This window comes from Dermacentor albipictus, chromosome 1 (assembly GCF_038994185.2).
Source record: "Dermacentor albipictus isolate Rhodes 1998 colony chromosome 1, USDA_Dalb.pri_finalv2, whole genome shotgun sequence".
Classification (NCBI taxonomy): Eukaryota; Metazoa; Arthropoda; class Arachnida; order Ixodida; family Ixodidae; genus Dermacentor; species Dermacentor albipictus.
Window position 1 is genome coordinate 32,003,058 of NC_091821.1, and position 272,343 is coordinate 32,275,400.

Genomic DNA, 272,343 nt, shown 5'->3' on the forward strand with positions numbered 1-272,343 from the left:
TTCCATTTTGTCAAGGGCACACACATGTGAGAGCTGTGCTGCCTTTGTCCTACACTTGTGTACACGCGCGACTTGTGAGAGAAGAATCTTGGGACTGTGCCTAGGTACTAAGGAGGAGGACACACACTGCTCCGTTCATCCCCAACCTATGGTAGTGTGCACTACATAAGAACCAGCGCCAAAATAGTCCAAACAAAAACACTGCAGCTGATAGAGAGTTTGTAATGGCAAAGCATAAAACAAATTTGCAGTAACCTTGTGTGATTACTCACTGGTCTGCAGCCACTAAGTGGCATTCTACATAAGCCACCCCCCACACTGCGCACTGGGTCGCTTCGATCCCCTTGGCAGGAACAATGTATGGTTTCTCACCCGGACTCCCCAGTGCACTTGAACTAAGCAAAAAATCCAATTAACAGGAATTGGCTGTATTATTATCATTACTATTATTAGAAAACTGAGTTTTGAATAGTGTTCCTTTGGTGAACATTTTCAACTTCTTTTTTTTTCTCAGATTTAAAAATATTGACCCAGCATATTTGTTCGATCTTATTTAAAAGTAAACTAGTATGTATGTCTTCATAAGTAATGCAGAGGATGGCAATTATTTTCTAGGTTTGATGCACTCGAAGAAGAGGTAGACGAAACACTTCCAGAGCCTGATGTCGACACTGTTGGTGACCAAGATCGCATCTTGGAAGTGTGAGGACCTGACAAGCTGTTGCTTGGGTATCTATGTGCCACAGCAAACAGCAGCTTGTGCCACAGTCAGGCAGCAAAAACTGCTCTAGGAAGTGTTCTGCAGTTGGTAATAGTGAGTCTTTTGGGCACCACCATGTTGTACAGAGGCACCTTGCCATATTCATTGAGCTATTGATCTGATGTTATATGCAGTGTGTCATCTTTTCGTTAGCGCCTTTACGCCTGCGCTATTTTTTAGGCATCTAGATGTTCCAGAGCCATTTGGATATCATTCTGGCAAACTGATATTTCTGGCCATTTTGGTATTTTAGTTGTTGTTTTTTCAGTCATGTGTTGCTCTGGGTTTGTGGTATTGTGGGCTGCTGGAGGCTTGGCTGCTCTTTGTACTTAATATGTTCAATGTCTTTCCACTTGCTCATTTTGTTCAGAAAATGGAAGCAAGGGTTCATTGATCTGGTTGCCGTTTTTCGGCCTACAATTTGCCATCCATTTTATCCTTGGCTCTCATTTATATCAAAATATTGCACAGTTTTCTTTTTACAATCACTTGCATTATTACCTTGTAATGACATTTAGCATTGACAACCTGTAGCATTGTTGTTGTTTTTTAAGATCCATTATAAAGTTCTACACTTGTTGCCTTTACTGACGCTTGGTGTAAAATTTATGCTAAGGCATAGGTACTTCACTCATCAAGTCACTCTTGTGTGGTATTATGGACTTGGCGACCTGTTTTGTCACATCGTCATGTTTTGTTAGCCTTGTGGTGCTATTAATCGTGGGGCTGCAAACGGGATACCCATACAAGGGCTTGAGTTAAATAACAGCTGCAAGTGACACAAGTTAAAATAGCTGCTGTGCCAACGCTGAGCTCGAAGATTGTTGTTTAACTCTTGCAGAGAAAATAGTGTGTTTTAGTTTCAGCATTTTAATGCGAGATTACTTTTCACCTTAAGGATTATTTATTTAGCATGCAGTAACTTTTCCTTGTGCAAGCCAGTCTGAAAAAATGCCATTCTTTACACTGTTCTATCTCTATGTTAATAGCAGATGGCAAGCACTACCAGTAGACTGAAATGTGCCTGTGATGAAAAGTGAACCCAGTTGGTGGTTTAGTGGTATTCAAACTGTATATTCAAAACCAGTTAAGAGGTTCATGAGCATTTTTTGTTTACTCTGTGGTGATAGTTCTCTTTTTCTAGAAAGATTCAGGCCAACTGGGCACCATAATTTTACACTCAGTTGATTCGAATTAGTTTTCAGAGTACTAAACATGAAGGAAGGGGGCTGTTATCCCTGATGCAGTTTGTTTGCATTTCTGTGGGTTCGGTTGCATTTCTGTGGATTCCTCTGTCAAATTTCTGTCAGTTCAGCTCCAAGTGGCTCATGTGTAACAGGTCTTGAATCTCACAAAGTACAAGTCACTTGCACGTTCAGACAAGCATTCCAACATCAAAATTATTTTGTGCTACATGCCTCCGTGCACCTCTTTACGTGCTTGAACAGTAGTACAGAAATAGAATTGATAAGGTAAATGCATTTGTTTAGTGCTTAGTTACTAATTTGAAATGCTCAGTTGTGCACTTGCTCTTTATAATCATGATCAACAGCATTTAACATCTGCACTAATTTTCACAAATGTAAGTTGGCCTAGCTCTGCAACTTTCAGAAACAGTGTTCATTTATACAGTGATCGTCCACTGTCAGAAAACTGCTTCTAAAGCAGTCTTGCCATGGCCTTGCCCTTTGACATGAGACATTGTGCACTTTTCAAGCCTGTGCTCCCTAGTAGTTTTCATTATGGGTTCCTTTGGACAATCACCAGGGCTACGGATGTGTGCTGTGGCATTTAGCAACACTTATCAACATGCTCAGCAAGTATGATATCCAGGTTTTGACAAAATGCTCATGGCACATTTGTGTAACCCCTTCAGGCGCCGTGTGAAGTTTCGCACGCCAAGATAGTGCATCAAAAGGCAACGCACTGATTAAAATAATATTTAAGCAATTCACATACACCTTGAAACACTTCTTATTGGATTGTGCTGCAAGTTTGAATAATATATGTGAAGTGTCTTCTTAAAACGAGTGTGAAGGAGGACAGTTGGGTGTTTGCTCTCGATGTCAGTATGTTGTTGTGTAGCAAGTAATTGTTTTCACTCTGTTTTACATCAGGTATATTTTTCAATCTGCTTGATAGGTGCTTTTCAAGTACACTAAACAAGAAACACTTGATGCTCTTATATTTGACATTTCTGTAGAGAGTTCTCACATGGAGTTGTAGCTACACTCTGTGGATGTGACAGAACTCTCTGAAAAAAAAAAAAAAAATCTTAATCTATTCTGCAGGTGTAGGTGTTTCATGATTCTGATGATGCAACAAATGTGGTAAAACTGAATCTTCTCTGGACAGAATTAACTGGCGCCTGAAGGGGATAAAAACACTATAAGTGTAAAAAAACAACAGAACTGTTAAAATAAGCAAAAGAAAGGACATTATTATGAAGCATGGTACAATTTAATGGCGATCCTGAGTAGCACAATGTAGTACCAGCTCTAAAAATTTATGGTATACAAGATCTACAAAAAAAATGTTACTTTCGGTGCAGTCTAAGCAACCAGCTTTGAAGTGGGCATTGTAATGTGTGGGCCATGCACGAAGTGCTGATCACGGCGCCAAATTTGTGGCTATGTGCCCGGTCTAAACAATACTTCAGTTATTTTTGTTTATTTTTTTTCCTCTCCCTGTTTACATTTTTTAAACTTCTGGCACTAGTAGTGCACTCTTTGCCGTATGCAGGCCAAGCTGTGTGCTAGTAGAGCCAACTCTAGGTGTTGTCATAGGGCTTCTATTGCTTCCATAGTGTTACAGAGCTCTGGAAAATATGTAGAATGCTCGCCCCCACTCTCTAGAGCTCTGTACCTTTGTTATTCCAACAGAAGTCTATGTAGCTGGCAAATCAACAGCTCTAGTTACACACAGTGACATTTATATACACCATTAATTTTGGGTTCACCATGCCACCTATACAAAGCTCTGTGTATAAGAGAAAGGAGATGCCAGGGACACTTTGTACAGGCTGATTCTGTATTTTAATTGTGCGTATATTTCACATGTGAGTGTGTGCATTGAAGCTGTAGGTAATGGCAATACCCTGAACATGCTCCTTTTGTCCCGTTCAGGAATGCGAGCGTTTGTGAACCAGAATATGCAGGTGCACATGAAAGCTGGTGAGAGTTGACCTTTCACCCTTGCTTGACAGAGCCGATGCTCCTTGTTGCGTTTGCATGTATATTTTGATGTGTCATATTACATTCGCATATATGATTCAATTGCGCTATAATAATCACATCACGTGGTCATAGTAATGAAGTTGTATGAATTGAGAAATCATCGCTACCGTGGTCCTGTTTTGCGTACAGGGTTGCTTATATAGTTGACTTCTGCTAATTCAACTCCAGTTAATTCAATCCTAACCGAAGGTTCCGGCAGGTGCGCATGAATTTCTATGGGCCCAAACTTTCATTGTTCCTATATTAAAATAGGCCTTCACCGGATAATTTAAACTTCACCAGTCAGCACGCACCCACTTGGCCCTTATTGGAACCCCAACAGCGACCCCTTTAGTGGCAGCGTCTGTCTCGGCGAAGCTTAGGAGTTGTTTAATTCGTTGAACACATCTCCAAATGAAAACACCTATTTTTGGCCTACCCTAGGAGGATTTTCAAGCAATAACCGTAGCTCACAATATCCTATTATGGTCTTTACCCAATTCTAATGCGCTTTTTTTTTTCTTAGAAGATGGGTTCAAGAATTGCTTTGCACGGTTCGGTCGGACACAAAACCGAAAACACTTTCGTGGTGTACATATGCTTTACCTCATATCATGTATGTATTGCGGCAGATCTGACTTTGGGAAACCTGCCATCAATGTGCAATACGTATTAGCCCATTACCCATTTTTCCTGCTAAAATATTGGGTGCATGTTGGATTTCAGATTTGTTTAGGAGATTTAATGTCATTTATACATCAGTTTTCTACTTCGAACACAGAAAGAGGGCACGCGTTTGATTCGGGGATGTGTTAGAATGGGGCAAATACTGCTAAATGAATCAGTGGTGTGTTTTTGCATATTTTTCTGCATTTTCTTTCATTCGACCCATCGGGTAATTAGATTTATTTCATAGGTCTCATCAGGATTGAATTAACGGAAGTCAACAATAGTAATATTACAGTTGCCTTTTCTATGCGAAATAACTGGCGGTGTTCATTGTTACCTGCCTTTAGAAAGTAGATATGTTGTGAAAAAGAAAATTTTTGGTTTCTACATTTTTTTCCTTTTTCTTGTTTAATATCGTGATCTTTCTTTAAGGGGTCCTGAAACACCCCTCAGGCTTGGTGAAAAACGCAGTCCACGGATAGCATACGCTGCTGTGAAATCTCCGCCAAATTTTGCGGTCATGCGTGGCGTGTGGAGCTCACAGACGAAGTGCAAAGTCATATTTCTCAAGCGCTCTCTTTTCAAACGAGGACTTCTCATCACCCACTCCGAAGCCGCTGGCTGCTTGCATATGTTGTCATCTGCAAGGTTGCCATATGAAGCTGCTAATGCTGACATTAATCAAAACTGGTGTTTGAATGAGTCTGCTTCTTCCTACTGCTAGATTTATTGACACAGTTTAAGAAACATGCTGAAGCAAGTGAAAATCTGCTTTCAAATTCCAAGCCAACTATCATCTGCTCAGGCCCAGCCAAGAATTAAACTTTGGCCACACTGCTTATCAGTGTCGTAGCCCTCAGGTCTAATTTAGATTTGTTTTTAGCCTTCAACTAGCCTTGCACCACACGAAACTTAAGGTCAGTCCACATATACACTAGCCAGCATTTGCTTACTCCTGCCCCTCCTGGCTTGACGTTTTGACAGACATCGTTTCATATTGAGCTATTGACAGCGCTTCAAAAGGCGCAAGTTAGATTTGGCTACTATCCATCGGTGAAGCTGGTACAGGACTAAGTTGGTCTGCACGACGTAGCGCGGCCAGACTGGAGGTCATGAGTGCAAGTGCGCACTCCAGTCCCGTTGTGCCTAAAGAAAACGCTGTGCTTACGCACTACAGTTGCATGTAGCTGCATCTGCTATATGTGTAGATACCGTGGCAAGCACTCTCCCTCAGGACAACCGTGTTTGGCATGTCGTAGGTGCCAAAATTGAAAATAGTGCATCTATACAAAATCAAATTTGAACTGCATGCCATGGTGATGTTCAGTACGCGGAGCGTTGTGAGGACGCCCTGCTCCGCCATAGCCTTCGCATTGCAAGGCGTTGAAGAAGGAGCGAGAGCACCACAAGGGGGATCAAACGTGATCTTTGATTGCCATTAACTCCACTTCTGCTAAATGCATCGATGTACTTTTTGCTGCGAAGCATTTTTGAAAATAGTCCAGCTTAACTTCAAATGCATTTCTTGACTTCGATAAAGAATGTTTCTGGGCCCCTTTAAGATCATAGCAGGGTGGGTACTGAAAACAACAAAAGATGTAGGTATGAACAAACAACAAAAATACAATATTACAATAACAATACAATATACAATACAAATGGCTGCTGAAGTGGCAATTTACAGCAGAAGGTGGTTCTCGCAAGTGAATAAATTAAGGCTGGGAATCTTGCTTACAATAACATACATTGCTCAGCATCAGGAAAACCTAGGATGCTTGCATGGAAATGACCGTGCATATCGCCCTGTTCCAGAAGTCTCCTTTTGTGTTGCCTGTCTTTCTGTGGCCTTTTCTTAGTGGTTATTGTGGCCCAGGACACTATATCCAGTGCTCTCGTTCGTGCCATTTTTTATCCTGGGACTGTATCCTTAACAGGCCATTTCAGTTCACATCCTTGTTTTCTTATCCATTGTGCCAAGCTCCTGACCCCAGTAAAAATGGTGGTGCAGCTTTGTCTGAGCCCATCATAAATTGCTAAAAGACACCTGGACTGCATGAATTCATAAAAGCTAACAAGCTCGCATTACTATGGCTTGAAAGGTGCCACTTTCTTGCTTGCGTGGAGATTTTGTACTCTAGCAGTTATGTCAGAAACAAGGGCACAGCTTCTGTTAGGCACGCTTTTTCAGGTGCTATCCTTTTTGCATGAGTATAACGAGCTCACTGAAGCAACTAAATTATGCGAGAAAGTCGGTGCTGGCCAAATAGCAAACATAAAATGGAGTATTACAGTCAGCTCTACTTCATAGCCGAGCTTTGTCGGTTTGTGTCTGATGGGATACAAGTCTCCTGCTGTGTAGCACCTCTCCATTTTGGACACTGTCACCACAAAAACAATTTTCTATAAACATAAGCGGAAACAAACTGAATATCAAATACTTTTCATACAACTTTCGAATAATGAAAAGACTTTTCACCATTAGGATAGAGCAATGTTCACATCCTATCTGTCATTACACTGCACATTAAGAAACACGTACCCTTTAATGAAAGCACAAATGTAGAATTAATAACAAATAATGAGTTTTTTTGTATACTCGGGACTGATAGCAGCATACATGCTCGTGTAATACCATAATGAGGTTTTAAAAGATAGCCTTGTGAGCCCTTTAGCATTTGTGTATGCCTTCAAAACAATCAGAAGTATGCGTTGACCGCAAAACAAAGGAAGCACAATTTCTTTAGTTACAATGTTCATGAAAGATGCCGTATTTTTGTGCATATAACCAACAACAAAAGTTAACATTAACATTAAATTAACAGTAAGTCAGTGCAAATTATATGCAAATTTCACCTTGAGGTGTGACTTCACAGCAGGTCGAGCTAGGCTGATGTAAAGCCACAGCTTAAGGCAACATTCTCTGCCACATAAAGTTTCGTTACCTCCTGTAGGGAACCCCACATCTATGTGTTATAGCTTTCTCTGCCCTCTTTCATGGTCACCCATTCTCCTCCTAATTTCATACCACCATTTTGCATTTTCGCTTGGTTAGCAGTTGGTCAGTAGTACACGCAGCACTGACAAACCAGAATTCTGATCATGTGTGCTGTGTTTGACAGCAGTCCTTTGCAGCGTAGTCGAAGATTGTCAGTGTAGCCAAATAGGTGGGGAACGAAGACACTGCCCGAAGATGCATTCGCGAGACCATTCTATAAAGATTTAAGCGTTGTTTTGCAGTTAATTCTGTGGGTTACACATGCAGATTATTTTTTTCTTCGGGGTTATTGTAATTAAAGGTGCGGGTTATGCGAGGACATGGCTTATACATAGAAAAATGCAATAACGCCATTGTCACGTAAGATGATATTACAATCCCATGTATTCATATTTACTTCAAAAAGGATAAAAAAGTTGGGCGAGTAGGTACAGTAACATGATCTTGCATTGTAGCGTGAAGTGACACGGACAGAGACTAGAAGCAAATGTCGTCCTGTTTGCTTCTAGTCTCTGTTTGTGTCACTTCGCACTACAATCCAAGATCATGTTATTCATATTTAGTTTGAACACAACGATGCAGCTGCAATAATTAGTACCAAACAGTACCCACAGCTGAATATGTCTGAGTTAAATATGAATGCAAATGATCACAGCTTACCTGGAAAAGTCTAGTTGCCTGAGTGATGCAACATGCCCTACGTAACTCCTCGTTCTTCGTGCAAGATGAACTAGATGGCATTTTCACTTCAGGTTCTTGTTTGATTAGACTCTATTTGTGATGTAAACTTTTCAAAAAATGTTTGCATTTTCAAATGGCGATTGCTATTCAATTAGAGGACTGTGTCAGAAAGGGCACCATTTTATTTATTATTTGAAATTTTTGAATGTTTGCACACCCTTAGAAAGTGATATCCCCCCTATGTCTTCCATCTTTAATACAATCGCCGTGCTGCTTCTCTCGTCCCTGATTCCGAAATACATCACTGTAGTAGTATTTCAGTGGCATTTGCAGGTAGCACATAGGGCTTATACTTTTTATAAAGGCTATACTTGTGGCCTTCTGCATGTCTTCTCTCTTGTAGCATCGTGGTATGCCTTCAGCTATTCAGGTGCACTAGACACAGGAAGAGAAACAAATATTCTTACAAAGCTGAGCCAGAGGTCTTTTTCATAGTGCTTCTTTGACATTTGGTAGTACCTATACTTTACTGCTATGACATGTTAGCTCCAAATCTTCCATTACTAGTGCAGGGTTTTGTGCAAAAAGTGCTAGGCATTTCAACAGGCAACATTCATGCACATGAATTGCGTCATGCCTTATAAATATGCTCTGCTGGCTCAGGAGCAGGTGCTTTTGCTGATAAGCGCCAATCTACTGGTTTGAAATGCAGCTGTGGCACCAGCATTTTGGTAGGAGCAAAGAACACCCATTTACAGAGACTTGTGCATTGTAAAATTTTACCCCAGGTAACCAAACTTAGACTATAAACCATCCAACTGTGACACTTCTTAGCCCAGCTACAGGCTTGGGACATAAATATTACTAGGTCATTTTCCTAATTGCTAGATCACTTACATCTGTATTCGGATATGCATCTTAACTTGAAGCCCATGCTTGACTTGATATAAACGACACCTGGTGCGTTCATGACAGGCGTCATTTAAATCAAGTCAAGCGTGGGCTTCAAGTTAGGATGCATTTATAATACGAGGGTTAGAATCTTTAATGTTTAACATATTGTTATAAACGCACTGTTAATATCACAGAGCCTTGGTAACTTATATTTTTGATAGATTTCAAGGGTCTGCTTTTGAGGGCCAACCCAGACTCTCTATACCAACCTTGTAACATCAGCTAACTGTAGCTACCAGAAACCTTGGCATGCAAGAAGCAAATGTATAATACTTGGCTCTGGGAACATTTCCAACTACCAGTGTCTTGTGAATGATGGTTGAACATTTTTCCTCAGTTTGTATGTGAATATGGCACTTACTGGTTGTGATTGGTTATCAGCCACCGTGCCATGTAGCACAGACTCGTGTTATAGCTATAGTTTCCAGTTGATATTATTTACAAAGTATAGGGTACAGCTATCACAAGGGTAAGAACTTATGTTCACGTGAAGGTATCTGCATTAAAGTTCGCGTTTTTGTCTTCACAGATTGAAACTACTGCATACTCATATGGGCTGAAACAAACTGTTAGCACATGTGTAGCATGCACAGTGCAGCTGTTAGCGGCTCCACAAGGCTAAGCAGAGATTGTGGCTTTCTTCTCGGGAAGTTTGCTCCTTTTGCCTGCTGATGTTATAGGCGTGGCTCATATGGTGATAAAATCTAAAATACTATTGTGTATTGTTAATGGACTCCTGCTCAAAGTTGGGGGTGTGGTTGTTACACAAGCTCAGCTATTTCACATGTCTGTACAGTTCTTTCAGTGCAGTCACTGATATAGTATGGTGTGTGTTAAACCAGTTCCACTTATACATTGTGTAGAGAGATATGGAGAGGAGAACAAGAATTCTTCCAACATGCAGTTGTATGGCATGGAAGGTACCCTTGACATTTCAGAAGCCAAGTGTTAGTTCCTAAAAATAATTTGCTGGTATTTTGCTTTGTAGTTGGTAGGGTGGGGATAAGAGCAGTTAACCTTTATTTACTAGAAAAAGAGATCCCTCAAGAACTTTCTCCTAACCACAGGCATCAGGTGCCCTTAGATTTAGAGCTGCTTCTGCCTATTCCCTTATATATAGTTTACAGTAGTCTGGCATTTGTCACCTGTGTTTAAAAACAAGTTTTTGTCAAGCATAGCAAATTGCTCTCATAATGACATAAAACTGTGACAGTAAATTTTTTAAAATTTCAACCTCTGTGGGGCATGCAGGATTGTAGCTGTTGTACAGCCTATCTCACAAAAATAAAGCGCCTGAATATTCAAGAGGGGTATTCTGTAAGTGTCCACTTAGTGTCCACTTAGTGAACATGTTCTTCTCACGTATGTGTACCCTAGCCTAGCCAATCAGAACTTCATTAGCAGGGAAAATGGACATGCCCACTTCATGGACACTTACAGAATGCCTCCCCAGGTCTCCCCCATAAGAGAGCACTGCACCATGGCTAAGCACTTGTGCCTTTGATGATGGCTGAATGGGACATAATTTACTGTGCTCCGTTTCATACCTTACACATTTTCTAGCTTGAATGATGCATTGCATGTTAAACCGTACACATCCCACAATAAGCTAGTAGAATGTGGGTGTGTCCATGCAGTAAAAAAAATATTAAATTTATGTTGCAGTTGAATTGTACAGCAGTCTGGCAACACTGGCAGCTGACAGAATGAAATATGCACAGTCATAGTGTGTGGTACATGTGTGTTTTCGTTTTTGCATGTGCATGTCAGCCCAAGGCACACGCAGTGGTGGGTGCATTTCGGCAACACGTGTGTGTGGTTTCAGAATGTTTTGGAGCAGGCAACACAGTGGTGGCGCTGCAGTTCTTTACATCACACCAGCCATACCAAGAATGGCAGCTGCTGTCAATGAGGAGGAATAGAGGCAACAATTCTAGATCGAAGTTTCAGGTTAAAATGTGCACTGAAAGCCTCTCCTTGTGTGTGTGTGTGTGTGTGTGCATGCGTGTACGCTCGTGTGTGTGTGTATGTGCAAGCTTGCATGCCTGTATTCTCAGTTACAATGATAAACTGAGAATATTTGAACAACTGTGTCATGTCCCCTTTAAGTGCAATAGAGACAAGGCTGGCCATTATAGAGGTGAAGTAGACCGATTTCACAAGTTTCACTAAGCTGCCGCTGACACAAAGCATGTTGGCAGTAGTAGTAGTAGTTGTAATCCTTGGCAGGCACTTGTGGTAAGAAACATGTTTGTACTATGAACAAACCTGCTTAGCCCTCGAGATAAAAAGGCAGCGAGGCATGAATAAAACATTCTACAATAGGAGTGAGGTTGAGGAGATTCACTCCCTAACTTCCCCCTAAAGTTCCCTGGAAAAATCCACGGTGGCATTTTTCTCATCATTTTCTTACGGTTGCCTTGAGCCCAAGTATAGTGGGAAAATGGTGAGGACTACTGTCATCATGGTGCCAGCAGGGTCACTGCGCATGCACTCTCAGCATGGGGAAATCGGTGTATTGCTTGGTCATCTTTACTTCCAAGAAGTTGCCAAACAATTGGGACATTACTGTCACAGCTTTCATGGCACATATGCTTTTTCCCTTTTTTGCCATCCCATTCACTTCATTAGTGCCTCTAGAGGGACCACAGCTTTTTGCATGTGGTTCGCTTGTTCATGTTTCACTTCTTGCAGTCTTTTGAGCAGACCCAGATCACTTTCTATAAACTTATGAAGTCACTGTCTATTCATTATGATTGTTGGCACTGGCATTGAACATCTGGGTATACTGGGGAACCTGACGAATTATTCAGTCAGGACTCATGGGACAGACAGTAATTAGCAATTTGTGGCTGTCATTGCCAGTGCATTATTTACAAGCGTTAAAATTAGGTGCTCATGTGCGTCCTCTTCCTCCTGTATTAATTGTTCTGATGGCAAACCGACTTGCAGAGATCTCCAGTAGTGAACAGTTGCATGTTGAAGTTCATTGTATTGGTCTCATTTTTCCTTCATTACAATATGCTGTGATTGTCACGTTTATAGGAATGCTTTGTGGTGTCGCTAGAAGTTATGCATGTTACACAGTGGGTGTGGAGGCTATCTGGCATGAAAACAATTGACATTGCAAAGTTCTGGAGCAATGAGGAGTAAACTTTGTTGCTTGTAGGGTGGAGAGAAAGTCTTGGAGTATAATTTTTTTCTATGACTGGCTGACTGATGATAACACAACTGAAAGTATAGATGGCCTTTGTCTTGTTATGCCTCTGTGTCTTCTTTTGAGATGCAGCCTAATACAGCAGCTGGACATATTGCTGTATAATAGGTGCAGAATATTTTACTGCTGAATACATTAAGAATGTTTTCCATTTTGGTAAGCACTACCTTGAGGTCCTTGACTTAGCATTGGCGCTGTTATTTTCTTTGAAGCATACTATCTTGACATGTATATTTTCCAGTGTATATGTACATGTACATGTATACATACATGTACATACATACATGTACATGTGTACATGTGTATTTTCCAGTTTGCTAGGCTCCTAGTGTTCTGTGAGCTAGAAAATGCTGTCAGCTCGTGCTATAAAAGAGCATCAACGCAGCTAAAAATGGAGATAGGTAATCACATGTGAAACTGTTTTGTTTCAGATTTGGTTTGGATAGTGAAGCGTAAAAGACAGTAGAAATAATTAACAGTCATGAAAGCGTGAGCCGCATGACAGATACCTTGATAAAGAAAAGATTAATTTCTTATGACTGGAGCTACACTTTTTTGCTTCACTGCTAGCTCACTTATCACTGTGCGCTGGATAGAACTACAAAAACATGATGACGCATTGAAAAAGTCATATTTTCCGCAGTTTTTCTACTTGACCACTGCAAAACTAAGCACTCCAGACAGTAAGCTTTCGATTGCACTAAAAAGTAGGTACTGTGAAAATCATTTGTCAGCCCCATTAGTTTCTCGGCATGTGCACCATTGCAATTGTAGCTGTAGAATTCAATAAGGGTGGTCTGATATTCGTCTGGAAACTTAATAGTACAGGCTGCGAGATGAATTGGGCGTTGGATGGTGCAGAAGTACTTTGCCACGCGTTTACCGTGTAAGGAGCAAGGAGTGACAGTCACATCTTGGATGGCTCCAAAGATTGAGTACCAAATTGCAGTTGTGGTTCCTAATTTGTACCTACCATGGTAGCTCAGTGGCTGCAGCATTGTGCTGCTGAGCTGAAGGCCACAGGTTTGACTCCTGGCCACTGTGTCCACATAATGATGGGAATGGAATGCAAAAGCATTTGTTACCACGGTTTAATGAATAGAACACAATTCTTGTAAAATATTCACTGGAATTTCATCATTGTTTATTAATTGGCTGCAGCTTGAGCAAAAGCACCACTCTTATCCTGAAAAGTAATGTTGCCAGCGAAAATTCGAGGAAGTAAAATTTTTAACCTTACTATATTTAGGCACTGTAACATTTTACGTTCAACTTGAAAAAAATACTTGAAAAGGTTGTGCTAGAGCTCTGGAAATGGCCAGTGACAAGACTACTGATGTGTTGTGATGATGAGGCTGCAATTATTAACTGGTGCGAATGTAACATATTCTTAATTGATTCTGTTTTTATCTTACTTGCTATGATGACTGGCATATCATGGCAGCAGCGCAATTGCACATGTGGCCAGGACAAAGGGCAAATTACTGGCCAATGTGCCATGTCAGAAGTAACGGCCAGTAGCAAAGATCTTATTTTTGCATTTGTTTTACGGTGATGGTTGTTATTCAGTCAATGGCAGGAATTGATGTTGCCTAGACAGCATAGGTAGTGTGCTCATTTTGTATTCTTTAGGTTACTTGCATGGAAGCACACTTGCAAAAGCACATTTCTGTTAAATATGCCCTGCCAATGCAATGCAACACTGTAGTTCCAAATGTGCCAAGTGCATGCTATTTTCATTTGAAATACTGTGCACTGGATTCATCATTGAGTCTGCGAAACTGAATCATATCTTTGCAGACACGTGTTGTTCGTGTTGTTACATTTTTGCAGCATAAATATTTTTGCTGGAGAAAATGTCGCAGCCTATATTGGTGAGGCCCAGCAACAACAAGAGAACAATTTGAATGAACGTTTTCTATGGACATTTTTCAAATAGCACGGTCATTTCTATTATTTAATTGTGCAATTTATGAATTACTGCAATTACTATGGCACCAAGGCTAGTTTATTTCCACATAGGTTGCATTCACTAAGGTTACCCACCACAGTAGCTTAGTGGCTGTGGTGTTGTGCTGCTGAGCTAGAGGTCGTAGGTTCGATCGTGATGGCTGCATTTCAGTGGAGGCAAAATGCAAAAATGCTCGCGGTACTTCGATTTCAGTGCATGTGAAACAACCTCAGGTGGTCAAAATGAATTTGTAGTCCCACTCACAATCAGATCGTTGTCCTGGTACGTAAAACCTCAGAATTTAATTTTGATTCACTAAGGAAGTAAGTAACCTTTTCTTCCATATCTCTGGCGGTACTCTGGGTAATTATGGAAACTTCAGTAGTTGCATACAAGCGGCATTTATTGGCACCTAAATTCAAGGCGGGGATGGCCTAAGCGTACACTATCATTTTGAATCCATAACTCTGGTGACTCAAGAAACTGCAGGTGACATTGATTTGTTTCAGATGATATCACATAAAATACGTTTAAAATAGCAAGAAACAGTAAATTAAAATTGCACCATGGTGTAACTGTCCAACAGCCATCCCTGAAGTGGCATGGCCACAGGTAGCCCGTTGTCTTTTCATCCACTTTCAGTTCAGTTAATTTATCATTGCATTAATTCAATTCAAAATTTTTCCTATGCTGTCTGTCCTCGGTGTCTTTGTTTGTTGGCTGCTTATGATATGTTCTAGAAAACATTGCACAAAGCAGTTGAAATTGTGCTCCTGTGCCATCTTACAGAATTCACCTTCTGGACTCAAATAGGTTTTTTCTTTAGTTCTTATTTTTGCATATCATATTCACTGCTTTTCTACCAAGCATTCTTGTTCCTCTTCAATTGTGCCATGTCTTTTGATGGCACAGCATTGCATTTCTTAAATGCATGGTGAAGCTACTGCTAGGTTAGTAAAATTATTTCTTTGCTAAATATTACCATCATTGATGGATAATGTTAATATGTATTTCGTGCTTGTTATTTCAGTGATAAACTTTCAGTTTCAAGTAAGACATGAGGAACTGTGTGTAAAAAACTTCATGCTAATAAATGTTTTTTATACAGGCTTCATAGAAGGCAGTGTATTTTAAGATTAAAATGGTAGGGAATTCTTAAGTGTCTGGCTCTAGAATTCATAAAATTCCTGGTTCTGGCATAAAAAATTATAACTTTCATTCATCACTTAAAAGAGCCCTGAAACACCTTACAAAAGGTGTGAAATGTGTGATCTCATGAATTTTTTCTAGCAAGAATGCTTTAAGTACACCTAGTTTGAACAGAGTTATTGGCAATCAAATGCCGTACCCTCAAAGCATTTCCCTTCTTTTTTTGTACGAACTGCATTCAAAGCTGTGCTGCCGTGCTCAGCCCATCGTCACAATGCGTTGTCTATTGCATCACCTCAATTTGAGGCCAGTCACTGCAACAGATGATTGTGCCACACAACCTCAAGTTCAATAAATGCGAAAGCTCAGATAGGCCATGGTTTTAGCACAGTGTTATCATTCACAGCCACCATATGGCATCACCATCCCTTTAGTGATGAGATTTATTTGTGATTGCTTCTGCCAGAGGTACTGTTTAACCATGATGTCTCAAGAAATCTTTTACAGTTTTGCCTCATTCTTATGAACCTCGTTAATGTGGATTACTCGAAATATGGAAATTTTTGTGAGCATGAAACTTTTCCAATGCATATGTGCCCCATTAACACAGAAACTCTCTGCCCAGACAATAGACGTGGCACAGAAGCAAGCACAAAGCCCAGAGTGTATTTTTGTGTTAACATAAAAAGTGTCAGTATAGACAGGACCACCTCTAAATGAAAGAAGCCAGAAGCCCTTTGCACACTGGCAGTGAAATGCATGCAGTGTGCCACAGTCAGCACTGCTCATTGCTGTCAGCACGACTGCACTGGCCAGCATCTTTCCCTCTGCAACACTCGCAGGTAGCTTTGGTACTAATATTTTCTGTCAAGAGTACAGGCTTTTTGAAATGAGAGACTGAGCCTTTTGTCTTTCCGCTGTTCTACAGGCATCTTGTGCGCAGAAGTCAGTGGAGACAGATCGAGCCTTTCCTTTTATGTGCTAGTTTTGTCAACAAGCTGTAGCTCTCCCTAATGCACTCTTCTGCTGGGTTCAATTCTTTTGATGTTTCTGTTGGATTCAATTCCTTGGACATTTCTCTTGGATGCACTTTCTTTGAGTGAAAGCACCGTTGTTGGGAATTCCATCATTGCAAAGCCTGCCATCACAGTCCTTGTGGCCAGTAAGGCATTTCAAAGTGCACTGCAATTCTTTTTAAAATAGTGGTGATTAGAATGCACTCCAACTTGTGAAGGTTCAATTCTAGTGCACAGCACAATGTGAAAAACAAACTTCATTTAAAGCATATTCTTCTTTCCCTCCATATATACTTTATTGTTTTCCATAAGTATTTGTTGTTAACTAGGCATAACTGTATAGTGTTTGTTCCAATTTAAGGGTGACGAATAAATGTTGCAGGGGTTCTGAAAAGTTGAAGGAATGGACTAACAGGCTTTATGGCATAATTCTGGGCTCCCACCTTCATATTCAGGAATAATATCTGGCTCAGACGTTCATGACAGCATTGTCTCTTGACTGTGCAAGTTTATTTACCATGGTTAAAAAAGTGTTGCAAGGCCAGCCCCTTTAGGATTTCACCTTGTAATTATGAGAAACAGTGTGAAAAGTGCACTTTAGTATTGGTGAGTAAATGAAATCACTCTTCAAGCTAGACATGGCTGTTGTACCAATGGAAAGTAAGCCAGTGTCACACAGTGGGGCTCTGCCCAACTTTGCCTGAGAGCATCGGAAGATTCCTTATGTACATACTTTGTCAAAAGTGTACAGGCCACACTGCATGACCATTGTTGGCACAGGGACCATGTGGTGTTGTTTTTATTGCTTCTCCAACAGTCCAGCAATATGGCTAGACCTTCTGTCATTGCTCCATTTAGAGCATTGTAACCCCAGGAGCTCCATCACAAGCCTCACTGGCAGCTATAATCATGCCTATATAATTTTGACAAATGCTGTACATTCCCATGTTGTTCCTTGTTAGTGTGTAATAGCATTGATCATGCCTCCTCTTCCCCAAACCTTGCCATTTTGTTATCTACCAAAAATGTGTCACCACTACCATTCTATGCCCCATTAATATAGTTTGTGCAAATCAGCCCTGAAAACGAATGTAAAAAAATATATATATATGTATGCACACCAGCAGGAGTGACTTTGACTCCTAAGTCTGGGTCTATGCTGTGTTTGTCTTCAGTTTGTGCCAGTATCGCTGAAGATGAGCCCAATTTTCTTGGGCTGGAGTTCTTTTGTCTTGGCTTGTGAGTAGAAACCCATGTTCATCATCTAGTTTCAAGCCATGCAGTTGTTTTTCACAGCTCATGTATGTTATTTGGCTATCTACATTCCTTTCATTATCATGAGTTCAAACAAGAAAACTTAGCAGGCATTCAGGGAAACCCTTTTTCTAGAACAAGTCTTCTTACTTTTGGTGTGTAGGAACTTGCCCAGAAGTGTCATATATTTTTGAAATCTGGGTCTCATGGTGCAACAAATAGGGAATTTGTCCACATTTTCCAAAATCAACTTGGGAGTTAAAGGGTTTAGTGGCCAAAGTCCACTTGTTTCTTAGAGCAGTGTTTCTTAAATGAAGGCTGAGCTCAAGCTCTACAACTCCTATTTCTGAGTCAATGTTGAGCTTCAACTTGTACTTTGCTTTCATTGACAATCGTTTTCTCAAGCTTTACTACTGTTCATAGTGTACTAGTGTACTTAACCCTCAGCTTCAGACCACCCCCCCCCCCCCCCCCCCGCCCGTATAGCTCGGGGAACACTGGCCTACACACTTGCACATCAGAACATCATTCCACTTTGATTGGATGGTGCAGTTGCAGCCGGAACAGTGGAATCATGTTTAGTGTGATCTTTTCATGGGCTTATATAAGTACAACAGAATGTTGTTGGTTTGATCTGGTCATGTCCAACGTACATTTTCTCAGAATAGTGGCCACTCCTGAAAAATTCACTATGTAAGGTATATATATTATTTAAATCAATAGTTATTTTCCTGCTCTATTCAATGGCTGAATTATACCATATTCTCAGTGTTCTAGGACTACTCTAACAAAACATTTTGCATGACATCACATATTTTACCGGGACATAACTTGTTAACTCATTCCGATTTTTAAGCATGTATGTGAACAATCGGCCGAATTACCCTAATTTAAAATCATAATTAAATAACTTAGTTTGGAGGCTTTAACATGCATGACATACTTTGTTGTGACTTTTTTTTTCTGCTGGCATTAATGCCCATTTTGATTTTTTTTTATAGATGCATCTGTACAAAGGCTGTTATATTAGCATACTTTACTTTCCCATCTCTACCACTTTGGATATCATTTGGTCATTATATTTGCACTGTAATGGACAAATGAAATGCAAATAGAAAATCATAAAGGAGAACATCGTGCACGTAATAACTCGAGAGTACTACTTCGCACTGCTGCGCACCTGGTCATGAAAGATGGCGCAGGTCTCAAACTAAGTATACAAGCTCAAATATGTCGACATCACGTGAAGTGGAGAAAGTGGAGATGAAATAACACATGCTAATTAGTTGAAACTTTGTGTTTCGCTTGCCTGTGGTCACACATGGTGAGCTGGCTGGGCAGCTCAGCAACAGGGTTCACAAGTCAGCTGTATACCAGTACAAAATTTAAGAGGCCCTCAAACAACCTTTGGTTGTGCTGATTCTTCCCTCTTCTGCTACTTGAGTACAAGGTTGTACGTTCGATTCTGGCAGCAGCAGCACCCATTACTACGAGTGCAGGACATTGATGTGCTTGTGTAGCAAAATTTTGCTGTACATAAAAAAAAACAAAACAAAATTAGTCCAACGCCCTCCACTATAGCATCTCTTGCAGCTCCGGTATAGCTTTGTGACATATCACAATGGTTGCTGTTAGATTGTGCAGAGCTAGTGTAGCAAGCAATATGCCCACACTCCTGTGCAACATGTTTTTTGCATGGCTGTGTACATGCTATTCTCTCCCATCCAAAAAAGCATGCCAGTGGTAGCTATACCGTTCATTTTCTCACTTGTGTGCATAGCAAGTCATGAATATGAATATCACCAAAACAACTATACAAAAAAGGGTGAACAGGAACATTACACAGATTCTTTAGACATTCAAAATTCTGGCTGTCAAGACTTTGTAAAACTTTGTAATTATAATTTATTCAGCTGCATACAGTTTCTGCATACTGCATTTCCTTGTTTCTGCCTGCCTCTATGTTATGAAAATTCTGGATGATTGTATCAAAGCACTGTTCTCAACTGTCTGGATTTACAGTTGTTTTAAGGATAAGGTGCATGCAGAAGCAGCAGAACAAGCATTTTTCCTTTACATTAACTTTTCGCTCTTATTCTCGATGTATGAACTTCGCTCCATCAAGGATTATCAGTCCAGCTTGCCTGAAATTTCTCAGTGCAAGTTTTCATCATGGTTAGCATCCATATTCTAAAATTGCACCCTGTGAAGCATGGTATTTTAAACTGCGCTTAAAACTGCAAAATCAATTTGTCATCACTGCCTCCTCCTCATGTTTCTTTTTCTGCTGTGGTTTGCATAGGCTCTTTATGCAGCAGCTAATTTATAAACTAAGTTGCAAAGCTTAGTTTATATATAAAAGCTTGGTGTATCATGTTTGCCATATCATTCTGCATAGCGTAGCTAGTGTATCTAAAGGATTTTTTTGTAGAAGCTGATGTAGCTGTGCCTTTAGTTGTGCTAATGGAATTAAATGTAAACGGTCATCATACCTGTGTCCTACATAATCAACACACAATACTATAATCAAAGTAGGGAAGCACAGCTCTTGCTTTTTGGTAAGGTGGCACATCAGTTCATTTTAATTGTAGAATTACATATACAGTATAAAAACAGTCTGTATGCCATTTGCTTGTTTGTTGTTAAGATAATGTCCCAGAAGGCACCAATTGTTTCAAGGATGTTCCACATCTGCCACTATGGTTGTCAGCAGCACTGGCTTACTCTCAAGTCTATGTTCCATGAGCATGCATGTATGTTGTCTTCCACTGTTAGGGAAACGTTTCATTAGTATTCAGTCCTATCTGAGTTTGTTTCTTCTGCCTTATTTGAGGGGAAAAAAACACAGCTATTGTGATGCTATTAATGGAAGACTAATCTGTGGCTCTTCATTTCAAGTTTAAACTGCTATTGGTACTTGGAACACTAATGAGGTGTTTTCTCACAAGAGTAGACAACTGTGCATAAATAACGAAGAAAGTGAAGGAGACGACCACCACTGTAGCTCAATTAATAGAGCGCCACACGCATCTCGCTACTGACATTCATTTTTATCACATATATGAACAAAGGCATAAAATAAAAATATTTCAATGTCCCTAAGCTTTCCTTAGCTTCAGTGACATCTTACTTCTGTAGTAGCCACAATTAAGCTTCTAGTTTCCCTTGATTCTCTTGCAAACTGTTCCATTTACTTTAACTGTATGTTGGGCAGCTTGTGTTGTTTTATTACTTCTGCAGGTTGTTTAGCACCCAGAGCAAATCTTGTTTATTCTTTTACACTTTTCATTCTTGCATTGTGGTATTTCAGCACTGTGAGAGCATTTGTTTTCAAGATATAAACAAACGATACGTGAAAGCATCAATTTACAAACCGCCAACTTTGCTGCATATCCAGATTAATGTGTGTGAAGCTCCATCATCAGAAAGCTGTGCAATACTAAGCGACCCATGATTTAAGTTAGATAAAAGTTAGATAATTTAAGGTGCAGCAATTCATAGCAGATTTTTACTTTAGAAACAAATGTTATGGTGCACTTGTTGTATGCATAGTGAAATCATTGGCCTCTTGTGCACAAAGGCAGCTTTGCTTTCATTGCTTTGGTTTCATGTATACTTTGCAATTTTCATCAGCCAGTGAGTAAATGTGTTGTTTGTATTTTTCATTTATACTACTTGCACTATTGCCACCAGTATTTTATAAACTAGTCGTTCTTAGTGGTATATTAGTGTACGTTGTTCTAAGAAGTGTTTTCCCATCCATCATATATGGGTGCTATGCAGCGGTGGGTTTATGGCGGTGTTGACTGATGTGATGAATTGTAGTTACTAATTCACCTGGTGCATTGTTGTATAATAAAAATGTTTCTAGACCCTTATTTAGTATTTCTTTTTAACCAGTCACTGCTCTTGAGAACTAGTTAAGTGCTTTTTGCTGGGCACGAGGTCACTGGTGTGGTTTCCAGTCATGGCAGCTGCATTCCAATGGGGGCTGAATGCAAAAACGCTTCTGCACCATGCTTTGGGTGCATACTAAATAACTCCAGGCGGTCAAAATTAATCCGGAATCCTTCACTACAGCATCCCGCACAAACCACTGTGCTATTTTGAAATGTTGCGCCCTTTAATTGTAATTTTGCAATTATGTGTTTTCATGAAGTGTGTAGTAACGCTAATTAACCTCACAAACAGGGGGGAAAAAAAAGATTATTTTTGTAAACTGCTGCTGCAGCACAATGCATAACCAAACAGGCTATAAGCACTTAATTTGGGGTGTCTTTGTCCATAAATGTTTAGAAAACATGCTTGAAAATTGGCAACAAATGTATTTCTGCTAGTAAATTTGGAACAAAGAATTGTGTATAGAAATTATGTGGTTAAAATGTACAAGAGGGAAAAGAGTTGCCGAGAGTTGAGTTTTACACCATGCTTGCCACCCAAGCAATGACACAATCTTCATTTGCACCTACACAAGCTCACACAATAAGGTAAGTGGTGGGCTACTACACTGCAGTGGTGCAAATTATACAGCCGTACACCACTTATGGATACTCAGCAAGAAAATGTTATCATCCTGCACAGTGCTTATGCGAGACAGGCATCTTGCACTGTGGATGGCATCTGGACTTTATGTGCATTTAGTATGTTACTCCTTTTTTGTACTTGCTAGTAGCAAAGCAAATGTGTCTTACATTGGTGTCCTGTAAGAAATGGATTTTGTAAGCTAAAGTTTGTGAATTGTTTTTGCTCTGTGTGCAAGACAAGTTAAGGACTGCGCAAAGAGCGATAGAACGAGAAATGTTCGGCATAATGTTAAGAGAGTGGTGTGGATGAGAGAACAAACAGAGATAGCCGATGTTCTAGTTGACATTAAGAGAAAACAATGGGGCTGGGCAGGCCATGTAATGCGTAGGGTAGATAACTGGTGTATCATTAGAGTTGGAATGGGTGCCAAGGGAAGGGAAGTGCAGTCGAAGACTGCATGAAACTAGGTGTGGGTGATGAAATTAGGAAATTTACAGGCACTAGTTGGAATCGGCTAGTGTATGACAAGGGTAATTGGAGATTGCGGGGAGAGGCCTTTTCCTGATAATGTCCTTGTCCTGTAGTGGACATAAAAAAGTCGCAGTTTTGCCTGAAAGGTGAAGCATCGATTGTGATTGCGAATTACAGTGTACAGCTATACGAACTAAGGATAGCAGTTTTATCGGCTGTATAAACTTGTACACATGGGCATACTAACTAAATTAACAAGCATGGTGTCACTTGCACAAGCAAATATCAACACATCTTATTTGATGACCACAGAAACTCTGTCAAAACACGAGAGAGGAAGTGGGGCAGCAGCAGCGAGTGAATTGACCTTCGTACTGCCTCTCACATCAATGCGAACTAAGCCGCGAAAACGGCACACAGTGAACTCCATTCGCATCACAGATGGCTTTCAAGATGCAGCGACCCGGAGTAGAACGTGCCCCCGCACCCTACCCTACCACCAGAGCCTTGCACGCGACAGAAGAAGGTGCACTTCTTCCCCACTTTCTTCCCTTGCATTTGCGAGGTTGAGCCGCGACTACTGGCTCACCCTCGCATGCTTTCACTCGCATATATAGCATAGAGCGTGCGGTGACAATTTTATCGCCCTTAGAATTTATGCGGAACCTCACAGCGACGCCGATGGCAGAAATGTGCTTAGAGTGTCCATATAATTGCTATCGCAATAAAAATAGGCCGATGATTATGATGATGTGCAAGATGCCCTCTGATCACTAATAACATCAAACAGGAACTAACGTCAAATATAACATCAAAGAGGTCACAAATAGAAGCATGCTGGTTCATTAGAAAGCAACAAAAACTTGTGTTAGTTGCAGTCGATTACTTAAAATTGAACAAAATAAATACCAGTAGATTTCACCTCTGCAACTTCAAATAAATGTGCATCAAAAATTACCTGAAAATTAACACTAAGCCTCAAAAGGCTTCACAAAGACTACTTTAAAAATAATTTCAAAGGCGGCATAGTTGTTGAGACATGGACGAACACTAAATCACACAAAGACGAGCGCTGACCTGTGTTGCAGACCAGCGCTCGTGTTGTTTAAATGTTTGTCCATGTTTCACCAAGTGCGATCGCTACCTTTAAAAGGATAATGGCCAACCTGCTAGCCCACCAATACCTCCCGAGTACATTAAAAATATGAGCAGTAATTGATTCTCAACATTAATCACCACAATTATCACTGACCCAGGTTTCCAACCAGGTTTAAAAGGTGTGGCATTTCAGTAACAAAATGAAGCAACAGTACAACAGTACACATGTAAGACATAACTTTGCTACGTTCAGTTGCTATTCCACTTATTCAGTTTTTGTTGTAATCGCAACTTCATCTTTATTTCTATGATCAAAGGAGCCTAAGAAGCAGACACTCCTCACAAATAATGTGACATCTATCTTCTCTTGCAAACCTACTCTGAAAATTGAACATGCTTCTGTTTCGATATTTCTCTGCATACCCTTTTTAGTTGTCAGCAAGCTCCTGGGTTTGGTGCTTTCGCCTTATTTCCTCTAAGCTTTATTTCTTTATGCATGTGGAACAAGGCGGAGCCAAACTACACTGTGTTTATGCCTGTATACAATCACAAGCTTCAAATGGACAAATACAATTGAGCACAGACATTTTTCTGTCCACCCAGTGTGGTGGCGTAGTGGCTTTGGCGTAGCGCTGCTATGTCCAAGGGTGCAGGATCAAATCTCAGCCGCAATGGCCGCATTTGATGGGGGGGTGAAATGCAAGAATGCTTGTGGTACCGTGCATTGGGTGCACATTAAAGAACAAGAACCCCAAGTGGTCAAAATTCATTCGAAGTCCCTCACCACATCATGTCTCATAATTATATCGTGGTTTTGATATGTAAAACCTCTTTCTTTTTTTCAGTCCACAAAGACTTGTGAACTTTGGATGTTAAGCAAATGAGCACAGCAGATTGCATATAAGTATAGAACTATAGGTGAAAAAAAGGACCTTTTCACCACCTATGTCATGTGTAATTATCTTTTGAGGCATTGTGTTGGAACCTTCTTCAACATTAAGAACCAGCAATGCTACTAGAAATTTCTACGATAACCACCATATGCAACTTAAATATTTGTCTCTCCATTTTACGTAAGACATTTACGAAGGTGGTCACTTGACTAGCACCCAAAGTGGTCACTTTACTAGGACTGTTTGAGTTGTAGGAAAAAAGTGTCGGAAAATCTCAGTCCTCACTTTAGCCCTTGCAGGTGCCACTTCTTAGCTTAGATTAAAAAAAAAAAATAATGTAACAATATGCAGACTTATTTTCAAGATAAGCGGAATTATTGAAATAAAAACTTGTTACAGCAAACTTCTTACAATACATGTAGCGTGCCTCATAATGATATCGTGGTTTTGGCACATAAAACCCCAGAATTTAATTTCTTTAATACATGTATGCAAACATATTGTATATAGTGCCACAATGGTTGCAGAGATTAATTGTGGAGGGCAACAGAACAGTTTATCCTTTTTTAACACGAAAGCGTTAAGGAGCCCGTGTCGCAGAAAATCTGGCGTCGGCATCCCGCGTCGGCACCCCCATCGGACGTCGCATCGGCAAAATGATTTTTTAATCATATATACCCAGGCCTTTTATATGATGCAAGGAATTGACTGAAATAATTGAATTTCTCAAGCTAAAATGCGTAGGAAAATCGTAAACTATGACTAGCACACAACCTGCAGACATGATATCTCACGGATTGTAATTTGACTATACGAGAAAACATAATTCTGTTACGTGAAAACTGATCCTTCACACACATAAACCGGCCACAGCACCTGCCATTTTGCACGCACCGGGCCACAGAGCAGCGCGCCTGGTTCCTTACAATAACTCCAGCTGGCACTTGCCTCCACCGCATCGCGGCCCACGCATCGCGGCCCACCACAATGCTCACCTACGTGCATAGCGTTTGCGGCAAGCGTTTCCAGGTAAACATTACGGTTACACACGCTTCAGTTGTCGGGAAGCATGAGAAGCAGTCGGGGATCTTTGAATGCTATCGCGTTCCACTCTCAAAGGTGAAGCTTAAGCGTCCTCCAAATTTTTTAATGTGCCCTTAATGCTAGAAATGCAAAAATGCATGTATTGTGGCTGATTTATGTGGTATAGCAGTTTAATAAATTTGCAACAGTGCATGGCTTGCTTTGACTGTTAGTTTACAGCGATGGCTGTTATGGGCTTACTACACTAGTCATTTTGATGTTTGCCACTGGTGCCAGTGTCTGTCACAGGAATCCTAAAATGCTTAGCGAGTTTATAAAGAGATGAAAAAAAAGAAATTCTGCAGCGCTCCAAGTGGACTGAAACCCCGGTCCCACAGCGTAGCAGTCTGAGGGCTTACCTCTCAGCCACTCAACCTTCTTTTTTTCTTATTGCTTCATGTTTTCTCCAGCGCCTACTTTGCATTGATACAGGAGGTACCGTGAAGGACAATTCACTCGCAGCTGCTGCCGCTCTTCATTGCGCAAGCTTTCTCATAACAAGTATTCACAATTATCGAGTGAGATCTGCTCATATTTTCCTGTGCACATATGACACCATGCTTGGTAACATAATCAGTAAGCAACTGTTCAATGCAAACTATACGAGCCTTGCTTCCTGTTGTTGGCTGATAGTTTGCTGTCGCAATTACTGCTTTGCTTTTTGGGCAAAACTTCAACTTTATTTCTTTCTTTAATACATGGTAAACAAAACTGAGAATATCATACTACAGAGATAAAATTGCAACACACACATGCGTCGAGCAACTGCCTACAGTCTGGCGGAAGTTCCTGCACATTATACACACTTCTTGCAAAAGCTGCAGTTATTTGAAAAAAGGATCATGTAGATAGCGGACTTTCTGTATGTGGATCACACAGTCCAGACCTCCAGAGACTCTATACCCAGCAGTATTAACATATCGTATGGAGATTCGCCAGTATTCCTAAACGGTAGAAACCTAATTGAGTATGGCATGATGTATGTGAACTTCGTAAGAACTTTGTACCAAAAAACTTAACACCTGTACAGTCTATAAATCAGTGATTTATGGACTCGGTGCATAGACCCAGTCGACAGTTCGTTGGCCACAGCACAAAGCAGCCCCTGAAGTTTAATCATGTTATAACAGGAAGTGTCTCTGAGTACAATTTGAAGAAACAGGTTTTCACTGCAGGAGGTAGACGCATTCTACAGAACCACCTATAATGCATCGCAATATGGCCAATCCAGATAAGGTTCAGAAGGATCTGGGAAAAGTGTCTACTAGTGCAGCAGAAATCACTTTACAACTCCGAGTGAAAATTTATTCCGGGCTGAATCTGGCCTTCAAGAAAAGAAATAATTCAATGACCTTCTTGAGAAAGCCTCAAGGAGCCTGTGGAACACATAATTGGAGCGGCAACATTTCAAGCAAAAACTGAAGATCGGCATTTAGAAAGGAAAAACAAGCGAGAAACAGTGTGCCTGGCAGAGAGGTGCACTAAACCTAGGCCACCACATTCAACGGGGAGAAAGAGATTCCGCTGCAAAAAGCCACAAACATTAGCTTTTTTTAAAGAGAAGACTAGCACCAGAAACTGCGCAAAATTCTTGCATAATTGTGAGAGCAGTCTTTACACTCTTTCTATCAATACAGAAAGAGGCCACATCATCAACGTATATGAGAACACGAATCTCATTTGACTGCAATGTAACCCCCAGAAAGTTTGTTCTTTGAGAATGCACATGGAAAGCTGCTCCAAAATTATACATGCAGAAAAGAATTGCAGTGACATCTGTGATCTTTGTCGTACTGTTGATAAAAGCCAACTTGGTTAGGAACAACCGTTGACTATTAGCCTCGTCGTCCTTGACTTCCAATTCTGGTATCTATGAAGTCATTCTCCCTCATCTACCAAATGGCAATACTGTTCTTAATTCAGTTTTCCTACATCCTGACCTGGCTGGACAGCTGTGTGAAGCCCTGGACTTTTGAGATGCACTTCTGTCAATGTAATGTGGCTGATATCCTCGGAGCTGGACAATACTAGGTGAGTCATTTGTGACTATAGTGATGTGCGTTAACGTCCTGGCAAAGCAAAAACTTGCCAATAAATGCAAGTTAGTTAGTCCCAAGTGCCTCAATTGTCATATCCCCACATTGTGATCGGAGACAGACTGCCATAGCACTATAGAAGCATATGGCACAGTGAAATGTGGCATTACACTGGTGTAGAGGGGTGGTAAATGAAATGATGTGGCCTTCACATTGAAATATGAAGTTCTGCCAGTAATCTTCCTCACCTACTGATCATATATGAGCACCAGTGCGTCATCCCGCTTCCTGGGCAACAAACTCTTTGTCTGCAATCCAGTACATCTGGCAATGCAATAACGGTTTCTGCTAAGGTCACCTTGCAGGTGCATGCTTCGCAACTTACACAAAAAATTTTCATGTAAATCGACATGCTGGGGATGAGACCATTGCAAGTCACCTAATGGACATGAGTGAGTTAGGTTGTGAATGCAACTGGTATAACACCTGCTGCGGCTCATCGATAAGAGGAGGCAAGGCCTTCATCATCTGTCTGTAAACCTTGCCTGAAGCCTGCCAGTTAGGATCACACAGTTGGCTTCTGTTAATGCGATCCTGACGAGACCGATGGAACTGGTTGAATTATCTGGTGGGTAGAATTAAACAAAAGGCAGAAAAAAAAATTCACCGACGATTGCAACACTCCCTAATGCGAAATTTGAGCGCAGCTCTATACGTGTTCATTTCGCGATATATTGGCTGGTGAGGACAATCTCGTGCGGCACGTTGCAAACGGAGCGAAGTGTGGCGCCACTATCTGGATATCGCGAGAGTCGGCGTGTGGGTGACGCGTGGGTGCATTTCACAGCAACCGCCGCCGGCAGACCTCCTAAAATACATGCGTGACTCTGGCGCTATCTGGTAGTCATCGTCGCCGCACTACGCTTTTCCTCTGACCCTGTCGTCATACCCTCCTCCTCGCGTCTTTCATCCCCCCTGCACCCTGCGTTCATCTTACGCTGTGCTCGTTCGCTCGGTTGCGAGGGATAACGCCGACGCTTGCCGCGGGAACGGGCGCAAGAGCTGCGCTTTTTCAGCGTTTTAGAACTGCGCTCCAATACGCTGAAACGTGCCGTTGATTCACTTTGAATTTGCCTTTAAAGTTAGCCTCACCGCAATACAGGCGGGCTGTGCAATGAAGCATATCAAGCGAAAAAAAAGGTGCTACTGTTACGGGGCACAGCATGTGTTCTTACGCCGTCTCCGGACACAGTACGAGCACCGAGAAGCCTAATAAGTTTACTGGCAGGCCTTCAGAGTTTTAAATGCATCCCCACTATTTTGTTGGGTTTAAACGTCCCCTCGACTTTCCGAGTTGTTTCATTTTACCGCCTACCGTTTCGCTAGCTTTCTCAAAACATGGCTTATTAGGTGCCTAGGTGCTCTTACTGTGACTGGAGACGGCGCTTGCGCGCCTGTATAGTTAAGAAACACGAACTATGTCCCGGGACAGTGGCCCCTTTCCATTCGTGGTATGTTTCGTCGGAATAAATTGCGCATGCTTCGCCGCATGGCACTTCTGTACTGCGACAAAGCTGATCAGTGAGTTCGTATTATACGGCGAAGGTCAATTTTGAGATCGAAAGAACGGAAGTTTGGGCCTATAGAATGTATGGGTGCCGACCGGGACCTTCGGTCTAGATCGAATTAAACGAAAAATCGAATTTACAGGAGCCTACTGTATGAAGTTGTCTGGTGACGAATCATCTAAAAATATGTCATGGGCTGAATTAACAGATTGAAGCGGCATTAATGTGCTATGCAACCAAGAAGCATCCAGAACCGATTGAAAACACAGCTTCTTTAGGAAACGAGGCCCGGGTACTCAGGGTCTCAAAGTTAAGAAAGCCGCTTCATAGAACACCTGCCTCCTGCAGACGCCGATGTTGAAGTGCATGACCTCATCTAGGAGGGAGTGCTGTAGCTAAGGAGCATCATTTAAACGCTGCACCAATCTAAGTAATCATGGTGGGTGCACTTCCCTTTCACTTTGGTACTTTAAATGTCCATGACTTAAGCAGTGACAGCATGGTAAAGCTCCTTCATTTGCTACACAATAAGAAATTATGTATTGCTACTAACCATGAAACAGATTCAATAGAGACATGAAAACACCTCTTCCTAGCCGACTATAAAATTTATGTAAGCCATACATTGGGTGGATCCGCTGGTTGTATGTTGTGTGTGTTAGATAGCAGTTGCAATGTTATGTGCTGCGTTTGTGTACAGATATAGGGAAAGATATGCATTATATGGGGGGGGGGTGCGATATTGATATCAATGGCATCAGTTTTAAATTTGCATGTGTTTATGCCCCAAGCAAGTTACATGAATGGGAATGTTTCTGATTATCTCTATAACATAATTTGTACACTGACTGTGCACATGGTCCTTTTTGGAGACTAACTTGTATGTGTGTAACCCGCAAGGTCGTTTATCATCGAAGCTTGGTGGGAATACTTGAGTGATATTTCGAGGTCGGTGCTCAAATGTATGGCTGAGGGGATTGTGCAGATGACGATAGTACAGCTTGATTTGGCTAAGGCATTTGACAAGGTGAATCACTCATTCTTGGTGTACTAGAACATGTATATATTGGATTCAGGCTCATTAGCAGTGTCAGAGTCTATTATGCTAATGGATCAGCACTCTATACCAATGCTAAGAAAGAAAAAAAAAATACTCAGCATGGGGAGCATGGTTACACCACTAGCTGCTATGATGGGCTGACACCATGCTCTGCAGCTTACCTGTGCACCAGCACCAAGGTGGAATAACTTAACGAAGCCAGCAGCAAACCCGAAAAGCAGGATAGGAAAGAGGAGGAAGAAAAAACAAAAAGGCAGATCCCATGCATAACTGGAAATTAGTAATAAGTGAAGTTGTCTTTGCTGCACACTGAAATGTCTTCAGTTCTATTAACACTCCTCACTCAATGCACACATCCCATTTTGTGCCCACAATTGGCTGCTTTTGTTGCAGACTTCTTCACTTCTCTATAGACGACTTCATCACTTCTTTCCTCATGTTCTGCTCTATTTGGGCACCTACCCCAGTCGCACATACACATTCTGAAGAATTGGTCAAGAAGTGTTCACATACCCAGCGGCACAAGTTGTGTACTATTCAAAAGGGAGAGAAATCTCTGTATAGAAAAGTAGAATTTTTAGCCAGTGCATATTCGCTTACATGCTACTGTGCAGGGAATGGGACCAAAGGAAATAAATACCCCAAAAAATTAATGCTCTCCACTTAACCACTGGGGAGCACTACCTCCACAATGAATGAACTTTTCTTCTTCTTGACAGAAGATTACTCTCTGTGCATCTCTGTATGTTTGCAAGACTTACTGCACATAATATTGTGCTTCTGCTAATGCTACAACAGAAAAGAATAATGCACTTGAAGAGCAATGATTGGTCAATGCCGCCACCTTCAGCTGATTTGAAAGCTGCAGCACCGAGTTGAAAGAACTTAAACGAAGGCAACGTAAGCCGCAGGCAGGATTGGAAAGAGAAGAAAGAAGTCATGTCTCTCCACTTGTTTGCCACCGGAGAGCACCACCCTCCACAAAGGAAGGCAACGTGGGCTAGAATCAACACTGAAGAAAGTTTTCTTCTTGTTGAAAGCAGATAGCTCAGGCATGTTTTAAAAGTTTACTCAAATCAATGCCAGATGAAACAGTGCAAGGCACCTAACACTGTATGGGCAGCTTAGTCACAATACAAAAAGAACACCACTGAAACAGCATATGTAATCTTGAATATGTGAAGAACTAACTAAATAGATAGGATATATTGTAATGTTGCCATCTGATCTCTTAAGGGTTAGTGTCAGTGGTATGAATGAGCAATTCTATAGGAAGCCACAATGATACATTTCAGTCCATCACTAAGGTTTTTGCACCATCACAGTCTATGGTGCATTTTATCAGACATGTGCTTTTTATCTGTATAAAATTACATACCCTATCTGTACAAAACTGGACATATCTGCAATGTACACAATTGTGTACAAACTACCTGCTGCTGACACTGCAGTACCAATTAAGCCACACTCCCTCTCAGTGGAGGGAAGTGTAGGCAAACGAGTTCTGTAGAAATTCGTAAGATGGAGGATCTCACTCAAGACAGAAAGTTGGCCATGACTAGTATATACAGCATTGCTCTGATCTGAGCCACTAAGAAAGTGCCAGTTCTTTCGAAATAGGTTAAACTTAGCACAAAAAATTTATTACAAGGTCTCCAAGTCAAATGTCTTTAGCCAAATTAAGTTTTGGCTAACATATACTGCAACCTGAAAATTTTAACTCATGTGACAGTCTAACATGCATAATCACCGAGCTATCAACTTTCAAAGCTTAAAGATGCATACATTGCCTATCTCTGTGAAGGGTTCTTGAAGTGCCATTCCTTGTTTGCAATTGTTCATTTATTCTAGTAAGCAAGTATATACAATTCAAAAGGAAGGGTAGCTGGGCGAGTTGGTGTGGTATCATACATATATAAAAACATTTCAGCTTACAGAAAGAATTCGAGCCTTTTAGTGAGGTGCAGCCAACCTTAGAGGAATTCTCTAGGACATACAAACCACAATCACTTTGGCCAATTCAGTCTGCTTTGAAGGAGAGAAAATTTCACAAATTATGTAAGCATTGATTGAAGTATTGCCCAGAACATAGCGCACTTCTGCAAAAGCAATGTAGAGTAGCAAGGCCATATTAATGTCACAATATTAAGTTACATGAATTCCATAAAAACATTTACTATTATTAGTGACAGATATATTTCTGAAGACAAAAAATTGAAAGTTTTCATTTCAAAATGTAAACTTTCACTCCAAGTCTTACACTGTCCATAAATTTAGTGAGCAGAAATATCAGTCCAGAAATATGGATAACTTTAATTACTTATAAATAAGCGAGACAACAAAATTTAAGGCTTTTCCTTTAGCAGCAAGAGAAACCATCTCTGATCTTACATCATTTATTTATTTATTTATTTATTTACTTATTTATTCATACTGTCAACCCTCCGTTGGGTGTTCTTACAGGGAGGGTAAAAAAAACACACTTATACCAGGTAAACAAGTACATCAAGAGGCAGTGTAATCCTTTAAATACATATCTAAGGATTGTTTGAACTGACAAACATTGATTGAATTAACCACAAAGCTTGGCAACGCATTCCACAGTCATATCACGACTGGAAAAATGAATAGCAAAACACACCCCACTGCAAGCAAAGTGTGGCTGCAAAACATAATTGTTTTAGGAACGCTTCGTTTCCCTGGCAGTGCTACATACACATCTCTATCAATTTTAAGTCATTCATGCAGCACCTGAAGAAAAGACTTTGAGCTGATTCTTTTGCTTTCGTGCTTCTAGTGGTTCCAGTTTGCAAGACTGCAGCATTTGTGTGACTAAATATAACTAACAATACTTGGAGCATATGAAGCACCCAGCGCAGCATTGAATTTTTTCTAAATCTGTTTTTAATCCTTCCTCATGCGGGCACTAAATGGCCCAGGCATATTCTAGTAATGGCCTAATAAAAGTCTTGTAAGCGATCAGCCTTATATCTCATGTAGCTTGGTCTAGTTTCTGCCTCAAGAATCCTAGTTTCTGATTCACTTTCGAGCACACATTCTTTATATGCATACGCCATGGCACAGTTTACACTATTGTAATGACTAAATATTTAAATTGACTAGCATGAAGTAATAAATTTGCATTAAATGTAACAATATCCCATGAAAGGTAAAAAAATTCCAGCAGAACCCATCTCGCGATGAATGTCGACATTGATGCAATTAGCATTGAAGCAATGTAGGAACACAGCGTATTTGCCAACGCCAAAACATATGTAAGATGGGTGTACGCAACCAGGCTCCTCGTGCTTCCCACTGGTCGCACTGTGCCATCTAGTGGCACTGCCACGAAGTCTGCAGTGCGTGACATGTGTGCATACATATATATTCAGACAAGATTGTCTGAACATATACGACATGGGTTCGATTCTACCTAGCACCCAAGAAATTTCAAAGGTATTTTTTTTTTGTCATGAGGAGCAGCACATACTTAGGGGCACATACCCTGTGGCCTAAGTTGGCGTCGAAAAGGTTCATTGACGAGGGACACTTATCCAGTGCCACATACCCAATGACCAAAGTTGGTCTAATGGTTGCTTTCAAACTCGGTTTTTTCAGCACAGAAGCCTGATGCTCTACCCATTAGACCATGGATTACCCTGTGACACAAGTTGGCAGGGAAATGGTTAGAGACACTGATAAATAAATATACAGATGGATATAGATAGGTAGAAAGCCACCAGAAAGTGCGTGAAGTATCCTAACCATGCTAACCACATTAAAATGCAGCAGCAGCAGTTGTCTTATAAAAACTGCTCCTCGGATTTAATCCAATGCCACATGCCAAGCTCCTGAGCTACTCGCATATGATACAGACTGAAATAGCTGCATATAACCTAGAATAGTTAGTCTATTTGCCCATAACTTGCATTCATTTAAAGTTTGACAAATGCTATTCCCCTTGTAAATCTTAGAAAACTGCAGGTGGAGTGATCCAATGATATCATGACAGTCAAGCACAGACACACACGTCAGTCTAGCCGCGTCTAACATTGCTGATGCATTACATGCAACAGCTCAATGCCTTGTATCATCATCATCATCATCAGCCTGGTTAGGCCCACTGCAGGGCAAAGGCCTCTCCCATACTTCTTTAACTACCCCGCTCATGTACTAATTGTGGCCATGTTGTCCCTGCAAACTTCTTAATGTCATCCGCCCACCTAACTTTCTGCCGCCCCCTGCTACGCTTCCCTTCCCTTGGAATGTAGTCCGTAACCCTTAATGACCATCGGTTATCTTCCCTCCTCATTACATGTCCTGCCCATGCCCATTTCTTTTTCTTGATTTCAACTAAGATGTCATTAACTCGCGTTTGTTCCCTCAACCAATCTGCTCTTTTCTTATCCCTTAACGTTACAGCCATCATTCTTCTTTCCATAGCTCGTTGCGTCGTCCTCAATTTAAGCAGAACCCTTTTCGTAAGCCTCCAGGTTTCTGCCCCATACGTGAGTACTGGTAAGACACAGCTGTTATAAACTTTTCCCTTGAGGGATATAGGCAACCTGCTGTTCATGATCTGAGAATGCCTGCCAAACACACGCCAGCCCATTCTTATTCTTCTGATTATTTCAGCCTCATGATCCGGATCCGCAGTCACTACCTGTCCTAAGTAAATGTATTTCCTCACCACTTCCAGTGCCTCACTACCTATCATAAACTGCTGTTCTCTTCCGAGACTGTTAAACATTACTTTAGTTTTCTGCAGATTAATTTTCAGACCCACCCTTCGGCTTTGCCTCTCCAAGTCAGTCAGCATGCATTGCAGCTGGTCCCCTGAGTTACTAAGCAAGGCAATATCATCAGCGAATCGCAAGTTACTAAGGTATTCTCCATTAATTCTTATCCCCAATTCTCCCCACTCCAGGCCTCTGAATAGCTCCTGTAAACGGCACTGGAGAGATCGTATCTCCCTGCCCGACGCCTTTCTTTATTGGGATTTTGTTGCTTTCTTTATGGAGGACTACGGTGCCTGTGGAGTCGCTATAGATATTTTTCAGTATTTTTACAAACGGCTCGTCTACACCCTGATTCCGCAATGCCTCCATGACTGCTGAGGTTTCGACTGAATCAAACGCTTTCTCGTAATCAATGAAAACTATATATAAAGGTTGGTTATATTCCGCACATTTTTCTATCACCTGACTGATAGTGTGAATGTGGTCTATTGTTGAGTAGCCTTTACGTAATCCTGCCTGGTTCTTTGCTTGACAGAAGTCTAAGGTATTCCTGATTCTATTTGCGATTACCTTACTGATAGCTTACTGGTTCCCTGTCTAGTGGAGTTACCACCGACTTCTACTGCACACTCCTTAACGATGCCCATAAGATTGTCGTTCATTGCTTCAACACTAAGGTCCTCTTCCTGAGTTAAGGCCGAATACCTGTTCTGTAGCTTGATCCAGAATTCCTCTAGTTTCCCTCTTACCGCTAACTCATTGATTGGCTTCTTATGTACCAGTTTATTTTGTTCCCTCAAGTCTAGGCTAATTCGAGTTCTTACCATCCTATGGTCACTGCAGCGCACCTTGCTGAGCACGTCCACGTCTTGTAAGATGCCAGGGTTAGCGCAGAGTATGAAGTCTATTTCATTTCTAGTCTCGCCATTTGGGCTCCTCCACGTCCACTTTCGGCTATCCCGCTTGCAGAAGAAGGTATTCATTATCCGCATATTATTCTGTTCTGCAAACTCTACTAATAACTCTCCCCTGCTATTCCTAGAGCCTATGCCATATTCCCCCACTGACTTGTACCAGCCTGCTTCTTGCCTACCTTGGCATTGAAGTCGCCCATCAGTATAGTGTATTTTGTTTCCACTCGACCCATCGCCGATTCCACGTCTTCATGGAAGCTTTCGACTTCCTGGTCATCATGAGTGGATGTAGGGGCGTAGACCTGTACGACCTTCAATTTGTACCTCTTATTAAGTTTCACAACAAGACCTGCCACCCTCTCGTTAATGCTATAGAATTCCTGTATGTTACCAGCTATATCCTTATTAATCAGGAATCGCTGTGCTACCGCTAAGCCCTGGTAGCACAGGACGTGCCCGCTTTTTAGCACTGTATATGCTTCTTTTGTCCTCCTAACCTCACTGAGCCCTATTATATACCATTTACTACCCTCTAATTTCTCCAATAACACTGCTAGACTCGCCTCACTAGATGATGTTCTAACGTTAAGCGTTGCCAGGTTCAGATTCCAATGGCGGCCTGTCCGGAGCCAGGGATTCTTAGCACCCTCTGCTGCGTCACAGGTCTGACCGCCGCCGTGGTCAGTTGCTTTGCGGCTGCTGGGGACTGAGGGCCGGGGTTTGATTGTTGTATTCATATAGGATGTTGTGGCCAAGTACTGCACCAGGGTGGCCAATCCTGCTCTGGTGATGTCTGTGGTTTAAAGTTCAATTTTCACTGCAATGCTCCCTTGCTCTTCACCCTGTACTAGGGGCACATTCAAACAAGCTTAAAGTTGACACCGTGCCAAAAATACTAATTTTGGTGTATTTGAGCTGGAGACATTGCTGGCCTGTTATATGAATTCATCAGAAAAATATCGTTCACGTTGAAACTGAAAGACCCAGCCCTCTGGAGGTAGCCATGATAACAACCACACTAGTGTACCTGTATATGCTCTGTATATGCTCAGGGGGCACCTACAGGGACACTAGGCTGCACTACAGTCCATTAGGTAGGCAGGCAGAGAAAACGTGTTAAATCAACCACCTACTGCTGTTGCAATAAGAACACGCAACCCTCCAAAAACAAAACTATCTTCAAATGAAAAAAAATATTTTCATTTAGGATCAGAAGCGTTTAGTTCCTTTCAAAGTAATCTCTAATCAAGTCAACACACTTGTCCAACCTTTTCTCCCACTGCTCGCCCCAACACTGGAGGTCACAGCTTCTGCTGTTGAGTGGCCCCTGCAAAATTGTCTCCACCTTGTATAGTGGTAAATTTTCTTTCTTTATCAAATTTTTCTTCTTTAAAAATGAAATAAAAAATCACAGGGAGCTCGAACTGATGAGAGTTAGTGGGGTATGCCTGCCCGTCTCGAAAGACTAAATACCACGTCATTACTAAAGCAGTCTGAACTGCAGCACTGTCGTGATAAGACAAACCAATCACCCGTATTGCACAAGTTTGAGTGTTTCCGTCCGAATTCTATCTTAATCTCCTTAATGCTTGCTAGTCAAATTGGTGATGGACAGTCTGTCCAGGAGAAACAAAGTCCCCCTGCTGAATTCCAAAAGTGTCAAAGAATAAAAAAAGAAACGATTATCATAGTCCTTACACAAGTGCATTTTTGCATTTTTTTTTGGTCTTGGTGAAGAAGTAGTTTTCAACTTACTTTAAACGTGCTTGGTTTCTGGGTCATACCCCGGGGCCAGACCAACAAACGCCTCTGGAACCTGGACGACAAGGCCATCGAAATCCTAACAGCAGACATAAATGAGGTGTGGAGCTCTGGGCACAGTCAGGCCCACAGCCAAGGTGGTGCTCATCCTCAAACCGGGGAAACCTCCGCACATAAATAACCTGTGTCCCATCTCTCTAACATTATGCATTTGCAAAGTGGCTGAACATGCAGTACACAATCGAATCGTCGAACACATAGAAAACCACGAACTATTTAGGCATAATGTAATAGGTTTTAGAAAGGGACTCCCCACACAGGACGCAATGCTCCTCCTGAAAAGATCCATATACGAGAACGAGACGTGGGATGTCCAAGGAATCATTGCACTCGACCTCGCTAAGGCCTTTGATAAGGTGGCTCATGAACACATATTGAATGAAATTTCCTCTCTCAACCTAGGGCAGAAACTCTTTAATTTCACTCTCTCGTTCCTATCGAAAAGGAAAGCGTTCCTTCGACGGAGCACGATCTCGGGCGGTCCTTATGAACTGGGCAACTGCGGAACCCCTCAGGGCTCAATCCTATCCCTGTTACTATTCAATATCGTCGTGCATAAACTCTCCGAAAGGGTGGCCAAACTCCCAAAAATAGGCCATGCAATTTGTACAGACGATATCACAGTCTGGTCCCCGGGGCATCTCTGGCCGATCTAGAGCAATCTCTCTAGGCAGCCATAGAGGTAACAGAAGAATTTCTTACATGCACGAGTAAAGCTTTTACCGACCATATCTGAACTCCTCCTCTACAGACAGTCGAGGCAGGGCGTTAGGAACCTCGAGCCTGTGGAAATGCTGCCAGTCAAAATTACGACACGAGAAGGGAACGGCATTCTGAGGGAGAACTTCTTCAAAATTTTAGAACTTTTAATCAATGCCAAAGGCTGTAATTTAGAAGCTCTAAACAAGCTAGGCGCGTAGGCGAAAAATATACTAAGACTCATCACTAGAATCACAAGCAAAAGGGGAGGACTCAAGGTGGACAGCCTACTTAGGACAACCTACCTTTAGGCTCTTACAGACAAGAATACTACCCCACCCCCGAAGCGCTTAGTTGGATTGACCCCACTCTCCGCAGTCGTGCTCCAAATATGGTCACACGTGCTGCTCCTTAGACCACATGCTCTGGCTGTGCCCATACAATGCGAGCTCCGACCTTCAATACAAGTCCAAGTGGGACGTCTTGCTGAAGAGCTCGGAATTCACGCACCAGCTACAGGCCATCTAGAGGGCCCGCAACATCCCAGAGAGTCATCACCTCACGGTCTTGTCATTGGCGGAGCCACCAACTTGACTGGGGAGTCTTCGGCTCTCCCTAATCAAGTTCCTTAGGACACTCCAATAAAGTTCTTGTCACTGACACCTTTAACACCAGCTTTTGTAACCTGTGATTACCTTCAGAAAAGGCCTGGGTCACTTTTAATGTGATGTTTTAAATCCTGGCACAAAATAAAAAAAACGATATTTGTTTTGTCGTTTCGTCCTTTGTGAGCATGTGGGGAACAAACATTGCAACAGTGCATCTCATGCCCAATTCTACACTCAATATCCACTCACAAGAGCTCTAACTCATACCAGGAGCTTCTAAAACCATGTCAATTGTGCAGGGACAACTCTTGTTGGGTTTTTGTCTAACCTTTCTATAGACATGACTAGTTCAAGGTTGGCCAAAATTGGGATGCACTTTAACGCTCATTTCTTCTCTAGAATCCACCCAAGCCACTCAAAAACTAATGCATGGCTCAGTGCCTCCTCCACAAATGTCGTTTGAAGTATTGCAAGCGTTTCTTTTGTCGTTTTTCCAAGGAGATTCACTGTCCATTACAAACAGACATTACAATTTCACAAGAGTAATGTGACAACAGTCTGGAAAAGTCACCACAAACATGCAAGGCATTCTATGACAATGTTGGGACGGTACTGACTTGTGAAGTGTCCACCTGCACCTACCTAACAGTAGAACGCAGCAATACTATTACAAAGAACTCTACGAAGTCAGTCAGTTTCTTTTTCTTTTTTTTAGTCCCCACTTGTATACACAACATTTCGAAGGATTAAATATAAGGAATATCAGAGAATATAAAAGCAACTTGTGAATATTAGGTTACATTGTTCTGTCCAACAATGGTAAAGATAGCTTCCAACTAGAGATGTCTGAATATTTGAAATTTCGAACATAAATCAAATACTCTTTGCTGTTCAATTCGTATTTGAATGAAGAATATGCTATTTGAAATTGCCGAATATTTCTTTCTGTTCAAATATAAAAGACAGCGACACTTATTAGAATCTACAGGGAGGAATACAAGTGCAAGTGGTGGGTGTTTTTGACAATTCTGCTGCACAATATTCACGGTTACAGTGCAGAAGCACCAGTTCCCGAGCGATCATATTGAGCAGCCAACTTCTGCACAATAATTTTCAGTTCAACAAAAATGCCTCAAACATAGACAGCCTCGATTTTTTTTTTCTATATTTAAGCAAAGCAAGCTGTAACTTGGCCAATGCCAACCATGTTTGCATTCATATGAACAGATTTACAGTGCTGTAGTACTGAACTTAGCTCCTTCAGTGAACACTACACTCTACAAGCACCTCGCGTTGTGCCATTCCTTTGTTTCATTACTTTAATAGCCATGGTATACCAGATATGATACTGTTTCAGTTATAATAGCCTTTTTTTCCAATTGCAAGCTGCTCACTTGTCATTATGAACAGTATGACATGCATCAAATAATGTAGATGAGGCTTTTTATTTATCCAATTTACTATACACAACCTTTCTTCAGTTTAAATATAGAAAATACTTGTTTGATTTTTGAAGGTCAATTATTTCTAACAAAAATGTGTTTGATTTGATTAGGAAACTTTTGTACTTACAACAAATGATTGAGGACAGGTTTGAAAATTTATAACATTTAGTAGCCAGGCTAAGAAACAAGTTCATAATTTGGGGGGGGGGGGGGGGGTTGGTATTCTGTAAGTGTCCACCTAGTGGGCATGTCCATTTCGTCAGCTGCTGAAGTGTTGACTGTGGGCACCTGTCTCCCTCTGATGTATACCCCAGTCTAGCCAATCAGAAATTCAGCAGCAGATGAAATGGTCATGTCCACTATGTCGACACTTGCAGAATGCCCCCCCCCCCCCCCCTTCCCCTTTCGGTGTCTGACATCTTGAAGCTGTGAAAAGGTATGGTTATCTAGGCCCAGCAGTGACAGGGGACCTGGATCATGAGAAGGAAATCGCCAAATGAACAAAAATGGGCTGAACTGTATACAGCAGGCACTCGGTCATGAATGGCAGCTTACTGGGAGAAATAGAGAAAAGGTTCTTTGGGCACATGATCAGGTAGCTCCTTTCCTAACCCTAAATACCTCGTATTACTGTGCATGTGTTTACTAATTGACCTATAGCAAAAATGTTGCTGTGCATGCACAAGTAACTATGACCACAGACTAGCAAAATGAACTATTGTTTCTGTTCATCTTCCCCTTTATTACCGGTGAACCCTGTCCATGCCTCCACTCAGCCAAAGTCTGTGGGGTCTGCCGGTATAGGGCAACTACGAGGTTCTGGAATTTTCGCAGCAATTTGGAAAAGCTTTTGTGGCCTTTGGAGGAGGGAGGCACTTGACGGGAGAGATGCAGTCTGTGAATGAGAGTATGTGGTTAGAAAACACGAAGTGGCACTCACTATTTTTCAAATTGTCAATTGGTTGACTGATGGTGTCCAACATTCCAAAGCAACATAAGTGCTGTGTTAGGCACCATAATGATGCAGGGCTCTGAATTCAGTTGTAATCCCCTTACCACAGCTATATCATGTGATGAACAGCGTAGCCTGTCTGGAGTTCTTTTTTTCATAGTAATGGATGTTAACAAGACTTAAGATGCTTTTGTGGCACAACAAATTGACCACCTGGGATTCTTCAAAGAGCACCCAGAGCTTAGGTACACAAGCATTTTTGCATTCCACCCCCATCAGAATATAGCCACCAGTGCTGGATATCGTACCTACAACAGTGTGGTCAGCAGCAGAACACAGCCATTTAGCCACTGCAGTGCGCACATTGGGTTTTTGCTGTGAGCAATCTTTTTCCATCCCCAAACACACTCAGTTGATGAGTTTAGTGCACGACTAACATTTCGATGCTGCTGAAGTACTGTAAGGTCTCGATTTCCTTTCAATCTGTAGGGGAAATACTTTCAGGGAGTGTGGAGGCATGGAGAGCAGGCACAGCAGGCTTCCTTTGAAGGAGCTGTTCAAGCATCCTTGATTTCACTGTCTATAGGAGTTACTTGAAAAGAAGAAGCATGACCAGCTGCCATATAATCCTTTTTCTTTTTGCCATATATTTTCTTTTTTATACAGAACTAGAACATTTTTGTTCACTATTGTGGCAGTTCTTGAAATAAAGTACAAAGACGACAAAAGACCACCTCCTGGGGAACAATGTTAAAGGCACTACACTTTGTCTCAAAAGAACCATGCAATGCAATCAAAGCTGTTTGCGTAATCTGAATCCATGCTTGGACAAGCTGACACTTATCAACGAAACACATTTCTGGCATGTAATAGTGGGGCAACTACGTAAGGAAGTGCTACCTTGGTCCCAGCATCTGTGAAGAAATGTGCATGCTGGCCAGGCCAGCAACAATTGCTAGACTCTTCCACACAGCAGGAGCAATAAAATAAACAAGTACCTCCTGCATTTGTGCTCAGCCATGGAAGGCAGAAGAGCACAATTTGTATTTTGACTTGATTACATAGCATATACCTTCAGATGCACTGCAAACACTTCTTGCATTGAAGCATACATCATTTGTTTTTTCATAACAAGAACAACAAAGCCATGATCACAAACTTCTTGTATACTACTGATTGTCACATGTGGTGTGCATGTGCATAATAGTTAGCAAAATAACGCTAAGTAACATTACCATTGCTAGCTTCTATAGCCTGGTTTAGCAGACAACTCACACTGTTTTGATTAGCAGATGCACTGCTGTCTTTCACAACACTGTCACAGAGACTGTGTGTCGTCTCAATCACTGCAACCAGTTCAACCACAGTGTCAGATACATCGTCATCTTGGCATGCTGCCCAGGAATGCAGAGGTCTCCTGTCACAAATTGCGTAAAAGCCTTCGGAAGGCAGTGTCTTGTTAAAGGGCTCTCCTGGGCTTTTCTGACACAAACCACCACTTCTACAGTCAATCACCTGTGACCGATCACCCCTGTTGTAACAAAACGCAGCCTGATTTTCCTTGGTCTGTGTACAAGGCAGTGCATAACACCATGGTATACTATTGCTTGCACCAGTGAGATTTTCATCACACTCACGTTCTCGACATTCCACATTACCGTAGATGCCTAGAGTTTCTTCCTTCTTGTTTCTGCAATCAAGGGGCAGTTCAACAGTGGCAGCCTCCTCGACAATTAAGTCCGTGCTAGACACAACAAAAGTTTCGGGCAACTCAAAGTTACCAGTACACACAGGCACTACATGCGACTCATTGTGCCATTCGTGGCTTGCAGACCCGTTCTTCGTCTCTCGCACACGTCCATAAACAGTAGCACTTTTGTAGCAACCTTGTAGTCCCGTTCGTGATTCGGAGCTCTGTTGCGAGATTCTGTTCTCATACGACGGCGGCATGCGCGCTCTCGCATTTCGCACAGAGCGGAGTGAGTGTTGTAGGTCGTCACAATTGTCAGAAGCTCCAAAGGCGTGGAGTAGGCGACTGCTTGCTAGTTTCCGTGCTTTTTGGCTTCGTTTCCACTTTTTGGTTGCCGTTGGTCCCGCCGTGAAGTCTATGAACCGTTTATATTTCCTTACCGATGTGAATTGCTTTAAACCATCGGTGCGTAGTTTTGGATTTTCATATATAGTTTCCAGGAGCTTGCATTGCGGTGCCATTCGATACGAGTCGTATGAAGTGTAATATTCGTCGTCTTGTCCATCCATAGCTGCAGAACCTGCGCGCATTAAAAAAGAAAAGAAAACTATTCCAGTCAAGATTAACCTTTCCGACACATGAGCACAACATCGAAGTCCATAATTTCGAAGAACATATTTCGATGGAGATTCACAGTAATAAATGGAAAGTGGCAAAAACCATTTTAACTATACAAGCAAAAAACTTGTCCAAACAAAACGATGGCGCCAAGGCAACCAGACACTACGAGGAATCTGTGGCAAGGTTCCACTTTACCTCATTTGCAGCGCAGGTCCACTAGTTCGCCTGCTTGCGTTGTTCTCAGCTGCAGTACTAGCGTGAGTGCACAGTTCTTTGATCATGGAAAAAAATATATACATACGACATCAACACACTAATATCAGGAATAACATCTCCATAGTCCTGCGCGCCGTTATGGCATCACAACCAGTGTTGCCAACTAGAAATTAAAAAAAACCGCCTAGTCGAGGCCCCCAAAAGCCCAAAACTCTAAAACCCACGAGTACCCAGCATTTTCCCTTTTCCATGTCCGCCAACATAGAGTTACTATACTGACTACTAACTCTATGTCCGCCAAGTACCCGCGAATCACAATCACGATCAAAATATGATTTATTGCGTGTACGTTAAACACAGTTGAGAAAAAAAAAAGAAACTACACTGGACCGAGAAATTTTTCTTTTCGACCGTAATGAAATAAAATTTATAAATTAATCTTATTACATTAATAAGCACTTTTATGTGCGAATATAAAGTGCGGTAACGTTGCGAAACGCAAGTACAATCACTGGCCGGAAAGCACGTTAAACTGCACATTTTTAAAAATTCGTGGGGCCGCAATGGACAGATTACCAGCAAAACTCTCTAGCCTGCATACATTATGGAATCATGCACGTTTTTCATACGGCACCACACTACGCCGTCACAAGTGCCGCCGCGGTAGTTCACTTTAGCCGCGGTCACCGCACCTCCCATGCATCTCTGCTGCAATCACGTATTGTACGAAACTCTATGGCTGCAACCGCTGCTGCAGCCGCGCCAGTATCTTCGACGCGCGTGACGTTATAACCACGGAAGCGCAGGCCACGTGCACAGGCGCCGTCGCCACACTTTCTCCCTTTTATTATTCGTCAAACAGGATTTAAAACAAAGTGCATTAAGGCTACCTTGCGACACTATTCTTTATATACATACGTTCGGTGTTGTAAGAAAAACACTATATATATAACTTATGTGGTTCTATTTGGACTCAAGTCCAAGACTTATTTTTGGAAGTTCATGGAGTGCTTGAAGCCTTGTAATGGTTGGGTTCGGGCATGAAATAGATGGTAGCCGGCCCATGCCATCGTCTAACTCATCTACGCTGAGGACGTTGTTGAAGGGAGAGACTTAATTGTTCTCATCGAGAACGAGGAATATGGGATTTATTTACAGTATCTACATGAGAACGTTACAGTTCATCAGTCTAGCATGACTGAAAGAGAATGCACACTGAACAGCCGACAGCGACTGCTTAAATACACTCTGTCCTCCCTAGATCCCTAGGTGAGGAAAAAACGGCCATTCAACCTTCGACCTATTCGGAGCGTCCAAAGTCATCCTAGCCGACCAGCCTTTGAGGGGGAGGGTTTACACACTCACTTCCGCACAGGTTTCACTGACCACACCGAGGTGAGAGGGTTCTTGCAGACACAGGTCTTGACCCGAGCAGGCACCTCTTTATCCCAGAGTTGACCCTGCAGTCAGGGGCTGTCGCCGCGTCTGTCCATTGACTGACGACTTTCAAGACCCGTGAGACGGCGCCGCAGAACACCTTCTTCCAGGAGTTCCCCCGCTTCAAACAAACCGTGATGGTGACAGCAAATCCACTAACATTACTTGGTCCGCAGACTGTGTCTAGACATAACGGCGCTACTTGCTTGGGGACGCGGCGTATTGTTGTCCTTACAAAGCAAGTCGCCGCAGCAGACATGCCGGCGCCAACGAGGCGCATTCTTGTTTTCCCAGAGCAAGTCATCGCAGCGGGCCGGGCAGAGTTTGACAGTCGCTTCCCCGAAGATTGCCAGCCCCCTCAGGTCAAACGTAACAGCTCCTCCATGGCCCGGAAAATCTCGACTGGCCAGTGCCGATAACCGCTGGGCAGGAAGAGAATGGCTGGTGGCAAGGGGGGATGCCTTGGCTTGCAGCGACCAGATGTGAAATGATGACACCACCCCAAAGCATCCAACAAGGACAGGCAACTGCAAAGCAAATCCCACAACATGGCTCTGCGCCGAGATGACGTATCTTGAATATCACTTTAGACCCGCTAGACTCCAAAGAAAATATAAGTGCAAAAACAACAAATACTGCATTTTGCTACACCAATTTTTGAAGTAATTTCGTACTGCAGATTGAGCTATCATGGAGGGAGTCCCGCTAAATGAGAAGGGATCTTGGCTTAACAAAATTAACATTAACAACCCCAAAATTTTGGCGGTATCCCTAAATGCAAAATTCAAATTGGCCTGCTCAAACCATCCGCATTGCTATGCAACTTTCCCTTTTTATATCTAACGGAGAAGTTGTACTCTTGGAGAGTGAGGCTCCATCGGAGCAAGCAGCCATTTTTATGTGACATTTGTTTGAGCCACGTCACAGGACAGTGGTCAGTCTCGAAGATGAACCTCACTCCGTACAAGTAACACGAAAACTTCTGGGCTGCCCAAACCAAACACGCACATTCCTTCTCTGAAGCGCTGTAGCCTTCCTCTCTTACAGTTAGTTTACGGCTGGCACAGAGGATAGGATGTTCCTCATTATCGTCGCCGACCTAAGTACCACGCCCATACCCCTGTCGCTTGCATCGCACTTAACTATGAATTCCTTTGTGTAGTCTGGCACGCGAAGCACAGGACGAGAAACCAATAGCGTTTTCAAACCTTGGAAAGCGTTCTCTTTGTCCTTATCCCAGTGCATGCTATTCGGTGCTCCCTTTCGGAGGGCATCTGCTAAAGGACTTGCTATTTGCGAGTAATTCGGAATGTACCGTTGATAGTACCCCACAAGTCCCAAAAATGAACGAATGTCTGTTTTCGTGCGCGGCTGTGAAAAATCTCCCATCGTAGCTGTTTTCAGCTCAGCTGGCCGTCTCGTGCCTTCGCCGACAATATGGCCCAGATAAGTAACCTGCGAGCAGCCAAACCTACTTTTCCGCCTTCATCGTTAAGCCTGCTTCCCTCAACCGTGAGAACACCTATTTGAGGTGCGATACGTGCTGTTCCCAGCTGTCTGAAAAAATTGCTACATCATCAAGACATGGCAAGGCGAACTCCTGCGAGTCTTCTAGGACAATATCCATTAACTTAGAGAAGCTAAACGGCGCATTCTTCAGTCTGAAGCTGAGGGCGAGGGCGAAAAGTGCCTACAGGTGAGATAAATGCGGCATAGTGGCTGGCACTTTCTGAAAGGGGAACTTGCCAGTATCCCCACATGAGATCTACAGTTGAAGTGTATTTAGCAGCGCTAACTCTTTTGATTCGTTCCTCAACGTTCGGTATCGGGTACAGCTGATTCCTAGTGATGGCATTTAACTTCCTGTAGTAAAGACACGGACGAGGGTCCTTATTAGGGGTTTCTACAAGTATTAGCGGTAACGGGTAGTCACTCTCAGCGGGCTCAATAACTCCCAACTCTAGCATGTGCTGTATCTCTGCCTCCATAATTTCTCTCTGTCGTGGAGACACCCTGTAAGGCTTTGATCTTACAGGTTCGGTCGACGTCAGCTCTATTTCACGAGTTATTAGTTCGGTTCTACCTGGCCAATTGCTGAATCTGTCGAGATATTCCCCTAACATCGCTTTTAGCTCATTTAGCTGCTTGTGTCTGTGAGTGTGCAAGCTTACCGAATATTTTACTACTTCTTCTAGGCCAATTTCAGAGTTGGAAGTCGTCTTATAATCATTAAACTCGGTACTAGTGTCATCCTGCTCCTTGATGGTAGTTAACGACTCCGCTTCGCTCTGTATACGGCTTCATCAAATTGTAGTGGTATATCCTCACCTCCTTCCTGCGGCCGGCCATTTTCAGAGCATAGTTAGTATCTGAAAGTTTATGCAACACTTTAACGGGTCCGTCCCAGCGAACTTCAAGCTTGTTCTTCCTTGAAGATTTGAGGATCATTACCTGGTCTCTGGCGTTAAACGTACGAAGCCTCGCATTCTTGTCGTAACAGAACTTGGCATTCTTTTGAGATACGCCCATGTTCTTTTCGACTAGTTCTTGGGTTGCACTTAGCCGTTCCAGCAGATTTAGCACGTATTCTACCACTGTTGGACTCTCTCCACTTTCCTCCCACATATCTCTTAACATTCTCAGTGGAGAACGGAATGTCCTCCCATACGCTAGTTCTGCTGGTGAGAACCCTGTAGCCTCATGAGGAACCGTTCGCAAAGCAAACAAAGTGGCCAGAAAACAATTCTCCCAGTCCTCCTTGTGCTCATAACAGAGCGCCCGCAAAAATCGCTTAAGCACTAAATGCTACGTCTCTACGCTGTTTGACTGAGGGTGATAGAGGGAACTGTGTATCAACTTTACCTTACACTTTTGTAAGAATGTGGAAGTCAGTGCACTGGTGAATACTGACCCTTGATACGCCTGAATTTCGGCTGGAAACCCAACCCGTGCGAATACTGTCAAAAGCGCGTCTACTACTTCGGCGGAGCTGAGTTCTTTCAGAGGGATTGCATCTGGAAACTTTGTAGCCGGACACAGCATGGTAAACAAGTACCTGTAACCAGACTTTGTCTTTGGTAGAGGCCCTACCGTTATCACAAGTCGTCTGAAAGGTTCTGATATTAAGGGCACTACCTTTAGTGGAGCTTTCTATGTTTCTCCTGGTTTACCCGAGCGCTGGCAGGCGTCGCATGATCTTACAAAGTTTTCTACGTCTTTGAAACAGCCAGGCCAGTAGTATTCCATAAGCAACCTTTCCAAAGTCAAGCTATCAATTTGCCACAAAAGACCAACCTGACCATGGGTATGAAGTGAGCCATCCGCTTGAAGAAATTCGACATGTCCCATCTATGACTGAAATTGTCCATTACATTGTCAGCATTAGTTAATTTGGCACATGCGAGATCAGCATTGTTGCAGTGTACAAATAGAAAGTTGTATCAGGTTTTTTTTTAATGCAGAAAAAGTGTCACGCAAGAGATGACATGTAGCAAAGAATTGAAACTGATGTTCCTGAAAGTGTCCTTGAACCTTGTGTTGACATATCTGCCCATAAATGTAAAAATAATTAACCATTACAGGCTAGTTAATTTTGAGCAACACTAGAACTACTGGACACTTCTTCAAGTTATTGCTAGCAACATACAGTAGGTTTCATTGACATAGAATTAAGAGTTCACTCTTTTTTTATACTTGGCACATGATAGCTGGGACTGCTGGGAGAGTGAGTGTGTGTGTGCGTGCGTGCAATGTGCATACCGAAAGAAGCAACAGCACAGGATCTATGTTGAATGTGCAGAATGATAGAGGAATGAATGGGCAATGTGGCATGCCCAGCTTTAGTGACACAGCCATTGTGGGGCTCGTACCTTGCCCACAAAGCTCAATGGCCCATGTGTCAGTGGTTTGTGGTACCCCATAACGACTACCTGAGATTTTCGTGATGTAGAAAAGGTACTTGTCAACACCCCCTATATCAGGAAGCCAAGGTGCTTTTTGCATTTATTTGGCACTGATTACATTAAAGGAAGACATCACGATTTGTTGCGCATTACTAATTCTGGCATCATGCTGTTGTTATGGATTCGGCAGCTATCTAATAAAGCATAAAGCGAGATACAAAATTTTTGTGTCAGTGCCTTTTTAATTTTGGTCACACACTGGATGTCGCAGGACACCATCTAAGGAGCCTTCTACTGCAAGCATTTTTGAAATCGGTTCATTATTTGATGAGATAGGAGAATTTGAATTATCGTGTTGCCATGCCGCCAGGAGGGAAGCTTTGCTGCAAATGTAAACTCTCCCCCTTTTCCTTGATTAGCATCCACAAGCAAAATTTCTTTCATGCCTTCTCCTCCATTATAGCAGAGGGACCACATCACATTTATATCAAGAGACCCACTTCCGTTTTTCTCCTCTTACTTTCTGTTGCACGGTGCACTTCCAGTGGCGGTATTGCACATTTTGTACTGGATGATTTACCAAAGTCACATGCCATATTCGGTGATGTTGAAGGCAGCGAGTCTGATGCAGTAGCATTTGTGCACGTGACTACACAACCGCTACCTGATTTTTGCAATGTAGAAAAGGTGCTTGTCAACACGTATGTCAGGAAGCCAAGGTGCTTCTTGAATTTATTTGGCACTGGTTACATTAAAAGAATACATCACGATTTGTTTAAAAGTGGGGCTCCCTTGAGAGGAAGGCCACATTGACTTCTGTTTGAAATTACAGCTGTTTTTGCACTGTTCAACCGTTTGATAGTAGGTAAACACAATCTACACATAAAGTTAGTTTACTTGCCATGCCAAAACCTGGCAAGGGCCCTTTAAGGAAGGCTTTTCAGGAAAACAGTATGTGAAATGTCAGTTATTTGGTCACGCATATTGTGGATGGACATATTCGAAACTGGCATCCTCAGAAATTTTGGTGAAGAAATGTAGCCATAGCACTGAATTACTTCAATTGAAAGATGTGCCCCAACATTAAAAATAACATCTTTTGCCAATTGGCTAATTTTGCCCTCTCTTTTTTGCCAACCAATGCACATATCTTCAAGCAGTTCAGCTGAAGGTGATGTTATATGTAGGCTAAGAAATAATATAAAGAAACTGTATAGGCTAAAAAGAAGGAGTGTATATATTTATTGGTTTATTGTGGTTCTGCTATGGTGCTTATTTTCACTCTTCACACAGGATAATTCAGAAGCAGATTCAATGTTTGTGGCTGCAGAATATATTGAAAGAGCTGCACTTCCGTGAACATGTAGCAAACATCACATTTACTTTGTAACTGGTGTGAAGTAGTATGAAATGGCACATAAATATTCCTGTACTGCAGTACAGGAAATTGAAAATTATTTTCTTACATAAGATCTTAATTTTCATATTCGAGTGCGTGACCATTTAGTTAATGCACGAACCATGCCTTGGCAAAACATTTCAATTTAGTACAATCTTTTACAAATACTTGCATTAAGTTTATGCCTACATTTGTTTGTTTTAGCAAATTATCATAACAGTCATTACAGCAGGAAGCCTAATTCATCTGTTGTGCAAAACAGAATTATACCTTTCTTTAATTAAGCCATCTCAAAACACGTCAGGTGCAGGGTAGCTTGGTGCTGAAGGTTGCCATCACAGTAATCGGTGCAGGTGATGATGTATCACAAATCTTTTACATGGAGACGAGTTACCCTGGTGTAGTGGACATGGGCGACACCATCACTGTTACACAGAGCCTTAAGATGTATCTGACATAGGATCAGAGGGGCCACATGAAAGGAAGGGAAGGGAATGCTATAGTATGTCCCCAGAGAAGCAAAAGTGGAGAACGTTTTTGTGCAGAGTGGAATGTGAATAAAAGCCGCGTTGGGTCTCCACACGTGAGATCTGCCTCCACCAAACGTACAGCATGATGTAGTAGCCTCAGATTATACTACAATACTCCAAGTCACACAGCCATCCTTTGCAGCTACTATTTTAGCATGTGGTTTGTGGTAACACATAATCACAGTTTCCGATTATCATGATGCCATTTTTGGTATGAAGCTATGCTGTACTTGGTGCATATGCTTTGAACTGGCAGATTTAAATGAAGATATAATCACCTTCTGCATGTGGGATGAGTTTAATATTCATACTGTGGTTACTGGATTGGTGGCTATCTACCAAAGCACAAGCAAAAAGGGTCATTCGAGCGGTTGTGGAGTGCATTCACCTCGAGTACAACTCCTACTTTCCTATTCAAATACACATAAAATGCAGACACTCTTATTAGATAAGTAATAAATCAATTCGAAAGACTTATTGCATTTAACAAAGAAAGGTCATTTCTACCAATTGTGGGAAGCAGAATTTTTACTCAATGCCTCAAACTTTTAAAGAAAAATTGTTCAAATCAGTACGCGAAAAAAAACCTGAAGCACAAAGTCTACAAGTCCATCAGTTATGCACTACAACTGATAAAACACATTCATAAACTACATCTGTTAGAGCATCTAAAAGGAGACAAATGCGATGTATAACTTTACAGCTTGTGTGAAACTGTTACGATGCTTACAAGGGTACTGCACAAGCCCTACTTGCAAATTAGTGGTACATTAAAGAGTGATATATAACTAATACATCAATTTTGTCCACTTTAGGTGCAGTTTAGAGAAATGCGATATCGTTTTTATTGCCGAGTTGTAAACCTAGTTCTTCAGTTTCTTGTTTAACTTTCACAATTTTCAGGAAATTTTGTAAAAATTGATGGCCTAAATAAGATCTCCCTGCAGTCAATACATTTATGCTTTTTCTTTTAAATGCAACAAATCTCATGAAAATCTGTGTAGTGGATGCTGAACAAAACAATCTCTCTAGACCCACACATTTAGATAGGAGCTTGTGAGGTAATGCTGCCTCTAAACGCAGTTGTTTGCAATAAGGCATTGCTAAGACTGTTTTTCTGGGTTCTGAATAAAGACCATGAATAGAGCTTACTTCATGGCTTTGCTTCACCAATTCAGTTTCTTTGGACCTAATCCCTTTTCCTGAGCAGTATCAGATGTCTGGTTGAGACTTCCATATACTTCCTATGATCCTATGAGTTCCTAGCAGACTTCTTACGATCTCATAAGTTGCATCAACAAGATAATCACAGATGAATGTTCCATCCTTTTATGCCTACACTGATTCATTTAGGTAGGTTTTTCCTTCTGACAAATGAAACTGGAATGCACTTGCATAAAAGATCTGATAACTGCCACTATGGATGCTCTTGCTTTATATCTCGAATTATGCACATAATTAACTTCTGGGATTTTACATGCCAAATCCACAATACAATTATGAGGCATGCGGTACTAGGGCACGTAGGAATATTTTTCGCCACCTGGGGTTTTTTAATGTGCACCCAATGCATGGTACAGGGGTGTTTTAGCATTTTGCCCCAAACAAAATGCCACCATCATGGCCGGTATTTGATCCCGTGCCCTCAGGCTTAGCAGCACAATGCAAAAGCCATTACACCACCCCTGCAGGAACCTGATCTTTTAACAGCTCCTAATCATTGCAGTACATATATATAGTATACATAAAGGGTGTCCCAACTATAATTTACCATGATTTAATTATATGCAAATGCCACATTGCTGGACAGAACCAAGGTATTGTTGAAGAGTACTGAAGTCGATGAGGGTAGCTATAGGGGCTTGTTGGTACGGCACAACGTATTTTGTTGTAGCGCAAGCTGAACAAGGACAACAGAAAGGCACATCTGACAAACGCAGCACTGTGTGTGTCAGATGTGCCTTTCTGTTGTCCTTGTTCAGCTTGTGCTACAACAAAATAAGAAGAGTACGCATTTGGGCTGGTTGGTTCACAATTACGAGCAGAAAACAGCGCTAAACAATGGGACAAAGAGAGGGACACAGACCACAGTGCTGACTAACAACCAGGTGTCTTTATTCTTTCAGTCAGCATATATATACTCTACCGCTAGCTTAAAGCACAAAAGCAACAGAAAAATTCAGAATGTGTTGCAGGGGCAATAAAGTGCAATCAATGACATAGGAAGGCTATCTCCTTTGGAAGGAGAAAAATGTAGGCGAGGCTTACACATGCTTCGCCGCTATTATGAATGTGAAAGGCTTCGGATATAAGACGTGCGCAGTCATCGTGGTATTTTGACAAATAGGTCACATCTTTAAAGGACGGCTTGCAGCCACATTCATTGCAATGCAGTGACAATTGACCATCTCTAGCTTGTTTTTGAACCTCGTTTAAGTGTATGCGCTACGGTCATTGATGCACTGCGCCGTTTGGCCGATATAGAAACGTTTGCATGAAAGAGGAATCTTATAAACCACACATTCACAGCAGTCCACAAAACGCATTTGCCTGTGCTGCTTTTTGCAACTTTTTTTGTTCTCGGTCACCCAATATACTTGGTGGCACAGTAAACCTAAGTTATTTCTGGCCGTGCATAATAATCCAACGCCTGCCCTGCTGACAACCTTTTTGAGATTATGTGCAACCTGGTGCACATATGGGATAACTGTAACCATTTGCCATGGGTGATTCGTAGATTGAGCAGCTGCCAATTGCTTTCTTTTAAGGCTTGTTGCGAGGCTTTCAGCATGCTAGTTAAAAGCAGTAACAGGAAACCTGCAAGCTTCAGCCAGGCTACTTGCAATTTCAAGCTTGCATTTTCCTGGTGGTCACAAGACCTGATGAGAGTCGCCTTCATGCAAGATCTTGCAATACCGTGCTTAATTATGTTTGTGTGTGCAGAGGAAAAGGAATGAAGGCTCTTATGAGCATAACCCCAACCTACATGGTTGCTTGAGAACGAGAGCTCCAAGTCTAAGAAACGCAGCTTATTGTCTGACGGATCCTCCGTGGTCAATTCAGAGGAACCTAAAAATGTGCGGACCACGTCACATTTAGCAGGAGCAGGCTGTGCATCAGGAGTGTTAATATTACAAAAAATTAAAAAGTCATCAATGTACTGCATCACTTTTACAGTGCTTGTCTGGCTGAGCTTAGTTTTAAGATTGCAGTCATAGCTGGCCAATAAAGTGTCACTTAGAACAAGGGCAATACATGAACCGACACACACACCTTTCTTTTGTGTAAAAACTTATACCCCATGCCAGGGGGATAAGGGGGGGGGGGGGGTGTTGCTTATGGGGCTTCATCTCTCCCCACGCCCGGCAAATTTTTTCGTGCTGTCAATGCACCGCCGACCAAAGCAACCCCCGGCGCCGGAAATCATTCTGGATTTTGTCTAGAATGTCTTTTTCATGCTCGAAAAGACATTTCACCACAAAAATTGCAAACTCGGGCTGGATTTCGTGGCAACACCCATGCATCGGGAGTCACATAACGCAAGGAGCCCCATCCAAGCACAAAATTTCCACAGCGTTTTGATGACAAATGGGCTCACCGTGGCATCTCGCGGAGGCCGCGGAATCTACAGAGCGCATGGATATCAATTCCTAAACTTTATGGGTATAAATCTCACAAACTTTTGATGTGAAAGGTGCATTGACATTTCCAAAGTAGTGCTTTAGATTTTCAATTGCGGAACTTTGTGGGTCTAATGCTGTTATAAACATTTGATGCCAAAGGTGCATTGACTTTTCTAAAGTCTTGCATTGGAACATACAACGGGACAAGCCATATCAACACACTATTAGACAAGTTGACAAAGCATGCAGTAAGGTCCGATGAGATGAAGCATTGTGGTGGTTCATTTGTGCCGTAATGCCACATAAAAAAATATCAAATTCTTTTTCACCTACGCCAAAGCATCCATGTTAAGTCACTAAAGCTAGCCAAGGTAACTACGTTCTTATTTATTTTTCCTACTTTGACTTTTATTCGCAAGGACACAATGAGCGTCTTCAATTTTTTTGGTCTTGCTACCCTACCCGTGGGTTGCCAGAGCCAGCCAGAGCGCATACGTTTTTCTCGTGTTGCGCTGACCATGGTGCGGCGCATTTCGGTGCGTGTTTGGTTTGCTCTGGCCGAGTGGATTTTCACCTGGAAGAGTTTTAGACACTTTCTGGCTAGCAGACGAGAAAAAGAAACAATGGTCGCTCGCCACCATCACTGTGGGGAGTCAACAGATTGCACTGCGTTCGCTTGAGGGCAACTTCTTCGGAAAGTCTTGGCTTGCCGGTGTAGGATACCGAGCAGTATGTGTATGATTCTCTGTGGACCAAGCGTCTCACGTTTTTTTTTCGGTATTCCTTTGGTAGCCACATTAGGTGCGCAAAGTAGGCATTCAATTGTGGCCAACATATTTTCCTTGGGGTTTTTTAATTTCGGTGGCCCTGCCTTACAAAAGGAAAAAAATACATTGTTGTGGCGCAGCGAATTGTTGCATGGTGAAAGTTCGATTTGTTACTTCTTTGCGGAAAGTAATGGGCCACGGTACGCTTCAGCTGCCGGATACTCTTATTACATTATTGTGATAGCAATTTAATGGACAGTCCAAGCGCATTTCTGCCGCCACCATCGCCCTCATGTTTCGTATAAAGTGCAAGGGCGATAACATCGTTACCGAGCGCCGCATGCTGTATGTGCAAGTGAAAGCATATGGGAAGGGGGCGCTGGAATGGGTGAGCCGACAATGGTGACTCAGTCTTGTGTGCGCAAAGGCGAAAAGCTGAGAGCAAGCTAGTCATCTTCCGTCGCGCGTGATACATCGGGGGGAGTGGATGGAATGGGGGTGGTATCTAGGATTCTGTGAATCTGTGATTGCGCAACATGTTTATTTGCTTCGTTTGACGCATTATACACCGTGAATTTTTCTTAGATACATACATTTGTTGGAGACTTATATGTATATTTAAATATCTTGTTGGGAGATTTTGAGTGTACGTGCAGTGAACTTTGTTTCCAGTGATACTTTTTTGCACTTTATCAAGGTCTATCTTCGCATTTGTATATCCCATTGTATCTTCGCATTTTTAATCTATGAGGGCAAATCAAATGAAAGTGAGCCTACCCACCCTGTGCAACAATGGTTCGGTTCACTACCTGCGAGGCCTGTGCGTAGAAGAGAGGGATGTCTCATTTACAAAAGTGACACGCAGGCACGGAGGAAGGAAACTAAAGAGACGCCCTGACGTCACTCTTTGTGAAGCTAAAGTGAAGCCGTAAGTTGGCGTTGCTCCGCCTATCGGGCCAGCTCTCCTCTCTTGTTTACACTTCTCGCGAAACCACACTGCGCTGCGCGCAATTGTGCTGCTTGGACCCGCGCGCTCCGCAGCAATACTAAGCAATCGTTAGCACGTTAGCATGAGTCCGTGAAAAAGGGCAAAATTTCCCGCAGATATTCCTTCGTTCGTAGCCATTGCCATGGCGCGGTACATTACGTACAGCGTTGCATGCACATTCATTTCACGAATTTTAGTTCCTCCTGTCCCACCTGGCCACAGCAACATCCGGGAGAGCACGGTCCAGATAACGCAGCGCAACAAAACACGAATACCAATGCAAACCTGCCCGCACGGCGCCTTTGCCACGGTACGAAACCTACGGAGCAATATGTGTGAGCGCACAGAACCAAAACAGAGCCGCCATTGTGGCCCGAAAGGCGTGGCCGCTACGGCAAATAAATAAAAAATCAGCAAAAAAGAGGAGAACGTACTACGTCACTTCCTCCACACTTTTCTCCTAGCGCGTGGAGGGGGTAGGGCCTCTCCTCAGTTTCCTTCCTCCATGCACGCAGGTGTGAGTATCAAGGTTGTTTAATGCTCTCATACATTCAGTTGAGCATGGTTGCGTGACATATTGGAAACTCCAAAAGTTGAACAGTGTGGTGCCGTGAAGTTTTTGACTGCTGAAGGTATTTCGTAAAAAGAAATTAGTCGCCGTATGGCTGCCGTGTACATTGAACATTGCATTTCATTGACCACTGTGAAGCGTTGGAGCAAACGGTTTAAAGGAGGATGTGAAAGTTGCAAAGAGGGTCCAAGACGGGACTAAAGCCATTGTGAAATCACCCTTAACAAAATTGCAAAAGTTGATGAGGTGATGAGACAAGTACGGAGGATAAGCATCGATGAACTGGCAGAGCGTCTGAACATCAGTCACGATTCGGTTCACGCCATAATTCATGAACATCTCTGTCATCGGCTTTTGTGTGCGCAATGGATGACCCAAGATTTTGAACCGCCGCCAGAAGACGGAGAAGTTTGGCGCTGCCTTGAATGATCTTATCCGGTATGACAATGAGGGCGATGACTTCTTGTCTGCAATTGTGATCGGGGATGAACCATGGTGCCACTACTACGAGCCTGAAACACGACGGCAAAGCTTACAGTGGAAACATTCGAATTCACCACGCCCAAACAAAGCAAAGGCCATCATTTCCACCGGAAAGGTGTTGTTGACTTTTTTTTTCGATCGTCAGGGACCATTACGGATAGAATTCGCTAAGTCTTGAGAGACTAACAATTGTTTCCGATACTGTGAAACGCCGGGACGGCTGCATGTTGCAATCAAGAACAAACGACGCAGAAAATTGATGAATGGGGTCATCTTGTTCTATGACAATGCCCGTCCCCACATCGCTGATGTATTTAATACAAAACTGGCAATGTTCAAGCGGGAAACGCTGCAACATCTGCCACACAGCCCAGACCTGTCGCCTTGTGACATCCACATTTTGGGGCAACCGAAAAAAAAAAAAAAGAACAGCTTAAGGAAACCACATTCGTGTCAGACGATGACGTGAAAGAGTCAGTTGCAGACTTTTTGAAGCAGCAACCCAAGGAATTTTATGAGACTGGAATCACGCGACTCCTTAGTCAATGGGACAAATGTCTAAATGCTCATGGAGACTACATTTAAATAAAGTCCCCCGTTTGTCATATACTCGCATTGGCTCACTTTCATTTGACTCGCCCTCGTATATATTGCAGAACTCCTGCTTTTTATACGTGCTCTCTGTTGCGACTACAATTTTGGTGCAATTACTCACAATAAATGACCGGTGACAGCTGCTCCTGCGTAATACATTGGAACAAATGCCAGCGTCATTGATATTTTGCACTGGCCGTTGCATACATACATGAATGTAAACATGATTCTTGAATGACAAGGTTTCATGAACATATTTGTCCTCAACTTGTTCATTTCATGGCCTTTACATTTTTCATATCAGCGGCATGCACTGCTTTGCTGGTTTCGAACTGATAGTTCTAAAGTTCGTGTGATATTTTCTTTACTTAATAAATAGACAAAAAACATGGAAGCATTGATATCAGTTATTTTGGACACAATTTTTGGCACAAACGAGTATATTCTTTTATGAAGAATGATATATTTTACTTGTTTTTACAGTGCGTAGCATTCAAGAATTCGTTTGCAGCATGTTTGGCAATGGCAATGCCATTATTATTCATGTATTTGATCCCTCGACAAATTGTTTAAGAGGAATCTTTAGCTCGGGCCCCACTCCTACGTGGCCTATTCAAATACATGTAAAATGCAGAAACGCTTTTCTTAGATAACATCTGGATCGCTTTTAATGAAATTTGTTGCATTTAAGAGAGAAAGATAAATTGTCGTGTCTGTTGGATGCGGAATTTTGATTTAGGGCCTAAATTTTGTTTAAAATATTTTGAAAAATTTGAAAGTTCGAAAAAAATAGGAGCGCGACGTTTACAAACTAACAGCTTTGCATCAAAAACAGATATCGCGGTTCTGTCAACGGCATCTATTATAACAGTCAAAGCGGACAAATTTGGTATGTAAATTTGTATCTTACGTGAATTAATTACGTTGTGTACAAGGATTCTGCAGAAGCCGTGTTTCCATAATACTAATTTTTTTAGATTCATGTGTAACATATCAATTTTGTCTAGTGTAGGTGTGCTATTAGATGAAATTCACAGAATTGTGATATCATTTGTCATTGTTGAGTTACAATTTTAAAATTGATAGTTTTGTTTTCTGAAAATTTGCAATCTTGGCCAATTTTTAATAAAAAATTGACGACCTAAATGAAAAATTCGAAACAAGCAGTCACTAGAACCCCCCCCCAAGTTTTTCTTTTTGATGCAACAAACTTCGTCAAACTTGGTGCAGTGGTTGCCTAGAAAAACGAATTCCCCTTCTACATGTATTTAGATAGGAGCACCCAAGCTAAAGCTTCCTCTTAATGAGGATACCGAGCTGCAATGTAAGCCCCCCCCCGAACAAAATTTCTGGCTACGCCACTGCCCCATGCTGATAAAAGTGGAAAGCATGTAAAAATTTAAGAGCTTTAAAAACCTGTCGACATTGATACCACATGCACTCTGAAACTTAAGAACATATTTGTCACTGCAATGGCCAACTTCGATGCACACATCATCTTGAGGCAAAGAGTAATACAAGTCTTTGATGTCCACGGCAACCTTTGCAAACATGTAAAGTGCCCCGAGCGGCCAGTCATGTAGAGCTTTTGCATGTATTTGCGGGCTTCTTTCACGCTCTGAAAAAAACTTTTATGTAACATGCAATGAGCAACAGAAAGCTGTATCGGGAGTTTTTTCATGTTGCTCTACAATTTTCTCATTCACACTTTTCATCTCAGTATAAAATTTGAGAATTTGATTAAGTAAGACTAATGTATTAGGCGGAATGCAAAAAATAATCTAAGTATCTCCAAGCGACAGTAAAGAACATTACCTTGGTTCTGCCCAGCTACGTGGCATTTGCATACTTTTAAATCTTGGTACATGATAGTTGGGACACTCTGCATATCAAAAAGAATGAGGAGCACAACTTTGTGGGTATTTGGTTTATTTGCCCAACAGTTTCTGTCGGTAGACTGAAAGGTCGGTCCACCGAACGAAACTGTTGGCAAAATAAACCAATGATACCCGCAAAGTTGTGCTTTTCATCCTTCTAAATATATGTGACCCATTGGAGGAAAAAAATACATACAATATATACGCATATATGTCAAGAACAGTGCCATGTCACTACACAATGACGCAGACAAGCACATAAGAATTATTCTTTATTAAAACTACTGCATCATGGCAGATCTTAAACTGGCCCTATTTAACAGTACATAATGCAGCTTCACTCACATGGAAGTTCTGTATTGCAGCAATGTGTGTAAAACAGTTTCATCAGCACACAAAACAATGATGTGCAAATCTTCATTCATACTGATGAAATTCCACCATTCAATAATCGTGACATTGCAAACTGCACTATTTTAGGCCAACTCTTCACCATGTTCTTGCACAATGCCTCCTCACTAACCTCCCAGTAGAGAACAACACTGCTTCTCATGTTGAAATGGTTAACACTAATGTGAATTAATCCACAACATATATGCTGTATAGGCACAGGTGAACAGATCACAAAAATTGCATGTTAAAAAAAACAAAAAAACTCGCAACTGGGTATGAGAACTATAAATGCATAAACGACTATACTTGCCACTTAAAGAGTGGAAGTTAAACCACACGGGTACCAGCAATGCTGCCATTGTACATGGACAGCCTTCTATAAAACTGCATTAAAACGAACTGCTTGAAACTTAGGAAAATGCATGCTACATTTACAGTTTCACAAGCACAATGCTACCTCGACGGTTTGAGATTTTTCACTCCAGAATGCATGTTCTTTTTCACCAGTCAGTAAAACACCCCCATTCGAGGACTCTGCCAAGCCTCCCTGAGCAACATTGAACAAGTTTGAAATTTAGCTCTTACAGCGACATAGTTACTAGTTTGAACAAAGCTAATGAAAAAAAAGTTGGAACAGGACAGAGTGCTAGTTAATTAGCTATTACATTCAGAAGAACTTCATGTTTACCTATCTGAACTGTTGAAATTCTTTAAAATCAATATTCATCCATTTTAAAAGTAAGAAGTAGCATGTAATTTACAACATCCAATGTTAGTTACAAGACCACATGGAATAAGCTAGTTTCTGGCGTTAATCCACACCATAAATATAAGATCACAGTAGGATGTGCCCCATTCACCATTATACTAAAATATGATTTTATGTACAGTGCACTACACATACACTCTATTATTACCATGGTAATGTGTAGCTGCCTCAGGCTCTTACATAACAGGGAAAGTATGAAGCAACATTTCACTGTGAAAATTGCCGAGATGCTTTCTAGCAAGAAATTTTGCTTTTTAATTGTACAGCTGAGAGGCAAGACACATTTTAAATTTCAAACAGCATAACAAATGTGTCTTGCAGTGTCTGCCATGTCAAATATCACACAACGTAAAACAAATTGGTTTGTTATAGCAGAACCAAATGTTGAGCTCACTTTATGTGAAATAGCTTATTGTAATACTGAACACACAAATGAAGCTGGATTGCTACTGTGTCAAGAAAGCAAGGTGCCACTAACACTTATAACACGAGCACTCTGTGCAGGTATTGCATCATAAACATCTTTGCATTAGTCATTTCTTGCTCATAAATGAAACAATGTAGGTATGTCTATGTGCGTGTTTGCACATGCGTGTGCATGCACACACACAAAGGGCCTGATGTATAATGATGAAAAGCCTTACAATTGACATGCAGATCACAAGGGAACAAATCCTCATCGCTGCATCTCTGAAATGTAACTGTGTGCCACATTGCACTTTATGGCCTGTCCACTAATTAAGCTATGTCAATGCCCCTGGACTCCTTACGCATTCTTCATACATAGCCCTTTATTTGTGATGTTTTCTTGTCTTATTTTTGATCAGTGATGGTGGAAGATTGGTTTGGCTTGCACATAAGTGAGAGATGTCTTGCATTGCATGTGGCACTAGAAATGCTTGGCCAGTTGTCACAAAATGTTATAGAGAACAAGTTAGCACTACATGAAGAAAGAGCGAGAGAGAAAGGCAAGTTTTCCCACAAAATCCTACAAGTTTTTTTTTTTTTTCATGCTTCTCAGCCAATGAGGCGTTTTTCTGGTCCCAAGTCCCTGCAATCTAATTTTGTACTTATTGCCATAAACTCTACGCTGTTTGAAATCGTGTGTGCATGGCAGTTACATGTCACAGTCATTGTTATTCTGACATTGCTTATACTTCAAAATAATGAGCAAAACTAAAAAATATACCTAGACCACCTGTTAAACAATCTGACACCTTTTTACGATCACAATAATTGATCTTTGCTTTTTGCATGACAACTGCAACAAGAACTTTTGGCCAAATGTTACCACATTAAACATGCTTTTGAAGAGATGTTCAATGCTATGAACTAAGCTGCTGCATTCAGTGTCACTTACAAATATTAACGAATTATTATGTAGGTCGCGAAACGAAGTGTATATATATATATATATATATATATATATATATATATCGGAGTCGTAGTAATGAACTCCTTCTACCTTTATCTCAAAGAGCATGTATGGCTAAATCAAAATTTTCTCAATCTCTATATAGAGCAATTGTGAATGCTTTTAGAAACAACTGCTTGACAACATTGAAATGTCTATTTGATGATACACGAAGTTACTAAGTTAATAACATCATGCAGACTCATCACAATTCTGCCTACTCCCACTACCCTTAGCTGCACAACTGTAAAACACCAAAACACCGCATACATGAGAGGAGAACCTGCACTTTGCCTGGAGCATATTTGTTACATGCATTTGCCTCCAACATGTTTAACAGCAGTAAAACTTTAAAAAAGAAGACCATGCAATCGGCAATGGACACAAATATTGGCACATTTTTACTTATTCAATAACTAGGTTATATGCAAGCACTTTGCAAGTATTGCGTTCATTGCACTAGAGATGCATAATGAGGTGTAAGAACTATGGTTTTAGCACTTTCTCTGTAGAATGCAAGTGACAACTCAACAAAAAGCATAAACATTAAATGTGAACTTCTGAATGACTAATTCAGAGAGGGAGATAAGGGCATACTGCATGCTGCAAACAAGTTTCTACATGCATGTCAAAAGTGTATAATGTATGAAAACAACAAAACTCAGCTTACCCATACTAATGTGAAATTTGCACCAAATGTCTCAAGCACAAAAAGCCGCTTTTTGTTTTTTTTCACTCATGAAGTGCCAGCTTCCTCAAACACGAAAGTCCTTGGCATCAATATTAAATGTTCCTCAAAGAAGCCCTGCAACATCTTATAAGAAAGGCAAAGAATGTACTTGGTATTAAAAGGCATTGAAGGGCATCACCACAAGAATCTTTTCTAAAAAGAAACGTTTCCCAATGTGTGCAATACATGGGCAAAGTTGTTGCAATCAAATGTCCCACATACTATGCCTTCACTGCCTTTCTCTTCTTTTCATCATTTCTACTGTGCTCAAAGTTGTGCCACCATTCTGGCATGAAGTTGCCCATGTTTGTTCCACCCATAAATTAGTTTTAGCATGACCTCCAACACCAATCTGCCACTGTTTGATACCATAAACCACTGTACCTGTTCAGCCACCAAACAGCACCACAATCTTACAAGATGAGACTCTTCTTCCTTTTTTTTTTGTTCTGCTGAAAGCAGCCATAATGTCAAAATAAATTTGGCCAATAGCCACTATGTTTATAGATGCATCACAGTAAACATGAAAGGCTAAAGGGATTACAAGCTGAAGGAAATAGCAGGAGGTCTTTTGAACAAAACTGAAAGCTCCCTCCTGCAAGTACAGAAAAATTTTGCTCTGGTGTTCACGAAAGGACCACTTATTAACTAAGAAGATTCATTGATGCATTCAAAAAGTGCTGAAGGGCCACTTTATACCTGAAAACATTGAGCCTCTTTTTATAATTATGACAAAGGATATAAATCAAAGTAACATTATTGTTCATTTTTGTTTGCATGGCAAGTTATGGGGAGTCCTCGTTAGCTCACATTTTCCCATTTTTGAAGCATAAGTATCCAATCGTACCAGACAGCAATGCAAAATAAAAATATCCGAGGTAACCACTTTCAGAAATGGGTAGGTGCTTTGTAGGAAATATACATGTATTATTATGGCAAAAGAGACAATATAGGGCCTTTTTGATCAGTTTATAAGCAAGGGACAATCTAAAATTTTTTACTGAATAGGCATGTCACATTTCAATCTGAGAATCAGTTCTTCCAACCAATATATGCCATATTACTTGCACAATAAAGCAAGAACAATGAAAAACCACAATCATAATTATCATGCTTTTTGCATTCTGAAAGACCATAAGCGACATGATGTTGCTGCTATTTGAAGGCCCTTTATGACCAGTTTATTATCGAATACTAATTTAAGGCATCATTTCACCCATAATTGTCAAATGCAGTGGGTTGTGTGCTTGTGAAATTGATGTGCTCATCATATGGGTGACCTCTTACAGTGGGTACATTTTAGAGCACAGCTCTTAGGTTCCTGTTCCTGATGCGAGCATCGGCACTGTCGCTTGTAACAAAGCAAACAAGCACAGCGAAAGATGAAAGCATATGTGGAGCGCAGCAGCAGATAAAAGAAGAGAGTGTGAGGAGGAAAGTGGAGGAGGAGGCTACAGTGAAAGCATCAGGAGGAAAGCAGAGAAGGAGAGTATGGTGAAGGAGTGTGGAGGAAAGCAGAGTGCCGCACAAGACTACGAGATGCTGCCATACATAGGCGCAGACTATGGAGGGGGGAGTGCCTGAGCCCCTTCTGTCGATGCCGAAGCCTAACCCCCCCCAACCTAACGTGTAATGGCCAGAGTTTTGTCACCCACATCATTTGAGGTTTTTTATGAGCACAAGACTACGAGATGCCGCCATACATAGGCGCTGACTAAGGGGGGGAGGGGGGGCTGAGCCCTTTCTGGCGATGCCGAAGTCTACCCCCCCCCCCCCCAACCTAACATGTCATTGCCAGAGTTTTGTCACCCACATCATTTGACGTTTCTTTTGACTTGCTTTGACCTTTTCACTTATCATTCTATTATGACTAATAGCTTACTGCATCATTGTTGGCGTGGACGTGCATGGATTTTAATTCATACTTTGCTACATTTCTGCAAATCTTGACAATAGGAGAACAAGCACATTAGAAGTTCTAGCGGCGGCTGCCTCATTCGTATTTTCTCACCTCAACATTGTTTTAAATTTCCACTGTAAACAGCATGCACACACACAATACATTTAAATATACACACAGGTCAAAGTTTATTACGTTTTTAAAGAGGAGGAAGCCAATGAACAATTATTTCTAAAAGTGTCGATAGCTTATGCCTAGAGATAGAATATGTTGCTGTATGTTCACATCGCTTCAAAATGTTTTGCGTGCTTTTTTGACCCTGAAGAAAGGCTGTAGACTTTCGTGACCCCTTCGGCAGAGTCTTTTATCAACGGCGTGTGAAATGCACGTGAATGATATATGTCTCAGTACCGCTTCTCTTTCCAGTCAGCAAAACTAACTGCTCATTACAAAAACACTTCTCATAATCTACATTTATTATGGATGGGAACATCGTCACTTGCATGCAGAGGTCATAAGAATATACAGGGTGTCTCAATTAATTATCATGCACGAATATTCTTTTAAAAAAGCAATGCGTTAGTCGAAGAAAACCTAGTGCATATTGTTTCCAGTACAATGGAGTAGCTAGCAGTAATTTATTCGTAACTGAGATTTAATTATGTTATCGTAACTAATTAACTCAAGACATACTATCATAATTATCGAAATGTCAATGAGGCATTTGTAGGCACAGGCAAGGGACATCTAACTGCGGTATTTTCAGCAAGGTACTATTTGCGTAATAATTTTTTCCAACTGATAAATAAACTATGGCGAATACCCCATGACTACCACATGAATGCCACATGAATACCAATCCCACCCACATCCTCGGACAGGCTCCTTGTGAGTTAGAATGAAATGAAGGAAAAAAAAAAATTACCGCCCAAGCACCCTGTACAGATGGTTAACCAGCGAAGTTGAAACATGCAGCCCAATGTTTATTGCTGGGTTAATCCTGACAGTTCATTAAACGACGGCTTGGTAGGCTGCCGCATCCTCGGTATGCAGTTGCTGCTTGCGCTTGGCTGCACGAGCCTGTTCTAGTGCCCGGACAGCAGCATCGGGACGGTGTAGACGAGCTCGTTCCCGGTTGTGTTCGTGGCGTTGCTGATTGAAAGCTGCCTACTCCTCAGGAGTATGTACGACGCGTCACCTACCTGTGTCAGACCCGAAGAGTAACTGCTGCGCGCCTGCTTGGCTGCTACGGAGAGCAACGATGGCACTTCTGGCGCAGCCAATCGCGCGAATCTCTTTCACTTTTTTTTCGTGAATTCGCATGGGGTTGTGCCGGAGGAACTTTCGGCGTACAGGTGACAGACGACAGTCGGACGAATCAGCTAGCTGTATACAGTTTTGCTGTAAAACGTAGTGATCGAGCTAGTGCTTTATTTGTCATGCCTCAGTCAAAAGTGACACGTCGTGTTTGGTGTTAGTTGGAAACAAGCTGTGATAGCTGTAGTCTTGGCGTAGATAACGTGCATGGATGGGTCTTTTTTTTTTTGCCACAAAATGTATCACCACAAAAGCGAATTGACAACATCAGTGCAAACGTTTAAAGGTGCATTTTGTTTCGTCCAAGTCACCATGTTTTTCTCTAATGAGCATCGGGTAAAAGTGATCCTTGCCTTGGGAGCTGCAAATGACAAGAGGAAGGCTGCAAATATATATCAGTTATAGAAGTGTGGCGGTAGACCAGACGCGTCAACTATCATCAGAAATGATGAAAATCTAAGACAAACTGGCAGGATCAAGAAACAGCAGCATAGGACTCCATCTTTGAGTCCATAGGCTACGCATGGATGTTCTAGCATTTATGGCCTGAAACCCCCATGCTAGCGTGCGGGTCATGGCCGCCCTGGTACCGATTTTCAAGTCATCAGTTTGGAGGATTCTAAACGACAGCCTTTCACCCGTACCACCTTAACCAGCACCAATGTTTGGAAGGTAGAGACCTGCAGAATCATCTATATTTCGTGAACCGAGTCCTCACAAAAGCCAATGAGCCACCGAACTTTTGTGCAACATCATGTGCACAGATGAAGCCAATTTTCACAGAAACGCCCGGGTAAATTTACATAATGCACACAATAGAAGCGACTACAATTCACACCGGGCAAAGTGCAATCGGCACCAGTACCAGATCGTTCAATGTGGGGTGCGGAATTTACTCCGATGCTATAATTAGTCCCGTCTTCTTCGATCTCATACTGACTGGACAGCGTTATGGGAACAAAATCCTTGAAGGAGTGGTGGATGAGTTTCTCATTGAAGCCCTGCTGTCACGTCTTCCACTTCTGTGGTATCAGCAAGTTGGGGCACCCACACACAGCAGCATCCGAGCACAAAACAGGCTGGATGCGACTTTTCATGTGCAAAAGATTGGAATGCACGGGCCTGTAAATTGGCCGGCTAGGTCACCTGACCTCTCGCCACTCGATTTCTTTCTTTGAGATTATGTGAAAGATCGTGCTTACATGATCCAAGACGGACATCACATTAGCTCAAGGCAAAGATAACGGACGCCTGCCATAGAATTCAAACGTCGGTCATCAAGAAAGTCACTGAACATGTGATAAAGCGGACTCAGTATTGCGTGGCTGCAGAGGGAGACCTATTCAAACACGTCCTCTAGGCAGCAGCTGGTATAGATAAGGGCAAACTGAAATCTGATGTTTTTTTTACTTTTTTTGCAGGAATCGCGATTGCCAATTCAGCTTATTTAGAAGTGGTATATTTTTTTTCTTGAATGCATCGGTATTACCTTTCCTCTCAATGTGGGTCACTTCTCGGTCTGCTTGTTTCACTTTCTTTGATGGCATGAACCTGTTTTTGCAGCAGGTATACTCTCTAATGAAAACTAAAACCATCACTTGAATCTGGCTTTAGTCTTAAGCAAGTTTCTGGCGCACAATATAGATGTGAATGCACCCTGTCGATACGGTGCGAGCAAAGTCGGGATTTTGAAACAAGCTATGCCTATTACATTTCTTTTCATGTTTCGTGCGTGGTCAGAGCAGCACTTCGGCCACATTATCAAGGGGCTTTTGTTATCACTGTGATCAGTCAACCTAGAGAGACGTATAGTAAGTGTGATGTAGAGAGGAAGGAATAGCTTCAAAGCCACGAAACCTGCCGTTGATACTCCTTCCCTACCATTATCAAGCTGATGCGCTGTCTGTTCGGGTTTGCAACAGGCAATGCAGTTGCTTTCAATCAGCTTCTTGAGGGCGCTGCTTTATGATGCGGGTATGAGTGCAGTCACGTGGTATTTTTCTTATTTCCTGAGGTTTGTTTGCCAGTCAGAAAAAATTGCATGCAATTAGTACATCGCTGAAAACACAACACTTTGATGTCATTTGAGGCTGTCTACAAATGCCTCAATGACCTTTAATGATTAGGACAGTACTTGTCAAATTACATAATTAAATGCAATTACCAAATTAAACCTCAGTAATGAAAGAATTAGTGGTGGCTATTCCACTGTACTGGAAACAATATGCACTAGGTTTTGTTCAAGTAACGCAACTGCTCTTTTTTTAAGTCTTGGTGCATGATCGTTGGGGCAACCTGTATAATTCACTGAACAACCAAAATGAGGCCAAGCCAGATTCACTCGGAATCAGAATCAACAGCAGTTATGTGCAGGAGCGCTTATATTTGGATTCGCAGAAAAAGAAGAAAAACAGCAGTTATGTGCAGGAGCGCTTATATTTGGATTCGCAGAAAAAGAAGAAAAAAAAAACGAAGATGGAGAGAGGCTGTAGTTTTGCCGGAAAGGCAAAAAAGTATTAGTGATAGCGAAGTATATGACAATTACACGAAGGAATATTACACCAAGGAGAGACGCCAGATTCTTGGTGGTGGGAGAGGACTCAGACTGTGAAATTGAACTGTTTCCTACTATGAGTTAAGCACATATATATATATAAATACACACACACACACACACACACACACACCAGTGCAGAAGGTATAACATTTAAAAAAGAAAAGAAGACAAACGTTACGGCATATATATTTTTACTGGCGTTTTGGCTATATGAGCAGCCTTCGTCGGACTCCGACGAAGGCCAGACCTCCACCGAAACGTCAGTAAAAATATATGCCATAATGTGTCTTTTTTTTCTTTTTTTGAATGGTATATCCACGCACGCGCGCACGCACACACACACACACACACACATATGGGGTTCGGAAAGCTGGTCAGGCCCCAGCCCCCTTCCCCGGAAAAGTGATAAGTTTCCGTCTATGCCACCATAGTATTTGTAATCTGATTGTATGCGCAACGCAAATTGTGTAGTACTTTCTGGAAGCCACACGGGTACCAGCGATTACACTAGAACCTTCAACGAGTCATGCATAAAAGCTGACGCACTTGACTCGCAGATAAGATTTTCGCCAATCGCAGACTCTGCTCGCCGCTATTGTTGCGTTTCAGTGTTACTTGTTCTGCAACACTTTGCTCTATTTGCAACGTGCCGCACGAGACAAATTATTCACGTCAGCCAATATACTGTGAAACCAATATATCGTGAAATGAAAATACGTATAGAGCTGCGCTCGAATTTCGCACTAGCGAATATTGCAATTGTCAGTGAATTTTTTTTTTTCTGTTCAGAAATCCTAAATAGTGAATGAAGTTTATATGTTACGACACTGCAATTGGTACCTTGCTGTAACAACTGCTATGACAAGTCTTTCATATGAACTCTTTGTGTTTCACAGATGTTATTAAAGGAGACATTATATAAATTTTATCTACTAATACTGCAGGCAGTAGTGCTGCCCAAGAAGGAGAGGGTTTAAAAGATGTGGCTAAAAGAACTTTCTTAAAATATGTAATTTGTTTTTAATCTTTTTGCTAGAGATGTAGTGCTTGCACAGTCTACTCTTACTTCTAAAAAAAAATTTCACAAACAGGTGCCGCCTACTACTAAGGCTTCATCAAAGAATTAGAGAAATCTGCCAACTACAAGATCTAACGTAACAGAAAAAAATGCATTTTTCTTTGCTGTCACGATGTCCCAACAACACCGGATAGTTTGCACATTGTGTATGCACCATTTTAAAAATATACATGAACTGGCAGTATTCTGATGAACTTTTACATACATAATCTTCAATGCACATAAAATGCAGTAGTCTATGCGTACTTTAATATACCTCCCACATTTGTACATATATATTTGACAGAGGGCTGTGAAATACAAGCTTTCAAAATTATAATTTTTTTGAGAGCAGCTTCCTTTTGGCTCCATTAAAATTTAATTACATTCTAATAAATGACCAAAATAAGCTATTGCACAACAATTATTGCACAAGGCTACTACATGGAAAAGCATGCCAGACAAAAAGGTGTAGATGCTACATAAAACAAATAACGTAGAAAACAGCAAGACAGAATTTACCGTCACCAAAAGTTTGATAATCCTTGCAATATGAAACTAAAAAGAAAAATGGAATGAATGAATTCTGGGGATTTACGTGCCAAGATTATGATGCACACCGTAGTGGGTGAATCCGAATTAATTTTGACCACCAGGGGATTGCCCGTGCCTCGTTCCGCCAATGTACGGGGCACGAGCATTTTTGCATTTTGCCCCCATCGAAATGCGGCCACAGCGGCTGGGATTTGATTCCACATCCTTGTGCTTAGGAGTACAACACCATAGCCGTTAAGCCACTGCATGCAGCAGATAAGAAAAATTGGTTTCCGAGGTTCAATTCCCTTTAAAGCAAGTATCAAATTTTTTTCAAATACACGCTAAATCAAGCATTGCAACATTGCACTCCCCCTTCTTTGCAGAGACATTAAATGATGTTTTGTTTATTATTTGTTTACGAGATCTATTATATGCAATAGTTCCTGCCTATTAGCTTAACTATTGTAGTTTCAGAAAAAAAAGAAAGAAAGAAAACTGCTTTAAACAGACATATGTAAGAAAGAGGATGAAATGTAGGATACATCCCACCCTCTTTCTTGTGTCTGCATTGTGCTAGTTTTTTCTTTCTGGAAGTATGAACCCACTAGCTCAATGACAAGTTGTTCAGTTTTATCACCTTTCAAGTAACTGTGATCACATCAGAGGGACACTAGAGAAACACTAAAATACATTCAGAGTGGTAGATTACTCTTTCAAGACACCATGAGCATCTCTGTTATAAAAAAAAATTATATATTTGTAGTTGCGAAAATTAGGGCAAAGCTTCCCCTCTGTAAATTTTGTGGTCAGACAGTGGCAGCGGCACAGCATCAATGACATTTAGCCTCACATTAGGGACTTTACAAGGCACAGCATCAATGACATTGGCCTGACATTGCAGACTTTACAATATTTTCAAATATCCGATACATTTTTGTGCAGGAAAAGTCTACAAATGTAGTCAAATTTAGTCTACGTTCACTTTCGAAAAGAATGCAGTTACTCTTTATTCATAATATACTGCTGAATGGCCACTGCTAAATATAATGACGCTTTGTAGAGAAAACATGGAAACTTTAAGCAGTGCTGGCACCAAACTTCCGCATTCTTTCTAGCTTACTAAGCAAGCTCAAAACAGAAGGAACACTTTTGCAATGCCAAAGTTTAATATATCACCTTTATTATAGTCCCTCTTTAATATACAGGATGTCCCAGCTATCATGCACCTGTGCCTTCCACCTGTGCCATCATCCACCTGTGCCATTATGCATGTATTCGTGGGCTTCTTTCCTGCTCGGAAAAACTTTCATGCAACATGTAGTGAGCAACAGAAAGCTGTTTCGGGAGTTTTTCATGTTTTGAGAAGTTCATTAATTTAGACTATGTAATTAGGCAGAATGCAAAAAAATAAACGAAGTATCTCCAAGCGACGACAAAGAACATTACCTTGGTTCTGCCCAGCTACGAAGCATTTCCATATTTTTAAATCCTGGTGCATGATAGTTGGGACACCTGGTATTACCCAATTGCCTCTGTCTTGCATCAATTGACCACATCCTATGCCTGGAAGTTTCGTAATCCCAACACACCACCTAATACTCTGCATTCCTCAGTTGCGTTCCTTCCACTGGCACCCATTCTGTAACTCTGGTACACCACCAATCAGCTGCATTACATGACCACCATTACAGACTAGCATTACATGACCTGCCGAATTCCACTTTTTACTCTTAATCAAAAAAAAAAATATGGAAAAATAAAATAATTGTGGAGTTTAACATCGCGAAACAACAGTGTGGGTTATAAGGGACACTGAGTAGAGGGCCTCTGAAAAAAACGATGGGACAAGAAAGAGCATCTTTGCTGACGCTTTTTCCTGTTCAGTCACATTTTTACATGTTTTCTCACCTTTGCCTCCGCAAAATGCTGGACACAGTTACACTAAGCGTATATTTTACAAGTACATATATATTTCAGTGAAGCCAAACTAGATAACTGAGTAGTAACTGTACACCAGCACTTATTTATTGTTACCTGTGTGTCATGAAAGAGACAAAGTACTGCAAATTCCTTCTATGATCATCATTATAACTTGTTAATCTTCTCTCAGAGAATCCTTTTTCGCATCGACAGAATATCATACTTCTTATCCTCCTTCACTTTTAATAAATTGCTATAAGATCTTATTCTGCAGTAAAACTTGGCCTAAAAAAATTACATGCACTATTATAAGGTTTTGAGCTGTTAGACTGTCTCGTACACCCTGGGAAATTAACATTACTGGCACTAACTTTTCAACATCCCATATTTGCCTATACTGATAAAGGGATACTAAAGGCAATTATTAAGTGAAGCTAAAGTGATAGGTCAATGCTCCAAGGTGTCTTAAGTATTACTTTTACCATGAACAGAGATCATGTGAGCAAGAAAAATCTGTAAACTTAGTGCAGGGTTAACAATGTCACTGTGTGAACATGGTACCAGCCCCCAGAATCTAACATGTCCTGTTTTAGGTGGTAAACTGCAGTCAGTGTAAGTTAATTACATTGCATTCTAACATGAAGGGAAATGCAGTTAGGTTAATTTTAGTGGGTTTGACTATCCCCCCCCCCCAAAAAACAACAACTACTTTACGATGATACTTTGTCTCAGTGTCCTGTCACTGCTATCTGTGTGAGAGTGGCACTGTCTCAGTGAAGTCCTTGACTTAAGCGGTCAATAGCACATGGCAGAGCATGTGCTATTGCATGTGCTACCTCTGAGCTCACTGATGTAGCTTAAGATACCTATACATATGAGACCCGATTTATCAAAGGCAAATTGAATGCTTCAAAGTTTACAAGAGGGTAATCTAACACTGCATATTGATTCAAAGCTTGCCATTAAAACCGTCAGTTTAAACTTCTACCATCATCACACAACAGCTAAAAATCAGAACTAATGTTTAACTATGTTCAACACAAATGACCTGAACCTCACAAACATTGCAAAATATTTTTTTATGAAATCGCCAATATAAATCTGATGTATCAACTCAGTGCTGCTACAACTTTTGAACCAAGAATTTGATTGCTATCTTGCTAGTACCGTGTTCTACTGAGCAGTAAATTACATTTTTTGGTGAGTAATAGCAAATGTGACAAATTCTGTTGTGAAGTTACAATAATTAATACCGTTACATTATTTTTTACTTATAGCACACACCTACCATTGTGCTTAATAAAAAGAATGGCATTCAGATACCAAGAAATATTGACCTGCGAAAAATAATTTTAAGCAGTTATTTTTTTTTTGCAGCTTGTGCATCACCAAAATTAAACAGAAGAAAAGAGGAGAAAGGTTTGAGGATTTTGATTGCATGTACATGTGTGAACTTTATGCCTCAGCTCCATACAGAAATAAGATTGACCATTTAATGTGTAGAATACTATCAGGCCAGAATTAATTCGAACAGTGGAGCATGTGGCTCTCGCTGCATGCAGTGTTGTCCAACCACAGCCATGCAAACAGCTGCCCATGCACAGTGAAGTTAAGGTTCACCAAGTTCATGTCTCACACTCATATTATTTGCTGCTGCCAAAATTCGTGAGTGTGAGCACACTGCTAGAGCACTGCACACATCTGTTTACATATAACACTTGCCACTACACTAAACAAACGCACACATACCTAAAAAAAAAAATTGTAGTTTCTTTCCACTTGCACGCAACAGTCAACACTGCACAAAAGTTAGAGCTTTCTACACTCCTCTAGAAGACACACAAACCATTGGTAAGCTGAGCATTGTCGACAAAACATGACGCACACATTCTGCACATATGCAGCAGTGCATTGCAGCTGCAGTTAGATGACACATGTACTGAAGGTCGTATGCTCCATGCTGGCATTATAGTAGCTACAATACCGCCAACAATTCCAGAAACGTACCTGGCAAATGCATCGCTAGGAAAAACAACACAGAAGAAAATGGTCTACATGAGCCCCTAATGGCACGACCATAAACCATTCACATGTCCATCTTTTTGTTTCTCGCTTGTTACATAGAGATTGATTTTGCAGCATACATTGAGAAATGTCTTAAAACGCCCACACATCTTAAATATGATCGCTCCATTTTTGTGCTTATGATCCTCAGGGCTGAATTATGCACCTATAATCATGGATATGGCACCTGAAGGAGCTCATATTGAGAGCTGCATCCTTCGTAGTGCAGTGGCCTTGACACACCACCATGCTAGAAGTGCTGTCTTCTTCATCTTCAAATGGCCACTGTTTTACAGATACATTGGTGCAATACTTGCTGTGCTCCCATAAACACAAAAAAACTGAATTATGCTTTTCCAATTTTCAACATACCACTTCCAAGCCATCAAGTCTCAGTAATATCTTCACCCTGCAGCGGCTGCTTGGTGGACTAATCACCAGGTGTGAGGAGAGTGATTTAGGTTATGAACAGTATGGTACACTATTTGCTATGCTCTAGTGACATAGCCCTACCATCCATTGAGAAGTGCTGTGGAATACATTTTTTATAAAGTGTCTACACAAGATTTTGTCATATTACTGAAACATCTGGCGACATTCCATTCACAAACAAATAAAGGCTGCACTGAAATGTTTGCATCTGATTATTAAACAAAAAATTTAGCATGTCACGCATACGAAGACACGAACCTGAACTATCGCCTTCAATCTTAAAAAAACACTGAGTTGCCTTTAAGAGGTGGCAATACTCACATAATCCTTATCATTAGGTATGCTCCGATTTTGTAGTTCTTTTCTACCAAATTCGAGCTGTGGTACCTTCCTTTATATATAATTTCTCACCAAAGGCCATGCATTCCTTTTTCCAGAATAAAGGCTTAGTAAAAACAAATTATGGCAAACATGGTAAACAGTTCTCTGCCATTGCTTTCGTGTATCCCTCACACTCAGATATCTTTAAAAAGCCACAATTAATACTCTAATATACTATGACATTAAAGTGTCAGTATCAGCTTTCTTTCTCAGTCTGCCATTTGTTCTAATCCTAATTGTGTATAGTGTATAGTTTTAAATTTATAACTTTTGTCCCAATGTTTCGTCACCACTGCATCCTTGCATTTTAGTTTTTGCTCCTCTAGAAAACAAAAGGTAGTACAGTCGATCCACTTATAACAATCCCAGTTATAACGAATGCTCAATAATTACGCACAAAGATAGCATGATGGCCATAATTTTTATGCATGTAGATGGCAGCTCGTATCAGAACAAACATATTGTGGCTCCGAGCTCGCCTAGAGTGAAGACGGAAGGCACTGCTCTGTTTGCATCCCTGCTGTTAAATATGCTTCCAAGTGGTGCATGACCTCCTAGATAACATTCAAGCCTGTGTCACGTAAATGGCATGACACAGGAAGGTTGATGCTCTCACTGAAAACTGCGCTATGCAGATGTACATAATGACAAGCGTCATCCACACCCCCTTTTAATCTGCTGGCTATCAGCTTTCCAGCACGTCACATCCCGTGACACGCAGGCCGAAACCTGGATATGAACAGTTGGGAAGTGACAGTTCGAAAGGCAGTTTGGAAGTGAATTGCGTCACATTCTTGCATTTCGAAGTCGATGTCGCTGAGCCATGCATGGATGAGGGCATTGTCTGTGAGGTGAAAGGCTTTGTCAGCAGCGAATTGAATGAAGAAAGTGAGGAGACTGCGGAACTGATGCCACCACCATCTCTCAGGTCATTAACAGCGGTCGATTACATCACCTCACTGAAACAGCTGGTCTGCAGCAAAGCTCTCGGTGATGAGTACTTTGCTGCTTTGAACAATCTCGAAACCACAATAATTGGTTCAGCATTGGTTCAGCACGAAGGAAAGCAAGCTTACCAACTTCTTTGGGAAACAATAACTGTTTCTGCCATTTTGTTCTATATTCTTCACTGCCCACTTGTTATGAACACTTGGCTATAAAAAAAACACATTCAGAGTGACCATGAAGGCCGTTATAAGTGGGCTCGACTGTACTAACAGCTTTGCAAGTAGTAGGGACACAAAAGGCAAACATTCAGTCCATCTAAAGTGACAGGTTAGTGCTTCAAAATCTCCATCATCCAGCAAGAAAATGACAAAACATAGGACAGGGTTCGTGCCACCATTATGCAAACACAGTGCCAGCTTCCAATCCCTCATTTATAACTGGCAAATAGTAGTGAAGCACTTAATGTAGGATAATTTTGCTGCACTTCAACATTTGAATCACCAGCTCTGTACAGGACTCCTGTGTTCTAGGGGCATCAATGAACTCTGTCATAAGTTTTCAAAGATCACCATTTCACAATCTGTGTCTGTAGTCAGTGGTTTGCCTACTCTGTTTCAATTTATCATTGCGCTATTGGCTCTAATTCCTAGAAGGCAAAAACATGCCTCGAGCACACATATAAAAGGTGGATCCGATAAGGGGTCTAGCTCTCACTGCTCCAGGATTCCCGATGTTCGGTGCAATTTGGAAGGAACACATATGCTTCTGCAACACAAATATGACCGGGTGCACAACGATCGCATGCTTGAATTCTCCCGTGAATGGAAAGAAAATGTTTTGCATTCTATAGAACAAAGTGTGCAAGTGTAAATGGGTAGATGCTGCCAATAAGCAACAGGGAGCGGTGAGGTGTGGGTCCTAAGCGTAGCAACCATTATTTTTGTATTTTCAAGCGCCAACAGTGGCTGGCTGACGATCGCTTATATATATGAACACATGACGCCTGTTATCAACAAACAAATGTTCACAAATAACGATAAGGGCTTCTGACAACAGTACCAATTCTCTGCTCGCTCAACGACACCGAGTAGGGCCAGCATCAAGTTTGAGTGCCCCTAACTATGGAATGAGCACTCAGGTAAAGCAGTAATTAAGAGAGGCATAATTTATAGTCATAGCATATCCTAAGACAGAAAAATTATACTGATGCCAAATCATTAAACAAATTCTAAACAAAAAAACTAATCTGAAACTAGTCTTTACACAGCACAAAACGCATGCAAAGAAACAAGCTGTAAAACAACATGCAGCAATTGGAGGTGTATATACCACTTGAATGAAAGAATGACAGTTCATACCTTCTGGAACTATGCAACGGCGATTACATTGGTTATTCAGCTAAGCTACACATCACGCAAGACGTAATGCAATAAATTTGTGAGAAATGCAATTGCGAGTGTCGACGGAGCATGCAGAAAGCATTGGCACAAACCACAGTGCATATATGGCAGCATGGTGTCTCAAACCAAAAATGCTTGCAGAAGACACCATACTCCACATTAGTTCGGAGAATTTGGTTTTTGCTATTCCCTTTTTACTTCCCACACTCCCTCAATGACACTGTGACCAATTGCAAGTGAGGTGCTGGTGGCATTTGCAAGTAGGTGCTACCAGAGCTATGTGATGACTTGGACTTGGCTAGCTAGCATTGCACTGAACACAAAATGGTACCGTGAACTCAGAATTTGGATTTCACCAGAATTAACTCTCCCTTCAATGCACAAAGGAGGCCAGTACTAGATATTCCAGTGTTCATGAATGCAGATTCCAGTGTGCGGCTCTTTGCACTGTTGCTCTCGGCTTCTTGCTATGCGGAGAACATGTTTTTGAACTTGCCGCCCAGCAGGGGAACTGGTGGCCTGTTTCAAGGTTCAGATTATACACCACAAGATCCAGTACTGAAAGAAACCCAGGCTAAGTTTTGCATGATGCTGCTAATCGGTAATACAGTAGAACCTCGTTGAGAGGTTATGGAAAAAATGTGAGAAAAAACACACTAACCGGGAAAACGTACAATTTGAAGCAACTAAAAAATTTGACAGACTCAACTGTTGTTGACATCTACGTAATGCGAAGTGTCACGCGGATCGTTGCGGCACGTGACGCCGACGCGCATGGAGCTGGTGGTGCTCCTGCGGCACAAGACGCGTTTTGTTATTTTCCTATTGTGTATTGCTTTAAGAGGGCAACGGGAAACCGAAACGAAATCAAGCTGGTGGGTGACGCCGGATGCCGCCGAAGCGAAATGTGATGCCCACATCGTGCGGCCTGCAGCAGGGAGCGGTGGCGCGTTTGGATAATCGCTTACTAAAAGCGTGCAGTACGCTACCAATGGCACTACGCACCCCATGCTGTAGAACAGGTAGACGTAGATGTCTGTCACAGTTTTGGCGGCGATAGCTGTGAATGCGGTGCGCGACAACCCGAGCGGAGATTTGCTGGTACTGGAATAAGAAACTGTGAGCACCAAAATTTTCACGTGAGACGGGCGGCTATATACTATTCTCGATCGTGCGCACCTCGCACCTTTTCTTGTTCACATGGGATCTAGCAGCCGGAAAACATTACGAACGCAGTCTGCAGCAGGGAACGGCGGTGCATTTCAGTTATCACCTGTTGAAAGCATGCACTATGCTTCTGACGGCACCACGCGCTGTGAAACAGACAGGCGAAGATGCTTATCGCAACAGGATTGATGGTGATAGCTCTGAATGCCACGTGCGAGGATTCCGGAGAAGATTTGCTGCTACCGAAGTGAGAAACTGAGTGCGCGCCGGTGTTTTCACGTAAGACAGGCAAGCGAGTAATGTGGTGAAGCTGCCGCGGCGGGCAGCTACATACTGTTCTCGACCGCAGACGCCTGGTGCATTTTCTTGTTTACATGGGATCTAGTGGTCGGAAAACGTATCACATGATCGTAGTTTGGCGACGTACTGAACGTTGGTGCCGAAAAATCGTGTTTTCCGGGAACGTAGGAACCGATAAAAAATGAGCGCAAGTGCATTGGGTCATTTTTTTTTGTGTTCTTGATTGTGAACGTTGGTGCCGAGAAAACGTACGTAACGGGAATGTATCACCGAGGTTCTACTGTACTTGAGCCGATAGACGCACGACTTCTTGTATTTCTCAGGTATTATGCATACATATAATGACGTAGGTATGCTTTCTACAAAAAACACATTAAAGCACCATCTCGTCATCTTTAGCAGTCAATAAAAGCATGAGGGTATCAGCCAATAACACGCGTTTGTTAACTCGTGGCACACTGATGTTCAAGCAAGTGCCGATGAAGTCGTCATGTGCCTTCTCTGTTTACGAAATTTATAAATAAATTAGCAGCCCGAGAGACATGGTAGCGTGATTTATACTAAATGGTCTACAACATACATTCAAAACTGAAATTTACTTTTGTGCCCGTTTAATGTTTGCCTTTAGTATTCGTTCAATTACTACTAGAGAGTAGTATAATGCTTGACCAAACATTCACATGTGGATTATTACGACTGCTCAAATAACATTTTTTTTCAATTCATTTAAAAAATTTTTCTCATATTCCCCCTTTTTACTGGTAGCTGCTTGACTTTAATATTTGAATGAATGGTGGCTACAGGAGAAGCCTGGTCAAAGTGGCTAGCAGTGCCTCAACTGTAAATTATAACATATGCAATGCCAATTGAATAACCACTCCTCCTACTATAAGGAAGCTCATTTTTAACTGAAGCTATTATACCATGCCTTTAAGCACACATTTGCCAATTTTAACTGCACTCATCATTGAATGTTTGACTGATCAAGTAATGTACAGCAACCAATGCCACCTTTTTAAAGGCCATCATAAAGTACATCTGACTTGAGATTACCATAGTTTGTTAATAAGGAATATTTAAAAATGCATACTTTTTGTTAAATACAAAGGAACACAAAAAATTGTTTAACAATGCACATACTATTTGCATACCTAAAAATGTTACTATAACAGCACTTCATGTAATTGAAAAAGAAGAGCAGGAGTACAAGCATTTGTGCTGACCTTCACTTGTAGTAGCCTGCCAAAGCTATTAGTAGCGTATGATGATGACAACTGAAATAGCGAGATTTAACAATGCATTTGAACTGCTATTTAAGAGGAAGCTTTAGCTTGGGCCCAACTCTGACGCGGCCTATTCAAATACATGTAGAACACAAAAACGGTTTTCTGAGATAACCCCTGGACCGATTTTAATGAAATTTGTTGCATTTCAGAGAGAAAGTTAAACTCTAGTGACTGTTGGAAGCGGAATTTCGATGTAGGGCCTGAATTTTGTTAAAAAGATTTTCAAAAATTCGAAAGCTTGAAAAAAATAGAAGCATGAAGTTCACAAATTCATAGCTGTGCATTGAGAACAGATATTGCGGTTCTGTAAATGGCATCTATTAGATCATTGAAAGCGGACAAATTCGATGTCATCTTATATCTTATGTGAATTTGTTACGTTGTTTACAGGGGTTCTGCAAAAGCTGTATTTCCATATTACTAAATTTTTTTAGATTCATGTGTGACACATCAATTTTGTCCACTTTAGATGTACTATTCATGCAATTCACAGTACAGTATTATCATTTTTTGTTGCTGAGTTACAGAGTTGTAAACTTGATAGTTTTGTTTTTTGAAAATTTTAAATTTTTGCTAACTGTTAATAAAAAGTTGACAAACAAAATGAAAAATTTGAAACCGACAGTCACTAGATTTGCATATTTTCTTTTAAATGCAACAAACCTCGTCAAGTTTGGTGCAGTGGTTGCCGAGAAAAACGAAATCTGCGTTTACGTGTATTTAGATCGGAGAACCCGAGCTAAAGCTTCCTCTTAACATATGAATATATAGTACCGTTTTCCCAAACCATCATGTGAAGAATGCAATTTACGGCCAGTCACAGACAGGGAGTTGCATTACTTTTCAATATGAAGCCTTGGAAAATATCAGACCACTAAATAACAGAACTACCCATGTACCATTTCTCACAACATTAAACTCAGATTTTCCATATTCATTTGTGAAAATTTTCAGCTTGATCTATACAGCCAGTAGTCACTGCTGTCACAAGACAGGCTAGCAGAAATCTGCCCCGTCTGGTCTTTACTTATACATACACAATATGTAGTGCCAGCAAAGGATGCTGGCATCTTTTTCAAAGTAAAAGTACAGACTGTCTCAGAAAACAACTTATCTTTAAGGGCACTACATGCACGGCATAACTCAACAGCAGACTTTCCCTTCCCAAAATGTGGAGACATCGGCACTCTAAAAAAACACACAATAAAAAAAGTTAATTTTGTAACAATTTTGCACAGCTCACATGCATCAACCAGAACTGTTACAACTGGGACATAGTTACGTAGACTGCACACAATTAGTCCACTCTAAGTGGATTGATCATGCTAGCATCACCGTTAGCCTTTTAACAGTTTCATTTCATGCTAAAAATGGCAGTAAAATAGGAAAATTTTAATATAATTTAAAACTCAACCAAGTGAGAAGCGATGTTTGACATGCTGACCTCACCATTTTAAACCATGCAGACGGTACCAAAGGATACACGAAGAAGAGCACTTGTCACAGACCATAAAATGGCCAATGATCAATGACAATTTGGCTTGTCATAAACTGGTAAGTGTAGTGACAAACTGTGAAGTCATACCACAGCCCAAAATGCAAGTAACCTCATCATGGCACTTCATCAGAAATATTGCAGAAGTTGCTGTAAACATTAGGCCAATTTTTCAATAGCCATACTAACAGCAATTAGCAAAAACCACATAACTGTGCAGAGCAATATACAATGCCAATACAAAATGACTCATATAATCACATGTTGGACTTTCCAACACAGCTGCCAGCTGGAATTAACAAACTGGAAATGTCACACGTGACAAGAATTGTACCACTACGTCCTGGCATTTCGATAAAATGGGGATGTAAAGAAATGCAGCAAGATACCCTCAGCGGGCCATCTTTGATGCTTTTAAAATGCGATGAAGTGCTGACAACCCACTCAGGTCAGGCAGATCACATGTACTACTTTCTCTGAATGATGACATTCTTCAAGTTTGTACTTAATTCTAAGTCGTTCTTGATTTCTAGTTTACTTTAGGCAACAAAGCTACCTGTTATTCTGCCCTAGATTGACTGGTCACATTAAGTCCAACCATAAGGATTAAGTACAATGCAACACTTCTAGTGTGTGCCAAGTTTAAACTGCTGCCTGGCATTTTTCAGAAACCTGCCTTTTTTCAGTAAACTTACTGTTACTTTCCAAAAGCACATGCCAAGGTAGTCACAACCATAGCAAGTTGAGTGCAGCTGCCAACAAACCGCTCATCTTTCTGATACGCTTTGCGCACTTTTGTGTGCAATTTGACCCTCACAACCTGCCTGAACATGCTGTTCGGCAACACATTACAGATCCCTTTGTTCAATGAGGCTACCATGCTTGAGTGATGGGGCTTAAAGAAAACCTTGATGATGCTGCTGGCATACAAGAAAGGTGGAGAAAAGAAGGTTAAAAACAGAGCTCTGAGAGGCTGCACTTAGTGAGAGGCTTAAAACGTAGGTGCTCTTCAATGAACTGGCAGGGACAGCGTGCCAGGGCACAATGGCGAGGTGGAGCCGGAGGGCAGGGGCCATCCTCAAAACCATCGGGATGCACTGGCATGTTGAGGTCTAATCGTTTTCTGACAAATTCTTTCACCCAACGTTGGCTGTAGCGGAGGAGAAGCTTTTCAGCATACTTCTGCATAAAGCAAAATTTGAGGGGCATGTATTCAGAAACTGTTTTAATGACACTGCAACAGTCCAACTGAAGCAGTCACTGCTCTAAATAGGCAGACAATCAAGGATGAGCTCAAAATTTCGGCTACCTGGTTGCCTTATGGTCAACAATTCAAACAGTGCAGATGAAGGCACAAGAAAGAAATAAGGGGTTCATAAGAACTGAAAGCTGGGCAAGTTCATTTGGAAACACTTGTGCTGCATCTCTCCCTGTGTCCTGTCCCGACTTTTGTGTCGTTTCTGTAACTACAGTATTACCAAATCAACATGCCCACATTTCAGTTCTTGTGAACTTCACTTACCCCCGTATTCAGAAATGCAACTTAAGTCGAAGCCCATGCTTGACTTGGTTTAAATGACGCTTGGCGTTGATGCGCCCAAAGACGCTCACTGCGTTTCCTTCGGCACGCTCATGATAGGCATCACTTAGATCAAGTCAAGCATGGACTTCGACCTAAGTTGCAGTTCTGAATATAGGGGTTAGAGTACACTGGACTATAATCTGTCATTAAGCTTCAGGATCAACAAAAGCACTTATGCCATGTCCCTTCTTCCACATCCTATCCAAATTTTGCCTGGCTTGTTTCAACCAAACGATAGATCAGTCAGGGATACTGCTGAGTGTGTCCTGCTTAGCTTTCTGGCCTTGCCATTTGTATTGTTTGACATGTAGGTAATTAGAGGCATTTATAAAAATGCATTTTTAGTTTCCGTGACTTGAATTTTTGCATTATACACCACAACAGACCATGCCCAGATTATATCCTGTCCACCTTATGAGAACAGTATATTGTAGAATACTTTACCAGTCAGCTGTCTGCCTCTTTTACTTTTGCTGTTTTATCTAAAAGTGACTAGGAAAACGAAAGCAAAGTTTTGAGCAATGAATCATGAACCAACTACCAAGGCTACTAAAAATGATAAAACCAGTGCAATGGGGCCTTATTTCATACTGAAAGGTACTGTAAAAAAAGCAACTCACCAGCTGAAACATAGTCTGAAGAAGCAGGGTAGAGAAGTAGAGCATTACAGAAATTTAATTTTGGGGTTTTACGGGCCAAAAGTACAATATGCTTATGAGACATGCCGTTGTGGCAGACTCCTGATTAATTTTTAACACCTGAGGTTTCTTTAATGTGCACGGGCATTCTTGCATTTCACTCCCATAAAAATGCGGCTGCCACAGCTGGAATCTCATTGCGCACCCTCGGACTTAGCAGTGCAACGCCAAAGCCACTTGGCAACCATGGCGGGTGAGAAATAAAGCATGTCCACAAGCTAAATACACAGATTTCACAGGCAAGCACACTAACATGTGAAACATTTGTAATGTTAAAAAATGGATACCACAGCATTCATAAGTTGTAAGCCCATGATATAATAACATACATTCAATTTTATTCCAATCGATTCTACCCCAGTGTAAGACATTCTTGCATTTCACTCCCATAAAAATGCGGCTGCCACAGCTGGAATCTCATTGCGCACCCTCGGACTTAGCAGTGCAACGCCAAAGCCACTTGGCAACCATGGCGGGTGAGAAATAAAGCATGTCCACAAGCTAAATACACAGATTTCACAGGCAAGCACACTAACATGTGAAACATTTGTAATGTTAAAAAATGGATACCACAGCATTCATAAGTTGTAAGCCCATGATATAATAACATACATTCAATTTTATTCCAATCGATTCTACCCCAGTGTAAGACTTACCATAGGTGTTACTCACCCCCCCCCACACACACACATCTATACATGCACCATGTCTCACACAAAATTGAAGTTCGTTTTTACTTAGATATTTCATTGTCAACGAAGGAAAAAATTCTATAAATGACAAACAGAAGCCACGGAAATACTAAATGAGCCTAGAATGCCAGAGTTATTGTTCCTTTGTGTTGGAGCATTTTAATATGGATAACAATTTTGCAGTTGTGCAACACAACAGCTTACAGGTGTCTGAAATAGATGCTTCAATTTTTCTATCACACCTAAGACAGCACCCCTGAAAGATGACAGCAATTACTGACATTAAGAGAAGCATAAACAGCGGTTGCAAGTGACTTCAAGTCTTGGAACTACAAAAAGGGGATAGAAAAATGATTTAAATAGGGTAGTGCAGTTTGGAGATCCACATTCAGTGCTAGGCTCTGACAAATATGCCAACTATGACAGCCACACATTTCCCATCTTTTTTAACTACTTGTGCAAGTTTATTATATCCTACCTTAAAGTGTGGTGCACACTTTTGTACACAACTATTAAAAGCATATGATGCAGCCAAAATTCAATTCTGGGGCTTTACATACAAAAACCACAATATGATTATGACGCGCGCAGTTGTGAGGGGCTCTGGATTAATTTTGAGCATCTGGGATTTTTTTAATGTCCACCGAATGCATGATACATGGTCATTTTTAGCATTTCCCCCCAATTTAAGTGTGGCCATCGTGGCCAGAATTTGACCCCGACCTCGTGCTTCGCAGCGAAATACCATAGCCACTATGTCACTACAGCAGGTGCAACCAAAATGAATTGCCTACCTCCGATAAACAAGTGCTCATGTTGTGCCCTGGTGCTGGCAGAACTCATTCCAAAGACGCTTCCAAAAGTCAACAGCCAGATACTTACCTCTCTCTGCGAGATACGAGTTGTAGAGCTGCTTCCTGTAATGATGATGTCTGACACGTCAATGTCCATTCGCGTCCTATCAACTGGATATAGTGCTGCACCATTTCTGGCCTAAAAAGAGATGAAAAAAAAAAAAAAACATATCAACTTGACTCTGTCTCGTGACCATTAGAATCAAACATGACAGTAAAAAAAGCACCACTTCACTGAGTTGGTGGTGTCCCCCGTGGCCCTTGCATCAAGGGCATCTTGACGGTCTTGGTTTTCCAGCATCTCGTATAGATACCTCTGCAGATGACACCCCGAATGAAAATTATTCTAGTTTTTGCAAATGCCAGGAAGGAACTACCTACACAAAAATATTCAAAAGAGTACTTACAATGCATTGGCTAACATCAAAATAGACAAATATGAGCTAGTATTGTGTCAAGGAAGATAGAAAAGCACTGAACAATGGTGTTTTGAGAAATGTGTCACACAATTTCCTAGGCCAGAGCACTTACAGTTAGAGTCGACATAAATCTCTGATAAGCATATTGGCACAGATCTATTTTTTGGATACAAAGGCCGTTTGAACACAGACTTCACACTTTGCTGCAAAATTGGATTAATGTTGGTGACCAAAGTACCATAACAGTTTTACATAAAGTCAGGCCACAAGCCTGCAAACATTGTTGAAGTTGTACTTTAGTGTCAAAATGAATTGGTCTTAAAAATCACAACTGTCTCACTAATGAAAGTAATATCTTAACAAAAAAAAATGTAAATGTGCTAGTGAAGATCACAATATAAGAGTTTCTTGTAATACCATACTCCTGCTTGCAGACTACATGCCGTGGTTAGTATCTTGCATTTATAATTTCATTACAAAGAAAATCAGAGGATGTATTGAGCTTTATTCCTTACAGAAAATGTGCTATTCTTTCAGTGCTTCCTTTATGATCTGTAAGGGTTCAGTTTTGTAGCTCATTACTTCCATTTCCTTCTGAGCTGTCGAAAGCTCTAGTTTGAATACAAAAACAAAGAGAGAAACCAGGTATATGAACATCTGTGTAAAGTGAACATATCTGATTGCAGTTGGATTGAGTGCTAGCTGCAGCATATTGAAACACATATGCCCGTCACTGCCAGGATGGCAGCACGCTGTTTTTAAAATTATGCAAAAAACAACAAGAATGCCATTTCAGCATTTGCAGAGGTGAAACAGCCAGCAGATGAGCAAAAAAAAGTCAGCCAGAGTCAAATATGCATCCTGCAGAACTTTCCTTCATACCATTTGTTCAAAAATGCTAAGTGCCTTGTTGCTAGCTAGGTGATGCCTTTACTCTGTCTCACAAAAGGTAAAAAAGAGAGCAAAAGAGACTGGAGCATCTTAGCGTGAGCACGCACTCAAGCCCTGTTGTGAACAAAGCAAATGCTGTGCATACACACTACAGTTGCATTTGCTTTGCTATGTAGCATAGATACCACGGCCGCCACGGGGTACCGCGACTAGTCCACTGGCTGATTGCACTGCGGCTCGCTAAGGACAACCGTGTTCAGCTTACGTTTGGTGTGCCATAGGTGCCAAAATCAGTAGTGGTGTCTATGTGAACATCCAAAATCAAATTAGAAATATGCGCCACGGTGACGTTCAGTAGGCTAGGCGGTGTGTTGTGGGCATACCTTGCTCTGCTGTAGCCTCCGCAGTGCAAGGCATTGAACAAGTAGTGGAAGCACCGTGAAGGCGGTTGTTCGATTGCCAATAACTCAACTTCTGCTGAATGCATTGAAGTACTTCTCGTGGCAAAGTATTTCTGAAATAGTCTATTTTAACTTATGCATTTTTCCACTTTGATAAAAGGTGGTTCAGGGCCCCTTTAATGGAAGTCCATCCTGAGGGGAAAGGCATTAAGGGAGAGCAGCCTCCCAAAGCACTGAGGAAATCTGGCTGCACATTGAAGTTTTGATGACGGTGAGGCCCGACAGTCCAGTAGGCAAGACATGCGACAGATTTGGCTACAAGTGAACACTTTCAGTACACCATGTCTCTCTATTTTGATTTTGAGGCCCTGCCATTGCTATATCTACTGACACACACGTGTGGCCATCTAATCCTCTATTTGGATGAAGGCCTTGCACAGCCATATCTCACCTGCATGCGTGCCCCATCCATAGAAGCATGACCTTGTGCACTAATTTTGGGATTAGACCCAGAGGCCATAGTGGGCCTACATAGCATTCAGCGAGAAAGTCAACAGAGCCCAGCATGATGAGTAATCCCAGTGACATAAAAGTGAGAGCTATCTACAGATGGGCCGAACCACCACAAATGTTTGGGGCAGATCTTTTCAAACTTTCACGACCGATCCCTCGGTTCATGACCGATCCCTCTCGCGGCGCGAAAAAGCTGCAGCGGGGCAGTTTACTGCAGCGCACATCACTGCATTTAATTGCAGTGCATATTATGCATTGAAGCATACCAAGTGGGGGAAAGGTGCCGCTGCTGCGGGACATAGCATGTGTTCCATAATTTACCCATGCAACTGTGCCGTCTCCGGTAAGAGTATGAGCACGGAGATGCCTAACAAGTTTACTAGCAGGCCTTAAGAATTTTACATAGATTCCTGCTCTTTTGTTTGCTTTAAATGTCCCCGGAACTTTCCGAGTTGTTTCATTTTACCGGCTTATTTTTCACTAGCTTTCCCAAAACGCAGATGGTTTTTCTCCACTTCCCAGTGCACGGTGCATGGGCACTCGTATAATTAAGGAACGCGTACTAAGCCCCCTTAACAGTGTCATATACGAGACACGCATGGCAGGCAGAACGCAAGCTCAAATTTCCACAGCTACATCAGAAACAGCTCTGAAAGGCTGCCAGTATGCTTATTAGGCATCTGGGTGCTTGTACAGGGTGTCTACCAAGTTGACATTTCCAAATTCCCTGAGTTTTCCAGGTTTTCCCCGAGTGCGTTTGCGAAATTTTCTGAGTGATGCAGAATTATGTTTTATGTTAAGACGGGCTGGAACCATATAGCCCGATGCTCTCACTCTTTCGTAAGCATAAGAAATTTTTTTAAAAAAGAACCAACTTATTCCAACTTGAATACTAAGGAGTAGTGTTTATGTTATTAAAAAAAAAAGAATAGAAGGGAAGGGTTAGTAAAATGCACAGCAAATAAAATGTCTTCAAAAGAAATTGCAAATCGAGTCAGACATTCTCAAATACAAATAAAAAGGAGATGCATACAGAAGCAAATATTTGCGAATATGAACTACTTATACCAACTGATAGCAAGCTCAGTGGTATGAGGCCCGAATTTTGTCACAATTGAGTCTCTCTCAACAGCTCGTGAGTCAACCTCAACTGTCCTGACATACAGCCAGCGCACGATGCCTCAGTGTTGTGTTTCACTGCTTTAAAGAGTTTGTTTTGGTTTGTATGAGGGACACCTGCATCTCGGCGTCAGCCAAGAGTGTTTTTTAAGCTCAGGCTCCTTCAAAGAAGCACTCGCATACTTCATTCCCCGTTCATTCCTCAATGCATTGGTCCTTTCTGTTCTCATGCTCCTTCTGTCGCACGTTCGCACTACAGACCATTTGAAGCATACTCTTGGTCAGTTTACAGTCAACTTCCAATTTTTCGGACCCCCTAGGGGCTGCAAAAACTTGCGAAAAGTCAGGCAGTCCGAAAAAATAAATGTGTGTCTTTTACTGCTCTTAAGGGCTCAAATCGACACAGGCACGTCTGGAAAAGCTCTGAATGCCTGTCAGTACACTTATTAGGCATAGCGGGGCTCCTACTGTGACAGGAGAGGGTGGGTGCATGCGTGTAAAATTAAGGAATACATACTGTGTCCCGTGACAATTGCCCCTTCATACGCTTGTTAAGCTTCACCGCAATACTTTCGCTAATGCTTCACCGGGTCACACAACTGTACTGAGACAAAACTAACTTTCAGGAACCAGCATTATGGAATGCGTTGTGCTTTCCGAGCTTCGAAGCCAAAATTATTGCTGACAGCGGAGAAATGAAGAAACACGGCACCGAACGGCAAGCAGGTTAATACCGAACGTCGAAGCAGCTAGGCGTAGCGTTGCCGCAGTGGTGGCTATGGCTGCCAGTGGATCTGCGTGCGATAGCGCCGGTTCGAGGCGGCGAAGTAATCAAAATGGCAGCGGTGGTGGCTTTGATTAATGCCGTTTCGGACCTGCGGTCATGCAGAACGTCCGGAAAATCGGACGCCAAAGAGTTCTTGCGTCCGAAATTTCAGACGTTCTGATACATTGACTCTATGGGGTACGTGGTGGTGCCGCGAAGCCGTCCAAATTATCGAGAATCCGGAAAGTCGGTCGTTGACTCTACACTGGCAACTCCTCCAGCCGACGACAGGGCGTCAATGACAATTCGTTACAATTCCTGTCTGTTACTCGAGCCAGCATTACCGTGACTTTCGACCCTTTCAATAAAATTACAGCTAATTTTCCCTGATGGAGGCACAAATTCCCTGAGTTTTCCCTGAGTTTTTCCAGACTACTAAAAATCCCTGAGAATTCCCGGTTTTCCCAGTTGGTGGACACCCTGTTGTACTGTGACTGAAGATTGCACATGCACCCCTGTAGTATTAGGAACTGGTAACATGTCCCATGACAGTGGTTCGGTTTGATTTGGTATTAGAGATGGAAGCAGCAAATTTGCTGCTTTGGAGCAGCTCTGGGAGCAGCAAATTTGGCATATTGGAGCCGGTTTGGAGCAGGAATATTTTGTTTTGGAGCAGAAGACAAGCGTTTGGGTGCATGCTAAGTACAGCTCAACATGATTGAAATACTGACAAATGAAGAAAAGATGTCCTTCATTTGATTTTTACAGAACACTATTAGGTTACGGCCGATCAGTTTTGTGGAAGCCCTCAAGGTGGAGGAAAGTTCACTAAAGGAAAGTTCACTAAATGTCATACAGCTGAGGAAACCCACACATGTTCCTCGGAAACCACTATTAAGTTACAATGTGGTCGTGCCAACTAAATGTGGCCAAGAAAAAAAAAATAGCCAAGGAATTTACGCAAGTAGCACCCATTGTATGTTGATAGGTTTTTGTTAATGCTTGTCAACGTTAATGCAGATCCTAGGTTGCTTTAAATCCAGTTATCGTTTATATTTTAACATCCTCCACAACATTTCCATTGACATCTTGTCGATTAGGTAAGTATATAAAGTTAGCTAATCAGAAGTACTCGTGCACAATGAACAAGAAATATTGACTGCGACAACCATGAACAACACCCATCAACATACAGCGAATGCCGTTTGCATAGTGCTCTCAGTTATTTCTTATATTCTTGGTGACATTCAGTTGGCATAGCAGAGTACCACACAATAAATGTGAGGTTACTTTAAATTTGTTGGTCATTGCATGTTTGCCAGTATTCCACATAACTTTGCGAGAAGAATAACTCTGACATTTATGAAAAGAATAAAGGAAAAAGAAGTGTTCAGTGGCTTACCGATCAGTGTCATCGACTAGAATTTTGCACAAGTTCGATTATTAGGGCTGCTCGATAAAGTCAGTGTAAAACTGCGACTGATATTTTGAATGCCAAAGAATGGTTTCCTAAAATTTTGAAACCCGATCTGCACAAGTCGCGTCACGAACACCACTGCTGCGAGCACAATTTCTATCGTTTGCATATTCTGCGACCCTTTATGACTGCCATTCGGCTTCTACAATATACTAAAATCAAAACTTTACATCCACAGTTTGCGGCTGCAAAAGTCTGATGTTGTATGGTGTAGGTGTGCAGAATACAGAGTACCCTGAGTGCAAATTTAATTGACGATTACGGCTGCCATTGGATATTTCTAGTCAAGAAGTTTCATGAAAGCAAGCAGCTCATTTGTCAGCGTGCCGCACTACCATCCCAGTAACTGGACGTGGTGCACATGCGAAATATATTTTAAAGTTACATGCATAGTGTTTGCCATTAAACGATGCAGATTTATTAATCAGGCATACACGCTAGTGCTAAAATATATAACAATAGATCGGACTACTTATTTGTTAAGCCGAGAGTGCAGCTATCTTTCTCGACTGCCCCATAAAAAGAGCGTCAGTTCAAATCCCTTTAAGCTGGTCCACATATTATGTGCAAGACTGATGTGAAACAATTGGAACGCATTGTATAGCAGAAACGATTTTCTTTTCCTGCGGCCATGTTATAATGCACCACCAAACACACCCACACTCCAGTAATGCCGACACGAAATGAATTACTTTAGTTAGGCTTCTAGGGCTAAGCGCAAGCCAACACATGGCTGTGTGGTTGTCACTGAACAAGAACGTCCAACAAAATTAAGCGACTTCATTTGAAGTTAGTGTTTTGGCTCAGTAGTTTGTGTTAGTGTTTTGGCTCACTAGTTAGCTCAGTAGTTCGGCGCAAGATGTTGCAACTGGCACAGAACTTCCATTTCTGTTAGTATGCTTCACCGCATAGCATCGCTGTATTGCGGCGAAGCTGACCAGGCGTTTCGAATTATCTAGTGATGGCCAATTTCGGAATTAAAATAATGGAAGTTTGGACCTATAGAAATGTATGGGCGCCTGCCAGGTCCTTTGGTTGGTATCAGATTAACTAACGGATTGAATTAACGGGAGGTTAATAAATGGAAATTTACTGTGCACCAAACGCTGTGGCATGAGACACTAGGTACATCTACAAGCACAGCTATAGATGGGCACTTTGGTCAGTGTATTTGCTTTCATACAGAGGCTATGCAAGCACAAATCAGAGGACAGTACTGGCTGCAGAGGCATGTGCTAGAAGTTACCTTTAGTGGTCACAAATGAGCAATGGTATCAAATGTCTTGTGAATGTTCGCGTAACTTATCACAGGTATCATGTTGCATCACACATGGCATCTCTCTTTAAATACAAGCAATGAAGTCAGCAAAACCGTGGTACCATACAATTACGCGTGAAATCCGACACACAACTTATCATGCCAACAACTATATCCAACAAGTTTCCAATAGTGGGAGTAGCCACCATTCTACCACGCTGCAAGTCATACCAGAATCTACGTCATACCAATGGTTTTCTGCTAATGCAATGTTTATGTCCTCCTGGCTAAAACTGTTTTCAGGTCACTTTTAAGTCATACTGATGATGCTGTGTATTGACCATGCAACACTTCAACCACTTGATGAGTTGCATGACCTCTTGGCACCGGAAGGTACAGTCTATCACAAGAAAGTAAAGGCCAGATAGCCGCTGTGGACAACAGTCAACTGACCTTTACTTCTTTTCAATAGAATGTACCCCAAATGTAGACTGTTCACATATTTCAGAGGTTTACAAAAATCCAAGACTGCAAAACATCCTCGTTGAAAAGTGGGAGACATTGAACTTACACATGTAGTATAATTGGTGAGTGACCTGAAGGTATCTGGCATAAAAATTTGTTCCACTGCTTAACATACATGACAAAAAACAGGTATTCTGCGAAATTATGAAATTAAAAATTGCAGGAAAAACAATGTGCACAATTTGTAGCTCATGTATAATAAATAGCACGCAGCAAATGCAAAGTATGATACAAGCATTTACTAAAAAGCGCACCAATAAAAGTTTATTTCAACATAATATAGAGACTTTATGTGCCACCGAATTGTCACAACTGTGGTTGAACAAGGGACAGCCCTGCCATTAATTATTTTCAGCTCTTTAGTTCTGAACAGCAAGTAATGAACTGCATGCCTCCACAAATTTTTTTCTGCTTTCCAGGTGAATTATCAATTTGCTAAAGATGAAGTGGTTTTGAACAAGAGCTAAAGAAAAATGTAACATTAGTGCTGTCACTACATAAATTAGGAGCTTTTAAACAGCAAAAAATGAGCATAAGCAAGGACAAGTACAAGAAATACAGCACGAATAGGCAAACTAAGCTGTTGAGTGAGTCAGTAGGTGTTCATTAAGAGGAAAAAAGAAGCCTGAAAGAGACATGGGTACAAGAAAGACGGCAGGAGTACACATCCTGCAGTAATTTTTGTACCTATCTTTCATTTGTGCTTTTTTTTTCCTATTAATGAACATGCACCGACATTGTGCACAACGTTGTGGGCAGAACATCAGAAATACATAACGTTTCCAGCCAGATGTCATATGACTTGTATTTACATTTATGCTGTGCTTGCGTGTGTTCCAACAGGTTTCTTCATCACTCATGCACTAGCTATGCACCAAGACAACAACTAGTCACAAGTATGCGAGGTTAGAAGGATACGTGAACTTTGTGACATGAAATCTTTCCACGGTCGTCAAGTCCAAGCAATATCTTGTGACGGAAGAAGAGGCTGTTGATGCTGGCAATACACCGCTCGAGCATGTGGAGCAACTGAAAATGGCAAAATGCAATTTAAGAAACAGCAGAAGTGCTATTGCTATCCTTTTATGAGACATACAATACTTTACACAGAATTATTGCCATGGACCCACCAAACTCACTGCATGAAATGCGATTATCCTTACATCTGTCTTGCATGGTAACTCGCAGAAAATGCTGTGTTCCAAACTACTCCAAGAATCGTGCAGAGAGCATCATGCAAAATCCAAGGTCTTACTGTATTCTGGGAACCTATAGCCCCCCCACCCCCCCAACCACAGCATCACTTTCCCAATGTCTCTCAATACTCATAATAGCAGATAATAGTAGACAGTATAAGAAGGAAAAAGGGCCTCCAATGGGTCTAGTTTTGCACTTATCCTTTTCATGTGCACGGTGTGCCAATAAGAAAAGGAAAACAAGAATTGCATTCAAAGGTAGTAATCTTCTTTGTTCCTGTGCCAAGGTAAAATAAGGTAAATGGGCAGGATTCTTCAGCATGAACTGCATAGCAAATAACGGTGAGTAAGGTATTGACTGATACTATTGCAATAATCACTGTCAGAAGACAGAATAATTGTCTCCATTCATACTGGTACACAGTGTACACAAGTTCCACTCCTAAAATTCCATCCACCAGTAGCTACAACGGCAATGTATCTTTGGCCAACCCACAAAATGTAGTGCACTCAAAGTTCTGTTTATTCATGAGCAAATTTCAGCGAGAGTTAAATTACAATATGATTAAATTGCCAGCCCAGACTTGTCATTGTCACGACTCTCTCCAATACAGGGTGGTGTCCCACCTAACTTGAGCCTAGTTGATAAAAAATAACGGGCACAATTCTGGCAAAATTCTTATTGCGTCCTAAAACATTGCATTTAGTCTCTTTCATCGCACTATTTCCTGCATAATTATTTTCTTCACAGCCCTGAGGACTGTCATATCAAGTTGAGAAAGGCTGCCTTGTTGGCTAATTAATCTGTTTATACCTTCGCAACTAAATAAAAAATGCATGCCATCTGCAGCAATGACAGAGCGAAACGATTTTCCTTTAGTTCAAATGGTCATGGATATGGTGCCACTCTTGTTGCAATGGTACGTGTATACTTAATCCAATAAGAAGTCACAGGTGCTACATCTATATAAACATAGTACGAAGGAACATTTACTACTGAATGGCGGGTCTAAATGACATTTTAACGCAAGTGATCGTGTTTTGCCAGAAAAATTTGGCTGTCTGGGTGACACAGCGTGCTGTCCACTGTTATGTCTGCTGTGTATGGGATGAAAGTTACCACCTTTTTCATTCAATTTTATGTTTAATAGTGTAAAATCAATGTAAATATTCAAAAGCTAGTCGATAAATATTTGGATTTTCGAATAGTGGCTATTCCATTTGAAGACTGGCCTGAATTATTTGAAAGCTTCAAGTACTTGCACACCCCTAGTATGCAGCGCAGAGACTACAAAGACCCGGGGGCTCTCTATCTTTATACCCCAGACCCCTTACCGCCCTTCTCGCCTGTCATTTTCATAGCAACAGCAGGCAAAATGGATGGATGGATGGAAAAACTTTATTGCGAGTCCTGAGATACGCGATTATCGCGCAGTTGGCCGCACCCACATTGGGATGGGCAGGCCGAGTCTGGCCGCCGCATTGTGGGCTTTCTGTGCTAATAAGGAACTAAGTAAAGATTGCCTCACCAACAGGCTGGCATGTATTCTTGACGTTACCAGGCTGCTTGTACTGGAACGCATGTAGGCTTACTACTACATGTCGAATGTTTGTTTGAGCTCTCAGGTAAATTTGATTTCACTAACCTTTATTTGGTTAAAACTGAATTTTGAAAAAAGAATTCAGCTGAAATTTAACTTTTCTTTTTCTGTTTAAACCAAAAATGCTGCTTCCTTAAAAAGAAACCCTAGCTATAAGTAATCACGAAATTACTCCTAACACTTGTGTTTTATGCTCAGATCAATTCATGCTGGCCTTTTCATTCTCCCAGCAATAAAATAACACTTTCCAGCACTGGCCTATTCCCATCGAGAGCCCACTATCAATGATTGCAAATTCATATTTTGCTGCTCTGCGAGCACTTTCAGACAGTTTCAGACAGACAGCCATTTATTGGGTTATTTAGGATCTATTTAGTCAGTCTCAGTCATAGGTCGGCAGTGTGGGAGAATACTCACTCACGCTCACTCACCATAGTTTTTTGAGGCCCTGCACTCACTCATGTTCACTCTCAACTCCGCTCACACTCACAAGCACCCACCCACGCTCGCAATCACCTCCACTCACTCACACTCACCTGCACTCACAATCACTGGCTTTCGCTCGCACTGGCACTCACCTCCGCTCAAACTCACTGGCACTCACTTGCGCTTGCACTCATCTACGCTCACTCACTGGCCCTCACCTGCACTCACCTCCGGTTCACACTCACTGGCACTTATGCGCACTCGCGTCCACTCACGTCCACTCACACTCACTGGCACTAACGCCTTTTAAATGAGTGCGAGTGAATGTGAGTGAGTGCACTCATGAGTGAGTGTGCTATCCTCTGCCACTTACAATTCGTGTACATTCAGACCCAAGCTTTCAGTTTAGAACTTATTACTTCTGGAGGGCGAGAAGGCAGTGTTTTGGACCCAGTTTTATTTTTAATATACATAAAAGATTCGTCTTCCCGATTATGTGGTAACATCCGTCTATTCGCTGATGACTGTTTTTCGTACCGCGAAATCAATTGCAATGATGATCATCATATACCAGGAGCAGCAGAGTCATGTGCCAGGAGCGGCAGATGACTCTAAATGCCCAAAGATAAGTAATGCTAACAGTAAGTAGAAAGAAACAGATATCTGATTTTACCTACATTATTAATGACATACCTCTCACTTGTGTATTTCAGGGTAAATATTTAGGTGTAACTTTAACACGTGCTCTCCCATGGGGAAACCCATGTTAACAACATAACCTCAAGTGGAAATCAATGTATATGCTGAGCACCAAAGCGACTCATCTTTCTGAGAAAACGCCTGTCTTGCGCGAGCAGATACAAATCTGCTGGCCTACAAAATTCTTTGTTTGACCAGTGCTGGAGTACGCATGTATTGTTTGATTTAAGCACAGAAAAGAGCTCATAAGAGGGGGTGCAGAGGAAGGCAATAAGGTTCATTTATAATAAATACAAGTTAATGGATAAATAGACTGAATTATTAAAAAGAGCCTGTTCATTAACAATGCAAAGCAGGGCAAAACTAGCATGACTTAAGTTTTTGTTTCAATTTATTCATGGTGACAAAATGATTGACACATCCATACGAAATTCTTTTAATTGTTCTAGGTCAACAAGCCACAAGCACTCTAGAACACCTAATGATTACACCTTTAACTGAAATTACTCTAAATATTCATGTTTCCTTAAAACAATTAGGGAACGGAATGAACTTAGTCGTTCCATCACTAACTCTTTATATTTAAATAACTTCACGACTTCGAGCGACTGCCAACTTCAACAGCCTTCGCTTGGAGCTTGCCTCTCATTGATTATCGAGGAGGGAATGGCACGTAGACAAAACGACGTAAAACGAACTGTTTTAATACATTGCTACGGGCGAGCGAACGTCGAGCAACAGAGCACCGTAGTGCATGCAAGCCATAGGTCGGTAGTGTGGGAGAATACTCACTCACACTCACTCACCTTAAATTTTCCAGGCCCACACTCACGTGCACACTCACCTCCGCTCGCACTCACAAGCGCCCACTCACGCTCACACTCACCTCCACTCACTCTCACTGGCACTCACCACCACTCACAATCACTGGCACTCACTTGCACTCGCCTCTGCTAACCCTCACTGGCACTCATTCACACTCGCACTCACCTCCACTCACACTCACTGGCACTCGCACTCCACCTCCACTCACTCTCACTGGCACTAACTCACACTCACACTCACCTCCACTCACACTCACTGACACCCGCACTCAGCTCTACTCACACTCACTGGCACTCACACTCACTGGCACTCACTCGAACTCGCACCCACCTCCACTCACACTCACTCGCATTCACTCACACTTGCACTCACCTCCGCTTACACTCAATGGCACTCGTGCTCACGCCTTTGAAGTGAGTGTGAGTGAGTGCATTCTGAGTAAGTGCGCCGACCTATGGTCTCAGTTTTCAGTTTTCTTTTTCTGCTGGGTGCAGATTTTTGAAGTGCCTCCAGAGAAAGGGCGTGGTCAGCGTGATGAGCACTCATAGTTTCAAGGATGGTGTCCACTCCGCACGCCGCTCTATGCCTGGAAACGTTGCATTTCTCCTACTCCAATGCATCTGCATTCAAGTTTTTGGACTTTGGAAGCAGCACTGACACAGAAGACAACTTCAGTTTGTCATATTTCAGAACAGAGTTTCGCTTTATTCGCCGAACTGCTTTAAAGCTGCTGTGCACTGATATAAAGGTATGCTGAATGTTCCGAAGGTCCCAATTCTCATCTGCATGGTGTTACATCCTTTGGTCCTGATCATTTGCCGGCTGCCTTGCAGGGAGTCGAGTTTTGTGGGAAAAGACAGCCAGAAGCATACCTCAGCATTGCGCTAGAGCTAGTCACTAGCGTTAAAATTTTTTTTTTAAACCTGAAGAAATTTATTACATAGAAGGATGTTATTTGCTAGAATGTTGCATTAAAAATGTATATTATGAAAATTTTTTATAGGTTTTATTTGTGGGAAGCAACAATGATGTTTTTGTAGAACTTTCTTTTTTCTATAAAATTTTTGTTTAGACATTGTAAAATTTAATTAATACCCATGTTGTTTGGGACTAGTGCATCAGAAAGAAATATTCTTCCTATTCAACTTGGTACTATACAGTTTAGTATCAAGAATGCTTTGTGATAGAAAATGAAAGTATTTACTAGACTACCCAAAAACAGCTGCTTTACATGCAGGCAGAAAAGTGTTAAGTGGAGCCTCCAAAAAGAGTAGAACTAACTATTGGGCTAGTTGGCCATGCATTGCTGTTGAGGGGAAAATGTGCTAAAATACCCACAACAAATGCAACTAAGCAGCTGTGTTTTATGTACTCTTCTTGCATGTGGGTTGTTGTTAGCTCTAATTACACTCGACAGTAATGCCCCAGAACAACATATGAGCTACGAATGACATTGTAGTGGGTGGCCTCAGGATTAATTTCGATCACCTGGGGTTTTTCAATATGCACCCAAGTATGGTAAATGAGTGTTTTTAGCATTCAGCCCAGACTGAAAGCGATCGCGGCAGCTGGGAATCCGACTCGCAACTCATAACAATAAAAGGTACACATGGCCCTTTTCAGTCAAGCTTCATACGAGTATAACATCTTATTTAGTGCTTCAAACTTATTTTCAAGTCCATCAAGTTTAGTACTGAACTACTTCTGCAAAAATTTCATTCATCTTTTTCCCATAAATTCACTAGTACCCAAAATTCAAATTTCCTTATATCTGCAGGATTTAAAAAATAAGTTAACAGCAAATAATGAAGAAAATTGACTGCTTTAGGGCACTAAATATCATAGTGCTGATTCCTTAATTGTGTGCGTGTAATATCTTGAAATAAAGCGAAGTGTGCTTGCCTTGAATTTAAGCCACATACAGACGAAAATGCCCAGGGCGTTGACCACGAGCCAGACAACGCCACCACCAAAGAGGGCGAGGCCTCGAACACCAGAGAACAGCAGGCAGAGAAGAATGAAGAAACCCAGAAGCACCCAGACCAGCAAGAGCCGCTTGTAGCAAACATTGTAGAGGGTGAAGCGCACATCGTGCACAAGAACTTGCATGGCTGCCACATATTCTTCCACAGTCAGCTGCACACAATGCCACGAGAAACCTGAGACACATGCCAAATGACACTGGTGACAAACACACCAACCACAGGTTTCACAAAGTCAGCATAAGCCTTGCTAAAAGAATGCAACTTTTAGTTTTTTAACCTTTTCAGATGCCAATTATTTCTGTTTATTGAAAACTTCCTTTCACCACATTTCTTGCATCTTCAGAATTATAAGTGTACAGGTGCAGAATAGTTCAAAATTTTCAACATTTTAGTGAGTTTTGCCAAGTTTACAGAATGTGGGCTCCATGTGAAAACTCACTACAGGACATTAGATATGAGAACATCAACTATTTCATGTCTAGCAGGCTTAATAGGACACTAAAGGCAAATATTAGGTTAAGCTAAAGCGATAGATTAGCGCTCGAGAATCTCTAAGGCATCAATATTATCGAGAACAGAGCCTTAGTAGTCGAGAAATTTAGGTAAATGCAGGACATGATTAGAGACTACCCCGAGATATTCAAGTACTTGCCCGATGACCAAGGCACTCCTCATTTAAATTCAGTCACTGGTACTTAACCACTCTTTATAAAAACATCATTATATTGCATTATAAGACAAAATAAAATGCTACTTGTCCAGTTCTATTTCATTTTTAGAAAAGAAGAACTCATTGATATTACCCTTGACAAAGACGCGGGCGGTTAAAAGGTTTCGTTTTCGCTTGACTCAGTGCCATCTGCGCTTTCGCATTTCAGTAGTTTCGTTATCTCGTAGTACTGCGCTGGTTTTCCTAGATCACGAAACTTGCACAAACTGCAAGTAGCAGAGATCCGGTTTCCATGTGATGTCGCTGGATGCCTGAATAGTCCACGCCACTTGACCAAAAGCAGCTACAGTGGCAAACCCACCGCTCTGCCTTGGCTTGCATTCTCCATTTGTGTTTTGCTCAACAAGCCATACCGCCGTCTGTTGGGCGCCATTTTACTCACCGGCGGCAGCAAAGGGCCATGATAGCATATGCAACATCCCCACTCCCCGGTTGGGTGGCAGGAAAATTGAATGGCAATAAAGGTATTCGGACCCTCAAGATGCTATTTTCTCGTAAACTGTCTTTTCTTGGCAAGAAACAAGCGCTGCAAAGTTTCTGAAATAGTATTTGAACAGTCCACATCGACTCAGTATTTTCCTTTAGTGTCCCTTTAAAAAGCACCTATCCAGGAACTAGAAAACTATACTTGGTGCAATGCACTGTTAAAAACGATGAATGAAGTGAACCCCCTACATGCAACGACATATTCACACTGAGCAAAAACACACAACCGTCTACCTTCCCATTCGTTTCACTAAAACGTTTTTCACCCATTATTCAGACTTGCAGCACAATTCCATTAAGAACAGTTTCAAGATATACATATAAAACATGTTTTAAATATCATTACTTTTATCAACGGTTTTGCTGTTGATGCAATATTTTGAAACACACGTGTAATCGTGTACACAGCACCTTAAAGGGTTGAAACATTGTTCTCTCCTCAGTATACACAGCAAAAACCTCCTTGGGTAAACACTTCAGTAAGGCTCCCTAACATGCACTTCAAAGCAAGACGTTAATACACATCACTACATGAGGATCAGTGTATATGTCGGTGTCTTCGATTTGCCTACACTTTGGGAACCAGTTCTCAATAGTGCTGCATATTGTGAGAATCTGTGTCAATTTGCTTGCAGTTTATGAACCAGTTCTCAGAAATGCGAGAATCAGGGTACAGTCGACTTCAGTTAATTCGAAACTAACAGGACCGATGAAACTCATCGAGTTATCCAGAAGGTCGAATTTAACAAAAGGCAGAAGAAATGCCGAAATACGCGGCTGACTCACTTGGCAGTACAGTAAAACCTCGTTAAACCGTACCCGCTTAAACAGTAGTTTCGTTTTAAAAGTAGTAAAGTCAAATCCCCGACTCAGCGGCCATTGAACATAATGTGTTTTGTATCCGCATAAACCGTACCAGCTTATTGCGTACGCATCGGTTAAAACATAGCGTTTCAACTTTTTGTCGCGCAAACACGGCGGTGCGTCGTCTCCATCGGGCGGTCCGGCAGAACAACAAGCCTCAGAGATCGGAACAACGGCCTTCAAGCAGCACCCTGTGCGTTTGCGCGTGAAGCCACATCAACATCAACATCATTTCCGACGCCGTGCCAGAGAGCATTATGGCGTCAAGCAAGCGACGACTCGCGTCATTCCGAAGCTCGGATAAAAAAGACGCCGGGTGCTCAGCATAGAAGAAAAATGAGACATCGTCCGTGCTATCGAACGTGACACGGAGAAGTCGGCGCTGGCACGCGACAAGGATCTGCTGTTGACTACGGTGTGTGGCATTTGGAATGCGAAGAAGTTGCTCGGCAGCACTGCTGCGACCGCGAAGACATGTCGGCTACGAGGTTCGACTTTTCGCCATGGTTGCCTCTGTTGTTGCCGAAGTGTCGCCTAGCGACAGTGATAAGGACGACACGGAAAGCGACAGCACGGGCGATTCAGGCCCGACAGTGGCAGAAGCTACGCGTTATGTCAGCCTACGTCGTCGCGATGAGAACAAGGGCGCGATAACGTAACTCTATTCCAAACGAAAAGTTTTCAAAACTCTGGCACCCAGCAATGAAAATGCGCTCCAGAGACTTCTGCAGCACTACTGCGCGCGTGCACGGGGAATACGTAACGCCAACGAGGAATCTGCCATGCGAGTGTTTGCCGAGAAGAGAGGGCTGGCTGAAAGGCTGGCACGCAGCTTCAGTAAGTTTGAGGCCGCTGCCGTTGTGCTAGGCCGCGGCGGCATCAAATGAAAATAACACTTCTGTCGCGCGAAGTGAATAAATACTGCATGTTTTTTTCCCCTTTCATCGCACTCTCTCTGAGTTCCGTTTTCGACAGGTAAGTGGGCGATCTCATGCTATTTTGGTTAAACAGTACTAGCGTTTAGTACGTAGCTTTTCCGAGCTCTGCCAACTACGGTTTAACGAGGTTTCCCTGTATTGCCTTTAATGTTAGCTTTGCCGCAATACAGTCGTGTTATGCGCAGAAGCATACCAAGCGAGGAAAGCTGCCACAGTTACGGGACATAGCAAGTGTTCCTTAATTTACGCATGCACATGCACCATCTCCGGTCACAGTATGAGCATGAGATGCCTAATAAGTTTACCGGCAGGCCTTCAGAGTTTTAGATAGACCTCTGCTCTTTTGTTGGCTTTAAACGTCCCCTCAGCTATCCGAGTTGTGTCATTTTACCGCCTTTCTTTTCGCTAGCTTTCTCAAAACACAATTAGTTTTTCTCCGCTTGTCAGTGCACGGCGCATGCAGGCGAGTGTAATTAAAGAACGCATACTAGGCCCCGTTAATGGTGTCATATACGAGACACGCATGGCAGGCAAAACGAGAGCTCAAATTTCCACAGCAACATCAGAAACAGCTCCAAAAGGCTGCTAGCATTATTTCCCATCCGGGTGCTTGTACTGTGACTGGAGACGGCACGTGCACCCCTGTAGTATTAGGAACATGTAATATGTCCTGTGACAGTGGCTCGTTTTCATTCTTGGTATGCTTCACAGCACAACAGGGCTGTATTGCGGCGAAGTGGACCAGTCAAATTAAAATTATTTGGCGAAGGTCAATTTTGAGATCGAAATAATGGAACCTTGGGCACATAGAAGTGTATGGGCGCTGGCTGGGACCTTCGGTCGGAATCGAATTAGCCGTAAAAAAACGGATTAACTGGAGTCGAAGTAACAGAAGTCTACTGTATATGGAGGGCTCTTCAATTCTCTTACACTTTATGAACCAGTACTCAACAGTGCTGTTTCTTTGAGAATCATTGTATATGGAGGGCTCTTCAATTTGCCTGCACTTTATGAGACAGTTCTCAACATTAACTCACATGGTGCAAGTTCAGGGTAGTATCTGTGCGTCTCATGGCACAAAAATCAAGAAGTTGTCCTTGTGCTATAACCAACAAGTGCAGCACTATGTTGTCTGCTACAAAGAGTTCACATGATATCTGCACAATGTGCATTTACAAATCAGTGATTGCAAGAGCACCTAGAATTCGTGCCAAACTCATTTCAGCATGATCTCATGATGACAATTGGAGCGCTGTGCTCCATGAACTGGTGTTCAGACTACAGACAAATTGAAGAAACATTAGGTTACACATGACGCATTCAACTTGAAAATTTGTTCATCTGAACCTGCTGATTTACTATTTTGTAACACGAATTGATTGTCAGCAATCAATTTGTGCACATACAGAAAACATGACATTCTACTGTTGATAATGTACTCTGCAACTTCAAAGAATACTGATAGTAATAAGATAGAATAATAATTACCAAGAGGGGCTGCTTTGTCCCTGTGAACAATAATGTGCGCAACCTTTGATTCCGGAAAAGTAACTGCTTAGGTTAACGTCATCATTACCATAGGACTTGTTAGAAATGAGAAATAACGGCACTTCCTTCACTTCCACAGAGGTACAAGGCCTTAAGTGTAGTGGTGATGCAACATCAAGTCTCATGTAGCATTCAATGTCAATACTCACTAATTGTACAAGCACAACCACCAGAGACAACAAAGTGTGAATTAAACCTGTCTGCTAGCCATTTGCTGTCGATTCTTACACTATTTGCAAACAGTTTGCAGAAATTTGAAGGTGCCACCTTGGCAAAAATGATTAAATACAGTAAACTCCTTTTTTAGACAAACAGAAATAAGCTGAATTTTGGGACATTATGAACAATGTGTGATCATTTGGTTAGTTTTCTCATAGGCCCAATGCAAAGAAAAGCCACTAAACACAAACCGCTAATTCAGTTGAGCCAACTTTGGCAGCCATCACCAACACCTGCTACTTGGCTCAGTGTGAAGGCTGGATCGGCAGACTTGGAAAGGGTAACTCTGCTAGTTATACACAAGAAGCAAATGGTGTTTCTGTGGACATAAACAACTACACCAGCATTGAGAACATCGAAACCTGCAGGGCTGAAACCACAGAAACAATAACTGAGAAGGTTCTCGGGGTGCCTCCATAGGCTGATAATGATGATGAGGACACTGCCCAACAGCCACAAGAACCAGCAGTGTTCATGCATGATGCAGATGATAATTCTCTGAATATTCTGGCATATTTTTTCAACATGATGGCACTAAACATTTTCTTGAACCAGCTAGCTAAAGTGTCAGCTTTTGTGACAGTACACAGATTTTTACAGAACCAGCAGGAAACAATAACTAGTTATTCAAGAGGGCATGAAGCAATAGTTTGAATCACGCAAATTCAACATTTTTTTTTTGATAATCTGCTTGTTTCAGTTATTGTTTCATGCCGTGCATATTTGGGTGCACCAGGAATGGTAGATTTAGGGTTTTGTGGGTCACTTCTGTTAAGACAAATTTCTTATAAGACAAGATATTTTAGTGGTCCCTTCAAGTTCGCTTTAGAGGCGTCTACTGCTCTTTCCATATCATAGCAGAATTATATACAATGCTTGGGAATTTCAATGTGTAGCATTTTTTTGCTTACATTGCATAGGTTTTTAAAATTTCTAAGTTCCTCAAACTGGATGAAGTCCCATATCTCACCATCTACACCAAAGTTAATGTAGCTGGCCTTGGTATTATGCTCAATGTTTTCCTGAACCCAAGTACAGTGAAAAATTGGAAATAACCACAAGCATGACCGTTGCACATTCACTCTTAGCGTATCAAAATTGGTTTAATAGATGTTTAAAAAACATTTCGCAGGAAAAAAAAACTCAACTCATTTTGACAACCTCCATATCTGTGCAAATAAGCTGTGGTAATTTTAGATGCAACTAAGAGGCTTGAAACTTGTTCAAATGTCACAAGTTGCAAAACAGGAACAAAACTTGTTGCCAAATCTGATTATGACATGCAAGGATAAGCTGCATAATAACTTGAGGGGACACTAAGAAAAATATCTGTTCAGCCAAACTGGCGGTTCACATCACCGGAATAACGAATATAGATCACTTTTATTGAAAGCACTTTGCTGAAAGCAGATACTTGGTGTGCCAGAAAACAACTAGTACCGAAGAAAAGTAAAAGATAGCAGGCAACACCACCTGTCACTTCCAGATCAACTTTGCTCACATGAATTCATAGACCATGGCTACGTCAGGTCAAGGGTAAAGATCACCAAAATCTGAAAAATATTGCTAGATTTTAGGCATCACACACTGCTGTCACTAGTTTCATACTTTCGGCACAAAATTCAAAAAGGTTATATCGGCCTTCTATTTCTGCTCTACGAAGTCATTTTTTCCATTGAACAAAAGCAGGAACAGTTTCGAAAAAGTTACGTGATCCTACACACTGTGGGAATCAATGTAAGCAGAGCTTTTTGTGCTTTTTGTGCTGTTTGTGTTGATTGACAACAATTGGCAGTGATGTGTACCCCAAATGTTAAAGTTCATCAGCATTTTGTGCAATACTAGAGCTATGAGTTGTTAAACATTACTTGCGTGCACCACTTGTGTTAGTCTATGGAGTACGCAGAACACATCGCAAGACCTATTTGCGTAAGGCATTGTTGTGTGCCATTGTTCATAGATGCAGACTACAGGGGGGGGGTGCTTGTTTTGCGCAATCCACAAAGGTGTTTTGTTTCATGCACTCCTTTGGACTGTGCCCCGGCCAATCGTTTTTTGTTTTGTGCACTCGTTTGGCTTTGCTGTCTAAATACGTTCCATACCTGCCAACCTGGCGAGGTAAAAAATCAGGAGATTTATTCGAGCCAACGTGGGGGGGTTCAAACTTTCAGGCAGTGTTCGATGAGTCTTTTTGCAGGGACCTCCTTGCAGTAGCAGGCTTTCCTCACTTCAAAAATTTGTCCGAGTAGCTTTGCTCAAAACATGGTCCAGACTGACAGCCCTTCACTAGCAGCAGGTGTTGGAGGGTTGTGTTGGACATTGATGAGCGGAATTCAGTCCTAGTTTTCTTCGCCGTGCTAAAATCCTCTCACACTCTGTCTTGCTATGGGTATCACGAGTAAATAGAGCATCACCTTAGCAACTCGGTGAAACATGTTTTCCAACCATAGACCACTGCATGTCCCACCTTTCTTCATTCATAATGTGCTCTTGAAGACTGTATGCCCGTAGTGTGGCAAACTCAGCTTCGAGAGCATCTAAAGCATCTTCAGCAGATTCACTGGAATCTCGGGGCAGCAGCTGAGGGAAACTGAATAAAAAACAGACTCGAGAATGATGCCTGTGAAATAAATTTCAGGTTGGCCACCTCCACATTCTTGCGAGTTGCGTTTCAGAGTAGCGTCGACATCGATAACGCTTCGCCTCGTCGCATTTCGGAAACATTTTCCGTAGAAGAGGCCCCAACGTGGTCGCTGACACTAAGAGGTGGGTTGCGTTCGACAAGGAATCCCGTAAACAGGCACTCCACAAGTATGACACTGTCGTCGCAGTTGTTCCGGACAAAGTTCACTATGTTGTCTTGCTGCTTAGCGGTGTGCCGTGGAAACGTACAGTTTCAAGTCGCCTTTGCCACCATGTGCTGATGTCCCATCCACACGTTGTACAACATGCATAAGGTTCTCCTTTTCTTGATGTCAAAAAGCAAGAAAATTCAGAAGTATAAGATCGCAAAAACTTCTGCAAATATCTTTTATTCGGCTCTGATAGCGCCATGGCATCAAGCACACGAGGATTGTAACTTTACACGGTGCATCGCATACACACGGCCTAGCCAACACTAATCATACACACAAGCAGCAATGCTTTGCAAGCAGCAGCAACAAGATGCACCATGGAGGAAGGCCCGTATGAAATGCAAGAGCTACCATAGAATAAAGAACAGAGGTACATTGGCTCTGGCTTACTAGGCACCTAAGTCAGCTGCTTAGTTGACGATACTGATGGTGCTAGTGCAGCCGTTGTTGGTGATGCTGACGATCCCAATGTGGCTTTAGATTTCACAGTGCCGGTTTCGTAAAAACCATTACTGCGCAAACAGAGACCACTTTTCGGGAGATATAAGACTGTGATCGTACAATCGGAAAGTACAGTAAAAAATCATGAGTCTCCCTGGTGAATCGGGAGGGTTGGCAGGTATGATGTTCACACCATGTATTCAGGGCGAATTTGGAAGCACAACGACAGCTTCACTGGCATTCCACTTTCACAGAGCGGATTGGCCCCAATTTTTTCTCTTAAACCTGGAACATGTTTTTGGCCCTCGATTCCTTGGTGGTCTTACCTTCCTGGTATTGTATTTCTGGAAACCGTGAAAAACACTGGACAGATATCTCATCAAGAAGAACAGACCTCCCAAAGACGATGACGAAAGGACACGCAATCCACCCGGCATGGGACCTTCAATGTCCGCTTCTGAACCTACCAAGGATTGTCTTAGTGGCACAGGCTTGACACCTACCACTGTAACCACTGCCTCCACACGCACACGAATTGTTGGTGGGGATCCAGTCCCCAAAATTATTAAAGCACAACAGGGACGGCATTACCAACCAGTTGGAAACATGCGTAGAAATGGTTTCTGTATGATGCATCAGTGGACAAGGTATTTTGCGAGACCTGTCACACTGCTTGTGAGGAGAACATTTTTCTTCCAAATATTTATAGGGATAAGGATTCTCACTTGACATTTGTGCAAAATGGGTCTTCTAACTGAAAGAAAGTACACCGTGCGACCATGAGTGGAACTGCAGCTGTGAAAAGGGGGGTGAATGTAGCAACTACTTGTGTAATTGGGAAGCAAAAAGAAATGGAAGATGCAATGATAGCACTGATAGTGACATTAGCTTCATTGCAGTACTTAGCACGCCAGGGGTTGGCAGTACGTGGTCATGATGATGCAGAAGGCAATCTAAGACAGCTTCTGGAGATTTGCGCCAATGACATTCCAGAACTACAATCATGGCCTTCTTAAGCTAAGTGGCTCTCCCACAACATTTAAAATGAAATGTTGAAAATTTTGGCTCATGATATTCTCCGGTCACTGGCAAATGAGGCTCGTGAAGTGGGGCACTATGCCGTGGTCATGGATGAGACAGCTGACATATCTGCCAAGGAGCAAATTTTGGTCTGCTTTCATGTTGTCAAAAAGAACTTCGAAACACACGAGCTGTTCTGTGGCTTTTATAACCCTGCGGACACCAGAGGGGCCAGTCTTTTTGCCCCGAAGGACACAGAAGAGCTCACTAGACTGACAACATACCAAGAAATCCCTCAACACTACAGACTCAGCCACAGAACACTCCCACCCCCGCATCCACAGCTCACGCAGACTCAAGAGACAACACTCAGATTGTTGCAAATCAACACGTTTCCACACCCAAGCAGGCTTCATCTCGTGTTCCCAACTCACAATACTGGAAACAGCTAGGAACCCTCTGGCACATTGTCATAGATTGAAAACAAAATCCAGAACTGCTTCCTCTACCCCCTACCCCTCACCCCCAAGAGCAGCGGGGGGATGCTGCTGTTGAGCTCCCGCTTCTTGAACCAGATCATGTTGGTTGAGAGCGCAGTCGCAGCCAAGACTGCGCATGGGTTTCCATGAAGAGGGAACCACTCCTGCTAATCAAGCCATCCTTACGTTTATTAAAGATGTTTGCTCTCTCTCTCTCTTTTTGCCCTTCTAAAGGACATCCTCTGCCATTTTAATCCTGGCAATGACAATTGCCTTGGGCAATACTATGATGGTGCTGCAAATATGAGAGGACAGCACAGTGGGATGCAAGCCCTCATACAAATGGAGGAGCCACAAGCACTGTACATACACTGTCTTACATATATACGTAACTGGTGCTGCAGGACATGAGTCAAAGTGGAAATGTCTTGCGATTTAGTGGACAGGATATCAGAAATTATAAACTTTGTTATGTGCTCCCCAAAGCGCCTAGATATGTTCCAGGCATTTCAGAAAGAAGATGAGAATGTAAACTTGCGGATGTTTTGTCCCATGAAGTGGATGCTAAGGGCCACTTCTCTAAAGAAGATTGTTCATAACTACAGCTACCTGATCTAGTTTCTTTATGGCCTAGCATCAGAAGAACGAAATAACGCTGGAGCCAAAGCCAGTAGATTTCTGAAAGCGCTGTCAAAATTTTTACACATACTTCACCCTCAAGCTCCTGACACTCGAGTTTTCACAATTAGAAACAGTAAGTACTGTGTTGTAGAAAGCAATAGTGAGATTTGATCAAGCAGAAAAAAATGGTCAAGGCCATCAAGGAGAGTCTTAGCGGACTTAGGAAGGAAGCATTTTGCTGATTTTAGAATGAAACAATGCAGAGGTGCATGAATTGGTACTGAATGTTAAAGAGAAAGAAGCTCCTGCGCCAAGGCAAAGGAAGACTCCACGACGGTATGATGACGGATCTGTACCTCAAGTATTTCCTTTGGCCAAGGACATGTACCACCAGTGGTTCTACAAGGTATTAGAAGCAGTATTCCTCACTGGATGACAGGTATCCACCAGAAATGTGGTAGCACGACATTGATTGAGCAGTTTTTGACTGGGAAAGATGACAGCACATACCTGTTGAAGTTCTACGGGCAAAATCTTGAGCCTGAGCAACGTAACATTCACTGCAGTGTGCTCATAGATATAGCAAGGCAGCGCAACACACCCTTTAAAAACGTTTCAGGATGTTGTAGAGATGCTTTCAGGTGATAATTGAGCAGCTGCCAGACCTTTTGCTCAAGGTGGCTAAGCCTGTCAAAACTGCTTTGACTATCCCACTTACGTCATGCACACCTGAGAGATAATTTTTCATGCCTCCGTCGCGTCAAAAATATACCCGAGGTCAACAATGGTACAAGCACAGTTGAATCACATAGCAGTTCTCCATAGGCACAAATAGCTCACCCCCGAAATAAATCTCAGTAACACTGCGGATGAGTTTATTCAGAGATCAACTGTGTGTAGAAACACTTTCATGATTGTGCGATAGCCTTTGTATAAAAGGACAGTGAACTTCATCACAGTATAATGTGCTAGCTTTACTCAAACTGTCAGAGCCCCTGACCTTAATTTATCCCCTCCCATAAAATCTGCATTTTTGCCGCTTCATTATTACAACCTCTGCCCTTTGAATACTTTGCTTAAATGATATTGCGCGACAAAAAAAAACCAACACGGACTTGAAAGAAGGTGACACACCCGTGTCGTCTTCTCACATCCGTGTCGTTCTTTTGTCACGCAATACCATTTAAGCAATGGATTACCAACTTGCCTGGAATGCTGCGCTCTTTGAATACTGTTCTTGTCTTTTTGTTTTGTATTGAGTTTGGTAGTTCATTTACCTTTTTGAAAGGTGAAGAGTTTATGATCTGTCTTTAGATTTTATATTGCTAGCTTATGGTGGAAATGTTTGTACTGCCCAGTGTTTCTTAGACACGAAGAGCTTAAAATTTCTTTTTAATTTTTGAATTGTTAGCTTATTGTGGAAATGTTTGTATTGTCCAGTGGTTCTTACAAATGAAGGGTTTGTAATGAGTTTGTAATATTTGAATTGTTAGCTTGTTGAAAAAATGTTCGTGCTGCCCAACGTTTTCTCTCACTTTGACTAAGAGCATTATGAAAGTCTAACAACAGCTTATGTGTTTTTCAGTTTCCTTTTTCATTAATTTATTTAGTATATTAAAAACCATGCGGTCATTCTTTTTAACATAATCATTTGACTTTAGAAACAAATAAAACACTGATGTTTACATATATTGCCTCTCCACTTGTACATATCTCTTGCCAAGGAGCATGCGGAGGGGAGGGGGGGTTCAATGAAAATAGAGAGGGTGCAAATTGGGCCCCAGCATCTCCCGGTAGAGTGAAAACTCAGTGCCTGTGCCATTGTTCATAGCCTGTGAGAAGGCTAACACTGTCATTGCCTCATACGGTGCAACGCATTGTGGCAAGTGTTAAACTGTAATTAAATTATGGAGCTTTACATACCAAGTCTACAATCTGATTGTGAGTCACATGGTAGTGGGAGACTCCATTTTAATATTGACAACCTGGGAACTCTAACGTGCACCTAAATCTGAGTACACAAGCATTTTTGCCTTTCACCCTCGTCGAAATGCAGCTGCCTCGGTCGAAATTGAACCCGCGACCTCGAGCAATACCACTGCCACAAAACTAACATGGTGGGTACAGAAGTGTTGACTTAAAGGGCGGCCGCTTCTATAGTGTATAGATGCTGCAGTGCTTTAATGCCAGCTTTGCGTCTGCATACTCTATGTCAGTTGTCCACTTGACCAATTTACACTGTTTATTTTTCAGAAATAGTAGAAACATACCACAGCACACCTTGAATTTAAATTTATCCAGTTTGTCCGCAACTGCTGCCATGTGTAGTAATAGCCTTTCCTTGCCTCCTTATGTCGCCTTTTCACTCTCCCTCTCGCCCCCCTCATGTATGTGGACTGTGAGCGAAAAGTGGCAAGGCTGTTACTCACTCATTTAGTGACTGCATTGGTTCTTCTTATACTATCTCCTCTCTACACCCCCTCCGGACTGTTGCATGTTAGTACAAAAGTAAGCACTGCAGTTTCTGCACATTTGTGGGGGGCACAGTGTAAGAATAGGCTAGGTGTGTGAACGGTGGCCGCTAAACAAGGAGCAGTAGTGTCCCAACACTGGTGCATGTTTTGGTCACTCTCCGACAGATGGCTTGACGATGTCACAGGCTTACGTCGGCTATGTTAGCGCCGCTCGGAGTTTCTTTTTCTGGTGTCAGGTGTGCACATGTGAGTGTGATGGGCAGGAAATGTTTTATTCCCCGCTGCAGAACAGGTTACAAAGGCTGTACAAAGAAATTGCCTCTCTTTTCTCCACCGAAAGACGAAGAACGCTTGAACCTTTGGCATCGAGCTATCCCAAGGAAGGATCGAGTCCTTCAGCCGAATGATCACGTCTGCAAAAAGCACTTAGAGCCTCATCTTGTGTCCAAGGCCTGGACAGCACACTACAAAGGACACGTCTTGGTGAGTGCTTTGTGAAAGGCATCACTGGCGAGTGATGCTGTTCCCACAATATTTCTCGACTGCCCGGCTTACCTATTGAAAACAGTGAAAACAAGGAAGCGCCCGGCGGAAAGACAACCGTGATCGCAGTCGAAAAGACGATGTGCTGCATCAAAAGAATGTAACGAGCAAGAAGCCTCGTGTAGCAATGACAGTGGTGGTGTTAATGGAAGCTTGTTTCAAGCGTTGCCGAGTGCACCGGAGCACGACATGGATGTGCTTGAAGAGCAAACATGTGATAAAATGCCTCAATCTGCTGGTCCTAGTTCATCCCTGGAATCTGCATATGCTCCGTTCGCAAGCTTGTTCGGCGATTTACCACCGTCGTTTCTTCCGTCAAACTCATGGGGATACCACCTGCTTGACTTTGGAGAAGTAAAAAGCGTCATCTTCTCCCAGCTGGAGCGCACAAAAAAACCTGTAAGCCGTTTACTGTCAGATGCATGCCTATCGCCAGTGAGCCCCGCATCTTCCTTGGTAACCACTAAAATTGTTGAAATTCATGAAGGTATGCTGGCAAACACAACCGTGATGGGCAAGTCAGTTTCAATGGCAGATGTGCAGTATGAAGGTACTTTAACAACTATGGATGACGTTAAAGCTTTCTTAGAGCATGTTGATAAAACAAAACTGTGCAATGGTGGACCGAGCACTCTGGAGTACCCGCACGCTGAAACAAAATGCGCATATCTTGACAACAACCAGAGATGGTGACACAAGAGATGCTCTATTGTTCTTAACCCTAGTGACTCAAACTTACTAGTATGTCACAAATGTTCTGGCCTTTCAAACGTCCTGCACCAGAAAAGAACAGAAGAAAGAATGCACAGGCTAGGTACGTGTCCGTTGACTTCATACTAGAGCAAGGACAAAGTTGCAGCCCTGCATCGGGCAAATTATGCTCTGAAAAGGTAAAAAAATTGTCTGCTCAACCGCTTTAAAAAAATGTCGGTGGAGCTTGCAGAAGCTCGTATCCACATGCAAAAAAATGTCAGAAGAACTGGGTGAGAAACTACGCACAATAGATCTCCCTAGTGCTCAGCTGACCGTGGTAAGGGAGTGCGTAGCAGCAGCGAGGTTGACGAACAAAAAAAGCAGACAGTACACAGAGGATTGGCTTCTGATGTGTTTGCTGTTGCACATACGCAGCCTATCTGCATACCCGTTCCTGTGAGATAATGAGGTGCTCCCCCTTCCTTGCGTTACGACAGTGCGCAAGTACCTGAGCATGATAAGAGTCAGGTGTGGCTTTGACAAGAGGTTTTTTACAGCCTTTAAGAAGAAGATGACCACTAAAGACGATTTTCAACGCCACGGAATACTTGTTTTCGACGAAATGCGCGTCCGAAAAGAAATTCGAGTTCATTCGAAGATGATGGCATACAGTGGCTTCACTGATTATGGAGATTCTTCAGAGGCCCACGACGACCTTGCTGACCACGGGCTTGTATTTACCTTTCGGTCTTTTGGCGACAAGTACTCTCAGTCGATAGCAGTGTTTGCAAGCAAGGGCCCCACAAAGGGAGCTGTACTCGCTCAGCTCGTCTTAAAAGCAATATTTTTGCTTGAAGATGCGGGAGCCTTAGTTGACGCGGTCGTCTGTGATGGCGCAAGTATGAACCGTGCGATGTAGAAGGAGTTCAGCGTCATTGGAGCATTGCAACGTACCCTGAACTACTTCATCCATCCCAATGATGAAAAATGCAATGTATATGTGTTTTCTGACGCACCCCATCTTATGAAATGCATCAGAACCGCTTACTTTCACAGAAAGTGTTGTGTGTAAATGGCGATCGCGTTCACTGGGCGCATTTTGAAGGGCTGTTTATGGAGGATTCTAAACAGCTGCGAAATTTGCGTGTTTGCCCCAAATTAACTCTGTCCCACATCAACCTTTCAATGACCAAAAAAATGCGGGTGACGCTGGCCACTCAGTTGTTCAGCTTGAGTGTAGCGAAAGGCTTGCAATTCTACTCGAAGAGAGGCACAAAAGGGCTCGAAAATGTCAAGGCAACAGTAGAATTAACACTAAGGTTTAATGATCTTTTTGATTCTCTCAACCGAAACCATCCAAACGAAAGCATCACTGTTGGCGACAGAGATTTGAGGGTCCTGGCCTAGTCATTGCATTGGTTAAATAAATGGGAAAAAGATGTCATACCAGGAAAAATCTCAAGAGCAAGTTTCCTAACCAAGCAAACTGCCAAGGGCCTTCGTGTGACTATTTTGTCCGCACTGGAACTTCAAGATACCTGCTAAAGGAGTGCGGTTTCAAATATATTTTAACAGGAAAACTTAACCAAGACGTGTTGAAACGCTTCTTTGGGATTATCCGACAGGCTGGTGGCCAAAATGACCACCCATCTATGCCCACATTTCTGCAGCTTTACATGTTATCAGTTTAGTTTGATTAAACCCCCTAAATTCGGAAACTGTCAAGTTGAAAACGAGTCTCGGCAAGGTGCACCTGTACTAACACTCAAAGATTTGAAACTTGCTTTTGACGACAGTGTCAAGTCAGAAGACACCTTAAGCAACTTAAAGAGAAGCTAGATGGCCTAGTTGCTGCTGAAGAAGAAGTTGACCATGCGTTCGACAACTTGCACGAAGCACCGGCAGCTGCAGATTGCATAATTTATTATTTAGCTGGCTTTATATGCCACAAGTACTTGAAAAGCACAACGTGTACAAGAGATTGTACACGTATACCCCATGAAGAGTTATTGGAAGAAAGCGCGCACTTGTTCTGTGTAAAACCAGGGGAGGCCTTTTGCACCCAAAGCGAAGTCTTTTTCAGTTGCTTCATGCAACGGAGATGGAATTCCACAAGTATGCGGCTCTCAGAAATGCCTATGAATTAACACTGGACAACATGCTTGATAAGTACAAGTTTCAGTTCTCCTATGCCAATCATAAAGAAGAAGTTATGGCTGGCGTGCTACAAACAACAGAAATCTGAGGCAAAAAATAAGCCGCAGGAGCTGCGAAAGCTGTAGGTGGTAGGTGAAAACTCTACATTTAATTTGCTGAATTAAATGATGGGCGTCATGAACTTACCCGTGTGCGCGAAATGTGTGCCAGTGTCCAGTTTGTTTATGGAACATTAACGCTTGTACAAATAACTCAGTTTATGGTATGCTCTCTGTACATGTCAAATAAATGCCAACCTGCAGAAAACTTTGCTGCTCTTGCATCCCTGGTTTTTAGATGACAGTCGTTCATATGATTGACTCATGCGGAGCAAATGCTGATAAACCAAGGCTAGTCCATCCTGTACACTAACATCACAACCACCTCTACCAGAACATTCAACTTCGGTTATTAAAAAATGAATAACCACATTGGAAAGTTGTTTTGCAGTGCATTACAATTTAACTGCGAGCTCATACAGGTTACAGTACACATAAAACTAGTTTTCGCGCGGAGGTTTAATCTAGTTTAACATAAGAAGCGAATTCGAACGTTTTGACTCTTTTCACATCCGTAATGACTCTCACCCTGCTTCTCTGGTTCAAAATGAAGGCCCTTGTGTCTGTGTCGCCATCTGCGGAGGGCGACGCGATACATGCACAACTTTTTTCCACCTGGACGGCCTTCATTCAGCCACCTAGCCTATTCTTACACCGTGGTGGGGGGTCATGGATAATTACAGTAGTTGAGAGGATATTGTGGCAACGACCAGGGAGCTCCAAGAATGCATTGCGGCAATGTGATGGAAAGGTCAAAAAGAGTTTCTTGCATTGCCTTTTCTCCCTGCCGCACTCCTGCCATGTATATACCCCTCCCTAAAAAGCTTTCAGAACATGGAATCCAAGTAAAATCTAAATTTCATTGCAGCCTAAGCACAGGTCCTTCAACTGACGATAGAGTTGATACTCCCCCGTACAATCGTTACATTCCTGACATACATTTCACACTCTGTGGTGAAGTCGCACGAAAATTTAACTTAATCTCATTTTCCATGCTCTGAAATATTCTGAGAGCAGCTGTACATGCTCTGAACCACCTCCCAATGTGGCATGCAAGGCAATGACAACGACAGTGACAGCAGCAGCTGCAGTAGAAGAGTCGAAGGAAGTGGTAAAAAAAGCTTTGCTTTAAAAGTAATCTACCAGTGCAGCTTGATAGAGTATTTCCCTTAAGATGCTCAAAACAGCAAAGTTTTTTTATGTTTTAAGGACCGCAAAACAAAATTGAACAAACAACAGACAAGCGCACATCCAGACTGTTTACTTCAACGAAAGCATTCCTTTAGCTGCGAAACTAGACTAACCGTAAGACCAGTGGCCATCAGCTCTTCTGGCACCAGCTCGGGCTTGAACTCTGCTTTGGTGATCCATGCACAACGCCTGTTAGTTGGTAGGGCATTCACAATGATGTCACCATTATCTGCAGAAAAAAGAAAAGCAACCAATGTTGACCTTTGGAACTAACATGGTATGTCCTAACAGCACTCACTAAAGCCAGTGGCAGACGAAGTTCTGGTAGCCAGACGCTCACTGAGGGGCACAGCAACCGATTCCAGCCTGTGTGTGGTTATGGGTGCTATGTGGTTGCTAAGGGCCTGTGGGTCAGCTGACGCCCGGGGCTTGAGCCTAGCTGGTGCAGGAGGGCAGACAGCTACAGGGGGTACGGAGAAGCTGCCAGCAGCTGGAGGCCTGGGTGGTGCCAAGGGTCCCAAGTCTGTCCGCAACTCGGCAGGAGAAGGCACTGCAAATGGCAGCCATTGCTTTCAGCCCCAGCCGAAAAACTTGCACAGTGCTCCTCACAATCAGCACAGAGGCAGCGATTGAGCTATAAATATGAGCTGCCTATGTTAATGGGCAATAGGAGGACGTTTGGTGTTGTGCTGATTTGAGGACACACACGTCCCACCAAAGTGTGTCCGAAAAGTGTGTTTTGGGTCACCAAAGTGAACATTAACATTGTAATGCCCCAAATATTTGACGTGCTCACCACATTCTTTGCTTAATCCTACTATCTGACGCTGGTGAAAACACAAGTGAAGAAGGAGGTACGGCCTTCCTTCTTGTTTACTTTTGTAGCTGCCACTACATGCAACCAAGATGTACAGTGACCAAGATATGTACCAAGTGACCAAGATGACAAGTGACCAAGATATGTACAGTGCTCAGCCATACAAACACAATAATCAACTGGCACTTTTTGCACTACCAGTGGGCACTGGAGACACTGAGCTGATGCATTGTGTTATACTATGAAAGTGAAGACTTTTGTGATACATTGCGACTGTATTTGGCATCCCAGCAATCATCCAGCGCTCACCGATGGCGCAAAAAGCACCGGCCATCATGCGATCCAATTACTGCATCTGAATTGTTAAGTTCTGTACAATGATTTCATTATGAGTGTTCAGCACATTGCATGTTTTACAAGGGGCATTAAACGGTTAACTCAGGCTAAACTGGTGCAAGGGAAAAAGACAAATTAGTAATTGAGAAAATCACAATTGACTGTCAAACTAGCCCAAGACACAGCAGCCATGATCATATATCAGCTAACTCATTCCAAGTCCAAGTCTGAAGCAAGTCTGAATAAGCGTTATGTCTGAATGAATCAGGGCGAGTCCATGAAGGTGCAGTCTAACCACCATATTCTAGAACAGTCCCTCAACTCAGCTCTCTATCTCAGCTCAAGAAAGTGGATGGCAGTGCCACCCCTCAACGAAGTGGTCATAGCGCTTCATCAACACTTCATGGCAATGTTTAAGAAGACCAGCATCTTCTTCAGTCGAGAGATGGCACTGTACTCAACTCAGTGAAGTGGAGGAAGAGCTTAGAGTCAAGGATCATCTGAGAATATGGGGGCAAGTCTTGGTGATTCAAGGTGAGTTGAAATGGATGTGAGTCTGAGTCTGAAAGAGTTCCAATGAATCGGTGATTAAGAAAGCCTGAACCACATATTATTCCAATTGTTCTCGAGTCCGTGCGACTACACATAACAATGAGTCCAGATGATTCTGAATGAATCTGACTCGTCGTATCCACAAGAATTCATCCAAACCATTAAGCCTGAGTGAAGTAATGTCAACAAGTGACTGGTGCTGTTATGATTGGAATCAGTAGTCTTCAATGCATTGTGAAACCATGTAGACCCATAGAGAGCTTGGGAAGGAAGATGAAAGGATTGTTTATTTACACCTATGTACAACAGCATAAATTGGACAAAAAGGGATTGCGCATTAACAGAGTGCAGATTGCACTTCTGAGGATTTCCTATTCACAAGGTCCTTGAGTTGGAGAGAAAACATCAGATGGCCTTTTCTTCTCAGGCACTCTGCCAAAACACTGGTCAGGTCCGTAGACAACTTGCATCAGACTCTCACTTATGCAGAAACACATACAGGCACCCACACACATCCCCACTCTCTTCCTGGCAAAGGTTATAGGGCGGTGGTAGGTAAGGTCACTGAAGCACCACTCTGCCATCATTACACTGTTGTTGGCATAGGGACACTGCTTTTTGGCTTCAGCTTCTATTAACTCTGATCAGCCCTCTCAGAAGCTGTACAGACCATCTTCTGATTAGTTACACTTGCTCATGATACTATCTACACACACTTCTTTTCTTCCAAGCATGGCACTGGCCTTTACCTATAAAACAAATTTTTAGCTTGGTGAGGGCATTGACGACACAATGAGCTGGGGTTTGTCCAAGTCACCAACACCATGACTAGGCAACTCTAATAAATTTAGCTATTTACTTGTCTGACTGCAGAGCTGCAACTGTATCCAATAAATCAAATTTAGAAGCTGCAAGGTGTCAAATTATATACGAAGTGGTAAAGCGTTCCAAGACTAGTTCTGTAACATTCAAACAGCTTGAAGCACAAGGCTGCACGCACAGTTGGAGGTAGCACCAACCCAGATAAGTGACAGTGCCGAAGGAAATCGTCCGGTCTGCCACATCTTTGATCTCATCGTCGACTGCAATTGGATTAAAGGGCAATTGGATTGGCGCTTCACTGTCTCCCTTTCTTCTGTCCCTTTTCCAGAAATGTATTTTGCGCCACAAAGTATACATAGGAAATCTAAGCACCAACTTGCCCAAGAAGAAGTCCTTTTGGTCAAAATCAAACGTGGATTATATTGCATGAAACTGGGTAAATCTGTTACAGAAATATTTATATGATTCAGCAAGTTTACGAAGATACTGCTAAGAGTCACGTGAGATCTTTTGTGTGGCATGCACAATTCAGGAATGGAAGAATGTCACTGGAAGCCAAAAAGAGATCAGGAAGACCTTCTATAAGCTCAACCAGCAGAAATGTCAAAACAATTCAGCAACTTGTTGAGGAGGACCCTCAAAGGACAATCCAGAACATTGCCGCCATTGTTGGTGCCTCTTCTCGTATGGATCAGTGGAAGTAATCATAACATGCGATTTGAACATGTACCACTCATGTTTCTGTTAAGCTTGTTTCCAGGTTGTTGGCTGAAGAGGAGAAATAACACCATGCTGACGTCACCAAGAACTTTGTCTGTATGCTGTGACTGACCTGCCCTTAATGTTGAGGTTAACTGCTGGGGACATAAACTTAGGTTTATCAGTATAACACAGACGAAATCTTCACAGTGGAAGAGCCCATGCCAACATCTGTACGTCACTGTATCCGTAAGCTGCCAATTGCATTCGTCACATAGATGGGTGGGTCTGTGCATGTTATTATGCTAACACATTTCTCAGTTCCAGATATTCACTGTTTACCTCTATGTCAAATGAGAAACAAGAGATGGTGCATTCGGTATACAGCAGTATAGACAACAGTCTCGCTCAGTTATACCAAGAGTGTCAGTGATGGCATCCGCGCTTTCTCGAGAGAACAACACGGCCTATGAATGAACGCTTATGCAAGCACAGTTTTCTCTAATAATGCTTTATGGCACACACAAACTGTAAGTATGGTGCAGTTACAGAAAAGCAAAAAATCACTAATAAATTAACAGCATGTATCATCTGGATCACGATTGCCATTGTTTAAGTGGTTCAGCCACTCATATTGACTCGTCTCAGGGTGGAACAACATAATACATTTGCACAGATATGTACGCTTTGCTACATTTTGAGATTATTTCATATCAGCTATGCATCTTTCCACAATATTTCATGCTAACAACAATCTGTGGCTGTAGATATCTATGTAAACAAGAGCACCGCTTTGACAAATCCGACGTGGAAGGCTACGCTCGTAGACTTCTTGAATATGGAAAATGTCTTATAATGTGTAAAATTACTACAAAAAAAATACCTCCAAGTGCAGAAATCCCCGACAACAAACCCCAAAGCAGCCGCAGCGGCAGACGGAACTCAGCGTGCCTTTATCCGCCACACTGTTTGCACAACAGCGCACTCAGGCCTGCTCACCCAGTAGTCATTGAGTGCTTCATGGCTTACAGGAACGACATGCAGTCCCGGAGGAATAATGATTAGCGATCCAAGAAACGTACAACTGACGCGCATTCAACATGGGCACAGGTCCACAAATAAACTGGCGAATGTTCTGACACCCTTCCAAAACGTTTCCAGCGGCGTGCGGCAGAGGGCAGCACAAGAAAATGAAAAAGGCGGGTTGAGCCTAGAATGGCAGCTGTTCCCCACTGTCCACTTTTTTGGACATTTGTGGATGTGAACTAAACCTAGCCAGGGAAGTTTTAGCCAGCGCCACTCATGGCTATGACATGGAAGTGGAACATCCTTTCCACCACATGCATCAAGTAGCATGGGATGGTAGCAGCAGGCATTTGACCAATAAACTCTTGCACATTACCTCAAGGCACCAAGGTTGGCAAAGTTAAGATTCTTGCTATACAATAAGCAAAAGGCGCCCATCAACTTGGCTGCTGCTTTATGAAACAATAGCAAAAATTCTGGCAGCCACAACACCAGTTGAGAGTGAAGTGATGTGAAGCATTGTTGTTTGGCTAGAAGAGGGGTTCTCATGAATTGTGTTATTTATCTTGAGCGAAATGGCGACCGCAGTTGTAACATGCGTGCAAACCGTTGGTATGTGCAGTGGATATGGCAAAGTGGTTGTTGAAGGTGAAATGTTTTATCACATTGAAGTGTTAGAGATGATTACGTACATTGTTAAAAGGTAAACAAAAACCCGGGGCAATACGCCGACCAAAGTAAGATTTAAAAGAAAAGGAGACGTTTTGGCTCCAACAGGGGAGCCTTGTTCACAGGTAAAATAAACAAAGGTGTTCGAACAGCTCGCTTAAATAGTCTTGCACACGTGATGTAGGCAGTGCGCATACACTGACGGCAGATTGCCATCGCTCCTGTTCAGAGTGTGTGGCGCAGTCTGAATCATGAGCGACTCAAGATAAAGGCTAGGTAAACAAAAACTAGGGGCAATATGCAGACCAAAGTAAGATTTAAAAGAAAAGAAGACGAAAAGAAGACGAAGAAAAGAAGCCCGACCAAACGGGCTTCCGTCAAACACTGAACTTCATTATGTACATTATGTTACATTATGGTACATAAAGTGGTATAAAAGTCACAAACAGGGATAAGGTGCCTCAGACATAATGTACATACGTGCATTACTTTGACATTAAATTATTCAATGCCCATTGTTTCACTGGTTTGATTGATTTAACTGATTTGTAGCATTCACATTCGGCGATCCATTTTCGTTCCAGGAGGGCAGCACAGGTTTCGGGTGTCCAAGCTGCATAATGACGACATGTGGCCTCGACGTGCTTACGCTTACATTTCTTGAATTTGCGATAAGAGCTGCGATAAGAAGTGTCTAAGGGCAAGGCAGTTTAGCAGGATATGGTCCGACAGAGCGATGCAGAGCCTCCAAGTGGCTCCCAGGACGCACTGAATGGGGAGGGAGTGAGCCTCTCTTTTACAGAGGGTCCTGACATCATTTACACATGCATAGGGTGTCTAGCATCAATTGTGACTGAGATTTCTAGACGCCTAGGGTTAATGTCAACGTCAACAATCACAACTAGCAGAAGAACCCCGGTGCGCTTTTCCAGGAAGCCAAGAGCAAAGTGTTAAGTGAAAAGCTATTGCACACTGTTTCAATGGCAATTTGGGCACTACCTAGGCGTTTGATAACTCTAGCTGCTGGGTCAGAATGGTCAGACAGACGGCAGGAGAGACTGGGCTACACTTGACAAGAATGCTTCACATTAAAGTAATAATGCAAGCCTGTCAGTTCGCTTGATTCTTCTCTCTTACATAAGAGTGGCTCCTCAATGATGAGTATATGAGCAGTCGCCACTCATAGCAGTGATTTGCAAGTGATATGGTCACAGAAACAATGACAGGAACACTGCGAGCCCTGCATCACTGTGGAAGAGGACTATTTTGAAGGTTCCTGTACATTCTACATTCAAACACTATCGTGTTTGAATGTAGAAAAATAAATTCCTTTCTTGAAAACAGAGCTAAGTAACTTAAAAAAAATTTATGCCAGCTCGTATACAGTAAATTGTACAGGAACTTTGGTTAACAAGGTCTGCTCACAGCACCATTTAAAAAACATTGAAACAACATATGGTTTTAATGGTACTTAGCAGCTACATCATCCCCACCTCATCCTCACCCACCAGGTCGAACAACTGCAGTTGAACAACTGCAGTTTTATAAATGAAGCAAGCTGGTATGCAAATACCTTTTCCCATATAGGTAGGTCACTTTGTTACAAACACTGCATCGCCCTATCGATGCAATAGTGCACAGCACAGTAAGTGCACTGCAAAACGCTAAGTTTACTCAGACAAGTCCAGAGCCCTACTGAAATACACTAATTTTGTTCAGGATGCTTCTCTTCACGAAGTCATCTCCTACTGATGACCTTATGTTGTCTTAGATGCTTAGAGATAATGACAAAGAGCTGCACAGAATCAAATGTTACTTATGCTTCACAAACTGTCGTCATCATCAGGTTTTAACTTTTGAGTGCCAAAAAAAAAAAAAGTCAGAAAATTACATTTCAGTTTATTGCCCATCTGGATAGTGAACTTTTTTGCAGATTCTAAATATTATAACATGAAGGTAGTGCATTCACAACTTGTGTCTGAAAATACAAAATAAAAAGAACCAGGTACTCTGACTGTAAATTTCAGAGTTGATAGGAGTTCAGCTTTGTCGCAAGCGCTCGATGCTACAGGTACATTTTAGAGCAAACATTTGTTGAGAAAGGCTTGCAAATGTGAAAAGTCAAAGTTCTCGAAGCGGGGCTACGGAGGATTAGCACTGGTTTCGTATGAGAGATCTCAAAACACGGTAAAAAGCAAAGCCCATACCTCCTTACACAAGAACCATGTTACCCTGTGGACTTAATTGCCAGTGCAGCTTTGACCTTTGCAACAGACAACACATCGCCTAGTTGGATGTTTTTTGCCTGCTGTAGATAGGATAAAGTCTGCAAAGTGCTATGCCATCAGACGAGCAAGGCCTGCTTATGAAGAACATGCAAGCCTGAGGGAGCAGCAATACGGACTGGCAGCCTCCATTTTTTAAATCTCAGCTGGACAAATAGAGTCTGTAGGCGCCACACGGCCAAAGAGGGGTTTTACCAGGATGTCAAAATGGATCGCACAAGCCCGACCTGTTACCGGCACTTAGAGTGCCTAAATATGTGTAAGAGATTGACTCACCCTTGGCACTTTTTGCAAAAAAATATTGTAACTGGGTAAGAATTGTAAGCCAGACGAGTAGCAGGTAACAAAAAGCACTTTATTCTGAAACGCAGCCGGGTATATAAGGAGCGCTGCGACAAGTAGGGGGCGTGTTGCACATGCGCACTGGTTGACTTCCAGGCACGATATTGCACTCCAGTAGTACATCTTCCCTTCTTTGGGAAAAAAAAGCAAAAAAAAGAAGTAACATTGATGAACATTTTCATTTCCAAACAAGGATTGCTTTGCTATTTACGTTCAGGAAGTGGATATCGTTGCGGCATTTGGCATACCCGTTCACTTCTTCGAAGTGGGGCTTGAATTGCGTCTGCTGGGGTACTTGGCACAGCCTGTTTTCGGGTTTCTGCTTGTGATTCAGCAGGCTGAACAGCATCTGTGGCCCTGAGATGCTCTCTCGTACGGCGTAACTGCTGTCCACTGTCTGTAGCCACTAAGCAGGATCGCGGTGGCCCTGCAGGACCAATTACCATGGCCGGGGCCCACGTTCTGCTTAGGGTGTCGTATACGGACACTCTGTTTCCGCTACGAAGGTCTGGCAAAGCCCGTGTCGTTCTGTTGTAGTAGGAACGCTGTTTATGTCGTATTTCTTGTAGTCGCTGACGAACTGCTTCAGTGGGTATCGTCTTGGGCTCCAGGTGACAGTTGAGAACCGGGAGTTGGCTTCTGGTGTGACGTTCCATGAGCCTTTGAGCTGGCGACTGCAACTGTTCGTCCATCAGAGTATTCCGCCACTCCAACAACGCACTGTAAAATTCAAGGGTGGAAAACGGGCATTTGTTTAGCAGATGTTTAGCTTCCTGAACGGCACGCTCTGCCAAGCCGTTGGCGTGCGGATGGTACGGGCTAGAAGTGGTGTGGCTGATATTAAATTGACCTGTGAATGCTTGAAATGTTGCACTGTCGAAAGGAGGGCCGTTGTCAGTGCACAGTTTGACGGGAATGCCATGTGTCGCGAAGATTTCTGCACTTGCGTTGATCACAGCAGCAGCGGTAGTCCGACTAAGCTTGCGAACCTCGAAGAAAAACGAATAAGAATCCAGCACTATGAGGTAATCATTGCCTTCGTGGTGAGAAAGATCGACCCCGACAACCTGCCATGGCAAACTCGGTAGTTCGTGGCTCAGCATGGGCAGCCTTGCATTTCTTTTTTTGTACTTGTCGCAAACAGCGCATGACTTCGCTACATCAGAAATGTTGGCGTTCATGTTTGGCCAGTACGTTACCTGTCTTGCTCTCGCCTTCATTTTGTCTTTGCCGCAATGTGCAGCGTGGAGCAGGCCGAGGACTTCCTTGCGTTTTGATGGAGGAATTACAAGCTTGTTGCTTCTGAGAAGCAGCCCATCCTCGACGTGTAGCTCATCACGGTAGCTCCAGTATGGCTTTAAGGCATCCGGGAGCTGCTGCTTGCTTTTGGGCCACTCTGTACTCGCGTAACGGCAGAGTTCGGTCGTGAGGGTGTCCTTATCAGTCTCCGTTCTGATACTGAGCAGCTGTTGAGTAACGAAGAAACAACATTGACTTGAAAGTGCTCTGTTTCATCCACCAGCTCTGTTTTGCAAGGAAAGTGTGAAAGTGCGTCGGCCAAAGACAGTTCCTTTCCTGGTTTGTATATCACGCTGATGGGGAATCTTTGAAGCGTGAGGCGCATGCGTTGAAGGCGAAGAGGGCAATCGCAAAGTGGTTTCTTGAAGATCGATTCCAGGGGTCGGTGGTCTGATTCTACCGTGACTAGTGGTCGACCAAGTATGTAGTCCTTGAATTTCATGCAGCCATGAACTATGGCTAGGGTTTCCTTTTCAATTTGGGCATACCGCTGTAGTGTGGCAGTTAAGGAGCGGGACGAATATGCAATGGGGTGGTCATCTTGCAAGATGACTGCTCCGACACGGTACTGGCTCGCGTCCATGGACAGTTTCACTGGCTTAGACTGGTCAAAGTATGCTAGGACTGGTGCTGTGGCAAGACTAGCTCGTAACTTTTGGAAACTGTTTTCCTGCACTTCTGTCCACGTCCAAGCGACGTCCTTCTTAAGTAGCTCCCGAATAGGTGCAGATGCGACTGACAGGTTTGGGATGAACCGAGACACAAAGTTTATCATTCCAAGGAACACTTGAAGCTCCTTACGGTTCTTCGGTGGTGGAACTTGCATGATGTCGTGAACTCTGTCTGGGTCCAGTGAGTCCTTCAGCGGTGAGGAGGTGGCCCATGTAACGTACACAGGCCTGCAAGAATTGGCACTTCTTTTCATTGAGCTTTAAATTACGTTCCCTACAGCGTTCAAGCAAGGCGGTGAGGTTCGTGTCGTGCTCCTGCTTTGTCTTTCCCCAGACCAATATATCGTCCATTACGACAGCTACGCCAGCCAAGCTTCCAACGACCTCGTGCATGGCGCGTTGAAAAACCTCTGGTGCTGATGTGATGCCGAATGGCATGCGCAGAAATCTGTACCTTCCGAACGGCGTGCTCATGGTGCAAACGCGCGAACTTTCTTCGTCAAGGGTTATTTGCCAGAACCCTGACGCGGCATCGAGGGTAGAAAAATATTTGGCTCCTTGCAGCCGCGGCAGTACGTCTTCCAATGTAGGCATATGGTAATGCTCCCGCAAAATCGCCTTGTTTAAGTCGGAAGGATCCATGCATATGCGTATCTTATCCTTTTTCAGTACTACGACCATACAGCTAGACCTCGATCAAGGCTCTGTCATCTTTGCAATGACGCCATCGCGTTCCATCTCGTCGAGCTTCGCTTTCACGGGCTCTTGGAGGGCGACGGGAATTCTCCTCGCTGGTTTTATGGTTGGTCGTACATCGCGTTTCAGCTGCAGGCGATAGGCGATGCCCTCAAGTTGTCCTAGACCCTGGAAGACGTCTTCAAAGCCAGATATGGGGACCTCGGACACTTCGTTGACGGCATCTATGCGTTTTATCAGGCCCAGTTTCTCAGCGACGTGTCCGCTTAATGTAACTGGTACATCTTGGACGACAACAAAAAACGTAACCTCGGTGCTTCGAGCCTTATTAGACACGAGCAGGTTTATCTTTCTGATTGCTTGTTCTGTGCGGCCGAAAAACGTACGCAAGGTTGCGTAACAGTTCTGCGCAGGCGCCGCGGACAACTTTCGAAAGACCGTTTCTGGCATAACACAACAGTTCGCCCCTGTGTCTATCTTACATTTGGTTGTGATACCAGCCACATTTAACACTGACACCCAGTGCTCGTCACTCGTGACCGCTTGAACTTCCAGCGCTTGAAGGAAGTATGTCTCGTCGTCAGCCCCATCTTCGTCACCAGTCATTTCCACCTGTCGCACGTGCCATCTTTCTGGCCGTGTTTTCGAGCCTCGTGTGCGGCATACACTAGCAAAATGGTTTCGGCCATTACAATTTTTGCAATACCTCCCTATTGCTGGGCATCTTGCCGCTTTCTGATGTTGTAAGCCACATTTCGGGCAGGTGGCCGTCTTTGCTTTTACAGCGCCAATGTTGATTTCCGATTCAAAAGAAGTGCTGCCGCCCTAGCTGCCTCGGATTTCAGCAACCTGTTCTTTGCTCTGTTCTTTAGCACGGCAGATCTCAACCGTTCTTGCGTAGTTCAGATTTTCAGAAATCAGTCTCTGCTGCAGTTCTTCGTCTCTTATTCCAAGGATTATTCTACTGCGTAGAAGTCTATCTTCAATCTCGCCAAATTCACAGTGCGCAGCTAGAGTCTTCAGTTCTGTGAGCCATTCGTTAAATGACTCGCCCTCGCGCTGGTTCCTGGAACCAAACCGAAACTCGTTGTAGGTGAGATTTGTAACTGGTCTGTAATGTTCTTCGAACTTCTGCATTAATACTTTCCGATCATCCTTCTGCTCCTCGTTTTCAAACTTGAAGGTGCGGAAAACACGCCTTGCATCTTCACCGATAGTCATTAAAAATGTAGCGGTCTGAACATCCTGGGGCTGTAGACTCAGCCTTGTCGCTGTTGCAAAAAGTTCGAACTCACTTTTCCAGATGTTCCAGTTGTGGAAAATGTCGCCAGTAACGTCGAGCGGCTTGGGCGGTGGTAGCAGAGTCGAAGTCATCGTTGTGGCTTGTGGTTCTCGTTCCGGATGAGCCCTTGTCTCGTTCATGGGAATCAATACTGCTGTTAAGCTGGCATCCTATGGCAAAACTTGCCGCATGGGCAGGAACTAACTGCCGTGCCCACTTCTGACACCATGTAAGCCAGACGAGTAGCAGGTAACAAAAAGCACTTTATTCCGAAACGCAGCCGGGTATATAAGGAGCGCTGCGATAAGTAGGGGGCGTGTTGCACATGCGCACTGGTTGACTTCCAGGCACGATATTGCGCTCCAGTACAAGAATCATCCACAGCACTTCAAGGGTTAATGAAAGCTATTACAAGCTCACTCAAGTGAACTTAAATTGTTTGTGTATCTTGTAGACTGCGTTGTATTGATCACTACAAGACCACTAACACATTCCAGAGCTCAATCATTTTTTAAATGCTGAAATGTTGCTAATGTATGGTGCCCGTGACAATGCCATGGGTGTTCATGTGAACTACTGCATGCCACAAGCATTTGTGCCAGAAGTATTTATATTTGGCTGATGCCTGCCCAAATACACAAAGTGACTGAACTGAAATTTACTGCAATAAATTTTCATTTTTATACAAAGTGCTATTATGTCAATATTTGTACGTGTGATACTTTCTTAAAAATGGAAGCATAAACAAGCAGGAGCATCAATTCTCTGAAGTGATGCCCAAGTTAGCAGCTTTGTGAACAGCTCTGAAAGAGGCCTAAGCCTCTTTCATTACTGTATCCATACCCTAGATGGTGTCACAAATCTGGCCATAGCCCTCTAAAAACAGTTGGCACCCTTTGGGGTGTATATTTGCCACATAACAATCGTCATTTGTCTTGTTTGTGCTTTCTTTCTTGAAAACACTACGCTTGTTACTTTCCTGTTGAGAATGCTCTGTCATGCTGATAGTGCACATGCCATTCATGACTTGGAAGTACCAGGATCGCAGCGTTAAAGGAAGGCAATGCAGGAAAGACAGATGACAATTATTGTTGTGTGGCAAATATAAACACCAAAGGGTGTAACTGTTTTTAGAGTGAGGGAGGTGAGTTTGAAGCTATGTAACAGCAACCCATGAAATGTGGTATGAAGGCACATGCACAATAGCCTAAGTCTGCAGAGACAGGGGTCTCAGAAGGCAACATTTATGCTCATTTGGGACAGCATTTTTACAAGGAATGACCCATGTACAGTGGTGGTCTGGCCAGTTAAGGATGTGGAGCAATTTTAGGAGCAGGAAACATGTCGTTCAGGAGCAGTTTAGGAGCAGCCACACACACCAGTACTTGGAGCAGTACAGCAGTAATCTATAACCATTTGGTAAAGCTTGTTATTACTGTGCAATCAGTAAGTGCTGCTCAACAATGAAGCAAGACGCAAAGCCAACTGCAACCAATTAAGCTTGCCTTCCAACGAACAGTATACATGCATGGTATGTTTCAGACATTTTTATACGAGTATACAAGGAACTTAATTTTGTAAATGCTTAAACAAAATTCTGTAGGCTAAAGAGAACAAAGACATGCGCCTGGGCGCAAGGACGGATGGACGGACAGACAGACATACAGACAGACATTCTTTACCACAGCAGACAATTGGTATTGCGCCCAATAACAATGCTAGAAGCTCGACAAGATACTATGTGTCAATGAATGGCGGAAAGATCAGATGCCTCTGAACGGTGTGTCGCAAAGATGGTGATGGCATTGGGGAACAACGTTTGTACCATCCCGTACACTAGTTTTCCTTGTAAGGTGGTTTGTCGGCTTCGCGTGTGTTGTGTGGCCTCTGCGTATAGATACGAGTTGAATCGGCATAAAACCATAACTTTTGTCGCTGATACCCAACCAACCTTTCGAAGCACTAATGATGTGGCCAAACAGCCAAGGCAGTGTGACATGCGAAAATTGGCTGTCGGCCAACGTGACCGGCAAACTTTTCACAAGCCATCGCAGAAAGCTTGCCGCTAATATGTTCGTATCAGTGGCTAACAAGCGATCGGTTCTGAGATTATGCATACATGCTTCTGACAACTGTAAAAAGCCAGCAACTACTGCAACCGCGCATAGAAGTTCACAGATTGACAGAAAATTCCAAACTGCATGTGCAAATGCGGGAATCGGCATGCATGAACATGCACGCACAGGTGATACGAACTGCATGCCTTCCAATGGCTAATTGGTCCTATATCTTCACACATAAGCAATGCTGTCGTCGCCGTTCTCTTTGAAGGTGTTGGGTATAGAAATTGTTTCGATTGGAGTTGATGACCCTGACGACCTTTGTACCAAGACAAACTTGCCTCATAACCAGATCGTGGTTTTGTCACGTAAAAACTCCAGAATTAAATTTTCTTTTGTCCTGAAACTAATCGAGCACCGTGGTAAGGCTGCATGCAATGCATCGACCTCAGCCAAGTATTTCACCAAATATACACATATAGTAGCAGATAATCAATTTGCAAACTGCATTATTTGAATGTTCACAAATCGATTCATATAGTTGAGTACAGTGAACGTCCGCTTTTTTGGACTGCCAAGGGGCCACGAAAACGTCCGAAAAGACGAATGCATGCCTTTTACTGCCCCCCAGGGCTCAAATAGCCACAGGCACGTCCGAAATAGCACTGAAGGCCTGCCAGTAAACTTACTAGGCATGTCTGTGCTCGCACTGTGACAGGAGAGGGGCGGGTGCACGCGTGTATAATTAAGGAATACATACTGTGTCCTGTGAAAATTGCATCTGCCCACTATTGGTACACTTCACCGCAATACTTCACATATGCTTCACTGCGTACCATTGCTGTATTGAGGCAAAGCTGACTTTCTGGAAACCGGCACTATGCAACGCGTCGTGCTTTCCGAGCTTCGAAGCCATTGGGGATTGGTGAGGATTACTACCAAGGCGAGGTAGGCGGCATTGTTAACAGAGGCGAATTATTTTAATGAAAAACACGGCACCGAAGAGCAAGAAGCTTGGTAGCGAACGTCAGAATAGCTAGGACTAGTTTTGCTGTGGTGGTTGCTTTGGCTGCCAGCGGATCTGCGTGCGAGGGCGCCTGTTCCGAGGCAGCGCGATAATCAAAATGGCGGCGGCGGTGGCTTCGATTATTGCCGTTTCGGACCTACGGTCATGGCAAAAATTCTGGAAAATCCGACGCTGAGGGGTTTTTGCGTCCTAAATACCAGATGGTCTTGTACATGGGCTACCACGGCGCTGCCATGAAGGAGCCTGAATTATTGGGCATGTCCGAAAAATCGGTCGTTGACTTAGCTGCATAACCCTACTGAAAACATTGCATTGCCATGAAAACACGAAAATACCGCACTTTTGCGCAGCTGGCGCCAATGGCACTTGAGTGGGCGCACAGCCTTGGAGCACGCAAGTCGATTTTTGTAACAAAATAGCACAAGTGTGCACAGTGACGTAGCCAGAAATTTCGTTCGGGGGGGGGGGGGGGGTGTGCTCCCGTTGCGGCTAGGCCTCCTCCTTGTAGAATTTGTCGAGGGATCAAATACATTAATAATGACTGCATTGCCAAAGATGCTGCAAACGAATTTTTGAACGCTATGTGCCGTCAAGACAAATACAATATGTATTTTTTCACACAAGAATACACTTGTATGTCCCAGAAAGTGTGCTCGAAATAATTTATACCAATGCTTCCATGTTTTATGTATATTTAATATGTAAACAAAACATCACACGAACTTTAGAACTATATCAGTTTGAAACCAGCAAAGCAGTGCATGCCGTTGATATGAAAAATGTAAAGGCCATGAAATGAACTAGTTTAGGACAAATATTTTAATGAAACCTTGTTAACCTCCCTGCCTTCCTCTCATTTGCATCTCTCTCTCTCTCTCTCTGTCATTCAAGAGCTTTGTTTACATTTTTGTATATATGCAATGACCAGGGAAAAATCTCAATGACACTGTCCTTTGTTAGAATGTATTGCACAGGAGCAGCTGTCATCAGTCATGTATTGTGAGCAATTGCACCAAAATTATAGTCGCAACATAGAGCACATATAAAAAGCAGGAGTTCTGCAAAATATGCGAGAGCGAGTGAAATGAAAGTGAGCCAACGCGAATATATTACTAACAGCGTACTTTATTTAGGAGTAGTATCCATGAGCATTTAGACATTTGTCTCGCTGACTAACGAGTCGTGTGATTTTCGTCTGATAAAACTCCTTGGGTTGCTGCTTCAAAAAGTCTGTAACTGACTCCTTCACGTCATCGTCCGACACGAATCTGGTTTCCTTGAGGTGTTTTTTTTTTAATGCACCAAAATGTGGAAGCCGGAAGGCGACAGGTCTGGACTGTATGGCAGATGTTGCAGCGTTTCCCACTTGAACTTTGCCAGTTTTGAGTTAACCACATAAGCGACGTAAAGACAGGCATTGTCGTGGAGTAAGATGACCCTATTCGTCAATTTTCCACGTTGTTTGTTCTTGATTGGGACATGCAGCCAATCCGACGTTTTACAATATCAGAAACGCTTGATAGTCTCACCAGGTCTAGCAAATTCGATCAATCATGGCCACTGACAAGCGAAAAAAGAAAGTCAACAACACCTTTCCAGCGGAAATGACGTCCTTTGCTTTCCTTGGGGGTGGTGAATTCAGATATTTCCACTGTAAGCTTTGCCGTCGTGTTTCAGGCTTGTAGTAGTGGCACAATGATTTGTCCCTGGTCACAATTACAGACAAAAAGTCGTCACCCTCATTGTGATACCGGATTAGATGAGTCAAGGAAGCCCCGAACCTCTCCGTCTTCTGGTGGTGGTTCAAAATCTTAGGCATCCATTGAGCACATAAGAGCCGATAACCGAGGTGTTCACGAATTATGGTGTGACTCGAACCATGACTGATGTTCACACGCCCTGCCAATTCATAGACGCTTATCCTCCGTTCTTGTCTAATGAGGTTTTGCAATTGTGTTGGGGTGATTGCACGGTGGCTTTGGCCCAGTCTTGGATCATCTTTGCAACATTCACGCCCTTTGAACCGTTTTCTCCAACATTTCACATAGGCCAATGAAATGCAACGTTCAACGTACACGACAGCCATATGGCGACTAATTTCTTTTTGGGAAACATCTTAAGCTGTCAAAAACCTCACGACACCACACTGTTAAACTTTTGGAGTGTCCATTATGCCATGTAACCAAGTTCAACCAGTGTACGAGAGCATTAAAGAACCTTTATCCTCACAACTGCGTGTCACTTTTGTAAATGAAAGATGACTCTGTGCCACGCACATGCCTCGCAGATAATGAACTGAACCATTATTGCGCGTAGTGGGTTGGCTCACTTTCATTTGACTCGCCCTCGTGCATTAGAAATACAGAGGTACAATGGAATATACAAATGAGAAGATACCGCTTGATAAAGGGAAAAAAAAGTGTTACTAAAAACAAAGTTCACTGCAGGAATAATCAAAACCTTGCAGCAAGATATTGAAATATACGTAAATCTACTTATGTAAGAAAAAGTCACTGCATATATTGCGTCAAACAAGGCAAATAAACATCTTACGCAACAACAGATTCAGAGATCACAGCCCTCCCCTCCCTCCCCTCCCTCCACACACCCTGATGTATTGTGCTCAACAAGAGGCGGCGCACTTCCTCCCCGCTTTTCCCCTCTGCGCACAGAAGACTGCGCCACCATCGTCAACTCACCCATGCCACCCCCACCCCCTTATGCTTTCACTCGCACACACAGCATGCTGCGCGCAGTCACGATGTTATCGCCTGTGGCCTTTACATGGAACATGAGGGCGACGACAATGGCAGGAATGCGCCTGGAGTGTCCATATAATTGCTATCGCAATAATATAGTAAGAGCATCCGGCAACTGAAGCATCCCGTGGCCCATTACTTTCTGTAAAAGAAGAAGTAACAAATTTGAACTTTCACCACGCGACAATTTGCTGCGCCGCAGCAATGTTCTTTTTCTTTTGTGGGGCGGAAGCACGAAAAAAAACAAGAACGCAAGGAAAGCATGTTGGCCATAATCGAATGCCTACTTTTGGCACCTAATGTGGTTACCAAAGGAATATTGAAGAAAACGTGTGACGCTTGGTCCACAGAGAACCATAGGCATACTGCTCGGCATTCTACACTGGTGAGAAAAAATTTTCCTGAGAGGTTGCGCTCAAGCGAACGTGTTGCAATCCGTCGAGTCCCCGCAGTGATGGCGGCGAGTGATGATGCATTGTTTCTTTTTCTCGTCTGCTAGCCAGAAAGCATCCAAAACTATGCTAGGCGAAAATCCACTCGGCCAGAGAAAAACGAACGCGCATCGAAGTGCACCACGTGGTGGTCAGGGCAACACAAGAGAAACGCATTCGCTCTGGCTGGTTTTGGCAGCCTGCGGGTAGCGAGAACAAAGAGGCTGAATGTGTCCTTGCGAATAAAAGCAAAAGTAGAAAAATAAATAAGAGCGTAGTTACCTTTGGTGGCTGTAGCGTCTTCACATGGATGCTTTGGCGCAGGTGAAAAAAAAATGTTGATATTCTTTTCTGTGACATAACGGCACAAATGAACCACCACAATGCTTCATCTCATCGGACCTCGCTGCGTGCTTTGTCAACTTGTCTGACAGTGTGTTGATTTGGCTTGTTGCATTGTATGATCCGATGTACGACTTTAGAAAAGTAAATGCACCTTTGGCATCAAATGTTTGTAACAACATTAAACCCACAAAGTTCTAGAGTAGGAAATCTAAAGCACGACTTTGGAAGTGTCAGTGCACTTTTCGCATCAAAAGTTTACGAGAGCTTTATACCCATAAAGTTTCAGAATTGAAATCCATGTGCTTCATAGATTCTGCGGCCTTCGCGAGGTGCCACGACGAGCCCACCCGCCATCGAAACGCCCTTGAAACTTCGTGCTCGGATGGGGCTCCTAGCGTTACGATGCGACTCCCGGTGCATGGGCGTTGCTGCGAAATCCAGCCTGATTTCGCAATGTTCGTGCTGATACATCTTTTCAAGTGTGAAAAGGACATTATAGACAAAATTCAGCATGATTTCCAGTGCCGGGGGTTGTTTTGGTCGGCGGTGCATGGACAGCACGAAAAAATTTCGGTGGGGAGGGGGGGGGGGCTGAAGCCCCATAAGCCCCCCACCCTGGCTACACCCCTGGTGGTGCAGTTGGACCACCTCTGCATGTACCAATTTCATAGCTACACCTTGCGTCAATTGTGACTCAAGCAAAAAAATGCGACCCTTGATTCAGACGCAAACAGCTCCTCATCAATCTCTATACTGGCCAATGCTAGCTAGCCAAGCTATGCAACATAGCTGAGACAAGCTAAAGGCATCACACAGCTCTAGTTGCACCCACTGTAATAAATACCGTCAGTACCATGCTCACGATTGGGAGTTATTACATTAGCGGTATTGTTACAATACTAGCAGGAGTTACAAATGTAGTAAATTTGGAGTTACAAATAGCAGGAGTTACAAATGGCCACTTTTTCAACACACTTCTTTAAAGGGACACTAAAGGGAAACAATAAATCAGTTTAGACTAATAAAGCATTGTTTGAGAAACCTGCAGGCAGTCATTTCAAGAAAATAGTTTGAATATTAGATGAGAAAATGAAGGTCCAAGTATCAGTATTTGAATTTCGCGCCTAAACGCCAGTGCCGGTACGTCAGCGTGACGTCAGGGATTCCAAAGTTTGTTTTCGCATTTGGGCCGCGTTGGCTGAATAAAGGTTCCCGAAACTTGGCATGTTTAATATTTGGTTCCTTTAGAACACAATGTAGTCAATCTGTACCGCTATATATAATTAGTAGGCCCTAGAAGATGCCATCAAAATCCAAGACGTCACAGCCCCCAGGTGCGGGAACTCAAGTAGGCGTCGCCACCCGCATTTCGTTCTTGCGCTTTTTCTGGCTTACCAAACGTCTTATCGTTGTAAGAGTGGTGTTTTTGGTGTTGTAGAACGGTGATTTACTGATGAAGAAGAAATCACTTTTCACTTTAGTGTCCCTTTAAAAACAAATATGAATTTAAAAGGATAGTCTACTTATTTTTAAAGGAGCTATATTGTGGCACAATCGAAAGCTTATCATCCAATGTATCCATGCCCGCAGCAATTTCACAGGGGAAGGTAAAAAAACTTGAACAGAGCTTTCAGATATACGAGATCCACTGGTATAAGTGTTGGCAACACTGATAACTTAGAACAATAGTGACAATGCACACTAAAATTTAGCTTCAAACGAGTGCAACTTTGGCAGGCACAGAAGCAAGATTTTTTAACTTGCAATTAAAATATCTCCCCTGTAGTTGCATGCACAAATATATATCAAAGGCACAAAAAGCCCACCACAGAAATAATTTCTGATGAAGAACAGTGTACAGCAAAAGCTCGTTAATTCGACACATGTTAATGAGGAAATTCGGATAATTCGGACAGCTCTATTGGTCCTGGCCAAAATGCATGTTAGTCTATGGGATCAAACCTTCGTTAATTCGTCAGAATTCGGCCCCGCACCGTTTAATTAGGAAAAAATTGGAGGACGCTTAAGCTTCGCCTTCAAGAGTGGGACGCGACAGTGTTCCCGTCGACCCGCCAAGGGGTATAAGACAATGCGCTACGGCACAGCGATCACTTACGATGCGCCCCGCATCGGACTTAGCGCCCACCTATCACGCGGTGAGCGTCGAGCAACGCAGCGTTCGGCGCGGCAACGAAACGTGCGCCTGAGCGAACGGAACGAACCAAAGAACTCGGTGTCTTGGAGGGGAAACGATCTACGCCAGCCAAACGTCGTGATCGGCACGGGCAGAGAGATAGATAGTAATCTAAACCGGGAGCACGGCGAAGCGTCGTCAGGGGAGAGGGAGTCCCGCGACGCGCCTGGCAGCGGTCCCAATGCGCGCGCGGCGCGCCTCCTGTCGGGGCAGCGCCGTACATTGAGAGGAGGGGGTCTTCTGTGTTTGCCGCAAGATGGCTCTGCGTGTGCGGAAAGCGCAGAAGAAATGCAGCGGAAACGCACTTCGCAACTCGTGTAATTGTGACTTCTGTACGTTACATGTTCATAATTACCGATATACACCGCAGTATAACTTGCCACGGCTCGTTTCGAAGGCAACACCGCATTCACTAGAGGCGCGTTTGCACCGCTTGGAAGCATCGAACTCGTGGCTGAGTGGTAGCGTCTCCGTCTCACACTCCGGAGACCCTGGTTCGATTCCCACCGGGCCAATCTTGGAAGTTGCTTTTTATTTATGAAGCGCCTGCCGTGATTCATCGCTCACGGTCAACGCCGCAAACGCCGACACCCGACGCCGACGACACCGGATTTTCTGCGACACGAGCTCCTTAACGCTATCGCGTTAAAATACTGACAGCTGCCGCGACACGAAAGTGTGGTAAAGCAGCGCTGGCACCACTGGAGTGAAGCCAAAACCTGAGAGGCATCGCCATCACCATCCATTAGTGGGGGCGATCGCAGCGTCACCGAACGTCGGTGTCTTCTTTCTTCACTCCACTGTGCCTTTGACGCCATTTTCCCTTGTGTTGTCGAGTCGGCATCATCTCTTCTTGCGGAGTTTCTTTTTTTTGTTGTGACCATGTTTTGCATGCCACCACGATCGTGCTGGCAACGATGGCAATGCCAGCAAAGCGGCAGAAGTATGCAGCCAAGAACTTGGCGAAAAAAGGTGGAAATTTTGTAGGCTTTGAAGAATGGCGAATCGCGACAGCACGCTATGACCAAGTACAACGTGAAGCGGAGCAGGTTGGGAACGTTTGTGAAAAATGAACAACAGATTCTTAAAACCTTCGAAAGCAAGAAGTTTCATGCATCAAGAAAGAGGTTGCGAACCGCAGCTCATCCCCAGCTCGCAGAAGCTTTGCTCCAGTGGGTTACTGACCGTCGCAACGCGCATCTGCCTTTGAGCGGACCTCTCATAATGCACATGGCGAGAGGTACGCTGCAATGATGAACACTGAATCGTTTAGAGCTTCAGAAGGGTGGTTGGATAGACACGAACTCGTCTTCAGAAGTGTGTGCGGTGAAAAGGCCTGCGTTGACGAAAGCGTGACCACCCAGTGGAAAAATGTGAGCTGCTTGAGCACATCGCTGCATATGAACCAAGTGACGTGTTCAATGCAGACGAAATTGCTCTATTTTTCAGAGCTCTGCCCGGCAAGACTGTGACTTTAAAAGGGGACCCGTGCATTGGTGGCAAGAAATGCAAGCAAAGGATAACTGCGCTTCTTGCTGCCAATGTGACTGGCACGGAGCACTTGCCACTTGTCATCGGGAAGACACATAAGCCACATTGTCTTAAAAACATCAAAAGCCTTCCTGTCGAGTACAGAGCGAACAGGAAGGCTAGGATGACCTCGGACATTTTTAGAGGCTGGCTGCAGCAGTTAGACTGGCACTTCACGTCTAAGGACCGCAAGATAATTATGGCTGTTGACAACTACAGTGCACATAACTGTACAGTTGAACTGAAGAGTGTCAAGGTAGTTTTTTTGCTGCCCAACACTACATGTGGCCTTCAGCCGATGGACCAGGGTATCATTCACTACGTGAAGTAGAAGTACCGAAAGCACCTGCTACAGCGAATGATCTTATGCTCAGAAGTTGGAAAGCTGTATGAAGTGGACTTACTCGGCCCAGTGCACAGCATCGCCCACTTGTGGAAAAATATACCACCACAAGTCATCGCCAACTGTTTTCGGCACAGCCATATTGTGAGGCCCGAGCATGCGGCAGTAGCCGACGAGGTGTCGGCCGAGTCCACCATTGATGACTGCCCGACCTTCGATGCTGTCCTTCCCACAGATGTAGTCGCAATTATCAATTGCGACTACATCGCAATTGATAATTGTGTCGCAATGACTGGTCTCCTGACTGATGAAGAAATTAGTAATGATGTCATGGGCACCCGGGAAGACCATGATTCAGATGAAGAGTGATGCGAGGAGGTGCAGCCACAACCTCATCGCGCCTCACGAGAGGTCACGGAGGCGCTTTTGATATTGGAGGACGTTTGCCTGAGCACTTCCGACAGTTTGCGGACTGTTGGCCACTTGGAATTGTGATGTCAGCTGGAATCCGCGCAAAAAAGCAGACAACTATTGCAAAATACATACTTCAGTAAATAAAGGTATGCTGCTCCAACTTGATTTTATTATCGTTTTTCCTGTTCATTCATTAATTCGGATAATTCTGACATTTTTTCCGGTCCCGTAAGATCCGAATGAACAAGCTTTTACTGTACTTCATTAATAAAATGTTCCAGAATAATCACATACCTTTCTTGAGCAGAGCATCCATTTTAACAGGCAATGGGGGCTCGACTGTCTGAGTCTGTGAAGGTTCAATTGTGGCTGCCGCAGAGCCATCATCATCAAACTTGACCCAGGAGCTCTTGGGGGCATCACTTGGCTGCGAGGACTCTCTTGCAGGTGCATGCGGTGCCGCCTGAGCATCACCCTCAGGCGTTATCTCAGACTTCAAATCTGTGTTTTCAGACATAACAGGTCCTTCTGAAAGATAAGATAGCAAGAACTCAGAAACCAATTTCATCAAAAATGTTATAGCTTAGAACCAAAAGAATTGATTCTCCAACCATTCATCAAAAAACAAAGAATACAAACAATAAGTACAATGCAAAAGCCATAAGACTTCTCAAATGGTTGCAAAAAGCAGTGGTAGCCTAGATAAAAGCAACATAAAATAATGCACACCCACAGACTGAATTGAATGTTGCCCGGAGTGACAAGTCAAGAAAGAGGAAGAGAAAGAGATGATAGGAACAAAGGCAGACAAGAAAGAAGACATTGGAAATAGGAAGAAGCGAAGGGAAGATGCATGGATGGACGTGGCAGCAGGGGCGCAGCGTTCTGGAAGAAGACAGCCGAAGAATGCTACTCTGGATCCTGCCCCAGTACCTTGGTAATCCAACTATGTTCCGCCCAAGTACCAGGCTTGGCAAGCAGGTGAGTGCCAGCTGAATTATGCGCGAAGGCTGGATGTAGCCAGTCCCCGCCCTGTCTATTGACCTAAGCTGGGCCAGTGCGCGCCAGGAGCACCACCCAGCACAAGTCCCGCTCTGCCAGGGCACAACAGCCACCAAGCGACAGTGCCTTTGCCACCTCAGTCGGGGCAACGTTGACACCGAACATCAGCAACAGACTACAGACTGGGTTGCTACGACATCTGTGACGGACATACCGGTACTGCAAGCACCACGACCCTAGTGTGTAAACAACCACCCCGCAGACATTGATAAAATGCGGTAGTGTGAACACAGAACTTAGTTAGAGAGGACGCATTCCATGTGAAAAAAGTGTTACAACGTAACTTCATTTTAACTCCATATAGAGAAGCCCTGCAGGCTAGCACTGGATTTTTGCCGATAGAGCTGATACATGGAAGAGCGGTGAGAGCACCATTAATGGTTTTGCGGGAAATTGGGCCAACCCAGAATTGAAAGAAGAGCAAAAGTCCTCGTATGTCTATCTATTGAAATTGAGAGATAAGCTGGAAGAAACATGTTGCATTGCCCGAGCGAGTCTCACTGAATGTTACACCGAAGCCCAGGCATCATACAAGAAATATCACAAAAAAAGCCAAAAGAGAGTTCTTCAGGTTGGAGAAAAGGCACCGGGCCTGTTTTCAAATGACACCAACAAGCTCACAATGAGTTGGAAAGGGCCATTCGATGTGAAGAGAGCAAGCGATTTAGACTATGAATTAGAAATCGGAGAAAAGAGAAAAGTATTTCACATCAACATGCTGAAAAGACGCAAAGTGAGACACCAAGAGCATGCAGAGGAGGTCGTGGGAATGGTCATCACAGAGTCGGAGGCTGAAAGCCCATACAAAGCAGAAATACCAATGTACAGCAGCAATAAAACAATGAGTTGAGAGAAGGTGGTGATAAACCCGGCTTTAAACGAGGTGGAAAGAAAAGAAGTGAGGACAGTGCTAAAAAAATTCGATGAGATATTCTTGGATCTCCCAGGCAAGACGGCAGTGCTGAAGTGTAGCATTCGATAAACGACAAGCCAGTCAACGTGAAGCAGTATCCTCTGCCATTGGCAGTGCAAATAGACATAGATAACGAAATTGGGAAGATGTTAGAATTGGGATTGATCAAGCATTCCACGTTGGCATAAAATTCGCCTCTGGTGGTGGTAAAGAGGTTTTGTTTGATGGGTCTAATGGAGCACATGTCGATTTTCGCCGGATGACTCAAAGCCAATACCAGGAGTAGATGCGGTATTTGCAGAGGTTGTGAGGAGAAAGTATTTTTCTAAGCTGGACTAGACTAAAAGGTACTGGCAAATACTCCTTGACAAGGCGTCAAAAGAAAAAATTGACTGACCATCCCGGCCCTGCGAAAGTGGATGTCCAGCAAATCTGTTGAAACCCACTACTACAACAGCTGAGGGGGATGTGCAATGCTTTATTGTGTTAGAGTAATGGTAGTAATGGAAGTAAAGGTAATTTTGACAGCATGCCGCTACTGGTCATATTGCAGTTTCTTTTTCCTTTTGCTGCTCTTCGTATTCACGCTGCTGCAACTACAATGAAATCAGCTGCTAGGCTGGTTCTTTTATATATGAAAGGTTAGTGACTTCATTCTCCACGTTGCAAGCTGCCATAGCTGCAGCAGCTTGTGCAATAATAATCTTTACCAGGAAACGTACGTGGAGAGCACTACATGCTTCACATTGTTATCAGGAGGCCTTATCATCAATTATATGGTTCAGATGCTTGTTTTGTACTTGTTCTTTAGTGAAACAAATGCTGTTCTGTATGTCGTGTACCTAATTCCAAAGAATGTATGCCTTTTCAATTCACTTTGCTGAGTCCTTGAAGCCTAGTCCAACTCTGCCACGGGTCGGCCCGGCATTGCACTACCTTCGGGATCGGCCCGCATTTTTGCCCACAGACATGGACATGAAAAATGCCAACTAACGAGAGGTTAACAGCTTTGCTGTAAAACGGCCTTTTCATTTGTGCGAGGTTATTTCAATTCAGGGTTATGCCATATGGACTCGAGACTGTTTCGCAGACTTTTACTAAGCTAATACAAATAGTACTTCAGGGACTACACGATGTGGAGCACTATATAAATGATCTCCTAGTATCGACGGATACTTGGCAGGAGCACTTTGAAATGTTACAGGAGGTGTTATGTTACGGTGAAGCCAAACAAATGCCTAAGTGGGTTCCATGCAATTACATTCCTTGGTCACACACTGGGCATGGGCCAAGTTGCGGCCCATGCAGACACCGTGGAGAAGACACAATGTGGGCCAGAGCATTGAATTAGGAGCAGTTGAGGTCCTTCTTGGGCCTTACAGGCTACTAGAGAGAGTTTATCCCTCAGTAGGCAGAGACAGTCAGTCCCCTTACCGATCTCATGAAAAAGAACGCTCTGAATTTATTACCCTGGTTAGAATGCCATCAACATGCATTTGAACGACTGAAGACATGTATGGCTGAACCCCTGCAGTTCTGTTGGCACCAGATCTCAGCAAAAAGTTTGTTCTACAAGACATGCATCAGAAAGGTGTGTAGAGCCTGTGCTGTTGTAGGAAGCTGATGGTATATTGCACCCTGTCCTGTATGCAAGCCAGAAGTTAAATGACTGTGAAAGAAACTATGCTACAATAGAGAAGAAATGTTATGCCTTAGTGTGGGTGGTAAAATGATTTCATATTTTTTTGTATCAGACTTATTCTGTTGTGCAAACTGACCATCAGCCACTAGAGTAACGAACCATGTAAAGTACAACCACGCCATAGTTATGTGCTGGAGCCTAGCACTACAAGAGTATAACTTCTCTGTACAGTATATTAAAGGACAAGACAACGTTGGTTGCGATTTTATGAGTAGTGATGTTTTAGGCAACCAAAAAGTGGCACTCGCAGGATACAACAATGCCTTGTGAATGGTGCTGTTGTTGACATTGACGCACTGTTCCAACTCGGCGAGAATTTATGTGATGTGCAGGTTGATGTAGTGCAAGTGAAGTGTAGTGCCCGTGTAAACTGAAGAAATGAGGAAGGGCGAGTGAAGTGTGAACTGTGAAGTGAAGCTGTGAACAACCAAATTTCCACACAGGCAATGCATGCATCCAGGAAAGAGTAAGTACACTTTGCCTTTACTGCAACATACTGCTTAACTGCCTGCTGTGTGCCTCGACTGTGAGCTACTTAAGCTGTTCATTTCAAAGCTCTGCGGTCAATAAAATTTTACCATTAGTATTGTACATTATAATTTGAGTTTAGCATTTGCGGTTTTATTTTTAGGATGTACTTTTGCTTTTTTTCCAGGGTTTATGTGAAGATAAAAGTGTGTGCGTACGTGTGTGCATGATTATATTTTATGTATAAAACTATGTAACAGTAAGTGAGGATTTTTGTGGCACAGCAACCACCATGGCTATATGCACCAAGGCCGTATTCATTACTACCGTAACACAACAGAACACTAATCAGGGATATAAAGCTGACAGCGCAACTCGCATACAATCAGCTAGCATGCATGCATACTAGCATGCATGCAATCAGCTTGTAGCAACTATTCATAGCTGCAGATAGAAGGTTGCAAATGTCAAATAATTATGTGGTTTGTACAGGAACATATTCTCAACTTAATACCCGTGCCACGCGGGTACAGAAAATGGCATTCAGTAGTTAAGGCCTTAAGTTCCTGAATGACATTTTTTTTCGGCGGAGCTGCCACACGTCCAAATTTAAGGACATTTGACCTGGTGATGTCGATGACAGTCTTCTGAAGTGAGCAATGTTAGGGTATGAATTAAAAAATTAATATGCATTTACAAGTTTAAACTGTTATAATAAACAGTGAAATATAAAACTGAGCATACTATGCATGGTTAGCTTGAGTTTCTTGCTGTCTTTTAGAATCGACCATAGCAACTGTGGCCAAAGTATGTCAAATCCGAAGCCCAGCAACAATATGGCACCTGCCGCAGCGAGACCGTCGCAATGCTGGCCTGAGGACGTTCGTTTTGGCATGTGGAATCAGTAAGCACAAAGACTGCATGTGAACGGCTTGCACGCGACGAAAGACTACCGTGTGACAAATACAACCCATCCCCAAGTGACTTTCATTTGCTTCACAGGTTGCCAACCTCTTGCACAGCTTTGCTAGCTGTCTTGCAAAAGTGTCTTCAGCTGTCGGTGTCATGTTGCGGCTGCGCGGTATTCTTCCTTTGAAAATTAGGCTATTGCTATACAACTCATTAGTTCTTTCTCTTTTGCAATATTGTTGTACCGTTTGGGGCACTACGGGTGTCACAAATTTATCCAAGCTTCACCTTCTTCAAAAAAGAGCTGTAAGATGTATTGCTGGTGTTCCTTATTGTTCCCCCACATATGACTTGTTTTTAAAGTATGAAATCCTGCCAATCTATAGTTTATACAATTATAGACTTTTAATGATCTATAAATGCTCTTCACATAGTGATGAACATTACATTAGTTATCTGGCAAAACTTGAGAAAAACACGCATATCCTGCAGACTAGACATAAAGAAATTTGGTTAGTGCCGACGCCTAGGGCATATTATACAGAGCAGTCTCTTTCTTATACTGTCCCAGTATTATTAAATAAATTAAACAAAGAATTGTTTGACCCCTTTCAGCATTCGAGTGATGTTATTAAGCGATTTTTTCTTAGCAAGATTACGTAATGTTGCACTCAGTTTAAACCTATACCTGTTATTCTTCTTCTTTTTTTTTTTTTTCGTTTCCCTATGAGCACTTATTTGTTTTTCTAATACCTATGTTTGTGCTGCGATTCATAGCGCTGTTTTTACAAAGTGTTTTGTTATTTTGTTTCAGTGTTTATTTGGAAAATTGAAAATCTCTGTCTGTACTGTACTGCCAAGTTGATAAAGGGGGCAGGACCTCTGTCAAGCTTACGAGCTTTTAGTCCTGTCTCCTTCTCTGTACAAGAGAAAAATAAAGACTGAATTGAATTGAATTGAATTGAAACAATCCTTGTTTTCTCAAAGACTGTTTAATATAAATGAAAAGGTTTCTTCTCGTAAAACTGCCGATTGTACTTCAAAGTTATACATAAATGTTTTCTAACAGGTTTAAACGTTTCAAACACTTTACTTACACTGCGAAATGCGTACTCTCGACACCGTGGCTTGCAAAGCTACGAGGTTGAGAGTACGCATTTTACAGTACAGTACGCAGCTGCAGTGAGAAAAATGAGTCACTGCATATAGTGACTCATACTGCACCTCGAACACTCTCTTCACACATATCTGACTCGCCATTCAGAGAGGTCCCTGAGCGAGGCGCTCAGCATGAAGAACCTAGGCAAATATACTGCACATCCCAACACACTCCTCCCTCCACATGACCCTAACCCTTCTTTGCCCACAGACTCTCCGAGGATGGACTGTCAAGGACAACACACGCTCTATTTGTTGCATAACATGCAAAACTTCCAGCTAAGCACCAATATAAGCAGCAGCACAGTACTTGGGCACCACTTTTCCAGATGCTGCCTCAAACCATTATCGCCAGTATAACAGACATGTTATATGCACAAGTGAATGAAACAGGAAAATAAAATTAGCTGAAACAAGAATGATGGAAGAATTACAAACTAATGAGGCAAAAAAATCGAGGCCACAACCAAAGACTTCCAATCTAAGTGCCTTTCACAATAAAGTTTCAAAGTTGGCTCTCAAATAGTTCACTTCTCTGACTACATGAGCTGAGTACAGAAAAACAAAGGCGAAGATGGCTACTGCAAAATCTGAGCGATTATCTGTATTAATCTTAACAAGATAAATTCTTTCAGATAGCAGAAATGTACGTTATTCGTGATTACCCTATGAGATATAACAACTCTATTCTTGAATACTGACAACTAACAATTTCTAACATTTTCAACTAACAATTAACATTTTTGCATGCATTCAACAATTATCATACGATATGTATGTATAAACTCCACCCTGAAAAAATCTTTCCAAGATTCACTTCTACTATGCATGTCCGTATGTTGGAACAGTACCTCACAGTACTATCACTAGTTTTGGTAAAAGTGACTTTAGAGGTGCATTCTCTAACCTGCCTTGCATATATGGCACTGACCTCACATTACTGTTATTCCATCTTTTATGACATCTTGCATTTTTAATTTCATTGTTCTTGTTTTTTTGCCTATGCACAAACATGTGCGTACCCCTTACCTCACTCACAATCTTGAAGGCAAAAATACAGGAGAGAAAAAATTTTTTCACCTAGTTTCTAATGTAGTGTGTCGTTTTGTCAGAATTATTATTCCAGTTTTTTTAGGTTATGCATTCTCATCATTCATGCAGTAATTAGCACAAACAAATGCACTTTTTCTTCAAGATAATGAAACTTGGCCACATGACTCACTAGGCTCCAAACCAAGTTTGTCAAAGATAACAATGTGTATTATGAGAACAGACTACCAATGCTGCACAATTTGAAAAAAAAAAAGGAAAGGAAAGAATTGTTAGTATAAGTGTACACTAATAGAGCCTGCAACGAAACAAAAATGGGGGGGGGGCATTTAATGTGCTTTGTTAAGACATGCGTAAAAAAAAAGACGGAATAACTGAAGCATAACTTACTATTTCTACTCAGTTTAATTTCTCACTTTTTTTTTACAATATTTCAACACATGTGATCATAACATTACACACAGACAAATACGGCTTCATTATGCTGCTCGTTGCAACTGATTCACAGACTAATGTAACAGAGAAAGATGCACTCAAGGCTCTTTGTTTTTTGCACATTCTACACAGACAAACAGAGTTTAGCGCTGGAACTGTACAAACATGAATGCTCAGAGGGATCACAGGGGGCAAGAGATACGGTACCCTCATGAACTATTTTAAAAAAACTTTTTTAAGACGGGTGTCGCACGGCGCATTTCTGATCGCTATCAAGCCCGATCCGGATCGAATTCCTCGGTCGTGATTAGCTCCTTTGCGCAAGCTGCGCGAGGGAGCCAATCGCAGTTGTGAATTTCGATCCGGATCGGGCTTGATCGCGATCAAAAGTGGTCATGTGACACCGGTAACAAATGTATGCTCGCAAATTACCTGTGGATGACACTGGTGGTTGTACAGTGCTCGAGCAGCATTATGCCCAGACAACGGCGTTTAGTGTTCTGTGGTAATTTATCACCAGACATTTACCTGCTAACTTTTCCTTCGCGGGCTTGTGAGAGAATAATGATTGCCCTGCCATTCAGACACAAGACAGCCTCAGCGCGCGAAGTTTCAGCGATTTAGTGCCCCACTAAACGTGATAACAAGACCTCAAATTTTGCGATCGGTACCGCGACGTGGCCCCGTTAACTTTTTGGATAACCCCGCTAAATGTCACGAAAACATCAGGGCTGTCTTGCCTAAACATTACCAAGAACATTAAATACGTAAGCTTTGGTAACACACAGGACGACAACAGTAGCATGACATGTAGAAAAATAAAAGAACAACAGTTTCCTCGAACTTGACGCTGGTAAAGAAATCAAAACATTATCACATGCAACACTTCGCACCCGACCGGCAGCTACCAGGATACGGGATTTTCAGCGTAATGTAAATTGAGCCACATTTTTAGACGCAGCTAAGGCGAAGCATGAAGTGACACGCATATAAACAGCACGAAGACCCACAAGTACCCGCACAGGTTCTGCTATTTACGTAAACAATCCACGAACATTAGCGGCTTTGTCATAGCAGATAAACTTCCGTCAGATATCAATGCTTTAGCAGGTGGTACTCATGCCAAATGTCAGGTTTAATCACTACTTCGCTATACGTAAAACAATCAAGAACGCATGAAACGTAGAATGCGAAGATCCTCACCTAGTTACATGAAACAGGTAAAGACCATCCCTCAAGCGGGTGCAACTTCGACTGGAACGGAATACCTATGGATTATACCTAGGTATGCGCCCCTGCAACGTTGTGCGTAACCACCTTCACGTAACCTAGTACACAATACACAGTGTATCAGTACCGTAGAAGCGGGCACACAGGTAGCAGGCCGTAACACCCGTAGCCGTAGTGGCTGTATGTTGCCCGTAGCGTATTTCCAACAGCTTCAAGGTAGAAGAGAAACTGGTACGAAAGTAAAGCAGCGGAAGTGGCGGAAGCGCATGGAACTTCTCAGGATATTCGATAGATGGCGTAGCTCGTGCAGCTAGGGCCATAGCGTTTAGTAACTCTATGACTAGGGCGCAGCTCTAGTGTACTCTAGACGTGCTCTAGACATCGCGCAGCACTAGCATAGGAGTTCCTAGAACATACTGTATGGGCTAACGTTGGTATGGGCTAGCCCGAGCTTCTACGACGCGACTGTACCCTTCTAGTTCGTCTATGGCTTGGAGTAGCATTTTCAAATGCGTACTCCTTTCTTATCGGAATGTCCAACAACTCACTTTGTGACTTCTGCGGGTGCAATGAAACAATCGCGCACCTTCTTTGTGAGTGCTCTTGCTTCAACCCGCAAAGAGCAGACCTCTCAGCCACCCTAGACAAACTGGACAAGCACCCACTGACAGAAAACAAGATCCTTGGATACTGGCCTACGCGAACATCAGCGCGATCGGCTATGAATTGTGACTTCACTGTGTGACGCACGATTGTACGGTGACACTGCATATCACTAGGAACGCCTTTAAGGGCTGCGTGACAGTGCCCACAGAAACAGTTCGAGTGTAGGTGCGTGTGTGTGTAGTTTTTTTTAAAATCCTTCTCTCTCTCACCTATCGCATCCCTTGCCCCTCCCCCAGTACAGGGTAGCCAACCGGAGATGATCTCTGGTTAACCTCCCTGTCTTTCCTTTGCCTTTCTCTCTCTTTCTCTATAGTGTCCATCATAGAGTTTCACACAACTATATATATGAAATTCTATGGTGCCCATGGCCCAGCTTCTCGCTACAAACGCTAGCGCCCTCTTTGTTGGTAGATTTGCAGTGTGTATATAGATTGCTTTAAAATTTAGGCCAACGAAGCCAGATAAAGCGTAATAAAAAAAAAACGCAAGGACTTGTGAAGTCATAAGCACCAATATTGAACAAATTTATACGTTACCCACCCCAATTGACAAGGCATTGACGTCATTGAAAAGCAAGCATGGCAGCGTCTGAAAGGTAAGGTAGGCACGTGCGTTGTGTTTTTGTTAGGTAGCGGCGAATTTGGTGGCGGTCGTGGCAGCCGATGCTGGGCAGCCTCATGGGTGACGCTAAACGTGCTGGCCTGCTTCGCAGAACGTGCCTGCAGTGCGGTAAGCCATCGAAGTATTGCTGCCCAAAATGTTCAGCCCGCTCGTGTTCCTTGCCTTGTGTGAAGCAGCACAAAAAGATCGGCGAGTGCGATGGAATCCGCGACAAAACGGCTTACATCCCATTGGACGGGTTCACAGACTTGGATCTCCTTAGCGGTACGTGATAAAATTGCTGCCATAGAAAAATAGTGTTCTTGGCTTTCATTGCCAAGTCTAGCTCATTAACATCACGGAATTACAAACTGCGCAGTTGTGCCGGTTACTTTGCGAAATTGCCTCCTCTCTGTACATCAACGCGATTTTCTTTTTGCCCTGCAGAAAATACGTTTTCCCATATGAAACATACATTCCATCCGTGGGATATCTGCTGAGTGATGTACGCATCTGCCGTTATGCTAGATTATGCTCATAAACTGAAGGTAGCAAGTTTTGTTTCGCACAATAATCACTAACGTTTTTGCGGTTTATTTTCTTTGATGCTGTGCGTGCTGTGAAATCAAGAAAGTATCCAGTGCACAGCGTTCATGACGATGATTGAGATGGACTTTTTTTGCATTTTATCCCTCGTGAAACGTTCATTTGTAAGCTTAGCATGGCCGCATTTTTCATTCTATCGTGAGAAAATTTTCTGTAGTAGCACGATTTAACAGATTAAGAAGCAGTTGGTATTACCGTAGAAATATGTACAATTGAAAGTTGAAAAAAAAAAAAGCCGCAATTTCTTGGTCACACACTGCACATTTTCCTCGCAATACGAAAATTGTGTGCGAGCTCATACTTCCTTGAAGTGGTTCCATGCTACTGTGCAAATGACTGCAGTAGGATGGAAACGAAGAAAATTGGTATATAAATGTAACAGACAAAGAAGAGACGGAAGATGCAGACAGGCCAGTCATTTGTGATGTGCAAGTGCGACCTGCTGATGTTGAATTATGCACTTATAATTAAAAGTAATTGTAATCAGTTTACTCTTGTCATTTTCTCAGCAGGTATAGTTGAGTGCTGTGTAACACAAGGCTATCAATGCAATCTTGAAATGATTCGTCTGCGTAGACAGGGTTTTCGGAAGTACTTGATGAGTGGGAAGGCTGGTGTAGTGGCTCAGAATTGCAATGTCTGGCCAACGTGTACAGGGGAAATTATCTTGCTGATTCGGATAGCTACTGCATCCTTCCCACCTCTAACTTCTGGCGCTACTGAGTGTACATTCATTTATGCAGTTGCAGCAGCATGCACCTGTCATAATCTGCACTAATGTATATTGACAGTTCTCATGAGCCGGTGGCATCAGAAATTTTCGTGTTAATGAGATGTAGAGCATCTAATGTACTCTGTGCTAGCAGTACAATCTCATTAGTACCTGCTTTGAAAGCAGTGTAGGGCATTTATTTCCTGTTGATCTAAATTGTCTGGTTCAAGTAACATGGATTGCATGTCAGTCACATACAAATCACCGTCTTTTGTGAACTGTTTTCTGGTTCAGATTACCGGTTTCTTGAAGAATCTGCCAGAATCGTTGATAGTGTATGCAGAACCAAGCCAGCATTGGGTGTGTATCCGCAACAGAAGAGCCTGCCTGGAGTGAGTCATGCATTACGTTAGCCCATTAGTATGTGTTGCATGGGAATATTTTTACACATGCTTTGTGAATGAATACTTCAATGAATATTTCATGAATCTTGCTGCTTTTTAAAACTTTTTGTAACATTGGAGCAGTGGATTCTAGCAACAACAGCCAAACGCAGTTGTGTTGATTTGGGAGACTTTTGTGACGAGCATTGATCATGATCTATTGATGATATGAACTAGATGTGGCTTATGTGCCTTTCATCATCTGAAGGCAACCATGTGCTTTATAAAGCAACTGCATATGCCTGTAAGGTTAGTGGTACTCTCGGAGCTCTTGCCATGGTTTTGCTAAACTATCTTGTCTGTGCAGGATCATGCTTTATTGAGCATTGCTTTGGTGACTGCACAAATTGACATTTGCAGCACTTGTATTGTGCAGTGATAACGGTGTATATGTGTTCACTTGCAAGACATAAGCAGTGTTCTGTCTAGGGTCAGATCTACTCGGCTTAGATTTCTGACCTGTCCCATGCCTTTATAAAGGAGGAGGCTTGATTTCAGATGTCTTTGAAATTTGATAGATGCACATGACCATAATTACTCTTGTGCAGTGAGAAGTTGGAGCTATTGCATCAAAAGCAGGTGGATCATTCCTGAGTGAGGCCACATTTAATTTTGCTTTAAGGTCCTTTGCTCTTTGTTGCAACTATGACAGGGTGAGAAAGGATGACATGACTCGAGAGATGGATGGTTGATGTTGCACACATACGGTGTGGAAAGTATACAAGGCATAGGGATTTGTGTGAAGGAGGATTACAACTCCTATAGCAGAACAGAGCATCGGCCAAGTTAGTGGAGGTTTATTAAAAAAAAACAAGTCAACACCACACAAATGAGAAAAAGGAAGGCAACGGAATGATTTACCCAGTGCTTTCTTTGTCGTTTGTGTTATGCTGGAACCTAAATGCTTCTACAATCTTGGCAGAAAAAAAGCATTGGAATAGGAGTAGCCGTCAAGTTATTGACACACGTTCAAGATGCCCTTAAACACTTTTCAAACACAGTAAGAAAAAATTGCCAATCCATACAAGATGCTCCTGTGAACATGTGTGCCAAATATTATTGCACTGTATGCAGTGAAGAATTTGCAATCTCATGTTGAAAACGGCAAAAAATAACTTGCTGCCGCTCGCACAATGTTGTCACGCAGTGCCATCGCAAGCAGCTGGGTCTACCAACAGCTATTGGCTGATTTTGTGATAGGGGATAGGGATAGGGAGTTATCTGTAATACATAATTGCTAATTTTTAGTTAAATAAGTCAAATGTGTATATGTCTGCAATCTCTAAAAGACACAAAAATAATTTGATCTTTGCCTTGCCTGCCTACACACAACAATTGCATGTAGCTGTGTCTGCTGTGCGGGGTCTCCAAGATGGCAGCAATGTGCTGTGTAGCATAGTCTACTGTGGCTGCCAAAGGGTGCGCAAGGACCCCTTTCAGGAGGGCTTGGCCCCTTTGGCTTCACCCCTGTGTAGCTTTCAGTGCACTAGTGGAGATGAGAAGAAAGAGAAAGCTGCATGTCGATGCTATAACTCCACTTATACTTGAATGATAGAAAAATTCTTGCGGCATGAGGTGTGTGAGATGGCATCCTTTAATAATGAGGCCATTGTATTATTAGTTAGAAAAGTGTTTCAGGGCCCCTTATAAGAGATAGTTGTGTGTGTTATGACAAGAGTGTTAAAATGACACTGTGCAAGTGCAAGTTGGAGCAAACTGCTGTGGTGGGCAGAGTAATCATCTGAGAAGATGGGAACAGTCACTTTGGAGGCAATAGGGAAGGCATAAAAATGAGGTACGTACAGGATATAGCTATGCTACAGATAGGAGAAGGAAAAATTGGTATTCAACTTCTTAGTTACTTTTGGCACTGCGTTTAAAGTGAAACTTTGCCATTTTCTTCGTCTATTCCACTGCTGCTGCTGCTGTTGCTGTCTGGCGCACAGTGTTGAAGGGTGGTTCAGAATGTGTGTATACATAACAGGAGCATTGCAGAGAGGAAAGGCAATGTGAGAAACTCATTTGGACCTTTTCACTGTGTCGAATGTGCACAATAGAGAGTTTTAGAATTGGGGGCGCAAGGCTCCGGGCCCCCAAGCCGCGTTGCGTCGGTTGCTCTTGGGTCTAGGTGAGCAGCAGAGTTTGAGGATTGGGTCGAGCGCAGACAGCGTTGGGTTAAGTGTTCGGGGCGCCGCAGTGTGGAAAATAGAAAGGTGATTGAAAGAAAGAAAAAAAATGATCCTCTTTTGTTACAAGTGAAAACAAACAGAATGCATTTTGGAGCAAAAAGAACGAACAATAAAATGTAAGAAAGTGTGTTAGTACCAGTTAGCATTACGAATTAAGTGTGCGATTCTTAGCCAAGCAAAGCCAATCGAAGCCAAGTGCTCTTAGTTGGTGTTTTCTTGTGACGCGCTGCGAAAAAACTGCGAGTTCACCCGTGTGAAATCGCAAAAATCGGTCGAAGTAAATAAAGTTTGCTCTGCGACCATCTGCTGTACGCCATCGCTGTCACCCGCGAGGGCGGCCCAAGACGGCTTGGGGGCCCACGCTAGTTTTCGATTCTTGGGTCTTGGGTTAACGCGAACGCAAGAACCCAAGACTGGCTTGGGTTCTGCGCATGCGCACTTGTCGGTGCAATTTTCTTGGGTCCCCAAGCCACTTGGGCCCCCAATTCTAAAGCTCTCTAATGCCCTCGGGAGCTCCTTGCGCGTCGCCACATTAGCCTCTTGACAGCTGGTAATTGCCCACGACTCCCCGAGAAAGCATTATAGAAATTGCAGTGCTTACATTTCCACTAACGTGCAAGTCCTGAGGGAAGCTAGATAGAATGGTAGAGAGGAGGCAGAGAATAGGCAGAACCGATGCAGTTGTGAAACGAGTGAATAACAGCATTGCCACTCATCGCTCGCAGTTCCCATACAAGGGGGTTGGGGTTAGAGAAAAGCTCACGTGAGGACATATAAGTTCAAGGCATGGTACGGTACATTTCTGCTATTTCCAAATAATAAACACCATGCAAATTTGTCAAGCAGACAACTTATACAGAGTGTGCTGAAAGAGAGCTGTATTAAAGCACACCGTAGGGTCTAGGCGACACTACGGAAGCGTTTACACATAAAATTAACACTTCTGTGCCTGCTGTGGTGGCTTTGCGGCTATAGCATTGCTCCAAGTCACAGGTGTAATCTCGACCATGGCAGTTGCATTTCGACGGAGGCGAAATAAACACTTCTGCACTTAGATTTAGGGACACATTAAAGAACACCACGGTGCCAAATATAATCAGGAGTCTGCCATTACAGCATGCCTCATAATCCGATTGTGGTTTTGGCATGTACAGCCCGTAATTAAATTAAAGTTTTCTGCCATGATGTGATGTGCCATGTGAGGCAATGAATAAATGCAACCCTCTCAGAAGTTATGAAGTACAGTATGGCACAAAACTATGCCTTGAGCAAACACCTCCTGCTGTGTGTTCTGTGTTCTACGCAGCCAAACAGCAGTGATGCACGCAAGGTAACATTTAACATCAACTCACTACTGTCGTGTTAGATTAAACATTGAAGAAATGAAACATTTGTGGTGAACATCACCGCTAATTATAGTCAATCAAAACAAACAGCACAGAAAGCTGCGCTTACATCAATTCCCACAGTGTTTAGGATCCGCATAATTTCTTGCTGTCTGATTCTTCATTTGAGGGCAGAGAACCTCTTGACATACAAGAGTGGAGAATAAAACTAACAGGTTTGTTGCATTTTAGGCTTGCAGGAAGAGTATTAAGAGGAGATATGGGCTGAAAAATTGCATTTTTCTTCAGCAAAATATTTTTAGTGATTGTGATAACCAAATTATGCTCAAATACTATATATTCAGGGCGTAAAAAATTATGCCACAATACTAAGCGTAAGCTGGTGAAAAAATTTAACCCAGTCGTAGTGCAAATAACTGCAAATTTATGTATGGAATGTTTGCAAAAATTCTTCTGTGTATGTATGCGTGGGAAAAGTATGGGTGCTTAGTGTGGGGGAACTATGATTACATGAAATTTTCAGAGTATGACAGTTCTCAGAAAGTCTTTTCATGCTAGCCCTTCTTTGGGGGATTGCACTTTGAAGGAACATTGTTCTCTGTGGACAATATCTTTTTGTCAAAAAACAGCCTTGCAGGGCAGCTGACGGATTTTTGCAACTTGTCCATTTTTGAATTTGAGTCTCTACAATACAGTATAAAAGAGTGGCGGGCAGTTCTTGCAATGCTATAGCGCTCTAACTTTGTCACTGTGCACATAAGTGTGTCATATTTAACCTACCATGTCTTGATTAGATAACTTTATCACCAATTTCAACCTTGCGGTGTGCTGAAATTTTTCCTGCACAATCTATGAAACAGCTCAAAACTGCAGAGAGAGAGAGAGAGAGAGAAAACATTTATTTGTCATCAGATTGGGCGACTTCCTCGCAGGGTGGAGCCCTTAGTTCAGGGCCCCATTGGCCCGCGCCACTCCGCGTGCCCGCCGGATCAGCCGTCGCTGCTCTTGCGGGTCTGAGCTGGTCAGCGCAGTCTCCCAGGAGGAAGGTGAAGGTGAAGGAATACGGGAGTAGCCCGGAGGATGTGGGCACTCCCAGGTGCAATGATATATTGTGGGCTTTGCTCCACAATAGGGACAGTATGAGGGATATTGTGTGGGGTGGAAGAGGTGAAGATAAAAGAGGCAGGGAAATGAATTAGTTTGAAGCTGTCGCCACGCAACGGCATCTTCTCGATTAAGGGAATTATGTGGTGCAGGGAAGTGTCTCCTGGTATCTCTGTAATATTGTAGAGTTTCAGTGTAGTTCAGTGGTTCTGTCGGTGCGTTGTCTGGGTTGGACAGCTCTTCCAATGGCGCCCGGTTAGCGAGCTCTCGGGCTACCGCATTAGCGCGTTCATTGCCATGGAGAGAGGCGTGTCCAGGCGTCCAGATGATACGCACCCTGTGTAACGCTGTGGGGTGTAATGATGTAAGGATGCGGTGTGTGTAGGGTGTCACCCTCCCTTGTGCCGAAGTCCTGCAGGCGGTCTGAGAATCAGTGACCACTGTGATAGGTCCATCCGGTGCCGGCATGGTTGAAGCGTGTACGATGGCTAGGGCAATAGCAGCCTCTTCCGCCGTGCCACAGTCCACAGTGTTGAGCGTGGCCGAAGCTCTCAGAATGTCTGCACTATCTAGTACGACTAGACATAGGGCACGTTTCCGTGGGTAGCAGGCCACGTCGGTGTATAGGACTGGAGTGTTTGATGTGTCATCGCCAAATAGGCGAGCCAGGGATTGTGCTCTTGCCTTTCGTCGACCTTTATGACGGTCAGGGTGCATATTCCGGGGAATTGGGGCCACGTGAATTTTGTTGCGAATGCTAAGCGGAAGAAGTGTGCGGTTTTCCTGTTGTGGTTCTCTCGGTGTTTGGTATCCTAGCCGGGATAGAATGTGGCACCCTTGCATTGTTCGTTGCAGACGTTGCAATTGGCTGTTCAGATGACCTTCAACTAGTTCGCGGATGGTGTTGTGCACTCCCAGTCGTAGTAGCAGCTGCGTAGACGCATGTTGGGGTAGTCCGAGCGCTGCCTTTAGTGCCGTACGGAGGAGGGTGTCCATCTGGTGCATCTCAGTCTGAGTCAGATTATGATAGGGGAGGTGGTAGGTTAATCGGCTGATTATGAGGGCTTGCACAATTTGGAGTACGTCTTTTTCTTTCAGTCCTTGTCGGCGGTTTGTAATGCGCTTTATCATGTGCGTTATTTGGGTAAGTTGTTGGCGGAGAACGTGTAGGGTATGTGTGGCCTTCCCGTTGTGTTGTATGTGAAGGCCAAGTACACGTAGTCTGTCTACCCTTGGAATAACGTTGCCACTGAGATGCAATGTGATGGCTGGTGGAATATTGGTCCTGTTCCGTTTTTTAAATACAAGCAGGAGCTCCGACTTCTCAGCTGCGCATGTGAGTCCTCCGGCTGTTGCATACTCTTGAACTATATTGACGGCTTCCTGTAGTGCGTCTTGAATGGCGCCGTCTGACCCTGTGGTCACCCAGATTGTAATATCATCGGCGTACAGGGCGTGCTGCACGTTCGGAAGTTTGTCGAGGAGTGGTGGTAGCTTTGCCATTGCCACGTTGAACAGGGTGGGTGAGAGAACCGAACCCTGGGGAGTCCCTCTGCCGGAAAGTTTTATGATATCCGACCGAATATCACCTAGGCCGATGGTGGCTGTTCGGTCCGATAAAAAGGCTCGGACATAATCATAGATGCGCTTTCCGCATCGGGAGAATGCAAGGTTGTTTAGAATGAGGTCATGTGAGACGTTATCAAAGGCTCCTTTGAGGTCCAACGCCAGAATGGCTCTTGTTTGAGCTTTACTTGGACTATCCACAACATCCTCCTTAACTTGTAGGAGTATGTCCTGTGCAGACAGACCTGGACGATAGCCGAATAAGGTATTGGGAAAGAATTGGTTCGCTTCGAGGTGAGGCTGGAGACGATTTAGAACTACGTGCTCGAAGAGCTTGCCCACACACGAAGTTAGGGAAATGGGTCTGAGATTTTGGAGGGACAGCGGTTTCCCGGGTTTCGGAATTAAGGTGATATCGGCGTGTCGCCATTCCTGTGGAAGCGTTCCGTTTTTCCAATTGTCGTTGTAGTATACAGTGAGTTGCCGTATGGCCTGGTCGTCGAGGTTGCGTAGCAGTGCATAGTGAATGCCGTCTGCTCCGGGCGCTGTGTTTCGTCTTATGCCGTGTAGGGCTGCCCTCACTTCTGTCTCGGTAATATCGCCGTCCAATTGGGTTTCTTCCTCGTGTGGATAGTCTTTGACTCCGGTCGGTCGCCTGTAGCAATGTATCTTTGTTGCAGTGTTCGGAGGAGCGCGTCATCATCCATTTGTTCTTTGTGGATGATAGTGCGGACTGTGTTCGTTGTGTGCGTTCTTGTGTGCGTTGGGTTGAGTAATGCTCTGAGGAGGGACCACGTTTTGGAACTACTTAGTGTGCCATTAAGGCGGTCGCAGAGGTTGTGCCAATTGCTATTAGTGAGGCTGGTGGCGTATTCTTCAGCTTCTGCTGTGATCCGGGCGATTCTTTGTTTCAGCCTACGGTTGTGCCTCTGCCTCTTCCATCGTTTGGTCAGGCCTCTTCGAGCCTCCCAGAGGTGGAGCAGATGTCTGTCCACATCCGGTGTCTCCGTTGTTGCAGTAAGTTGCTTGGTGGCTGCTTTAAAATCTGCTTGTAGCTGTTGTGTCCACTCGCGTAGAGATGGCGGGTCGTGTTGTTCAGATTTGGTTCTGTTGCGCCGGAAAGTGTCCCAGTTGGTTATTTTAATTGAACGTTCTGGGGTGCGTATGGCTACCAGTTGGACTTCTGTGGCTAGAATGCTGTGGTCACTGCCCAGAGTCTCCATAAGGTTGTCCCAGGAGCATTGAGTTAACCCCTTGACCATTGTTAGGTCAGGGCAGGTATCCCTGCTTACGCTGTTGCCCGTTCTGGTAGGTGTGTCAGGTTCTGTCAGCAGAGTGAATTGATGAAGGTTCATGGCGTGGGCTAGACGGCGGCCTTTTGGTGTTTCTGTTTGGTACCCCCAGGCCGGGTGGGACGCATTGAAATCTCCCAGAACAATCAATTTTTTGGCTTGTTTACTGGCGGCCGAAAAAAGTTGCCCGAAGTCGTCTCGTCGCGATTTGGGTGCACTGTAGATATTAAGTAAAAACAAGCTGGTTTCATATCGATTCCTAGGTACAATTTCTAAGAGCACATGCGGAATGTGGGAGCTGTCGAGCGTGTGCTCGATCACTGTGATTTGTTTGGACACAAGGGTGGCAGCTAGTGGTTGTTTGGTGGTGTCATGCTTGTCAGTGTATGCATTGTATCCAGTGAGTGTGGGAGTGCAATGTACTTCTTGAAGTGCTATAACGTCTGGTGGGTGAGGACGTGTGGCTAGGAACTGTGTGAGGGAACCCTTCTTCCTTCGGTACCCTCTACAATTCCATTGCCACACCCGGAAGGTGGTGGTAGTGCGCCTCTTAGGTTTCCTGGCCATGATTGGTTGATACCGCTTCGCTGGTGAGGGCAGGTGTTGTTGTACGAGCCGGGCGCGTATAAGGGTGTGACCTTCTTGGTTCTCTAGTGGCGTTAGTGTCATGTGGAAGGGAATCGTTTTGATGGCTGAAAGTTGAGCTAAAAGTTGCACTGATGAACTGTTTCATGTCAGTCATGGCTTGTTGCATGACCTGTTGTAGCATGTGCTTGACATCAGCCATGATCTCTTCCTTCATTTTTTGCATCTCCGCTCTTAAAACAGTCGCCATTTCCTCTATCATTTCGCGCACTTCTGGTTTGGTGCAGGAATTGTGAGGGAGTTTCTCAGGTGCGAGTGTGTGTGTCTGGGTGAGTGAAAGCGTCGCTGTGGGAGACAGTTTGTTTTGTTTGTTTGCTTGCTGTGCGGACGGAGGTGAAGGAAGAGCGGAGGAAAGAGGGGGAAACTGCGCTGACCAACTCACCGCTGTTGCCTTCCTGGTGTGATGGTCGGGCGTTTTCGTCCACGCGGCCTGAGGTTCCTTCGATGGCTGTGTCTGCTGCGTCAGGCTGCGGCTCCCAGATCGGCTTCGACCACGTGGGTGCTTCTGGTCCTTAGACGGCCTGCGGACCCTGGACCTACTGCGACTTTGGGACTGGCTGTGTCCCCGGGATCGGTAGCGAGGACGACCACGTGTTGCATCAGTAGTCGCAGGTGCCGCACCGTTGAATGTCGTTACCTTTCTGGACTGCTTGTCGTGCTGGAGTGGTTGCTCCACCGTTTTCTGCGGCTCTCGGAATACGTGCCTCTTGTTAAAGGGTTTGCGTTGCCTTACAGGACATCGAGAGTCAGTGGCGGGGTGCTCACCACCACAATGAAAACATTTCAGCGTGCAATCATGTCCTTCGGAGGGGTTGGAAGTTCCGCACGCAGCACACCGGGGTTTATCCGGGGTTGGGCAAACATCCGCTCGATGACCCGTGGAGAGGCACACGCTGCACAGCTGCTGTCGGGGTTTATGAATGTAGCACCGGTATTCTGCTCCGTAATAGTAGATGTACCGGGGAACCCGAATGCCAGAGAACGTGATGATGGCCGTGGCTGAATTTCCCATCATTCTTGCATGCAGGACCTGAGCCATCGGTGATCGGATATTTGTCATCAGCGTTGTCGGCGTTGTGTTCTTCTCTATGCCGGAGATGACTCCTTTGCAGGAAGCATCCGGAGCAGCCACATAGGCCTGAACCTCGTACTGCTTGTTTTCCAGGCATATAGACTTGATCAGCTGTAGTCTTGCCGCTAGTTCTTCGTCCGGTGTGCTGACCACTGCGACGTTCTGCTCTCAGCGTATGCGGATGGTTAGCTGGTGGAGCGTGCTCTCGTTTAATTGAGCCGCTGTGCCTATAGCTCTGGCTATAGAGTGCTGCGGCCACTCTCCGAGATTCAGTCCATCTCTCGGTCGGAAGACCACTTTCAAGTCGTCGATCGGTAGCGGGGGCAGCTGCGAGCTCTTATTGCGCAATCTCAGATGTGGGTGGTCCTGCTGTGCGGGTTCGGTGTTGGGTGGCAAGCTCGACGTAGCTTGAACCTGTTTCTTGCGCTTTCGGGCCAACTCAAATTCACAACTCAAATTCAGCGGGAACAGAAATTCAGGTTCAGAGCAAACACTTGAAAAGAGTGAAGAAACATGTAAATGTTTTTCTTATTTTCTGCTCAAATACAAAACTAATGAATATTCTGTTTAGATTTCCCAACTGTTTCAAGTACCTGATTGAAAATCATTGGTACATTCAACTGATCCCTACTGAGCTCTGACTGATTGCAATGATGTGGAGCGTGCTCTTGATATGAACTAGAGAAAGTGTGACCAAGCCGAACGTGCAGCTGCTCGCCAGAGCTATCGGACCTCGGAAGAAGAAACACATCTGCATATCTGTTCTAAACAAACAAGATGCACAGGTGCCACCACATTGCCGGGACTGACGCCACGGCAAAAATGCAAGCTGTAGAGCCGCGTGACTAGAACTCTGCCAGATTGTAGCGTTCTGTTTCGACCAGCTGAATGCAACACACATTGGTGTGTTTCCCCTGAAATTTTCTGATGATATCTCCCCTTCCTTCCCCTTGCCCACGGAACAGAAAGTTTCAGGAAGTGGGCTTCGAAAGAGTGACATGGACAGGGAAAGCTTGAATGTGAAAGCAAGGCTAGGGCTAGTGGCGGACCAAAGCGGGGGAGAAGCGGGAAGCGGGGGAATTGAGGAGATCCCCACTCCCTTGCACAGAACATTGCGACCCCACTCATAGTACCTCCACCTCATTCTGGGTTGTGTTAACCATAACTGATGAGGAGGGATCAGCGCTAAAAATTCCACAGATAAAGATGGGACGAGCATGTGCATGAAAGCTTAGGAGACATGTTGCTCCCCACCAGACCTTTGTATTGCGAAGAGTTTCTCATTTTTGGTACTTGACCGAATCATCGACCACGCTGCATGGAAGAAAAGCGTTACGAAAATATTATGACTAGCTTGTCAAGGAAACTCATAATAAGCACCCCCTCCCCCATTTTTTTTCTTTTTCTTTCCCTTGTCTCTGACTTTCATTATGTTAATAAACTTGAGAAGAGCTTGCTGTTAGGCTAGTTTGTGCAGGCTGTTACGAATGAAAACAGCGGAAAAAACGGGACAAGAAAAAAAGCCCTACAGAAAACTGATTTTCGCATGGCAAAATATATCAAGGGTGGGGGTACTGGGCCAGGGAAGCTAAGAAACTGCCACAACAAACAGGTGGTAGGGCAGGTAGGTGAATGGCCTCGAAGTCCCCACAGAAACAGAAATATAGGAATGTTAGGGGCTGCCACGCCCTTCAACAACCCGGTGATTGTTGAAGACTGCGTTAGTGACAAACGGAAAATAATTTTAAGAAGGGGAGTGGGTTGATGGATACGAGAAGGGAGGAGGGGGAGGGGTCGCGCATAAAAGGCATCAAGAACGAAGTTGGCAGACAATTAAGGACATAGGGAGAGCGTCTCGTCACTGCCCGATCACTCAACACCAGACAGCCGTGGCCAATTGCCTAGCTGAGGATTCCCTACCCTGTTGTAACACGTGCTGTTTAATTGCTGCGGAGAGCCCGTGCTAACTAATTGTCTTGGAAATTTTCAGAATAAACGGGTGTCAGGAGACCTGACACTTTCAAATCTCTCAAAGCTACTGGCCCTTATTTTACTGCGAACTACAGATGCCGTAATTTTCTTAAAGGCTTCTAAACAGGAAGCAGCCGTGCTTCCTACTGTCTGCCTCATCAGTCTCTCGATGTGATTAAAAAACAATATGTGCTGCATGATGACTACAATGCCATGATCACAAGTTACTTCCAAACATCTCTTCAAATAAACCGGACAGCAGGTCACCGAAAGTGAAGTGAAACTTGCATTATATGATACTATCGAAATTCTAACGCAAAGCTTCGTTGCTTTATTTTTAAATCTAGAATAATAAAGCATGCCCACAACTACGAAAGCTCGGTTAAATGATAGGAAACTTGCAAAATAGTGCCCGCTCTCTGCCGTACATAGCCGTGGCTGTACCACGCACTAGAAGGTCTGGCTGGAAAACAACGGTGATCTCCATTGTTACGTGGGCTGCAACAAGTCTGGCTTGGAAACGAGAAAAAACAAAGTGTCCAAATGGGCAGGCGAAAACAGATTGAAAGTGAACCCCAACAAAAGTTGTGTGCTTTTCACAAGAAACAAAGGGCTCATTGCAGATCCCAATATCTAAATGTATGGTCAGCAAATACCTGTGAACAAAGAGGACAAGTTCTTAGGCATCATACTTGACTCTAAGCTAACTTTTATTCCACACATTAAGTATCGCAAGGTGAAACGCTTAAAAACAACGAACATACTGAAAATTTTATCCCACACAACATGGGGCAGTGACAGGAACTGCTTAATGAATCTTTACAAGAATCTGATTCGATCACGATTGGACTGTGGTGTTATCGACCATTCTGTTGCCCCGAGCGCGCTAAAAATGCTAGATCCCATCTACCGTCTAGGGATCTGACTGGCCACTGGCGCTTTCAGAACAAGTCCCATTGAAAGTTAGAATCAAATGAGTGGTCACTCCATCTGCAGAGAACATACATCAGCCGAACATATTTTCTGAAAGTTCACTCTAATCGTCAACATCCGTGTTTTAATACTGTTATCGATATGACCTGTGCTACACTCTTTCATAATCGTCCCTCTGTAAGACAGCTCTTTTCACTATGTGTGAGGGAGCTTAGCATTGAAATGGATGTCCCACTCCTCAAACTCCCAACCTGTGGTAAATGTGGCGAGAGGCTGACCATCCTTCACGTCCTCCTAGAGTGTCTGGAAGCCGAACCTGAGAGAAAGAAACATTTTCCCCTAGCATACCAGCAGCACATGCCCCTTCATCCTGTAATGTTCCTCGGCCCAGAACCACTCTTTGACACCAACACAGTCCTAGCTTTCTTGAAAGATGTGTTACATGTTATTAGCCCCATACATTCGTAGCGCTTCCTCTCTTCAGAGGATGCTGTTGTGATAATTGTTTCATATAGCATATTGCTCTAGGCCCTTGTGTTTCAAGGGCTCTGGTGAGGCAGTAGTGCTACAGCCAATTTTAGCATCTTACATATTTTGTAACATTCTTTTGCAATGCAGTTTCATGCTCGTAGTACCCATCATTCGTCATCGCCATAATCTTACTACACATCAATTCTACGCACTTTATAGCAACTATATTTAAGGCCCCTTTACAGCCACAACACGTCAATTTCATAGAAGTTATAACTCCACTGCAAACTTATCAACACTGGCTTGGTGCTATTTGGCCATACCTGGCAGTTGCGCCACTAAACACCGCACATTAAATTTTTTGAATGTTTTTCAACACAGTTTTTAGCGCTGTTTGTTTTTTCAAGTCATGTCTCAGCTAGGTCATCGACATACATTAAATATATAAATGCATCAGTTCGTAAATGCAATTTTAGTTTTTTTTTTAATATCACCATTTTTAAAAATAGCATACGGATTGTAGGATAATTTGATCTGAAGTAGCTACACACTTTAGCATTCTGTCACTATAAATATTAGTCATATCATTCTCATGAACATCTCGGAACACATTCTTGCCAGTTGTTAGTGCCTTCAAGAGCATTCTTATTCAGGGAGAGTGCTAGGAGTTTGTCTTTGCTTGGTGTACAACCACTCTCCACACACAAATGCACACACACGCATGCACGAATGCATGCACAGGCACACACACTGAAGTGGCTATACCCCTTAGCAATGAAATACGTCAGAAATTAAGCAGTGTTGTTTCGGCAACAGAAAAACAATTATCCTCGTTTAAAGGACTGACAACCAATTTACATGGTACCCATTTTTGTTTAGTTAAATGGAAGGCTTACCGGTCGGAGTGTCTAATAAGAAGTGCGAACACGGAAAACGGCGTGGAATATTTTTTATCAGAATTTTCAGATCCTTGGTGAGAATGTAGTCATTCACTGGAAGCATGCTGAAAACGCACGCAGAGAGAGAAAGAGAAAGTGAAGGAGTTGTCGGTGGACCCCCCCCCCCCCCTCATAGAGTTTCATATTTGTATAACAAGAGGGAAATCTGGCACTGCGATCGTTCAACCATCATGGGAATGATGGTAAGTAGGAGCTACGGATTGGCATTCTGTTGACTGGCAAACTAGCCTACAAGTATTTTTTGGCAGTTTTGGTTTTGCTCCAAGCGCAATTGCTATAACCTGCAGTGGGACACTGCAACGCAAAGCTCTTTGTCTTTGTTCTGTTGCTCGAAGTGGCGATAGCGCACTGGGCCAGCGGCTGGGACGATGTTTGTGTCGCGGTGTGGTGTCGAAGCCCTGACGAGAAAGTGACGGCATCGTAAACGTTAAAAGAACATGTTTTGACCATTTGGACCTTGGTTTGTTAAGTGTGTTAGGTTGGCGTTGTAGCGTTACGTGCTTTATGAAACTTCAGAATAGGAAAAAGAAGGCACCACTGAAACAAGGCATAGACAGTTGTACTTCTAGTGGCTTGACAATCAAATTTTATTGAGGGCTTCATTATGCATTGCTCGTTTATGTGCTCATTGAAATGCGTGTTTTAGGACTTTGAGAACACAAACTTACTTGTGGTACGAAAGGTTGTTGCTTCCTGGCTGTAGTCTAGTGTCACAAAATGGATAAGCACAAAGCCACGCCATAACGCTTTGGAAGTGGTACATCAGTATAAAATATAATGAAGCATACTCGTAGGAGGCCACAAGCGTCCTAGCTAGCACTGCAGCAGATGTGCTTAAAAGTACTTGAAGACGTTCAGCAATCATGACAGCCGACGCAGCCATTCGAAAGAGCGAGAGAGTTCGCAAGTGCCTGTCGTCTGCGATTTGCGTTGCAGCGAGCAGGCGTCGTAGCAGACGACACTTATGGCATTCCTCTCAAGGGTGCAACACTTTCTCACAATGCAACATTTTTATTTCCATAAATACTTGAAGAGTACTTATATATAAGTACATGCACGGTTGTTATTGCTGTTGTAGAAATAAATAAATAATTATTCTTTGGCGTTAAATTGAGAACAGAATCGCACAAGAATGCAAACCCTGGTGTGCCCTGTTTTAAGCCATGCTTCGATCTCAAACTCATACAAAGTTTATGTAACGTGTTGTACATTATATAAGATATTGCAGAAATAAAATTAGATTTTACACGATAATATTTAAGTATAGCTTTGTTTACTGCACCGTAAGCAAACGCCATTAGTCTAAATATCGAAGTCAGTCCGAAGCCTGTACTTCCCATCATTCCCATGTAGGTTGAGGCAACGCTCATGAGAGCCCCCGTAGACACTAGTGCCACATTTCCCTCTAGGGTACTTATTTAGAAACTCTATGCCCCCTCCCTTCCCCGAAATTAATTATAGGCTATGCCATTGCTAACATGCACAGCCAGAGCGCTCGGAAACGACCAGCCGAATGTACCATATGTATGACATGGTTGCTGGATGTGAGAGTTTTAGGTCCATTTGGGTTGCAGTTTGACTAAATTAATAATGCAGGACTCGACACACATGTCACGTTTCCTCATTATCGAAAATAGTAAAATGTAAGGAGGCCAATGGCTGGCCTTACAAATAAGATTGCAAATAAGATTGTGCTTGATTTGTCAAATAAAAATAAATTGTGCAAAATAAGTCGGAATATTTCTTAGATTGTTCTATTGCTGGTGGCCAGTTCTTGCTCCTTTTCTCCATTTGCTTTGTTTTCTTGCTTTCTGTAGTTCCTGCACAAGTTCCAGGCAGAGTGCAGGCGACGCGGCACTGTGCTCAAGTTGTTGCCTCGTTGCTTCACCAAGCGCCAGGAAAACAAGTCACAGTACAACTTCCGTGAGCGCTGCATCTACTGGCATGTGGCTTGGATCTTCCCTGCTGCTCACGTCAAGGTCCATGAGAGCCAGAGGTGCATTTTCAGCCTATTCTTTTGCAGTGTGCCTATACATATGCTCTGTTTCATGTTGTGGGGCTTCGGGCTAACATGCCCGGACCCGGCTAGCTAAGGTCTAAGGAGACACATAGCTCGTCCCCACTCCGCAGCGCGGCGGGTTCGCTGACTCACCGGCAAGGCGTAGAGACGACTCCAGCCGTGGCACCAATGAATGGGGGTTCATTCCCTGTTATGTACAAAATGCGCGTACAATACAGGAATACGGCACTGGGGTGGCAGTCGCAGACTACGGGTGAAAGCTCCCGGGAAGTCTGCTCCGCCACGCTGGCCACTCCGAGCAGGTTCGCCACACAGAAGGAGGCCACCTTGCTCAGAGGGGCGCGGGACCAAATGGGTCCGCACGTCTAACAGCCAAGAGCACCGAAAGTCCATCTGTCCGGGCGAAAGCGCCCGCGCACCTCCGATGCTGAAGGAGAGAGAAGCTGAAGAGAGGGCGAGAGGGGCCCGCTCCTCGGGCACTGTTTTTATGCGCGGCGCACGACGTAACGTGTGCCGCGCGTGCACGCAGCAGACTCCGCGTTGCACCGGCGCCAGCGGCCGCGGGGAATGTACGCTATCCAAAATAAGGCTTGGAACTGCGTGTCCCCAGCGATCGCGCGGGCGAATGGCCCAAGTCGCGCGTGAACAGGAGACAGGGGTCCAAAAGGGGACCCCACATTATGTAGCAGGCAATGCTACAAGGGCTAGAAAGACTGCAGTCACTGCTCGCATTTGTGACCAGAAAATAGTGCATCACAGATGAAAGATACAGGTATGCATAATGTAATTCGATGTAACTTTTATGCCGCAACATATGACATTTATTATACATAGAAGGCATTGCAGGCATGATTCTGTTCACTTAAAGGGATACAGAATAAAAAATTTGTTGTCAATATTTCTGGCTCCAATGATAGCTATCACACTGAGAGTGACCAAAGCAACACTGATTCTGAGAGCAGAAATGAGCAAAAAGTAGCTTTTTCAATGAATATTTTTCACATCACCGCGCCTAGCGGCATCCTCTGAAGGCTCTGGCAAAACTGGATGTCATAACACACTAATCAGAACGATTCGCGTCCGAGTTAGTGGGCTGGGGCACCCGCCGAGGTGACGGCCAAGAGTTCTTGCCCCCCGGCGGCTTCCTTGGCCTGCTGGACTGCCCAGAATTGGTCTTCCAGGTTCAAGCTGAGCAGCGCGGCCTGCCATCGCATGCAGAGGCTGTCGGGGGAGGTCTCGTTCTCATTGTCGTGTATTAGTCCCTGGCATTCCCATAGCATGTGTTCTAGCATGGCTCTGTTGCCACACACTTTGCATCTATCTGTAGTGTATATGTCTGGACAAATAGTGTGCATTAGTATCGGACTCTTGTATGATTTGGTTTGTTGTTGTAACAACTGGACAGTTTGCGATCTACTGAGTTGTGGATGGGGTGGTGGATAAGTGCATCTTTGCATCTTGTAATGGTTGGCGATGTTGTTGAACCTGGTCATTCTGTCTTCCCAATCCTATACTTCGGAGGGCCCTGTTGAGGGGTCTACGTTCTTCGCAGCTTGGAAAGGGAGTCCTCGAGCTACGTTGTGTGCCGTCGCGTTAGGGTTGTCCTCTCCCGTTGGATCAGGGGTGTGGGCTGGTATCCGTAGGATTTGGATGCATCTGTCTTCCCTTGTTGTTTTGCCTATTCTGAGTATGTTTAGCGCCTCAGGTGAGATCCGGCCATTTACGAAGTTGTGTACTGCCGTTTCCCCTTTAGTGTTAGTCTTTAGTGTTTCCCCTTTAGGTCTCCCCTTTAATATTAGTCTATACAGCAACAGCTAAGATTTTTCGGCCGAGCATGTTTGACCAGTGCCTTCTAGGTATTTCTCGACTGTTTTGACTGCTTCTTGTAGTCTCTGTTCAATCATTCTATCACTGCCATCGTTTATCTATAGCATGATGTCATCTGCATAGATTGTGTGGTTAAGTCCTTCGATTCTTTGTAATTTACTAGGAAGACCAATCAGAGCTAGGTTAAAGAGCATAGGCGATGAAACCGATCCCTGTGGTGTGCCTGCACTGCAAATAGGCACTTTCTCAGACGTGAGGTTTCCTACCGTGATTTTTGTTTCTCTGTCTGTTAAAAAGTTTCGTATATAGTTGTACGTCCGCTCGCCCAAGCCAAGGTTGCTGGTTTGGTGCAGTATGGTTTGGTGTGCCACATTGTTGAATGCCTTCTTGAGATCTAGCCTGAGGATGGCTCGAGTCGATCTCCCTGGTTCGTCTTGGTGCTTCAGTTGCGGCATGGCGTCTTGTGTAGACAGGTTTCTTTGAAATTCTATCGTCGTGTTTGGGAGTAAGTCATTGTCTTCTATGTAGTTGGTGGGTCTCGCTAGAAAGACATGCTCCATTAGTTTGCCCATGGAGGAAGGAAGTTAACGGTGCGGGTCTTAGATTCCCGAGTTGTAGTTGTTTGGAAGGCTTTTGTATTAGGATGACTTGTGCCGTCTTCCGGTGCTGTGGTATCTTTTCTTGTTTCCAGCACTCGTTGATATATTCTGTGAGTTCGCCAATAGACGCATCGTCCAGGTTTCCAAGCGTCTTGTTTGTAAGGGCGTCTGGGCCCGGTGCCGAGTTTGTGCAGCACTGCTGTTGTTTCTGCTTCGCTAAACTCTTCATCGAGGTCGAAGTTCTGTTCTCCCTCGTATTCGGGATGAATACATGGCGATGCCTGTGATATATATTTGAGTTCGACCTCTTTCAAAATTATTGCTCTGTTCCTTTATACGTGTATAGAATCTTGTGTATGTTTTGCCTGTGCACCGTTTTTGTTTCCTCTGGGTTAAGGAGATATTTGAGCAACCTCCATGTCTTGCTCGTGCTTAGTTGCTCATCCATCTCTGTACATAGTTCCTCCCATTGTCATCTGTGTAGCTGTTGTGCATATTGTTCTATTTCTTTGTTTAGTAAGGCTATCTTCCTTAATCTCTTGTTATGTTTCTGCGTCTTCGATCATTTCTGCAGCCCTTGTTTAGCCTCCCACATGTGTGAGAGCCTGCTGTCTATCGCTTCTAGCTGAGCTTTTTGTGGGATCACCTGGGTCGATTTGGAGGTGTCTCCTTTTAGGTTAACTGTCCACTGATCAGTGTTTGTAATGGTTTCTATGTTGCTCTCTTCTCTTATTTTCCTGAATTTCACCCAATCAACTAATTTGAGTTGATTACCCCTGCGTTTGTCGGGCCTCCATTGAGCTGGATTTCGATTATGGAGTGGTCACTCCCCAGGTCTGCCTGTGTATTTAGCCATCTTATTTGTATATTTTTAGCAAAGGTGAGGCCTGGTGTGGAGTTGTCACAGACGCTGTTACCTTGCCTTGTGGGCGTTGCTGGGTCCGTGACGAGGGTTAGATCTTCCTGTTGGGAGTCCAGCCATAGATTTTTGCCTTTGGTGTGGACATACTTGTACCCCCACATGGTGTGGGCGGCGTTAAAGTCTCCGCCTATTATCACCTTCCGGTCATCTGCTATGTTGAGCGTGCCTTTGAATAGTGTTAGGAATCTGTGTCTCTTGAACTTTAGACTGCTGTGTACGTTAAGAATAAATATACTACTACTTGTCTTCCTTGATGGTATAATTTCAATTAGTATGCTGTCTATGTCTGTGACTCGTATATCATGTTGTACAACCGTATGGTCTCTTCTGACTAGGGTGGTAGGCCCTTGGTTTCTGCTACAACATTGCCTATGGGTTGGTACCCTGATAGTCTGGCAAGACCATTAGTTCCTTGTAGAATTATTATGTCTGGTTTGTCTTTGGTTTTTAGGCATTGATACAGATTCGCCTATTTATTTTGGTAACTTCTGCAATTCCATTGCCGTATGGTATATCTACTTTTTTTTTTTTGTGCCTGGCCATGATTATGCTGTGATCTTAGAGGGCATCGGGCTTAGTATCGACGGCTTGAGTAGTAAGGGAGACTTGGAAGTTGCCTGGACTGTTTCTATTTCCTTTGCAGGGGCTACAGCGTCCATTCTTTCTTCTAACCTCGTTACTCTTGCGTTTATTTCTCGAACTGTTGCTGTATGGGTTGTAGTTGTTGTGCGACTATGCTGACCATGGCCGTCTTAATCGATCCTTCCATCTTTCTCATGCGCTCTTCTATCTTTTCCTCAAGTCTTGGTTCAAATTCTTCTAGGCATTCTTTTATATGCTAGCGGTTTTAGTTTTTTTGGGTCCGCTCCTGTTGTCCTCAATAATCTCTACGGTCTTGCGTTTAAGTTGAATATCGTTGTTTTTCTATGTTCGCATTCTCTTTCTCCATCGTGTTTGTTGTACCTTCGCTCTGTTTTCGTTTTTCAGCTTGATGGTTGTGAACTTATTCCTTTAATCTCTTATTCTCCTCGCTCAATACTACCATTTATTGTTTCATTGCTGCAACAATTTGTTTTAGCTGTGCCAGCTCTTCCTCTAATTTATGATTAGCTACAGCCTTCGCCTCAGTGCACTTCCCCGTGACCACGCTTGCCCAGCTCACCGTTGGTGTTCTCGTGGGGCCTCCAGGAGCAGAGGCTCCTGGACCTAGATCTGCTACGCCCTTCTTTCGAAGGTTTCGAAGGGGGTTCCTGCAGATTCTTCAAGATGCTTAAGCCTTGCGGCTCATCTTGCGTCGTGTAGTTTTCTTCTTCTTTGTCTCTTTCTTGTTTAATTTTTTCCCAGCGACGTTCCTTCACCAGGAAGGGGATCTTGCATCTTGCCTTGCATTCTCGATCTGCTGTAGGGTGATCCATGTAGCATAGCTGACACTTAGCCTTGCATTCATGGTTTTCTGGAGGGTCCACCAACCCGCATCTTCGGCAGATCTTGTCGTCGGGGTTAGGACACATGTCCGCTCTGTGTCCGAATCATCCACATTGGTAGCACATGTCCAGTGTAGGAGTTGAGGACGGACTTCGGGATGAAAAAAACTTGGGAGGGTTTATTTTACATTATTTACAGTGAGACGTCAATGAACAGTCTTAGAGTCATTACGGGCCGGCAGCAACTCGGACGCTGCGGCCCGTCGCAAGAAGTTCGAGAGAGGTGAATCAGGGAATGCTCTAGGAATCTCTGGAATGCTCTGGCATCCTCTTCCGCTGCTCCCGGTCTGCGTCTTTTAAACCCTTCGAGGTCTCGGCTTAAAACGACGTTCAGCCAATGGGCGAGCCTGCTCAGATGACGCCATTTTTGGCCAATGGTAGGCGCCCGTGCGATGGTGTCATACCCGGCGAAGAGAGTCGCCGCTTGGTCCCCCTGCGGTCTTGCCTTGCTGACTTACAACTCGCCGTCACAATAGCCAGGTGGGGGCGACGGCGGACCAAGGCGGGCAGGGTGCCTTACTTTCACGGTGCCTTACTTCTCCCTGCGGTCTTGCCTCGCTGGCTTGCAACGCGTCGGCACAATGGGCGTATGGGAGCTACGCTGCCAGGCCTTCCCGGTACATCACAGCCGTCTTGCTTAGGGACCCACTTTCCTTGTGACAGTGCCGGGCTATCCCCTCGTTTTCTGGAAGAGTCAAGCATTGAATACCTCCCCCGGCGGCACACGAAGTGGGGGTTGCGAACTTGTTTGCACGTGCGCTCCTCTGGAATGTGCTTTCAGTGTTTCTGCGCTCTTTACTTAACAGTGGCATGATTTGATGTGGTCTCCAGACCTTGAAGTAGGTGCAGGAAACAGCCCCATATCTAACACCAGTTGTTTCTTGTATAGCGTACGCTGCAACAAAGCTGCACCGTATCTCACGTAGCTTAGGACCTTGTATCCGTCAAACAGCAAAATCACGTTTGCTGTGTTGCCCATTCGCTTGGCGGCGATTGCTGCAGGATTTCTTGGAGTTATTACTTTTCTCACAATGTCTTCTGCAATGTCTTCCAGTCCTATTCCTCGGATCACTCCTTTGGATGTATTGTCCAGGGCCACTTCGTAAGCGCTGGCTTCATATTCCTGTGTATTCGTGCCGATGCAGACAATTTTCTTGTACTTGTCGGCGTGTTTTTCTGTGGGAGTACTGATCACTGTTATGTTCTGTTGATAGTTGATACATATTGTGTCTTGCTCTTGTGCCTCTTCGGGTAGGCTGGCTGCAGACAATGCTTTGGACAGTGTGGGTACTCGCGTAGTCAGAGACTTGAAAACCTCGTCTTGGTCTTACTATTATCTTGTGTTCCTCCTTGGGTAGATGTGGCATTCTGCTCGCTTTGGTGATCTGTTGTATGCGCCGCTCTATCTGTTTCTTGCCTTCTCCTGTCGACTGGCGTGGCACTTGTCACTGGGACGTTGAATCCTTGGCTTTACGTTGTGTAACTATAGCCTGTGCTATCCTCGTGCCGTGCCGACGCTTCTGTATCGGCACAATCAGGATAGAGATTGCAGGTGTCACAAAAGTGTTTAGGGCTTAGAAACTTCTGTAATAGAGTGAAATTTGTTTTTGTTCTGTCGGATGACCTTTAGGCTCAAGAGTATTCCCTTGAGATTTCACAGGACAACTGCGGACTCCTTTGACTCAAAGCTCCCTTCAACCAGGCCTCCATTTCTGTGCCCATGTGACAGCATGCGCCATCCCTTGAAGTAAAAGATATGGTTCAAAGGACTTTGAAGGTGCCTGTGTGACTGTGGTAAAAGACTCTGCTGTTGAGCACTTATCTCTTTGGGCTGAATCTCTGTGCATCTCTTGGCAGCTGAATCTTTAAGCCTGAATGTCAGAAGTGCACTGAAACCCATGCAGAGTAATACTTTTCAAAGCAAGCTTATGTCGTTGCTTTGCACACAAGAAACATTGCAAATATAATTCCTTCATCAATATTGTTCAGAAGTGCAGAGGGCCCACCCAGTATGCAGGTACAGTTAAACCTCGATATAGCAAACTTCAATATAATGAAATTCTCTACATAACAAAGTATTTAACTTCTCATAACCTCTTGTCCATAGAACACCATGTGTTTAAAACCTTTATGTAACAAAGTGTGTGTGTATGCAATTTCAATATAATGAAATTTCACTGCTGCCACAAAGGAATGCCGAGACAATAAATTGAAACTTCCGAGGACGCAGATGGTCAAATGATTGAATTACAAGTGGCTGGTTCTTAACGCAGCTCTCAAATCATGCGCAGCGTGACAAGAGGACCGCTAAAGCAGAGCCGCATCACGTTCCGTATAAAGTTCTAGTGCAATAAAATCCAAACGCGCCCTGTGCACTGTGTGCTTTAGGTGCGAGTGCAAGTGTGTGAGGGTGAGACAAGAAAGATGGTGGCTTCACAAGTGCCACCTTCCCGCTCAAGCAAAGGGAAAGAAGCTTGCGGTAGCGCAATCATGGGCACGCGAGGGGGCGGTAGTGGGCAGGGAGCAGGGGGTAAGTTTGTGCATGTCTTGATTTCTGGCATGTGTATCGGCCGTGGCTACGCATGGCTGTAAGCACGACAGAGTGCATATGCAGCCGCGCTCCCTGCTTTAGAGGTAATCTGCCGCATGTGCAAAGAGTTGGCGTGCCAAGAAGGCATGGCATCATGTAAGCTGTCTTCTCGTGCGTTTAGTATTGAAGATTGCGTAATCATGAGTTTCAGTGACCCGTTGGAGTGAGAGGCAGATAAAACGTTTGCTCCCCACTGCCGGCGCTTTCTATTATAGCGTCGTCCCAGTGCAGTGAACGCTATCGGCCGCGTGGGTAGAGTGCACGCAAAAGCATGGCTGGCTTTGCTCAATTCGTACTGTTGATGTGAAGATATCGTCAATGCGGCACGAAACCATACCATTCGTTGCTGACTTCCAAATTCATCAGAATTTATTGTTTTCTCATTGAAGTTTGCTTTTTTCGATTACCCGGTAATTCGGAAAATTCTGCGGCCTCTTTCCTTGTAAGAAAAATCAGTCGATGATGGTACTTATTTGCATAAAAGGTTAAATTTCAATACAATGAAATTTTGATATAATGAAGCAAATTGAAGATTTTACCGACTTCATTATATCGAGGTTTAACTATATTTCAGCTCATGCCTGGCCCAAGCTTGAGGTAAAGGCAAGTTGGGTGGCCAGAGCCAATACACACATCCCCTGAAATATTTTGAAACATGCTAGTTGTAGTTATTGAGGGCTTTTTGTTGGTGAATGCATTTTCGTTTTGGTCATAAAAGAATTTTGCTTTTCTTTTGTCACTTGTCTGATAAATCTAACTTCTGATCTGAAGAAATATCAGGGTGTCCACCAACCGGGAACACCAGAAATTCTCAGGGATTTTGAGTAGTCTGGAAATACTCATGGAATACTCAGCGAATTTGTGCTTCTATCAGGGAAGATTAGCTGTAATTTTATTGAAAGGGAACAAAAGTCGCTGTAATGCTGGCTCAAGTAAGAGAGAGGAATCGCAGCGAATTGTCTTTCATGCCATGTCATAGGCTGGAGGAGTTGCCAGTGTACAGTCAGCGGCCGACTTTCTTGATGCCCGATAATTCAGATGGCTTCGCGGCACCACTACGTACACCATAGAGCGTCTCTGAAAACGTATTTAAAATTTTGGACGCAAGAACCCTTTGCCGTCCGATTTTCCATACTTTTTACCATGGCCGAAGGTCCGAAACGGCATCAATCAAGATCACCACGGCTGCCGTTTTGAATGCCTCGAACCGGCACTCGCACGCAGATTCAGTGGCGGCCGTAGCCACCACCACCACAACGATAGGTCTAGCTGCTTTGACGTTCGCTATTAAGCTTCTTGCCGTTCGGTGCCATGTTTTTAATTGAAAGAATTGCTGCTATCAGCAATGGCACCGACTCCGCCTTTGTGGTCATCGTGATTCCATGGCTTCGACGTTTAGAAAGCACAATGCGTTGCATAAAGCCGGTTTCCGAAAGTTAGTTTTGCCTTAGTACAATCTTTCCATGCAGTGAAGCATATGCAAATGTATTGCGGTGAAGCAAACAAGTGTGGGAAGGGGCAATTCTTACGGGACACATTACGTTGAGACAAAGCGAAAAAAAAACAACAACACGAGGGCAAGAGAAGGAAATGAAGACGCATCGCTAGTTATGTAGTACCAACTAGCCCACCAGTCTGTTCTCTTGAACACATTATGTATTCCTTAATTATACACGCATGCACCCGCCATCTCCTGTCACAGTAGGAGCACCGATATGCCTAATAAGTGTACTGGCACTCCTTTAGAGCTTTTTTGGATGTGCCTGGGGCGACATAAGCCCATAAGGGCAATAAAAGATATGCATTCTTTTTTTCAAACTACCCAATTTTTTCGACGTTTTTGCGGCCCCTAGGGAGTTTGAAAAATGGGATGTTGACTGAATTGACCAAGAGGATGCTTCAAATGGTCTGTGGGGCGAACGCGCAACGGAAGGGGGACAAGAACACAAAGGGCCTACGCATTGAGCAACCAACGGGAAAGGAAGCGTGCCATCTCTTCTTTCAAGGAACTTGAGCTCAAAAAGCAAAGTGGTGGCTGATGCCGAGATGCAGGTGACCATCATCCAGACCAAATACACGTAAAAGCAGTGAAACACAACACTGAGGCGTTGTGCGAGGGCTGTCAGGACAGTTGAGGTTGATTTTCCAGCTTCTGAGAGAGAATCTCGCTTGTTGCAAAGTTCGGGCCTCATGCCAATGAGCTAATAGAAATAGCTCATATTTGAAGATATTTGCTTCTGTATGCATCTCCTTTTTATTCGTATTTGAGAATGCTCGACTCAGTTTGCAATGGGTTTTACCATTTTTTTCGAATAGATTATATTCGCTGTGCATTTTACTAACACCTACTTTCTGTTTTCTTTTGGAGCAAAATAAACACTGCTCCTTACTATTCAAACTGGATTAAGTCATTTTTTTTTAACATGCTTGCTAGAGAGCGACAGCTTTGGGTGACATGGTGTCAGCCCATCTTTACATAAAACAAATTTCTGAGTCACTAAGGGAATTTGGCAAAAGCACATAGGGAAAACCTGTAAAACTCAGGGAATTTGGAAATGTCAACGTGGTAGACACCCTGAATATACTTGTGGGGCACTGCATTTCATGAGACCTTTAAATAGGCCTTGAACCACTTTTTTTGAAGTCGAGAAATGCATTTGAATTTAAATTAGACTTGTTTCAGAAATACATTGCAGTAGAAAGTACTTCAATGCATTCAGCAGAAGCGAAGTTATTGGCAGTCAAACATCCTGTTTGCAGTGCTTCCGCTCGTTCACTGCCTTACAGGCATTGACAGCTACAACGGAGTGAGGTATGCTTACAACGCTCTGCCTACGGAGCGTCACCATGGCGTGTAGCACACATTTGATTTCAGATGTTCACATAGATGCCACTATTTCTGATTTTGGCGCCTATGACACGCCAAACGCACTTGTCCTCGGTGTTTGATCCACAGTGCGCTCAGCCAGTGGACTCGTCACGGCACCCCGCGATATCTGCACTATGTAGCAGGTTGTAGCTACCTACGTGCAACTGTAGTGTGTGTGCGCAGCGTTCGCTTCGTGCACGACAGGGCTTGTGTGCATGCTTGTACTCATTTGCTCCAGTCTGGCTGTGGTACGGGGTGTGGACTGGCTTTGTCCTGCGCCAGCTTGACTGACGGATAGTAGCCACGTCCAACTTGCACATTTTGAAGCGCTATCAACAGCCAACATGAAGTGAAGTCTGACAAGGCATCTAACCAGGAGCGGCCAGGAGTGAGCGTGCGCTGGCAATGGTGTGCATGTTCTGACCTTAAGTTTCGCGTGGTTCAAGGCTAGTTAAGTGTTCAAAACTAGGCAGAATTAGCAAGACCTGACAGTTACAACACCGATAAGCAGAGTGGCCAAAGTTTAATTCCTACGCATCAGCAGACGATAGTCAGTTTCTTCCAGAAGTGCATTATTATTACTGTAGTCAAGCTGTACCCCAGCTTTTAGTCCCGTCTCCTCTTTTTCAAGGTGAAAATAAAATAAGAACAATTGATTGAGTGATTGGTTGATTAAGAAAAGGCCACATTTGATCGCAAAAAAGTGGGAGCGCCTCTGTGGTACTACTTCTATTTGCAAAAGAAACCTGTGATCGTTTTCTACTTTTTCTCTATGAAGACGTTCGCTGTCGCATTATCTTCCAGAGCTCGAATGCACTGCAAAGCTTGTTCTTCACCTTCTTCGAAACTGAAGAAAAGCAGGAGGGATTTAGCCCTTATATTGCATGTGACAATAAAGGTCATACCGGTATTTTACCAACTTCTCACTCGCGTCGTCACTGTCATCCTGCAGGGCAGGTTCTTCGTCTTCGCTGACGACTTGGGCAAAGATGTCATCATCTGTCATGGCACCGCGGACTGTGACGTAGCTGTCCACATTCACATAGCCGTCGAAGTGAGCATCTTCAAGCACTTCATGTATATGAACAGGAACCCGAACGTCCTGTGCAACTTCACTAGTGTCAGTGTTAGGGACGCCAAATTGACAGTGACAGAAACAATTTGTGATTGTTCCTGTTCTTACCAGACTAGTAGTGTGTGTCGTCTGTTCACCGATGACGCCACTGATACCATATATGGAAACAAAGCGCTGCATGAGCGGAGGTCTGTCTGTGGCAATTGCTGTGAATCACACCCACGCATCACCCATGTGCTGCCTCTTGCCATCTCCCAATTAGCGAGGCAGACACGCCACACTTTGCTCAATTTGCAATGTGTTTCACGAGACAGATTGTTCGTGCCAGCTATTATATCTTGAAATGAAAACACATAGAGCTGTGCTCAAATTTTGCTTTAGGGAGTATCGTAATTGTCGGTGAATTTTTTCTTTAATCCATATGAGCAACACTGTCTCCAGGTCCGGTTGCTTAACAGTTAAGTATGAAGCCTTTTTCAGTCCTTGGTGAAAGTTTCAGCCTCGTAGGCGTCATCAATTGTCTTGTTCTGGATGTACCTCGACAGTGTGCTTCTCAGTTTTTCATGCTTCTTGGCAATTTTGATCTTGCTTTGTTTCCCTGCTTCTACTTCCTGTAGAATTTCCAAGTATGTTTTGGCGCAGGACTTGCCATGCGGGCAGTGTTGGTTTGTGATGGACGCTGTGGGGTGTCGCACGGGCTCTTGGGACAGAGGAACAACAAAACAGTAGTACAAACAATCACAAGGGCATTTATTGCACCTTTCATACACTAATGCCTGCTAGCCGAATTGCAACACATAGAACATGCCGATAGGTGAGGGACAAATCGAGGAAGTCTGACTCGCTGCAACTGGATAGTGAGCAAATGTGTTTTCCCATGCTGGGCACGAACTCCTACTTGTTTGTGTTTGTGTTTCACAGGATGGTCCCACAAACGGAGGGCGAGCGTGGGTAAGGTCTGCGCCGCTCGCTGACCCCAAGCCAAAGAGGAAGAGCTTAGTCCCTTTCGTGCCCCATTAACCCCTCCGTTAGGTGGCATTAAAAGCGCAACACTCACGCCATCTCCTGTGATATGCTGCAACCACACCGACTGCTGCTGGCGCTTAGCTACTCGGAGAAGCTGGATTACAGGAGCACTCAAATTACAGCACTCAAATTACCGTATTTACTCAATCCGCCTCTTTCACGGCACGACGGCGCATGCGCACTGCCCTAGCGGATTAGTCGCAAAACGTTTTGGAAGGGATGCGCGCGTGGCCAGATATCGAGAAAAAGTACCCTGAAAAAAAAAAAGAGAAAAAAGGTCTTGGATGCGCGCTGTTGCAAACGCTCGTGCCATGTGCTGCGTTGAAACTCTACTGGTAACTCAACGTCAATGCAGGGCCGAAAACATGCGTAAGACTGCAACTCCACTTTGAAACAGAAAAGGGCCAGGGCTTCATCCGGACTGCACCGTGAACCACGTAGTTGCTGCCTTGCATTGACGGCTGTCAATGCATGGAGGCATTGACATACATAAAAAGCCGATCAATGAGTTAGCGGTAAGAGGGAAAATAGAGGAATTCCAGATCAAGCTACAGAACAGGTATTCGGCTTTAACTCAGGAAGAGGACCTTAGTGTTGAAGCAATGAACGACAATCTCGTAGGCATCATTAAGGAGTGTGCAGTAGAAGTCGGTGGTAACTACGTTAGACAGGATACCAGTAAGCTATCGCAGAAGACGAAAGATCTGATCAAGAAACGCCAATGCATGAAAGCCTCTAACCCTAACCTAGAATAGAACTGGCAGAACTTTCGAAGTTAATCAACAAGTATAAGACAGCTGACATAAGGCAGTATAATATAGATAGAATTGAACATGCTCTCAGGAACGGAGGAAGCCTAAAAACAGTGAAGAAGAAACTAGGAATTGGCAAGAATCAGATGTATGCATTAAGAGACAAAGCCGGCAATATCATTACTAATATTTTCACGTGGTCGTGATGTCAAAGAACACAGTAGCAATACTGTGAAAGGCAAAAACTAGCTTTTATTGGGCGAACCTGTGCCCACAAAACAGGCTACACTTAAAGCACAACGAGAGTGGCGAACACAGTCGGCGATCGTCGTAAATCTGATCAGCGGGTCAAGCGCGTCGGCTTTTATAGAGCAATCGTCGAATGTTCCAGACTAATCGTTCGGACCCGCGTGCCTTCGACAAAGTTCTACACCGTTCGCGTCACGCGATGAAATCAGATAACACAAGGTTCGGCGACAACAGACAGCCCGGTAGAAGCATCAATAACTTTCCAGAAACGTTGGATACATGCAGGCGCGTCCCTCGCTGTGCGATTACAGTTGTTAAGCGGCGAAACGTGGTCGCCCGATAAAGATAAGTACACGTGTCAACACCCCCCTCTTAAAAAGCATCGACCCGATGCTGCAAACGAACGAAGGTAATAAACAAGAGCACTCGTAGCAAAGAAAAGAAAAAAAATGACAAAGTTCGTCAGCGTCCGTAAAAGGGTTTAAGGCGTACAACGTGGACCACTTCAGGTCGTGTGCGGCGCCTCTGTGAATGCGAAATGCCGTCTGGCACGACCTCATAGTCTAGTGCGCCAATACGTCGGATGACCTTGTAGGGTCCGAAATAGCGTCGTAGTAGTTTCTCACTGAGTCCTCGTCGGCGTATTGGGGTCCAGACCCAAACACGGTCGCCGGGCTGGTACTCGACGAAGCGTCGTCGGAGGTTGTAGTGTTGGCTGTCGGTCCTCTGCTGGCTCTTGATTCGCAGGCGGGCGAGCTGTCGGGCTTCTTCGGTGCGCTGGAGATAGCTAGCGACGTCAACATTCTCTTCGTCAGTTACGTGCGGCAGCATGGCGTCAAGCGTCGTCGTCGGGTTCCTGCCGTAAACCAGCTTAAACGGCGTAATCGGTGTTGTTTCTTGCACCGCCGTGTTGTACGCAAAGGTTACGTACGGCAGGACCGCGTCCCACGTCTTGTGTTCGAGGTCGACGTACATTGCTAGCATGTCGGCGAGGGTCTTGTTCAGGCGCTCCGTGAGCCAGGATTCCGGGTCTTCAGTCGCTGCTCCATGGAAGGTTGGTGGGTCCCGAGGTTGTTGTAGGATAACGGGGGATGCTGGGGCAGCCATTCGGGTTGTCTCGACCACGATCTTCTTTGTCGTCTCAGGTAGAAGTCCGTGCTCAGGGGGCAGTCCTTGCAGTCTGCGGCTAGCACGCTGGTCTTGGGCGATGTCGGTTTTGTCCTTGGGCTTCGGGCTTGGATCGCGGCTTTGTGGTGGCGTTCGGTACATGAACGCACAAGCACCTCCACCAGATGTCACGTGGTCGTGACGTCAAAGAACACAGTAGCAATACTGTGAAAGGCAAAAACTAGCTTTTATTGGGCGAACCTGTGCCCACAAAACAGGCTACACTTAAAGCACAACGAGAGCGGCGAACACAGTCAGCGATCGTCGTAAATCTGATCAGCAAGTCAAGCGCGTTGGCTTTTATAGAGCAGTCGTCGAATGTTCCAGACTAATCATTCGGACCCGCGTGCCTTCCACAAAGTTCTACACCATTCGCGTCACGCGATGAAATCAGATAACACAAGGTTAGGCGACAACAGACAGCCCGGTAGAAGCATCGATAACTTTCCAGAAACGTCGGATACATGCAGGCGCGTCCCTCGCTGTGCGATTACAGTTGTTAAGCGGCGAAACGTGGTCACCCGATAAAGATAAGTGCACGTGTCAATATGGGTGAGATAGTTCAAGTGGCTGAGGAGTTCTATAGAGATTTATACAGTACCAGTGGCACCCACGATGATAATGGAAGAGAGAGTAGTCTAGAGGAATTAGAAATCCCACAGGTAACGCCGGAAGAAGTAAAGAAAGCTGTGGGAGCTATGCAAAGGGGGAAGGCAGCTGGGGAGGATCAGGTAACAGCAGAGTTGTTCAAGGATGGTGGGCAGATTGTTCTAGAGAAACTGGCAACCCTGTATACGCAATGCCTCATGACTTCGAGCGTACCAGAATCTTGGAAAAATGCTAACATAATCATAATCCATAAGAAAGGGGACTCCAAAGACTTGAAAAATTATAGACCGATCAGCTTACTGTCCGTTGCCTACAAAGTATTTACTAAGGTAATTGCAAATAGAATCGGGAACACCTTAGACTTCCGTCAACCAAAGGACCAGGCAGGATTCCGTGAAGGCTACTCAACAATAGACCATATTCACACTATCAGTCAGGTGATAGAAAAATGTGCGGAATATAACCAACCTTTATATATAGCTTTCATTGATTATGAGAAAGCGTTTGATTCAGTCGAAACCTCAGCAGTCATGGAGGCATTGCGGAATCAGGGTGTAGACGAGCCGTATGTAAAAATACTGAAAAATATCTACAGCGACTCCACAGGCACCGTAGTCCTCCATAAAGCAAGCAACAAAATCCCAATAAAGAAAGGCGTCAGGCAGGGAGATACGATCTCTCCAGTGCTATTCACAGCGTGTTTACAGGAGGTATTCAGAGACCTGGAGTGGGAAGAATTGGGGATAAGAGTTAATGGAGAATACCTTAGTAACTTGCGATTCGCTGATGAGATTGCCTTGCTTAGTAACTCAGGGGACCAACTGCAATGCATGCTGACTGACTTGGAGAGGCAAAGCCGAAGGGTATGTCTAAAAATTAATCTGCAGAAAACAAAAGTAATGTTTAACAGTCTCGGAAGAGAACAGCTGTTTACGATAGGTAGTGAGGCACTGGAAGTGGTGAGGGAATACATTTACTTAGGACAGGTAGTGACTGCGGATCCGGATCATGAGACTGAAATAATCGGAAGAATAAGGATGGGCTGGGGTGTGTTTGGCAGGCATTCTCAGATCATGAACAGCAGGTTGCCATTATGCCTCTAGAGAAAAGTTTATAACAGCTGTGTCTTACCAGTACTCACGTACGGGGCAGAAACCTGGAGGATTACGAAAAGGGTTCTACTTAAATTGAGGATGACGCAACGAGCTATGGAAAGAAGAATGATAGGTGTAACGTTAAGGGATAAGAAAAGAGCAGATTGGGTGAGGGAACAAACGCGAGTAAATGATATTTTAGTTGAAATCAAGAAAAAGAAATGGGCATGGGCAGGACACGTAATGAGGAGGGAAGATAACCAATGGTCATTAAGAGTTACGGAATGGATTCCAAGGGAAGGGAAGCGTAGCAGAGGGCGGCAGAAAGTTAGGTGGACGGATGAGATTAAGAGGTTTGCAGGGACAACATGACCACAATTAGTACATCACCAGGGTAGTTGGAGAAGTATGGGAGAGGCCTTTGTATTGCAGTGGGCGTAACCAGGCTGATGATGATGATGATGATGATGATTGATGGCTGTCAAATTTGTCGATAAACCCCTGCGTTACATTGCTGACGCCGTCTTCTTGCAGCGTCGGTCCACTGTTGCTGGTGGTGGCAGCGCATGCCTGACTTTATGTACTGTTTTAAGGCGTGGTAACTATTGGTCTATACGAGACCGACAAGACGCTGACGCTGATGATTGGCCGACTGTTCAGCACTGTGTCACTGAGACCGTTTGATCGTAATAGGCCCACAACGATGAACCGACGGGTGCGAGTTGTCATAGAGCGCAACAGGCTTTCGTGTAGGCGTCGCCGCCGCTGGGAGGCGGCTATCAGAAGTTCAGAGCTGGCAGACCAGCTCTGGGCCGTCCGGCAAGCCGAAGATGCCGCTCGAGTCCAAGAACTTCGAGCCGTCACCTGAGGCCACCACATCAAGACCTGCCGGACTATTCTTTACTAAAACTTCTTCTTCTTCTTCTTCTTCGTGTCGACAGCACCAACAAAATCAGCGTGACGACCGTGATAGCTTGACCGAACTCTACGTAATCAGCCGTCGAACCGACAATGTGATAGCTGCAGCTCATTCACTTATAAATATAATTATTCGCGCTCAAGATGCGTCTACATGCCTTCGAAGTTGGAATGCACGAGCTTCAGTCCTTTCAAGCCGTGCACGTGAAGTTTGAGCCAATGTTGATCCTGTTTAGTGAAGTTTGGGTTAGGCCTGACCCCGTCGAGTTTGAGCACTGGCTACCGATGGAGCTGAACTTAAAAAATAAGCAGTCAGGACGAAGGAAACCGCTGTTATACTTCAGTTATGGCCCTATAGCGATTTGATAACTACTCATCACTTCGCACAGCACATACACAATAAGCGGCAAGCGGCGACACAGCACTGTGCCAACATATTGTACTTTGGTCACCGTACCCGAACGCTGCCGGTCGCATTCCCGTAGGTGGTGGGTCTGTGTGTGTGTTTTTATGCTGACATTTCTTAATTCCAAAGAAGCATTGTTTACTTCTGCGTCAAACAGGAAAGGAGAGACAGTGCATTCGATACAGCAGCATAAACTAGCTCAGTTGTCAACGGTGTCAGCGATGGCATCCGCCTTTTTGCGAGAAAACTACTCGGCATATAAGTGGGGGCTTATGCCGAGCACAGTTGTCTCTAATAATACTTTATAGCACGTGCAAACTGTAAGTATGATTAAGTTCAGCAAAAGCGAGAATCAGTAGTAGCAGCCCGTAATATATATGTGTCTGGATCACAGTTGCAGTTGTTTAAGGGACTTGGCCGCTCATACTGACTCGTCTGTATGTTTTGCTATGTTTTGAGATTATTTCACATCAGCGATGCGCCGTTTCTACAATAACCGAAGCTTACAGCAATCTGAAGCTGTAGAGGTAAACAAATGCACAGCTTTGGCAAATCCCACGTGGAAGGCTGCGCTCGAAGGCCTCGCTCGAAGGCCTCTTGAATATGCGAAGTGTGTAAAAGGAATACAAAAAGCAATGGGCAATAGCAAACATCAGCAACAATGAACTCGAGGCAGCCGCATCGGCAGACAGAACTCAGCGTGCCTTTATCGGCCGCGCTGTTACCACAACAGCGCACTCGGGCCTGTTCACCCACTATACTCGATGGGTGAACGACATGCTGCCCCGAAGAAACCATTAATAATTAATCGCGATCCACGAACCGCACAACCGACGTACACTCAACATGGACTCGGGTACACAAATCAACCGGTGAAATCCCCGACACCCTTCCAAAACGTTTAAAGCGGCATGCGTCAGAGGGCAGCACAGGAACGGGAAAGAGGCGGATTCTAACACGCACCCGTTTTCCATGACCAAAAAATTAAAAAAATTAAAACCTCAATTGCAATGCGCACCCGTTCTTCCTGACTAAAAAAAAAAAAAAGAGTACAATACCGCACACCTCATGCTTTCATATAGAAATACTGTTTTCTCTCATTTGGAAAAAACAGATTTATTCCCAATACACTAAAGCTGCGATAAATAAAAAGACAAGTGGAATCAGCGTACCCTGTCGCCAAGATTTTAACTGCGCCGGTACGAATCGCATGGGGCAGTAGATGTCACTCGTCATCGTTATCAGACAACTCCTTATCGCTATCAACAGACCAAAGCATTTCATCCTCAGTGCCGTCCATGGAATTCGAAATCCCGCACTTTTTAAAGGCCTTGTTGACCATGGCAGACGGGATCATGCACCATGCATCTTTCACCCATCCAGCAAAGTCCTGCAGCGAGGCACACTTCATTTTATTGGCGGGCGTGAATTTGTGGCAGCCTCTGATAAGCCATTTGGTGTAGAGCGCACGAATTCTATCTTTCACTGTCTTGTTCAAACTAACATCGAGCAGCTGGAGCTTTGATGTCATGCCGCCGGGTATCCTGACAACGTCAATGTTACATGCAGCCATCTTGTCCTTTATGCGCTGGTCAATGTGGCACCTGAACGCGTCGAGCACAAGCATCCCACGCAGACCCAAACTGCCGCCTGGTCTCCTCCGCCAAACATTATCAATCCAGTCAGCGACCAAGTCCGTGGTCATCCAACCTTTTTCATTTGCGTGCACAATCATGCCACTTGGAAACACGATTCCTTTCAGGAGTATCTTCCGTCTGAAGATAAGATACGGGGGCAGCTTGTGCCCATCCACAGTGCAACAAAGCATTGCGGTGACTAGTTTTATTGGGCCCGGAAGACAGAATGCGCACTTGCTTCGCTTCCTTCTTTACAACAGTTGTGGTGGCAGGCATGTCGAAGTAGAGTGGCGTCTGATCAGCATTTCCAAAAATCTGTCCGAAGTGGTAGCCGTTACCATGGCACAACTTCAAAACGTACCGCTAAAGACTGTGCAATTTCTCTTTATATTCTTCGGGCAATTTTTGGCATATCCCTGTCCGTCTTCGAAGAGAAAAGCCTTTTCTTTTCATAAAATTTGGTAGCCAGCACCTGCTCACTTTGAAGTCGCTCCGCATTGGTCCTTTCTGTAGGGTTAACTGCATCGCCCATGCTTTGAACAGATCGGTCGTCACAGGTCGCTGTGCCACTCGCTGGTCTTGCAGATATTCCACGAGCAGCTCTTCTATTTCGTCGAAGCGGCCCTGCTTCGGTTTACTGAAACCCTTCCTTGTTGCTTTGCTGGCGAAAATATTCTCGTTCTGCTTGCACCAGTCCCGCATGCAAGTTTCGGGAACTCTGAACACCCATGATGTGGCCTGATTTCCGTCCGTCTCCACGCACGTGATAACTTTCCTTTGAAATGCGGCATCATGGTGGACTCGGCGTGTCTTGGCATTCAGCACTTCCATGCTGATTGAATAAACGTAGAAAACGGGAAAACAGGCGGTAGACTAGGTTACACCAGCGCCTGGTTACACATACGTGGAGGTATGCACATGGAGGAAGCTATGGCAGCTAGGCTAGAAGCGCGTTAGAGGCGGCCATTTTTCAAATGCTGATGGTAATATGGTAACACGGATTTAGGGTCATACTCGATTGTAATGCACATGCAATTTGTGAACCCGTTTTAGCGGAATAAAGGTGTGCGTTAGATTTGAGTAAATACGGCAGTTAGCTTTTCAATACATGGGGCTCTACGGAGCATGGCCGAACCGCACCACTTAGTTTGAATTATGCGAAAATTAGAATTAACGAGGGGTGAAATAATGAGCTTTTACTGTACACAGTAACAGTAGGGAGAAGCATACTGATCCAAACACCCGTCATGATCGATGTCAGCTGTTGGCAAATAGCAACCATGCATGGGAATCTGCTATATTATGCAATAAAGCATCCAGAATAGTGTGAAGAGCAGGCTTCTGTTGAAAAGAGAGCAAAAAGAGAACTTTGCCCTCTGCTTGGCAGCTCCACTTGCTGCACACGACTGCAAAATTTGGCTGAAATCTTCATAGCTATGTATGCAATCCACATGCTTTGTTTTTTCACTAAGCCCGAGAGGTGGTTTAGGGCTCCTTTAATCGGCCCATGGGGATGGCACTGGAATAAACAGATGTCCCGCGCAGCATTGCGAGTGTTGCATGCCACATCTGGCATTAGTCCTTTATCATAGGAAATGCCTCTTTTTAAGTGTGAGAATTTCCAGCATCTGACCACTTGTGTACGAGAGGTCTCATATAGTAAAAAGGTGTCATATAAAATCTTGCTCCGTAGTACATCTAATTATGAGATAAATACCGTGGAACCTCATTGATATAATCCTGTTACATATGATTTCCCGGCACCAATGTTCACTATTGAGAGCACAAAAATGATGCAGCACAGTTACACTTAGCTTTTACCGGTTCATGTGTTCCTGAAAAATATGGTCTTTCGGCACCAATGTTCAGCAGAACGCCAAACTGCCATCATATGGTAAGTTTTCCTGTCGCTAGATCTCGTATAAACAAGATAAGGTGCGAGGTGCACATGATTGAGAACAATAGCTGCCCGCTGCAGCAGTTTCCCTGCAATACTTGCTTGTCTGTCTTTCGTGAAAATGCTGGTGCGCACTAAGTTTCTTATTCCCGTTCCAGCAAATATCCTCCTGGGTCAGCACACATTGCATTCACAGCTGTCGCAGCCAACCCTATTGCCATAAGCATCTTCACTTATCCATAGCTGTTTCACAATTCTGGGCTGCAATACTTTTGGAAGCGCACTCGTCCCTTTTAATAGGCGATAACAGAAACACGCCGCTGTTCTCTGCTACAGGCGGTGCAAAGAGAGCACCGCTTATCACTCTGGTGGCATCTATGCATCGTATTCTGGCGTTGTCCACCAGCTCGATTTTGTTTATATTTCTTGTTGTAGTCTTAAACCACCATGCAGTAAGAAAACGACTATGTGTGTCTCGGGTCGCTTGGGCCCTACGCGCTTTCGCGTGTGTCTTGTCCCGCAACGATTCGCGCTGAGTGGGCACGTTAAAACATCCCTCCAAATTGCCCTGTCCTTTTCGAAGAAGCTGTTGACTTGGGCTGAATTCAAGGAACGAAAATGTTAAGCTTGCCAAAGCCATAAAAACAATGTCTGTCTCGGACTGCTCGAGCCTCACCAGGTCGGCTCGCGACGGCGTGTCGTGTCATGCTGCAACGATTCGCGCATTGTTTCGCATTAATGAGATGTCAATTACAGTTGAATAACCCGCCGTGGTTGCTCAGTGGCCATGGTGTTGGGCTGCTGAGCACGAGGTCGCGGGATCGAATCCCGGCCACGGCGGCCACATTTTGATGGTGAAATGCGAGAACACCCGTATACTTAAATTTAGGTGCATGTTAAAGATCGCTAGGTGGTCGAAATTTCCGGAGTCCTCCACTATGGCGTGCCTCATAATCAGGAAGTGGTTTTGGCACGTAAAACCCCATAATTTAATTACAGTTGAGTCTGTCAATTTGTTTAGTGACTTTCGATGATATGTTTTCTTGGTTAGTACGTTTTCCCCTGCATTTTTTCCAAAACGTATGAATGAGCTTCTGCTGTAGTTAGGAGCAGTTCATTTGGCAGGGTCCTTTTTATTGCCGTAAAGGAAACCCTGTTCTTAATCAGTTGTCATATCATGTGAAATATTTAGAGTTAATGTTCTTTTGCCATGCAGGGTGCACGAGAAGGAAAGCCTGGGAAAATGCCTTGAGAAGCACCTAACTGTAGAAACATGTCGACCGGAGTTAAGGGGCCCACTACAGCCTTACATAACGGCTGGAATGCAGAGGGTCTCCCTCCTCCTGGCTGCTGAAGGAAAACCAGCTTCCGATAAGTGGTGGGTCCCACACTGTCATTCATGGTGCTTCTGTACTGTTGTTTGGGAGTGGGTTGCTTAGAGTTGAGCAAAAGAAAAAAAAATAATGGCCTTAGTATTTATTCTCTAACATACTTTCCTCTCATTTTTGTGCGCCGATTGACATGATCCTGAAACACTTGTGTGGCTCTTTGGAACTAAGGAGGTAAGACCTAACACAGTGTTAGTCATCTCATAGCAACAGTCAGCAGCTAAGGATATAATCAAAAATGAGTATAATTAGTCATAAATGGGGTGGGGCACAAGTGCCTGTGTCGTTGTTGCCTTCTGCCATTTCGCTGCCAAATGTCATCTAACTGCTGCGCCCTCTGCTAGATGGCACGAAGTGCCTGAGTTAGGGATAGAAGAGAGGTGGGTCGGAGAACAGGTACAGCGGAGAGCTGCTAGCCATGTAAGTGCGTTGCCCTAGTCTTGCGCATGTCTTTTGAAGGTTGGGCTGTAAATGCCCAGGGCTGTAGGATCTATGCTTTGCGGTAGCACGAATGAACAATAAGAAAACCGAGGCAAAGGGTGCATTCCAGTGTCACCCGTTAAAAAAAAGAAAGGGTCAGCCAAGTGTCGATGCTGAACAAGACAAAATCAACGTAATTGTGCGTGAAATACGACACAAATAAGATATGAAATGAGTGAATAATGGACAGGAAAAACACACAGTATAGACAGATATACAGTCAAACCCCATTACAACGAACACCACATTAACGAACATTTCAGATTAACGAACTTTTAAGAAATCCCGTGCCAACTGCTTATAGTTTCAATGTAAAAATATTTCACTACTACGAACTTCAGAATAACGATCGTTATTTAATTTCCGTGTCATCTTAACAACATCTCAGTACTATGAACTCATATCTGAAATGCGAGGATTCTTAGATTTCAGTGTATCCGTCACGGCAGTCGGAGCTCTAAGCTAGCAGACGACACAGCGCGAAGAGCGGGCGCCTTGCAACTTGCCTGCAAAAACCTGAGATGGCGCGAAAGGAGAAAGATGCGAGCGGTGTTAAGAACGGCCAGCTGCAGTGCAAGTTTTGCCAACCAGTTGTGACTGTGGAGGCAACATTCCGGGAGCGTCGCCGTACACCTCTAGCCACGGCGTGACTAAGTCGACTGGGTGTGAACAACAATACGTGCGTCCTTGACTCTCCGTCGCTGGAGCCAAGTTTGACGAAGTCGCCATTGTAACTAAACGGGCTCGGCGGACCAACTATTGTTACTGAGCCGCGGGAACGTCTACTGATCCCCCTTCCCATGCGCCAACCAAGACGCCAGACAATGGGCGGCCGGCGGGCGCGCTGCAGTTCGGGGAATAAATGCCCCTATGGTGCCTCGTTCTCCCCTACAGTGCCTGGTCAACTCGCCTACGGTGCTTGGACGGCCGTTTCCGTCACCTGGGTATCGGGAGAGGACGGAGTGTTTAAAAACCGCTGTTGTGCGGCTGCTCAGGACACTCTCTCTCAAGCAGTCATGTTAGACTGATGTACTCTCTCAAACAGTCATGTTAGACTGATATAAATACTGTAAATAAACCCATATTCCTCGTTCTCGATGAGAAGCAGTCCTTCCGTTCATCAACGTCCTCAGCGTGGATAAATTGGACGACGGCATGGGCCAGCTACCTTCTACAGGAGAATCTCGGTGATACGAACCCGGCTGATACGAAATTTGGTGTGATACGAATTCGCAAAATTCCCCCGCCCAAAAGCATTGTGTACAATGGGCCGGAATTCGGATGTTCCGAACACTTTTCCGCGTCGCACCGGGTGATACGAACTTCAGTACCGCAACCGTCGAGCCGCCACCAACGAAAAAAAAAAAAAAAAACGGCGCAGCGTGCGTAAGTGCCAGTTTGGAATTCCGCGGCAGCAGGGAGGGTAACGAGGCAAGGGAAGCTTTCTCTCTCTCTAGTTTTGGGGGCAGTCTCTTCGTCTTTTTCTTTTTAGTTTGTTGTTGCCGGAGGCTAGCGCCGCTGCTTATTGGTCCGTTCGCCCTGCGAACCAGCCAACCCAACCGGTCGAGCGCGATTTGTCCTCTCCACATTTCTCCCGGCCCTGCGCCCCCGTTCCGCCGGTCTTTCCGCGACAGTCAGCAAGCAGGTCGCCACGCTAGCAGCAGCTCCCGCTTCTTTGTTTCCTCGTGCGCGACGACTACGGAAGTGCAGCATGTTGTTTAGCATTGATCGCGTCAGCCCGAAAGCTACTGCAAACAGTACGATGTCGCGAAAGCGGAAGGCGCTGTTCTTGAAGGACAAACTGGATATTTTGAAGAAGGTGGACGAAGAGCCTGTGGGGATGTCGTGTCTAGCGAAGGACGAATCCCAACATGAAAACGTAACGCTTCTTTATTCGATGAACGATGGCAGCGGACGGGCATACCAGCGCTACGTTCGTCACAGTAGCGGATGGTGGAAGGCGGCTTTTCTCAGCCAGGCAGCCTGTTTTTAAAGCCACCATCGGTGACGCATACCTCGGGTGACATGGCGGTGGCGCTATGCTTTATCGACCACGCAATCCAGCGTGCAGCTGTGGTATGCTTGGCCAGATGATAAGATGGAAGGTGCGCAGAAATATGCGCAGAGTGTGTCGCCACAAGCCCAAGAAAAGGCGCATTGACATGGCCAAGGAATTAGGCCTGCCAATTTCGACGCTGTCTACCATCGTCGGTCAGTGCGACCAAATTATGCAGAATGTGCATCACTTTGGCGTAAACTCCAAAGAAGCGAAGACTGCTCACCATGTAAAGTTAGAAGAAGTTAGAACGAGTGCCAAAATGGTGACGATCAACCACCGTCGGCAGCCGAAACTATGCACGCTCTTGATATTCTGCAGCGTGCTGTGACGTCCGAGACTGTGCGTGAGAGCACTACCGCCCAGTTTTTCAGCTTCCAAAATTCTCTGCTGGCCGACCTCGCAGAGAAGAAGACACAGAAGGACATCCGTGACTTCTTTGCACGTAAATAAATGTGTTTGTTTGTGCGTGTCTCATGGTTTCGGGACGGATTTCGCTCATTTTTGGTGATACGAACATTCGGGTGATACGAATATTTTCGCCACCCCTTGAGATTCGTATCACCGAGATTCTACTGTAATTCATGCCCGACTCCAATCTTGACAACGGATCACGAGCGATGGGATTGAACCCCCAATCATAACAGCAGGGACTTTTTTTTTTTTTTCCTTCTCCGTTGCGGAGGCAATGACGCAACATGTTTTGTGAGTGGAGAGGTGGGGAGCATGGGCTCGTAAAACCTGAGATGGTGCAGCAGAAGGAAAAAAAAAAGTAGTAATTAACGCTGAAGTGCGCCTTTTCTTTTTTTTGTTGCGGAGGCGACGACGCGTCACGTTTTTCTTGCTTGTTTTCTCAGTTGTTCGCGTGCTGTCACCCTTATCAGGCCTGTCCATCTTGTTTTTCTTCTGGTTATATTATTGTGTTAGAAGTGCGTGCCGGCGTTCGCGTTGCCATGAGCTCAACAACTCTAACCACGGCGAAGAAGCGAAGGCAGTTTTCTTTGAGCGAGAAAGTAGACATTCTTCGCGAGATAGAAGACGGCAAGAAACAATCCGTCGTGGCTAAAGAACGTGGAGTGCCGCGGTCGACGATCGCCACGATTCTCAAAGAGAAAGAGAAAATCTTTAAGCACCAGCAAGAATCTCAGCTTACCCCATCAAGGAAGTGACTGCGGCTCGGCAATTTCCAGAATATTGACGCAGCAGTGCTGACTTGGTTTAAAGACGTGAGAGCACAGAATGTGCCCGTGTCAGGCCCAATGCTGTAGGAGAAGGCGCGGCAGTTCACGGCGATTCTTGAGGTCACCAGCTTCAAAGCGTCTTCTGTCTGGCTCCACCGTTTTCGCCAGCGAAACGGCGTAACCTGGCAGTCTGTGTCTGGCGAGGTGAAGGCAGCAGATGAAGCAGCAGCAGCCACATGGAGGGAGGAAAGCTTCCACGAAATGGTCAAGTCTTACGCAGCAGCTCATGTTTTTAATGCAGACAAGATGGCCTGCTTTTATCAGCTGCTCCCGGACAAGACAATACATTCTAAAGGAGAATAGTGCAGAGGGGAAAAAGTCGAAGCTTCGCGTCACCGTGCTGTATTGCTGCAATGCAGATGGCACTGAAAAGTTGAAGCCCCTGGTGATCGGGAGGTTTTCGAAGCCGCGCTGCATGAAAAATGTAGTGTCGCTACCATGCCAGTATAGGGCGAATCAGTGTGCCTGGATGACCCGCGAGCTCTTTTCCGTGTGGCTGCTAACGGTAAACGAGAAGATGAGGAAGGAGGGGTGGCACATTTTGATGATTGTGGACAATTGCTCGGCGCACATTGTCAACATACGGCTCACGAATGTGCGTCTCGAGTATCTGCCGCCGAACTGCTCATCAGTACTTCAGCCACTGGACCAAGGAATAATAAGGAGTGTGAAGTCGCGCTTCCAGAAGCGCCTTGTTCAGCGGCTGCTCATCAACTTGTGCCTGCAGCACTCGACAGCCATCAACGTCCGACAGGCTGCGGAAATGCTGACAGGCGCATGGTAGAGCGTCACGTCCACCACCATCCAAAACTGCTAGATGAAGGCCGGCCTGACGATCACAGATGGCCAACCATAAACCGATGAACCGGCAGTGGAGGACAGTTCGAGCGAGCTTTGGAGCGAGGTGGCCGAGCAGCTAGCCGTCTATCCTTAAGTCACATTTGACGACTACGTCCAGTGTGACGAGGCGACGTGGACCTCAGCGGAGCTTAGCACTGATGACACACTGCAGAGCGTCGAGGGCACGGTGACTCAAGATGAGGAATGCAGCGACGACATGGACGATGACGTTACGGCAGCACCAGAAGACCGTGACGAGTCCGTGTCGGCCACAGATGCGTTGGACTGCTTGCGAAAACTCCGCATATTTATAGCCAAAAGCGGCACAGCGACCGAAGGCGTGCATAAGAATGTGGACGGTCTGGAATCGTTCGTGCTGCAGAGTCTGTGCTGCACCCATCAGAAGACGATCACGGACTATTTCAAATAAATGTGCCTTGTCTGACGATCACATGTGCATTGTGTGAGAAACAAGTTCAAGGAGGTACTGTGTCAAAGTTAGGACGTTTGTATTACTGAAATGCTATTGTTATGGCTAATTTTTGGGCTTTCACTATAACGACCTTTCAGAATAACGAACATTTTCCCACGGTCCCCTGAAGTTTGTTATACGGAGATTTCACTTAATCAACAAATCGTTTGGACCACCATTTACTTCAACCTTGTTTTCTTTAGCAGCGACACTTGGTTGACCCCTTAACTACTATATAAAGCCAAGGAAAGCATAAGGGAAGTAATTTGTAGTTTTTAATTGAAGTTTAGGAATGATAAGCTAAAGGGCTACAACTGTTATTTGTTTGTTGCTGGAAGGGAAAAAGTGAAAGACACTACCGTATTTACTTGAATCTAACACACACTTTTTTTTTCGATCAAACGGGTCCCAACATTGCATGCCCGCTACATTTGAGTACGATGCTAAATCTGAGTTACCAAATTGCCATCGTTATATCAATATGGCCTTTTTGTATGCGCTTCGAGCATAGCTGCCGTAGCTTCCTCCATGTGCTATAGTATGTGTACTTAGGTTAGCCCACCATCTATTTCCCAATTTTCTTTCTTTGCTCTCTCAGCACAGAAGTGCTGACTGTGAGTGCATCATGTTGCCACAATTAAAAGGAAAGTCATTTGAGTGGAGACAGACAGAAATCGGGCTGCATCACGGGCGTTCAGAGTTCCTGTAACTTGCGTGTGGGACTGGCGCAAACAGGAGAGGCATTCTACTCTGGCGGCTGCTGCGTATGGCGTGGCCGCGCAGGCCCTATCTTGAAAGTAATCTGCGATGAGGACAGATTCTTCTACGCGTCTAAGCGCACAATGCTGCGTTCTCGTCACTTGGTTCGCATTGAAGCGAAAGGCAGCACGAAGGTCGATTGGCTCGTTCCTGCTACCAAACACTCCCTTCCTTACTCCAGTGTTTTGGAAGTGAGTTTCTGCGGTAATTGAGTGAGACGTGTTCATGTTTGCTTGTGCGTGCGTCACACCATGCTTGTTAATTTAGTGCACGAATGTTTACAAGCTTATATGGACGAGAAAACTACTATCTTTACTTCGTGTAGCCGTCTACTACTATGGCATGCCTCATAATCGGATTGTGATTTTGACATGCAAAACCCCATAATTTAATTTTTTTTATATGAGAAAAAACATACTAAGCGGGAAAACATACTATCTGAAGTCACCAAAAAATTGAGCAGACTCAACTGTAGTTGACATCTACGTAATGGGAAGCGCTGCACGAATCATTGTAGCATGAGAAGTCGTCACCCGCTGAACTGGTGGGGCCCAAGCGGCCTGAGACGCACTTTATCGTTTTCCTACTGTGCATTGTTTTAAGACAGGGACGTAAAAATGAAACAAAATTGAACTGGTGTGTGACGCCAGAATACGATGGTGCCAGACTGAAACATGACGCTCACTTGTGGTACCTGCAGCAGGGAATGGCGTTGAATTTGGGTTATTGCCTTGCACTACCAAGGGCACTACACTACACGCATTGTGGGTGAATATGCTTATTGCAATAGGGTTGGTGACAATAACTGTGAATGAGACATGTGACAATGTGCGAGGAAATTTGCTGGTACAGGAAGAAAAAACTGAGTGCACGTCAGTATTTTCACGTAACACGGGTGGGCAAATACTGCAGGAATGCTGCCATGGTGGGCTCCTACCAAACTCGATCGTGCGTGCCTTGCAGCTTTTCTTGTTCACATGGGATCTAGTGGCTGAAAAATGTGTCATACAATCGCATTTTGCCGATGTACTAAACATTGGTGCTGAGAGATTGTGTTTTCAGGGAACATACTACAGTCGAATGCTTCTACAACAAATGCCTCTACAGTGAAATGACCTGTATAACAAAGGAATAATTCTGTCCTGGTTCTGTTGTGCATGGTGTGGTGTGTGATCTTTACAACGAAGTGGCCTGTTATGAATGCTTTCGGAGGCCCCAAGCACTTCATTATACAGGGTGATAATATTTAAGTTTTTTAAGATAATTTTTAAGACAAAAAAATTGACTTTGGCAGATAGTACAATTCTTGTTGTTGAGCTGGATTCGAAGAGGCGGACGTTACTACCACGAGAAATCTCAACACATATCTAATTAGCTAAAATTGATCAATCAACATCTTAATTACATACATTGCAGTACATATTACAATTTACAAATCATAGCTGGTGAGATTGCAGTATGCATCCACTTGAAATTAATTTTTAAGATGACACCAGTTTCTAGTCGAACCCACTTATAACAATATTCAAGCGCCACAAAATTTCTCTCGTTATAACTGGGTTGCATAAATAATAAGAAAATAGGGGGATGGCAGAGCTGTTGTGAAAAAACTATGATGGTGGTGTTAGGAATGGCCGTACGGTGTGACAACGTGCCAGCTTTCAGCCCGCTGCACGTGTTCCAATCCAACCAGACGGGGCGCACTTCAGAGAACTGCAAATAACCGGCAGCCACATGGCGCGGGGTCAGCTCAGGAATGTGGTACCCGGCCGCGCCAACTGGGACGGAGCAAAGTTCTACGAAACCCCTCTGACGTCGGCTCTGGACCATTACACCTGTGTGTGTGTGCAACACGAGTATGTGAGCCCTCCTCCTCCAAAAGGGTGGGTCATCTACGGTGAAGTCGAACAGTTACTGGAAGAACGTTTCCGTCCACTGGGAATCAAGATGGGGACCAAGTGCTTATAAGCAGTGTTTGCCGGCTGCTAGTGTGTGCTCGTCGTCGGGAGCTGAGTGCTCGTTGTCATGCTAGAAATGTACTAGTGAGCTGTGTGCTCGTAAGCTGTTTGCTGTATGTTAGTCTTGCGGGCTCCATAAGGGAGTCAGGCTAGACTGTCGACATGTCTTGTCTAAGATGTAAATAATGTAAGTAAATCCTATTCACCGAGTTCCTCTCTACAACCGCCAACTCCTTCAAATGGTGCCAGCAGCGAGATTGTCCGACGGCTCCTACATCTGGTTGACAGCGGTAGGATCGTCCGACGAATCTAATATCTGGTTGGCAGCGGTGGGATCAGCCTACGGCTCCTAGATCGGCATACGGCTCGTAAATCAGCCTACTACTCGGGAGACAGCAACGGCAGCTGACGGACGTTGGCACATGGTGACTGACCGGTATCCTGATCAAGTTGGAGGCGACTTGAGATTGACCACCTCTTGCAACTGACTGGGTACGGTGGAGAAGCACTGGTGATATGGTGCTGCTTCAGTGGGTAAGCGTTTGGTTTTGGCTGTAAGATTTACCAGGCTTCAATTTCTGTTTTTGGATTTGATTCGCTGGGGATCTTTTACTTGCATTTTGATTTGCGTGGGTATCGCAGCAAGTACTATGTGACAGCAGAGCCAAAGCTTAAAGTAGTGACCATGGTCCTAATGTGTTTGACGGGAGCTGACCTGTTGTGGTTGTGTGAAGAGCTTGAGGTAGACGTAGAGAAGGACTTGATGGAAGCAGAAATTCGGAAAACCATTCTCGCAAGTAGCAATGATTTGAAACTAACCGAAAACCTATGTAACCGAAGTTTAAGCAAAATACAGGAACAGAAATCAATTAAGCAAGAATGCCAAAAGCGCGAGCAAAAACGCCAAGAGCGTGAGCAAAAAAGGCAGGAGGTTGAAAAAGAAATTGCAGCAGTAAAGAAACAGATACAGGATTTGCAGCAGCTAAACACAGGAAGTCAACAGCAGCTTGAGAAATCTGTAGGCTGGACGCAGCGAAAGTGTGAGGAAGTAGATTGCAGATTTTCGTCGAAAGCCGAGAAAAGTAGGTAGTAGTACCTGTGAGAGTAGCAGCACGTTCACAGGTGAACTCAAAGTTCTAGCAGCTAACGATGCCTTAGTGGCAACAGAGGCCGTTAAAGGCCAGAGTGAGAGCGACGAGGTGCTGTGCCAACAGAGGACTGTAGAGACAGCTAGGCCAGCTGTGAACAAATTGGCACAGTTACCGCGCGTGTGCGTCGCATCTCATGGTAGCAAGGTACAGAATACTGCGGACTTGACAGACAAGAGCACCCATGTCGAGTCAGATCTGCGTGCCGAAGTGATGTGCGAGCTGGACGATGCAGTTGAGAGTAGTTCTCAGGATGGCGAGCTCCGTAGCTCAAGAGAAGACAACTGCATTGTTCAGGGATCGGTACGGCTCTCCGCCAGTCTAGTTAGCCAAGAGAGGGGTGATTTAGTTATTAATCACTCAGACTGTGCGGGTAAGAGACCGATCCGGGCCGACGAAATGTGTAACGGCCAGCATGAGGTGCGAGAAGACGGCATGAAAGGAAATGCAATGAGAAAGCGCCGTAAAAAGAAGCGCAGTAAAGACCGAAAGACCCAAAAGGGCAGGGCGCGAGGAAAAGAAAAGTGCGGTCGTCACTGACGACGTGTGCGCATCAAGCACGTCCGAGCCACAGGTCAAAAAGAGACCGTGAAGCATGTTCTGCGCGGATGCGGACAAAGGGCACGGGGCAGTTAAATTCCTTGTCGTTCCGTCGTTCTTTTCGAAGCTCAGCGTTTAGTACAAAGAAGCGCAAGGTGGCAAGACGAGACCGGGTGGGGAGTAGTGACGCGGTCACTCGAGTTTGTGAGGAAAGAGGGGCGCCAGGACGCAAATCGGCATTAAACTGTAACGTCTTGGGGGAGCTGACAGTGAGTCGGCCCTTTCGTTGTTCCTCGGTAGCCAGAATAGCTTTCGAACCACGACCACCTCGGGTACGGCTCAAAGTATGAGTCAGACAATAGCATTTGGAACGGGAGGCCAAGAGAGCTTCCGTAGAAGTAAAACATTGTTTTGTTTTATTTTTTGAGCATCGAATAATTTTCGCGATTTAAGTTTCTTTCAGTATGTAAGGTATGAGCTTTGTGTTTTGTTCGAGAAGCTCCGAGAGTTGAAAGACGCGTTTTAAGGAAACCTGTAGTCTTGCGAAATATTCATTAATGAGTACATAGGCTTTTTTTTTTTGTGTGCGAGTAACCTGAGTAAAGGTTATCGTTGAGAGGCCTATCGTAACGCACGTGTGTGTTAGTTAACCTTTTTTATGTTTTTTTTATTTTCTAAGGTTAAGCGCGTAGGTATTCAGTAAGTGCGTGATTTGCACTGAGAAGAGTTCTTAGGTCCCTTAGCGCGTGTCCTGTGCGGACGGAAGGAAGCAGAAGGTTTATGACTGGGTTGCTCGTGTGTGTCGAGGGCAGCCGTATTCTGACTTCTCTAGTACGCGTGCGGTAGAGCTAGTTAGTAAAAGACATTTGTTCAAAGGTTCCTCTGTGTTGTAAGTTACGCAAGTTTGGTTGTTTGTTTAAGGAACATGTCCTGTGTGGATTAAATGAACAAATGTGAGTAAGCGTCGCAAGTACGCGTTTGGAATAGAGACCACAAAGCTAGCGCGATTGTATTTACATACCTGTGGAGTTGGCCAGACGGTTCAGTGGCAGCAGTACATGAGATAAGTACGCCACTGTGATAAGATAAGAACAGGCTGTTCGGGAAGTTTGGCTGCTTAAGTTATGTTTGGGTACTGGTGTTTGAGAGCCTTCGGTTTAATTCTGCGTAAACCTTTGCTCTTGTGCAGCGCGACGGTCGGGTGTGGTCGAACTCAAGAGGAACGTGAACGCTCGCTTTGGCGGCACAAAATTTTGGGGCAAAATTTGGGGTTCCCAGTTGAGTGACTTGCGTTGAAAGTTTGATAGGAAGCCTGGTGGGTTAACAGCTAATTCCGGGCGTTTGAACGCTGAGCGCTATTGTGTTGCCGGGTTGACTTTTCTGTGCCGGTTGTTGTGAGATGGTTGAAGGCATTCCAAGTACGCAGGGGTTGCAGAGAGCAAAGCCATCGTCTTGCTCGCCAGCCATTCTTTTCCTGCCCAGCGGTTGCCAGCACTGGCCAGGCGAGATTTTCCGGGCCATGGAGGAGCTGTTAAGAATGGCCGTACGGGGTGACAACGTGCCAGCTTTCAGCCCGCTGCACGTGTTCCAATCCAATCAGACGGGGCGCACTTCAGAGAACTGCAAATAACCGGCAGCCACGTGGCGCGGGGTCAGCTCAGGAATGTGGTACCTGGCTGCACCACCCGGGACAGAGCAGAGTTCTATGAAACCCCTCTGACGTCGGCTCTGGACCATTACACCTGTGTGTGTGTGCAACACGAGTATGTGAGCCCTCCTCCTCCAAAAGGGTGGGTCATCTACGGTGACATCAAACGATGACTGGACGAACGTTTCCGTCCACTGGGAATCAAGGGGGGGACCAAGTGCTTATAAGCAGCGTTTGCCGGCTGCTAGTGTGTGCTTGTCGTCGGGAGCTGAGTGCTTGTTGTCATGCTAGAAATGTACTAGTGAGCTGTGTGCTCGTAAGCTGTTTGCTGTATGTTAGTCTTGCGGGCTCCATATGGGAGTCACGCTAGACTGTCGACATGTCTTGTCTAAGATGTAAATAATGTAAATAAATCCTGTTCACCGAGTTCCTCTCTACGACCGTGAACTCCTTCAAATGGTGGCAGCGGCGAGATCGTTTGACGACTCCTACATCTGGTTGACAGCGGTAGGATTGTCCGACGAATCTAATAGTGGGGAGGCCAGTGCCACTCCTCACTACCTTCCTCCATCTGGCTGCTGATTCTGTTGACTTGTTTAACTGTTTAAAGGGGGACACGGATTTGAAAAACTGAAAATTGCAACAAAAAAAATTGATTTTTGGGAACTACTTGTTTCGGTATCTGTAATGCCTGATCTACACCGTATCAAAACGATTTGCCCCAAAACGTACCCTAAGTGTCTGAAAAAAATTATTTTGTCAGTGCAGATGGTGAGAAACAGGCGCAAAATTGCGCAGAAACACTGGAGTTCACAGAACTATTTCTCGTCTTTCCAGCCGCTGAGCGCGGCCATCTCGGTATCCTTCGAAAGCTCGAAGTTCCGCCTTTCAGTGCCCTGCATCCTCGCAGACGAGTTTCTTTGTTCATCGTATTACGAACGTAAGCGACTAATCGACCTTCTGTAAAAAAAAAGTTTGAAACTGAACACGCGTCCAGAAAAGCGAAGTGCAAGCCGCTGTCTCTACATCCTATGGCAAGAAAGGGGAGGCGGTTATCCCAAGGCTCAGATGAGCCGACAAGATCGTGCCTGAGATAAGTCGCTGTGTCGTGCAATCTCATACCACATAGGCAATAACACAGGAGCTCTCTGTCCTCACGTGTAGGTTTACTTTGGAGACCGCAGACGATGTGCCGATGCCTATTCCCGTTTCCTCTCGTGCGTATGCAGGTTCGTGTTGGTGCATTCCAGGTTCTGTTATGAGCCTGTACGTGTGCCTAATGTCTACATCACTGGAAGAATTCTGCAGTTTTAATTATATTGTAATTATTATTTCCCGCTTTTGAATCTTCAAATTTATATTTTACCAGCTTCTTTTTGTTTTTTTTTCTCGAGTATAGCGTTCTTAAAGTCTCAAATTTTGGGATCAGCACTGTGTTCCTTCTACTCATTCAATTCTCGTCATCCTTTTTTTTCCCTAAATGCAGGCAAGTCTGAGAGTGCATAGAAACTGTGACATAGTGTCTTAGGGCACTTAAATATTTTGAAATGCTGAAGAAATCACCAAGAAAGATTGACATTCTTAAAGCTGCAACTTTAGAATTTAGTACCTTTGGCTAAAGTAAAGATACAAACATCCAAATGACAACTTGAAGTATTTGAACATCTAGGAACATACCTGCTTCATTTTAGCTATGTTGTTGCAGTACATTTTTTTTTTTGCAAATTACATCCTGAGTTTTTAACAAAAGAAGCATTGTAACTGCTTTTTGTTATTGACTTCAGAAAAAGTCTAATTGCATATTTATAAGCAGCCCACAAGATTGGATGTGTCTAGAGCAAGTATCAAAAATGGTTGTTCTGGATGCCATGTCCCCTCATATTTAATGCTGTTTGTTTCTTGTACTTCTCTGAAAACACAAATTTTGGTCTCCATGTAATATTCAAGCCTCGATATCTCAACACCAAGAACAGAGAGAACTCAACTTTTTTTTTTACAAAACGGAGCCCAATGTGTACTCTATGCAGTATAGCAAGCACATTTTTTGTTTTCACTTTGGAAATTAATTATTTTGCTACAACTTCTGCCACATAGTGCCATATTTTGTGGGCTTGTATTTAATGGGCTGTATAATATCTATTAAGGGTCAAATAAAGAATGTGCTTGCTATCTTTCATTCCTTAGTCTTTATGCTATCTAAACGTGCCTTACAAATCCTTTTTATTGTGCCATTTATTTTCCATTGTGGCCTTAAACAGTGGAGTGAAATGTTAGTTATCATAGGAACTAATTGACAAACAAAACTAAAAGCATAGTTGAAATCAGCACAAAAATCTTAATAGGACTAGAAAGTTTCATTAATATTGATGAAAAAGAGGATAACATTATTTCAATAACAGTGTCCCCCTTAAAGGGGCACTAAAGGTTACTATTAAGTCAACGCGGACTGTTGAAATACCATCCCAGAAACCTCGAAACGCTTGTTTCGTGCCAAGGAGAGACTTATTTTAAGAGAAAATGCGTTCTGAAGCGTCCGCGTAACTTTAGCGCAGTTCAAATCGCCCGCCCTCTGATTGAGGAGTACTGACATCATGGTCTCATAGTGACGTTGCGCCATCGGTGAGTAGAACGGCGTCCGCAGACGGCGCTACGGCTTTTCTGCGCAAAACTCAAACGCGCGGCCAGAAACAGAGCCAAGAGAGAGCCGACAGCAGAGCGAAAGCGGGAGTATGGTGGCTAGTGGAAGGAGAAACGCGCAACCATGGGGCTCTTGCATTGCCCAGGGGGCGCTGCGAGAAAGGTGCTAAAAAGCGCCCTCTGTCCTAAAATGGGTCGTACCAAGCTCGGTCGTCTGCTTCGGAGAGCACGTTTACAATATGGACCCGCCACTTTCGGTTGTGTTGTAGCACGACCTGCTGCGTATATCGGGCGCCGAAGATTTTTTTCAGAGGTGGCACGCTGCGTAAAGGCAACAACTTGTGCAGTGCCGAATATGTGTACGCCGTTCAAGAATTAGGCGGCGAAGTTTTAGCACGGTGTCAATCGCAAGTGAAGCGAGTCGCGTACGAAGTGGAACTACAGGTAAGGTTTGCACGCTAGCTGCTAGATTCAGGCGCACAAACGCGAGGAAATGCGTGCTATAAATGAATCCACAGCAGCGATAAGCAGACATCATGTGTACGGAACTGCTCGAGCACACGACGGTATGCGCCGCGATGTACGAACTGCTCGAGCGCACGATCGTAGGCGCTGCGACGGCAGCGGTCTTTCGACATGCCGCCAAACGGTGGGCCTCCTGCAATCTTTGTTGACTGCATGCCGCTAAACTGATGCAATGGATATGAGCTCGCACGTGCGTGCGAATCGCGCTGTAGCGCGAGCTTGTGCGCTGCTCGCTTGATGTAGCTTTTAATGACAGCGCTCGAACATCGATGTGCTGCAATCAATACTGCCTTGCTGCGCTGCCTCAACGTGCTGGCTTGAGATCAAGGATGAGCGCATTTAACTCTCTTAACCTGTGCTGCTCGTAGTGGAGTAGTGAATTGTCATCGAATGAGCCCGACCATTTGTGCTCATTTGCACACACTTCACCACTTCGCATCGGTCGAATTGTTAATTGTCGCTGTGGCCGGGTCTCGAATCGTGAATTACCAGCCATGCCTGCTGCTATGTCGGTCTGCTGTCGGGACTGTAGGTGCAAATGACCGAAATTTCGAACGCAAATAATCAAGCAAGTTTCAATACAGGCGAAGCAGTCAGCATGGCACGAAGTTTTGCTTACTCAGCGCGACGAACTGCAGCTATGCAGTGCGCCCGACACTCCACTTCGTGAGGCCTTGAAGGAAAACGGTAGAATCTGATGTTGGGATTCAGGCCTTCGTGTTCATGGCAGCCCACGACGCAGAAGTAATGACGGTGACGCCTTCTCGAGGCTGGGCTAGGTCTCTCCGGATCGGCATCACCGATTCCTTCTGCTCCCAGCATTACGTCCCATGGCACACGGAGAGTCCGTTTTCGTTAAACTATAGGCTGTGGCGAGCTCGCAGCGTGGTCGGCGTGCGAGCCTTTTCGCACTCGCAACAGGGCATAAAAAAGTGCGAATCGACGCAAAACTCGGCCTAGAAACGTGCTTCGCCACAGCCAGGGCTCAATACGACCCAAGCTGGTACGACCCAGATGTCGTTTCCCACACCGCCACCAGGCGCCGCTACTATACCTCAAACTCTAGCGCAAGACGCCCATAAGCTGGTACTTCATTCTATGACGCAAACTTCGACGCTTGTTGCAATGGACCCTGACACTGACAGATTGGCTCGCGATGTTGGGCTCAACTTCAGCGATTTGAGCACTGACGAGCGCGACCTGCTGCTGAGGGCTCGCGCTGCCGGCGTCGTTGCATACTACGACGGCAGCCTCGACACCGGCTCTGCGGAGCGGGAAAGCAACGGGGCCTTCCCACGACATCACATGGATGTGGCATTCTCGCTGCTTGTTCCAAATGAAAGTTTCGCGAGCCAGCAGAACCCTCACAGCACGACGCGATAACCAAACTACTGAAACTCCAAAGCGTGCGCGGCGCAGAGTCCAGCGCGCAGAGTCGAGCGAAAACGAAACCTTACGAACACCCATATTACTGATGGGTCGCGTCAAAATGTTATTTTTTCTTAGAATAGAATAGACGTAGACAAGTAGCATTTTTTTCCGTCTTATAATCGAATGAAATGATATTTTTAATACGAGTACTTGCGTATTAGTAACACAAATTATGAGAAGTGCTTTCGTCATTGGGCTAGTACTGGAATGTCGCTGGGGGGTCTCAAGTCGTGTCATGCATTTACCTCAATTTCTCGGTTACTAAAGCTCTGTTCGCGATTATATTGACACCTTAGACGTTCTAGAACATTGCTCTACCGCTTTAACTTGAGTTTCTGGTAACCTTTAGTGTCCCTTTAACTTTGTTTCCTGTGCTCTCCGATTGCGTGTAACAAGCTGTGTCTGTCGGCGTTCAAGAATGGCAGTGCTATAACAACTGCAAAGAGCAGTCGTGGATGGCAAGGGACACGCGAACTCCACCGAGGCATCACATTGGTGGCCCCCAAAGGGGCCTCTTAAACAATGCAAGTAGGTTGCCGTGACGGCCTCCTAGCTTCAGAAATCCAGAAAGAAAGGCTGGGGTGAGATTGCCACAAGGCATTTCGCCACGTACTACTCACAGGCTTGCATGAAAAAAGCCTCATGTCTGTCAGCCTTGCCAATGCTTGCATTACGCTAGGCTTGCTGGCATCCTTTTCCATGGCGTCTAGGTGCTCCACATAGTGCAGCGGAAGGTTCCTCACGAAAACGAAGCCCTGGAGGGACCGAATCATCTGCATGGTCATTTACGAGGACAACATTGAAGCAGCCTGCACCACCGCGTCATCGCTGCCGTTGTCGCTGTCGCTATCTGATGCAAGCACGTTTGCGACGATTGCCTCATCGGTTAGAAGTTCTGATGTATCTAATGCGTCGTCCACATGCAGAAGCTCTTAAGGCCCACTCACACTAGGCCGACCTGACACCGATTTCGGTCTGCCAGCTGTCGGTGACAGTGTTTTTTACATTCGTGTTGGCGCCTCTGTCACACTGTACCGATGCCGAGCTCTCCGCCGACCATCGGCAGATTGTCAGCGTTGGTATAGTGTGACAGAGGTGCTGACACGATGGAAAAAACGCTGTTGCCAACAGTCGGCAAACTGAAATAGGTGTCAGGTTGGCCTAGTGTGAGTGGGCCCTTAGAGTTCTGAAGCATCCTCGTTGTCTGTGGAGCAAAGGTCAGGCATCACTTCGTCGGTGGGAGCTTCGCAGGCTTCGTGTAAGTCACTGCTGCCTTGGACAAAGCGAGCTTTCTAAAGCAGTTCCGCACCGTAGAAGCACTTACTTCATACCATGCACCAAAGATAAACTGAACCGCCATCATTAGACTGATCTTCAAGTCTGGTTACTCCCTGCTTGTCCGCGTGGCCATCTCCATCAACAAGACTAACTTGTTGATGCGGATCATGCCGGCAGCCATAGGCTGCAAGCCTGCCATCGTGTTCAGCGGCAGGAAAAAAACTTCCATGCTTGGAGCTTAGGCATGGAGTGGTGGGCATTGCAATTATCTAGGATGAGCACCACCTTCCTCTTAAGTGGCTCGATATGTTGATGAACTCCAGGAGCCATTCATGAAGTTCTCACATTATCCATGCTTTGCAGTTGTGACGATAGCGCACTGGTATCCTGGCAGCAGTGGGCATTTTTTTATTTCCCTGTTACAAATGCAGGCCACTTGTCGCTCCTGTCCATGTTGGTGCACAAAAACGCAATGAGGCGCAGCTTGCTGTTTTTGCCACTCTTGCATTTGCCTCTTTTGAGTGCCTACATCTTGACGGCAACATCTCGAAGAACAGTCCTATTTTGTTGCCATTATACATTTCAGTCACGTTAATTTGAACTTTCGGTTTATTCGACCACTGTGCTCTCGTCAAAGTTATACATATTCCAGTGGGCGAAAACGCCTGGTAATTCGAATGCGCAAGCATTTGCGATGGTTAATTCGAACATACTGCACTCAGAGAATGCTCTCAGCAGTGTGCCAAATCATGCGGCGGCGGCGCTTCCGACCAGCAGATCCGCTGGTAGCCGTAGGCCCACTGTGGCAACGCTAGGCCTAGCTATTTCGACGTTCGTTACCAAGTTTCTTGCTGTTCGGTGCTTTGTTTTTCATTAAAACAATGCGCCACTGTTAGCAATGGCACAAACTCCATCTTCGTAATCCTCGCCAATGGCTTCGAAGCGCAGAGAGCATGGCGCGTTGCATAACGCCGTTTCCCGAAAGTCAGCTTCGCCCCGGTACAGCAATGTTATGCGGTGAAGCATACCAAAAGTTAGAAAGAGCAATTGTCATGGGTCATGGTATGCTTCCTTTAAATATGCATACATGCACCTGCCGTCTCCTATCTCAGTATGAGCACAGATACTCCTAATGAGTGTACTGGCAGGCTTTGAGAGCTATTTCGGACGTGCCTTTGATGATTTGAGCTCTTCTGGGCAGTAAAAGGTATGCATTCATTTTTTCAGACAGCCCGATTTTTCGAACGTTTTTACGGCCCCTAGGGAGGCCGAAAAAATCTTACGTTGACTGTAATTTATTAATATGTGTGTATAAATCTTATGGAACTTACCACTCATGTGTTAGTACATATGCGCCACTGCAGGTAAGTGCTTCATTCAATTAGCTTCCTTTAATTTGAACTTCTTTTAATTCGAACACATTTTTGGGCCCCTTTGACTTCGAGTTATCAAGATTCGACTGTATATGTCAGTGTCAACGTATTTGCCGATGGTGCAGGGCAGTATTTCCTCCACGCCCTTCTGCTTTGCCTCCACGTCAAGTGAAGCTCCCTCGCCGGGGATGGCTTTGTAAGCAATGCTGTGCCTCTCTTTGAAGTGCTGTACCCAGCCGCCACCTGGCTGGAAGTTGTCAGCCCTGAGTGATGATGATGATGTGCTTTCAGTTGGAACAAAAGGGTATTTATGATAGAAAACTAGAACTTTAGCGTTGCCATGGGCTTCTCCTTTGCCCCCTCGTGTCTGCTCTCATGAACCAGTATTAAATGTCCTCCTTGAAGTCAGGTGGCGCTAGTTGTCCATAGTTGATGCGCTCTCTAACACACCTGGGCTCCTAAATTACGTATCTTCGCATTACGCTAAGCTATCACGAAATCTTAGAACTGACACTGTGGCTTTCTTTGTCTGGGCCGGTCATAGGCTACTATTGGGGCTTGAGTAGCTTGGGTGGTGCTGTCTTGCAGTTGTGTTCCATGTTTTCTCATGGAAGCACTTTAACTGCGTTGTGGTAGTCAACCTTGTTTCTGTGCCATTATTCTTCATTCTGGTAATAGTGAATGTTTTCTTGTTATGATGAGTCATTGTGTATGGTCCATCATACAAAGGATCAAACTTCCCAGCTTTTGCGGAAGTCTCATACCATACTTGAACGGCCATTTCATATGGTGCTGATGGGTGCTTTTTGACCTTCTTGGCCTTAATGTCACTTAGGTAGACTCTTATATTGTCAGACGCTTCTTCCCTGGCCGTGTCAATGTCTTCTTAGGGCTTTTCAATGTCTACTTCCAGTTGGTTGTCAATTATTCTTCGAGGTGTATAATTTAAACAACAGTTCTAAAGGTGAAGTCTTGAGTCCAGCGTGGAGCTTTGTGTAGACTTCGAACATTGTTTTGGCAAGGTATTCACTCCAGTGGTCGACGTCTCCATTGACATTTTTGTGCAAAGGCGGGAGAATTCGACCATTTGCTCTCTCTCAACAAGTCCGTTGGTCCATGGTGCATATGGCACGGTGAAGATGTGTTCAATGTGATGATGCTGGAAGTAGTCATTAGTTGTCTTTGACGTGAACGCACTGTCATTATCACTGATTATGGTTCTTGGAATGCCAAATATCATGCCAAATGCCAAATATCAGTGATTTCTTTCTCAATGAATTGGATCACGTGTGATGCACACTTGCTTGCTACTGCACATGCCACAATGAATCTTGTTGCAGCGTCTACAGCCGTTATGAAGTACTTGTTCTCAGTGGCTGCGTTGATCGGCCCTACGTAGTTGATGGCTACTGCATGGAAGGGTGTTCAAGGCACTTTCCTCGAATTGACTGTTCCTGGTTGTACTCCAGTAGCATGGTTGTGCTGTTGACATGTGTGGCATTCTCTCACATATTGCGCAATGTCTTTGTCTGTATTCTGCAGTAATACCATTTGGACAGCTTGGACTTTGTTTGCAGGGCATCTCCGTGACCTGCACAATCGTGGTGACTCTATTACAGCAGACTGAAGTGATTTGGGCACCACGACATGTTGTATTGTCTTGTCGTGTTGGGTTGCACTGTGCATTAGCATGTCGTTGACTATCTGGTAACATTTCCCAGCTTTGCTTTGTGGTACCATTTCACCAGCGGTCTCGATGTGTGCAATAATGGCCACCAGTTCTGCATATTTGCGCTGGGCTTCACAAAGGCAAGAATCATTTTGCTTTCAGCATGTACTCTGCATTGACGATTTTTGATAGTGCATCTGCTACTGTATTTGTCTTGCCAGACATGTGACGTACAGTGATATGGTATGGGGATAGGTCTAAAACCATGTGCAAATCGCCTGTTGAAGTTATTTTTCGACATAATGTGTTGTACAGCCCAATTGTCCGTAATGAGCTCGAAGTGTTCTAGTCCTTGGAGGTAAAGATGGAGAAATTCTGTTAATGCCCAGTGAGCTGCAGTTGCCTCAAGTTCTATCGAGTGTTTGTGGCTATCACTCTAGGTGACCTTTTTGCTTGTATATTCGACTATGTACTCGTGTGGTGTCACCGTTTGTTTGAGTAAGGATTGTTCCAAGCGCCGTGTGGGAAACGTCAACATATACTTGTGTCGATAGACTTGGGTTGAATGTTGCCAGGATAGGTGCCTTGGTTAGTCGTTCCTTTAGTGTGTCTATGGCAACTTGGCATTCAGGTGTCCACTGAACAATGGTGTCTTTCTTCGTGAGAAGTGTCGGTGGTCTAGGGTTTTTTGAGAAATCTTTTATGTATTTGTGGTAATATGACACAAGTCCAAGGAATAACTTCACCTCGCTTTTTGTTTGCGGCACAGTATAGTTCGTTATCGCTGCAATGCGCTGTGGATCGATCGTCACTCCTTCTTGTGATATCAAGAATCCAAGGAATGGTATCTGTTTTTCCGCAAACATACACTTACTGTATACAACACGCAGTCCTAGGTCCTGAAGAGCCTTCAGTACCTTATCAAGCACTTCAATGTGTTCCTCAACAGTGTCTGTGAAGTTGCACACATCGTCTATGTAGACAACCATGTGACCGTTGTCAATGAGCTCTCGAAGACCTTCATTGATGACACTCTGCATTGCTGCAGGAGCGGTGCATAGGCCAAAGAGCATTCGTAATGGTTCGAAGTGTCTATCTTCTGTTATGAAAGCGGCTTTAGAAATTTCTTCTTCAGGTAAGGGTATGTTCAGGAAGGCTTTCTTAATTTCAAGCTTTGACAGACATTGCGATCCTACAACTTTTCGAACAAGTGTCAACTTTTGGCATGGGGTAGGCTCGCTTGACTGTTTTTGCATTTAAGAATCGGTAGTCTACACACAGTCGTTTTGGTATAGTGTCCTGGTGCAGTTAGTCAACGAAAATTACTGGGGAGGCATAGGCAGATTTTGATGGGCGGATTGTACCTTTTTTAATCCACTCTTGTATTTCTTGCCAGATGAACCTCTTGTTGCCGTCACTTGTGCTGTAGGGCTACACCCTAACCGGTTTCTGGTCGGTGAGCTCAATTGTGTGTTCGACGTGTGTGCACAGACCCATGCCATTGTTAGGGTGGGTGTAGACATTAATATTGTTCAGCAGAGAAGCCTTCAACATTTTTGTTTGACTCTCCTTGAAGTCAACAGGAACAGGTTTATGTATAATCAGTTGGGCAATTTCTTCTGCTGAAAGTAGTGTGGGTGCTTCCCATGTGAACATTGTCTTCACGTCAATGGCTCTCCACACTTCAATGAACTCTTGCCTCACTGCAAACTTGCTTCGGGATCTCGATGCTTTCATGCTTTGCGAGGTTGTCTAGGCTTGTAAGTTCTGTTACAAAGTTTGACATCGAGGGCTGTGGTTCCAGAGTATTCCTTGTCAGTTCGTATGAATCCCTTTCTTTCCATTTCAGAATATATTCGATTGTGTGGATGCCATTGTCAGTGCGCTCAGTGTATTCAAGTGGAATGGCTTGTCGCTAGTGAAGGTCTACCATGACCTCATACAGAAGGTTCTTGATTACCTTTGCTTCCGCTGTTGTGCAAGCGCCACCAATAGCAATCCTTGCTTGAGTCACGTCAGTAGGATTGCATGAGTTGCCAAATGGACTGCCCAATACACAGTTCACTTTCGTAGCAACCTCAAAGTTGTGGTTTTGTGCAAACTGTTCGTCAATTAATGTTACCACAGAGCCTGTGTCCCATAGTGGATGTGACATGATGCTGTTTACATTGGCTTGTAGTATGATTTTGTGCCCATCTGAGTCTGGGATAGCAACACTGTTGATGCTTTGTGGTGTGCTTTTCGCTTGACATCGTCTCGCGGCTGCTGCTTTTTTGTCTTCCATGCATGTGTCTTGATCAGGGCAGTCTATCGCTCTGTGTCCCTCCTTTTTGCAACAGGCACACGTGTTGGCCGGTAGACATGTGTATTTTGGCGTCGTAGTGTTTGCAGAGTCTGTTGTATTTTTCTCGGTCGGCTTCGGAGTTTTGCTGGGTGTTGGAGGTTTTCTGTGGTCGTTCAGCCCAACATCTCGGCAGTCTAGCTGTTGCATGTAATGCAAGAACTCGCTGATGGTTCCACATCGGAGATCAATGGCGGAGATAAATCATTGGCTTTTTTTCTTGCCAAGGATTTGGAAACTCTTGTCGGGAAGCTACCCACTAAGTTTTTGAAATGTTCGGTCCTGTCTGCTAAAGGAATCATGAGCCTACTGAAAGTTGACATTGAGAATACAGAGAATCACAAACCGCTTGAAAAGGTGGATATTGGGCACAAAGCACAGCAAATAGTGAAAAATTCCAAAGTGAGCCCAAAGGATGTGTTCCAGTTTCAGATTGAATGTAAACAGTTCTTGATCAGTACAACAAAAAAGGTCCTAGAGAGAAGCCCTTTGCGGTTTCCTTTAGTTAAGGGTTTATCCTCTCTGGACCCTCGACGCATGTCTGCAGAGCCAGACGAATGCCTTGCAGGCATTAGAAAAGTGTTGGACACGCTTATCACTGCGGGTAGAACGTCGGATCACCTGCAGGTCTGGCTGAGTACACAGAACTCTTGGAGGAACAAAAATACCAGCTTCGACAATTTGACAAGGGTAGAGATAGATTGGATGAGTTTTACCCTGAGCTCATGAAGTTGAGTCCATTGTACACCAAGTTGCGGATGGTTGTTAAGCATTTGATTGTCCCCAGCCATGGCCAGACTACTGTTGAACGAGGATTCAGTGCGAATAGACAGGTCTGTTTAGAGAACCTGAAGGACCTGTCATATGTTTCACAGCAGTTTGTGTGTGATGCGTTTGACAAAGCTGGTGATATTTTAAATATTCTGATCACCAAAGAACTAGGATTGCAGTGTCAGCAGCAAGGAGTAAGTACGGTGCGTACTTGGAAGCTACAAAGCAGGGAACAAGACTCTTCATTGAAGAAGAGATTGACTCAATCGAAAAGGAGGAGAAAGAAGCTTGAATGAAAAGTTGCCGATCTCATGGCTTCAGCAGATGCCTATACTGAAAAGGCAGAAGCAGAAACTGATTTGACACACATTGTGAAATCAAACAGCCTCAGAAAGACTGCAAAAGCCAAGACTGATGATCTCAACTCTATGAAGCACCAAATTCAGCAGAAGCTACTCGCGCTCTCCTGATGTTCCAACAAGGTTGCTCGGCAAGTGAGGTTTTTTCGCTTTTGTGAAATAAAGCAGTATTGGACAAAACTGCGCAAGGGTCGAGTGCAATATTAACACTTCTTCAAGGCTACTACTTTTTCTTGTATGCATGCAATATACATAATTTTTCATGTTCTCATTGTGTAATAAAAATGTCCCGACTTTCTTGCAGCATTGTTTTTTGAAGCGATCAGGCTCATTGCACTGTCAACTTGATTTCCCATTTTTAACTTTTTCTTCACGACCCGCTGTGGTTGCTCAGTGGCTATGGTGTTGGGCTGTTGAGCACGAAGTTGTGGGATCTAATCCCATCACGGTGGCAGCATTTCGATGGGGGCGAAATGGGGAAACACTTGTGTACTTAAATTTAGGTGCACGTTAAAGAACCCCAGATGGTCTGAATTACCGGAGTCCCCCACTACGGCGTGCCTCATAATCAGATTGTGGTTTTGGCACGTAAAATCCCATAATTCAATTACTTTTTTCTTTGCGAGCAAAAATAATTTTTTTAAAATATTCTTTTGTAGTAAGTGTAACCTGCACTAACTACAAATATTTTTTCTTGCCCTCCTGCCGTACTCTAATCTTTGTTTTTGCTTTACTTAAGTCTGTGATCTGTTGCCCTTTTCCCTTTTGTCAATTGTGTGAATGTTTTTAAACCGAATAACATTTTTTGAAGAACTTCTACATATAGTATGAACCGAAGCACTCTAATAGATGGCCTTGAAATTCTCCATGGGTTGCTTGAAATTCCTTAAAAATCTTTGAATTTCCTTCTTTTCAACCTGTGTTGTCGCTACCCTTCATATACTGCAATTCCAAAGTGTGTGATAGCCAGAACCACTTGAGCGACTGTTACCCATACAAATATGGCGATGCACACTCGTATGTATTAGTTGTTTTATCTTGTTTGTCATCCAATTTATGCTGTCATCCAATTTATACTTAAGTCTGTGATCTGTCGCCCTTTTGTCTTTCGCCTTCTTCCTTTCCTTTTGTCAATTGTGTGAATGTTTTTAAACCGAATAACATTTTTTGAAGAACTTCTACATATAGTATGAGCCGAAGCACTCTAATAGATGGCCTTGAAATTCTCCATGGGTTGCTTGAAATTCCTTGAAAATCTTTGAATTTCTTTCTTTTCAACCTGTGTTGTCTCTACCCTTCATATGCTGCTATTCCAAAGTGTGTGATAGCCAGAACCACTTGAGCGAGTGTTACCCAGACAGACAAATATGGCGATGCAGACTCGTATGTATTAGTTGTTTTATCTTGTTTGTCATCCAATTTATGCTTTTAGTACATGCCAGCAGTACAGACAGTGCCAAATTTTTATACAGTATTGTACTTTATGTGATTAAAGTCCAGTGTAAGCTGCTGATGTTCTTGATGCATGCCGTGTCAGAAATGTGACGGGCCACGTTTGTGTGACTGTGTTTGGTTTCTCAGATATGAATTTTGCCGAATCCTATTGTTAAGAAAAATGGAATCTGAAGCAAATATTATCCAATTCACCCATACAAACTAATCCGCTTTGTGGACAGTGTGCTTTGAATATCTGTATTTGATGATTCCATTTATTTTAGCTGTGACTCTTCCATTGTGCTGGGAAGTTGCATTGTTATCAAGTGGTTGGTCATCAATGTTGTAGGAAAGGCAGGAACTTATTGGCTGTGGTGATCATGCTTGATTTGCCATTTGTTTCCTGTTTTAGCTATTACAACCTGGACTTGTCAGTGAGCCTGGAGCACTGCCTGAAAGGAAAAGTTGTTGTGGAATACCCAACTTTCACGGTCGTTCTCACAGAGGACTTGTCGCAGTTCAACCTCATCAGTCCAGGTTAGTGAGCTTGACATTCATACTGAGTCGATGCAGTTCTGTTAGTGGCTGCCATACAGCTCTTGGAGTGTCTTTTGAGAAGCAGCTTCACCAGTAAAAGTGAAAGTATGGGAGACACCCTGAATGGCGCAAACTTTCTTCATGACCAGCATTTTTTCGATATTGTGCAGGTGGGACCATATCCTCACAATCGCATAGGACGCCATATGGCATCTGAAATTTTGACTGCCTTAGCAGGGATCAGGGATGTTAGTAGGTCTGAAAAATGAATCGGTGCCTAAATGAATTCTTTGTCCTTGGCTTGTCATGGCTATGCGCCCTGTCAATGGCAGTCTTACTTGCTCACTGAAGCTCATTTTGCATGTTTTTAAATTTATGTTCATTCTGAATACAGTCAAACCTTCATATATCGAACTTGCAAAATTTGTTCAATATACAGTGAACTCTCGTTAAGACAAACTCGGTTAAGCCGAATTCTCGCATATAACGAACAACATGGGAACATTGTTTGGTTTTCCATAGACTCGGAGCAAAAAAATTCTGCTTAAGATGAACCACCTCAGGTGCACTCTTCGGTTAAGACTAACATTCAGAGTGATCACCGCCACTACCAATCCTAGAAGCTAGGGTGCCTCGGTGTGCCGCGCCCAAGGGCGCGCGCATCGAGGCACTCTACTGGAGGCTTGCATCGCACATCACTCTTGTACAGAGGCGAAAACAAGAGGATGAAACAAAATAAGTTACAGTGATGTTTCACTTTGTGAACGCAAGTGACGTGCAAGTGTATGGGTGCCATAGCGCACATGAAGCTATCGGCCCTCGGTACGCTGTAAGGATTGGAGTCGGGCATGAATTAGATGATAGCTGGCCCATGCCATCGTCCAACTCATCCACGCTGAGGACGTTGTTGAAGTGAGAGACTTGTTCTCATCGAGACCGAGGAATATGGGTTTATTTACAGTATCATAACATAAGTTTCACAGCAAGACCTGCCACCCTCTCTTTAATGCTATAGAATTCCTGTATGTTACCAGCTATATCCTTATTAATCAGGAATTCGACTCCTAGTTCTCGTCTCTCCGCTAAGCCCAGGTAGCACAGGACGTGCCCGCTTTTTAGCACTATATATGCTTCATTTGTCCTCTTAACCTCACTGAGCCCTATTATATCCCATTTAATGCCCGCTAATTCCTCCAATAGCACTGCTAGACTCGCCTCACTAGATAACATTCTAGCGTTAAACTTTGCCAGGTTCAGATTCCAATGGCGGCCTGTCCGGATCCAGAGATTTTTAGCACCCTCTGCTGCGTCACAGGTCTGACCGCCGCTGTGGTCAGTTGCTTCGCAGCCACTGGGGACTGAGGAACTTGTAATTGTTCGTAGCTCTCTTAATATGAGACGCCTCACACAAATTGTGGTACAAATGATTAACTTTAGCTTTACCCTACACGTCTACAAAATTTGTCCAAACCGTTTCAGGGGCCCTTTATGGGGGGGAGCATGAGTTATTGGAGACAGAAAAATCGTGAAAAAATTTTTCGGAAGTTTTATTTTCGGAATCTACAGCTATGTTTCCACCTGTCTGCCAAGTTTCTCGTATTTGTACTTGGTATTTTAGTCATAATAAGAACTTGTATGGCGAGTTTTGGTTGAATTTGAAAAATAATTAATTCAGAAATGTCCTTTCTTTCTTGATGCGCTGCCACCGTTCCATGCTGAATATTGTGGCCATCTTGGTCATGTTTGAAAGAGCGGCCTTCCTTCTTCTATTTGTGCCAGCACTGCTCATTTTCTTCCATTGGTTGCCACGTAATAAATAAAAAAGCAGACTATTTCTTTCCTTTTGGCTGCTTGCTATGTAACAAGACTGTGCTACTTGATTGGCAGAGCTGGCTGGTGTCGTCTGCCAGTTGAGCCGGCCTGCACGCCACCGCTGTGCTGAGACGCCATTTTGAAAAACTATGTATGGTGACCGATAATCGTGCAACAATGCTTGGCTCAGCACGGAAGTTCCTTCAGCGTAACTGATTTGCAAAGAAACAAGAAGCGATGCTTGACTATCTTAAATGACATTTGCACTTCACAACGCGTTGACGGTGATCACACTGCCTTGGTGAATGGCTACCAAAAATGGCTTTAGGCCTAGTGCATCGTCCAGCACGCGAAGCATACAGCTGCAGCACACACCACCACATGGTGATGCTACAGCTTTCCGATGTGCAATGAAAGAGTATTTCTGCTGAAAAAGAAAAACATCTGGAAACTTGCGGCATCAGCAGTGACAAAGTGGAAGCCAGACTGTTTTATTATGGCAGTGGTACAGTCGACAGCCCATTTGACGAGACGTGGATTGTCAATTTTGATTACCGTAAAAACCGGAATATATGTCAAACTTTTTTTCAAAAAAAAACATTGCGAAAAGTCGACCCTCGTCTTGTATACCGGACATTGGCGGAAAAACTACGGAAGTCTTGCAAAAATGGGCAGATGAAGTAAAGAGCCGCTTTCACCATCGCCATCAGCAGCAGCGCAGCGTGGCGACATTATGGCATCGCCAATTTGCGTTTACATTGTCACAAAGTTATTTTGGTTAAAGGCTGCTTTTTCACATTTTGTTTCAAGATGAGCGGAAGCCGATGGCAATTCACCGTCGCCTTCAAGAACAAGGCGATTGAGTGCACGAAGCCCATGGCAACCTCGCGGCACAGTGCGAATTTGGAGTATGCGAAAAGAGCATTCGGTATCGGTGGAGGCAGAAGCAGCAAACCAACAGAAAACGTCATTTCGTGGGCGGACCGCAGAGCTGGAAGACAAGTTTGCGGAGTTCGTCCGGGAGCTGCGTGTAAGATCGCTGCCTGTTACTGCCGAATCCATCCGTTTGAAAGCGGTAGAGCTCGCGCGCGCCTCTGGACTGGTCAGCGAGACGCACTCGTCATCTGACTCTAGTTCGGACGACTCTGATCAAAGGCATTGCCCTGATTCGGAGTAGCGCTTGCGCACTTCGTGCCTTTCTCTGTACTGTACACCCGGCCCATTTTTAACAGTATCGTGCGACCATCAACCTGCGTGTTTGTCAGCACCTTATCATCACGGCACAGAGCAGCGAAATAACGAAAGTAAACGCACGTGTACACATGCGCATATCGCATTTGTTCCGTCGCTCAGCGCCGTTAATAAAATGCTGACAAGCACACGGGTCGATGGCAGTGCGATACTGTTAAAAATTGGTAGGGTGCACATGCAAGCAGCATTTAAATAAATACTGTCACTGTTGTGCATGATTCGCATTTGTTTCAAGGTAAGGGTGTCTTTCGGTACATTTGCCATTAAAAAAGATTTTTGTCATTTTCAGAATTCGTTAGTTGGGGGATCGACCTATAGTTCGGTTTTTACGGTTGGTAAACTAGCATTTAGACATCAACAGGTAACTGAACTATATTTCTTGTGGTTTTAAGCATATAACTTTGCAAAAACGTGCATAACATTTGTAAGTTTTAATACATTATGTACCGTTAGTTTTTTGTACTTTTTTCAAAACAAAAATTTTTGGCTCCATGCAGTAAGAGGCCTCGATATCCCAACATCCAGAACAGATAGTACCAAAATTTCCCCATACCTACCTTTCATGCGTGAGATAGAGGCGTGATCACCGGCTCACCCTCGCACGTTTTCACTTGCACATACGGCGCGCGGTGATGGTTTTATTGCCCTTGGGCATTATATGGAACCTCACGGTGACGCCGACTGCAGAAATGCATTTGGAATGTCCATGTAATTCCCATCGCAATTAAAAAAAAAAAAGCCATGTGCTATAATCGAGTAAATAATGTTATCGGACATTGGTGAGCTACGATTATTGCTTGGAAGTCTTTTTAGGGCGGGCTGAAAATGTGTTTTCAATTGGAGTTGATGTGTGTTCAGCGCATTCACTGTTCCCTAACTCTTTCCTTACCACGGGGAAATTGGCTGTTTTTTGTATGGTTTAGTTAAGAATTTTTTGTGCAACAGCTACTAAGTTTAAAGTGTCATGCAGTACATAAAAGTGAAGGCAAATGAACGTGCTTTCGAATACTATTTATTTTAACAATATATAAAAAAAATTATTTACATAAAAAAATTCTTGAACAAAAAAAACAAGAAAATTTCAAAAAAATTTTGATTACGGAGTAATATCTCTGGCAGAAAAAAATTTTAGCGAGATTTCAAAATATACAAATTGTAGGTATATTACTAGGCAACATTTCTTCAAAAAATTACACCCATACATTAAGTACTCTTTGTGTCATGAAAAATTGCATGACGCATAGTAAAATATTCAAGTTTTTGATAGGTCCTATTTACGATTTTTTTTTTCAAGGAAAAGATACAATGGTACAATATTATACTCCAAAACGCGTGTACTAAATGCACATTGAAAAAGCACATTTCGAAAAAAAAACTGTTATAACAAAATGCGTAATAAAAATTAGCAAACACAAGCTTTAATGAAATTCACCGCAAACATTCTTAATGATTAGCTTATACTTTCTGAGCAAAAAATTCTATAAAGTTTATGACATATACAAAATAGTTAACACTCCATAGCACAATATCACAGAAAAATTGAAAGTTGCAGATCAATAACCTTTGGAGCCACAAATGTTTCATTCAGCCAGATTGGTGTGCCAGTCGCCGAAACAGTTTCTCATTGTGAAGCACAAATGCACATTGCATGTGCGACAGAACACATTCGTCTTGTGTTGAATTTTCTTTTCCTCATAGCACTTCTTACAGTTTCGGCGGACGTCCTTTCTTTCAGGCTTGTGCTGTGCAGCTGTGCGTGGTGCAGCTGGCGAGGGAGGGACATGAACTGGTGCTGTGTCCTCTAGCTCTAGGAGCTGTCCAATCAGCTCTGTCCTGAAGGCCAGCTGGTCATACCGAGAAGGCCTAGAAAGCTCGGATGCTTGGGGATGCTGCATGCGATATGCTTGAAAAATAATGTAGCTGTTCACAGCTGCGATGTCGATGCAGTGGAAGAATAACGTTTTCCACCAGCGGACGCATTTCCTCAAAACATTGTACGTGGCTATGAGTTGGTCGGATTTATCGACTCCAAGCATTCCGGCATTATATTCGTCAATGAGCTGTGGCTTTTTTATGGAGTTTTGTTGCCACTTCCCGTCCTTCTTTTCTCGCCGTTTGGCAAGCACGTGCGAGTTAGCTGTGTGTGCAGTGCTAACCATATGCACAACACGTCGATCTTTCCATTGAAGATACAATACTCCCTTGTCTCTCAGCCAACGGACGTCTCCTCTTTTAGCTCTCTTCTCCCAAGTGACGCCTTTCAGTTCTGTGGGGAATCCCCGGCGGTCTTTTCGTGTTGTGCCGCATGCTAGTGTCTTGCGTTCCAAGAGGTGCACAAGAAGAGAGGTCGAAGTATGGAAGTTGTCCATATATATAATGTACCCACGATCAAGGTACTTATCGCAAAGCTTAGTGACCACATCAAAGGCCAGCCCATTGGCACTAGGTTTTTCACGCTTCCCTGTGTACACTATGAATTGGATGGTGTAGCCGGTTTTTGGGTCCGCAAGAACCCATAATTTATAGCCCCATTTCACAACTTTGTCTCTAATGTAGTGCCGAATTCCAGACCGCACTTTGGATTTTACCATTCTTTCATCGACTGAAATTTCGCGATAAGGCTGGAACAATGACGCGGAGCAGTCGTTCATGTGCTCAAGAAGCCACGACACCTTGTCTAGCTTCTGTGCGGCAGCGCCGTTGTTTGTATTTGGGTCAGAAATATGCAGCATGGCCAGGAGCGCGGTGAAACGTCGCCTTGGCATAATGTTTGGAGGGAGGAGCCCGGAAAACAATTTTGCTGTACTCCAATACATGTGCAGCCGCGGCAGTTCCAGTACTCCCATGTACAACAGCAGGGCGATGAACCTCATCATTTCCGCTGGGGTTACCTCTTTCCAAGAACCATCCTTCTCACTGTAGGTCGGTTTCTCGATGATGTGCATCCATGCATACTTGTTAGTATTTGCACAAATAGCGTGAATGACCTCCGCCGTAAAGAAAAGGCGAAAAACATCGAGCGCTCGCGACAGCCGCTTCGGACCGCTACGGAGCATCATCCCGAGGTCGATGCCCGGAGCTCTCTGGGGTCGAAACTCCACACTTCTTTGAGCTGGTGGAAGGACATCTTGCCCAAATGAAGTGGACACTCTATAAATAAAGAAAATAATAGTTTGGACACCAACACGGCCATTGAACCGGCACTAGCTATGCATAAACAAAGCGGACGGCAAATCCGAAACTTACCTGCGGGTAACAGCTGATGTTTCCGGCTGATCGGCAGCATCTTCCGCATCTGAGCTGAACTCCGACGACGCGACATCGATGTCGGAATCATCTGTGCTCGACAAGTCCAAAATATCACTTGCAGGATCGTCGGGATCGCGCGAAACTGCGATCTTTCGAGCGCGCGCGGTTTCGGATGTCGACGCCATCGCGCCGCTCAAGTGCTCATCAACCTTTGAGCTCGCGCGCCCTTTAAAAATCGTCGCCGCGCGGTAAAAATGTGAACCATGCAGAAACAGAAACTCTACTTTGTATACAATCACCGAGACGGCGCCACAAGTCCAGGGGCGTAACGGTTTTTTTAAAATGCGCGCTCAAAAACTTCGTTCACCGGTGAACGATGCCTAATGCCGTGGTAAGGAAAGAGCTAAGCTCTGCCAGGACATACGTTGCCACTATCAGGGTCACTGTAGGGGTCAAGCACATGCGTGATGACTGGTCAAACATCTTGAAGGGGCAGCGCAATAAGACGATGACAGAAGGCAGGAAACACACAGGACAGCGCTGAACTCACAACTAACTTTATTCGAAGGCATACGCACACTTAAGTACACAACCCATCGCTACGTGCTCTCCCGTCCATGGCGTCATTAACAGTGCGCAGGCAAAAAACACGAAACACCATTTAATCTAATGCTACGTTATGAAGCGGCTTAAAAATTCAAATTCACTATCATGCAAGTTTATCGATGGCATGCTTACACAACGCGACCCTTTTTTTCTGTTGTGTAAGCATGCCATCGATAAACTTGCATGATAGTGAATTTGAATTTTTAAGCTGCTTCATAATGTAGCATTAGATTAAATGGTGTTTCGTGTTTTTTGCCTGCGCACTGATAATGACGCCATGGACGGGAGAGCACGTGGTGATGGGTTGTGTACTTAAGTGTGCGTATGCCTTCGAATAAAGTTAGTTGTGAGTTCAGCGCTGTCCTGTGTGTTTCCTGCCTTCTGTCATCGTCTTATTGCGCTGCCCCTTCAAGATGTTCAACCAGTACCAACTCGCCCAAATGTCGATCCTTCTACAGTATATGACTGGTCAAGTTCCAAGCATAGAGCATAGAGTTTCTCACTATAACACCTAGAGGGAAATGTGGCGCCACCGTTTATGAGAGTTTCTTAAGGGGCTCTTTGCCGTCATGGGAATGATGGTACATGTGTCTGCGAGGCTTGCATTGGCTGGTGTTGTAAGAAGCTTAGTCTAAAACGTGGATATGGCTACACTAATAACGTGTTCCTAAAGTAAAAGCTTCATAAAATGTTTCCATTCACGCATATTACATCTTCCGGTGAAGTTTACTCACCTAAAATGCATAACCAAGCGAAGAAAAGCGAGAACAGACGACAAATTGTTCCAAAGAGAGCACAAATCTTGTCATCTGTCCTCCAACTTTAGCGGTCCGCTGATACTTTTTACGTTTTATATAATTGTACATGCATAACAAGTTCTCATAGTTAAACAAAACATGTTTTTGTGTAATAATAATGCTAAAACAGCTTTTTAAGCGCAGCCTTAGTAGGAAATTAATCATTGTGACAGATGGAACGGTGCTTGCCTGGCTCTCCAAGAACAGTGCCAATCTGAAGTCACCATATACCGACATTCCCATGCATACCACAGTGAAGCAGCGCCAGATTTCCCTCTAGGTAATATAGTGAGAAACTCTATGCCTCCAAGCAAGTGCGGGATATCCCAGATGTTCCCGCGACACGAAACTAGAGGGTACTGGAATGTGGGAATGGGTGCAGCGGACGGTTTGGCAAGCGCCGAGGGTGTTGCAAAAAGTGCTGAAATTGCAGCGGTGCTGCCGTCACCTTCTCCTGAAGCTCTGCATGTGTTTAGGCAGCGCCCATTGGCTGAGGCGAGTTCACGGGCCTAGTTGCTGTCCTCTGCTCGACGCACTATTGTTGTTGTGTCGTTAGCATTTGTTTCCGTCGCTCTTTCTTCATTTCATTGACTACAGGTCGGCAGGGAAGAAAATCACTGCTTCCGCAAACGTCTGTCAAAGTTCCCTGCAGCTGCGCTAGGGTCTCCGACGCAACAAGCGTCTGACCGGCGTGCGGAGCCGCTCATTCAGGTGAAGGCGACGGTGGCGCCACTAATTTTTCAATGAGAACATCCTCAGCGGAAAGTCCGCCGTGGTACCACTCCCCCTTTCTAGCACACCCTATCGAAACTGCGCACTTATCTCCATTTGCGTAAAGTTTGCTTGTTTTTATTTTGGCCGCTTCATCACTGCTTACAATGACAATAATAAACCCTGAGCAAGAAGATGCACTGCTAGGCCTGCCGGCAAGCACCTTTCTAGCGATGCGTGGCATGCAGTAGCATTCGCCGAAGTGACGACGCACCGGCGTTGGTGGGTTCGTCCTGCTTTGCAAGAGCACATGAAGCTTGGTCATGAAGGTCATCAGCACATGAAGCTTGGTCACCTTGTCAGGTCGCCTAGTCCTTGTGCTATATGTGGTACTTGTCGAAAAGGGCGAGACGGTTAAGCACCAATTTGATTAGCCTTTCCGATGTCGCGACGCGTTCGAAGACTGTGGTTTGATGAGCGCGTCAGGCTTGGCATCCATCTTTCGAATTGCTGTGTCGCGCTCAGATTGGTCTGCGGTGAGGGAATCCGGCGGCAGCTGCCTCAAAAATTGGTCTGGGAGCGATTGGCGCGGAAGGGGCTATTCCGGTGGATCTCGCTGCTGCCGAACTGGGTTCCGCGCCACTCCAGACTCGGTGTAAACGCGCCATGAGCTTCTTAGAGAGTTGACGAACCTTGCCGCCATGCCCCTTTTGCACTCTGGAGTGGAGGAGTGTCACACAATTTTCTTACTGTCCCTCGTGCAAGCCCATCTCCATAGGTTATTGGGCATTGTGTTAAGAGAACAGCCCATGAATGAGGAACATATCTCCAGAATGGAAGGAGGGAATGCCTTCCACTAAAAATAATCATTTTTCTTTAGCGTCCTGCAGTTAGTGCCAAAATTCTACAATGTTTAGTACAGACACAATAATCAAAAAAAGCAATTTGCAGGGTATAAGATACGTGGAAATCTTTTGATCAACTTCAACCAGCTGGGGTTCTTTCACGTGCCAGTAAATTTAAGCACCTGCGTGTTCTTGCATTCCACCCTCATTCCACGATTCCCATGCTTATTAGTAGAGCACCAGAGGCACGGCCAGTACTTTCGATTCAGGTTGTGATGTAAAAAAATCTTGGAGAAATTGGAAAAAATAAAACTAACAAGTCATAAGTGAAAATGGCTTTTGAAGCATACTGTGCAACTAATTTGTCCACTATGTATGCAGAAAATTGCCGTGCAAAAGGCAAATTATGGCTATTGTTACTTAATTTAAATCGTAAAACTTACCTGAGGAAACTAATTCTCGAGCAGCTTTTGGAAAAACCCAACTTTCACAATTTTTATTCTTCCCCCACCTCTAAATTCTGAAAAAAGAAAAAAAAAATACCTGAGATGGGTGCGTACATGTTGTGAATTGATATTTTGCCACAGTTGCTTTGTAGTAACGCTCCTCTCTTTTTCAGAGCCATCTGGAATTCATGGGGGCACAAATCTGCCAGCTTTCTTCAATACAGATGGTTTGTCTGGGTGTGAGAATGAATGAGAGTGCATATTGGTAGGAAAATGCATAGCAGTTTTTTTCCCTGCTAAAGAGCTTTGTAAAAATGTATAATAAAGCCCAAGGCAAGTGCCTCCTAAAGGAAACGTGTGACCTTGTTTCTTTCTCTATCCTGATCCTTTGCATCAGTGTATCTGCCTTTGCTTCCTTGTCCCGAAACTCCACTGTGTTGGAGGAGCGTTTTGTGTGTCAGGTGTGAGTGATCCCCATTGTCTGTGCTTCACAGCGGTGGTGCGCGTGCACATACGCGCATGCATGCACGCACGCAGGGGGGGGGGGGGGCTGCTGACGAAGTACATTTAAAAGAGGTCAGCGAGATCCTTATTCCAGCAAACAGCTGCCCTAAGAGTGCTCCTTCATGCCTCCTGCACCAAGTACACTTATTAAAAGAGGTCATTTAAAAGAGGTGATGAAGTACGTTTAAAAGAGGTCAGTGAGATTCTTATTCCAGCAAACAGCTGCCCCAAGAGTGCTCCTTCATGCCTCTTGCACCAAGTACACTTATAAAAGAGGTCATTTAAAAGAGGTGACGAAGTACATTTAAAAGAGGTCAGCGAGATCCTTATTCCAGCAAACAGCTGCCCCAAGAGTGTTCTTTCATGCCTCCTGCACCAAAAGTGCATTTTAGCTGATAATTGCCAAAGGAAGCATAATGACAACCTCAGGGGAAGTCTAAAACATGGTGGCCATTACATATTTCCAGCTCCGCAATCACTTTTGGTGCATGCAGTGCACAAAAGCATAGCCTTCGAAATATGTTTGTTACTCTAGGAAACCTTCGGTGGGTTGCGGATTTATTGGACACTACCTTGCTAGTAAAACTGAATCCATTACCTAAAGTACTTTATAATATCATCTTGGCAGTCCGCGGAGTGGCCATAGTTACAGGTGTAGCCGATGCCATCGGTCCTTTTCACCTGTGAAAAAAAAAAGAGGGAGTATCACAAGACAATTTGAAGCCTACTCATATAAAATATTGACACATGTACTTGTTTATCGGGTGACCGCGTTTCATCATCTAACAAATGTTATTGCTCAGTGCAGGACGTGCCTGCATGTATCGGAAGTTTCTGGAATGCTGTCGTTTCTATCCGCTGTCTGCTGTCACTGAATCGTGCGTAATCTGGTTGCATGTATGTGCGTCGTGAATGGTAGAGAACTTTCTGGAAGACACGGGCACCAGCGACTACTCTAGAACCTTCGATGGCTGATGTACAAAAGCTGACGCGCTTGACCCGCTGATCAGATTTTGACGATCGCTGACCGTGTTCGCCACTATCGCTGTGCTTTGAGTGTAGCCTGTTTTCGTGGGCACAGGTTCGGCCAATGAAAGTTAGTTTTGTCATTCGCAGATTTGCCGCTGTATTATTCATCGTTACTACGTAACAATATAATGGAAAAATAGGCCCTCATCACGTAATAGGCAAGCAGTAGCTTCCAGTTGCCTACCTTTGACGCAAAGAGTTTTGGCGCTATTTATTGCACAAGCAAACATTTGCAATGTATGGTCGTGGCCTTTGAGATTGTGTGCGCTGCTATGTTTTGCTCCGGCAGTCCCATTTGCACGGAAAGAATGTAAGTTCACTAGTGGGTGTGGCCAACTTCTCCACACGCAACCGAGGACTTTTCATGCACTCGGGAGGCTTTTGGTTGCTCTGGTACTGTTGCTGCGTCTTGGATGAGGCATGAACAAAAAAAGTGATTTAATGCTGATATACGACCCTTGACCGATTTGGAAATGACGGCTGAAGGTGTATGAGGGGCAAAGTGCATGCTGGCGCCTATTCTCAACTGCATTTTTTAAAAACTGTAATCACATGGGTTATGTGGAAGTGGAATATCTCTGCAAGTGCCAGAAACGCAATATATTTCAAAATTTGCGGGCTATATTTATTTTTACGTAATAGGTACCCAGTGGAAATACTTAGTCCATAGGACATCCGAATCGTGTCCCTAAACCATTTTGGATATAAATAGGACATCTGCTGGACGTCCACTTTTGTATATCCTTTTACGGACGTCCCAAGGATATCACACATGGACCTGTTTCGGATATCCTACCACGAATGTCCCAAGGTTAACCCACATGACCTTATTTGACGTGCACGTGAATATTTGCCCACCAGTTGAGCCTGTGAGCTTCCTCTTAACAGAATTATGTTTTCTCGCATGTTCGAATTACAATCTGAAGCTATCATTTGTGCATCTCGTGTATGTCGTACTTTACAAGTTTTCAGACGCAATTTACTTTGAAAACTTGAGTTCAATAAGCCACTCATGCTTGGCGGAAGGCCTAGAAGAATGAGTATGCTGCCCATCCACACACCTGCGCATAGCATGTGCACATAGTGTATCCCAGATAGCCAGTTACATCCATTAGATGTGCGGTGCACCTTGGACATTCAATACGTCCATTAGATATCCAGATTTATCCAGAAAACATTGTATGGATGTACTATGGATCATCGCAAATGCATCCAGAACATGTAAGTGGTACGTTGTGTGGCTGTCAGGGTTGGATATATGCAACATCTAATAAACGTCCACAACGTCCTGTAGATATATTTGTTACATGCAATAGATATCCAGAACATCGACGGGACATCCATTGTACTACATAAGGCTGTATCTGCAACATCTAATATATATCCACTGGATGTGCCTTGTACTATTTTTGGCTGTTTCTTTTATTCATCATGCATGCATCCACTGGGCCTCCTCAGTTTGTTTTCCCAGACTGCTCGAGACACTACTACAGCCAGTGATTATTGGCATACGCAGCTTCTCAGACAGTCCTGGACTGTTCGGGACAAAAATCAAAGTGCCACTGTTACTAAGCGAATTGGATTGTAAAACTTTATTTGTCCAACAGATGTAGGGAAGGCTTTAAGCCTTCCCACCTAGACGACGGCCAGGAGTCCTTGGGCCCTAGCGGCGGTTTCGGCCAGTCGGACGGTCTTCAGTGGAATCTCCGGATCGGAGCTGAGTAATAACGTCTCCCATTGTTCTAAAGACATTATTCTTCGCTCAGAGGGAGCCTGTGGGAATTCCCATAGAATGTGATTAAGATTAGCTCTGGCTTTACATAGCTTACACTGGCTGGAGTACTGCTTCTTCCTTCACTCTTCCACAACCCTAGCCCTAACAGTGAACATTCCATGCCCCACGGCACGCGGACAAAAGCACTAAGCGGACAAATCACTTTACTAAGCAAAGAAAAACTTTGTTGTCACCACCAGCATTTTTATCGCAAAACTTCTTGCAGGTATCAACCATTTGACAAGTACGAAATGATGTACGCAATATTTGCAGTGAAATACAATGGCAGACTGCAGCTGTCTCATGAAAATAATGTGAACAGTAAAAATGCAACATAATGCCATCTCTTGGTTTCTGAAAGGCACAATGAGCACTTAACGCACAAACTAATACAAAAATACCACATATGCATAACAGCTAAGCATAAACATACTAAGAGATAAATAAAATGAGACATTAGAAGCAATGCTTGCAAATGAACACTTCTCACAGTGTAGTGTTGCATTCTCCAGTAAAATAAAACAAATGGCACATTATCAGACTCAATTCTCATGAAGAAAAAATTCACATATGGAAACATCAAAGCACTATTTGGCTAGCCTTGTAGTCAGCTAAAGAAAAAAATAGAAACAATGTAGTGAAACATGAAACAGCAGAAGGCCCAAAAGAGAAATATATCCTATAGAAAAAACAATCTGAAAACCACTAATACGTTAGCACAATGATAAACTCTGTAAGAGAAGCAGGCAACCCCCTGCACCAAAAGGGTGCCAAATTAGCTTCTCCATAATGGAGAAAAATTCTGAACACAGCTAAGTAAGCATGCAGTACAGGTACCAAAATGGTATGCTCCATAAATTATTCGAGTAGAATAACTATACCATATCTCCATGCGAGTGAGACTACAGCCAATTCGTGTGTAGATTCATGGATCATAAGGAATGTCAATGTAGTCGCAGTTAGTGGTTACCTGGTACCACAGCACACTTGGCACGCACTAGTCAACCAAATGCAGTGGTACCAGGCCACACCATGCTGTTGAGAGTGTTGAGCCACTTGTAGTAGTATCAAATCAGCCCTTTCCTTTTAAACTGTCTCACTGCTTTCCATACACTCAGCCTGACATCACGTAACAGGATTCTCTATTTGTCACATTTTTCAAAACATACAGCACTGCTTAAAATGCAGTCAGGTGCCACGAGAAGCCAAAGCATTGATTCAGCTGATGCTGGAGACGAGCTGCTACATCTACATCTCTGTAACGTTATCTGGTTGGTGGTGGTGTGCAGGGTAGCCAACCAGAACTGCCTCTGGTTAACCTCCCTGCCTTTCTATGCATTCTTTTCTCTCTCTCTCTCTGGTTCGTGTTCATACACTGGGCTCTACATAGCAGCAGTGGTTAATTGCATTGGCCCTCGCAGCAGTACTACCAAGGAAACATGTTGCAGTGAGTGCTCATCTTAAGGTCGCCACTTCAAAGTAAATATTATTTTTTGGCGCTGAAGGTAGTGCGGTTTAGCCTTGTAGCCATTACCGTGACCACAAGTTAGACTGCTACCAGTTTCAAAAGAGGAAGAAAATTTGTCAGCACTCCTAAAAGCACACGGTACGATGCTATGTGGGGCTGGAACCGTACTCTCTCACTCTCTTGCTGGCTGGCTTGAGCATCCTAAACTTGAAAAAGAGGACAGAATCTTTAAAACTATGCAAACTCGTCGCTTATTACTTACCCTGCATTTCGATATTCACCTTACTTGAAGCCCATGCTTGAGTGTCACTATAACGACAGGTGCGAACGTGCCCAAGACACTCACTCTCTCTTTGGGCGCGTTCGCGTCGGGCTTTATCTCTACCAAATCAAGCATGGTCTTCAAGTTAAGGCACATTTCTGAATGCTTGGGCAAGACATACAAGGTAGCTTAAGACGCCGAAAGTAACCAGTTTTCAGCTTCTCTAAATTCAGTGATTAGGTTATAATCCCAGAGTATAAATCCACACCTATAGCATCCTTATCATGGAGGCAGATCTAAGGCACCTGCTTAAATAGTACCACTGACAGTAAAATTGTCCTTGCGAGCAGTAGAGCACACCAAAGCTTTATATAATGTGCAAAAAGATCGACTGTTTAAGAACATGTGATAGTACATGGCCTGTGCCTACAAATGACACAAGCACGTAATGCTGCATGCTATACACAGGAGGCATGTAAACGTACAGAGGAGCAACAAAGCGTGCAAAATATCACGTAGCTCTACAGACAGCCATATTGCAAAAGACCTCCAAAGCAATGCATGAACGGTGACTACCTCACAACATCGAGCACCACTATCGAAAACGTGTGCCAGAACCACTGAAACCATATCGCGCCATCGTGCACAATACCTGTGGACCAAGGGAAGCATGTACAGTACTAGAAATACTAGGACGAGTATGAGAAGATGAACTGAAACAGGGAACAAAGGGAGACAAACAAGAACATCGCCTCTCTATCGCCATTTGTTTCGGGTTGCAGTTCAGCTGTTCAAACAAGTCTTAGCTATGCACCAATTGGCTCAGTTTAATACTTATCAGAGAAGAAACACCACCGACATGCCTTGAAGTGTACTGCCGAAACCGCTGGGCGTTTGCGTTGTGCATCAGCTCTTCCGGCCCATGCTAAGCACTCATTACTGGTATAAAATAGAAGAAAGTACAAAAACAAACCACCGACATACCTTGAAAACCATCTGCCTGCTGATGACCGGACACCACTACAGACATGGCGAGAATAAGAAATGAAGTGTCACAGCATCAGCACTGCAACCTAAAAGCAGCGCTGGATTAAAGCGGGGGGGGGGGGAGGGCTAGGGGGGCTGCAGCTCAGGGCCTCACCTCGAACAGTAGGAGAAGAGGGCCCATTTATTCTAACCTGCTTAGTATATGGAACCATGGGCAACGGAACTTCGAGCGACATGTATGAAGCGAGAAAACCAGAACGAGCAGACGGCGCCCCCCGCCTAATGTAACAGCATGCGTTTAGCCTGGTCATTTGGGGAGAGCTTGTCAAGCTGCAAAAACAGGCATCCCCCACCACCCCGGTGGGGCCCTCTTTCTTACGAAGCAAGGTGGGTTTGCTTGGAAAAGTTTTCGTGGTTTCCTGTCAGTCCGTCTGTCCAGTGCTGTCTGTAGAGGAGGGGCAAGAACGAAACTCCTAAAACATGTAGTGTGGGATGAGGACCTGAATCTCCCTTGCCCCTCGTCACTACCACGCCACCCTCCACCTCTCAAATAGTTCCGCCGCTGCCCTTCGCATAGAAAGGATGTGCTGCAGTACCAAACAGTGCCTCCCATTCTAATTTTCTTTACCGTGATGGTAATTTGGGCAGGGGAGGATGAGTCCGATAGCAGATGATGATGAGTCTGATGGCAGAGTCTAGGCAGGAAAGGAAAGAAGACGTCACACGTGCTTTTGTCCGCGTGCCGTGGGGCATTGAATGTTCACTGTTAGGGCTAGGGTTGTGGAAGAGTGAAGGGGGAAGTTGGAGAGCTGGACACAAAGGCCCGTCTCCAGGGCCCATTCCTGCCTAGTGGCTGCGCATCCTCGTGCGCGCTCGAAGAAAAAAATAGGTCAGACTGGCCGCTGAACATTCCAGAAAGAAGTACAAAAAGACGACTCAGAGGCGACGGAGGGCGCGTAACTTCGCCCGCGCTAGGAGTCGCCCTCTCCCCTTCGTTCTCGCGCTTGGCGTCGACGGGGCGAAAGAAAAATCGAGAACCTCTCAGAACAGACGATTGCTCCTAGCCAATAGGAAGACGAGACCGGAACGGGCGAAGGAGTGAGTTTGTACGGAGAAGGAGGGAATTTGTACAAGGAACTCTATGCGTATGTGAACGCCTGCTTTGGCGCTAGTAACAGACAGTCGCGGCTTCTTTATTCTATGGTCGCGGCGCGCGTATATAAAAGGAAGTTGATCGCGGGCTGCGATTCAGCCCCGAGCCGCCGGTTAAGCTTGCATAAGCCCGCCCGCTGAGGAGCTCCCGGGGGACGCACCATTCTCGGCCAGCCACGGACCATCCAGGCAGCGTGTGCCAGTCATCAGGACGGCCACCGTTGGACACCTGTGGTCGCATTGGACTGACGAAGTGCCCGGTGAACAATTAGCATCCATTCATGCAAAAATGCTCGGTCAGAAGCATCAAAGTGGTGCGTCTGAACGAAAGGCGAAGTTAGAAAGAGAAGAGCGTGAAAAGAAGCTACCAAGGAAGGAAGAAAGGAAAATGTGGCGAAGGAAAGGCAGGGAGTTAACCAGTTTAACTTAACCGGTTTGCTACCCTACACATGGGAGCGGGATGGGGGGGACGAAAGATGGGGAAAGGAGAGGGAGTGAGTGCACATAGCACAGCACACACATCGTCCGTTAGAGTCCATAGATGACAAAGTACCTACTGAATACAGCTTCCGCGGAGCAGTATGATCGCTCTACCCAGAGTCTGTGTCAAGCTCCCAATAGTACCGACTGTGCTTCTGTGGAGGACTTGCCAACTCCATCACCACGGTTTCCTGACAAGAAGCAAGGTTTGACTCGTCTTGGTTGTCTGGATCCTGTGAAAACGGTGCCAACCTCGGTCGTACATATTTCTGAGCAACCGACGTTAACCGAGCCCTGTCCTGTTCCTGAGTCAGCAACGTCTATGCTACTCTGCCGGGCCCCTGCCAAAGAGCGTCAGATGTCCGGTCCGCCACGCCCGATTTCTACTACTGCTGATCAACAGGCACGTGCCAAACCTCCCCGATGAGCCTCCTTCTTGACGAGCGCTAGGAAACAACACTCCAAGAACCGACTCACTTGTTTCCTGTTAGTATGGCTTCAAATAATCATGTTCCCACCCACAAAGTGTGCCTCGAGAGGACGAATGAGACGGCTTCTCGTTGCGGCAACAGAGAAGTACAGACACCCCCGCAGCAAGAGGTACGTTGCGAGATTCTCCGAAGTGACACTGATAAGTGGCCGGACGTTATTACTGACAGCTTTGGGAGTGTATGCCTTGAGAAAGGGCCATTGTATTTTCAAAATCGGGCAGAAAACCTTCCGTCTTCCGAAAGGCAATACAAAACTCAGAAACGCTATATGTCACCTCATCTTTTCCTGCGAAAGGCTGTAAATGGGGAGGCGTACGAGCGACACTGGTTAATGTACTCGGAGTCCAAAGGTTCCCTTTACTGTTTCATGTGCAAACTATTTTCGATTTCAAGCAACCCCAGTGCTTTCACTACGCACAGCTTTTCTGATTGGAAAAGAGCAGAAGAAAAGGTTTGCGCACATGAAAATATGAAATATTTGAAAAAGGTTTGCGCACATGAAATACCGGAACTACGTGGCAGCATGGCTCGCCCGCTCTAACTCGAGCAGCACAATTGACAAGGAGCTGGTTAAGCATCTTGTCACTGAGACCGCTTACTGGACAGAGGTGTTGAAGCGCGTAGTCGTTGTAGTTAAGCTTCTAGCTGAGCGCAACCTAGCGTTTAGGAGCAGTGAGGAGATTTGTAGTTTACCGGGAAATGGCAATTATATGGGAGTGCTTGAGGCCATTGCCAAGTTTGATCCCTTTGCCAAGTTTGAGCACATCAAGCGCTACGGGAACAAAGGAAAAGGTCACCCATCGTATCTGTCAAAAACCATTTGTGATGAATTTATCGAGCACAGCAAAGGCTGCCGAGGAAAGTCTCGTTGACGAAGTGAAACGCGCAAAATACTTCTCTTTAATTGTTGATTCGGCTCCAGACCTTACTCACGTTGATCAGCTGTCAGTTATTTTACGATACTATTTAAATGGGAAAGTGTACGAACGCTTTCTTGAATTTGTTCCGATTGAATCGCACATCGGCTTGTATCTGTTCGATACCGTGATGTCCATCTTGACGACCAATGGCATCGCAATTGATGATTGTAGGGGCCAAGCTTATGATAATGCTAATAATATGTCAGGAAAATACAAAGGACTGCAAGCTCAAATCAAACACCTAAACGAATAGGCAGTCTACGTCCCGTGTGCTGGTCATTCACTGAACTTAGTTGGCGCGTGTAGCGTTGACAGTTGCCTTGAGGCAGTCACATTTTTCACTGTAATTCAGAGACTGTATGTGTTCTTTGCTGCTCACCTAAGCGATGGAGGTATGTTTTGGACAGCATGGGCGGAACGGGCCAGCAGCTTGTTTTGAAAAGTCTCTCTGAGACCATGTGGTCAAGACACGTTGAATCATGTAAGGCCATTCTGAAAAATTTCAATGCAGTCTTGTGTTGCCTTGAAGTTGTATCAAAGAACGGGGAAGAAAACAGTGACACTAAGAACGAAGCGAACTCTCTCTTCTAGAAAATGACAAAACTAGAGTCTGCATTCATGGCGATTTTCTGGAGTGAAATCTTGGAGCGCTTTGACAAAACGAGCATAGCACTTCAGAAACCAGGCCTAGACATTTCAACTGCTGTAGACCTGCTGAGCTCTATAGAAGTCTTTGTTAATTCTTTGCGACCTCTCTTTGATACCTTCGAAGAGGGAGCACGCGCGCTAAGTACCAATCAATGTTATGGGTGAGGGCAAACGCATCGTTTTGAGTAAGCACCCGGACGGAAAAAGCGATAGTGCGCTACAAGGTAGAAAAAAGTTTATCGTAGAGACCTACAATGTTGTACTTGACAGCCTAGGCTCTGCTTCGCGAGTGCGAGAGGCTGCCTACACTGAACTCTGCGAAAGGTTTGGATTCTTAAAATTGCTGACAGAAGTTGGGAGCAGTGGCGTAGACAGAAATTTCCTTCGGGGGGGGGGGGGGGGCTCACATTGCAGCTAGGTCTCCTCCTTAGCGGGTGCTCGTATCTAAATACATGTAGAAGGAGAATTCGTTTTTCTCGGCAACCAATGCACCAAATTTGACGAAATTTGTTGCATATAAAAGAAAAACTTAAATTATAGTGACACTTGGCTTCGAATTTTTCATTTAGGTTGTCAATTTTTTATTAAAAATTCACCAAAATCGCAAATTTTCAGAAATCTAAACTATCCAGTTTAAAACTATGTAACTCAGCAATGAAAAATGATATCACAATTCTGTGAATTGCACCTAATAGTACATCCACAGCGGACAAAATTTCTATGTTACAAGTGAATCTCAAGAAATTTAGCATTATGGTAATACCGCTCTCGCAGAATCCTTGTACACAACGTAACCAATTCACGTAAGATAGAAATTGACACACGAAATTTGTCCACTTTGACTGTTATAATAGATGCAGTTTATTGAACAGCGACATGTGTGCTTTATGCAGAGCTATTAGTTTGTAAACGTCGTGCTTATATTTTTTTTTAACTTTCGAGTTTTTGAAAATACTTAAACAATCTTCAGGCCCTAAATCGAAATTCCGCTTCCATCAGACGGTAGAATTTAACTTTCTCTCTCAAATGTAACAAATTTCATTAAAAGCGATCCGGGGTTATCACAGAAAAGCGTTTCTGCGTTTTCCATGTATTTGAATAGGCCGCGTCGGAGTTGGGCGCGAGCTAAAGCTTCCTCTTAAAAAATTTGTCTGGGGATCAAATACATGAATAATAATTGCATTGTCATTGCTGAAGATGCTGCAAACGAATTCTTGAACGCTGCGCACTGTCAAAACAAGTAAAATATGCATTTTTCGTAAAATAATATACTTGTATGTGCCAAAAAATGCGCCCAAAATATCAATGCTTTCATGTTTTGTCTCTATTTAATACGTAAATAAAATATCACACGAACTTTAGAGCTGTATCAGTACGAAACCAGAAAGGCAGTGCATGCCGCTGATATGAAAAAATGTAAAGGCCATGAAATTAACAAGCTGAGGACAAATATTCTAATGAAACTTTGTCATTCAAGAACCTTGTTTAGATTCATGTACATATGCAACGGCCAGTGAAAAATCTCAATGACGCTGTCATTTGTTCCAATGTATTACGCAGGAGCAGCTGTCACCGGTCGTGTATCGTGAGTTTCACCGGTCGTGTACCGAAATTATAGCCGCAACAGAGAGCACGTATAGAAAGCAGGAGTTCTGCAAAATAAACGAGGGCGAGTCAAATGAAAGTCAGCCAATGCGAATATATAATAATAATAATATTTGGGGTTTTACGTGCCAAAACCACTTTCTGATTATGAGGCACGCCGTAGTGGAGGACTCCGGAAATTTTGACCACCTGGGGTTCTTTAACGTGCACCTAAATCTAAGCACACGGGTGTTTTCGCATTTCGCCCCCATCGAAATGCGGCCGCCGTGGCCGGGATTCGATCCCGCGACCTCGTGCTCAGCAGCCCAACACCATAGCCACTGAGCAACCACGGCGGGTAATGCGAATATATGACAAACGGGGTACCTTATTTAAAAGTAGTCTCCATGATCATTTAGATATTTGTCCCGTTGTCTAACGAGTCGCGTGATTCCCGTCTCAATAAATTCCTTGGGTTGCTGCTTCAAAAAGTCTGCAACTGACTCTTTCACGTCATCGTCCGACATGAATCTGGTTCGCTTGAGCTGTTTTTTCAAATGCTCCAAAAAGTGGAAGTCGCAAGGCGACAGGTCTGGGCTGTATGGCGGATGCTGCAGCGTTTCCCACTTGAACGTTGCCAGCAGGCACGTACCCAGGATTTTTTTTCGGGGGGGTGGGGGGGGGGGGCAACTCAAGGTAACTTTTCTCTGCAAATGAGGGGGGGGGGGGGTTACCTTTACTAGTACTAATGTGAATAACTCCCACCATTCGGCATAAAAACGCGTAAACCCACAAAAGAGAAATGAAATAAGGTCTATTTTACACGTACGCCTGTGCGATACACCTCTCCTTTACTTGGCAAACTAAGAACCACGTCAAGTGTAGAGAGAGAGGGAGAGAGAGAGAGAGAGAACATTTATTTGTCATGAGCTTGGCTGTCTTCCTCGTACCCAATCTCATGACAAATAAATGTTCTCTCTCTCTCTCTCTCTCTCCATTTGACGTGGTTCTGGACTCGCGCAGGAAAGAAGCGCAGAAAGAACACTGCCAAGAGCAAGTAAAGAAGCCAAAGTGTAAAATAAAGATTACTTTAGTAGAATAGAACTTTAAAAAAAACAGCAGTTGGGAACAAAGGCACACGGACTGCGCGGAGTTAGATCACTCCGCCAGCCAGTCACAGAAGCAAACAAAATCATGGTCATGCGGCCTTTTCAAAATGGCATCGTACTTGACACCTCCCGAGCGTCTGCTGTTCTTTAAGAGTCTTTTCATCGGCAGAAGCAATGAGGTGTGCAAAAGACATGGACATAATTATGGAGTCTTCAAAAGTCTGCGGTGTAGTTCATTTCACTGCTGCACCCGCTTTACTCATGAAACTTCACTTGTAGCGAAGCAAGCACGTTATTCCAGTTCAATTAGGAATTAGACACTCGCCATTCCACTAAATAGGCGAGGGAAAAGGTATAAAATTACGCGCTAATAATTTTACTTTAGTGGCTACCGCCTTATTGGAGTAACAGAAAAAGTTTGAACTACGAATTATTTGCAGCCTCGGAGGGGGAACAGTGGCTGGCGGTTATGAGGGCGTGGGCGGGGTTTCATTGCAGACTTAAGTTGTATCCGACAATAGTAACGCTTTTTGAATTAGCTCTGGAAGAATTATACAGAAATATATATTTGCGGAACAATCACAGTTCTTTTCGATCTCTCATTTACTGCTCTAACAAGTGCCACAACTGACTCGTATTGTTATTTGGGAAGTTACGTAACGATGCGTGGCCGCCAATCGCGTACAACTGAGTATGGCGCAAGAAGCTGCGATTCTAGACGTACTGCGCCCACCGCGGAAAGTTTGAAAAACACCTACATAAGCACAGCAGAGAAGTGGCTACGTTAGGCGGCTCTAATGATAAATGTAGAAGCGTCATTCAGAACACACGGAATTGTCCTCCACTTCCGGCGGTGTTTTCTCTGTTTCCTTTTTAAATAAAGAGATGTTGATCCATAAATATTTTCGTAAAGAATGGCTAAATTTGTTAATTTTCGCTTTTCCTTCCTGTTTGGCTGTTGTCTCGGCCCTCTTAGTAGATCGCTTAATTTCTCAACTCCTTGAGACTCTTCTTTTCAATTGCCAATTTTGCGCGAAAAGTGCGGTACAATTAGGGGAACACCAGACGAGTTAACGGGTGACAGTCATATTGCCTATGAGTTTAAGGGTTATTGCAGGGTTCGATAATGAACGCTGTACCGCATTATTTTATTTTCCACCTTATCTAACCCATATCACGGGTATATGGTTCCGAGGATCTATCAGCGTCGCGACGAGCCGTCACTCGAGGAAATAATGAAACAAAAAGAAAAGTCAAACGCAATTGGCATTTTGTCTGGCTGCAACTCGTTCCACGTGCATACAGACCAGCTGACCACAAACTGTATCCCTTTCCTGGTCCCTGGATCAATCTAGACGTAGAAGGTTCAACTAGCGAAGCAACATCGATGCGCGTGACCGTTGAATGGAACTGAATGCATCTCGAGGTAATCGCGCGGGCACCGAATTGATGAGGAAACTGACCTTCACGTCCCAGTAGACGCCGATAACTACCGCCATCCAAAAGGAGTGAAAAAGGCAACAAACTTGACCGCTGAATAGCTGTCAAGTCTCGACATTGATTTGGCGGCGCTTTAGGAATGTATGTGAGAAGTGGTGGCGTGGGCAGAGAGAGAGAGGGGGGGGGGGCGTATGCGTCTTAATTTTTTGGGGGGGGGGCGGGCCCCCCCGGGCCCCCCCTTGGGTATGTGCCTGGTTGCCAGTTTTGTATTAATCACATCAGCGACGTGGGGACGGCATCGTCTTGGAACAAGATGACCCCATTCGTCAATTTTCCGCGTAGTTTGTTCTTGATTGTGACACGCAGCCGATCTATCGTTTTACAATAACGAAACAAATTGATAGCCTCCCAAGATTTAGCAAATTCTATCAGCAATGGCCCCTGACGATCGAAAAAAAAAAGTCAACACCTTTCCCGCGGAAACGACAGCCTTTCCTTTCTTGGGGGTGGTGAATTCGAATGCTTCCACTGTAAGCTTTGCTTTCGTGTTTCAGGCTCGTAGAAGTGGCATCATGGTTCGTCCCCGATCACAATAGGCGACAAGAAGTCTCCTATTGTGATACCGGATCAGATGAGTCAAGGCAGCGCTGAACTTCTCCGTCTTCTGGCGGTGTATAGTTCAAAATCTTGGGCAACCGTTGCGCACACAAGAGCGGATAACCGAGATGTTCATGAATTATGGCGCGAACCGAACCGTGACTGATGTTCACACGCTCTGCCAGTTCATCGATGCTTATCTGCCGTTCTTGTCTCATCAGCTCATCAACCTTTGCAATTTTGTTAGGGGCGATTGCACGATGGCTTTGGCCCGGCCTTGGATCGTCTTTGAAACTTTCACGTCCTTCTTTGAACCGTTTGCTCGAACGCTTCACAGTGGCCAATGAAATGCAATGTTCAACGTACGCGGCAGCCATACGGCGACTAATTTCTTTTTGGGAAATGCCTTCAGCTGTCAAAAATCTCAGGGCACCATGCTGCTCAACTTCTAGAGCGTCCATTATGTCACGCAACCATGTTCGACCCAGTGTATGAGAACATTAAACAACCTTGATACTCACACCTGCGTGTCACTTTTGTAATAGAGATGCCTCTGTGTCACGTGCATGCCTCGCAGATAATGGACCGAACAATTATTGCGCGGGGTGGGTTGGCTCACTTTCATTTTAGTCGCCTTCGTACATTAGAAATGAGAAGATACAATGGAATATACAAATGTGAAGATACAGCTTGATAAAAGGCAAAAAAGTGTCACTGGAAACAAAGTTCACAGCACGTATACACAAAACCCCGCAACAAAATATTTAAGTATACTTATAAGTCTCCAATAAATCTACGTATCTAAAAAAGTGACTGTATACAGTGCGTCAAACAAGGCAAATAAACATGTTGCGCAATCAGAGATTCACAGATCCCATTCCCATTCCTCCACTCCCCCCGATGTATCGTGCGCGACGGAAGGCGGCGCGCTTGCTTTCCGCTTTTCTCTTTTGCGCACACAAGACTGAGCCACCATCATCGTCTCACCCATTCTAGCCCCCACCCCCCTCCCTACGGTTTCACTCGCACATGCGGCGCGCGGTCACGATGTTATCGTCCTTGGACTTTATACGAAACATGAGGGTGACGGCGACGGTATGAATGCGCCTGGAGTGTCCATATAATTGCTATCGCAATACTATATAATAAGACTATCCGGCAACTGAAGCGTCCCGTGACCCATTACTGTCCGTAAAAGAAGAAGTAACAAAATCGAACTTTCACCATACGACAATTCGCTGCGCCACAACAATGTCTTTCTTTATTTATTTTGTGGGGCTGGGGCACCGAAATGAGAAAGCGCTAAGTATGTTGCCCCCAATCAAATGCCTACCTTGGGCACCTAATGTAGCTACCAGAAGAATATCGAAGAAAACGTGGGACGCTTGATCCCCCGAGAACCATACGCATACTGCTCGGCGAGACAAGACTTTCCGGAGAGGTTGCGCTCAAGCGAACGCGGTGAAATTCGTCGAGTCCCCACACTGATGGCGTCGAGCGACTATAGTTTCTTTTTCTGGTCTGCTAGCCAGAAAGTGCCCAAATCTCTGCCAGGCGAAAATCCACTCGGCCAGAGAAAAGCGAACGCGCACCTAAGTGCGCCGCGTGGAACAACGCGAGAAAAGCGCATGCGCTGGCAGCCTCTAGCAGTACGCGGGTAGCGAGGACAAAAAAATTGAAGAGGCTCAATATGTCGAATATAAGTCGAAGTAGAAAAAAAAGTAAGAACGTAGTTACTTTGGCTGACTTTACTGTCTTGACAGGGATGCTTTGGCGTATATAGGTAAAAAAAAATGTTGATATTTTTTTATGTGTAATGACGGCACAGATGAGCCACCACAACCCTTCATCTCATCCGACCTCGCTGCTGGCTTTGTCAACTTGTCTGATAGTGTGTTGATTTGGTTTGTTTCGTTTTATGGTCAGATGTAAGACTTAGAGAAGTCAATGCACCTTTGGCGTCCAATATTTATAGTAACATCAAACCCACAAAGTTTCGCAAATGAAAATCTAAAGCACAACTTTGGAAATGTCAATGCACCTTTCACATCAAAAGTTTATGAGAGCTTTATTGGCGGCGAGGAGTTACGGAGTCGCCACCTATCGGAAGCGCCTCGCTGGCGTAGTATGAGGGATCACGCGGCGCGCTCCTCATAGGTTTTGCTGTCAGCGCTCACTGAAAACACTACGCGCGAGCTCTCCCGGACATTTCTGTAAGTACTATCGAAACGAGAGAAGTTTTTTACTGTCTAAATAATAATCTTGGGCAAACTGAAACCATAGAATCCTTTACAGACATTGGGCGCTATAACGTAAAACTATTCCAATATGTTTCTATACCAATCTCCTGATGTCAAATTTGCGTAACCACCGACGCAAGCACCGGGCGATCACTCGCAGGGTTGTCTGAACAGACCAATCAAACGCTCTACTCGTTCATAGGAAGTCACTTTTGTTTGCTTGAAAAACGAATAACATTGTCTACACTGAGCGACTTGTCGTATCTAATTGTCTGACAAGAGGCGAGGAGAACGCTCAAGTGGAGAGGGATACACTGGGGCAGAGCCTGTGCACTGAAAATCGATAACCAGATGAAGAGGGTGGTGCCGGCGTCTGCGATTGGTCGGCTTTCCCTTACTTAGCTTGTGGTGGCTGGTGGAAAATCGAGGCGGCATGCAGCGGAAGCTTAAGAATGACGCTAAACTGACCCTCAGCAAAGACGAGTTGGCAGAATGAGGTGGTAAACGTGATGAAAGGGCTCGAAAACGTTACACGGCCACGTAAGAAGTTTTATTATACGCAAATACACCCATGCTCTCCGGCAGGTGCGAGTAGCCAGCGTCCCAGCGATCGGCGGCAGCCATCTTTGATTCCTTTCGCAACGGGGCAGCCTGCGGCTATTCCGAAGAAAATTCAGTTTTGTTCGGCATATTAATGCATCTCTATCGCGTACACGTCACTTTGACGCAGTGAGTTTGTGCGGTTTTGTGACGTCGCGTGACAGGCAGGTGAAGTGGGTGCAGCCCGAAAACTTTTTACCAATAGCCGAGAGCTAATGGCTAAAAAAGGTCGAATCAGAAATACCTGTTTTTCTTTTTTCTGTAAAATCATGCATAATCAGTCTTACACATCATATCAGATGGGGAGGTATCACGGTTTTCGTGACGTCGCGTGACAGACAGGTGAAGTGGGCGCGGTCGAAAAAAGTTTTTGACTAATCGTGGAGGGCTGATAGCAGAATTGGAATAGAAAAGTTTGGAATACTTTCACGTTATAGCGCCCATTATCTCTTTACCGAATACGCACAGTGAACGCCAATGCGCGCGGTTGCCACGATGGGGTCTCCCGAACCGGCTTCTTGCGTGAAAGGTAGGTAAACGCTGAGAGCAAACTATGTGAAATATGTTCTTATAGTGTTTGTATAACTAAATGGAGCGTAATAGAATGAAGCCTCAATGCAGCGATTGCACAGATTCGCAGCGACCGACTGCGCGTCTGCATGCTTGTCCGCGCACTGTTTCGCTTTCGCCACGTGCGCGTTTTCGCACCGTGCCATGAGCGTTAGGCCGCAGAATATGAGCATCTTACAGTATACAAGCAACCATTGTTGCGTGGGCGCTATCAGAGCTGTTCAAAAAATAATTTCATTGTAGAGACTTCGACGCCTACGGTGACTGAGATGTGCCGTCGCGACGATTCAATGTTTTTTTTTTCTAAATTCTTGGTCGTTTTGATATTATTTCTCGAGCTTCGTCGCACTGTATGTTTATCGGTGTTCTCAGCGTGTGATTTCCCGCTGCTTCTTTTTTGTAATCCAGTGCATTAATTCATAACACAGACATGACTATATGCCATGCTTTTTTTAATGTGCTTCTTACCGCTCCTATTCATTCCAGTGAACTTGCCAGTATCTATAGCATCGACAAATTCATAGACCAGACCGTCGTGACATTAGTCGGGCAGCGGACTCGGGCGAGCGTCTCAGTGCGCGTTTTCCGAACATCGTGGACCCGGAGCCGTAGCAGAAATCTTCCTCGCATCTGTGCTTGCTGTTTAGCCGAGTTGTAGCCGATGACTGTTTGCCGCTTTTATGTTTCGCGAGCCAAGTTTCACGCAGCTTGTCCTGCGGCTACGTGTGAATAAGGCGGACACCGGGCTATGTTGCGTACGTCCGACACTACGGCACCGAGCAGTAGCCTACCATGTTGCGCGCCTTCAAAGGCAGCCACTACTTATTGTAATGCTTTCAAGCGTTGTAAAGGAGACACTCGAAGCGGGAAAATCACGCCACTAAATGAGGACCGCAGCGTACGAGGGATTTAAACTCTCGTTTTCAGCTCGCTTAGGCGCTCCCGAAGCAGCCGACGCGGCCGCTATGTCCACGTGATCCCTAATAGCACGTCACGCCGACGGTGGCGCCAGCTTTTCCAGTGGTGGAGCTCGAGGCCAATACCCACAAATTTCGGAACTGACATCAATGCGCTGCGCAGATTCCGTGGCCTCCGCAAGATGCCGTGGCGAGCCCGTTCGCCATCAGAACGCCCTTGAAACTGTGCTCGGATGGGGCTGCTTGGCGTTATGTGACTCCCGGTGCATGGGCGCTGCCGCGAAATCCAGCCCGAGTTCGCAAGGTTCGCGCTGAAATGTCTTTTCGAGCGTGAAAAAGACATTCGAGAGAAAATTCAGAATGATTTCCGCCACCGGCGACTGCTTGGGTGGGCGGTGCATGGACAGCACTAAAAAATTTCGGGGGGTGGGGGGGGGGGCGGAAGACCCATAAGCCCCCCCCCTCCCCCCTCTGGCTACGCCCCTGGTTGGGAGCGAGGCCTCTCTAGCACAGCCGGCTGAGAAGTTGGTGAAAACCTACAAAAATGATTTGAAGCCAGCATTTTCCGCTGAAATCGTTCAGTTTGCGAACTTTCTGCATAACTCTATGAGCCAGGACACGAGTCCCCTGGGAATAATGAAGTTACTGCACGAAAGAAAGCTTATTGATGTGTTTCCGAACCTTTATATTGCTTTGCGAATGTACTTTAGCATACCCGTGGCAAACTGCGAGACAAACGATCGTTTTCCAAGTTGTCGCTGATTCGTTGTATCGCCTCCCTGCCTCCACGTTGCCATGAAACGTTGAGCAGTGTAATTCAAGATATGCAAGTCTTCGTTGTTCGTCTCTTGTCTGTTCTTCTTGTGATATTTAGCGTGCTTATAAGGAACTGTATTTTTGTTGTTTTTGATAGTGCCACGTTTATTTGGTGTCGTCCTTGCTTGTCTTACCTTTAACGAAAATATTTTCAAATAATGTTTTGCGATTACTCTTGGTAATTTTCATCTGTATACTAGTGCATTTTTATGGTGTTTGTATTGTCTTAAGTATTGTATATATCTATTGCATATTTATAGAACGTGTATAACGATTACTGCAGTCTGATGCTTGAATTTTAATAAAGAATGTTTTCGATACAACCATGCGTCCCCTCACGGGATTAAACTTAGTGATGCAAACAAAGCTATAGCTTCAGAAGGATCGACATCTGAGCTGTGTTGTCTTTTCTACGTTCTTGTTCGTCTTGAGTGCATTAAACTTTTCCTTAAAGGGAAGCTGAAGAGTCTGTCGAATTCAATAAGACGCTCATATACGGATGCGGGAACCTTATAAAACATGTAGGTAAAATTTGGGTTTTTTTTTTTCAATTAGGAGCGACGTAATCGTCGGTTGAAATTGCGCTGTAGCTCCGCCCTTCGTCGAATGCCGCGCGCTGCTGCTGACGCTGACGATGCGAGCGGAGACCGGAAACCGCGGTGTTGTGACGTCAACTCTAGTGTTTCGTTCCTTCGCAGCGTCCGCGACCGTGCCTGACCGCGCTTGTTTCTGCGTGCGTGCCATCGTAATCTGCTTCGATCGACCCTGCATTCCTTTGTTGGTGCGTCTGCGTGTATGTAGAGTGGTAGTCAGCGTGCGTGGTAGTCAACGTGAGTGGTAATCAACGTGAGCGGTATTCAACGTGGTAGTCAACAGATGAAGGTCACTACACGTACTGCATGAACCGGGAAGCTTTTCACGCGTTTAAACCGTCTTTGTAGATTGCCGACAGCTTTGGACAGCGCACAAATGCCGACGATCGCATCCCCGCTTACGTTCCACGAGGAGGCATGCAGGAACACAACACTACAGTTGTTTGACCAGAAACGAGCTCACTAGATCGGCGAAAGATCGGCGAGATCACTAGATAGCTTTGCAAAAAACATATCACCGAAGAGCATTTCCAACACGAGGAGATCCCAAGACTTTGCTTTCGTTCGCGTCGAAAGCACTGCTCGCACCAGCATCGTTTGCTTCTTCGAGAGGCCGGCTCTTTGCAATCGGCTCGTACATGTAGGGAGTAACGCCGAACTCCTCAGAAAAACGCAGTCTGTCTAAATTTCCCATTACCGTCTCAGAAAAACAGCACCAAACTACCTGGCACCGCGCTTCATGTGTAGCGGCAGTGGTCGGTTACTAGAGTTGACGTCACAAGGCGCCCGTCCAATCACAGGCGGAAACGAGACGCGAGCTGGGCGTGTCCGCTGCTGCACTTTTCATGAATACTTAGTTTAGCGCAAAACGACAGACACAAGAAAGACGACAGGACAAGGCGCTACTCTCAACTGACATCATTTTATTGCGTCACTCCTTTATAGATCGCTCAAACAAGAGGAACATGCGCAGTGAGCATGAGCACCATGCGGTGGAGCCACCAACAACCAATCCCAAGAGCGCACTCATGCGACAGAATCCAAAAAACCAAATTCAGCGCTGTACAAGGTTAAGGAAGGCACACTAATGCACTGTGACCCCAATGACTGAATGAAAAATGCTTCCGATAACTCTCATTCCGATAACTCTCAGTCATTGGGGTCACAGTGCATTAGTGTGCCTTCCTTAACCTTGTACAGCGCTGAATTTGGTTTTTTGGATTCTGTCGCATGAGTGCGCTCTTGGGATTGGTTGTTGGTGGCTCCACCGCATGGTGCTCATGCTCACTGCGCATGTTCCTCTTGTTTGAGCGATCTATAAAGGAGTGACGCAATAAAATGATGTCAGTTGAGAGTAGCGCCTTGTCCTGTCGTCTTTCTTGTGTCTGTCGTTTTGCGCTAAACTAAGTATTCATGGATTCGCACCAACTAGCCCGCCAACGCATTGTGCTGCACTTTTCGTCGAAATAAAATATATTTGCGCTTTCTTTCGCTCAATTTCGATACGATATTCGAATTCGGAGGGTTGAAAACCATTATGTACAGATGTTCACTCATTTTTTCTGGAAAACCTTTCAGCTTCCCTTTAAAGCCTAGCTTTTGCTGAAAACAGAATGCAGATTAATCAAAGTGGGTATATGTGCTGGTGTTTACAACAGCACGCGTTTCAAGGAAGTTTTGTTGTTTTCCTTATAATAATAACAATAATATTCACGTTGATCGCACTTCGTTTTTTGAATTTGGTTTAATTAAAATGAAACATGGCATATTTCCAGTGGCGTAGCAGGCGACAGGGGGGGAGGGTCAGTATAGGGAAAGGGGGCCTATGCGCATTAGTCCAGGGCCCCCATTTTTCTTCATCCGGCCCTGGTTGCCCGCGTTGCGGTTGCAGCTCCCAGCACCTCCACCAGTGTCGCAACGTCAGAAACAGGGGTCGTAGAGCGCTTTTGAGGAGGCACAGCGGCGGGTCGCCTTTTTAATTCCGAGCGCAACTGAGATTTCTTCTTCGCTGCGCCTTGACAAAAACGGTCATGCCTACTCGCGTTGTCCTCTTCTTCATCGGAGTACTGGCGCGGCAATAAATCGTTTGCGAATAATTCCTCCAACCGAAAGTTCAATTTTTGGAGCGACGACTCGCTATGGAAGGTAGGAGGTATCTGAGAACCAAAATTTGTGATGCGGTAGTAGAGTTTTGTGCACCTGATTCACCGAATTGATGTTCGCCCTGTCTCTCTCAATAAGTGCACTTGCTAGTGGGTGCCCTTTGTGCTGCACTGAAACGCGAAAGTAGTGTCGACAGGTCTCAACCGTTCTCATAAGAACAAATGTAGGATGACGTGCCTCTGCAAGTACTAAGGGACTTGAGGTTGTTCGAGGAACGCCTATGTATGCTCCAAGGCTCCTAGCTAATTATCGTTGGAGTCTCTCTTCAGAAGAACGGGAGATTCCACGCGGAACAGGTAAAGAATATGCCATCTCTTGCTTTATAACTGCATTATGTACTTTTAGTAAGGATGAAACCGACCCTCCCCATGTCGTGCCTGCTACACGGCGAAGAACATTTACTATTGAGTTTAGTTGCACTTCGAGGGCTTTCATGTGAGAATGTCAAGAATGTTGCCTGTCTGGTATAAGCCCCAGAAATTTGTGTTGTTTACCATGTCTAAAGGTTGTCCCTCAAGGCACAGCTGAAAATCCTTCAGATATCCTCTGGTGAAAGGCAACACAGCCGCCCTACTGAATGCCCAGTTCCATTCCTCTTTCCTTTAATAATTTGTCCGCAATGTTTAGGCCTTCCTGCAAAGTTAATTGAACAAGGCTGATACCTGAACCAGAGGCCCAAATACAAACATCATCCGCATATATAAGGTAGTGTAGTGCAGGTGAAAATCTCCGCGGTAAATCCGCCATCACACAATTAAAGAGAAACGGACTTAAAACACTGCCTTGTGGGACTCCTTGAATAATATTATGACAGGAAATTTTTCCTTCGCTTGTTTGAATAAAGATTGATCTGCCATTCAAGAAGTTGGATATCTACCGTAGCGTCTTCCCAGAGACTCCCAGTTCTAGCAGGCCACACAATATATGAGCGTGGCTGACTGTGTCAAGGCTCGCTTAATGTCTAAAAACCGCTATTGTGAAATTTCCCCTAGCTGGCTCGAGTTCAACATAAGTCACGATATCCAAAATTGCATCCATGGTACGTCGCCGCCTTCGAAATCCTGTCATTAGATCGGGAAGTGCTTCTGTTTGCTCACGCCACCATTGCAGCCTAGTGTCAATCATTTTCTCCTTGACCTTGCGCAAGCAGCTCGTCAGACTCACAGGACAAAAAGGCTCAAGAGGTGGTGAGAAAGACGTGTTTTGTCAGGCTTCAATACAGGTATCACACGTGCCGTTTTCGAAAAGTCAGTGACAGACTCCTTTTTCCACAAGTCATTGAGTAATTCCAAAAGTGCCAATCGAGCATTACGTCTCATGTTTTGCAACATACCGTATATTATGAAATCTGAACCTGCAGCATGCAGCCTTTGTCTTACAAGACGCAAGTGCACATTTTCGCTCAATCGCAGAGAATTCATAGTCTAATAGTACATGATGCCACTGAGAACACGCAAGAACTTTTTGTTTTGCCATTTCAATTGAGCATTGAAACTCAGCACTAGTAATATATACGTTTGTTCTAGTTATAACTTTGCAGAATTCCTCAGCAGTCACTAATTCTGAAGTATCTTTGGCTATTGCGAGAGCACGAAATGGTTGTGTTTGAACAACAGGGCCGCTTAATGCACGAATAGTCATCCTTACGGAACTGGTGTCAGGGGAGACAAGGTATCGCAAAATTCACGCCATCTTTTTTCCCTAATTTTTGCACTCGTCTCCACATGACTGAGTGGATTTGCTGTGAATTTCCATACGCTTCTATATTTTCATTCCGGCGATAAGCTATTTCTGCTCTTCTTCTTACGGCTCTCAAATGTTCATATTCTCCACCAACTGATGTGTACTCGTCAAGAATGGGCACTTGTTTCGTACACATTATCATTGTTTCTTGTATCACTGATGTGAGTTTCTCTACGCCAGCTACACAATTCACTAGACTGGACAAGTGTTGACCAAAGAGCTGCCAGTTTGTTATATCCACGTATCTTCGTTTCGTAGTACTTTTAAATCGCGGATGTGATATAAGAATTGGGAAGTGATCGCTTCCACGTGTTTCTGCGTCTGTTGTCCACCCAGCTTCGGTAACAACATCATTAGAGCACAGTGTTACGTCTATGCGACTGGAATAGCGATATCCACGCATGAATGTCACATATCTATCATTTAATACTGACAGATTTCCGCGGCGCATTGAACGATATTCCCACGGGCATCACAGTGATTACTCCCCTATGTTAGGTTGTGTGCGCTAAAGTCCTCACATACGATAATGTTTGCTTTTGTGATGCTAAAAATATTTACCAAATTATCAATCGTTATACGACTCCATGCTTGCAGGTATATGCTTACGACTGTTACACATATTTTAGCGAGATATACTTTGCAGGCTACATATTCAGGAAAATCTGAACTGCTTGATTGAATGAGGTGAGAGGGCAAACCTTTTCGAACGCAGGGCATTGTTCTACTGTTTCCAGATGGACCAGAGGATGTATGTATTATGTAATTAGCAAGACGGAAGTCATAACGTACTCCAGCGTCTTGTATGCACAGCACAGGAAAGCTGTATTAATTAAGCAAATGACTTGCGAAAATCAGCAGATTTTGATCGAAGGCTATTAGCGTTCCACTGAAGTATTAGAGTGTCTTTGCTACTGCTGGTGAACCTGAACGCACACGTACTAATAACCTGACATCTTGCGTTGACTCTGACTTCGTGTCATAATTTGGTGTTTTATTAATGTTGCTAACCCTGAAAACTAAAGCATACCCGGACTCAATAACATCCCCAAAATATTCTTCGTTATGCGGAAAATGCTACGTTTCTTTTCATAATATTTCGCACATCTCTTTCCATTGCTAAAATGCATCTGACTGGCGAATGGCGCGCGTCGTTGATGTCTTTAAAAAGGGTGACTATTCGGCGCTTACTAATTTAGACCCATATCACTTACATCATCGTGTTGTCAGATGCTTCAGCACATCATGGAAAATTTTATAACTAAGTATTGAAACGGGAAAGGCATGTTTTCCTCTCTGCAGCACGGTTTTAGGAAAGGGTTTACCACAGTCACACAGTTGGTAATGGTTCATTTTTTTGCGAGTGTCCTAGGAGGCGGGCAGGCTAATTTAATATTCCTAGATTTTAGTAAAGCGTTCGACCTTGTTTCACATACTAAACTCATTCAGGAACTTGAATTTATAGGTCTCCCCCCATTCCTAATTTATTGGGTTTCAGCATACTTAACGAGCCGCACGCAGTTTTATCATACCTTGCTGGTGAAGCAGCGTACTGACACGGACACAGTTAAGACACACAAGACGACACTAGCTGCACTCGCAACCCGCTGCACTCGAGTTGCGAGTGCAGCGAGTGTCGTCTTTTCTTGTGTGTCTTCACTGTGTCCGTGTCAGTGCGCTGCTTCACCAGCAATGTATGATGATTACTCGCCGACTAGCCCAACTTTCTACTTTACCGCACGCAGTTTGTTGTTATTGACGGTTTAGCTTCTAGCCCATTACCGGTTTCTTCGGGCGTCCCTCGAGGAAGCTTTCTCGGATCCTTGTTATTTTTACTTTATGTTAATGTTGACGCAGTTGAACAACCAGTTCAAGTCAGGCTTTTGTGGATGATTGTATTCTGTTCACTGAGACTACGGCCAGTGATCAGTTACCTCTAAATAATAACCTGCACTAAACAGGCTAAACAACCTAAACAGGGTAACCTAAACAGGCTATTTGAATGGTGCCGAATGCCGAATGTAGATGAAGCGTAATGTTGATAAAACTGTTATTCTGAAACTATAGACCGTTTCTTCATGGGCGCCACCGCATTGCTACGCAGTGGCGCCATCTTCGGGCGTCCCTTGGCAGTCAGCATGCTGGCTTGGGCGAGCGCTCCGTTTTGCTAGTGTTCTTGTATATGCTCCCTGCGGGAGCATATACAGGGGCATATACAGGAACACTACGTTTTGCATAACAGGTATACGCTCGGCGGTAGTTTCTGGCGTTTCTTTTCGCGCTCGTGCGGTCGATTTAGTACACGTGGCGTCATCTATGTGGAAAACGGTTCTGTGAGACGTACTGAAGTGGTTTAAGTCGGCATGGCTGTACTTTGTGTTGGCGTTGAGGTGGGCGGAGCACGCAGCGCGATGTGTGCGCACGTATTTGAGTCTACAATCAGCCTCTGAGATCAATTTTGTATTTCTGAAAATTCCATGGACTAATGTGACTTTATAGCAGTATTCTCCTGTGATTCTAAGCTGTGGTTCAGGAGCAATGAAAGATGCGCGACGATTGTAACAGCGTAGGTACCGTTCTGCCATGGTAGAAGTTGTGCTGTTATTCTTGGACAAGCGTTCAAACTGTTAGCCGTAGATTACGTGACTAGTTGGTTCGGTGGACGTGGTTTCCACCCATGAATAATTTAGTCTTGGTTAGTAATAATAGCACACTTTACACAGTGAATTAGGCTTGTCCAGCAAAACTTCCGTTTACGAACTGCGCGAGCGTTCGAAGCAGTGGTAGATGCTGGACTAGAGATATCTTTGGCCGATATAGCGCGTGGTCCAAGCATGGGACATCACCGTTTACAGATCTACAAACATTGTACGGCATGACCATGCGCGGTCTTACTAAGGTGTTAGCCAGTTTTCAGTTTTTTTGAGAAAGAGGATGATAACCGATTTTCTTTTTTTTCGGTTTTGTTCAATCCCGTTCTCTACATCGCACTCAACCGTATTACGGAAATTTTGTCCTCACAAATAGCCGTCGCATTCTTTTTATGCGATCCCTGTCAGATATCATGACTTTACAGGGCAAGAAAGACAATACCGAAGCACAAAGCTTTTATACGTATCATGCTGGTTCACCAACTGCAGTGATTACTGTGTTGAGCAGCGCCATCGGCCTCATACAGGAGGCTAGCGTATAGACATATCATAGTGATTTAAAGTCTGCTAGACTTGAAATGAGTGAGAACGATGCCGGTGTATCACGAAAGCGCCTGGCGTTTAGATGTTTCGGGGTTGCCTTAGGTTGGCCGTACGCGAGCACACGCTCTTATGTTTTAGTTCCTACGCCAAGCGATCAGATATTGAGGAGATTTTGCATTTCGTGGCAATAAAGACGTCGATTCTCTTCGTTGAATTAAAACCGATACACCCAAAATAGTTCTCAACACATACACACATCACGGCTGTTGATGCGCATCACATGGGGCCCTATAACGTAAAACTATTTCAATATGTTTTTATTCCAATCTCCTGACGTCAAATTTGTGTAACCGCCTACGCAAGCATCGGGCGGCCACCCGCAGGGTTGTCTGAACAGACCAATCAAACGCTCTCCTTGTTCATAGGAGGTCGCTTTTGTTTGCTTGAAAAACGAATAACATTGCCTACACTGAGCGGTTTGTCTTATATAATTGGCAGGCAAGAGGCGAGGATCACACTCAAGTGGAGAGGCATTCGATGGGGCCGAGCCACTGCACCGAATATCGATAACCGGATGAAGACGGTGGTGCCGCCGTCTGCAATTGGTCCGCTTTCCCTTACTTAGCTGGCGGTGGCACGTCGAAAATCGCGGCGGCATGCAACGGAAGAATGACACTAAAACGAATCCTCAGCAAAGAAGAGTTGGCAGAATCTGGTCGTAAACGTTCAGAAAGTGCTCGAAAACGTTACACGGCTACACAGAAAGTTTTATTATATGCGAATAGACCCATGCTCGCCGACAGTTGCGAGTAGCCAGTGCATCAGTGATCGGCGGAAGCCATATTTTATTCCTTTCGGAACGGGGCAGCCTGCGGCTATTCAGAAGAAAATTCAGTTTTGTTCGGCATATTAATGCACCTTTAACGCGTACACGTCACTTTGACGCAGTGAGTTTTTGCGGTTTTGTGATGTCGCGTGACAGGCAGGTGAAGTGGATACAGCCCGAAAACTTTTGACCAGTAGCCGAGGGCTAATGGCGGAGAGGCGTCGAATCAAAAATAAGTATTTTTCATTTATTCGGTCAAATCATGCATAATCATTGTGTACACGTCATATCAGATGGTGAGCTATCGTGGTTTTCGTGACGTCGCATGACAGACAGCTGAAGTGGGGCCGGCCCAAAAAAGTTTTTACCAATCGCGGAGGGCTGATTGCAGAATTGGAATAGAAAAGTTTGGAATAGTTTTACGTTATAGCGCCCATGTTTGCGCCCCCAAGAGATATATTTTCTGCAAATTGTAGTTACTGATGCACCGAGAAGCTACACTGGTTGCCCGACGGCCTTGTATGCACAGACATGGCATTAATTTCACAATCCACGATCTAAAACATCTCTAAATCGTTCCGCAGCACTTCACGGCTAAACTAGAACTCAAGCAGCGCCGCGCCGAATCGCACAAGCCAGAGAGGAGGAAAGGCTCGCCGCGCACCCTTTCCTCCTCGCCCGATGAAACGGTGTATAGCTAAAAAAGCATCGCTTTTCCTTTCCGCACAGCCTTCCGTATCATTCAGGTTGACGAATTCAAGTATCTAGGTGTGGCTATAACCAGAAACCTAAGTTGGAACTCGCATATCTCTAAGCATTTACGATTCAGAATTTCGTAAACTTTGTCTTCTAAGGCGTAAACTAACGCATGCTCCTGCCAAAACTTAAGTTTTAGCTTACTCGTCCATCAAGAGACCTAAACTTACCCTTACACAAAAACGAACATTGACGCACTCGACATGATACAGCCCAAAATTGTTCGTTCGATTTTTTCAAAATATCGACAAACAGACGAATGAAAGTAGACAGCATTCAAACGTTCCGGACGCGGCGTAAAATTAAGATTGAAGTTTCTTTTTACTTGAAAACAACCAGCTAAGTATACGTAGGCCTTGTAACCTCGAGACGACCGAGGCAACAGCATAGGGTAATATAGTAAATGGCAACATCTCGACCACTCATCAACTCCATAGAACCCCACAACTAACACGTTTAAATACTCGTTTTACCCCCGAACAATAAGTGACTAGAACAAACTACCACCAGCCTTAACAGGGTGCATTAAAGCTATTGAACTTATTCAGTTATAATACACCTGTGTGGTTCCTTGTTGTCTATAATTACGATGTTGGCGCGTGTTAATGGTGTTAGTACTGTTTTATTGACTATTGTTTATGCTTATTGGATATCTATGTTTCCTTTCTGCCCGATGTGTTTATATTGAATCACTTGTTTCTGTCCTTATATTGCCGTTGCATGTATCTTTATAACTGATACGTTTTTTTTGTTTGTTTTTTCTATCTATGCTAAATAGCCCCGCCTGCTTGGGCCTATCAAGGCCTGTAGTATTATGTAAATAAATAAATAAATAAATAAATAAATAAATAAATAAATAAATAAATAAATAAATAAATAAGGAAATCGGATGACTCAGTTCAGTTCTTAAAATAACCAAAAAAAGAGATGTCGGGATATTTCAAAGCTCAATCGAGGCAATATCGAAACCAAGCGCGTCATGCTGCTACGTCAGATGGCAAGTCCCCTTGAAGAGGTATGGGACGAAGTTCGAATGATGACACGTCGCGGCAAGTCCTAACACGGCTCATCCTGCCGCACATGCTTGACAGGCAAAGCGCGCCGTATCAGTGTCTGCCGCGACTGGCGGAGATGCTTCATTACAAACTTTGTCGCGCTAGTCGCCACGGTGCATTTCCGTTTGAAATCATATATGGTAACGGGGCAGCCTTTTCTGCGCTCCCGGGACCGGCTTTCTGCGTTTCGATATTGCCTGGTTTTACCGTTGAAATTCGATGAATATCTAGAATTAGGTGGGGTTTTCAAGATCTTTAGAAAAATTAGGGTGCATTAAAATGTCTCTCCCTCCAAATTTGCCATTTAAACATGCTCTCAAGGCACTAAAAAAAGTTAATGATTGAATTTTTATTAATTAGACTTCTCAAGCTTGCGTTATTAGTGCAAATTATATGTCTTTCTCTCCTAGGAACTTCTCTGTTAAAACGCCCGGTTTTCTGCGCTTATACCGTTGTTATCAAAAATATGTATGGTCTGAAAAAACAAGACCCTGTATATATTTCATGACGACGTTGTGGAATAAACGTCTGAGAGTAGCGCTTGTCCCGTGCCTACCCTTGTGTTTTGTGCTGGGCCTGTTTTGTGCGGTCGCTAACCATGTCATGTGAAGTATGAAGGCCAATCAGAAAGTCTTTGCCCCTATTTTTTTTTTAGCCAAATGACGGCTGTAAATGCGAAGTCAACATATCCATTCCCAGTGGTTGACCTTTCTTGATTGATTGATTGATTGATTGAAACATTTATTAGAAAGGATGGCCCGTGGCTTAAGGTAGGGGTAAGGGATCAAGTGAAAGGAAGGATGCCCGACTCCTTGCAAAGGACAGCAAAGCGTGAATTCTTCTGGTGGCATCTGCTTGCGGTGCGACCCAGTCTTCGTACGATGCCACCTTTAGAGGTCGGGTGTGATTGTCCGTGAGGCTCGCTGGGACAGTACAGGACCAGATCAGATGTTTGAGATCGACGTTGATCGCAGGGCAGTTGGGGCATTCTATTTGTGCTCCTCTCCACTTGCTCAGAACATCCGGTGTAATGGATGCCTTAGCTTTGTGGATGAGAACCTGGGCTGTTTTGGGAAGGCGAGTGGGAATGGGAGGAAGGATGCTAAGAATGCACTCCCGTAGTAGAGCCTTCCTCTCGTGTTTCAGCCGGACAATCTGGCGATCGGGTACAATGATGGATGACGGGGAGCTATTGGTGTGGTCCAGCAGTGACGGGCTCACTTCACGGCTGCGATGGCGGTCTTCTCTAATTTTCTCGCCTGCAGCTTCATGGGCCGCCCTGTTCCCCGCTCCTCTCATGTTGTGACCTGGTGTCCAGTGTACGAAAATGCGTGCATGTTTATTATCCCGCCGGTGACGGCAGGCTTGTTTTATGCGGTGTGCTATGGTATAGTCGTGTAGGATCGGGAGTTCAGTTGCTTGAGGGCCTCTTGACTGTCAGTGTAGATGTTAACCGTGTCTTCTGTGCGCCCATCACAGAGTTGATTGGCTTCTTCGATGGATAGTAGTTCACGATCGGTGACTGTCCAGTGAGCATAGCCGCTGTGGCTCACGGTGTGTGCTAGCCCGTTTTCTCTGTAAAAAGTGGTAGCGGCATACATTTTGCCTGAATGTTCATCGTATTGTAAGGCAGAATCAGTAAATATTTTTGTTCCTTCATGCTTATCTTGCTCGTCTAATACTATTTGTTGTCGGTGTGCCCTGCCTTCACCTTTGGTGTTCGTGGGTATTGGTCTGGGTTCCGTAACCCTTATTATATCCCAGGGTGGAAGGAGGTGATTCAGCGTTGGCAGGTGCAGGTTCGTGCCATGCAATGTAGATAGCAGTCACTGACCACTCCACGTGTTTTTCAGCCTTGTTTCGTGGTTATCCTTGCGGGTTTTAAGCAGTGCTTTCACCGTCGGGAATATCTGTGCAGCTCTTCTGTTTTTGCGTGTATTGGTAGGCCGGTGATTGCCCTCATATAGCCATGTTGTGTAGCCTGTCAAGTTGCTTATAGTTTGCAGCCGTCAGGTCGTAAGGTGGGGCTCCGTACCTTATCTTGGCGATGCGAACAGCTACCGTAAGTCGTTATGCAATCTGTGTTCCTGCCCCTGCGCTGTGGTGGGTTAGCCTCATGATAAGGTGCACCATTGATTCCCCTTTCTGCTTCAAATGCTGCAGCCATGTGATTGCCGTACCGTCCTTGTTGATTGGGATGCCGAATATTCTGAGGTATCCCTCTTCCGGATGGCGAATTTGGTTGCCGTCGAAGTAAAGGGTTAGGTCGGACCTTCCATGTTTGTCATGTATCGTGATGTAGTGCGTCTTCTCCGGCGAGGGCCTCATGCCTGTTGGCTTTAGCTCCTGATCAGTTATGTCCCGTGCATTTTGTAGCGTTGTTACTTGTTCAGCAGAACTGAGCCTACAGGTCGTCCACCGGGTGATATCATCAGCGTATATTGTAAACCGAAGGTTTTCAACTACGTCTAACTTCCGTGCGATCTTGGCCATGACGACATTAAAGAGTATAGGGGTGGTGACCGACCCTTCGGGACACCTACAGAGTTGATGAAGTGCCTGGCTAACCCGCCGTGGTTGCTCAGTGGCTATGGTGTTGGGCTGCTGAGCACGAGGTCGCGGGATCGAATCCCGGCCACGGCGGCCGCATTTCGATGGGGGCGAAAATGCGAAAACACCCGTGTGCTTAGATTTAGGTGCACGTTAAAGAACCCCAGGTGGTCAAAATTTCCGGAGTCCTCCACTACGGCGTGCCTCATAATCAGAAAGTGGTTTTGGCACGTAAAACCCCAAATATTATTATTATTGAAGTGCCTGGCTAAATGACCGGGAGATAGCTGAAATTCATATGTGCTGTCTTTTAAAAATGCCTTAACGAAGTTTACAATTCTGGTGCCTGCTTGGGTGTTTTCAACTGCTTTGATAACAGCAGGGTGGCCAATAGTATCAAAAGCGTTTTCAAGTCAACTGCTACTAGAATGTTTGGCCATTCTCTGCAGGATTTCCTCTCGCGATTGATGCTGGTATGCATCGAGGCTATCCTGTGTGCTCAATTGCAGCCGGAATCCGGTCTGGAAGGGGAGGAGGTACCCACACTCTTCGAGGGGGTGGGAGAAGCGTGTGGTAACCATCTTTTCCGTTACCTTCCAGATGATTGGAGTGAGACAGGTCGCATATTGTGGAGTTGCGTCGGTTGCTTGCCAGGTTTCGGTATAGGTAAGACAACGCAATGCTTCCAGTGCTTAGGCAGGGAGCCGTATTGCCAATGCTTGTTGATCAACTCTATGAGCTCTTGCTTAGTAGTTCTGTCTGCGTTGCAGAGCATGCGCCAGGAGATCTCGTCTTGTCCTGGGGCACTGTTCCGCTTCACTTGCGAAAGGGCTAGCTCTAACTCAAGCAGATTGAATGGTGCACTGATGCCGTCCGAGTTCTCAGACAGCAGAGGGGTGTAGATATCGGATGGTGGCATATGAACGGGCTGCGGGAAAAAGGTGTATGCTGCCTCATGCTTTAGTTCCTCCACGGTCTGACCGGTGTGGATCAGGGTGTTACTCCTAGTCTTCTTTTGACCATTTATAGCTCGGAAGGTGTGCCACAAGCGCCCTGGACGGTGTGACAGAGTGCTACAGAAGTCTAGCCATCTCTCCCGAGTGAGCTGGTTAGCGTGTATTCTCGCCTCTGCTGTTCGTTTGCGCAAAGACAGCAATTTTTTATAATCCTTTCTTCATAACAGGTATTCTTGCTATGCCTACTTCCTGCTCTCCAAGAGGCTGAGGAGGTGGGTATCTGGTGTGGGGACATCTGTTGTCACCAGTGCGGTAGTGGTGGCTTGTTCTTTGGCCCTTCGCAGGAGGTCCTCAACCGGAAGTTATTCTAGATGTTCACCGAGTGCCTCTCTGAACTTTTCCCAATTGACTGTATGAGTAGTGCGTCTTCGTTTTCTCAGAGTTGAGTTCAGCTCAATCGAAATTGGGTAATGATCATTACCCATTGTCTCATGGCCGCAACGCCAATCCTTAAAGGGACACTAAGTTTACTATGAGTTAAGTTAAAGTGATAAATCAATGCTCTAGAACATCTAAGCCGTCAATATAATCGCATACAGAGCTTTAGCAAACGAGAAATAGTGGTAAATGCATGACACGATTTGAGACCCCCCAGCGACATTCCGGTACTAGCCCGATGACGAAGGCACTCCTCATCATAATTTATGTCACTAGTACTCAACTACTCGTATTAAAAAGAACATTTCATTAAGTTATAAGACGGAAGAACATGCTGCTTGTCTACTTCTGTTTGATTCTAAGAAAAAATAACATTTTGACGTTACCCTTAAGTAGTATGGGTGGTCGAAAGGTTTCGTTTTCGCTTGACTCTGCGCGCTCGACTCTGCGCCACGCGCGCTTTGGAGTTTTAGTTGTTTCGTTATCACGTCGTGCTGCGCTGGTTCTGCTGGCTCGCGAAACTTGCATTTGGACAAGCAGCGAGAATGCCATGTCCATGGGATGTCGTGGGATGCGCGAACGGCCCGCGGAACTTGGCCAAGGGCAGTTGCAGCGGTGAATCCAACGTTACTTATCACTGTGTGCCAACGAGTGAACCTCTCCGTTCAAAGTGATTAAGTGCCGTACTTCTGCCACAGCGCGAAAAATCACATAGTGCGCTCGCTGAACTTTTGTCCAGAGGATTACGAGTTCAACGCCGACTTACTGAAGTCGTGTGGAGTGCCTTTCAAAGCAATGCTTTCCCGTAGCGTTGTTCCGTTGGTCTTGCCTGCATTCTCCGAAGCGCAAGAACTCCAGGTCGATTCCGGGGTGGTGAGTGCGGCATTTGGTTTTCACGAAGGAAAAGCTACAAATGTGCGAATATAATAATATATGGGGTTTTACGTGCCAAAACCACTTTCTGATTATGAGGCACGCCGTAGCGGGGGACTCCGGAAATTTTGACCACCTGGGGTTCTTAACGTGCACCTAAATCTAAGTACACGGGTGTTTTCGCATTTAGCCGCCATCGAAATGCGGCCGCCGTGGCCAGGATTCGATCCCGCGACCTCGTGCTCAGCAGCCTAACACCATAGCCACTGAGCAACCACGGCGGGTAAATGTGCGAATATGTACAGCCATGACATACAGTTGCCGTCGTAGTAGTACGTAACGACGCCGGCAGCACGAGCCCTCATCAGCAGGTCACGTTCATCAGTGCTTAAATCGCTGAAATCGAGCCCAGCATCGCGAGCCAGTGTGTCGTTGTCAGGGTCGTCCATTGCAACGAGCGTCAAAGTTCGTGTCATAAAATAAATAACCAGCTTATCGTCGCGCGCTTTCCCTTCCGCTAGCCACCATAGTTCCGCTTTCACACTGCTGTCGGCTCTGTCTTAGCTCTGTTTCTGGCCGCGCGTTTGCGTTTTGCGCACAAAAGTCGTAGCGCCGTCTGCGGGCGCCGTTTTACTCATCGACGGAGCAACGTCACTATGAGGCCATGACGTCCCCACTCCTCGATCGGAGGGCGGGCGAGTTGAACTGCGCTAGAGGTACGCGGACGCTTGAGAACGCATTTTCTTGTCAAATAAGTCTCTTCTTCGCATGAAACAAGCGTTTCGAGGTTTCTGGGATAGTATTTCAACAGTCCACGTTGACTTATTATTAACCTTTAGTGTCCCTTTAATGATGTTGCCAGAGTGCCAGGTCAGGTCTGGAATCGTGTCATGTTGTCCAGGTTGCATACCGCGTCGCGTAGAATGGTCGAGATCATTGGCCAATAAAAGCCCTGCCTTTTCGCTGGCTGCATTAAATTAAGTCTTGCTCCTTATGAGCTTGAGTTTCGGTAGTCCCATGTTTCATGCGGCGCATTGAAGACCCCACCTACCAGAATGGCATCTCTTGTATAGGCGTGTTTCAGTTGCCATAACCAATCATAATTTGTGTCGTGTGATTTTGGCGATGGTCTGTAGTATGTACTAGCCATGACTATATGATTGTCGTTGTAACGTATTCTCGCTGCTAGAATTTCTTGATGTGACGTGCAGAAGGTGGCGGTGTCCAGCTGCGCATGCGGTGTGTCTTTGTGTACAGAAATAGCGGCTTGTGCTTGTATTTTCTCCTGTATATAATGAGCATGCATGATGCTAGAAGAAAACAGAGCTTTGCAGTGATGAAAACCCGGAGACGTTCCCTTGGACTCCTGCAGCAGAAGAATGCTGGGATAACCTATACGCTCGAATAGAAGTTTCAATTCTGATGCACAGGCTTGACGACCTCGACAATCCCAATGTAGGATGTCTGGTGTATCTTCGGGGGAAATAGGCGCCATATTTATGCTGTTAGTAGGGGCTGACTTTTGTTTTCCGGCAGAGATGTGCTTTGTTGGGGGTGGCTGCTTATTTTCCAGGGTGCTCAAGCGCTGTAAAATGTAATCTTGCTCTAGGTGGAGCCTCTGCTGTTCTACATGAACTTGGCTGAGCTGGTTTGTAATCGTGTCTAGTACACACAGTTTTGTCATGATTGTGGCCAGTGGGGTAGCTACGTTGGTCTGTTCGGCTTGCTTCTCCTCTTGGGCGTCAAGTCTTTTCGTAACTCCATTAGTGCTGCCGTGATCTTTTCGTTCGCAAGCATAACGGGTTTTTCGGATACGGACTGCGATGTGGGCGGCGGGCATACCTTTCGTGGTGATAGGTTTGGAGGAGCAGAGGTTGTCTTATCCGGCGCTGTAGGAGTAGAAGGGCTGGTCAGGGGGTTGTCGGCCCACAATCTAGCTGATGGCTTCTGAAGCTTTTCTGCGCTTTCAACTTGTTTCTTTTCTTCTAGTAACTCGTTGAAAGCACGTTGTGTCGTAAGCATCAAGGACCGTGCCTTCTCTAGATCGGCTTGTGCTTGGCTATAGCTTGGTCAAGCTTGGATAGTGACTGGCGAGGTTGCTTCGGTTGAGTTGACGGACTGCGTCGCATATTCGGTGTTTTGTGTGGGTGGTGCTTGGGTTGACCGCTTGGTTCCTGTCGTGGTGCTGGTGATTTAGATTCCTGTCTCTGCATTGTTGGGGTGACTGACCTTTTGTTATTACGTCTAGTGGCATCATATCGTCGAGCTGGGCTTCTTGACCGTACTGATGGAGGCGAAGGCGTCTGGAATGCTTTGTACGGACACGTGGGGATTGTTGTCATATGGCCGTCTTCTTGGCATCTGACACAAACATTCTGACATCTCCGCACTGGGTGTCTTGGTCACGGTCGACTCCACTCTGGGAACACATCGGTTGGTTTGGAGAAAATGTTTGCATGTGGCCACTTCTGTGAAAAGAAAGGCATAATACTGGCCAGTTCTTGATTGCGCGGGTCTTAAGCGGGCAGTTATAATAATAAACCCTCTGTGGAATTCTGGGTGCTTCTAACGTGACGATGGCTGTGCTGGTTTTGCCTAACATCCTCGCTGCAAGGACTGCGCTATGCGGGGAGAAAATGTTTTCCATGAGATCCCGGTTGGTGCTACCAGGCTCAACCTGGGGTATAACGAGCCGCACGCTGTTCTTTGGAGGTGCCATGTAGCTAGTGACATTGCCAGTACCCCACTTCGGATCGGATAGCGTCTTGACTTGCCTCGAAATGTTCACAGCATGCTGCTGTTCTTTCACAATAGCTGTGATGGTGTTGCTTCTGGTGTCAGGTTTGTAGACCGCTAGCCTAGCCAAATGTGCGTCACCCGCAACCTTGTTCAGTGCAGCGGCTAGTGTGGCACACGGAAACGAAGAAATTTTGCGCCTCTCCGTAGGCCTAATGACTACTACATGGTATGGTAATTCTTTAAGGTACTTGAAGTTTTCTGCCTTCCGCTCCTTAATAGACTGTAGCTTGCTTACAGTTTGCGATTGCCAGATACACTTTGCCATTGGGTGGTATTGGCTGCCTACGTCTCGGCTGCGTCCGGGGTCTCGCTGTCATTTGCTACCTGCGTCTCGGGTGCGTCCGGGTTGTCAGGATTGGGGGCTCAATCCCATCGCTCGTGATCCGTTGTCAAGATTGGAGTCCGGCATGAATTCGAAGGTAGCTGGCCCATGCCGTCGTCCAACTTATCCACGCTGAGGACGTTGATGAAGGGAAGAACTGCTTCTCATCGAGAACGAGGAATATGGGTTTATTTACAGTATTTATATCAGTCTAACATGACTGCTTGAGAAAAGTGCATCAGCCTAACATGACTGCTTTAGAAAAAGAGTGTCAGTCCAACATGACTGCTTAAGAAAAGTGTCTCGAGCATTCGCACCACAGCAGTTTTTAAACACTCGGTCCTCCCGCGATACAAGGTGACGCGAACGTTCGTTTACTCATTGTAAACTCGCCGCCGCCCCGCAGGACAGTTTACACACAGAAAGGCACCCACGGGCGAATGTCCGGAACCGACGTCAGAGGGGAGCCGTTCCGGGTAGCTCGGAGCCATTCTGGGTAGCTCGTTGTCCTGCGTCCCGGTCGGCGCGTGGGAAGCAACAAAAAACGGCTTTCCCGCGGCAGCTCGCGCACGCGTAGCAGATCAGGTCCGCGCTGGGGAGTTTGGGCACAATAGTTCGCCCGCCGAACTCATTCCGTCACAACGGCGATGAGGCTAGAGGATGGCGCCGTTTTGAGCACAAAGCCCGCTTCATCGAACGCATCCTAGCTGAAGCGACGGAGAGTGGGGAATGCGCGTCTTGTTCCCCGACACAAAGTCGTTTTAGTCACGCTGTGGCTAGAAGTTCGCGGCGATGCTCCCGAGATGTTGCTTTCCCCAGTCCTAACTGGGTGGCAATCTTGCATTGCAGCTCGCCATTCTTAACAGGGTCTGGGCGAGTTTCGCTTGTTTAGCTTGCGGCTGGTCAACGCTAGAGACGCTGAAGTTATTTTTGCGCGGCCTTGGTTTTCGAACTTCAATTTCAATGCTTTCTAAGGGTGCGCCGACTTGCGATGGTGGCCCCACGACGACGGTGTCAAGTCGAGCGGCCAAGGCCAAGATTAGGCCTAGCGTTAGACTTAACGCTTGGCCCAACTTTAGCGAGCACGTTTATTGTGAAGGCGGCGTTGAAATCACAGTGTGAGAGAGGGAGAAAGCAAGGACAGGAAAAACAGGGAGGTCAACCAGAAGAGCATCCGCTTTGCTGCCCTACACTGGGGGTGGGGGAAAGGGGAATAGAAAGAAGAAAAAGGGAGAGAGTGAGCACTGAGTGCGTATGGGCGGGACACTATGCACAGGGACACTATAAACGGTCTCTTAAGCCCGTGCACTTCAAGTATTGCACTAATGCACGATTCACTTTTCGTGCCAGTGACGGGTGTGGCCACGGTCCGAGTATCCGACTCGGTGAACGGTTTAAGCCCAGTCGGTGTAAAGTTTACCGCAGATATAGGCGTTGTACATCGTAGCGGGGGCAGGTACAAAGTAGGTGCTCGATGGTCTCCTCGCACCCACAGGAATCGCACATCGGGCTCTCAATGAAAAGGGCGTAGAACTTACAGCTTGCTGTCGAAGTGCGCCTGAGCCTTACGGTGACGGCGACCGCGTTTGGGTTGGTCAGGTCGAGAGTACATGTCTTGGGAAGCCGCACTGTCAACAAGTGGACCTGTCGCCAAGCGAGCCCGGTAGCGTCCGACCTTTTTTGGACCGGCCCGGCCTTATTTGCCGGTAGCTCCGCAGCAAGGAGCGGTTGTCAGTTGTTGAACATGGCGGTTGTGCCTCACATGTCCACGGCGTACGAGCAACGAAGTGTGATTCGTTTTCTGTGAAGCAAGGAGCAAACGCCCATCTAAATGCACAGGGAAATGCAACCCACGTATGGGGGAAAGGTGTCTCTTTTTGAGAAGTGCGAGGTGGTGTTGTGAGTTGCATGACAACGAGCGTTCGGGAAGGCAGTGTGCGTCGCTGACTGACCCCAGGAGCATGTCAAATTTAGTGTTGCTATGGGACAAATGGGGGTCTGAACCGGTGTGGGGACTATGTGGAAAAATAGTGTAAGGTACGTAGAATAGTACGTATATTTATAATTACCTACATGCACTTTTTTGGCCAATAAAAATAGGGCAAAGACTTTCAGTGTGTGAGTTAATGCAGTATGTGTGAGCCTTTGCAGTAAATTACGTATCCGAGTACTTCAGAGCTTTATAGGTTTGTTTTGCGAAAGGCGCAGAATTTAGCCCGCTTCAGTAAGAATTGCATGCAATGTCGAGTATAATTGCAGGCAAGGTCGAATTTGGCGAAAATGGGGTCAACGTTATGGTCAATGAGCACGCCAAGATAAATATGTGCTGTTGAATTATAACACTTGCAAAAATTGCTTGAAAGTGATTGAAAGTGATTGAAAGCGTTCGGTGGGTATTCGCTGTTTTCCAGTGCTCCAGAATAATTGCGCATGGAACCAAGTTCACATTTGGTGGAAGTGGGGGCCATCTTAGGCGTGATGTAGGAGAAAAAAGTACAGTATTTATGGTTTAATCACAATCAACGCGAGTAATTACTGAATACTCGTTTTCTGTCTATTTTCAAGCGTTCTACGAATCACGATAACAGATTACCCGATGACATCGGCGAGCTAAACGAGAACCTTGTTTTTTTTTTTGGGGGGGGGGGTACATGAGGGGGTATGTGCAGGCAAAATTCGGAGTGCGTGTGTCAATTGCGGGCTATTTATTAATTTGCGCATACGAGGACTCTGAAAGTTAAGTCTGCTTTACGAACGGCGCAGAATTTATCTCGCCGTCCCAGTAGAACTATATAACTGCCACCGAGACCAAATTTGTAGTTAAATAGAAGGGGGTAGGGGGCTATAGCCAACGTGCTTGCGCATTTAAATGTGTGTGCATAAATTGCAGCCCATGTAAAATATTCCTTCGTCAACTGCTCGAGTGCCTTAAATGGCCGCTATCTGCTGTGCTTCCCAATGATCCAGGACACTGTGCCCTTTCGCCCCGCCTCTCAACTCCTCTCCCCTTGCCCTTCCACGTAACCGCCTCACTTTCGATTGTCTTCGCGCGCGCGCTCCCGCCGGCCCCACGCCAGCTTGGCCCGCTGCATGAAGTTTGTTTCGTTATCTGCTGTTATTGGCAAGCGTGCGCTGTTGTGCGTTGACCGGCGGGGGCAGTTTCGTCAGTTTCGTGGTCCTCGATAGCTGCGTGCTTGTGCTTCCCCGACGTGAAGCTACGCTTCTCTGTCGCCTTTGGCTAGGAGTTGCCTTCACAAAGGCATACTTTACGTTAATTGGAGTGACTGAGAGTGCAGCATGCGAGGTCTGTGGCACCGAAGAAAACATCGACCACTGTCCAAGATATGCCCTAGAGAGACAAGAACTTGCCAAAGCTTTCCAAAAACTGGACAATCGACCGCTTTCTGTGCAGGTGCTGCTGGAACACCGCCCCCATCGCCCGTCGGCCCATAAAGCGGGGAAGGCGCTTTTGTGTTTCTTAAGGACGACGGGTTTGTGCGACCACCTGTGACTATTAAGGCAATTACTGTAAAACCACATGCGTCAGCGAACTTGCCGCAATTTCCTTCTTTACTTCCCTCCTCTCTCTCCCTGTGATCTTTGCTTTCCCCTTTCCCATTCCCCCGGTGTAGGGTAGCCAACCGGACGTTATTCTGGTTAACCTCCCTGCCTTCTTCTTTTCTCTTACCTCCTCCTCCCCTCCTCCTCCGCGATGTTTCACCCGTTTCACGACTCTCACTGCTCGTGCACCGTGCAGTGCATGGTGCACGAATACCTTAAAAACAAGCCCTGAAACGTTCTTCCGGGTGCCTAAAGACAACAGGTGGGCGCGCAGACCCAAAGACGCATGTGCACGAACACGGCCCTCTGCATGCGTGTGCTCCACGAGTCTCCGGACGTCGTTGCGCCTTGACACGTCCCCCTTACCGGTAGAGAAAGCTGACAAATACATGTTCCTCCTCATTTTCAACTTGTCTACAACTTGTTTTCCTGTGCGAAGTCTCATTCTGCAACTTCACTAACTCGCCCAGCTTTCCATTCCACCCTCAGTGCTTTTTCTGTGTGTCACCGTTCTACAAACGTACTAACAGCTGAAAAATTACCGTGCGTGTTTATGTATTATCTCAGCAATTGCCCATGGAAAACCCGCGCGAACAACCTTCATGTGTAGGTATGATACGCTTTTTTTTTCTGGGAAGCATGAGCACTGCAAGCAGACTTTTGCAGTTCGTGTTTATTACACAAAGGAGTGGCCGGTAGGTGTGACTGAGTGCCTTAAAGGGAAGCTGAAAGCTTTTCCAGAAAAAATGAGTGAAGAGCAGTACGTCATGGTTTTCAACCCTTCGAATTCGAATATCGCATCGAAATTGAGCGCAAGAAGCGCAAACAGATTTTATTTCGATGAAAAGTGCAGCAGCAGACTCGGGGCAGCTCGCGCGCCTCGTTTCCGCGTGTGATTGGTCGGGCGCCTCGTGACGTCAACAATGGTGTTTGTCCGGACCGACTGCTGCCGCTACACATGACGCACGGTGCAGGGTAGTTTGGTGCTGTTTTGCTGAGACGGTGATGGAAAATTTCGAGACTTGCGTTTCTCTGAGGAGTTCGGCGTTAAGTCCAAACCCCACGAGAGCGATTTTGCGCGCGACGGCGACGGCTTCGAGCTAAAAAAACAGGCCGTCGCTTGAACAGATCGCTCGGTGTTGTCGCTCGAACGCTCGTTTCTAGAAATCTAGAACTCGTCGCTCGTCGCCCGGAAGTGCTATGAGTGACTAGTGAATAGTGCGAAGCCGGAACAGGATGTACATAACTCAAATACTACTGTTTGTCGCACGGAACGAACAAACTATTGAACTTTACACGTGCAAGTATAAGAACAAGACCTTCAGAAATATTTTATGCTCCTTTTTACAGTAAAATACATCAACTTAAATTGATAAAGCACGCGTGACGCTAGTTTCGGCGCGTATACATATTGCTGCCCTCATACCGGGAAGTCGTCGCTCAAAGCCGTCGCTCGCGTGGAGTTCGACTTGTAGGCAACGAGTGAACGCGACAGCCATCGCCTCGCTTGTCGCTTGCAAGATCACTGGTATGGGGTTTATACTTTACTCCCTACATGTACGAGCCGATTGAGAAGTGCCGGCCTCTCCAAGAAGCAAAAAAATGCTGGTGCAAGCAGTGCTTTCCACGCGAACGAAGACGAAGTGTTAGCATCTCCTCGTGTTGGAAAAGCTGCACTCGGCGATCCAGTGAGTACATTTCCGGGCAAACAACTGTAGTGTTATGTTCACGCATGCCTCCTCGTAGAACGTAAGCGGTGATGCGATCTTCAGCATTTGTGCGCTGCCCCAAAGCTGTCGGCAATCTACACAGACGGTTCAAAGGCGGGAAAAGTTTACCGGCTGTTGTAGCACGTGTAGTATAGAACCTTCATCAGCGCGCCATTCGCACGCTACTCGTAACCGGCGAATTCCGTCGGCTACGTGAGATGGTCGGTTTCTTATGTGCGCGAGAGAAGGGGGAGCGCAGCGTCCTGGCGTGAGCCGGCTTTCCAACACATGCAAACTTTACAATTGCACTGCGTTATGGTAGCTGCATGCAGGCTGTTTCACAACACACATGCGAATAGAAAATTTGCGGCGCTTGGCGATGAAGCCTGCGTCAAGGGTGGAAGATAGACATGCACCTTCCGTTCAGCGTGCTAACAAGAAGGAGAACCCAAAGCACGCATCATTGATAAACTTTGGTGGTAATCGTCGTCACGGAAGTGGTTAGAGCACAGCACTGTTGTGCTTGAGCGCTTCAAGTTCTTTCGCTTCACAGCAGCCTCCCACTTAGTTGAAAGCTTCTTGTCTTGCGGGAACTAATGGAACATCGTCGCGGCCGCTGGTGTTCGTGCAACCGTAGGCTGCAGAGAACGCCGGCGTGATCGGCCTACAAGTTCAATTGATGCTGCGCACGTCAACTACCACTCTACATACACACAAACAAAGGAATATAGGGTCGAGAGAAGCAGATTAGGACGACACGCACGCAGAAATAAGCACGGTCAGGCACGATCGCGGAGACTGCGAAGGAACGGAACACCAGTGCTGACGTCACTACGCCGCGGTTTCCGCTCGTATCGTCAGCGTCAGCAGCGGCGCGCGGCGCTCGACGGGAGGGCGGAGCTACAGCGCAATTTTAACCGGCGATTACGTCGCTCCTAAGTGAAAAATCCCCCCCCCCCCCCAAAAAAAAAAAATTTTACCTGCATGGTTTATAAGATTGCCGCGTCGGTATATGAGCGTCTTATTGAATTCGACACTCTTCAGCTTCCCTTTAAGCGACATAATTTTACTGCTAAGCATTGCATGCGTGGTAAAAGAAAAGTCTTGCTGTTGGCTTATTTCACCTGGTCTTTGAATAATAGGCCTTTCTGCGAATGTTTTGTATGTGCTGTTGCAAAAGCTGAATACCTTCTGCTCCCCTTGCCATCGTTACTAAATTTGTGGCCAAGTGCAAAATAATGTGATAATGTGTATTTGCGTTTTTAGTGCAATGTTATTTTTGTTCTGCCATGTCTGCCTTTTCATGTTGTTCAATAGTAATCAACATCTCGCGCATTTCACATACTTTTGTGCAGGTCTGCAAGTAATTTCCTGTTGTTTTGTATGACTCAATAAAACAGTTCTTGCTTTTCGCTGTACTTTTTTTATGTATCTTGCGAGCCACTGTTCTTGCCATTGCCAGTGAATTTTCGCTTTCTGTAGTTGTCATAACTATGTCATACATGTCAAGTTTTGTGCAATATCTTAGTGCATATATTAGAAGCTTGTCTACACTTTGGTCTTGAAGGCGTTATATAAAAGTCTTAGATTTGTGTGTACATGAAACGGCCTTAGCGCTTTCTAGCGTGAATTGTGAACTTTTGTGTTTAGTATTCATGTATGTGTCATGCACCTTTCACTTCTCTTTTTGGGCGTGTATCCCACCACGTTATCAGAAAAATCTTTTTTTCGGAAACGATGTCAATAAAGCGAGACCAAAGATCTGTTCTTTTGGAAGTCGAATTTTTTTTTATGCCCCGGCACATGCTGGTGTAATATAAGTAAGGGCAAGACTGCGTGCGGGCCAACACAGCCCACGGCGCACCACGCGCCAGCTCGCAAGCAATGCCAATGCGTCGCGTAGCGCGCGATGATAAGAAAAAAAAAAAAACACGAGGACGCGCCGCGTACAGGCGAAAAACAAGAAAAATAAGCGGTGCACGCGGCATGGGGAAAGGGAGCGGAGCGGGTCGGCATAATAAATACAAAAAGATAAATATACGTTAGGGAGAGGAGGTGCCGCACAGCTGCTGTTCCTGTTACCATGACAACGTAAACAATCATGCGCGCCGCCATTTTGCTGAAGCATCGCCCTCCTGTTGGGGCCGTAACTGAAGGGGACCTTGGCGCTAGCGTCGAAAAAGCGTCCGCTTCAACAGAGCCAATGGCAGCCATGCGGAGATTCACCTGTGGGGCTACGCAAGGAGTTCGGTCAAGAAACGTTATCACTCCGCGCGTTCCGTCCACGCTGCGCGCGAGAATGCACGGGAGGCTCCTCGCGACGGGTTGCCAAAAACAACAAAAATGATCTAAAATAACGCATTAGCGGTCGTATACCACAGTGTATTTGTCTCTAAGGAGAGAAACTTGTTTCATTTATTACTGCGCCTACATTGTTGCGCACAATCGCAGTAAAAAACATCGAACTATGTCTAAGTGCGAACGAAGCCCCTGAAAGAATTCTCTCTAGCTTCAAAAGCGTTGACTGCTATATATTGAACGGAGTATAGCTTGTTTACTCCAAAGAAAAAAAAAGAAAGAACCGTATCAAAAGCTCAGAATCAATTATCGCTCGTCGCGACGAAACACTCCTAGGATGACAGGCCATCTCCAGCCGAAGAGCAGCTATACTCTTTATTGAGAACACTGATAACGCCGGCGGGACAAGCATTGCGGCGAAGTTCAATGCGCATGGATAGCTTTCAATTATTTTTAGTTTTGTTGACGTCATAACCGCGTTACCGCGGGGAGTTTGAAAAGTTTAAGGTCAGTACGCCACGTAGTGGCACTCACCTGGACTAAACCCTCGTGTCCAGAAAAGCTGGGTACATATACGCAAACTTCATATGAAATCACATTATTTTTGACCGCCTTCGATAATGATGACATCTTCAGTGTGTCCGCTACCACTTATGAGGCTTCGGCTTCTTGCTGGCTGCAGCCATACGATCTGATAGGCACATTTCGCCCAAAAAGTTGCGCCGAGCAGCTGTGTCAGTTTCGCCAAGCAGATCCCTCTTATAATGGTTCGCCAAGCATCAAGAAACGAAATTTTAAAACTGAGTAGAGCATGTAGCGCTAAAAAGGCAATATTGGTCCATGCCTTTTCCTGAGCGGCAAACGGCTTAAAGCCTCAGTTAGGTTTACTTCAAATTACTGCCGCTTAAAATTGACCGGTGAAGGACCTCTTAATTTCGAAGAGAGAGAGAGAGAAAAAAAAAAGATGAGAAAGGCAGGGAGGCTAACGGGATGATAGATATGCAGTTTACTGCCCTGCACTGGGGAAAGGGAAATGGGAAACAAAGATCTTACAAAAAGAAAGAAGAAAAGTCCACACATGAAAAGAGTGGGAGAAAAAAAAAAGAAAAAGACACACAAAGGGAGGCTGGAGTGTCACAGTCGTTCAAGCAGGTCACTTGACCGGGAAAACTTCGGTAGCGCCTTCACTGCATCTGGTGTGAAGGTCGCATCAGCCGGCACTTCATGGTCGTCTGCTCAGAAAGCGGCCGGTCA

General features: G+C 44.4%; 3 protein-coding genes and 1 long non-coding RNA gene across 11 annotated transcripts in view; 2 read left to right on the top strand and 2 right to left on the bottom strand.

Moving 5' to 3' along the window:
- The window catches only part of LOC139060772 (uncharacterized), a 9,441-nt gene extending 4,404 nt beyond the window's left edge, over window positions 1–5,037 (top strand). The window contains exon 6 of the mRNA XM_070539888.1: window positions 616–5,037. Within this exon, the coding sequence (XP_070395989.1) occupies window positions 616–706 (91 nt within the window). The 3' untranslated portion in view covers window positions 707–5,037. The remainder of the gene's footprint in view (window positions 1–615) is intronic.
- A 5,956-nt stretch (window positions 5,038–10,993) lies between these two features.
- On the bottom strand, window positions 10,994–28,497 carry LOC139060778 (uncharacterized). 2 transcript variants are annotated; one of them, XR_011515032.1, is made up of 2 exons: window positions 28,406–28,497; window positions 10,994–19,391 (listed from the first exon to the last, which is right to left on the bottom strand). It is a non-coding gene; the product is annotated as an uncharacterized lncRNA (long non-coding RNA). The 2 variants fall into 2 exon arrangements; XR_011515033.1 differs by lacking the exon at window positions 28,406–28,497 and adding an exon at window positions 25,843–26,020.
- Window positions 28,498–40,066: 11,569 nt separating this feature from the next.
- On the bottom strand, window positions 40,067–149,634 carry LOC139060757 (transmembrane protein 268). Of its 5 annotated transcripts, XR_011515023.1 has the most exons (14): window positions 149,321–149,579; window positions 140,715–140,948; window positions 118,120–118,371; window positions 117,935–118,050; window positions 100,382–100,615; window positions 94,651–94,761; window positions 86,771–86,806; window positions 86,599–86,679; window positions 86,392–86,502; window positions 63,717–83,719; window positions 49,031–49,090; window positions 45,665–46,263; window positions 44,279–44,354; window positions 40,067–44,042 (listed from the first exon to the last, which is right to left on the bottom strand). XR_011515023.1 is itself a non-coding variant. In XM_070539879.1 (11 exons), the coding sequence occupies exons 2-10, from the start codon at window positions 140,935–140,937 to the stop codon at window positions 44,280–44,282; spliced, it is 1,239 nt and encodes a 412-aa protein (XP_070395980.1). In that variant the 5' UTR covers window positions 140,938–140,948; window positions 149,321–149,577; the 3' UTR covers window positions 40,067–44,042; window position 44,279. The 5 variants fall into 5 exon arrangements, 3 of the variants coding, with proteins under 3 accessions (XP_070395980.1, XP_070395972.1, XP_070395961.1); XR_011515024.1 differs by lacking the exon at window positions 49,031–49,090; XM_070539879.1 differs by lacking the exons at window positions 45,665–46,263; window positions 49,031–49,090; window positions 63,717–83,719 and having other exon boundaries at window positions 149,321–149,577.
- An 819-nt stretch (window positions 149,635–150,453) lies between these two features.
- LOC139054785 (box C/D snoRNA protein 1) lies at window positions 150,454–226,019 on the top strand. 3 transcript variants are annotated; one of them, XM_070532409.1, is made up of 7 exons: window positions 150,454–150,608; window positions 150,726–150,898; window positions 152,226–152,323; window positions 167,740–167,918; window positions 190,280–190,441; window positions 215,824–215,948; window positions 225,839–226,019. In XM_070532409.1, exons 1-7 carry the CDS (start codon window positions 150,592–150,594, stop codon window positions 225,916–225,918), a joined length of 834 nt encoding a protein of 277 aa, XP_070388510.1. In that variant the 5' UTR covers window positions 150,454–150,591; the 3' UTR covers window positions 225,919–226,019. The 3 variants fall into 3 exon arrangements, with proteins under 3 accessions (XP_070388510.1, XP_070388503.1, XP_070388517.1); XM_070532402.1 differs by lacking the exon at window positions 150,454–150,608 and having other exon boundaries at window positions 150,615–150,898; XM_070532416.1 differs by lacking the exons at window positions 150,454–150,608; window positions 190,280–190,441 and having other exon boundaries at window positions 150,615–150,898.
- The last annotated feature ends 46,324 nt before the right edge of the window (window positions 226,020–272,343 follow it).

Excerpts from the sequence above, each read along its gene's own strand:
- LOC139054785 (XM_070532402.1), top strand. The coding sequence starts at position 150,676 with ATGCTGGGCAGCCTCATGGGTGACGCTAAACGTGCTGGCCTGCTTCGC. Across the intron at positions 150,899-152,225 it reads AGACTTGGATCTCCTTAGCG|ATTACCGGTTTCTTGAAGAA; the intron begins GTACGTGATAAA and ends TTTCTGGTTCAG. Across the intron at positions 167,919-190,279 it reads AAGGTCCATGAGAGCCAGAG|GGTGCACGAGAAGGAAAGCC; the intron begins GTGCATTTTCAG and ends TTTGCCATGCAG.
- LOC139060757 (XM_070539871.1), bottom strand. The coding sequence starts at position 140,937 with ATGTCTGAAAACACAGATTTGAAGTCTGAGATAACGCCTGAGGGTGAT. Across the intron at positions 118,051-118,119 it reads TTCGTCTGCCACTGGCTTTA|ATAATGGTGACATCATTGTG; the intron begins GTGAGTGCTGTT and ends TTTTTTCTGCAG. Across the intron at positions 94,762-100,381 it reads GTATGTGGCTTAAATTCAAG|TTGCTCCACATGCTCGAGCG; the intron begins GCAAGCACACTT and ends TGCCATTTTCAG.